At 46.8% G+C, this 288,358-nt stretch overlaps 4 protein-coding genes and 1 long non-coding RNA gene across 7 annotated transcripts; 3 read left to right on the forward strand and 2 right to left on the reverse strand.

Moving 5' to 3' along the window:
* Nucleotides 1–3,785: 3,785 nt before the first annotated feature.
* Nucleotides 3,786–18,590, reverse strand: neto2a (neuropilin (NRP) and tolloid (TLL)-like 2a). Its single transcript, XM_023816029.2, has 9 exons — nucleotides 17,993–18,590; nucleotides 13,072–13,128; nucleotides 12,415–12,555; nucleotides 10,067–10,315; nucleotides 9,510–9,557; nucleotides 9,239–9,366; nucleotides 8,162–8,390; nucleotides 5,474–5,587; nucleotides 3,786–4,866 (listed from the first exon to the last, which is right to left on the reverse strand). The coding sequence occupies exons 1-9, from the start codon at nucleotides 18,000–18,002 to the stop codon at nucleotides 4,265–4,267; spliced, it is 1,578 nt and encodes a 525-aa protein (XP_023671797.1). The 5' UTR covers nucleotides 18,003–18,590; the 3' UTR covers nucleotides 3,786–4,264.
* Nucleotides 18,591–19,402: 812 nt separating this feature from the next.
* On the reverse strand, nucleotides 19,403–103,007 carry itfg1 (integrin alpha FG-GAP repeat containing 1). Its single transcript, XM_072718233.1, has 18 exons — nucleotides 102,770–103,007; nucleotides 102,318–102,399; nucleotides 102,094–102,233; nucleotides 101,802–101,859; nucleotides 101,462–101,539; nucleotides 101,163–101,257; nucleotides 86,232–86,278; nucleotides 79,868–79,949; nucleotides 72,253–72,347; nucleotides 62,862–63,025; nucleotides 52,740–52,890; nucleotides 51,804–51,912; nucleotides 42,820–42,863; nucleotides 41,549–41,627; nucleotides 28,420–28,544; nucleotides 24,630–24,712; nucleotides 23,144–23,261; nucleotides 19,403–20,960 (listed from the first exon to the last, which is right to left on the reverse strand). The coding sequence occupies exons 1-18, from the start codon at nucleotides 102,948–102,950 to the stop codon at nucleotides 20,901–20,903; spliced, it is 1,791 nt and encodes a 596-aa protein (XP_072574334.1). The 5' UTR covers nucleotides 102,951–103,007; the 3' UTR covers nucleotides 19,403–20,900.
* A 198-nt stretch (nucleotides 103,008–103,205) lies between these two features.
* On the forward strand, nucleotides 103,206–151,947 carry phkb (phosphorylase kinase, beta). 3 transcript variants are annotated; one of them, XM_023817998.2, is made up of 32 exons: nucleotides 103,210–103,297; nucleotides 104,427–104,530; nucleotides 109,148–109,234; nucleotides 114,520–114,658; nucleotides 116,184–116,283; nucleotides 118,349–118,456; nucleotides 119,104–119,184; nucleotides 121,246–121,361; nucleotides 123,539–123,602; nucleotides 125,739–125,834; nucleotides 126,306–126,503; nucleotides 129,194–129,251; nucleotides 129,412–129,489; nucleotides 130,926–131,087; nucleotides 131,556–131,650; nucleotides 138,157–138,212; nucleotides 138,432–138,525; nucleotides 140,816–140,899; nucleotides 141,465–141,569; nucleotides 142,049–142,131; nucleotides 142,651–142,741; nucleotides 143,226–143,287; nucleotides 143,490–143,652; nucleotides 144,052–144,133; nucleotides 145,540–145,597; nucleotides 147,536–147,626; nucleotides 148,984–149,186; nucleotides 149,280–149,414; nucleotides 149,497–149,626; nucleotides 150,317–150,424; nucleotides 150,627–150,767; nucleotides 151,152–151,947. In XM_023817998.2, the coding sequence occupies exons 2-32, from the start codon at nucleotides 104,476–104,478 to the stop codon at nucleotides 151,287–151,289; spliced, it is 3,261 nt and encodes a 1,086-aa protein (XP_023673766.2). In that variant the 5' UTR covers nucleotides 103,210–103,297; nucleotides 104,427–104,475; the 3' UTR covers nucleotides 151,290–151,947. The 3 variants fall into 3 exon arrangements, with proteins under 3 accessions (XP_023673760.2, XP_023673751.2, XP_023673766.2); XM_023817992.2 differs by lacking the exons at nucleotides 104,427–104,530; nucleotides 147,536–147,626 and adding an exon at nucleotides 145,883–145,973 and having other exon boundaries at nucleotides 103,206–103,297; nucleotides 130,929–131,087; XM_023817983.2 differs by lacking the exon at nucleotides 104,427–104,530 and having other exon boundaries at nucleotides 103,206–103,297; nucleotides 130,929–131,087.
* A 6,251-nt stretch (nucleotides 151,948–158,198) lies between these two features.
* Nucleotides 158,199–167,739, forward strand: LOC111846384 (uncharacterized). Its single transcript, XR_011993834.1, has 4 exons — nucleotides 158,199–158,288; nucleotides 160,212–160,284; nucleotides 162,046–162,141; nucleotides 163,746–167,739. It is a non-coding gene; the product is annotated as an uncharacterized lncRNA (long non-coding RNA).
* Nucleotides 167,740–193,334: 25,595 nt separating this feature from the next.
* On the forward strand, nucleotides 193,335–237,156 carry adamts18 (ADAM metallopeptidase with thrombospondin type 1 motif, 18). The gene is made up of 23 exons (XM_072718234.1): nucleotides 193,335–193,579; nucleotides 193,700–193,763; nucleotides 194,289–194,608; nucleotides 206,476–206,707; nucleotides 207,408–207,607; nucleotides 210,518–210,601; nucleotides 211,137–211,296; nucleotides 213,124–213,229; nucleotides 213,910–214,047; nucleotides 214,586–214,739; nucleotides 216,544–216,639; nucleotides 216,998–217,146; nucleotides 221,065–221,237; nucleotides 223,391–223,521; nucleotides 223,985–224,108; nucleotides 224,286–224,530; nucleotides 227,849–227,969; nucleotides 228,585–228,711; nucleotides 231,573–231,777; nucleotides 233,024–233,218; nucleotides 234,307–234,537; nucleotides 234,669–234,822; nucleotides 236,175–237,156. The coding sequence occupies exons 1-23, from the start codon at nucleotides 193,421–193,423 to the stop codon at nucleotides 236,291–236,293; spliced, it is 3,687 nt and encodes a 1,228-aa protein (XP_072574335.1). The 5' UTR covers nucleotides 193,335–193,420; the 3' UTR covers nucleotides 236,294–237,156.
* The last annotated feature ends 51,202 nt before the right edge of the window (nucleotides 237,157–288,358 follow it).

Consider the following 288,358-nt stretch of genomic DNA (forward strand, 5'->3'; position numbering starts at 1 on the left):
GAGTAGCAAGAATAGTTTCCCAAGCCAAATCAATGCATTATTTTACAGCGTTACATTCTTTGTTTGAAATAAAAGTTTCTAATAAAAAGTTAATTGCAGTGCAAATGTAGTGAAAACCGAACTACTTGGCCCATTTATCTACCCGACAGTACATAATATTAAGTGGCTGCTTTCCTGAGGGTTTAGAAATCAAGCACACTTATCTTTGACAATTACGTGTAATAAAACGTAATGATAAGGTAGTGGTTAAACGGCGTGGTTATGATTAGACTAGGCTGGATAATGGTCGTCTTTCTTTAGATGAATTATTCAATGGTTTAATTTGAAAGAAGTGGCGTATTGGTTGTAATGTGTAATTTTGTGGAATCCATGTGTGAATGTTCACTGACATGTTTTTCCTATCACCTCGTATTGCGCCACATTGACACATATTAAAATTGTAGTGTTGCGGTAATATAAATAGGCCTACATCGTATTAATATCAAGAACAAATGGCTGTTTAAGTACAAAGCGGATTCCTGCTTTATTAATATAATTATTAAGGAAATTTTTCATCAGATTCCTCAGTGGAAAAGGTGTACTCGGATATTAATGTTTGACATTCCCCAAGAACCGGTTAAATATAGTACGAATGGGTATTGCTGCGTGGCCACTTTTTCCAGATATGGTTTCCCATTGCTACAAAACCCCCTATTAAATAAATTGTGCGACCTTTATCAATTTTTAATTCTTGAAGATTTCATATATAGAGCACACATAAAGGTATAGTAATAAATTAAGAACTCAGATAATTTTAGCTATGTTATTGTAGATACATGCTTCTTTGAATTACACGAGACAAGCCTTTAAGGCTTGTTGTTGCTATTTCAGGAAAGCAGGGAAGGGAACACTGGGGATGTTTTTCTCAGGCAGAGCACTATTCTGGCATCCTTGTGAGGCCAAAGGAAACAGTGGACGCACAGATAAATGATACAAGCACAAAATGAAACGCTGCAAAATGGCTGGATCTTGGTATTCACTTGGCGTTCAGTGTCTGCGGCTGTGTTCATTGACTTTTTTTTTTTTATTTCTTGATTCATTGAGTCAGTATCGTCAGGATGTTTAATCACACCGTTTCTCTAACAGCACGATAAGCTACAATGACTCTTAATTAGACCATTAATGTTGTTGCAAAAGTTTTTGTCAGCAGTATCTTACGATGCTGAAATATATCTATAGATGTGTGCTGGAGTAACCGAAGCAGAGAGAGATAATAACTTTGATAACCACAGAGAAATTACAATACAAGATTTAGTAAGAATATCTGAAAATGACTCTCTCAAATGATGAATTGTAACTCACGGGAAATTGTTCAGTACCATTCATACTGGTCCACTGATTGTCAAGACAGGGTAAAAATAGTAAGGCACAGTGCTTTGGGGAACGTGAAAAGGAAAAGGCTCAATATATAGGCGTATCTATTTCCTCCTCGATTACATTATATACCATATGGCTTGTGTGCAAAATTTACACAACGTTGCAAGAATGATATCCCTGTTGTGGTGAAGATACTTCTCATCCTGAAGCGGGCTTTCTCTCTGATCCTGTTAGCATTTGACAAGCAGGGCGTCCCTTTTATTCCCTGGCAAAGGCACCGATGTTCATAGCGCTCCGGCTGTCACGTCCTTTCCTCTAAACCTGAAGTCTGCGGGACCTGACTGAAAGTCGCAAGAACGCTGTTTGACAGATGATCGTATTTATGTAAGAATAGCTGAAAAGCACAGGCATTATATTCTATTTAAAAAAAGAAAAACATTTTGCCCATAGATGTCACGTTTATTTTCCGTTAATGCTATTGTGCGGGTTGATTATTTTTTAATTAATTTTTTTCTAAACTTCTTGTGACGACCTAAGACTCATTTCCTCACATCAAATGCCATTGGATAGATGCGAAATGGCCGAATTGTCAGTGAAAGTTAAATGATATTTCTAAAAACAAATTCTTGCATCAGAAATTGTCTTTCAGTCATGTAGGCCAAGGGGAAAATATGGGCTTGCATGGAATTCATCAACATTTTCCATGGCTTCTTTATACTTTGTGGTGCTGTGTGTAGGACAGAACAAATACAGGTAAATAATTTTGACTGACTGCAGTAACAGAGACATTAATTAGTAATGTTTTGACACAGGGTGAGATGTCAGATCTATTTGGAGTAGCTTGAACAGGGTTGACAACTTATAAAAAAAAAAAGTCAAGATGAAAATGATGGTGCCTCAATTGTCATTATGACCCCAAATCAAGAGCAGATTTCAATACAAATTGATTTAATTCACTCCAACTGTGACCACCGTAGATCCAGGTGGGCCAGTTTTACCTGCGCTTCTTCATTCTTTGCTGTGTGACTGAGATGATGAGTACCCTACTGATGGCTGATTGTCAGAAGACTGCATTTGCATTGGATAACATTTAAAAGCACAGAGGAAGAGGTATAATCAGGTTAGAAAAGTTGAATTAAATATCTGGAATAGTCTTCTGTTCACTGCTATGCCATATTCTGTAGGGTCTCTTGCACTGCATTGCTTCTCACAGTCACATGCTATCCATCATTTTTAGATCTTCAGATCTGGACGTTTCCCGGCAAAATCTAATGAAACATGACAGCCACCAGAGATGAGGTGAATCGGTGGCGATATCTGCCATAGTCTTTTCTGTTAAAGATTTCCACCACACGGCAACATTAGAGTGGCATTTCATTTAATTACAGCTGATGGAGGTGGGGAGCGTATGGTAGACACTTATTCAGGGTTCCTCACTGGGGGGGAGCCATCTACTGTCCTTTCAATGTCGGCAATTAATGTCAAACTTTTCAGTGAAAATGAACATCGGCCTGGTGGTGATGACCAATGTAACAGAACTGCAAAAATGTCATACTGAATTTTTTTTGTAGTCATGTCACATTTTTATGAGCTAGGCCTAATGTACAACCTATAGAATATTGTTCTTTTACAGTTTTTCCTAGTAAAATACTGGATCCTTCTATAAAGCACTGTAAGGAATATATTGCCATTAAGCTGATTGGTTAACTCTTTTGTCCATTCTTATAGATGTATGCAGTTGGATATTTTCACCGAAGCAATTCAGGTCAAGCCCTTGGCTAAGGGGTGCGATAGAAAAGCCCGTCTAGTGGGATAGTTAAATACCCCCCCAAAAAAACGTCCCCATCTTTTAGGTTTTGTTAATGGCCCGTATATTAGTGTGCTATTCAAAACCAATATAAGGGATGCAGCCGAATTGTTTTTTTTAATTGCTGTTAATTTTACTGTTAATAAAATAGCTCCTTTCAGTCAGTGGCCGATAAGCCAATTTTCACAAAATGCTGAGGATTATCGTGGGCAGATCTGTCAGACCAGGGCCACATTACTCTGATGTTGCTCACCTAGTCCTTGTTATTGTCCGGTTGAGCTGTACAGTCGCAACTGAAATTTTTTTCAAATGGTTAACACCAAGTGGTATACACTCGAATTTACCCCAGTCCTGCAGTGAACTGAGTATGACGACTATAAAATCCATGAGTGTTTGACACCTAACATCCTTACATTTCCCCCCTTACTCAGTGGTTTGACGTATACCTTTTCCATCCAAGCTGTTAGCTCAGTTCCCATGTTATTTCACCTATACTCCGGGGATTTCACCATGCAGTCTTCCTGACCTGGCTTGAGAACTAACATCTTTGTTTTTGCTACAGCTGTCTTTCATTGTGTTGCCATGACGACACGGAAATAAAAGCCGCATTAGCACAGACAGGTTAGCATTCATTAATGCATTTTTTTTTTAATCCAAACCAAACTGAAACATCTTAAGAACAAAATCATAAAAAAGGATGGAGTCTTTCAGTGACTCGTGAGTGGAAATGCGTTCCTTGACTCAGCTTGAGGTCCAGAAGTGAATGCTTGCTGTCAGGGTTTAACTCCAAAAGTGGTCTTATTTACACCATCTGCAATGCGAGCGTGGGTAATCAAGCTTAGCACAAAGCTGACACATTTTTTTAAATGTATGCACAAAAAAATAAGCCCATACACATAAATGATGATAATATTAATTCATTTGACACGACGTTTTAATTAAAATGAGTTAAAAAGACACACAGTTTGGTATAGTAACTGATTTCAGTGATTTGTATTTACTGCTCATTTTCGCTGTGTGTTTGAGGTGGAAGAATGCAGGAAGCGATGGGAGTAGAGGGTGATTTAGTCTAACAGCCCCCCCACCCCCACCCCCCGTGACTCAGAAGTCCATGGAAAGGGAGCGCGACTGGACTGCGTCGCTGTTGTTGCGGGCGGTGTTGGCGCTGCGCACGTAGATCTCGCAGGGGATTTCCTCCATGACCCGGTCCTCGATGACCTGCTCGGCGCAGTCGTGGCCCTGCTTGTAGCCATAGCAGCTCTTCTTGTAGCTGCTGTTGAAAGTCTTCATGGGCGGCGGTTGGGAAAAGTCATTGCGGTACGGCAGCTCCATGGAGCCCAAGTTGGTGCGGCCCTGCTTGACACCCGGCGGCTGCGAGCCGCAGTGGTGCTCGTGGATGCAGCGCGAGATGGTGGAGGACCTCCGCAGCTTGTGGTAGCTCTCCAGCTCCTCCGACAGCTCGGCCAGGTCCGAGGAGATCTCCTTGTCCCGCAGGGAGAAGAGCTCGTAGTGGGGGGGGTCAAAGACCTCCTGGAAGCCCGCCTTGTTGACGACGGACTTGCGCGCCACCACCTTCTTGCGTGGCTGCTTCATCTGTACCAGGATGGAGATGACGAGCAGGACCAGGACCACGCCAATGGAGACGCAGATAACAGTGCCGTGGGCCTTCGTGATCTGGTGGAACAGACCTTTGGCTGTCTTTTCTGTGGAGGCAGGGAAACAGGTCACCGGGAGTGATTTTTATCGCGTCACTGCGCCACAGAATAGAGACGAGACACATTCAATTTCATGGGTTTACACACAAAACAAATACCTCTCTGCTTCTTCACAGTACATTCACCTCACCTCCAGAAAAAGGGCTCTGAATATGATTTAAGTCTATGCTTCAATTCATCCGTTATCGACCATTTTACAGCATCAAAAATGGATATTAAAAAAGAGAGCAGGCAAACAATGGCATTTTAAAAACATGCGTAAATACACCGATTCCTAACAAAGCATTTACCTTAATTGAACTAGAGGAATTCATTCCAGCAACTCGTTTTAGTGCAAACTATATCTGTTAACTTAGTAGAGGGTATAATGTGACCTCTAGCAGTGATCGAATTGAGGGAGAGCTGGGGGGTCCCCGGACCTCCCATAAGGGTTCAGGTACCTTGATAAGAGCTGAAGGAGCCCCCTCTTAAGAAAAAAAATATGAGTCAGGGATTACCCCCCTCCTGCCAGGTGCCACAGAAAGACAAACATACAAACAAGCAAACAAACAAACAAAATGGGGTTGCCTGTGGGTGGAGGTCAAAGGTCACTCACCCTTGCAGTGGTTCTCGTCCCAAGGGTACACACAGTTCTGAATGCCATTGCAAACCAGAGAGCTGTTGATGCACATGTTGCTATGGCAGAAGAAGGTGTTTCCTGTACAGGGGGCTGAAAGACATGTGAGGCAAGCGTGTCTTACAGCAGCAATTCAGTCGATGGGTTCTCCTCAAGCACGGGACACACTGGACTTGAGTCAGGTGCTGGATGGAGAGCTGAGCTGGAGGGGAGCTCAGTGCTTCTGCCAGACGTGCATGTTCTTCGTTACACCCTCCCTCTCCAGCTTAACGGAGACGAGCTGCCGCCCCAAATGACAGACAGCCAGCACGACAGCCCTCATCTTCGGCGGGCTTCCTGGGAAACGGGCACTCGTGCAGGGGAAACACGTGTAGCATGTAGTGTAATCCGTTTCTGCTCCTAATGAAAGGGTGACCAGTACACTGCAGACTGTTCCGGAGTACCTCTAATCTGTTTCTGCTCCTAAAGAAAGGGTGACCAGTACACTGCAGACTGTTCCGGAGTACCTCTGATCTGTTTCTGCTCCTAAAGAAACGGTGACCAGTACACTGCAGACTGTTCCGGAGTACCTCTGATCTGTTTCTGCTCCTAAAGAAACGGTGACCAGTACACTGCAGACTGCTCCGGAGTACCTCTGATCTGTTTCTGCTCCTAAAGAAACGGTGACCAGTACACTGCAGACTGTTCCGGAGTACCTCTGATCTGTTTCTGCTCCTAAAGAAACGGTGACCAGTATACTGCAGACTGTTCCGGAGTACCTCTGATCTGTTTCTGCTCCTAAAGAAACGGTGACCAGTACACTGCAGACTGCTCCGGAGTACCTCTGATCTGTTTCTGCTCCTAAAGAAACGGTGACCAGTACACTGCAGACTGTTCCGGAGTACCTCTGATCTGTTTCTGCTCCTAAAGAAACGGTGACCAGTACACTGCAGACTGTTCCGGAGTACCTCTGATCTGTTTCTGCTCCTAAAGAAACGGTGACCAGTACACTGCAGACTGTTCCGGAGTACCTCTGATCTGTTTCTGCTCCTAATGAAACGGTGACCAGTACACTGCAGACTGTTCCGGAGTACCTCTGATCTGTTTCTGCTCCTAATGAAACGGTGACCAGTACACTGCAGACTGTTCCGGAGTACCTCTGATCTGTTTCTGCTCCTAATGAAACGGTGACCAGTACACTGCAGACTGTTCCGGAGTACCTCTGATCTGTTTCTGCTCCTAATGAAACGGTGACCAGTACACTGCAGACTGTTCCGGAGTACCTCTGATCTGTTTCTGCTCCTAATGAAATGGTGACTAGCACACTGCGGACTGTTCTGGAGTACCTCTAATCTGTTTCTGTTCTGGTCTTAAACACATAAAAAAAATTAATTTTGCTGATCATTCAGGCATTCAGTAAAAAGTCACACTGCAGTGGAGAAACAATTGTTCCCTGTGTGACAACCTGCATCCAATTTAGAATCAACATTTAATTATGGGGACTCGATAAGCCACTCATGAGAATCGGATATGTCTCAAATCTCGACAGAATTAATGCAAAGTGAAACAGGGGGGGCGATGTCCTTACTGTTCAGAAAATATGACCATTTGTGGTATAAAGAGTGGTGCATTTTAGGAAAATTTTTATTGCCAATCACATTTGAGGAGGATACATTTTTCAGGATAATTTGATTGTGAAAAGTGCCTTGTGAATAACTTTCTTATCAAAACCGAATGCTGGATTACAGCAAACAATCAGTGATCCATTTAAATTATGAATTTAAATTATTTTTGTCATGTTAACTTAACCCTAACCCACATTTTTGACTGCTAAAACTAGACCACAGCAAAAACTCAATCCACAACTGTTTGATTCGGGGGTTTGTAATTGAGAAAAGCCCTCAATATATCTGTCTACCCTTCTTAACGACATGAAACCCAATATGAGCGGAGATCAGGTTCACACCTAGTTCAGAGCTACCGTGTCCCAGTTTACGAGCTCTGATTAAACTGGATGGAGCATAACAAACTGTACGTAAGTAATAAATGTGAGTGTGGGGTAGGTACTCATCATTCTGTTAACGCAGTGACATCCTATTTGTGCACCGGGGGCATGATGATTAAGGAGAACAGCTGTGAGCAGGCCTGGTGCCTCAGGGGGACAACTGGAGATGTTATCCCAGTCCTGGGACTAGGCGTGGCCCAGGAGAGGACCCAGGGTGGAAGGGTTGCACCTCATGGGAGCCTGGTTGAAGTAATTTTATCCCAGGCCTGGGAATTATCCACAAAAGATCTGCCTGACGGGACACGCAAATTCCAAAAGCATCGCACGGTTGTGGGTTTCAGAGTGTGGCTAAGGGTTAGGACTGTGCTTGCGACTGAATGGTCGCTGGTTCATATCTTGGGGACTGATGCTGCCGTTGTGCCTTTGAGCAAGGCCCTTAACCCTTGCTTGTTCGAGGGCCCCTGCAGACTGGCCAACTCTGTATGTATGTGTGTGCAAGTCACATGTGACATGTGAAAAGAAGCATTCCAATGTACTTGTACTCGTGCATGTACAAATGGCAAATAAAGTACAATTTAATTTCTGGACCTTTTGTCAGCTTGAATTACTAAACTGTAAAATGATTTGTGTTCTATGAGATAATGAGTGCTGTGTGTAAAGTGAGCAGCAGAGGGCGTCCTTACGGTCCACGAAGGAGGTGAAGAGCATCCGGAAGCGGCTCAGCCGGCTGTTCTCGTCCGCCCACATGCGGACCACGCCCACTCCATTGTCGAGCATGACGTCGCTGGCCACGGTGCTGCAGAACTTGGACTTTAGGTTCTCGATAGAGCTGCTGCCGTCGTACACGGCCACAAAGTTCTTCTTGCACTCGTTGGAGTGTTCCATCTGGTACTCCAGGAAGCGCAGGTAGATCTGCGGGGAACAGGGGTGTCTTTCAGAGTTGCCTTTACAGGTACAAAAAACACCTGGATCCCCTGTCTGCTTGCACAGTTTTCCCAGAAGAGATTTGACCCTTTTAGGTGATTCAGCTCAGAAGCTAAAAACATTACGTTGGCTTAATCTCAGGATTCGTGATTTCGGCTCAGTAATGCAAAGCGGAGTGAGCTGATTTGACACGACAGAAATCGATATCTGTTTAAAGCCTGATAACACCTTAACCTCACTTTCTAAAACTCTTATCTGGAGCCTGGAATAGGAGGGCCGAGATTTCCTATCCATTTTCACCCAATCTGCTGTGGTGAGCACATGCTGCTCACCCATTGGGCGAAAGATGAGTGCATGTCTCCCCTGATTGGGGCGCTATCAGCCACCTGGGCCTTTTCCCTCTAAGGATTGCAGGCTTCACCGAGAGACACAACTCACTTCACAGCTACTCACTCAAGTCCATCAGCGGCGATTGGATGAGAACGGCAGCCTGGTTAGCCAAGGCTTCTGCTTTCAGCGGTAGGCTCCACAAAACAATCTTTGCAGGGGTGGTTTGGGGAAGCGGAGTTACTCTTACTTTGTGTACATTTGCAGCTGAACGCCCACCAGGGGGTGGTGTGGATTTTGCCATTCTCCACTTTCGCTTTCCTGACCTCATGCCGGGTGGCTAAATTCAGAGGTCTTTAAAGATCTGCCAGCGGCAACTGGGCCGGGATGCAGCAGTGTCCCACTAATCGGGCCGCCCCGCTGTCCTCCACACCCCAGCCTGGCTCCATCTAGGGTACCATACTGGCCAGAGCCATCACGATGGCGTGAGCACGCGGCGTCACGCTAACCTTGGACTTGGGAGGTGCACGAATTGTCCAGATGCAGTCCAGCGCATCGCCAGACTTAATCTTCTCCTCCTCCTCCACTTGGCTGGAGCGGATCAATCCATCCGGGCCGTCGATCTCAAACTGACAATCTGAGGAAGGGGGGTAGCATGAGATTAAGGGACATGAAAACCAGACAACAACAAAAAAGATGAAAGGAGTGAGAAAGGGTTGAGGTTAGCGCCATTGTTGTTATTTTAGCTGGCCGGAATGCTGTGATCCAGCCAGGACTCACCTGGAATAGGATTTAAAATTCCCCCCATGTGGAGATGAAAATCTGGGTCTGACACGAGAGAAAAAGACAAAAGGCGCTCGTTTGAAAGCAGCCAGAATATCACATTAGTGACACGGCCTGCACAGTCGTGTCAAGGCTAATGGTCTTTAGCGCCGGCGCTAGCACACCGTGAGGGATGCTGAAGATGGCAGGGGTCAAAGCTCATTAGTGAACAAGACAGTTGGTGAACAGAACACAGAGACAAGCGCAGATCCTCGGGGAGTCTCATCTTGTCGTTTATTTGCTGAAGCTACATTATTTCCTTAGCGGTTTTGGTTTAGCTAATTATACACTGACACCTAAAATCTGGACATATAGAAAAGTTCTATCTACTATAAAAATGGCATACTATAAAGTCAATCATATAATTTAAATCTAAATATATGTTGTAGATAAAGTAAAACAGTAAATATGAAAATAAACAGATGTTATAAATTTGGAAATATTCATCTGCACTAACCAATGTAGGTTAATGAGGTCATCAAAAGTAGATCGTGACCATGGGGGACGCTCTGTACCTGCTGTAAAGGTGTACTTGACCCGAAATCCCAGCCCCTCCAGCTCCTCGTCGCTGGTGAACTTGATCCACATGAAGCGGCCCGTGGAACGCACCACACCTGGACTCCGTGGTCCACAGAAGCGGTCAATGAGTGGCGAGAAGCCAAACGGGCCGTCGCGGACCTCAATGTGGTCAAAGCGGCACTCGAAGGACGGCTCGATGTAATATGTGCTGTCGAAGACGAGCTCGATCCTCTGGCGGGGCATTGCTGCGATGGGGGTGGCAGAAGATACTGGAGCTGAGTCCACTGGTGTTTCAGGTAAAAGCCCCCCATCCTCACAGAGGTTACCTCCTACCCCTTGCTCTGCATGGCAACGGGAGGGCATTTATTACTGGTATACGGAGTCTCCTGAATGCACAGCTACCCCTTGGTTTTATTCGGAACAAGCTAAGCAACAGCATAACGATGCCAGAAAAACACAAGCAGATGTGGACATAAAATAAAATCCGCAAGAAAAAAAAACGAAAATAAAACATGGTCGAGTTCATGTGCTGCGTTTGTCGTTGTGGGTCCTACAGAATATTTGAGCGTCGTGCGGAAAACAATCATAGGAGAGCAGGAGGCGGCCATTACGGTCAGCTGGGTGCAGTGTTGCTAACAGCGCGGTCAGTCGGGAATGAAAGAGGTTATTATTCTGAAAGCAGGATATTACTAAGAGGTATTATTTATTCTGCAAGTAATTTCAGCAAAGAACATGTAGCCTTCACATCATAGCCACTATTTTATAAGATTATATGTAAGAGTTAGATAATATTGTAGAGTGACTGGCAGGGTCGGTAATAGTAGCTGCAAGCTTCACAGGATAGTTGTGGTTGGAAAGGATTAGAGTTGAAGTCAAACAAGTTTAACTAAAAAATTGTTACCTGGCAACTGTTATGTTGTTACTTTTGAACACTACATGTGTGGGTTCATAAACCATAGCATATACAGTATTGGGGAAGTTACTGACAAAAGTAATCCATTACAGACAGTTCAGGTCCAGAAAGTACAAATCCAGACCAAGGTACTGAATCCAGTGAATCCAGCTGAGTACTCTGTGACTGTGACTCCTTGTACTCAATTGGTTGGTTGAAACAACCAATTGGATTTGTACTTTCTGGACCTGCACTGTCTGTAATGGATTGCCTTTGTGAGTAATTTCCCTAACACTGGGCATATGAAACATTGTTTTATTTTGCTCTTTTGTTTAACTTAAAATGAGCCTTCAATTGAGACTCGTTTTAGGCTCCAATTAATTTACTTCCCTATATACCTCAGTGGTTTGAAACCTTTTATGCCACTGAAAGTGTCTTGTTCCTCAGCCCCAAAGCTTATTAGGGTGCTCAGGAATTCCAAAGTGGTGGGCAGTCATTTATGGCCACCCAGAATGCACTGCACCTTATCACTTCCCTCTAAAGTTTACTCAAATAATTGCAAGTTAACGTTTAATTAACATAATTGAAACGGCTATCTTTTGAAATGTAAATTAGTTCATAATGCATTATTTCATTATGGAAGTTTCTAAAATGTATTAATAAGGCATTGTGTGAACTGTGGTGTGGTAAGTCTGAAAAGCACAATTAATTTTAAAAAATATATATTATACATGTTGGAAAGGTTGTTTATGGATATGTACAAGTGCCCATTTCATATGTTATAATGTATTATGGATGCATTATTATCTTTTACACAAATATATTCTGTTTTTGTTTACATGTTTATAGTGATTTACATGTAACATATTAAAGGATGGTTATCAACATTTAACATGTTTATCTCAGTTCCATCTATTTGCACAGTTAATTATAGCTATTTGTACACAACTGTACACATGTATCCTGTGGGGAACTGTTTTGTGTGTGTCTGATTGCAACACGTGAAATCCCCTTGAATGCTTCAAGTGGGACAGATTATTAATCATAAGATTTTTTCCAAGACAAGGACACATATTTCTTCTGACATTTTTGGACCTGTGATGCACGGGTGTGCAACACTGACAAAGGTGTTTTATGCAACCGCAAGAAAAGCAGCACCTTGGTGACAGCACCTTGGTGACAGAATGTAAAATCTGGGTCATTAGCATGTAGCTGGTATTAGCTTACGTGCAGGATTTTTATATCTGAACTTCCATTGCAACAGTCAGAGCTGTTCAATCTAGTTTTCAGCACTACATTTAAGAAGTGGTGCTTTTCCCTGGTTAGCACTAGTTGGGTTTTTAACTTAGTAGTGGTGTTAGATTGCATGCATGCAAACAGACAGCTGGTTGACAGAAAGCTAGCTGTAATATGGTGCCATAGCAACTCCATAGTGACAGAAAGACCAGATACCTTCCAGGATATAAACGCATTCCTTGTTTGGGGGATACATGTTGGGGTAGTTCGGGGAGCTGAAGAGGCCCCCGTTTGGATTTCGGATCCAGGTTCCGCACTGCCCTGAAGTTTTAGACGCCTGGTCACCATTCTGCAACTCTGAGAGGCCGGAAACAAAAGGATTTAAGTGAGTGTGGCCGGGATCAGACACTTTGATGTCAGGATATCTAGGGGTTTGTGCTCCTCAAAGTGGCTTCTGGTTCTGGATTCATTCTAATACATTTCTCTGGCTTCATCGGTCCAGTTAGTGTTTAATCACATATATTATTTTTCCAAATTCATTGAAACGAAATATTACGGATTTAAACGGTAATGGGAGCACCATATGCATCTAACATAACAGCTATTTCACTATAGATTTAACCCTTTGTCGCTATGAAAACTCTCTAGAGATCCAACCATTCAGTCTGCTTCAAGGTCAATGTGCTCTTCCCATTTTAATTGCCTTTAAATGTTCTTCTGAAGGTGACAGTGATGAAGGACACACGCCTGTCCCTGCTCTACAGCAAATCGCATGTGCAAAGGAGGCATCAATCAAATCTATCTTTGCAGACACGGCTGACAGGCAGCACACAGACCTTCATTTGTTTAAGACAATAAAAAAGGGGAACAAACCTTTAGTTTTCTGTGCAAGTGCAAAGCCTTGTTCAACCAGAATGAGGAAAACCCAGGCTGAAAAGACAAAACGTTACTCAATTTATTCGTTTATAAGACAAACGACTTTTTCCACTATTGCACAGGAATATATAACATATGCACCCAAGCAAATAAGAACTTATACCCACATAGGACGTTTAATCTAAAATTTATAAGGGCGAAATCTTTTCATTAATCCACATGTCAACCTGATAGCCCGCTTTTGAACTTACTCTGCATTTTGTGGTACTAAAAAATAAAAAAGAATGTAAAGTGACAAACTAATATAAAACATTTCATACTAAAATATTAGATGTACAGTATAATTTTCGAAACATAACCTCAATTAAGTAGCAAGTTTACCATTATTGCCTGGAATTCCTTGAGTTTCTCTTCGCCCACAACTGGAAGCGAAAGGTTGCTGGTTTTGTTTCTAAAGGCTTCATGAATCTGTCAGAAATGCAGAAAGCAGCTCTACCGCTGGCATCATTAATTCCCCTAAATGCTAATTTCCCCTGGCTTGATTATCTCCGCCTTATAATAGAATGCATTCTTAAAAGGCAAGCGATATTCCTTAAGAAACTGTCAAATATTCATTAAACTGTGCACAGACTCCAAAACGCTCTCTTCTCTCAGCAACTGGGAATTCTCGCCGATCGCTTAACCACCGCCTCCGAGTAATCAATTAAAAAAATTTAATGGGAAGTTTAACTTGACAATTATCTACACATTTTCTGCTTAACAGACTTCCAGATTATTATCTGATTATCGAGAGTAATTTACCCGTTTATACAGATTGACGTTAACTGAAGGGATGTTAAATGTCTCAAGGTTACGACAGCGGCAACTTCACTGGCGAAGTCTGAGGTCCAGCTGGCGATAAAATGTTATTACGTGTTAGCGCCCATTTCCAGGGGGATAATGAAATGGCCCACGATGAAGACATATGCGCAGTACAGACACGGAGACGATTTGCAAGACAAGTGTCCCGGATATCTAATTTGCAAAAGTGTGCAAACACATATTACCAAACAGAACTCTGATGTGATGTGTAGTGGGGGAACTGGGTAGCACTGAGACTTCACACCTGCAGCATTGCTGGTTCAATTCCTGATTCTGTTGTGTGTGTGTGTGTGTGTGTGTGTGGATTAGGTTTATATTACATTGTGGGGACCAAATGGCCCCAACAATGTGATAAATACCTGTTTTTTGATGTTGTGGGGTCCATTGTTCAGGTCCCCCAAAAGATCTGTGAATGCAATCAGAAAAGTAAAAATGCCAAAAGTCTCATATTTTGTTTGTGGAGAGTCCCATTTTTGTATTTATTACATTGTGGGGACTATATTTCCCCTCAATGTGATAAAACCGGTAACTTTTCTTCGGCTCCCACATGGCTAACTTCAATTTTATAAATATCTGTGACTGCAATCAGTAAACTAAAAATGCCAAAAGTCCTGTGTGTGTGTGTGTGTGTGTGTGTGTGTGGAGGGGGAGTTCAGTGTTTCCGTGTATGCTTGGGTTTCTGGTTTCCTCCTACCCGGGACGTCAGGGGGGCATGGATACCCTGGCAAATTCCGGGGGTCCAGCAATATAGGCATGCTTGAATATGCCCATGCACTTATCAGTCAAACCCTTGGGGAACATTATACAATCAACAGGAAATTTCACCGTGGGGGACCCACTCCCATGACTCTTATTGTAGTGGCTCAATAAATACGGGGGACTCCCATATTTCTTCTGGAAGTGGCAACCCTGGGCGGGGGGGTTAACATTTTATTACGGAGCCCAGAATTTCTAGCTACACTCCTGCCTCCCACAGTATGAAAACATGCGACTAGTAGAATCAGTGTCTGTGAATTGCGCTGTGTGAGATTCTGTATGCAGTTATGTACCCTGCACAGGATGTCCCCTGCCTTCTGCCCTGTGCCTCCTGCGATGTGCTCCAGGCTCAGTGTGACCCTGTACTAGATAAGCAGCCACGAACGAAGGATGGATGTTTAACTAAGACGGAGAACAAACTCGGAAGGTATCTAACGGCTGCACTGTTTTATACGTTAGCAAGTCGGCTTAGCAAAACACATCTCAGCTGTGCGCCCCAGATATCCCTTACTTCTCCCACCCAGGACCAGGGAAATCAATGTGCGTCTGGCAGATTGCGGTGGGACCTCCACAGGGAGATCGATTGCTCCAGACTCTGCTGTTCATGTCTGGGACCCCGGGGCTCCCTCACCCATCAGAAGGTTTGTGTGTTTGGCGGGAGTCCCACCTGTCCAGTCAAAACAGATCGATCATAATTGGTACGCACCTCCTGGGACCAGCGAGTGTCTATCACAACCTCACGCCAAGACAGATGAGCCCGAGACTGACCACTCTGCAAAACCAAGCTCCCAAGCCCGGCTAAGAGTTTTAAAATCCAGTGATGTGTTTCATGCGTACAGTGTGGGCCAATCGCATTAAAGCTTTCACTGTGACAGATGTGTTCTCTTTCAGGCTCAGCTCAAAGCTCCAGCGTATTCACCTCAATATGTCAATGCCCATTTGAACAGTAGGTGGCAGCACTAACAACACGAATACAAATCAGTTCCCGCTATTCGGATCTTAGCCTACACCTAGGTGTAGGTTACATTTTGGGCACACTACAAATACACCGTAGTTAAACTTTAACAGGAACATTTGAGACTTAAGTCATATATTATAGCTGTACCTTAGTTCCTGCGGACGCCAGGGTTGCTTAATAATTACGACGAATAAACTTGCTCAACATAATGGGTAGACTTGCATGGAGTTCTGAAACCTACTGGGATATAGCACATGATGTTATTGTTTGTGCCATTTAGGCAAAACCTCAGCACGTCCATTGGTGTGTTGGGTCATAAACACTTTTCACATGTGAAGTCAACGCAGGTTTAAACGAGGGAGGACCGCAGATGGCTCTTGCCTATATGGGCCACATTTACCATATTACATAAAAAGCACAGGACAATGAAAAACAAACTCAGGTGTAGAAAAAGGACAAGATTGTCCTGTTTAAACGAGAGACAAAGGGACCATGCAGATCGACTTAAAAAAAGGAATGTACAAAACACCAAACCATTGTAGAATAAGGCTTACGCCCTAGAGAAGAGTATTCATGTGGATAATTTGCCCAGCCATATAAATTTCAATAATGTACATGTTTAAAGCCACAGGGTTCCTTTTCCTTTTCATAACCATAAAACGATTATTACTGTGTTCTGTCTTACAAGATCTTACGTGGTCGCGGTACAGTTAAAATGCACTACAACGATGTTACAGAGGACACACGAAAACGCTAATGAAAAAAACAAATTAGACTTAAATTGTTTGCAGATAAACTTAATAAACGTGTAATTTATTCATTTGGATATTATTCCGGATTTTATTTTTCAGATGCAATCATTTTGTTTACATAGCTTCTGTAATCCATCAGCATAAATAAACCCAAAAGACCAGAAAAACAACATAATTAGGGTGGGATTTATCAAACATAACAGGTTCAAAAATATGTTACTTCTAACTTTTCTGGATTTTGTGTTTACATACATTACTGCGATGTAAGCACCACGAATGACTTAGAGCGTTGTGTGAGCTACATCTTTTACAATATACATATTAAGTAGGCTAAATATCGTTTCTCGCGGATATATTCTTCAAGTTTATTAAAACGCTGTCTTTAACCTAGGCAGTCGAATAGAACACCGCATAGATGCTTGGACTCGCATGGTTTATAGTTAATTTGCTTGTTTTGTCAACATATTGTTTCAGCGATTGCTGACACGCCAGTTAGTGAATATTTCTACTTAAATATGTGAAAAGTCCTGTGTGAAGCATTAATTATGCAGAGCATGCATGTGCAGTTTGAAGACACATACGGCAAGATACGGCGGCAGCCTGGGCTGTAATAGCTTGGATTTCAGTAAAATCCCATTAATTTTCCCCTCACCCTCGCAGCTATACGCTAGAACAGCTTTAATGGCATTAGTGTCAGTCTTCATTGAGTTTTTACAGTGTCGTTAAATATTATTACCTGGAACACATTAAACTCACCTTAGAGCTAACACGTAGTATGCGTTTTACGCCGTTTTACAACAAGCACCCATGATGTGACCCATGCACAAATAGCCTACTGTCGAGAATATGCGTTTATTTTATCGCTGTATATTAACATTGTAATATTTAGTAGCAGGGGACAGGAATGGTGACGATTCGTTAAAGACAATACATATATTTCAGCATTTGTGTCCAACTGACCTAAAATAGATTTTGCTTTAAATGCTCAGTGCAGAGGAGGGATTTTTCTGTTGGTTTAAGCGGTAATATAAAGGCAGCAGATTTCCTGGGCTCCGTTAGACGGGCGCTGTCCCTTCAGCACCACAAGCCGCCGAGGTCCCGAGACGCGCCCCGAAGTTTCAGCCGGAGACGGAGCTGGACGCGGAATCCGCTCCTTCCCACATCGCCGCTGGGGATCATCGCACTTCAGGGTTACCTTACGTGTCCTTGAGTCGCCGAAACGCTATCAAGCGATTGATACAACTCGGAGATTCAATAGTAGTTAAGTAAGTTTGATTTTCTTGATTTTATAATAAAAAAATATATTTTCTAAATCTTACCGATTTGTCTCTCATTAAAATACCCATTCCTCCTGCAGGCGGCGTTCTATTTTATTAACGATATTTAACCAAAAATGAGCAACTTGTTCCAAAAGACATTTAAAGAGTGAATTTGCTCCGTATTGTGAGCCGTTTTTCTCAGTAATATCAGGAATGTGCCTCCTGTCTGTACCGCAGTGTGTAATCAGGGTATATCCTAGTATGACAGAGGCTGCGACCGGCTAATAAAGCATTTTAAACCTAATGCTGGAAGCACCGGCGCCCAAACTCACCTCCCTGCATCTCCCCTCTCGGCTGTCGGTCCAGCTATGAGCGCCTTTCTCTATTTGCGGGAGCAGCTGTATCCTTCCATCCTAGGAAGCCGGCACACAGTGTCGCTTTCGCAAAATCCAACTTTCTTCAGCTGCTTTAATCCCATCGTTTGCACAAAAAAATCAGGCAATAAAAGCAAACTATAGTTTTAGACCCTCCCGCATAATATTGCACGCGGTTTTTAAATCCATCAAGGAAAGACGTGGGGGTATTTCCAGATGCATACGGAAAGCAAGCCGTATGTCCAATCGGGGTGGGATACGGTGAAGTCCGACGGAGATCTGGGCTGCAGGAGGAGGCAGAGGAGCACTGGAGCGGCAGCTCCAGATGAAGCCCGTTTAAGTTCAGGGATGCAGCTTGTACGCATGCACTCCCCTCGCCGAACCAACTGTTCATACTGCGCACACGGACCCACTGAATCTCCAAAGGCTGATGTCAGGGGGAAAGGCGGTGATAAACGCATGCAACAGACAACAGAAAGCAGATAAATCCCCCGCGCATTTCTGACAATGTCATATATAAGGCTATATATAGGCTATGGGTAATATTTTAGGATACACATTCATAATATATCGGATAATGGTAAAGCTATAGGACTTGATTCTGCGAATTATTTTTTAACAGGCAAGCTCCTGCACACTGAAAGGAATCAAATAGGGCAGATATTTTAGTGGTGATATATCTCAAGCGCTTTATTAAACGCAAATGTTTATCGATCTCGGTGAATAACACCAAATGATATCGGACACGCAGCAATGCCCTTGCTTGGTCGATATCTTCATATCACTTGTGAGAGCAGATAACTATCCCGGTAATGCGATCACAGATGAAGGGAGGGTGGTCAATGTGGTTTGAAACTGAATTAAGGACCTTTCGATTGCGATCGCCGTTTACTGCGACCTGAAGGAGGCACCGGCGCTCTCGACGAGGTCCGCGCTTCATAGTGACTTGTCAGTAGGGGAGACGCGCACAGAAAGGAGCGGCCAAAAATGAATATAAATGCATGGCTATATTCAGCAAGCGGACATGGCAGCCCCAGCGTTCACTGCGATTACGAGGCATCTGGGCTATTCAACGCCAGACACTTGCAATAAGCAAAATGATCCCCTTTCTGTGAATGATCATCGGAGCCCGTAAGACGCTCATTGGGACTTTGGCCAATTTGTAGCATGGACAATAAACGGTTCTCTACTCAAAGTTTTGGCAAAAACTTAAAATGAAACTGAATCGGTGGTTTTCGCAGCCTAGGAAGAAGTCGCGTCGGCTGCTGACTGCTGAATAACTGCCTTTATCTCTGCTACACTAAAGTTCTTGTTACACAAAACAAGCATACATGTACTGAAAACGAGTAATGAAAATAGTCTTTAAAATGTTTTGTAATTCGATTTAATTCTCAAATCACTCATTCCATCAACAGTTTCAATTTACATTTCCTTCCAGCACTTACAAGTAAAAATATACGATAAATGATGTGCACACCAATTTAAGGTCAAAACACAAAATTAAACATTAATGTTACGGTTTTGCCACATGCAGTAGTTCGTCTACCCAGTAACACCTTACACAGTGAGAGGACATGACAAACAGCCTTTGTGGGAAACGAAGCGGCTGGATTTTATAAAGGGCACGGCTTTTAAAGCCAGTTACAGTAGGTCAAGCACATTTTATTGCACAGTTCGATTTATCGGGGAAAGTTTATTTTCAAAGTTAAACGTCGGAAAAAAGAAACAGTTCTTCAGAAAAATTTCAATCTCGAATATGGTCCCAACACTATCCATTGCAAAACGTAGATGTGAAATACTTAGTGTATGACAGAAGTTTCTTACATTTTTACAATGTCAGAAAAAGTACCAATTTGTACCTTGTCACTGGGGCTGTTATTAACTGTACCCTAGCCGTAGGCACTTGTACCTTTTAAGATACAGAAATGGAGCTACCATGAGGGTACACTCATGTTGTGTGTATCCCAGAGTCCATTTATGTACCTTAATTTAGACTAAAAGCCACATTTACCTACAGTTAGGGTACAACTGGCAGACCCTTGACAAGCAAAGGTACAAATTGACACTCTTCTTTTCCTGACTGCGCAGTGAAAACTCAAAGTTTACTTTATTATAGTGTTAATTTTGCAGATGCATGTTACTGATGACCCTTTCATCATAAAACGTTAGCAGTGAGGGGACCCCCCCCCCCCCACACACACACACACACACACACACACACACCATGACACCTTAATAGCGGTTCCAAAAACGTATTAGGATATGGGACACAATAACTTGGCAATACGCTGGCGTGATTCAAGTCACCTAAGCTGGGGAGGGAGCAGGGGGGGGGGGGGGGGGGGGGGCTGGTAAGAGGACCCGGCGCCCGGATGAAAGACAGACAAGGGGGCCACTGCAAAAATATACACCACTTGGGGAAAAGTGCAAAACATGGAAACATAAATACAGACATAAATAACAGTACCCATTCAATGGCACTGCCAGTCCAGGTCAATGTAAACTTCACAGCGTTTATGCATATACACTGATACCAATATATTACAAAAGCATAGACATGAGATGTCCAGCAGGAAGCCTGGGGTTAGGGGGCAGCATTTACGATGCCGGCCTTCGATTGGCAGCAGCAGGACCAAAGCAGGGAAAAAATAAGGAACCGGATAATCTGAAGCCCCTTGCTGGTGCGGGAATGAACTGTGGACATGCAAATTCATCGTGGTATCTTAGTTAAAAAAAAAATAAATTAGGAAAAAAAACATTCCAGTTGAACAGACTACATGAGACAGATGAACCCTTTCCCATAATCCCTTGGGGGTGTCTTCATGGTCAACCCCCCCATGCTCCGGTGTGCCGTCCTGCCTCCCATTCACATGGCGTCAAAATGAAAACGATGGGCTTCCTGCCTCTTTTCCCGATCATCCGCTTTCTGCAACAACAAGGAAGTGAGTCAGGGAAGGTCTCGCCCCCGGGGGTCAAGGTGGCACAATCGGCAGGCACATTCGCGTCTGTCGCTGACCTGGCACCGAACAGTCACGTCTGTACAGAACACTTCCTACTCCATCTTTACTTACTCACACCGACGTTACCTGAGGATTAAAACTTTGATATTGTTACTCCTGATCTGGTCTCGTCATTCTGTCATGACAGCTAATTTTTGCCACGTGACACTTGACCCGTCGCTTGATTGAAATCGGTCATGGCGAATGCATGCCCGTACATCCGCGGCTGTGCTCTCCAACCCCGAACGGAAGCATAAGTGGATTAGCAAACAGCTGATAAGACGCTGCATTTGACACGTAAAGCAAACAGCGATTCTTACGCAATTAGGACTTTTCTCCTCCTCACTATCAGAGCCCCTTTAGGGCATCATGCATTATTAACGAATCCGTAATTAATGCCGGCCTCGCCTGGGGGGTCAGAGAGCTGTCTCCATTTCAGCGGGACGTGGGCCGCTAGCACTCTGTCCTTGTGTATCAGAGCGCCCCCCCCCCCCCCTCCCCCCACCCCCGCCCCCAGCAGCAGGTCCCCCTAATGCTTGGATCCACAGCGCAGGGTGGGCGTTGAGTGTAATTGTGTGCAGAAAAACAGCCTGGATGCGCTGGATGGTTAAGCAGAGCGGTGTGATGAAGATCGGTGATGTGGGAGCAGCCTAAACGAGTGTCTTTGATGGTGTAACATATTCTCACATCGTCGGCGAGGATGAGGGTCATGTCTCTGTCCGTGTGTGTGTGCGTGTGCGTGTGTGTGTGCATGCCCCAGGCGGCTGTTGGCGCGTACATGGTTTGTGTGCGTTTCCGTGTGCCTACGCCTCTTCGGATGCCTTTATGTGGGCGCGCACAGTTGCGGGTCAGTGAATGAGACCACGCACATGTTACTGCCTGTCTGTGAGCGGCTGCAGGTGCGAGTCTGTGAATGAGGGATCGTGGATACAGGCGCATGTGTGCCGATTCAGCTCTGCTGATCAGAAGCCTCTCACCCAAAGCGTGGGCTCAACCAGTCACCGCATCAGATTTAACATAGACCCCATTTAGCTGAATCCATGCAAACAAGCTCTGCTCCAGCATGGGCAGGGATGAGTGCTTATTTTTTGTTGCAATTATTTTATTTGTTGGCTTCTGTGGCAACAATATTAATAAAATTAAAAAGGTATCATCTTCTATGTGAATAATGCAGATGACTGTTCCCACTTCCTAACTAACCGTTTTTAATATGCACCACAGATTAGTACACCATGGATGTATTTGTGTTACCAAAAAGAAAATTAATAAAACCCGACCTACCTTTGCGAGATTCTGGGGGTCAGTCAAATCAGACAGATCCTAGCCCCAATTAAGCAGCAAGAAAGACTAACAATGCTAATTCATTACCTGAGCTTGTCTGTCAGGAGAATAATCATTCAATCAACTCCTAATCAAGACAAGAGTGTGAAACGTTTTTTTTTTCCTTGAAACATAATGAGGAGCCCAGAGTCCTCAGATATGGTGCCAACATGTTATTTTAATACAGTGTCAACTCCAATAAATTCTTCACCCAAAATGATTTCTCTTAGCAGGCAGCAATTATGGCTTCCTGTGAGCATAATCAGGTTCCTCCAGCAGATGGTAGGGGGAGGGGGCCAGGACTGTGGATCCCGCTCAGCGGAGCCAGTGCTAGAGCGGGTTACGGGAGGCGAGGGGAGCCTACGGGGAGACTTGTGAGCCTCAGGAGCCTGTTGGGGGGCAGGCAGGGGTGGAGCGGCGGTTTAGGGAATAATCAGCACTAAATAATTACACTGCAGGGAGGAAACAATGACGGCATGACAGGAAGTGGTTTGGCATCTCGTTGGGAAACGCAAACATGGAAGGGATGGAGAAAATAAAATGACCACCCCCTCCACCTTCTCCCACTAAACTCCCCCCCAATACTAAGATGCACCGGTATGGTTCTGGACAGTTCTTCCATCCGGCAACAGACCAGAACCATGCCTATGTGGAGCGGGCAGCTCTAGTTGAGGAGTAGCAGCTGCCTGGACTAGACTAACCGGAACATCATCTGTCATGCACGTCGCACATGCATCTATCTGTACTGATAGGTGCAGCTTTACATGAAAATCTGCTCTGGCATCCTTACCTTCTCCTGCCAGTGCAGGATACCAATGATGATGAGGATGAAGACGCACACTCCGATGAGGGCAATGGCAGTGAGCAGCACGATGTTACTGGGGGTCAGGTACAGTTTGGCACTCCAGCTGAAGGAGAAAAAGAGGAGAGGGACGAGGGTGTCACGTACGGTAGCTGTGGTCTGTCAGAAACTGTGGATCAGCCTCGAGTGATCAACCAAGATACCAGACCTACAGAGGATCAGCCTCGAGTGATCAACCAAGATACCAGACCTACAGAGGATCAGCCTCGAGTGATCAACCAAGATACCAGACCTACAGAGGATCAGCCTCGAGTGATCAACCAAGATACCAGACCTACAGAGGATCAGCCTCAAGTGATCAACCAAGATACCTGACCTACAGAGGATCAGCCTTGAGTGATCAACCAAGATACCAGACCTACAGAGGATCAGCCTCGAGTGATCAACCAAGATACCTGACCTACAGAGGATCAGCCTCGAGTGATCAACCAAGATACCAGACCTTCAGAGGATCAGCCTCGAGTGATCAACCAAGATACCTGACCTACAGAGGATCAGCCTTGAGTGATCAACCAAGATACCAGACCTATAGTGTATCAACCTAGAGTGGTCAACCAAGACACCAAACCTAGGGAGGATCAACCAAGAGTGGTCAACCAAGGCACCAAACCTAGGGAGGATCAACCTATAGTGATCAACCAAGATACCAGACCTACAGAGGATCAACCTAGAGTGGTCAACCAAGATACCAAATCTATAAAAGATCAACCTATAGTGATCAACCAAGATACCAGACCTATAGTGGATCAACCTATCATGATGAACCAAGATACAAAACAGAAGTTTCTACTCACGTAGAGTATAATTAATGAATGATATTACAATTGTTTTGGATTCCATTTCAGGAAGAAAATGAAAAAGATATATATTCCCACTGCTGATTAAAATGTTCACAAATTCTCACCGCGTTGTTCTGTGGGCCATCATATGAAGATAAGGAAACAAATGGAATGAGTACTTCACCACATGAAATATTTATGAGGAGGGCAGTCAAAACACTTAATTAGGAAGCATGCTATCAGCTATGAATGTTGAAAGCTGATTAAATGGCTATGGGGTGAGATCACACCTTCAGAGTAATGAAGGTAAAGACATTTTAGTGTGTGATCATGCGCGAGTGTGTGTCCTGTAAGTCATCGGAGATGAAAAAAAAAGTCACACAGAACATCGTTACCAAGCTCTGATCCCACAAAGACACAAACACCTAAAGCCCGGCTCTTATTGGAGCCAAACACACCAAAATCAATGATTAGCTGAAATATACCCGAGCTGATCTGTTTACACAGAATCACTGCTAACGAGCTTTGAACTGTGATGCAGGAGTCCGGACGATGGCAGTGCCCCAAGTCTGTACCCCAAGGCAGAATTTGTCCAGGCGAGGCTCCAGGCTGATTGTCTGGGCGTGGGGTTGTACCTGCGAGGGACGTCGTGTGGATACGGGATGACGATGAGCTGTGAGTTGGGGATGATGGCGGTCCACTCCTGCTGGCGTATCTCCTGGAGGGTGACATCAGGACAACATTCAGGAAGAAGCAAGACAAAAGCACAGCTCAATGCACGTTTCACAGAATGGCAGTAAGCGGCCGCTTGGAAGGGTCATTACAGAGCAGTCTGGGGGCATTTCAGCTATTTAAAATCCATGGCATCTTAAATGAGCAGCATTGACTGTCATCACTGATAAACTCTGAAATGATAACGCAGTAATGAAACTGCTTTTTCCTCAAATATGACTTTATATTGCCCATTGTAGAGTTCCCCCCGTCTCAGGAAATTACAACCAGAATGTCAAGATGAGAGTCGCCACCGAATGGTTATGGTTAAAACCTTGGGACCAAGTTCGTTAATCTTGAACTAGGCTAGTAGATACCCAAGACAAACGAAAAGAACATTTTGGCTTAAAAAGAAACAAAGCAACGAAGTTTGGTAAGCAAATAAAAACAAACGTAAATCATTTTTACATTTTCTCATCGTGAAGTGGCAAGATACTGTATTAAACATCATATTTCTACAAATGATTACTACTGATGCATGTGTGATTAGTGACTGTCCAGCACAGATCAGCCCATCATGGAGCTTTTCTAAAATCAAATTTATATAACAAGCAGGTGCTCATCTTCCCTCTATAATGTGCCTTTCGCTGACAATTAGCGCAGGAGAAAAAAAAAAAAGATTCACATCCCTCTGAGCAAGTCTGTAGGGAACATAACAAGCTCTCGACTCCGACAACACATTTATCATTTCATAAGAGAACAGACTCGCCGCCGTTTGCATTCCTGACAGCGGCATCTTTCAGTCTCCCAAGAGCCATTACCGTGGCTCAGGGCGCGCAGACGCTGCAACAACGTTATTTTAAGTACGTCGTAGAACGTGAAGAACACGAGTGGGCAAGCCGGCTGAAGCACCCCCTCCAAATTGATGTTCTACGTCTAAGAGCCGTGGCAGAAATCACACACACGTTCGGTTTTAATAGAATTTCAGGTCTATTTTACAGCATAACATCGGTATGGGATTTACGGGGTTCGCAGCGTGAACTTTGTAGTTAAATTAGACACATTCATACTTCTGTTCACACAAGAATGGCCTCCATTAATACATCGATAGCTAAAGAGCGCAGAAACTAATGACGGAGCCCTTTGTTATGACACCTTGACGCTAACGGCATTCACACATTTACATGCACAACGTTTCCCTAAGCGATTGCAGTCTTTAATGATGCTCATTTTCAGTTTGCCCCATAATGGGGAACTGCGTTATTCCTGCTTTTGCAATTCCTCAACCCTGAGACTCGGTACGTCAGGCACGGAAAGATGGGCGAGGGGTAAATGGCGGTTCCACTGTTGGGGAGGGGGGGTGGTGGTGGCTCGGAACTGTCCGGGCTTCTAAGCGCTATTGATCTATGCTGATGTTCAGAACACGGCGCTGAGGGGCTCAGCGTTTACCCCTGCAGAGGGGCGGACCACAACACTCACGCTATGCTCCATCTGCGGACGGGGGGTGTGGAGGGGGGTGGGACGGGGGGTGTGGAGGTGCTCCCACCTTATGTTACACCATGAACCCCAAGGCGCTGAAGAGTCAATGACTGCTTGCATCACACAATACTCTTTAGAATAGTGGTCATCAGTGGAATGTTAGCCGTGAGCTATTAAGAGTCAGCAGGAAGCCAGTGACTAGTGGGCACCCCCCTCATCAGTGGCTCCCCAGTTGTGTAAGTAGCTTTCACTGAAAATAAGGCTGGAGACTCTTCAAAACATTACTCTCTACAATACTGCCTACAGTACTCTCTACAATACTCTCTACAGTACTCTCTTATGATGCTCTCTGATTGCCTAGATAATCTCACATAGGGCACTAGAGAGGAGCATTTAGGACAACAGGAGACACTAAGATGAACAGGCCGTGAACTTCACAGAGAGGATGTTCAGCCAGCTGCCACTCAGCTACTACTGTGAGCGCTGGATGCTTCAAACGATCAGCCCAATCACACCCAACTTGGCAGAGACGGCCTTCCGGAAGCTTGTTAGTATGCGTGCTCATCGCCTCTTAGCGCCACGGTGGGGGCCAACGGCAATCAAGGAACACGAGCGCTCGCTCCCCAAGACCAGGATGAGCAGATAAGATGGGAAATGAAAAAGATGCTTTTAAGTATCCATTATTAGCAACAGTATAAAATCATATTAACTCCAGCTCTGCTGAAGGGGTAAAGTGCCTCGCATATCCGACCGGGAGCAAAGGAAAAAAAAAAATAATTCCCATCGTACTTAAGAAGTCCCGGGAAATAACAAAGAACGCATGGCGGGGAAATCCAAAAAAATCTGCAAGTCTAATTCGGCGCAATAAAGACATCCATTTCCTGACAGTAAAAATAAATCGACGTCTTCAACTCAAGAGAGTCACTGGAGAATTTTGATGAGGGCAAACAGCAGTTGGGTATGAACACACTCCATCCGCGCTGGGGATTGTGGGAAGCGTGGAGGATTAATCGAGAGTTGGCACTCACACGCACGCGGGGAGGGGTACTGGGGAAGCCACCAAGGAAGAAGAATGACTTTGCAGACAATAGTTGAAGGAGCGGTTTATATTGTTGGGGGCAAATAAAAATGCATTTGATACACAACTCACAAAAAATTATGCTGAATACATCAGAATGGCGGCTTATTTGGTCACACTGCAGGCTCACAGCTGCTGGGCTGGGTTCGAATCCTACCCCTGGCTCTGAGTATCGGGATTCTGAATGTACGACGGTCATTTTTATGAGGAACACCTGTCTGGGCAATTCCTTAGTCAGCTACTAACCATGAAAGATCCTGACGGTGCACTCAGAACGCTGCAGTCACTGAAACTAAATCGGCAGCTGGAAAAAATATTTAGAGAAATAATACCTAAAACTGTGAGGACAGTGCAGTCCGTTCCCACTGTTCCTGTATACCACCAAGAAATGGAAGAAACCCTGATTTATACTATAGACTAGTGACACTTCATTACTATATAAATTGTTTTTTCTCCTACCCCATCTTGCTCCCCATGAGACACACTGAAACATACAGAAAGTTTTGGGAGGTCATAGCCGAGGGGCAGCTAGCATACAGTGCCCCTAAAGGGGTCAACGGTCCAGTGGCGGCCCAGAGATTCGAAACAATGTCCTTCTGACCACAGGGATCTAACCTGAATGAAACAGGCTGTTTTGAAATAGCTTGAGAAAATGTGCATCATCAAACTAAGATAAATACGGGAGAGACCTATAGGAAGCCATCCGGGTTAGTGTGGGAAGGCTTCGAACCTGCAACCCAGGTCTGATCCCGCAGAGCTTAAGCTAAGCTGGAGGAAAGTAGACAAAACATCATATCATGGAAATATGCAAAGCTGGAGGAGACTCAAGCCTCTAATTGCTGTTGGTGATGATGGCATCAGATACTGAGATCACAGTCTAAAAATACCCGAACATTTGGGGAATCTTCCCTTTGGTTTCTGCTGACATTTGCTACTCTTGCCAAAATGGATCTTACATTTCAGTTTGACGATTCAGACGCTGAATAAAGCTGTACCAAAATAAAAGCCAGCACTGTTTGGTAATTTGACTAAATGGACACCATAGAAAATCTCAGAAAATGACAGAGGTCTCTGTATCCTTCAGCTACCAGGCACGATGGTTATTTCTCCAAAGAACAAGAAACCGAGTGCACGAGCTCAGGGTGTGTGGCACGTACCTTGGTTTCAGGGGGACGGGGGATGCCCACGTAGAGGTGGTCCAGGAAGTTGGCGCTGCGACCCAGACCGAGCACAGCGTACGGCAGCTGCAGAGACAGGTGGGCTGATTGGCTGAGCTGGCCGGCTGTAAGAACAAGGTGACACATGCAGATTAGAGCAATCCACCGCATGGACGACTGATAACACGAGCGGGGCACACCATTGGTTACCCAAGAGCCAATCAAACACGAGCAAAATCACCACTGATACTAACTCCCCGCGTGGCATGACGAGGTGACGTCTCTGGCGCCTATATTTTGGAGATTGTGTGCCCCCTTCGAGACCCCAGTGACATTCTTTTCTCTGTTGTGCTCGGATGAAAACGGGACGGAGACAGGAAGACATCGACCGCGCCAAGGTGAAACTAAGGAGAAGATAAGACAGTGAACACAAGAGGCTTCACTTCAGCTGTTCGACAACTACAGACCTCCTCATTTCTATAGCAACAACCAACAATACTGCAAATCATTACTGCCAAAAGACACTCGTTTTGTAGGAATCTGATTAAAACGTGAGGTGATACCTGGCTAAATAATATATGGCTTTAATTTGCCCATCTGTACCTACCGATATCCATCATGTAAAGTGGGCTGTGTGAAATAGCATGGTGATGCTGTCTCACACCTCAAGGGGCCACGTATCCTTACGCCTCTGCTTTAAAGAAAAGACTTCACACTTTTGCGGCCCCAACCACATACGCACTTCGAGAAAACAGACGAACACCTAATTTATTACAGTATTCTTCATTGTAGAATGATTAATAATGTCTAGTTGATATTAAAAGATTATAAAACTATATGCAGGAAGTAAATATGCAAAGCCAGAGTAAGATCCTTTCAAATGAAATCATTTGATATTATGCAAATACGTACTCTGGGATGCAATTGGCATTTAACTAGTTTTCTTAAATTAACACCCCACTGGCATGCCAACAATCAGAATGGAAATGCTGTTTACTATCCGTCATGTATTTACTGGAAAACAGATCAAGGTTTATTTTTATGCGGAATACTTAACAGCCTATTCTGATGTAGGATCAGGTCCTCCAAGCGTTTGACTGACAGACGGCGTTGCCGCATTTTACCGGGCAGAGTTCGACACACTGTGAAACGGGATAATCTGAACAGTGCGTGTGTTTAACACGGTGCTGCGCAGTTTATTCGCAGACCGGGCGGAATAACGGGCTCAGAGTCCCAGTGTCCCGGGATCTACTGCTGGGGCCGAGGGAGGCGGGCCCCCCGTGGAGATCGATTTTCTCCAGAAGCTGCAATGTTTCTTCGTACCTCGTTAGGTATCGAGCCACCCTGTGTGTCTGACGATGAGAGAGACACAGCGGCTATATTGCAGAGGGCCTGATTTTCAGCTGGTCCACAGCAAACTGAACTTACTGTTTTACCAGTTGTTCATTTTCAGAATGTGGATTTCTGCTAACTGGATGAATCATCCATCCATCCTCAAACTGCTCATTTTAGTTATTGGTCACATTTAAAATTTGTGCCATGTCTATAATTCATAACACAGTATAATGCTTTCATAAAGCATTATAAACATGACTATAAATATTTATAAAAAGGCACAACACATTATATCCATGTTTATTATACATTATGAATGCTTTATGTCTTTAACTATACATACCTTCATAATGCAGTACAACGCACCTTTAATTCTTTGATCATTATAATGCATTATGAAGGTATTTATAGTGCATTATAGATGAGAGATTCATTGGACCTTGTGACTATCAAAAAAAGATGCTGTAATGCTTTATTAATTCTTATACAGTACCTACCATTATAATGCATTACGGAGATACCTATAGGGCATTGTAGGTGGCAGCTTTAAGTAAAGTGTTACCGATTTATCTATCAGACACTTTTATTCAAAGTGACAGTCCCTGGGGTAACTGGGGAATAAGAGCCTTGCTCAAGGGCCCCGAGGTGAGAAGGGGCCCATTCTGTCGATCCTGGGAGCTTCTGATCACAGGCACAGCATCCTAACCTGCTGAGCCATGCGGCTTCCTGGCTGGCGGTGCCGTGGGGGGGCCTGGAGCCCAGCCCTGGCAGCACAGCACGGGATGCCAACAGAGGGCAAACGCGGGCACACATTCACAACGGGCAGCTCAGGGATGCCAGGTCCCCTATCTGCAGGAAACCTGCATGCACAGGGGGAGCGTGCAAACTGCCTAGGATGAATCACATTTTGTTAGACTAATTACCTTCCAGAGTATGAACCAGTGACAAAAACATTCAAAAAAACTCATTAAAGTGCTTCAGGAAACTCAATATGCACACACTACACTATTAAGTGTAATGCCTAGTTATCTGTGAGTCATAGTTGGTGAAAGAAAAATCTGGGTGTGTGAATCTACAGGAAACTGATTCTTTAGAGAGGATGCACTGTTTAAATCTGAACAAAATGACACTGTTTTGTGATTTTAGCCTAATGCTCTGCTTTATACTGAGAGAATTACAAGGATATAATGTCTTAATGCAATCTGGAGATAACAAGACGTTGGAGGAATTTCGCATCGCGGCAAATGTAGCTTTGGACACGATAATTTTCTGATGAAACATTATCTCACTCCCAAATGCATGTTGTTGTAAAACCAAGTGTGCATTTTCTGCCGACGAAACGATATAATAGCTGCAATAATGAATAGAGATGATCACCACGATAAAGCTTTTTTCAGATGGGTTTACGGAGGGCTGCCAGGTTATCTCAAAATGTCGAAGGCACCATGATGTCTGGGAGCAGCCACGTCTGGTCAGGTTTGCAAGTCTACAGCAGCCAAGCAGATCCAACACATTCCAGGCATCAATGTTGGTGTCACAGATGCCAAAATTTCATTCAAATTGGCAAAAAGTCTATAAAATCTGAGTAATAAACCGTCCCTTGGCCAATAAACAGAAAAAGCAACCAATATTATGCATTTATTATATACTGAGGGTGGCTCAGTGAGTCAGGATGCTGTGCTTGTGCTTGTTCAAATCCCATGATCAGCACAGAGATTTCACCATTGGGCTATTTGGCGAGTCCCCTAACCACCAATAGCTCCAGGGACCCTCGGACCCTGCCCTCTCACTTGTATGCTGCTTTGGATAAAAGCGTCTGCCAATCCAGCGTTTCTCAGTCCAGGCCTTGGGGACCCCCAGACAATCCATGTTTTTGCTCCCTCCCAACTGCCAATGCACAATTACCTGACACAGGTGTGCTGGAAGCTGGCAGGGAGCAAAAATGTGGACAGTCTGGGGGTCACTGTGGATTGGGATGAGAAACACTGCACTAAGTAAATAAAAAGTAAAATGCATATTCACACGCTATATATGTTTGCGATATTTGGCTCCATAAGGCAGCAGGAAGACATGTTACACCTACAAGGCGTTGCGTGATAAGAGAATCCCAAAAGGAATGGACTATCTGGACGCAGGCAGAGAGCCGTGTTCTGTGGCCTGCTGCTTTCCGACACCCTCATCTCATCCTGATCGCACACGACAGAGATGAAACAGAACCGGCGATGGGGTTGGGGACATCTAGGATTTTGGCCTTTTTCTCCTCCACTCCAAGTGGGGACATGTCTGCAGCACATGAGCTACAGTCACTTAAGAGCTTTGTGCAGAAGGGTGTCATTACACAAATGGGGAGAAGATTGTCACTCTGATTAAAGGGTTTGCAGCGAAGCTGCGATCTCCCCTCTGATGGGCAGACAACCGACAGCATTAGAGAATTCGAGAGTCTGGGGGGGGGGGAATGAAAATCCAACCGAAAGACAAAACAGAATGAAGAATAAATTTTTATTTGGGACAGGGGTCCAGCTGTAACTACCATCTACTGATCAGAGGCAATTCGAGGATTTTGATAGGTGGGGGCCATTAGAGGGCCACACCATATCATTAGCCAATGATGTGTTTTGAATTGGTGAGTCACAGGTGAGGGGGTCCTCTGTGGCCCCGCCCCTGCCTCCAATTCAAATGCCATCGTCAAATACCGGTTCATGGCACCGAGCTCAGAGTCCCGTCGCTCTCCCATCGGGTCGTTTGTTGTGCAAAATACTGCCCCAAAAATGTGATTTTTTCTAAATCTAAATGACTTCTGCTGGCTAGGCTGGCATACAGCTGCCAAACAGCAAGGAGGGGGTGTTCTGTTAGCGACCAAACTGCTCTGGGGCAAACAAAACAACAGATTCGGGCTTTTGCCAGTGTCTGCCTGCACATGAAGGTGAGCTGAGGGTCCGCATGCCGCTGCACCCCGGCAGGGGGGGGGGGGGGGTGGGGGGGGGGGTCACTGTGGAATCCTGATATCGCCTGTAAAAAAAATATTCTCCCAGTCTCACTGTGTCTCACTTACAGGTGAACAGAACCTGCTGAGATCACTGTTGATTCAGCTCCAGTCTAGAACAACAACCCAGATACGGGTCCATGAGTCACATTTAAACTTTATGCGACCGATTCCTTGAGTAGTCCACCCTCCGCCCGGCTCGTAAAAAAAGAACAAAGTGCCAAACGCCGCATGCAACTGGCCTCCCGGAAGGTTTTGGAACGACACAAGCGATGCGTCACTCAGCAGGATCCCCCTTTTGGCTGCGTCCTTGCCTTTTACATTTTTATAGTGTCCCCCCTCAGTAGCACAAAGCTCTCCACTCTCTAGCTCCCCCCGCTGGGCTCTAAAAGGCACAGCAGGCTACAGAAGGTCAGCTCCCCTTCCTCAAGTTAATAATCCATGAAGTGGGTCCCCGGAGCCCCGGCCTCTTACTGGCAGGCAAGCGTGTCACAGGTACACCGGCCTGGTGACCACCAGCAGAGTGGACATATGAAGTAACTTCTCCTTCTTTGGTATTGACATTACATTTTATTTAGCTGATACTTCTGTCCAATAGCAGCATACATTTTTTTGAGAAAGCAGGATCAGCCAGTCCCTGGAGAAACTGGGGGTTAAGGGCCTTGCTCAGGGGCTCAACGGTGACATTACTCTGCCGACCCTGGGATTTGAACTGATGACCTTCTGATCACAGGCATTGCGTCCCAACACACTGACCCACAGTGCACTCAGAGAAAATCAGCAGAGAGCGCTTAGCTGGGTGCTAAAACTCCAGACATATGTATAGAAAAACAAAGACAGGATCAGGCGATTAAGGTGGACAGCCCCTGTGGGCCTGGGTACACCCCCAGAACGTCTACAGACTCTCACCCGGTAGCACATTGGCTAAGGCGTGGGGCTTTTAAGAGAGAGAGACAAGAAGAGCGCATCAAGATGAATCAGCCCAGTAAATACACAGCTGTCTAGCAGAATGAGGCTGCACATTGCAAGCACGGCGCGTTGCTTTGGTTACGAGCATCTGCTGAACGCCTCTGTGTTTTTCCCAGTTCTGATGGTTAGCGTGACCTAAGCGATCCCAGCGGCACACTTCTTCCTGCAGGAAGATTTCTACGTCACCCGTCAAGACAGAGTAACGGCTTTGCTGGATAATCACTGGACCCTGCCAAACTGATTAAATTAAACCATAGAATTAAACCATCCAAAGTAAGTATCTGCAACTCAGGGCATGACATTATAATAAAGAACACAAAGTATTCCATCTCAAACCAGTTCACAGAGGTTCCCATATTGTCTCTTTTTCCGGAAGATGAACGTCATCGTCGGAGCAGGAGCTGCTTACTTAAAAAGTCGCATTTGTGACGCTTTCCACGGTCTTACTGACCTTCTGGTAAATGGGAACGGTTGCCCTTGGAAGGTCAACGATTGGTCACAGGTGTGTCCTTCTGCTTACGAGAGAGTCCCATTTAATGACGTACAGCCTATGACGTCTAAGCCATGCATTTAAATAGAGCTCTCCTCATTCTTCAAGGTTTTCCGCCCGGTCTTACATTCTTCCTTATAATTACTTTGAAAGTGTTTAGCTTGTTCTGTAGATTTTCCTGTTTTCCTCAAAATCAATTTAAGGTTTGAGCTTTTTTCAGCACCCATCACCCCCAACATGGTGATATACCTTCCCCGTTGGCTCAGAGTATCTGGCCAGCTCATTGACACGCGCCTACTATGGCCTTACATTATTATTATTTGTTGAGTAAAGACCTCAGAAGGCTGTATTTCATCTCTGCATTTGCCTGCATTTCATATCCCGTTTGGTGTCTTGATGAACGAAGCATTTTGGTGGCTGAACTGGCCTTAAACATAGCAGATGAAGGCTATGGCTCACCTTCTGACAGACCTCACTCTACAGCCCAGAGCAGGTGTAGGGTCACACCTCTGGAGTAGCCCTCCCAGACCACTAGAGTGTTCACCCACAGATCCTGCAGTTAGTCTGCTGACCACCACTGTTTCTCATCCCAGAGCTGGTCTGACAGATTGTATTAAAGATCCTATAATCAGTTTGCCGCGTAATTTCTTCCCCGCCTCCCGCTGCTAGCCCGCCTGACAAGCCGTACTTAACACTCTTGCGCTGGTCTAGCTGACAGTCCATCCAAAAGGCTGTACTTAACACCCACAGATCGTCTACCAGAGCTGGTGTACTTAACAAGTCACAGCTGGTGCATGTGAGAGGCTATACATTATACCTCACAGTCAGGCTTACTGACAGCCTGGCAGACTAGAAGTGCTTTACACCCAGTTAGTCTGACACACGGTCAAAGATCCTCACAGGCAGCATCACACAGTCAGTGGCTCAGGGTCCGCATCAGAGTAGATCACAGGCTGTGTCACGCAGTTAGAGCAGGTCACAGGCCTGTCTCACAGTCAGAGCGGCTCACAGGCTGCATCACACAGTCAGAGTGGCTCACAGGCCCTGTCTCACAGTCAGAGTGGCTCACAGGCTGCATCACACAATCAGAGCGGCTCACAGGCCCTGTCTCACAGTCAGAGTGGCTCACAGGCTGCATCACACAATCAGAGCGGCTCACAGGCCCTGTCTCACAGTCAGAGTGGCTCACAGGCTGCATCACACAGTCAGAGCGGCTCACAGGCCCTGTCTCACAGTCACAGTGGCTCATAGGCTGCATCACAAAGTCAGAGTGGATCACAGGCCCTGTCACACAGTCACAGTGGCTCACAGGCAGATCCACACAGTCACAGTTTCCCTGGCTGCTGTGTTGTTTGCACGTGCCTCTGCCAGTCTGTTGAGGGCCTATAACAGCAGCGCCGGAATGATCACCACCCACCCCATTCCCTGTGCTCAGGCGGCCACATGCCCTTCCGGCTCGCGGCTGGTGTGGTCATGCATGCCAAACGCTGACACCGCGCATCCGATGCCTGTCTGCGAAGAGAGTCACACAAACGCAGTGTCAGATTCTGCAGCACCGATCATGGGTCACCAGGCCGGGGATAAGACTTCTTGCTGTGGAATTTGAGGAGAGTCGGGCAGAGCTGGGGGGAGTCGGGGGGAGTTGGAAGGAGCCGAGGAGAGTCAGTGCTAGTTTGGGGGAGTCAGGGAGCGTCGATGCCATGTGACTCGCCAGCTGATCTCTGGAGAAGGACCCGGCAAACATCATGATTGACACAACAGTTAACTTAAACCTAAGCTATGAAATAATATGAGGGGGGGGGTGTCTGTCAGGCCGGCCAATCAGCCTCCTCCATCACATGCTCACGAGGCAATCAAACACACATTCCAGAGAAGACCCCAGAACAGGACTCTCTCTGCATTCTCACGATCAGGCTCCTAAACATCTATACCATCTCATAAAGTGCCCTCCATTCCCCCCCGAGAGCCCCCGTCAGCTCCAAGTCGGCAAGAGGTATCCTTGACTCTGCGTTTGTTACCACGGAAACCACCATTCCCCAATGAGGTTCTTTCATGGCAATAACCGACAAATCCGAGCTGTGATCGGCGGGGGGCGGGGGGCTTGGGGGGTCGTTGGTACGAGGGTCTTAGAGAAATACAGTTGTTCATTGATGTGGGATTATGAGATGCACTTCAGGGGGAAGGGGGGGGGGGTGAGGTTAGATGGCACTCGGCCCCCGCCACAGTGGAAGACCGGGATATCGATTTCATTGCTGGAGAGCTAGCTCCTAGGACCTGGATAAGCATCTTCCCGAAAGTGGTCTCCCGGGCGCCGCTTATCGGCGGATCCCTCACAGGACGAGCGTCTGCCAGGGTGAGGACATGCAGCCCAAACAATCAGGGAGCTTAGAAAACAACAAGGCGGGCCAGGGGTGAAAAGGACAAGCGGATATATAAGAGGCAAGAGGGGCGAAGACGAGGGAGAGTGAACGACGGGAAAGTGGTTAGGGGGGTGTGAGGTGACGGTGTGAGATAACGGGGGCTCATCAGCCAATTAAACATGTCCACGAAGACCGAGGCTGGGGCCCTAATCTGCACCCGCAGTGGCCCCTGTTTCTGTGGGATCTCCGCAGCCCGATTGCAGGCCCCGTCTCGAGAACATGGGAATGGACTTGGAAGCTCTGCGGAGACCAGCGGGCAGATCAAAGGGAATCGCGCGTCAGTCAAAGGAGCGTGCTTCCGGAAGCTTCCGCAGAGAGAACGAGAGCCATGCACAGGCCTGTATTACCTGAGGAGTGACGTGCACGGCTGTGAATCAGAAAATGCGTGTGAGGAGGGACAGAAACACCATGTGGTTTAATGTGTGTTTGTTTGTCTGTGTGTGTGTGTAAGTATGTATGTCTGTGTGAGTCTCTGTCTGTGTGGGACTGTCTATATGTGTGTGTATGTGTTTGTGTCATTCAGTGTCGGTGTGTGACACGAGTATGTGTCTGTGTGTGTGTGTACACGTTTGTGTGACTGCGTCTGTCTGCGTTTGCGACTGCTTTTGAGTGCGCTCTCCTGTGTGTGTGTGTGTGTGAGTGTGCACACGTTTGCGTGACTGCGTCTGTCTGCGTTTGCGACTGCTTTTGAGTGCGCTCTCCTGTGTGTATGTGTGTGTGTGAGTGTGCACACGTTTGCGTGACTGCGTCTGTCTGCGTTTGCGACTGCTTTTGAGCGCGCTCTCCTGTGTGTGTGTGTGTGTGTGTGAGTGTGCACACGTTTGCGTGACTGCGTCTGTCTACGTTTGCGACTGCTTTTGAGCGTGCTCTCCTGTGTGTGTGTGTGTGTGTGAGTGTACACACGTTTGCGTGACTGCGTCTGTCTGCGTTTGCGACTGCTTTTGAGCGCGCTCTCCTGTGTGTGTGTGTGTGTGTGAGTGCGCACACGTTTGCGTGACTGCGTCTGTCTACGTTTGCGACTGCTTTTGAGCGCGCTCTCTTGTGTGTGTGTGTGTGAGTGCGCACACGTTTGCGTGACTGCGTCTGTCTACGTTTGCGACTGCTTTTGAGTGTGCTCTCCTGTGTGTGTGTGCCTGTGTGTGTGTGAGTGCGCACACGTTTGCGTGACTGCGTCTGTCTGCGTTTGCGACTGCTTTTGAGCGCGCTCTCCTGTGTGTGTGTGAGTGTGCACACGGGCAGTCAGGAGTGTTTGCTGCCAGGGGCTAATCCCACACCTCAGGCCCGTTTCCCGTGGCCAGGTCCAGAATTCAGACGAGCCCAATTTAATGGGCCGACTGCAGAAATCTCCGAAAAAGAGCAAATCGCTCAGCGCACAAAGAGCTGGTCGATAGTAATCCCCCTGCCTGCTTCAGCCGGTTAGCAGGGCCCTCCGACAAGCTGACGAGTGTGAGGCACACGATTGTGCGTGGGGGCGGGGCGTGGGGGATTGGGACAGGTCCCGCAGCTGCCGTTCCTCCCCCCCCCCGTCCCTGGAATACACGAAGGAGAGTGAAAAGGAGGGAGGCAGAGAGGGAGAGCCAGGTAAAAGAGAATGTGCAGCCAAAGGGCCATTCATCGGCGTGGCAGCTGGGACCTCGAAGAGGGGCAGGATTCACCAAGCAAACCCCCCCCCCCCCCCCCGCCAAAAAGTCATTAATCAGCCAGCCTCTCTGTCCACTCACCACGCAGCTACGTGAACACTGAACATTTACTTTTATCTTTATAGACTAGTAATTTCTACTGTTTAAATAAATGGGGGCACGTGGCCGGCTAGCTGCTGTGACAGACATCATAAGGTTACTGGTTCAAATCGTTTCGGATAGAAGTGTCTGCTAGATAAAGGTAAAATGTAAATATCTTGCTATTAACATTCAAGCTGAGCACCTCTCCCTCGCGTCTCGTTCGAACCCAAGACCTCTCTTCCCTCTGATCGAGAGTCACAGCCCTTGTGCTGAATCGTTCCTCCACTACGGTGAATTCCCGTACGATTAATCTCAGCTTGGCGCCGCTGGATGGAACATAAATTTACATTCGGCGAATAGATGATCGTTTTAAGAACCGCCGTGTTACTTTAATTAATACTTTCATTTGGTGTTTAGAGCGGGGAAAAGCGGGCGTGTTTTGCAGATCGCAGGAAAAGCAGAAGAGCCACAGAATGACAGGATGGCATTTCTGGTTTTATTAGCTCTCCTGTTAGGCTCTTGCGATGTTTTCTAATGTCCAGTTGAGCTCCTCTCTGGCATTAACTTGCACTCGTCGCTGGCCACTCATTGTGAGCTCAGACTGGCTGCACTTATGTCTAGTTGACTCCTTGACAGCCTCATGCCTGTGATACGCTTGTGGAGAAAAGTGTCTGACAAATAAATAGATGTTGAGTTCTGTCCCCTCCAGGGAGGTGGGGGTAAGCTCAGGGGTCAAAGGTCAGAGATCCATCCAAGGCCTCTGGATCGATATCCCCATGCCAGGCTAGGAGATCCCCCCCCAGCACAGCCGCGTCAAACATTCAGACATCATTAGCAAAACGCGGACGGCCCCGAATCTGAGGGAGGGGGTTCTGTCGAGGATTCAATCTTAGCTGGCCTCACTGCCAGAATACTGATGCTGTCACGCACCCGGAAAGGGGCAGATCGGCTGGTGGGGTTACCCCGCCACCTTCAGGGTGGAGCTTGTTACCGCTGCCCGCTGCGTGTCCACGGCGACAGCCACTGATATCCAGCTCTACATGCAGTTGGATAATAATCAGGCTGAGGTCGCTTTGCTGGATGCTGATTGGCTTCGCTGGAATCAGTTATCCTCTCCACACCGAAAAAACACCCCCATCCAAATGTGTCACAGTACCCCCCCCCCGGTGCCCCCGCAAGCTCCCGGCCCGAAAACCAATCCAAAACAGCTGAGTGGCTATCGCTGCTCTTCATCTGCTGTGCTGGCAAGTGGCTGTATCGGAGAGCCAAGCAAATGTATGCGAGCGCTCATGCATGCAAGCACGCACACATGCACGCACACACACACACACACGCACTCACGCACGCACACACACACACACACACACACACACACACACAGATTAGGTATCTAAATCTTTGTCTATTCATTTCTATGGACATAACCCTAATTCCTTTTGGCATTACTTTTGGCATTTTTAGTTTTTTGATTGCACTCACAGATTTATATAAAACTTAGGATTACATTGTGGGGACATGGGCAGAGTGCTATCAACATGTTCACTCACCAACGCCAAATGGAAAAGATCGGCCCACGGATCGCTGGTCGCTATACATCAGGCTCGTATATAAAAATGATATATTTCATCCAGCAGGTGGTGTTGTGGTTAAGATCCTGCCTTTGTTAACAGACAGCTGCAGGAAGGTCTGCCAGGACTGGACGTAGTGTTCCGAATGTGTATCACTGTACTGGATATCTGAGTGTGCACAGGGATGAGGGGTAAGTCTGCAGGCTGTCAGACACGTATTCCTGCGTACAAAAGAGCCCCCCCTCCCCCGCCCTCGGGGTGAAACTCTCCTGCATGAGCCTGAGCTCCTCATCCATAATAAGCAGGGGGGGGTGAAGGTCCTCCACAGGAAACAGGCCCATCGTCGCTGCAGCTGCCCACCCCCACAAGCTGCCCACCGCCTCCTGATTCTGGTCTTCGAGCCCCCTCCCCCTCCAGGTCCCGCCCCTCCCCCTCCAGGTCCCGTCCTGCCAATGCTGGTGGCCAGTACTGCTAGATATGTACAAGAACCTGTTTGTAGGACTCAGGTGGTTTGGTCACATGATCGCTCACAGCATTACTCCATATCTCTAACTCAGCATAGTGATACCCAGGAATATTCCGGAAGGCCGTGCTTATCCGTGCCCTACATGGAGACTGTCCAATGTAATCCGAGCCGCCCTGAGTCCGGAGCCCCGGTGCAGCTTGGGAAATGGGCTAAACGGGCTGAAAGCTGAGCTGAAGGATCCTAAACGGCCCCTTGGCCCCCCACCTTCCGGGATGCACTCCGTCACGTGACGGCTAGTGGACCAGCACACAAAGAGAAAGTAATTTTACTCTATGAATGGCTGCATCCCACCGGGGCCAAGCGGGACCCCGTCCCCGGGGCCGGACGGGGCCCCTCAGAAGGGGCATTCCCAGTCCTCTGCCTTTCTGTGGGACCCCATCCGGCCCTGGGGAGGGGGTCCCGCTCAGCCACGTGTCGGGATGCTGTTCTGATGATGCTGAAGCTGAGGTGATACAGGCCAGTCGGGGGCTTGCTAACCGCACTCATGCCCGGCTTCCAGAGCGGGCCGCTCTCCCGGCTGAGTACGGGCATTACACATGGACTATTTACAATAAATAATGAATTATTTAACGACGACCATTATTCCCATATAGCTAAAAATACTTCCTGCCCTGTGAGGTGTGTGTGTGTGTGAGGGGGCTGGACAGCAGGATCGCACCCAGTCTCCAGCAGCAGCTTACGCTCAGGGCTGGGTTCGTTGTTTCCAGGACTCCACTCAGAAAGCCACTTGGGGCTCCACCTCAGATGTTACAAAAGCTAAATAACTAGCTAGCGTGTATAGTGAGAAAATGGCAGCTAGCTAGCTGGTTAGCAGAACGGGGGGGGGGGGGGCAAACCTTAGGGGCCCCAGACAAACACCGCTGCTGGATTTGCTTCAAACAAAACAAAACCAGACAGAAAAACGGGAATTCCGAGAGACGGAATGTCATGTTCGTTCGCTTATCCCTCGACTGAGAAATGAACCACGGATCGTAGTACCAGATATAAATGCACCCCCCCACCCCCCCCAGGCTGAAGAGCCATGTAGCGTGTTAACCGTGGATGTGGGGCGCCATGCTATTACGCTGTGGACATGCTCCGGGGGGGGGGGGGGGGGGGGGGCACTGCCGTGGCTCACCTGAGGCGTTCTTCGGGCGGCCATTGGAGTCCACGGAGGTGTACATCACATAGGGGCCGGGCTGGTTCACGCCGAACGGCTGGGGGGGGGACAGAAACGAGGGAGGAGGGTCAAGAGCTAGAAACGGATCGAGACAAGGATGCAGAGGATGTAGGTGATGGGGGGGGGGGGCACAGGGCCCGCAAGTTTTTAGTAAGTGCTGTAGAGCGACAGCTGGGGGAAAAACAGAACCACAGAAACGTACAGACCCACAGTCTGGTAGGGGGGAGGACGGAGACGAGTAACAGGGCAAACCAAACGGGGGCTATCACTCATGGGAGACACCCCCCGGTCCCTATTTTTAATGGGGCTTTAACTATTCACCAGCTGTTTCAGCCGCCCTCAGCATGAAGCTTTTCTGGAAAATTCCGCACAGCCCGCTGCCTGCTGTCACTTTCAGTGCGCTGCACAGGACGCCCCCCCCCACGGTGCGAGACAGCTCTGGTGACCTAGCCCACTCCAGGGTGACGGGCTCCCAGCCTGCCAGCCGACTTCATTGGCTACACCCCCCCCCCCCCCCACCCCGCTGCTGTTGAGAGTAATCCTACAAAATAGTAATGAATTAGTGAAATCAAACATTCGTTTTTTGACATGCTTTTTTTTGGGGGGGGGGGGGGGGGGGGAGAGACCGCCCGCAACACTTAAATACGCGTGAGCAGCCGAGGCGTAGGAGCCAGGATCAAACGCGTGGGAGAGGCGAAGCGGCGTGGAGCGTGGGAGGCCCTTACACAATGCTCCGCGTGCACCTCACCTTGTTGGTACTGCTCGGTGCGCGATTAGCGGTGACATGCTAACGGGCTAAAGGCTAAGCATTCCGATGGAGGGAAATTAGCTGGATTAGCTAGTTTCTGTCTGGTCGCCGAGGGGAGCCCCCAGCCCGTTTCCCAGCATGCACCTCTCAGAAGCAGGAAAATTACAGGCCCATCACGGAGAGGCGGTATGTCTCTTCATTAGCCGGCTGACACGTAATAAAGCGATGTATTTGTCTGGTGAGGTCGGTGTTTTTACTGCCTAATGAAACGGTATCGCCGCCTGTCAGGGGTACTAACGGCAACGCTAACGAGACAGATGACGTCTACCCCCCAACCTAAAGTGCACTTAGAGGAGGGGAGGGAAGGGGGAGGGAAGGGAGAACGGGAGCATGTGGGGGAGGAAGCCCTGAACAAAATGCTGAACCCCCCACACACATGAGCACGGGACCTGTCCATTGCCCCCCCCCCCCCCCAACTCACCTTAACATTGTCAGGGCAGTTGTTGGAGCACAGGCCGCTGAGCACTGAAGGGGGGAGGAGGAAGAAGAGGAGAAGGACGAGGAAGACAGGGGAAGAGAACAACATCGTTAGGCCCCTTCACGGGGAAAACAGAGCGCCATGGGGACACACGAGTCATGCACGGGAGGGTGACGGAGAGCGCCGCCCCTGAGGCCGTGCCGGCAGCGCGTGAAACTCGCCGGCAGATGGAAGGAGGCCCGGAGGCGTTCTGGGCAGGCGATTCTCTGCGAGCGAGGAAACAAGGCGCGGGGGGAGGAAAAACAAAATAATAACATCCCAAATTTCAAACAGCTCGCTTTATTACCACGCTCCAAGTCCTTTGCAGGAAAAAAGAAATGCACACAGCTTCTGAAAAGCAAAAAAAAAAAAAACTACTTTCAAGAAAATCTGGATGAGAACCAAAGATGTAAAATTAAATATCAAAAACAGTACCCTCCCTCCCTCCCCCACACTGAGCACAGTACATACACATACACACACAGGAAGGAGAACTGATGGTGAAGGTGAAGAAAGCGGGTTTGACCTGATGGGGCGGGGTGTGTGAGACAGACAGCCTGACCTCTGACCTTGGGAGATGGCCCCTCCCCCAGCACTCCATTCCTCTAGGGTCACTGACAGCGTAACGCCCTGGAAGTGGCACAGCGACTGTGTCTAGCGCAGGTTTACAGAGCAACAGAGTGTTACGCGGCAGTCCCAGAAATGGTACAGATTCGAGAAAAAACCAACAGTGAACCAGCACCATTACAGCAGATATCATCAACAAACAAGGAGGCTTTTTGGGAACAGAGGACTCAGGTAAACAGTCTGCAGTGTTATTAATATCAGACCAGAAAGACAGCATCTCTGATCACACGGCAAAGCCGGCCGCTTCCATCTCCGCCACACGGAACCGCCGGCACGTAGCACGGAGAGATAATTAATCCTTAATCAGCAGCGAGAGGAATTACCATTTGCATACTGATTGGCTCCTTTAAGACTGTCAGTTGACGATGAGCTGATGGTTGTGACAGTAATGAGGTTTCTAGACTTTTTGCAGTCACAGACATGGGCACACAGTCAAGGGGTGCGTGTGCAGTACAGACCGTGGATAGACGGCCTCCTTGCGTTTTGGAACAGCGGGAAAACAGCCCAGAATCACCAGCAGCCCGCCCACGCGGCCCAGTCGGACCCGTCCCCGGGACCGTGCTGATCTTTTGCTGAAGAACCACTTCCTTTACAGGTGCGTCGGCGGCGCTGAGCTCCGGCAAGCTGTGCAGATGTATAAATGAGTGCAACAGCAAGACTCTTTGCATACAGCGGCCCAATAAGCTAATAAATCATACGTTGGGAAATAGAGACGTGGGCATCAGTGAGTCTGCCCCGTCAGCTCCTTCGATTTCCCTTCACGCGTAGATGGATTCCCTCCGAGATGGAGTCCACTGTGAACTCGGCACTGAGTCCGTTGGTCAGACGTGGAGGTGGCCAGGGTGGACCGCTGTCCTTCACGGCTGATAGATGGGAAGATGACAGATGCTGTGTGTGTGTGTGTGTGTGTTTACATGCCTAGGTAGGGCCTAATGGCTTTTACATGATGGTATGTTTTGGATTTGCCTAAACATTTAATCATTACTAAAAGTCTAAGTAACAAAAATTGCACCCAAACTCAGACAGCATATGCTCTTTTTATTATAGATTGTACTACACCCAGGGTAGATCGATAATAAAAAGAAAGTAAGCCATCTGACTTCCCCATTTCCTCAGCCAGACGCCCTAATCAGTACCCCCAACCCCCCAGCGAGCTCTGAACTAGCAACCTTTCAGTCAGATCACGTTCCCATTTACCGTCCAATCACAGTGAGGCACTGCTGAGGGACGAGGTGCCTGGTATCACGTAGTGAGAGCATCGCTTGAGGCCGCTGCTCTTGCTGGTGAGAGTGCCCTCAGGGTGGGACAGGGACCATGCAGAGTACCCCGTGCCCCCTGTCCTGAGAGCCGGCACCACCCCAGTGATAATTCCTGTAATGACTTTAATTAAGCTGTGACGAGCACCCACGATAGTTAACCTCCAAGTGCTGTCAAACATGAACATGAGATTATAAAGCCTCAGAATTCAGCCCAGACTGAGTCTGAACCAAGACCTTAGTCCACATCTCCACATCTAAGGCCAGAGTCCTATCCCAGACCCTAGTCCACATCTAAGGCCGGAGTCCTATCCCAGACCCTAGTCCACATCAAAGGCCAGAGTCCTATCCCAGACCCTAGTCCACATCAAAGGCCAGAGTCCTATCCCAGACCCTAGTCCACATCTAAGGCCGGAGTCCTATCCCAGACCCTAGTCCACATCAAAGGCCAGAGTCCTATCCCAGACCCTAGTCCACATCAAAGGCCAGAGTCCTATCCCAGACCCTAGTCCACATCTAAGGCCGGAGTCCTATCTCAGACCCTAGTTCACATCTAAGGCCAGAGTCCTATCCCAGACCCTAGTCCACATCTAAGACCAGAGTCCTATCCCAGACCCTAGTCCACATCTAAGGCCGGAGTCCTATCCCAGACCCTAGTCCACATCTAAGGCCAGAGTCCTATCTCAGACCCTAGTCCACATCTAAGACCAGAGTCCTATCCCAGACCCTAGTCCACATCTAAGGCCAGAGTCCTATCCCAGACCCTAGTCCACATCAAAGGCCAGAGTCCTATCCCAGACCCTAGTCCACATCAAAGGCCAGAGTCTTATCTCAGACCCTAGTCCACATCTAAGGCCAGAGTCCTATCCCAGACCCTAGTCCACATCAAAGGCCAGAGTCCTATCCCAGACCCTAGTCCACATCTAAGGCCGGAGTCCTATCCCAGACCCTAGCCCATATCTAAGGCCAGAGTTCGACCCCAAAATTAAGACCACAAATGATGCCATATTCCCAGGCTCAGCATGTGCACTGGATACACAGATCTCTGTGCATAGTTTCCTGCAGGGCCCTGGACAGTGCAGGAAGTCCAAATTCTGGTTCGGCTAATCCTCCTGACCATAGACAGCAGTCCTGACCTTGGTCTGCAGTGCAGCCTGGACTCCAGCTTAAAGGAAGATCAGAGCAACTGCATTCAGAAGGCCACGGAAACTTCCTTCGGCTGTCACAGACAGTTGAGTCGGGCTGCCTACACAGCTACTCTGTGGTGAATACTAACAACTGTGTGCACGCAGAGGCTCGCACGAACGCAACCAGACGCTGTCAGGTGTAGTGTACGTGCACGCATACACAGGAGATACACGGTCGCACAGAGAGACAGACAGGCCTGCCCCAAACGCACGGTCCCTGTGAGTCAACGCTCTTGCACTCAGACAGATGGGCTCTCGAGTGACGACGGCAGTCAGCCACAGGCTGTACAGAGAGACAGTCTGTCACACACACGTCACCATCACTGGAGCCCTGGGATGAGGCATGGAGTCACCCACACTCCGCGCTGCGCGTCACAGAGCCGCAAACAGGGGGTGTGGCACGTGTCACCAATCGGGCCTGGAACAGGACAATGCTGTGTTCACAGGCTGGGACGGAGAATAAAGCAGCCTGCTCTCTATCGGAGCACTCCAGCGTCGACAAGAGGAGATCATGTGCTGAAATGGCCTACTCCAAGACGGGAGGACTGCAGGATAACTGGCAACGGGGGGGGGGGGGGGGGGGGTGAGCTCTAGGAGCCAGAGGGTCTTTTCTTACGCAGGTTACATCTAAAATCCCACCAGAATCGGTGCTACACTACCGTCCTGGCAGGCTTGGTCGAGTAGGTGGGTGGAAAGTTCCAGAATGTCAGGAGGGCACCTCAGCACGGTATTGTTTATTCATTTATTTATTGAGGCTCCGACCAAAATCGAGCAGAAATGACTCGGACGTCGGTTACTGTTCTGTTGGCTTGGCGGACGCCCCGTATGAGAGGACCATGGGCGTGACACATCACATGGACCGGCACGCGGAGGAAGGAGATGGAAACGCCACACCGTCATTCTCGCGGGCGTCCGGGGAGTGGACCGACCTCAGGTCAGCTCGTCTAGCCGTTTATATTTATTAAAGCTTCACTTCAGAGAGAACAGCATGCTATTCTCAGCTGCCCTATAAAAATACCTTCTTCTTCCTTTGGATGTTTACCCATTTTCCACACTGAATTTTCTGTTGGTCCTTCTGCTACACAGATAAAAAGTCAGAAAGGAAAAAAAGCCGATTTGCTTCTTTCATTTCTGTGCCGGCGGTAATCAAACGTGCGGCCGTCAAGTGCCAGAAAGTTGGTGGCACAAATCCATGTCTGATAAGCTCTGCGGACAGGTTTGCCTGGACGGCAGCCAGTGGCGGGGGGGCTGCTCGTGTCTGTACTATGTCCAGTCTGGACTGGCTGTTGGCACGGCGCGCCTCTGCCATGTCTGGATGGGTCCGCATCCCCACTGGAGCCTCGATATGCGGCTCTGGGTTGTGCGGCGGCTAATGGCGGCGCATCGCTGGGCAACCCCGAGGAGTGATAATCTGGTCACTCCGAAGTGCCCCCCCCCCACTCTCTTTGGGCTCCCTGGGACGCAGAAAACAGGTCTCTATGCTGCGACCCGTATCAGATAATCTGCAACCCCTGAAAGGAGAGAAATGAAGATAGGGAAGAGAGGGGGGCAACATCATCTAAATCGCCCCAAATCGGGGGGCCCCCGCCCCTGGGGATGATGCACTACCCAAGCCAAGCAGTGTAGCCCGTGGCGGCAGCTCACTGATTAGTGTTGCTGGCTTCCAAACAGGAAGTCTCAAGGTCTATCCCGCAATTCCATTATTATGCTATTATTGAGAATTAAGATTATTACTTGTAAGTCACTTTGGAGAAAAGCATCCGCTAAAAAAATGCGATGGCAACAGTCAGACGCAGCACATTTAGCTTGTTTACAAAACAGGGACTTTAGCCAAAGTATGGCACCTCTTATTCATCATCGGTCCAGTTCCTCAGCCGCTACGCCCCCTGCTGCCTGGAGGTTATCAGTGCTGAGCCACTGTCTGAGGAGGAACAGCAACTGACAGATTTCCGTCCTGTGTTACCATAACCTAAACGACCTGCAGTGACCATGACAGGGTCAGGATGGAGAGCCGGGTGTGATGATGTTCTGCTGGCATCCATGCACACAGGAATGCATCCCAGCACGCATTGCGGGCAAGCTGAGAAACCAAAGTCCACGCCCTCCGCCCCGGCCTGCCGTTCCCAACCGCAGCATCTGGGAGCTGCTTAATAGATGAGGCCCTTTGAAAGGTGATAATTTCGTCAAAGTCAGATGACGGAAGCGGCGTGGCGAGCCGGAGAGAGGGCGCTGTGGATGGCAGCGGGTCTGCAGATGTTCCTCAATCGGGGGTAATTAGAATCCGCATAACGGAGAAGGAGAACAATCGGCGCCATTGGGCGCCCGGTTCTGCCTGGGATGTGTGCTCTCCATTGGCAGCACACTCAGCCAAGCCGCTAAACGTGCCTGATTGCTGACAGGGATTCTCTTGTCTGTTCCCTCCCCCCAAGCCCTCACATGCAGAGGGACACGTGCGGTGTACTGGCAGGAAACCCAGCTCGGTGAATGTAGCTTTGCTTTAACCATTATCCTCTACTTCTGAAACTTCCACCTCCAGTAACCATCAGGCCTATATTAATGCCAAGATAATTGGCTCAAAAATATCTCACCGCCCATTGGATGGACCACATTTCTGCCTGTCCACCTGGTTAGTTAATAAATGCGATAGGAGCAGATCAGACAGCGGATTCTTTTCTGGATTCCAGACGCTGGATACAGGAAGCTGGGGCTGAGGCCCCCAGGAAGGGCCACAGAACTGCCATTAAGTGGCAATCAGTAAAGGGGGCAGCACACGCAGGATTGTGTTTTATTTCTGCATCTTCTCGTCTTGGGGTTTCCTTTGAGCATTAAGCCTGACCCCCATGGCAAACGAAGCTGCTCCTTGCTACCGCGCCCCCCCCCTCCACCATCACTGTGCCGAAGGCTGGTTCACATGACCTGCCAGGGGTCAGCCAGAGATGTGGAATCAGCAGCAGCCCTTCAAGTGTTAGGATGAGCTCAACGTGAGGGTGTCTGTGATGGCGTGATATAGCCACCTTTTTATAATGCAATAGGACACACACACACACACACACACACACACACACACACATACACAATCATAGACACACACACCGAGACACAATGACATACACACCTACACATACATACACAGACGCATGCAGACACACACAGACACGCAGCCACATGCACACGCACGCGCACACACACACACAAGCACTCACACACAAACAAACACTATTCACATACATGCTAGGGCGATATGGTGATATGGACCAAATACAATATCGTGATCATTTTTCTGATGCACGGTATTTTCTACGAAGTGCCCTAAATGTCCAGTTTTTAATTGAAACCACAGGTGAGATGTAACAATGTCTCCTCACCTTTCCCCTCAAATTCCCTGTGAAACACTAACTGCATGCTTTGACTTTAGCTAAGAATACTAGGATCTGTGCATCATCACGGCTACAGCTGTCACGGTACTTACAGCCAAGAAGGAATTCTATTGGTCTATATTCATGATCTTTAGTAGACACCTGATTTTAACGCACAATAAAAGTGTATCGATATAAACATTACTGTGTCACCCTATAACTTGTTTTGGAAATTATATTGATATACCACAAACATTCAATATACCGGCCTGCTCTAAAACATACACACACATGTACTGTACAGCCTAGCCCCCAGGCATGGGAAGGGAGCCCCCCCCCCCCACACACACACACACACACTCCTGTGTGCTGAACTGCTCCCCAGTAAATTTCCTCTTTATTACATCTATTAGTTAAAATGTCAGTTTGAGTTAACAAAATAAAAAAAAACAAGCAGCCCTGGTCAGGTTTACGGCTAACAGAGAATAGCCTGATCACAGGAGAGGGTGTGTCCCAAGATCTCGGGGGGGGGGGGATTAGTCATCCTTCAGATGGGTCTCCCCGCATCCCCAACATCTCATGAAACGTTCATCCTGGGAAGGGCTCGGAGGTGAAGTCAATACCGTGGTATTCTCCTCCATAAATGCTCTGGGGACAGACTGCACAGCGGTGACTGACACCCGGAACGTCATTATGCAGAAATCCCTGGGTGTTTTTTACAGAGTTCAACATGTCACCTTGCTATTAGAAATAAATAAAGTCAATATATGAGACTTTTAAGCTCTTGTGGAATGGGGGGGGCGGGGAGATTTTTCTTTTCTGGGGGGGTGAGGAAAAGGACAAGGTCTTTCTGAGGTGCGGGGGTGGCCTCTGGCCTCCTTACTCCTCAGCAACGCTGAAAACTGCACAGCAGGTCACACAGAGACATAAATACACACCAATGCTCATGTGTGCATGCGCAGAGCACGCATACAGGCACATGTCTGCGCAGAGCATGCATACAGGCACAAAGGCTCCATTTCCAGTGCATCACAAAATCTCCATCACAGAGCCTGCTGTTGAATGGCAAACTCCACAAGATCTTCATCTACATGATAATACCATCTCCCTGCCTCCAGGCAGCAGGATCTTCATGAGGAGCAGCTGAGGAAACCATTGTGAGAAGATGACGGTCACAGCTCTGATCACTGTCCAATATGAGGGAAGCGAAGTTGCGGGGGGGCTGGGTGGTGGACATCTTTTATTAAAGGCTAGGAGCAGCCCAAGAGCCTGTAATGGACCAGAGTCACCCCAGGAGTCCCTGATGGGATAGAATCACCCGGCGAGTCTCCGATGGGCCAGAGTCACCCCAGGAGTCCCTGAGGGGATAGAATCACCCGGCGAGTCTCCGATGGACCAGAGTCACCCCGGGAGTCCCCGATGGGTCTGAGTCACCCTGGGAGTCCCTAATGGACCAGAGTCACCCTGAGAGCCCGTAATGGACCAGAGTCACCCCAGGAGTCCCTGAGGGGCCAGAGTCACCCCGGGAGTCCCCGATGGGCCAGAGTCACCCCGGGAGTCCCCGATGGGCCAGAGTCACCCCGGGAGTCCCCGATGGGCCAGAGTCACCCCGGGAGTCCCCGATGGGCCAGAGTCACCCCGGGAGTCCTCGATGGGCCTGAGTTGCCCTGGGAGTCCCCGATGGGCCAGAGTCATCCTGGGAGTCCCCGATGGGCCAGAATCACCCCGGGAGTCCCCGATGGGCCAGAGTCACCCCGGGAGTCCTCGATGGGCCTGAGTTGCCCTGGGAGTCCCCGATGGGCCAGAGTCATCCTGGGAGTCCATTATGGACCAGAGTCACCCCAAGAGCCTGTAATGGGCCAGAGTTACCCCAGGAGTCCGTAATGGACCAGAGTCACCCCAGGAGTCCCTGAGGGGCCAGACTCATCTTTGGAGTTCCCGATAAGCCAGAGTCACCCCAGAATATAGCAGAACATGGCACTTCATCTGAACTGCTTCTGGAAAATTAACTACTGTACGCAATGACACACTGCAGATGGGCATAGTGAGGTAATTATTATTACCAGCTATACTATTACTGTTCATATAATTATAATTATAAATAAAAATTATAATTGTGCTGTACCGAAAATGAACAGCATTATGAAAATTATGTTTATTTGTGAATCCTGTCCAGGGCGTAACCCTGCCTTGTGTCCTTTGTGGTTTGGGAAAGGCTCCAAGTCCCCCAAGACCCCAATTAGGATGAGAGGTTAGAAGGACGGGTAGATGAATGGATATTTATTTTTTTCCCCATTATCGGCAGAAGTAGGCACAGTGGTTGATTTAAACATTTATACCTGTGTGGAACCTCAAAAAGGACAAGCAAAATAAAAATATAAAAATGAACAGCAGGTGGCATAGTGGTTAGGGTCGCAGGCTCACAACGCTTGGTTATTTTAAACAGCTGCAGCTAACCTGGATTACCCAGAAAAATATGGCATGAGAGAGATAAAGAGAGAAAGAGAAGGTCACCAACTCACCGATGACTTTAACAAAGTAGGCGTCGGCCTCAAAGTTGTTTTTGAGAGCAGAGATGGTGAGCTCGCCTTTGTCTTCCTCTCGGCTGAGCACAATCATGTCTAATATTCCCTGCAAATGGGAAATCAGAATAAATCTGCACCATAAGGAGATGAGCACGACGCTTTTACCCCACCCCCCAGCCTTTCCCCCAGAAAAGGCCATTAAATCTTTCTAATGGACTAAAAAAAGATCTTTTCATTAGAGCGCCAATACATAATTGTGACAGACTTTCATATGGTTATTAGCAGAACTACCAGAACTATAAGGGGGGGGGGGATGAAGAACTCAAACTTCACTCTACTAGGGACAGATCACTCTTTCAGGTAAATAAGCAGTGAGGTTGATATCTGCGGGCCGTCCACAATCCACATAGGGGCATGAACAGAGGCGGGGCAACAGGGGCCCCAGCTGAAAGCTGACTGGCCCCCGGTGTGCACCTTCCCCTGTCAGTCACCAATTAAAATCATATCTTTGGCTCCAGGTGAGTTTGGCTCCTGTGTATGAATTACAGCTCCTATGATGTCCCTCACCTTAACAAAATCCTAGAATCACCCCAGCAGATTGCCCGGGGGGGGAGTGGGGGTTGACGATTACCTCACACTGCCACAGCTGTGCCACTCAGCAGGAAACGCCCTGCCGCTAACAGCCAATCTAGCTGATATTTGTGCTGACCCTCCCTAACCCACTGCTTTCTGACATAGATCCCCTGGTGCAGAAAGTACCAGAAAGCAGCCAAAGCTTTGAGCCCTGAGTGGCCAGTGCGCTCTCATTAATTAAGGCGCCGCTTGTCTGATTACGGCCCCCCTGTTAAGGCGTATGGAGCAGCCCTTCATCAGGCTGCCAGAGCGTGCGGGCCGCAGCTACTCAGGGGTGCGGCAGAAGGGGGCGCCACTCACATCCTCGTAGATGTCGAAGAAGGTTGCCACAGCGGCGGCCCCGCCCACAGCGCCAAGGTCCGAGTGGATCCGGAAGGCCCGACCCGCGGCCCGGCAGCTGGCATTATCGCATGGCACGTTCTCCAGGAGGAAGGCCTGCTGGGTCCTGAGACTGGGGGACAAAGGGACACGTCATGAACACAGAAGGGTGGGGAGTAAAGACCATCGAGCGAAAAAGACCCCCGCCTGCTGGGTCCTGAGACGGGGGGAGAATGGGACACGTCATGAACAGAGAAAGGCGGGGAGCAAAGACCAACACGTGAGAAAGATCCCACTCCTGCTGGGATATGAAACGGGGGACACATAGTGAACACAGACAGGCGAGGAGAGTAGACCAGCACAGGAGAATGACCTCCCTCCTGCTGGGGCATGAAACGGGGGAAGGGAGGGAGGGACACATCATGAACACAGAAAGGCAAGAGCAACACAAAGACCCCTGATATCACGAGGAATCTGACCAGGAATGCAGGCCATCACTTACAATAAAGACCTAGCAGCTGGATATTGCCTCAGTGCTATTAAACGCAGATTAATATAATTTCCCCCTTAGTCTCCAGCTCCCTAACCATCACTCTGCAGTAAAACAGACCCCGTCGGGTTACAGGAAGCGGATCTGCAAAGACGGCCCATTCCAGAACACGAGAGGCATGCTCCTGGCCATTTGTTCTCCCATGTCCCCCTCCTGCCGGCTCCATTCCCGACTAGAGGAAATCATGGCCACCTCTTCAGATCCTGCACTGCTCTGATTAAAGCCCCAGCACCGAATTAGAAACAGCATGAAGCATCCGCATTCTCACCACACCGCACACGCCAGGCATGGGGGAGGGGGGGGGGGTGCTGGAAGGTGAAAGAGAAGATTGCAGAAGAAAAGCCCATCATACCCCCCCTCCCAATTCACCCCGGGCACCTGTGGCCTTCAGAAGCTGTTGACCTGAAATTGAATTGCCCGGGAAGGTCGCGTCGGGATCACTGCGGGGGGGGGGGGCGCCACTCGGGGGCGGCTCACAGCCCTGGGCCCCGGCAGCTGAGGGTACGAGCACGTTGAGGACATCGCGATGGACTGGACCACAGCTGGATGGGCTCACAAGCTACCTTCTCTGTTTGCAAGCACGTGCCGGGGGGTGGGGGGGGACGCTGCTCCTGCCTACCCCCCCTCTGGTTGTTTCTGACAGTGTCTGATGGCTCGGTGCTTCAGCAATGACCCCCGGAGTGGTTAGACGGCCACGGACGGAAGCCGTGAATGTGACTCCCTTCCGTCCGTCTCGAGGTGCGGACGTGTCTCCGGGGTAGGGGGGGGGGGGGCGTGGGCCGAGAGGTTAAATGCATGCGTGAACGTAGTAAAGGCGTGGCATGCCAAAAAAGCTTGGCATGTGCACACAGACACACACACATGGGTACAATTACCTACACGCACACACACACACACACACACACACACACACCCCCGGGCCGAGGGTGCTCTCACAGTAAGCCGTAAACAGCGCCCCCTGCAGTTTACCCCTAGGGGAGCCTGCAGCATCTTGTTATTAATACTGGAAGCACGGAGGAGGTGTACGTGTGTCCGATGGGATCTAACCACGGCGGCATTATTACGGCCCATTCTGTCTCCTCTTTCTCTCTCCCTCTGTTTCTTATTCCTCTTCTCTCTCTCGTTCTCTCTCTGCTGGTTGAAGCCACAACTATGTCCTGCTGTGTCAACGCAGTCAGGGGCTGGACGCTAATTGGCCACTTTAGACCCCAGACCTCAGTGACCTGGGCGGGGGTGGGCATTCACCGGTACGCTGGGGAGGCGGACACGGCGCTGGGGCAGTTCAGCCCGCTCGAGCTGCCTCTGACGATAGGCTCCACAAGCGGACTGTAAATGAAGGGAGGCGCAGAGAACCCCGGCATCCCCTCATGGAGAGTGCCCCCTGGCGAATGCTTGAAATCAGAAACGTCTATCCCTCCGCTGAAGGCCTGGACAATCAGATACAGATGATGGCCGGCACCCAGTGGTTGGTGCCTCTTGGAAATCAGAGCAGGAACACGTCTGAGGATAGGAGGTATTTCTGGGTGGTGAGAGCGGTGGGGAGGCAGGGCCAGGGCAAGCTCCTCGCAGATGTGCGTCTACAGTTGGCCTGGCAACTCCATACGGCTAGGAAAATAGCGGGAAGTGTGCCAATCCCTGAGAAAAGGAGGCTGTTGCCGGCTACGCACGCACACACACGCGAGTAGACGGATGCATGTGCCGCGAGACGCATCGCCTAGCAACGGCGCTCTACCTCACTGAGGTTTCAAGACGGGCAAACAAACACGGCGCAGAGGGTAGCCGCCGGGGTCCTGGAAGAGGAGGCCTGCCAGACAGGAAGGACAAGGTTATTCCAGGCTGTGGGTTTGGTAAACCAGACTGGGCGGGGTGGGGGGAACTTACACCCAGGTTACTCTGATATTAGGCCCTAATTAATGAACCTTTATTCACTAAACGAAATGGCTCTCGGGTAGTAAAGGAGTAAAGATGTCCTCCGCTCCATGAGGGGGCGCTGTCTGCTCCATCCTCTGTTTAATTCCCACTTTCTCTTCATTCCTGCCTTTTGAAACCTCAAGGCTCCTCAACGCACACCATAACTGGCTCCCTTGTGTAATCCCACTCTCCCCCTTTTGCATCCCTCCTTGCCTTTCAGCCACGTGACCGGGGCTCGTGCCTCCTGGGGACGACATTTATGCTCCTGAATCCCAGGGGATCCCAGGGGTCCGGGAGAGCAGGTGTCTCAGGATGGGAGGCAAGCGTCTCCGTAAAAAGGAATGGGATAGATAATGGCTGACCTCCATCAGGAGATAGCAAATTGGGCAGCGGAGAGGAGCCGGAAGGGGGGAGCGCTTTTCACACCATCTGCAGGGAGCCCGCCTCTCTCATGCTAACTGGATCCATCCCCCCTCACTGGGAGGAGCCTAGCTGAGGCTGGCCAGCTCATTTGTTCCCCAGTCATTTCAGAAGCGACCCTGCTTTGCATGATGGGATAACTGAGAGCCCATTGTGTATATCATCAAAGCGACCGACATGCCAGATGAGGATGGGTGAGAGGATAGGATCGCCGCCATTAGCTGCACCCGTCGCTGCTCCTCCGAGAACACATGTGGTGGCTAAAGCATTAGCGAAGATTTTGATGTTCGGGGAGGCGGGATTTTGTTCGCAGCCGATGCCCGTCACCCTTGGTGGGGAAGGGGGTTCTGCGGCATACACCTGCCGCTGAGCCGGGACGGCTCTCCGCCACGCAGCCCGACAGCTTTCCATGACAAGCTCTATTAGCGGTCGCTAATGGAAATCTGGAAGCTCCCACGATGTGCTAGGGGATGGGGGGGGGGGGGGTGTAACGGCACGGTAACTATAACAACCGTAACACGTTTCACATGCAGTGGGCCCAGCGTGAGAGCAAGACTGGGAGAGAAAGGGAGATAAGACGAAAGGAGAGAAAGAAGGGAGGGAATCGACAGGTGCCGACAGAGTGGCCGTTTGCTCATTTTTATTTCAGATTTATAGTGGGGTGGGGGTGAGACAAGCTATGTCTCACAATTAACAAGGTCTCCACCCAAGGGGGGCGGAGGTATGGGGTCTAGCCCAGGAACCACAGGAGGCCCAGCTACCCTCAGCGATTCATGGATGCAGAAAAACGAACCCCCCTAATGCGCGCAAGCTTTTCCTCACGCGGTTTGCGCTTTTAAGCAGATGCATCCCAGCATGCCCTGCAGAGCCAGAAGGACCAAGTCTTAGTAAGCGTCGAATTTAGTACAATATTTGATACGTGTTAAAGTGGAGTTCAGTATCACTGCTATTCATATCAAATCGTTTGGGCAGATGCCCCGGTATCAAAATTTTAACAGAAAAGTAAAGCAGGCAGATCTGACCCATATATGAACGATTTCCCACCCAAAATTAGCTTGTTTATTTCTGCAGTGCAACCAGCAGTCACACAGTACAGGCTCTCAAAGTAAGTGGACAGAGAGAGATTACCACATCCCCACCATCGAGAAAATCTCTATCTGGGGTCAAGAGTGACTTTGATATACGAAACGGAAAGATCTGGATACTAGCTCTCATCAATCCAGCAGCGTGTTGGGAGAAGGGAGAGGATCTTTTTTACATTTAAATGTCCTTATCCAGGTTGCTGCGGTGAGGAATCGACAAAGAGAAAGCACCATTGCAGTGATTCACCAAAACAAAGCCTCTTGCTCCCCCTGGAAAAATGCTCAGAAGCTCAAGGTTGAAATGTGAGGATCCAGGTACTGCTCCTCTATTTAAGCACTGATGTAAGTGCTCGATTTATTATTACAAATAAGCACTTCATTTTAGATAGCTTAATTGAGCTGCCCAAAAACAAGCACCACAAGGACAGGGACCCTGTTTGCAGTTACGTGACAAATTGACCACGACACTTTTATTAAAGTGCACTGATCATTTATTTTTTGATTTGATCTTTTTGCTGGAGCTGCTGGAATCGAATTGCTCGTAACTAAATCCAAAGATGACGAGCGGGGATTAAAACCACGCGGCAAAGATGCGCTATGCTACCAGAGACAGGAGGTGGCAGGGCAGTTAAGGAGATGCGGCTGCGATTAACCCGAACGGCGAATCCCAGGAGAAGAATTACTGCTGTGCTGCAGTGACGAGCATTACAACTTTCGGGGAAAAAAAAATCAATAAATAACTGTGTTCAGTTATGGAAGTTTCAACAAATTTTTCTGAAACAATAATTATAATAATAATAATGCCTCTCGCTAAATGTACAGATGGGGGGGTCGACAGAGAGGCTCCTAGAGGCGAATGATGGTATTGCAGCTGATACTGTACAGCAGTATTCTCTGAAGTGATGTGGAACAGCTGGCTATATGTCTGTTGGGAGGAAGGGTAGCAGAAGGTCCACAAAGGCATCACCCTTTCACCCGCATCTCAGCTCTTACTCGCAGGGGAAATTAGGCCCAGAGTGATTCTGGGAAGCCATCAAGGTGACCCCCAAACCTAAAGATGCGCGAGACTAAGCTCAGATAACCGTGGCTCAGTGACGCTGAGGATGAGATCTACTTAGATCACTCCAGATTAGAAGCAGCGGGACAGATCAGCTGCAGGGGGCATTTTTGATGGTTCATGGCGTCAAACACACTATGGGCCACACCAACAAAACGGGTACGTAACCATACTGGGGGTCTAAGTTAACCGGCATCCGGATAGATAGATGGACCAATGAGAGTCTTTTAGACATCATGTGGTTCAGCTTCACGCAACTCGAGAATGGGTACGTGATCCTTCCGAAGGGACGTAAACCCCCCCTCTACCGGTCTGCCTCTGACACAACCTCAGTGAATAACATGGCGAGAGCAGCTTTATGTGACACGACAAGGCAGTTTGGGGGTTCGGGGGGGCAGGAGGAACACAACAAACAGGCGGCATGGCTGAGGCCTTAAGGCTCACTGCTGTTGGGGGGGCGGGGGGTCTGTACTGTGCAAAATGAGCAGGGGCACGCGGGGGCGGGCATCTCAGTCCAGCCTGTCAGATTAATAACAGCCACCCTCATACCCCCCGCAGTCACAATGTTCTCCCGAGCCGACATGGGGTCAGTCCCAGCAAGACCATCAAGTAACTGCCAGACCCCAGATACAGACACCCACCCTTTGCTTCTCATTGATAGACAGACAGAGAGACACAAATCCAGACCGACAGACAGAGAGTCAGTCAGATAGACAGACGGACAGAAAGTCAGACAGAGAAACAGACAGACAGACAGATTGAGACAGAGTGACAGAGAGCCAGACAGACAGACAGACAGACAGACAGACAAATAGACAGACAGAGACAAAGAGACAGACAGAGAGACAGTCAGACAGAAAGACAGAGAGAGACAGAGACAGACAGAGAGACAGTCAGAAAGACAGAGAGAGACAGAGAGTCAGTCAGACAGACAGACAGACAGACAGAGACAAAGAGACAGACAGAGAGACAATCAGACAGAAAGACAGAGTGACAGAGAGTCAGTCAGACAGACAGACAGGGAGCAGTTTCCTTTATAGTAGCTTTCTATCAAAAGTCAGGTGGATCAGCGGGGAGTTTGGGGGCTGTTTTATGTTTTGGCTCTATTGAGACATGTTCCAGCCACGCGGTGTGTGTATGTGTGTGTGTGGGCATGTGTATACCCTGGAACACACCGTGTGGTGGGGGAGTGGGGGTGCACATGCCTGAGCTGCTGTGGGCCAAAAACTACAACAGACCTTTATCTGGCTGAATATGCCCCCCCCCCCCAACGAAACCCCCACCCCCGCAGCCTCACTATTCATCACGCCTTAGAAAATGTCACCGCAAACAAACCCCAAGCGAGAGCATGACCCCAGCGAGACTGTGGAATATCGACTTCAGAACAGAAAAAAATAAATAAACCAGCACAGGCGGATAAACAAGAAAATAAATTTAGGCGTGAGTGAGATGCTGTGTTTTTTAATGTGGGCTTCCACATGGCTACCCCAAGGGGGGGCTCACAGACTGACACGGGGGGGGGGACCCCCATGACGTTCAGTGTCGTGCAATGAGCAGTGTGTCACCCAGGAAACCAATAAAAATGGTAACAGCAAGAAAACAGGTCATGTGACCCATTCATAGTCACCACGACAAGACAGGAAGAGGAAGCGTAGATGGATCTGCTCACAGCCCATGTGGACATGGCGAGGATGACAAGGCCACAGCAAATGCCACCGAAGTGGGTGTCGTATTCACCCGTATACGAGGTCAACCCACAAAATGATGGGGGTTACAGCAAATGTGACTGAAGTGGGGAGCCATATTCACCCATATATGAGGTCACCTCACAAAAAGACTGGGTTACGGCTAACACAACCTAAGTAGGGTGCAGTATTCATCTGTATATGAGGTCACGGCAGAAAACTTCGAGATTACGGTAAATGTGGTCCGCGAAGAAGGGGGTGTGAATGTCCTGGTCGTGGGGTAAAAGACTCCGGCGACACGCCTCACACCCACAAACATCACTCTCCACAAGACCACTGAAAACAGAACATACTTACAGACATGCAAAATTAACTGAAGCATTTTAACATATTTAACAAACAGTGACAGACTAACGCCCAAGGAAAGCAGAAGGAATAGCATTAGTCTGTATTGTGGATGCTGGGATTGGCTTTTAGGTTTATCATCATTGGCCCTTGTTCTTTTATTCCCTCTCCTTTATATCCTAACTACAAATATTGTTTATAATATGCCGTATCATCTAATTCTGTGGTATTTAATCAAAGAAATTTCGAAGGACTTTGTACCAAGACTGTATTTTGTATCAAGACTGCGCTCTCCAACAAGACAACACTCTGCAGCAAGAAGGTACTCTATAGCAAGATAGTATTCTGCACCAAGACAGTACTCTGCAACAAGACAGTAAAGGCTAGTTCATACTTCTCCGCACAAACGCAACACTCGTGTATCCACTCTGCATATGTGTACACAGAAACGTTCATAGTTCTCCGGTCAAGCCGCGTACTTTGCACATGAATTGTATTTGTGTTGTATTTATCTTAATGATAATAATATCAATTATTATTCTGGCATTCCCCGCACACACACCACAGCAGTGAGGTTTGTGTCACTTTCTCTATGTTTTACAAATTCAGAGACCCAGCACTTTGGTCAGCTGGCTGTTGTGAGATTCTCGATTCGAGACAAGTCTGCACTCACACGCACACACAATTACATGTATGTAATAGTTTTATTACTTTGTAAATAGTCTGTAGGCGTTGCAAACTACCCCAATGCTCATCAAAAGTGAATTGATCATGCACAGTGTGTCCATAGCTGTGTGCATCCTGGTGCACAGACACAAATTTGGAGTGAATCGGGCATTTGTTTGCGGAGGTTCACAATAACGTCAAATGGGTCTGTTTTACGTGCCATAAGAGTTCTGGAGGTGTGTACAGGACACATCAGTCTTCAGTCCCAAGCTCCACTCGCCAGCTGCTGCTTCAGTCCGCCTCCCGGTTTCCAGCCACACCCTTCCGCCCTCTGACCTCTGACCTCTGACCCTGTGTTCCAGTCGACGAGGATACAGCCTGCTGATCGCATCTAGCTGGAGCTCTTGCTCATGCTCTGTCTTTTGCTCTTGCTGCGTTGGTTTGCTTTTTCTGATTGACTGCTTTGCTTTTTCAGTTTCTGACTTCACCGCTTTTGTACCTTTGCCTTTGGTTTATTTATCTTCTGGTTTTGAACCCTCACTCAGCTCCTGACTGCTCTCTTTGCCCCTTCAGATACCGTGTGTTTGCTGTATATGTCTGTTAGGTGAAGAAGGAATGGCTGCCTTTTTGTTTCTACTTGGTGTTTTGTTAGGGAGCTAGGAGCTAGTATTGTTTCGTTTGTGTTTTGTTATCTCACTTAGGATTAGTTTAGATTGGGGTTCGTACGGTAGCGGTGTTTTGTTTGTTATTTTGGCCTTTGTCACTCCCGAAGTCTGTTCTACCTACTGTCTGTGAAGTGTCTGTGAATAAAATACAAAAATACCAAAAGAAAGATCCCTTTGTGTCTTGTGTTCCCTTTTCCCATTCCCTGGTTGTCTCATCCTCCCCTAACCCTTTCCCTTTCCTTTCTGACGATCCCCAACCCTAGACTGGGGACCGTAATGTTTGAGCGTACATGTCTGCTAGTACGTGTGCGGAGAAGTATGAACCAGCCTTAATTTACACCAAGACAGGAATCTGCACGTAGCCAGTACTCTACAACAACACAGTAATCAAAAAGATAGTACTCCACAACAGTACTCTGCAGCATGACAGTACTCTACAACAAGACTGTACTCTGAAGCAAGACAGTACTCTGCTCTGAGACAGTACTCTGTACCAAGCACCTGCTGTGAGTCCTCTGAGTCTCCTTAACGTAAATTACAGTTCATTAGTATTGTTATTAGATATAGTGGATGACATAATATCTTTTAATTATCATTTAATCGTCATTTAACTGGCATTTCATTGGCCACACACTCGCAGTTTCCACACAGCGCGTGAATAGCGCTGCAATTTCACGCTAAAACAGAACTCATGAGCCGCAGCACACCTGGCGGCCCCTGCGAGGTGAACCTGTAATCAGCCGCTCCGAAGACGGAGACAGGGAGAACGGCTTTAATACCACGAGGTGTTACTCGTAAATAAATAGGGCCAGTGTACATTAAGAGGGAGGTTGGGGAGGGGGTGAGTGGTGGATGAGTTGGAGGAAGGAAGAGCTCACATCTTATGGCAAATATTTTCTAAGCACTTCAGGTGTGTGTGAAGACTGTCACTTGTGGGTAAGATAGCGAGAGCAGCAGGCAGTAGTGTACAAAGGGGTGGGGCCACAAGGGCACTGGCCCCAGTTGAAAGCTGATTGGCTCTCAGAGTGCCCCCTCCCCTGTCACTTGCTGATTCAATCCATATTACTGGCAAATGATAAGGTTGGCCCCTCTGTATCAATTATGGCACATGTAATGCACTTTAAAAATTCCAAGAATCCCCCCTAGCAACAGGCTGAGGGAGACACGTAGGGGCCTGTTCTGAAATCAGATTTAGCAACCTAGCAGGGTTCAAAGAAAGGTTAACGAGAGTCTTCCCGGTCTGAAGGGCACGATTCACGTTTACACTTAGATTGCAGCATGTACGCAGCTGAAGGAGGTAAAGCCCCTTCACGCTACTGACCTGGGGCCAGTTCAAGGAGACTGACCACCTAGTTCCCCTCCCCCGCTGTTTGTCAATCAGCTGGTCGGGTCTTAAACTCTGGCTCTGGAGGTAGCGCCGGTGTCGTGCTACAAACTGCTGAGTGTGGTTAAGGTGGGGGTAGGGGGGTGACCTCCACACAGCACAGGGGAGAGTTGGGGGCCTGCACATGGAACTGGACCGACACCTGAACCTTAACACTCTGGGTGCGGACAGTAACAAAAAGTAATGTGACGATATATTAATACGCAATAGTAGACTGCCGGGGGATTATCAGGGAGGAGGTGGGACTAGCTTGGCGAGAACTTGATGATCCTATATTGTTCTACACGTTTAGACAGGAAGTGAGAAGATGGTGGCCCGGGCCGCGGGTCGTGCACTCACCTTCCGCTGGTGTTCCTCAGGACAGCCAGGGCATCCGGGAAGCCATCCAGGTTGTAGTCCCCAAGGTGGAGGGTGATGGGGAACCGCAGCTCGCGCTTGGACTGGGGAGGGACGAAGCCCCACAGCGTATCCCTCCGCTGGAAATCCGTCAGGATGGGCAGCCACTGTGCGTATAAACAGGGAGGCCATGTTGATGTGTGAACGGACGCAGGTGTGGCAGCTCAGTCTACTACAATATGGGGAGCCGTGTGGCTCAGCGGGTTAGAATTCTATCCCTAAAATCAGAAGGGCATTGTTTCAAATCCTAAGGTCAGCAGAGTAATTTGACCACTGGGCCCTTGAGTAAGGCCCTTAAGCCCCAATTGGTCCAGACTGACCCTGCTTTCTCAAAAGTGCACATCACTTTAGATAAAAGTGTCTGCTAAATCAGTTAAATGTCAATCCATCCTTCACGATGCCTGAGTAATGATAATACTGCACATAATGGTTCTTTCAAATCCGGGCAGGATGGCTTAGCAGAAATCCCCAAAATCTTGACCTTAATGCAATCATTTCCTGCCTCCAGTCAGGCCTCGTAATGAGCCATACAGAGAGCAGATGTCTCACTCACAACAACAACTTTAACACTTTGGGCTGTAATGGCTTTTTTCCACCAGCAGAGGCAGCACTGAGCACTGGGGGGGGGGGGGGGGGGGCTGTATAATACCGCCCAGTGGCTTTTCTACAAATTCATGAGATAAAAAATAGCTTTAAACAAACCACAAAGACGTCATTTTACAGTCACACAAAGCCGACGGCGGCCCGATCATCATGGACGGGGAAAAGAAACAGAGAAGGCCTTTGATGTGATTTTCTGAGCGGGGAGAAGACTGGCGTATTCTTACAGACTGCTCAGTCGCTCGCTCGCTCGCACGGACGACAGCTTTCCTTAATAAACACACACCGCCTCTCCCAAAGGTTCAACAGCTGCGTCGTCACGGGGACGCCAGCGACTGGCGATCAGTCTGCGAGCCGTTAAATGGGACGTCTGGCCAAAAAGGGAAGGGGGAGATGTACTGGGGGGGGGGGGGGGGGGCGGTGGTGTTCTGCTGGTCCTTCAGCTGCTACGGAGCACCAACATCAAACCATGATCGAACACTGACCCCCCCACCATGCAGAAATGGTCCAGGAGAGCCATAGCTCAAGCTGCTGACGATCCTGTAAGTCAGTGGTGGGGGTCCTGAGGGGGGAGAACAATCATCACAGGTACAAGCCACGGGGCCGGAGGGTTCCTACGCCCTTCTGTTTGATGGCCCACAGTGGCGGTGAGTAGCGAATTTGGGATCGGTGTTCGGAAGGTCATCGGTTTGAATCCCTTGGTTGGTGTATCACCATTGGAACCCTTGAACTTTTAACTCCAACTTGTATTGACTGACTTTGTGTTCTGACCCAATGCCAGTCAACCCATCAGATGACAGGCAGCCACTGAAGCTCTGACCAGCGCCACTCTGACCCCAAAGCTTCCTCTCACCTATATTTATGGGTGTCTGTGTCTCTCACAGAGAGCAAGATGGGAAATAACAAAGCTGTCCGATCTCCCCACCATGAATAAGGTATCCTTGTTCTAATCAGACAAGGAAAAGTTGGCGGTATTCTGCAGTATTATACATCATTTGTCTAAAAAACAGCTCCTCCCATTTTTTGAAACCTGCATAATTTTATATTGCCATCGTATGGAAATAATTCCCCTATAACATCTTCACAAATGTTGTTTTTCAAACACTCCTTTGCTTTCAATATTTTTCTTCTGCTCCTCCATGAATAATTAAAAAGTCTACTAGTTTTGGCTACAATTGGCGCCATTTTTCAGTGATTAGAGAATTATTCCTACATAATTAAAAGCTCTTGACTGGAAAGCTCCAAAGTGATATCAGATGATGATACAGCAGCTCTGAGCCCTAGTGCGTTTGAGCATCGTCTGCTGAGAGTGCGTTAGGGTTTTAAAAATATGACCAGAAATGCCGCTCTTTTGGCCACAGTCAGGCACACATTAATGATATTACGCAGCAGACTTGCAGATTTACAGTACTGCTGGCTCAAGGTGCGGGGGGGTGGGGTTTAGAAAACCTATTGAAATCGGGCAACTACATCCAAAACTCCACAAATCCGGTCGCATTTACACTGACGGAGGGGATTAGGGAGAGAACCGAGGGAGAAGAATTTGGGAACCCAGTGGAGGGCGTCTGTCTGACGGTTACACAGAATCAGCACCGCCTGCTCCCCCCCCCCCTCCCCCAACACCGCAGATTTGACATTACTTAACACCATGGTTCTGATGCAGCAAGCCTACAGAGTGCAAACTCAGCCGTGGGGTGGGGTTGTGTGCAGGATATAGACACCTAGCTGTCAGAGAGCCGCCCCCCCCCTCCGAACCCCCCCGCCCCCACTCTGGTGAACAGGGATTTGACCCCATTCCCTCCATCGTGTTCTATGAGGAAGGTGCTGATGGCGTTTAATCAATATGACAAGCCTCTGCACCCCTCACTCAGAGACAGAAACATTCGCGTGGCCTGACCTCAGCATCGCGGAAAGGAGCAAAGGATCTTTCTTTCTTTTCTGGATTAGCAGAACAAGGAAACGTCCGAGAGCTGATTCCCCCCCCCCCCCCCCCCCCCCCGCCCCGCCCCATAGCATTCGCAAGGTGCTTGGGGTAACGCGGCATCTGCTCAGGAATGAGGAGGGTAAGGCATGTAGGGGAGGTGGGACCGGGCATTAGACCCACGCGTGGGATCAGGGAACGCACTTCCCCTTGATTAGCAGCTTCTGGTCGCCTCTGTGCTTACACATGAATCGCAACAACAGACACAAAACTGGGACGATCGTTATGTTTCACACTTAAGACACTTGGCTGAATTTGCTTGTTCAGTTTTCAGTACAAAACTTGACCAATTTTACAGTACAAATTTTACATTGTTTCATTCTTGTTGAAAATTCTGCTAAAATGGCGTCGTTTCAAAAGGCACTGGAATTACTCTGGCTTTTATGACCACTGTTATAGTCATAAACAAATAAATAAATAGATTAATAAAGTTTAAATACTCAGAACAATGGAGTGGTATATTACCACGGTTAAAGATAGCTGGATCTGTCACATTACACCACACAGAAACTGTGCTGTACTGCTGAACATCAAACTGTGTACATGAGCAGGTGTAACACTGTTAGCTGTGAAACAGCCCATGGCAAAAGAAAAAAATATAGAAGAACATCTAATCGCGGTACTGAAATGCTCAGCTGGATAAACAGAACAGCAAATGGATGAACGGACAGTGAAACAATTCGATATAACTTATGTAATGCAGCGGCATTAATTTCACGTAACCGCCACGTAATTTTGTTGTCAGTTTGCAGCGTTGACCTGCGGTAAATAGGATAAAGAAGATCCAAGGGGAGGACGATACCCACAGCATCTCCCAAGCAATAGAGCCGAAGCGTGCCGTGTTGTTATGGGGAAAATGAGACGTAGGACGCGATAATTAAATCTTTCAACGCGCTGGGAATCGCTTGACAGAGATTAAAGGCACATCGTGAATCATGCCAGTGTAGGTGAGGGACCCGCAGGCCCTCTAATAAGATGAGGAGAGAGAGACGGCCGGCGATCCCGAGATCGGGAGCTGGACAGCACGTCCCCCCCCCAGCGCGATTAACGCGTAAGCGGGGAGCGCCGAGCCCGATCCGCCGCACACCCTGATCGCTGCCTGTCACCTTTGCCAGGCTGGGAATGAAGATAAACGAGATGGCGAGATAAGGAGAGAGCAGAGCGAGACAGAGACAGATGCGTGCGCAGAGGAGCCCGATCGACGCCCCCTCTTAAAACCCTTTATTACTGTAATTAACCTGACAGAAACGTTAGCGGTAAGATGTACGGAAGTATAACATCAACACAGCATCCTTAATTTAAGTGTCGAACAAGGCGTCCTGACAGCACATGACCTGAAAATACTGGCAGGTGAATTAAATAAAACTCCCACTCACAATAAAGAAGCACTGGAACAAGTGTCCTAATTAAAAAAACGAATGAAGTCTGCGCAAAAGTTGAGATTTGGGAAATGTAACAGGACTGGGTAACAAATTCCTTTCCTGATTTAAATACATTATTCCGTGGAGAAACCGCACTTAGAATCATGACGGGAATCCGGAGACGGATCCGCGGAGAGGAGGATGTAGAATCGCCAAAGCCAGCGCTGACCGGATCGTCACCCCGCGGCTGCCACGCTAACGCGCCGAAGACAGGCAGCTTCTCAAGCCGGCCTCTGGCAGACCTCCACGCTCCGACGCCAACTCCCAATCCCGTTTCCACACCGTGTAAAAACGGCTTCTCACTCATGGCTGATCCCGGGTGGAAATTCCCTGTCTACATTCACAGAAGCGTGACACTGATTCCTTTATTATTAACTATTTATAATCCTTTTTTTGGGGGGGTGGGGGATCAAAGTGACAGGGTGACACACGTGAGTCAGATCCTCACTCCAGACAGCATGGCCGCCATTAACATCCCAACAGGCTTTGGAGAGAGGCAATGAGCGAATGAGGGGAGAGAGAGAGAGAGATAGATAGAGAGAGAGATAGAGAAAGAGAGAGAGAGAGAGAGAGAGAGAGAGAGAGGGGGGGGGGGGGCAGAAAGCCAGGCTGATCGTCGCGGATTAAACTCAGCAGCAGAATAGGAAGACTAATCATGAAAACTTATTCTCCATGCATCCACAAACGCAAAGTCTCCCGACTGCCCAGCAAATCGATGTGAGCCAACCAGTCCCTGAGACAAATGTCCGGCAGTTTGTTGCTGATAAATTACGGGGGAGACCACAAAAGGATACAGGATCGAATTTCATTAAGAGTAATGAGCGACTGAGTAATTAACCACGACTAAACGCTATTGATTATTTACCTGGAAAACAATAGTATTTCGATATTAAAAGATTTTATTTGATTAGGAGGCTGAGCCTAACCATTCACAATCTGTCACAAATAAGATAGTACTCCATCCATCCATCCATCATGCATTGAGGTGGGTTTGGAGTCTATTGAGGGCAGGAACCCACAAGGCACTGCCCATCCAGGGCTTTGTTGACACACATCACATGACTTTGTCATCATTTTTTGTGATCATTCAGGACGTGATCTGCATCGTCAGGTGCCCCTTTCCACAGCAAAGTCACCTGGTTCAGCGCACAGCATTACTGTCACCCATGCGATCGGATTGATAGTCTGAGAAAGAGGCGCAGAGGAGTCCGGGTAGTTGGGACAGCGATCTCACAAGCCCCAAACGGAGGTGGTGTGTGGTTCAGCTGGCTGGGATGCTGTTTCTGTGATGGGAAGGGCCGCTCGGAGGTCAGAGGGGGCTAGGACAGGAGGGGGGGCAGATATCCAGGAACACATGCGGGTGTGCATAGAGTATGTGTGAATGAGAAATGTGTGGGGCAGAGCAGACAGGAGAGTGGGTGAATGTGTCACGGTGGGTCAGTGTACGTCGTCATGGTGAAACTGCTGCAGATGGACTGGAGGAGAGATGCTGACACATCCACGGAAGAACGTAGGCTGAGCCAGGTGTCTGGGACGTGCTGCCGTGGGTGATAAAGGGAGGGGTCAGCGGAAGGGGGACGGACAGGGGGCAGCGTTTGTGGCGCCCCCTTCAGTCTGAACATGCGAGACCCATGAGAGTCAGGCTATGCCCCATCACATACAGACTCTGCTAATCGTACTTCCCAAGCTTCCCATTTTCCCATTGCCAAGGCAGAGTGGGATCTCCAGAGGGGGGGGGGAGCAGCAGCAATGCAAATGAGATTTATCAATCCCCGAAGACCCCCCCCCCCATCCCATAAGGATACCCTCTTTAACCAATCGTTTATTAAATCATCAGGAAAACGGCGTAAGCAGATCCTGCCGCTGTTGACGTGACGTGAAGTGTGGATCATTAGGCAGGGAGATTTAAATCATGGGTGCTGACAGGCTGCACAGGGGGGGCCTTACATCAGCCCCTCTCTGAGGGCGCCATGCCCAGCGTGGGGAGTGGCCATTTAGCGACTATGCTAATCTCCCCAGTGAAATTTACCCACGCAACGTTGCCATTGTAGGGTTCCCCAACCTTGAACAGGATAAGCAGTTATAAGAACGATGGATGGATGGACGGACAGATGGAGAACTGAAGGAATAGACGGATGTTTTCAATTACAAATGCCATTTTCTTCTTGGCTCTACAGCAGATTAGCCTTGGGTTTGTTACTGTCTATAGTTCCTTTGTCTAATTTGGGCCATAGGTCCAACAAAAACGAAGCAACACTGTCAGCCTTCCAATCAACAACCCCACTGCCCTGGCCTGTTCGACACCCAGAAGTTTCTTATTGTGTAAAAAAGCCGTTTGGCCTGCTAGGGGCACTAATAAGGGGGGCACATGCTGATCTCGAGCCTTTGCGAGGGGAGTCTGGGGTGTCAGAGACAGCTGAGCCTGCCACGAGGCTAACGAATGACTAAATCATTTAAAAAGCACTACTTTAAAACAGATCTTTTATTAATGCTGACACGGTGCACCGGAGCTGAACTATGGCTGAGTTCTCTTCGTTAATATTACAGGAATGACAGTGGAAACAAGGGAGATCTGAGAATAACCAACCTGGCGTCACAGTGAAGGATCACACAAGGACAGGCCTGGGTGTGGGAAATGTACTTACAGAGAAAAACACAAACAGAGGCATGTACATACACAGGGCCGTAAAACCACGAGTAAACAGGCACAGAGAAATGCAGGACAGCATCACGTAGAGGAACACAAACACACAGAGGGGGAAAAGGCTCACAGAGACATAAAACCAAGAGTAAACAGACAGACAGAAATGCAGGACAATATCGCATACAGGAACATACATATAGGGGGAAAAGGCTCAGAGACATAAAACCATGAGTAAACAGGCAGACAGAAATGCAGGACAATATCGCATACAGGAACAGAAACACAAACAAGGGAAAAAGGCTCACAGAGGCATAAAACTATGAGTAAACAGGCACACAGAAATGCAGGACAACATCATGTACAGGAACAGAACAATAGAGGAAAACACATTACCAGGTAACTGCACACACATAGAACCACACACACACACACACACACACAGATACACATGCACACACACACAGATTAGGTATGTATATCATTGTTCATTTTTACGGGCATAACCCTAACCGCAGCTATGACAACTGTAAGCCCTACCCAGCCGTAACCCTAACCCTAACCCTAACCATAAGTAACCAAACAAAATACAATATCCTAACCAAACGAAATACAAGTCTTTTGTTTTTTGATTGCAGTCACCGATTTTTATGAAATTGAGGTCCCCTTGTGGGGACTGAAAAAATGTCCCCACAAGGTCAAAATAACAGGTTTTTATCACATACATTCAGATACATATATATATATACACACACACACCCCCACACACACACACAGACACACACACCAGAGTGAACACATCTGTGATCCCAGGCACGTGCTGGTAACTCCGTGCGACGTGCTAACCCTTCGGCCCTGCCGTGCTGCGTTCTGACAGCTCCTCCCGTCCTGCCAAATGAACATCGGCGCCATCACTGTGCCGACGTGCTCCGGCGCTAATGTGACCCCCACCGGCGCTGACAGGATGGACCAGGGCTCGACAAACGGGCGAATCGGCAATGGCGGGACCCTGCCAAAGCCTCCTACCCCTTTGGCCTGGGTTCAGGAGGGAGGTAACTGGTAACGTGCTGCCCCCACTGCTGCCCGTTCCATCAGCCCCCACTGCTAACCCTGCCCCGCCCCCATGGCCTGTCATACCCTCACGGGCAAACAGGGTAACTGGAGGATGTGACGATGACTCACGCATCACTGCGTCTAGACGTCACCTTGGAGATAACCTCCAATTCCATCCCGTGTCTGTGGTTCGAGCTGTCCTGACCTTCCCCGGGATGACGCCATCTGCTGTCCGCAGGCCACGGTATCTGACACGCGAACATACGTGCACACATGCGGGGGCACACACACACACACACTCACATCACCCATGGCGACCCGGGACTCCCCATGAGGTACTGAGGTATCTCCTCAAAATATTTAGATTTGGAGAAGGACGGATTTTAAAGCTGGAAGTGAAAAATGACTAACTTGCCCCTGACATGGGGTGATTGGGGTCGGGGGGGGGTGGGCGGGGGCATGAAGACGGGGAGGGGAGAAAGCATCCATTGCGTGCCTTTTGGAGAGAAGACCAAAAAGAGCAGCGGATATTATCAAGTCAAGGCCAAGGCAGGGATGCGACTCTGCAGCTGACAGAAAGGAAATGAATGTGAAATAAGATGCAGCACCACCTCTGCCTGCCCGGGATTTTGGGACGCCCCGAGACATCAACTCGGCCAGCTCAGACCTCAACACCCCCCCCCCCCCACAGTCAACACTTTTACTACACAGTTTACACCCCTACGCAGTTGACAAGATTTACCATCACCACACCTGGTTACCGTTGTTCCCCGCCCCCCCACGCCCGCCACTTGCTGGTCGACAATGTTTACTTTTGTCACTGGATGAAATTGGGCAGTGTAAGGGGGGGGGGTGCCTCCCCCACATGTCAGGGACTGCTTAGGTCTGTGTAGGGGTCGGTCCGAGTAACGTAAAGACATCTCGCAAAGACGCCCCCGTGTACTGGACCAGCTCGCAGGGGATTGAGGTCCTCAATCATCGCAGAAGCCCTGACTTCAAGCTAAATGTAATCACCATCAGGGACAGCTGCTGGAGATGACCGGCCAGATCTCTCCATCTCGCTGACGTTACGGGATCTGAGTGGGAGCCATTAGCCGCGGTCAACAAGCTCAAAGACAAATGCTTTCGGCTTCTGCTAATTGGCTCCGGGGGCCTGATTAAAAAGCGGGCAAGTGGATCTGAACAGAGGCGCCTGGAGGCGTGGAATGGTGAGGAGAAGCGAGGAGAAGTGAGGAGAAGCGAGGAGAAGTGAGGAGAAGCGAGGAGAAGCGAGGAGAAGTCCCTCTCCTCACCACATACCATGTGACTGATCAGTCTGATTTTATCTCACTCTTGGAAACCCAGACACTCTGGCACATGGCCTGCAGAAGGAATGATCCAGAACTAGCTGGAGCCAGCCACTACCACGGCCCTACACCTGGCCTGCCCCTTTGCCATCGTCCCCCCCCCCAAAGGCAGGGGTGCTTTCTCCAGCATTTCAAAGTGGCCAAAAAGTCTACATGCAGGCTGATGTGGCTCAGGGGAAATCACACATTCACGTATGTCTGCCACACCCATGACCCCAGATGACCTCTGAACTCCCCCATGACCTTTAACCCCAATAAGCCAGCACTCCCCTGTGAGGTCATGCCGACTCACCTGATGGTCCCCAGGCTTAGAGAGGTAGATGGCGCTTTTCTTGCATTCTGCGTCATGACACACTGGCAGCAGGTGGTCCTGCGAGCCGTCCCCATCTGCAGAGGCACAAATGCATCAAAGCGTCAATGAATGTGAGCAGACTGCAAAGTCTGTCTTGTAGATGGACATGGACATAAACATACACGCCTAATACACACTGCCAATCTGTGCTAACAACAACCAACTCAACCATGACTCCAGTCCTTTATGGTCATATTCTCTCATTTTGTTTTGGAATCTTTAAGCCCAGTGCAGGTGAGCCTCTGGGGGTTGGGGGGGGGGGGGGGCTGACCGAGGAGGCCTGAATGGAAAAGGGGGAGAAAAAGGGTCATTGACCATGACATGCCCATCAATAATCAAGGGATTGTGCACACGATGTGATGGGGCTGGGGGGGGTGGGGGCCCGTTCCACTGCTGCTGAGTGCCGTCCACACGCAGGTCTGACATCGGACTCCCACAATGCCTGAGTGACGGGGGTGTCCACATAGGGCCAGTGTGAATCTGCTGACTGATACACGCTGTTTGGGTGAGGTCTTCGATGGATGTCTTTTACATTTACATTACATTTCAGTTATTTAGCAGATGCTTTTGACCAAAGCCATGCATGTTCTTGAGAAAGCAGGATCAGCCAGTCCCTGGAGCAACTGGATTTTAAGGGCCTTGCCCAAGGACCCAGCAGTGAAGTCACTTTGCTGACCCTGGGATCTGAACCGGTGACCTTCTGATCACAAGCAAGGCATCCTAACCCGCTGACTCACACAGACGGTTCTTCCCAAACTTGTCTAGGATTTCTGCACACGAGGGTGACGAGGGAAGCAGAGCTTCAATCAGGACCCTTGTCCAAACTCATGTCTGACATTGAACACCGAGCTGTGTGTCCCAGGGCCTGAGCAGCCTGGTGTTTCCATACCGACACGCTGATACTTCTGGGTAAACGGTTTGTAACGAAGAGCTGCGAAGACCTCAGCGAGACGCGGGAGAATGAAGTACCCGCCCAGGTGGAGAAAAAAACATAACAACAACACTCTTGAAGTTAGCATACTAATGAGTGAAAAACAAAACAAAACAAAACAAACAAAACAAAACAAAACACAGCAAAAAAAACCTGTGGTGTGCCCAGCAGTGCAGTGACACTCCACCACTGCCACCGCTAATGAATAATGCATTAGGCTGTGGTTGCTGGCGACGGAAAAAGCCGGAACGATGCGTAAATGCAGATGGGGTGATTCGCCTGGCATATGCTCAACGACCATATGGCGTGTCGTAAGAGAGGCAGAGAGGCCGCCACCCCTGGGCTCGAACCAGAGACGTTGGTGGCGTCAGCAGCAGCCCGATGAAGGTGATGTTTACGGGGGAGGGAGAGAGTCGGTCCATTAATGCATCAGATCTTCAAACCACCAGGTGTAGTGGATAGATGAGATGGCGGAGGGCAGTTTGCTCGCTTCTTGGGTGAGGACAGGCGCGAAGTAGCGGCGTGGTAATGTCTGAAATTCAGGCTGAGGTGGGGGCCAGTAGAGGCGGGCTTCTTCTTTCTAGGGCCCCCACACAAAAAGCCTTTGTTTTTTCTAGTGACCCTCCGCCTCACCCTAAACTGGCCTCCGGTACCCGCATGGTGCCCTGAAAGCTGCTGGGCAGGTCCTAGCCCGAGAAGCCCCGCCGGTGCCCTGCCCGAGGGGGGCGCCGACTGAAGGCCACGCCCAATGTTGCTCAACCAGAAGAAAACAGGCTCGATGGCTGCACTGAAATCTCAAGGGTGTGAGGATATTTTTCATATTCTGGGGCACAAGTATATGTTTCTGGGGGTTAAGGGCGGCAGATCCCCACAAATGAGACAATTTGTGAATAACAACTGTGTACCTCTAACCTCTAGCCATAACAGTCGGCTAGCCTGAATTGTAAGAATATGTGAATTTATTACCAATTTCTAAACAAACAGTACTGTACTGTACACTTTGTCATTTCCTATAAAGACCTTTCTATATAATATACAAACCATCTACATTATCCTCCTGTATGTACAAAGTTACTACTTTAAGCACTGGGAACACTTCGGACTAATTATTAAAAATTCAAAATTAACAGCAGTTAGAAGTTTAAAAGTTACTGTGAGAAACATGAGACTCCAAGGTCACAAAGACAGATAACTCGTGAGTTTGGCTGGCTGCTGGGACAAAGTTGCGCAGCGTACCCAAGCCAAGACTTAAATCTGAAAGATATGGTACACACTTACACTAACAAGTATTATGTATTACTAATATTTATATATGACTTTATGTGATCCAAATCATTTTCAGTATTATTTTTGGCATACATGTCATCAGTGGGTTTCTGCTATCCTTCAGCAAGCTCCAAAAATATTCCCATTTAATTGTTCACAGCTCGTGCTTGCGAATAACCAAAACTGTGAATGTCAAACGGGTGAATGTGACGGCGATTCATACAATTCATACTCAGGGATACGAGTATATATTTCATATTCGTGGGACGTGAGTATATTATTCTTACTCAGGGAAGGGAGTATGTTATTCATACTCGGGGGCAGAAGTATATTATACATACTCATGGCCATGAGTATATTATTCATACTCAGGAGTGCTAGTCCATGATTTATACACAGAAGTGTGGGTATATTACTCAGCCCCATCCTCTGCATACCGAGTTACCTTATTGTGCACCTGCTGTTTTCCAGCTGGCCCCAAAAAGCAGTGGGTGATGGCGGGGGGGCAGGGTATCGCGGAGGAGGAAGCTGACCTGTGAGCTGCACGTTCTGGATGCCGTGGCCGCTGAACCTTTAAATCAGGGCTCCCCTGACCTGCTTCGTTAAATCTGTCTTTATATTCCCGAATAGCTGCTGTCATTAGCAAAAAAACAAAAAACAAAAATGCAATAAATAAACTAAGTAAACAAGTGGGTAAGCGCACATAGGGGGTTCAGTTATCCCTCCCCCCCAGCAGGCTGATGTTCCCAGGGGCCTGCATTAATGTAGGCCGCCTTATGCAACATCAGCGCAGGGGCCATTTAGCAGCGCTATTTCCAGCCGATAAATGCCACGTTACAGGGGAAAAAACAGCAAAAGCATGGTAGGTGGAGCGGAGAATAGCGCAGATGTAGGAGGAGAGGTCTCACGGAGAGGTCGCTCCGCTTCCGAGATCCACGCGGCCGAGCGGGAGGGGAAGGAGTGCCGCTGGCGACAGCGAGCCGGGATGCTGCTCGTCTGGCCCCGACCTTCCGCTATTACTCATTTATCCTGGTTACCTAACCTACCCCCCACACACTCACTCGTTCTTCATTCACGACACAAGCTTCAGGGTTTAAGCAAGCTGCTGCCACTCTGACCGGTGTCGGGGTCTATGGGCGCTCTGACCGTTGTCGGGGTCTAGGGGTGCTCTGACCGGTGTCGTGGTCTGTAGGCGCTCTGACTGGTGTCGGGGTCTGTAGGCGCTCTGACCGGGGTCGGGGTCTATGGGAGCTCTGACCGGTGTCGGGGTCTGTAGGCGCTCTGACCGGTGTCGGGGTCTGTAGGCGCTCTGACCGGTGTCGGGGTCTATGGGCGCTCTGACCGGTTTCGGGGTCTATGGGCGCTCTGACCGGTTTCGGGGTCTATGGGCGCTCTGACCGGTGTCGGGGTCTGTAGGTGCTCTGACCGGTGTCGTGGTCTGTAGGCGCTCTGACCGGTGTCGGGGTCTGTAGGCGCTCTGACCGGTGTCGTGGTCTGTGGGCGCTCTGACCGTGGTCGGGGTCTATGGGAGCTCTGACCGGTGTCGGGGTCTGTAGGCGCTCTGACCGGTGTCGGGGTCTGTAGGCGCTCTGACCGGTGTCGTGGTCTGTAGGCGCTCTGACCGGTGTCGGGGCCTGTAGGCGCTCTGACCGGTGTCGTGGTCTGTAGGCGCTCTGACCGGTGTCGTGGTCTGTAGGCGCTCTGACCGGTGTTGTGGTCTGTAGGTGCTCTGACCGGTGTCGGGGTCTGTAGGCGCTCTGACCGGTGTCGGGGTCTGTAGGCGCTCTGACCGGTGTCGGGGTCTGTAGGCGCTCTGACCGGTGTCGGGGTCTGTAGGCGCTCTGACCGGTGTCGTGGTCTGTAGGCGCTCTGACCGGTGTCGTGGTCTATGGGCGCTCTGACCGGTGTCGTGGTCTATGGGTGCTCTGACCGGTGTCGGGGTCTGTAGGCGCTCTGACCGGTGTCGTGGTCTGTAGGCGCTCTGACCGGTGTCGGGGTCTATGGGCGCTCTGACCGGTGTCGGGGTCTATGGGCACTCTGACCGGTGTCGGGGTCTATGGGCGCTCTGACCGCTGTCGGGGTCTAGGGGCACTCTGACCGCTGTCGGGGTCTAGGGGCACTCTGACCGGTGTCGTGGTCTATGGGCGCTGTGACCGGTGTCGTGGTCTATGGGCGCTCTGACCGGTGTCATGGTCTATATCCTTTGAAGCAGGAATCCCTGGACAGCAGGCCACTGGCCACCCGCCCCCACTGCCGGCCTTTCCGTCTGGCTCCTGAGCACCAGGGAGGCTCTGAAAATTTATCTTCTTCAGTTCCACAGTTCCCTAGTCACTGAAGCCCAAGGTGGAAAATTTGAACTCCTGCTGAGATTCTAAGCCAGGCCTTAAAGGTCAAAGTTCTAAACATAATTGGCACCAAACCAGACTGTGCCCATCCCCTTTCCGCAGAAGCATTGCTATCCCCCCTCCTCTTCCCCCCCCCCCGGTCCTTGTGCTCTCCCGGTCCCCTGCAGGGCGGACCCCCTGATATTGACCCCAAGCCCTCCCTGATAGGTTGCCTGTGTCGCTAGGTAACCACCAGGCCACATTCTGGTCCTACATGCCTGAAGATCCAAGCTTTGCCTTTTTTCAAAAGAAGGGAGTCGGTTTTCCAAGTGCTTCCAGTCCCTGTGCATGGCCCATAAAGGGAGGGGTCAGCTCAACATCAATGTGACCACAGCCACGTCAGTCCACCATAGCCTCGGCCAATCAGAAGGCTCCACAGTGTTTATATTTATCTATTAACTCAATCTTAACATTAAAAGCATATTGATCAGGTGTCATGGTGTATAGCCTTTGTACAGGCATTTTTATAAACCAGCCACTCCATCGACATTTCATAAACTCAAAGTCTATGAAGTATAGACAAAAAAGCAGCAACACAACATGAAAACTTTGAAGTACAGAGGAGATTCGTATAAAACGGAATGCAGCATGTTTCAGCAATAATGGAGGTTTGACCATCACTACTTTGATATGGGAGTTTGTAAAGCGACATAAGTCAAGTAATTAAGTTCAAAAGAGGTCACAGAGTCGGTGCTTGAATTGCAGGGGCAAAAAGCGAAGCATCATTTAATATGCCAATAGGACCAGTATAAACAATCATGACAGTATAATGATTACAGAACTGAATCAGCAGCTCTGGCTCCTGGTCTCGACAAAACCCATAAGTCACGAGCTGCACTAAGCTGGAATATACGGCCATTCTGAAAGAGCTCGTATTCAAGGCTGAAGCATAAAGATGCAAAACCTGCATCCCTGAGCAACAGGGGGAAAAGCATTATGGTCTGGTGAGTCATCTCTCAGCCATGCTCCTACATCTGATTGGGTTTACATTTGGAGAAGGCAGGGAAGGGGGCGTCAGACCACAATGTCTGTTAGCATAGGCAGCCATATTACGGGAGTCTCCAGGTCTGATGATTGGTCTACATGGTGCTTTAATGGCCAATGAATACGAGGCTGTTCCCTCATACTGATCCCATGTCCTAAGATAATAATGCCCCCCCCCCCCCAGCCCCCCGAACACCACAGTAAGACCTGAACATTGGTTTCCTGAACACCAGGACACCTTCCGTGGTCTCCCTAGTCACTGGATACTTTGAACCTTTATGGGATGTTCAAACCAGAGTGTAAAATAGATTTCTACCTCCTCCACCCGTCAAGCACCTGGAGGCTTTTCTTCTTCAAGAATGCTCCAATATCCCACCACACACAGTCCAGGACATGCGTGACAGCATCTCTGAAGGCCTGAAGCTCCTCTGAAAGCAGAAGCTGCCTCTAACCCTTATTAGATCCTCGCTATTAACATCTCATTAGCTGCTCCTGCTATTATATTCTGTTATCAGATTCTATTCTATCCTGTCCACTGGCTGCATACAGGTATGTGTGAGTAAATGTGGTTTTTAGTGTGTGTGGTGCCCCCCAAAAAACTCAGGGGTCCTATGCAAATGTGTGGACTGAGGTGGTAAAACACCAGCACTAGATATGAGGTCAGGTAAAGACAGGACTCATCCTGACCCAGTGGTAACAGATAAAGAAACTGGGATACATGGCCCCCTCAGACAGCCAGCGAGCTCAGCGTGACAGAGTAAAGCCATTTTGTCTTTATTAAGTCCTAAAGAGGTACAGGTGGGTGTAATTACACAAAACCAACAGCGCTTTTGTGGGAACAACCTCTCATTTGCATAATGACCTGTTATGCCAGGGAATAATAATCGAGGATTTTTGTAATTTGAACAATTGTATCAGGGTGGTTTTCTCCTAACCTGGTCCATCTCAGTCAGCTGTGGCAGATCTGGCTGGAGGCTGGACCTGATCGGATCCTGAGGGCCTCCTTCCCATGGTGCCCGTGCCCATCTCTCCCATCACCCCCCCCCCCCCCCAACCCCCGCCTCAGCCAGCCCTCTAGTTACTGTAACGCATCGACCCGAGCCACAGACACTGAGTAGATCGATACATCCAACCAACCTGAGAGTGGCTCCCCCCAAGAAAGCTGATGCCAACATGAGCGCAGCCGAAACGGACATGAAAACAAGCTGGGGCCCGATAAGGGGGGGGGGGGGGCAGCGGAATGTGGACCGGTCCGGGAACGACAGCAATTAAGCTCATCTGCTTATCTCCCGCGGCTCCTCCAGGAGATCCCGACGTCAACACCGAACAGCCTGCCCTGACTTATCGCTCTTTGACTGTGCACCCAACATACAAACTCATTCATGGTCTGAGCTTCCCAACCCAGACCCGGAAAGGACTTTTCTTACGACAGGAAAGTGAACTGAGTGAGGAATTGGTCCATGTAACAAAACTTAAAGAAGTAAACAAAAGCTTAAGTTGCAAAAAAGAGGCCAATAGACATTTTATCTATTATTTAAAAAGCATAAAATGCTTTTGGAAGTTCTGTTTACCGAATCCCACATTGCCCTGCACGCTGAACAACAAAACACCTGCGTACTGCATTCCTAATGGACGCCCCTGCTTATAAAAATATTCCAGCGGGCTTCTGAAACAGAGTCGAGCACGACTCAAGGGGGGGGGGGGGGACGGGACAGGTGGGGGACGAAATGCGGGAGTAATAACCGTTCCTGCAGGAAGCCGGAGACTAAGCCGAATCTCCGGTGCGTGTCGAGTTGCCTACATTTAAGGCTCTTTAATGACTAGTGCCAGTGCGACACCTGTCAGCCAATCAGGATCCTTGACCTGCTTCATCGTGAACATGGACACGCTCTTGGACAGATTCATTCACACGTGCACACTGGAAAGTGACAGATGGAAAAGGGAGTCAAAACACTAAAATAATAAAGAAAACAGAGCAAGAGTGTCTCACCAAAGTCCACGAAAGCAGACTGGCCGATGACCTTCACGCCATCTGGGAGGCTGGTCTTCCAGCTTTTGGTGAAGTTTCCGTTCTGGAGGAACACAAAGGGAACATCAGCGAAGACGTCTCTAAGCTGGAGTGAGGCGATTAAGCCAGGAAGTTGAAGTTAATGTCCAGGACACACGCCGTCATGCTATGGCTATAAAAACACCTTTATGGCATAAGAAGACAGAAATAAACCTTTTAAAATCCAATAGGAGCACACGCGCAGTTACAAAAAGCGGATAAGAGGCACCATAGTCAAACCTCACAGACAAAGCGCGGATCACGCGCAGAGCGCTCACGCAGAAAGGCGCCTGTTTGCATTTCGATCCGTCCGCCGGCTCTGTACAATCCCTGGAACGCCTCTTCTTCTGTCACTGGGCTTTACCAAAAACAGCCCCGCGCCTCATACTGGTGTCCCCGTCCCTTTCATCTCGCGGGTAACAGATACCGCGCGGGAGCCGGGTTTAATCTAGCTGCCGCTGCAGGCCGCGTCACTGCACCTGCCCTTCCGGGGGTGAGGATGCATGAAAGCTTTGATCACATGGAATCGGGTTGAAAAATATATATTCAACACATGCAGGATTCTCCTTACACAAGCGTCATTAATGGCACACAGAAATGGTGTCTAACATGCGCAATAACACGGAGCTGTTAGTATATTCCATCCATCCATCCATCCATCCATCCATCCATAATTGCTCATCCTGGGCAGCGTCATGGCAAGCCTGGAGCCTGTAGAGGGCAGCACTGAGCACAAGAATGGAAAACACCCTCAAAGGCATGTCAGTCCACTACAAGGATCACAGTCAGGCACACAACCACACAGAGAAGCCAATTTACCCATTTGCTTGTCTTTGGACTGTTGGAGAAAACGCAAACCCCATGCACAGACACACACACAGACACGATCCCCCCCCCCCTCACTGGCCGACCCGCTGAATTATTAGTCTGCTCTTCTATATACAACCATTTCTGGCTAAATGATTTGGAAAATATCTGTGAGCTGTCCTGATACAAGCTGCACACTCGCCCCCGATGTCAGCCCACGGACCTGTTAGCGCCTCACGGTGGCCGAAGCTCCGGCCTGACAGGGACCGAACGGCGTCTGTTGGGAGGGTGAAATCCAGTGGGGGTCTAGGCCGGATAACCGGGGGCCCAGCGACCAGCGAGCCGTGGGGAAACTTCACTGATGTTACATCACATCTTTGTGACGAGAGGCGTCAAAGCCGGCAGTGCGTACAGCACACAAAGGCTGCCTGCCCTATTCAGTGAAACAGAACACCAGTAATGGTGAGTTATAAATAGCGGTGAATGAGCCCTCGACCCGCTTGGCCCAGTACTCGCTGAACGCCGAGGTCTTCAGGGTTCCTCCTGATTACAGCGGGCCGGCGGTGTCACAGACAGAGCGAGAAAGACCACAGCACGGTCCGCAGGAATACCAGCAGGCAGGGGCTGCGCAAAGAGGCGCGGAGTCACCCCCAGGCATGACCAGGCTTCACTAGAAGCTGTTCTGAGGAACGGGCTGGTCTTGAGGTCAGGCCCTTTGCTAGCTGAGGGAGAAGCGATGCTGGCTGATCTACATCTATGGATTTTACAGTTGCAGATTTTAAGCTTGGAGGATGTTGGGTCAGCAATTAGGGTGGTAGGGAGGGGGTTGTGTCTGCTGAATGGTCCTTGTTGTTTGATGGGGAGGCAGGGCTCAGTGGCCGGGGGGGGGGGGGGGGGGGAGGGTGCCATGCTGGGTGGTGTGGGTCCAGCAGCCAGGGGCCGGTGTCATGCAGCACGAAGAGAGAGGTGGCGTCTAGGGGATGGGGGTGTGACAGGGCCCAGCAGGGGGGGGCGTCATGTTGGGTAACGGGGGTGTTCTGGCATGGCAGGTGGAGGCATCACGTCGCGTAAAGGAGGGGGGGTGCACCATGGGGGGGGGGCGGGGGGTGCTCCCGCTGACTGCAACATGACGCTGCTGAGTTGCAAGCAGAAAACAGCAGGGGGGGAGGGCAAAGCTCAAATCAATTATCTCAGCCCGCGGGAGCGAGCGGCGAATCCAGCCCCGAAAATCCCCAGCTCAGTCATCTGCTGAGAGACGGTACTTAAAATATTTCTAACAAATGGAACGGTGGCTCACTGCTGACTGATGATCAGCGATTACTGACGTGCGCTGATCGCCAAAGTATCAGGATGCTTATCTCGGGCGCGGTAAATCTCCCCGTCCTCTTGGAAGGATCGCCTGTCGTGATAGTCAGCATGGAGGGCCGCGTAGCGAAGGGGGAGAACGTGGAGATGTCACGGAAGCCTTGCCGGGTTCGACGGCTGGAAATCCCGACGGCGGTTCGAGAGGCACAGAAAGAGTCACTGGCTGTACGTGCAAGTTTTTTTCCCTCCCCGTTTTTCTCCTTTAATGCTCTGGGACACTGAAGTTTCCGGATTGATAGGCACCCTGGGTGGAACTCGGCCTGAATCATCAATGGCACGTGTCTGTTGTGTGAAGGCAAGGAGGAAAAGCAAAGCCAGAGTGACGAAGGCTGCATGTATCTGCGTGTTTATGGCACATTATAGGAGCCAATGCACACGCATACGCAAGCAGACATGTACCCGTGACGGGCTCTGTGGCTTTAGGTTTTTACCTCACAGTACCAGGGTTTCGGCTTAAACCTGGGCAAGGCAACGTCCCCATCGGAATGGGATTCCTGCTGGACAGAGCTGTCATCGGTCCCGCTTCTAACCTCACCCACCCACCTGCTGAGAGCTCATTCATACATTCAGCGAACTAGAGATTAAATAACATCCCTTCATTCAGATATGCTCTCTCAACCAAAAGGTCACGTGATTTTCCTTTTTCAAAAAAAGAAAAACACCCACTCAATATGAATATTTATTTCACACTGTACAGGAATTAATACAGACTGACATTCAAAAGCAAACCACTGTAATTAAGAAAGTAAGCTGCGATACCATTTTTCCTTGTCTGGGAAATGTAGGTTAAATCATTTAGCACTAATTCAAAGCAAACAGTCCAGCTGAACTTTTGTTAAACTGGAATAGTTATGTCCCATTAAACATAAATATTATGAATTACCAAAAAAATGATAAAATTTTATAATTATAAAATGATTAAATTATAAACTAATTATAAATTATAAAAATTACACTCCCCAAACGGCAGTCTCTCACGTTTCACTATTACCGTATTAACCACAGGGCACATTTCCATATTTAACATGTGACATAGCCCATAGCCCATAGCCCATAGCCCATAGCCTGTTACCGACTGATCGACGGTCTTACTCCCTCTACTGAGGAACCGGAGGGAACACTGTGACGCTTTGGGATAACATGTCAGCGCTCGTCGGCTGTCAGGGTGACACGTCCTGCCTGTCACACGCAGCGGCCTGCTGTGATGTGTGCTGATGGGAGGCTATCTTGCGCTATCGCTATGTTAAAGCCAGGCTCACAAGCCAACACTCGCACGCTTGCGAGTCCGGCAGGATACAGAAATAAGGAAGCTGAGCCTTAAGGCACAACGACGGGGTTATGGAAGCTCTGTTCCTGGTCCCCTGGATTCCTGGACGGGTGTCACCCTGTATCTGAGGGCCCTGAGGGACAGTCGCGTCTTTCAGTAAACAGATATGGAAGAAGAATAAACCCACAAACTATTTCACATATGGAGCTCAACGTCAATGTGAAATGGAATTATAATGAGTTTGACTGGCATCCTGTCCAGGGTGCATCTCGGATAGGTTCCAGGTCTCTCACGACCATGACCGATATAAGTGATTAGATGATGACTGGATGGATGTATGGATGGGCAATGCTTATGACTGACTTCTTTGTCCTCTACACTGCCTGTGATAGGCTGCCTGACAGAGATAAGCAGTTGGAAGATGGATGGTTGGATGAAATTATTTAAGGACCGCCCACTCCCATGCTGGGAGAGGTAACCTCTGCCTCTCCTCTTCCGCTTAGTACAAGGAGGAGCCCCGGGGGGAGGACAGCGCACCTGGGGACTGTCCTTCAGATGCTGAGAGTCAGGGCGCGAGGGGGGAGGGGGGTCACAGAGTGAAGAACGGAGTGATTGACCCTCAGCGGTGGACGGGAAGACGGCCAAACGTCTCCGTGTCAAACTCAGGCAGACGGCAAAGCCATGGACAAGTCCACTGCCATTTCTCTACTGTACCTGGTGCGGGAGGAAATCTGAACCATGTGCCTTTTACCATGAGGTCTTAAAGGGACAGTAGCACGAGACCCCATCAAACACCGACACCAACCAACCAACCAACCAACCAACTTACCCCATGCAAAAACAACACACAGTCAGAGGTGAAATTTCAGCCTATTCCAAGTCTAACCCCTTTTATCTATACTGCAACGTTCACTAGAAGCTCCAACCACATCCGCCCCCCCCCCCCCCCCCCCCCCCCCCCGGCTCTCTCCAGGAACACATTTCCAAATAAAAGTTGCAACAAACTGAAAAATTAGGCTGGGAAAAACGAAATCAGGAGGGAGGCACAAACTTTCCTGCTTCTCCTGCTTATCTTGCCACCCTTCTGGTGCGGCGGGGGGGGTGGGGTGGGGGCGATCGAGGAAGCCTGCTGACAACCAGCAGAGATTTACTGTGTCGCTCAACCCCCTCACTAAAAACGCTATTCTCCCACAGAAGCCGGGGCTCGCTGACAAAAGCTGAGTGTCTTTTGTGGGGTTAGGTTTGGGGATTCAGGTCCGTTTTAACGCCCGTTCCTGTAAGATCGCAGACCTCGCATCGATCCATCATCGCCGGCCTGGTGAACAGACGGGGAAGCGGTGTTTCCATGGCGACCCGGTGACGCCCGCGTCTGATAAGAGCTCAGAATCACAGACGGCGGCCGTGGGAGACAAACGGCCGCTTCCCTGCTCATGCGGTGCAGCACCGCCGTGCGGCGGCAGGAACCGGCGTGGCCACAGACGCCCGGATGAGCGATAAAGGCCCGCGTGCTTCTGCTCGATGGCGGCCCACACCGCTGGCCCTTTCGGATTTAATCAAAGAAACCCGACCTCCATTAATCAGACCCTGGACAATTCTTCAGAGGGTTTCGGCAGAAGAAAAAGAAACACGATTAAAAAAAGGGAGGAAGTGAGAGTCCCAGACTGCGTTTACGGGAAAGAGCACCTGCTATGGCCAAGAGTGAGGAGGCACTGGGATGAACTGAGGACGCTACTGGAATTTCATTATATTGTACCCAACTGGAAAATGGGCATCAAAGTTTGGCTGCCAAAGTTTGCCTGTCCTAAACTGTCCCTGCCACACCCTACACCTTAAAAATATATCCGGAATGAGACTACTGACATCGTAGAAATAATCTTTATGTCTTAGACTTCCAGACTGGAGTTAACCTTGAGCCCAGAAGAGCTGAGATTCAGGAGTCTCTGTTTTCCCACAATTCAGTGTCGTATTTTTAAAAAGGAGGCTGATGCAGAGCCAGGATCAATCAAGGGGGGTGGGGGGGGGGGTGGGGGGCGAAGAGTAGGAGCAACATAGGGGCTCAGGATTGCATGCATGCACAAACACCGATGTGGATGCACGCGCCGCGCACAGGAACCTGGAGGGGGGTGTGCCACGCCGCATGTTAATTGAGCCACGGGGGCGCCGCATTTTTAAGTTTATGCACAGCCCCCCCCCCCCCCCACCCCCAGCGTGCGGATTAACGGCTGCCTGGGGATCCTCCCGGAACAATTATCAGTGTTTCCATTTAATGCGTTTTCAGTTCTGCAAATACATAATTGATTTCCATTTTCCCTGTGCTTAAGATTCGCATACCAAACGCTATTTACATACGCCGAATAACAAGTTTTCAGGAACTCTGAGCCCTGTTGGCACACATTTAAATATTAATTACCGGCAAAATCTCAAAACTGCTTCCCAAACCGTCCCGAAAGGCTGCATGAAAGTGAATGTGAACCATTTATAGGCATTTTGCTATAATCCAGTTTCCGAACATTTATCCCAGTTCGGGTCGCGTAGGGGGGCATGGAGCCTGTACCAGGGATATTATTCCAGGAGGGCTTCCCTCAGGTACTCGTCCCACAGTTTGCCAAACTGGCACCACCAAATTACCCATAATGCATGGCTGCATGCATATGTGCCCTGCAATGGACTAGAATCCCAAACAGGGAGTACGCTGGGAGTTCCCACCCCCGCCCCGGAACCCAGACCAGAATAAGCAATTGGAGGAAGGATGGAAGGATTTAAACAGAACTTTTTATATAAGGTACATATAGAACACAGCATGTCTCCAATGAGAGAGAAGCCTTGTGGGGCTGCTGATGAGGGGGTGGGGAGCGGCGTGCACTATACCTGATTGATCCATGTCTGGAACCCATCCTCCACCGTGAGGAACAGGTCTGCAAAACAAGAGGGGGAAAAAACACATTTAAAGGACTGAGCACACTGCCCACCGTACAGGAAGGACATCATTTCAGCAAATGAACAGAACTGAATGGCATTTAATAGCAGGTAGCGTAATGCATGGGTTCATTTTTACTGCGGAAATCGTGATGAGAGGTCTGCACTGGGCAGGGGGGGGCAGCTCTCACAAGGTCCTGTCTCAGTGCCACCCTCGTTCGGAAAGGGTGGCACTCGCCGGTTAACACAGCTAGTTACCTCCTTCTTACAGCCGGTTTATACAAGTTTAGTTTCAACTGATGCCCCATCTTGAAGTTTTTCCTGGGATTATAGTCTCGACGAGAGAACAAAAACCCACGTTATGTAATGTGTATTTGTAAATTCGCTAATAAAGAGTGAGCTGGATTTGATGGAAAGGGCAGAACAGTACAGCGTGTCTGTCAGAACACACACAGAACCAACGACTCACTGGGTAACGCCGGCAGAACCATCGCCATCCTGTTCACTGATCACTTCATTACTAGGACTTCATTTTAATATTCATTATTTCCTGGTGCATTCTGGGTAATTCTGCTTGCTGGCACGATTCTTTCCTTAAACTAAGCCCTCTCCGCGATGCAAAAGCCCATCTGGAATGCACCGCGTACAAACACGGCGCCGGTGGTCAGCGACCACACATTGGGTTGTGACAGAGGGGTGCTGACTGCCTCAAACAGAGATTAAGTCGATGGTAAGAGAACAAATTATGCTTTCACTCCCCACATTAATAGTCATCAGTCGCCCCGGAGACCGGCACCCCCGTACTGGCAACAGAGTCTCCACCCCCACACTGCCCCCCACTCTGGGAAGAGATGTTTCTCTCTGGCTTGCCGACCCGCTCCCTGTTCCCCACCACACTCATGGATTTCTGCCTGTTCACTGAATAAATCCGGCTCCATTCTGACTCTCATCACCTGTGACTCCTTGCCCACCTGTCGGAAATTTGCACGAGCATGCACACGCGCACACACACACACACACACACACACAAATACACACGCACACACACACCAGCAGGTGGCTTTAATGCAGGGGTGGAAAGTCCAGGTCCAGAAAGTAAAAATCCAGACCAAAAATTTGTTACAAACATTCAGTAGTGTATAAAGAATCACAATCACAGCGTGCTCAACTGGTTGTTTGGAAGTAAACCTTGGTCTGGATTTTTACTTTCTGGACCTGAACTTTCCATCTCTGGTAAAATGTGTTTCAGAAGAGGGACAGTCACGTCTAAGCATTTAGAAAGCATCCTTCACACAGCTGCCCTGGTTCTGGGGTGGATGGAGTTCCGTTCCTCTCGCTGCCCGAGAAGCCGCAGGCTCTGATTCCCCAACACATTACTGCAGAACGACCCGGCGAATGTCACAACCTATTCCATAGATAACAAAGTCAATAGGATCATTTTATTGTCCCTAACATTAGCAATAGGCCAATTAAAAGCACACTTGATAAAAAGTTTGCCTCTTTCCTTTAATGAAATGAATGACTTTAAATAATCCTCAGCTCGTCAGAAGATGTGGGGCACTTTAATTAACTTAATTGCCATGTCTTTATTTTTATGGTTCTGAATTCTCTTAAATCACATCTATTCCAATACGTTCATTAGTCCTATAACAAAACACACATAACAAGACAGTTATAATCACTAATGAGAGTGAAGAACTGAGTTGAAAACGAGTAGATGGGGATCCACACAAATAACAAACCCAGGGAAGTCAGCATGCGAGCAGGACACTTATAAAACGGACACTGTGAAAACGTCACTGTCAGGTGGCCTAGAGCACAGGTCTCTTGGCTCTCATACATCCCTTTGGACAAAAACAGCTGGGGTGGTTTGCGGCTCAGCAGGTTAGGACAATGTCCTCATGATCGGAAGTCTGCCGGCTCAAATCTCAATGTCAGCAGAGTGATGTCACCAACAGAGTTGGGTAATTCAGGTCCAGAGAGTCCAGACCAGGATTTTGTTTCAACCAACCCGTTGAATACTCTGCGATTGACACTCTTTATGCTCAACTGGTTGGTTGAAACAAAATCTTGGTCTGGACTTTTACTCTCAGGACCTGAATTACCAAACTCTGCTCACCAATTCCCAAGCTCTCCAGGGACTGTCACTGACCCTGCTTTTCCAAACGCATGTTGCTTTGGATAATAGTATCTGCTAAACAAGTAAAACGGAAATAAATGTTTTTTGGAGGTTTTTGCCCAATATCTGCCTTGCTATTAATTAATTAGTACAATCCCTCTGAAACAAAACATGGACAAAGCAAAAATACTGGATGCCTACAGATAAATCAGTAAGCATAACGAAATTAAGGAAGTGCATATAATTAACGAAGAGAGAGGTACAACTTGCTGTTGAAGTGCTGGGATCTTAATTACACGAGCATGAGTTACAGCTACACTTGAGTATATGACCTTTCGAATTACTTCAGCAAATATTCCGTGGTAGGAACAGGAAGAACGTGCTGGGAGGCACGTCTGGCGGAGTGCTCCGCATAAAAGCACCTCCCAGGTAAATGAACCACCCCATGTGCAAACATTACTCAGGAGTCACTGCGCAAAGGCAGCACCGTCGCTCCCTAGTCTGTAAACTTCTGCATGAAGTGGCCGTTTCCTGTGCTTGGCATCTGGATGTGTCCCTCTGCTTTTCCCATAATGCCCAGGAAATGACCTTCTGCTTCTGTCGTAAGATACTTGGCACCTGATGTGTCTTTACATTATTACCTACGCTGCCTTCATATTAAAAGCACCTCATTACAGACCAGACTAATACATCACTCCTCAATCAAACTAGTCGTTTTAAAATCACCTGTGATTTAAAATTTTTGTGAACGGCAAGCTATTTACTCAAAATCACATCCAACGTGGAACCCAAAAACTGAACCTAGAGCTCAGTGATTTTCTTTTCCGAGGTGCCGGCACTTGCTCGATCTTCCTGGCACTCAACCTCGTCCAGCTGAGGTATATGAGATCTAACTTCACTGGAAGAAAGATCAGATTAAGTTCTGATGGGACAGGCCGGGTTCATCGCTTGTGATTCACGGAGCACTGCGAACGCTGAAGCGACACTTAGGATAAAGCATTTTCAGGCAGCGGACTTACACAGCCCATAAGGCGAAGAATAACCAGAGGTGTTGTTTGGAAACGGGTTCAGTGATGTTTCGGAGAGTAGGGAAAGGTCATACGCTGATGAGCTGACTAAGGGCGGCGCTGTCACGCTGGTAGGATTCACAAAGATGGAGAGATCCTACAGAAAGAAACAACACAGTGCCTCTCCGCTCCATCTATCCGATGGAGCCCATGCTAACCAAGTGTGCTGGGCACATTAAGACGCTCTCCACTGCGAGCCCCCTGCTCTGCAAGCCGCCAGAGTCACGATCCTCCAAATGCTTCTTTCGAGAAATTCAATTAAGTCTAATGAGAACATTGGAATGAGACACGGACGGTGCCCCACCCCCCTCAAACCCACTCAAGAGGAGAACATCAGGGTCCAAGATGTGCCGACATGCTCCCCCGCTCCTCTGGGGAGGGTGGGGGTAATCAGCCTCGTGAATTCGGTTACCTTGACTGCATCTCGAGCACTTCCAGCCACAGAGACTCGCAGACCTTCCCCGTTTCTGCATTCCTCCAGTCGGAGGTTAAGTACTCTGCTGAAATGTACAACGTCAGGAACTTTCCGGAAACATCTTCTGCTCACAATTCCAGTTCTTTGAATGCTACCCCAATGTCTACATCCTGCTATTTAAGATGGAAATCCAGTACTAAGGGAAATCCAAGCCAGCCTCATCCTCCATAACTATGCTGCCAATCAGAGGTGCTGACAGATGGCTTTCGAGGTCCAACGGATCCACGTCGTCCCATGACCGGTTCTGATTTATTCATCAGCTCATTCCCAACCCACGTTATTTTTAGCAGCTGTCGCTAAATGCTACAGGCCGGCATGAGGCCTCGGCATCTATCACATATCTTTCAGGTGATATTTTTCAAGGGAAGTGAAGGCAATTTTGGAAGAGGATCAATATTTGATTGAAAGAAGGTGCAGTGAGATATATTGCTTTTACTGAAGCGTATATATTAAAAGCAATACCATTAAAATTCAGATATATTGAAAATTTGAGGTATTATATGAGGCTGGTGAAGTCTAAATAAAATTCTCAGTGATGCACTATGTATTGAATAAGCAGACAATCTTTACCTGCCCCCCCCCCGTCTGCATAGGGGGCAGGGCCTTAACTAATAAGTGTGAGGAAATGCATTTCCACCCTGCGATTTTGCTTAGGGTTCATTCATTACTGGGGATCTGCTCAGTACTGAGAGCCGGTGCCAAAGGCTAGGAAATAACAAGCCATTCTGGCCGACGGGCGAGCGCCATAGGCAGCCAGCCGACATCGTAATAGAGGGGCTGACCTGACCCCGCAGAATTGTGTTTTATCCCACTGTGAGTAGCCCGCAATGCCCAGCCAGCCTCCACGTGCCGCCCAGGCACCAGGCTCCGCGTTCGGCCAATTCACCTTCGTTTAATAAAAGCGACGGTGATGATGATGAGGATAGCAGCGATGAAGACCGCCTCGCTCTGTGTGTGGAGTTAGCATGTGTTTGCAGGGGTCTCTGCCGCAACCAAATAGCAAATGATTTTGTGAATTGCCCTCTCTATATCGACAGGCAAGGTTGTGTGTGTTTGTGCACCAGGCCATGGACTGGAATCCAGCCCAGAGCACACCCCCCGCCTGGTGGTCTGTGGAACAGGCCTCTGCGGCCCAGTACTGGATAAGTGGCAGAAAGATAAATAGATGGATGGTTGGTATGATCACAATGATAATAATAATCATAATAACAATAATAATAATAACTACCTGCCTACCAGTGTTTATCTCTCTACCTCTATTTAATGGTCATGTCTCTATTACTGAGCAAAGCTGAACTAAACATGGATAAACCAGCCTGTCAGTCACATCAAAAGTTAACTACCATTCTGGGCTTGAGGGAAACTTCAGTCATCTTAAAACAGTGATTACCTGCCATTTGCCAGTTTATTTTTCCCATGAGCCTCTTTGTCCTGAGTAAAGACTCACTTTCGAGGCATTAGAGCGTTTTATAAACCTCTTTACAGGAGACACGCGGTTCTGGAGTCCCGATGCATATTTTATGAAGTGATTCAGGTTAAGCACCTTCCTGAAGGACACGGTGCGGGATCTGCCGGCAGGATCCTGCCGCGGGATTTTCTCTTTCCATGTAATTTCAGGGCGTCTCGCGTACCGACACATGCAGGTCATGCCGCAGCTGGGGCTGACCAGAGGAAAAAGGCAGAAGCCCGCGTGGCCTGTAGGAGGCGCTGTGGCAAATACAGACCCCGCCCCCGCGAATCCAAGTCACTGCTAATGGAGTGGAAGTATACAAACCATGTTCAGGCTAGGCTTTGGTTGTACTGTGGTAATATAGTATACTGCAGTATTTTGGGGAGACTGTGATTTATTGAGCGAACTGTGGTATTTTGAAGTGTTAGTGAAGTGTTAGAAAATTAGCCGAGGGTGGTGGTCCCCCACGATAACATTTGCCGTGAATTGTTTCCCCTGGATTTCAAAACACAAGAATAACATAGCTTTTGAAAAAATGTCAAAATACTGCGCGCTGCGATATAATGTCTGGACGGTATGAATGAGATAATGCTTGTCTACTGGGTGGCAACCATTTCTTCACATTCCTCCTTCTTTCGAGCATAAGTACATTGGAATTCTTTTTTGATTCCACTTATCCCATATACTTTCTTTTGAGACATATATACAGTTGAGTGTCTTGCTCAGGGGGCCAACAGAGACGTGGCTGGTCTGCCAAGGATTCAATCTGATGACCTTTTGATCACAGATACTGAGGTCTAACCAGCTGAGCCACAAACCGCCTTTATTAGCTTAAAGACCACACTTACCCCACCCCCCACCCCGACCATAACCAATCAGATTTCAGAGCTCATCTCCGCACACTGAAATATGAACGAGTCCTGACATCCACCTCTAATGGTTGGCATTAGTGTCCATTGAACCGTGGTGCGCCGGGATTCGACCTGTCTCGCCCGTCTCCGATCCCATCTCCCAGACGCCTCTTCCTATTTGTTGGGGGCGCTGCTGAAGGTTCACAATCCGCTCCCCGAGAGTTTAATGGCTCTGAGAGGGGCTGATTTGTTAGCCTATTATTCGGCCAACGGACTGTGACTCCACCACCTGATGTGAACAGGCCAGTGACCTCAAACAGGGACAGATTAAACCTATGGACTCCTGCACTGGGTTTTTAATAGGGATGCACTGGTACCAACACTAATACTGGTACCGGGTCCGATACCACGCTCATGTACTGTCACACATTGCCGGTGCCTATACCTGCTACCAGATCTTTAGCGAAATCATTATCGAGCAAAAAAAAAAAAAAAAAGGACAGAATGTCTGTGGTGTGGTACTTCAAAGTTAACAACGAAATCGAGAGCACTGTGGACTGCAAACAGTGCCTGGCTAAACTATCAAGGGGAGGTATGAAAACAAATACATAGAACACTAGAAATATAATTAAACATCTAAAAACAAAACATTAAAATCAGCACTGGTAATCGGGGGCTTGGGGGGAATTTCTTTTTTATTGTTTATGCATTTTGTTTGGTTATTTTTGGTTAAGTTTAGGGCTGGGTGGGGGTTAAGGTTGTCATTGTTTGGATGGGGTTTTGCCCATAGAAATGAATGTAGAGTACATGAGTACAAGCCTGTGTGTGTGTGTGTGTGTGTGTGAGTGAGAGAGAGAGAGAGAGAGAGAGAGAGAGTGGCAGGTTTGGCACTTAGTTGAAGTTTCCTCTCTGTCCCCTTCCCTGTACCCGCTAAAAATGTGCGGGGTGGTTTGGTTGCCATGGGAGACAAAGAAAAAGCCCTTGACATTTACAGGAGAGCAGTGTGTTGTCACTGAGGCCACTCCCCACCCCCCAAGGAGAGCATCCTCCAAACACTGTCATGTGATCAATACGTGCAGAAAGTTGCTCTCTCACCTTCCTCTCCATCCAGTCAGTCCCGGCCAGAAACCTCAATGTTTCACCTTTCTGCTATAAAGTGCCCCGTGTTATTTATGCATTATCGAGGTGCTTGACGGGTTAGCCGATTACCGTTCTGGATACGGTTTTAAAAAGGGCGGTTCGAGTAACGTATCAGCCTGGTGAGCACCAAAGCCAGGCATCATCAGGGACCCAGCAGTGTTGTTCATTAAAAGAAGCATCACCGAGAGAGCGGGAGACACCCTGCTGGAAAGCCCAATAATGTCTGTTCATTATTACTGCCAGTAGGTGGCATCTTCAGGGTCACTGAAGCACTCCGGTCACGGGGAGCATAAGGAGAGACATCACTAAGCCCCCCCCCCCCTTGTTCCATCTTCTTATCCACTTTCTGCCTCACTGAGGGACCCCCACATGGCAGCGCTCCTGCCCCCTGTGCTCAGACAGCATCTGTATATCATACCGCCTCCTGCCAGTGGTCCAAGGAATAGCAGCGGGGGTCCGCAGAGGCACAAGCATGCAGTCGATACTGTAATCTGCTTTACATGATGCAAAAAATACCACCCCCCCCCTCTGGGGAGGAAAAATATTGAAGGGTGACTACCCCGGCCAGGAAAGAAATATTAAACCCCCCAGATCTCATTTACTTATGTCAGTGTTTCTCAACACGTTTTTGCTCCCAGCTCCCAGCGAGCAAAAATGTGGAGCTGGAAGGGAGCAAATGGGAGTTGGGAGGACAAGGTCGAGAAATACCGATTCACACGATGAGACGTAGGGGGAAGGCTAGCTAATTTGGGCCTCCCTGGTTTCAGAAAGATTGAAAACTTGGACTAGACTTAAAAAAATAAATAATGATCAAAGTGGCGCCGTTTTGGCGATGTGAAACTCTCACACTCACATTTATCAATACACTCTAGCCACCAAAGGCAGCGTTTTTACATACATTTATTCACACAGGCCGACAAAATGCGAGAGGTATCTCCACGCACACATCTGTCAGGAGGGCCGCGCGCGAAGAGGCGGATTAAAGCACCGATGTAGGGCAGGCACCACGGCGTCCCGCCATTTTGTTTTTAGCAACAGGACCTTCTCGATGCATGCACAGGGGCGATGTTTACCGCCACTCGTACTACGCATTTGCATGGGGCCCCCTAAGACTGGGAAGCCCCCTACTGGTCACAAGCGGTTGCTAAACTAGAGCGGGTGGCAGAGCACAGAAATAATAAAGCCGCCCCTGCATGCGCAATTCCGGCCTCTAATAGGCACTACTCCCATTCCCACAGACGGCAAACGCAGAACCAAGAGAAGGTATCATAAGCGGTAAGATTTCATGGATGCTATGGACACCCCCCCCCCTGCCAGCATCCAAATCGTAGTGACATCGATTATTATAATTGAACCCTCCCCGTTAGCCCGCGGAGCTCATTAACACGGGGGCGACACGGTGAGCATTTCTGCCTTTTCTCAGAGCGCTGTTAATGCACACGAGTTTTAATTAGTTCTCTACTGGCGGAATTAAGTTCCCCACCATGCAAATGTGTCGAGCGGGGCCTGGGGGGGTGTAGCGACACGGGGCCTGGGCCCCAGCCTTCTCTAGTGAGGATTATCCGTCACCCGGTAATCCGTCACAAATACGTTTATATCATTTAATACAATATGTTATTTTTACCATACATCTATAATCTCATGCCAAGCGTTTGTCATGGCAGGCCATATCCACGTGTCGCATGCATGTGCATGCATGTGCACAGCATGTGAAACAGCTACCTGGATGATGCTCTTGTGCTTTTGTGGGTGGATAAGTATGTGCTCATGTACATTAACCTACAAAAAGCCCTAAAACATTGGGAGTTATGAATAACGAATGAGAGTTGACCTGGATGACTGGTTCGGTGCATAATACCGTAATGTGTTGCCGTTGCGACTGGCGGATTCACTCGAGTCTCTCGAGCGGCTTGTCTCGCAGGCGCTTTGCGAGGCTCTGTGCACTCTCTCGACAGGATGCCAGTCGGGACTTTGATTGGGCCACTCGACGGGGTTCGAAAGCCAAAACGGCATTTTTAGAAAAGCGGGAGGGGAAAGAAACTAATGCAATTAAACACTCAAAGGCACATTCCGGTGTGTTCCACTTCACACCAAATTACGAGAAGGCTTAAGGAATTTTTAGAAATGTCTGATTAGTATCTGATGCTGGTGCATAGGCAGACCTCCTGAAAACGGAGAAAAGCAACACAGTGCTGAAAGTTCAATTAAATCAGCAAGGGATTCGTGCAGGTCTGACTTGTACTGGCCAAATCTATGGCAATATGATGCGAGGTTTGGGCAAAATGCATTGGAAAATGACAATAATCAGATAAAAGCCAAAACTCTGACAGGAGGACGTCAGTAGGACAAACCCAGACCCGACGTGCAGAACCCGCTCTTTAATCTGGAGGTAATCCTTCAATAAACTCCCATGCCGATAACCTCTTAATACAGCAGATCTGTTTGCTTAATGTTACTCTAACAATTTACTCATCTTTTCCAGGGAAAAAAAGAGGTTGCCTAATTGGTTTCTGCGGGGAGTCTCGTGATGCCAGGTTGCTAAGCAACCCGCCGCGCCGCAGTTTCGGTATTGCCGTGCCTATTTGCGCATAATGACTTTGATAATTATTTGGTTATTACCACCTTTTTAAAACGGATCGCTTTGGCCTTAGGCCTGAAAGGAGGGCCTTGGCGTGAGCGTTATCGTGATGCAGCATGAGATACGCGTTCCCGGAGAGGCTCGATGCTGGTGGAAAAAATAAATAAATCGAGACTTCCCACTGGGTAATTTTCTGAGCTGGAAGGGTATCAAAGCTCATTTCCATTTTAAGCACCGATTGGCCCTCCGTTGTAAGTCCTGCTGGCGTCGGCTTCAGCGTGGATCCCTCAAGCAGCATAACGCCTCCCGTCTACGCCGAGACGGGTCTATTAGAAGAACCCATCTCCGCTCGTCCGGCTGTTTACACCTTACCTAATTTGTCCTGGCTCGCCCCCATCACCAGCCGAGACACAAAGCCGACACGACACGAGGTTCACACTGGGAAGTGTACGACGTTACCATAGAGACATGACCTTCCTACGGGATAAGAGCAAGAGGAGGACAAAGGGGATGGTCCAACGAGGAGCGTAAATGAGACCCCGAGGACCAGAACTGTGATCTGGGAACCAAGGTCCACGGAGGTCAATGGGTGGACGCCATCCACCCCGCATGGAACGGCTCACAATTCCCAACCGTGGCCAGATCTCCGTAAAGACCACAGACGGCTGAGAGGCGGATGCTATGTGCTACTCCAGATCCCGCACAGGCTAAGACTCAGAAGAGAAATTACACCCGCACCCCTCCAACGTTATCCAAATTGGTTCATTAAATTCTCAGCGGAGAAGCTCCTATGATACTAGTCTTGTTCTTCTTCCATTTGTCTTTTAACATGCAATCGGTAACGAGGAGTGGGAGCCCTTGAAGGAGAGAGGAAAAAAAAAGAAGAGAAAAACCTCACAGCTACTTGGCAGAAGAAGACCACAATGAGAGCGGACATCTCGTCAGAGTTTATATCGCGCTACGGGAACTTAACAGCGTCAGCGCCTAAAACGCAATGGATGGAAACCAAAGGAACAAGAATAATTTAAAGAGGCCCAATTCGCCGGTGATCTTTCTCATGCCGCCACCCCCACTCTGCTTTAAGGATCACTACCAAGTGTCCCAGACAACAGGAGGTGGGTCCTGTAGAGGAAACAAACTCTGATTTGCTTTCTGGCTGCCCGCCCCCCACCCAACGACTCTGCACACTAGACAGCGGTAATTATGGGGTGGCATTTGGCTCTGCTAATCCACTGCAATTGCTCTCTGGCTGCAGAGATCCAGAAAGCTCTTTCTGTCATTACAGCCAATCGGCAGACGGCGGGCTGAGGACCGCGGTGACAGGAAGCCATAGGGGTCATTTCCGAAGCCCCGGTTTGGTCAGAAAACGGTGCTATGGACGGCGTTCATCCACCGATAAAAAGACAAAGAATGAGCCAGAAAAAAGCTCCAAACAGAGCAAGCTTTCACATGCTTTCACGCCGCGTCTGTGTGCTAGTTAGCATATATTTTTAAAAATAAATACAGCACGATAAACTGCTCAGGAATCCTGATGATTCGCTAAACGTCACAGCCCCTGTCGAGGGCCTGCTTTATTTTTTGCGCAGATTCTCTCGTCAGGCATGTAACTGGGACACCCATCAGCCATATTGACTCACGTCAAACAGCACGACTTCCTGGGGGAGGAGGGAGTGTTTCGGGAGGACATCAGTATGCGGGAGGCTTCGGATCAATCCTGCTCGTCCCGGCGCGCCCCGCGCCTGGCCTTGCTGGAAAGGTCCACATGCCATCATCGCTTTTATGAATTTTAATGTCCAGATCCATAAACAAGAGAGGTTGCCAGGTGGGAGTAAAGTCCACATCCACCGCAGGCTTAATAATTAATTAATACTGCACTTAAACATCACGCCCCTGTAGGAAGGCACAAGGACCCCAGGCAGGTCCCACACAGATGCATTTTCATATCCAAGGACTTTGTTCTGCTGTTTTCTTTTTTTCATTTTTAAAGAGATGTTTTCATTTTTTAAGGCAAGATGTATTCATAGCAAGAGGGTACGGGAAAAGTGACATGAAAATTACCCAGGGGATGAAATAGATTTATTTACTCAGTGGTTGAGAAAATAGGTAACGCTCTCTCAGCTGATGCAAAAAAATCGTTGCGTTACAAACCAATTGAGCGTTAAAAAACATTATAGGGAGATAAAGCGCTGTTCTGAACCAGCATGCATTTTATGGTTTGCTAAGTACACCAATGGCTGACACCACTAAGCCCCTCCCCCCAGCAAATAAATTATCTGTGATTTTTGACTCACTAAGCACACCATAAAGGGCAAAAAACGGGGAGCCAAGTCTCTATAACAATCAGGCTAGATTTGGATATTGAGAAACCCTGGTCATACTCAACAGTTACAAGCCACAGGCTAAAATAACCAGCATTTGGTATGTTAATGAAAGTAAAAAGTACAATATATTCGCAATCAAGCAGTTTCTGAATTGTTTACTGGATAAGGGCTATCAAGCAATAGTTAACGTGGAAATTTTTGCTGATATCGATAATGGACATTTCCTTCAGAGGGCTAATCAAAGCCGAGGTGTTGAAAGACCTAACCCCACGCATTTCTCACATCGTCTCATACTTACAGGTAGTTTGGAGCAGTATGTCTCAAACCAGTCCTCAGGGACCCTCCGGCCGTCCACATTTTTGCTCTCTCCCAGTTCCCTGGGAGCCAAAACGTGGACCGTCCGAGGCTCCCCGAGGACTGGTTTCAGAAACACTAGCGTAGACAGATACTCTTTTGTCCCCTTTTACAAAGAGAAAAACAGCCACACAACTGGTAGGCTTCCAGTTAGCAGCTCACAGAATCAACATTAACTACAACATTAACTACAGCATTAACTAGAGCACCTTTGCTAATGTGGAAAACCAATGCCGATTTTAAACTAAATTAACGCTATTTAAAATATCAGCATAATAGTGTACAGATTGAATATTGACTAAATATCAGCTAAAATAGCATAACAGCACATTCACTAAATAATGAATAAAATCTAAATATCGGCCAGCTATATCGACCAAGACTGAAACATGGGACCGATGCTGATGTAAGCATTGGTCCCATGAGAGATCCCATCCATCACAGGGTACAATCTCTCACACACATGCAGAGCAAACTAGAGGAACCACTACTACTCTGGATTGTGCAGGGAAATTGGAGGACTCAGAAAGAAACACAAGCAAAAAGTGGGTGAACTCCATACAAACTCCACACACAGGAACTGAATCCAAGCCCCTACAGATATGAGGGCATAGTGCCAGATCAAATCAACATGCCAAAGCACAGGCGCAACTCAGTCGAGGCTTAATGAACTTAACTGTGATATCGCACTCCTAGGAAGACACAGAAAGACTTCAGCCCTAACGACTCTGCACTTCTCTATAAACGTACATTAGCGAATAACTCATTCAGAGTCTGAAGCTTTTCTCGTCTGGCAGGTCTGGATGTAACGCCTCATGTTTTTTCATATCTGTGAGCTGGAAGGGGGACTGAAGCATGCTGTGATCGACATCAGCTGTCTGCCAAAAAGAATGACATCACGGTATCAACAAATATCCCCTGTGACAATGACACTAGGTACCCGATCTGAGAGCTGCCGTAAGCTATGAGGATTTTATTCTGATGTCCCACTGGGGATGGTGACCCTACGATGCTGTGGTGAAGGAGCACATCTCACTGTGTCTGTCAGGGCACCTTCGTCACTGCTGCCGGTGTTCAGCTGTAATGATTTCCACCCGAAGCCAACAACCACTAGACAGTGTTTAAGCATTAGATTGAACTAATGATTTCGCCAATTTAACTAATTAATCCTCTATAAATCTGGCTTATTAGCAGTTTGAAGAGATGGAAAACCAGAATGTGTCTCAGCCTTATGGGGCACTGATCTTGAGTCCCTTGCCCATGGTAAGAACTACAAAAAAGGCCTTCAGGAGAGTGTACCAATGCCCTTTGGAGGAGGCTTGGCAGACAGGGAGTGGACCAATGCCCTTCAGAGGAGGGCTGGCATACAGGAAGGGTGAGCCAATGCCCTTCCGAGGAGGAATGGTGGACAGGGAGTGGACCAGTGCCCTGAGGAGGAGGGACAGTCGAGAGGGAGGGTGGCCTTTTGGAGGAAGGCTGGAGAACGGGAAAGGCGGACAAATGCCCTTTGGAGGAGAGTTGGAGGATGGAGAGGGCGGCCCAATGTCTTTTGGAGGAGGGCTGAAGGACGGGGAGGGCGGACCAATGTCTTTTGGAGGAGGGCTGAAGGACGGGGAGGGTGGACCAATGTCTTTTGCAGGAGGGCTGAAGGACGGGGAGGGCGGACCAATGTGTTTTGGAGGAGGGCTGAAGGACGGGGAGGGTGGACCAATGGCTTTTGGAGGAGGGCTGAAGGACGGGGAGGGTGGACCAATGGCTTTTGGAGGAGGGCTGAAGGACGGGGAGGGTGGACCAATGGCTTTTGGAGGAGGGCTGACGGACGGGGATGGTGGACCAATTCCTTCTTGAAGGGGGACCAGCATATAGGGAGCAGACTAAGGCCCTTCGGAGGAAGGCTGGTGAATAGGGTGCGAACGAATGCAGTTACACCAGCAGACGGCTCACATAAATCATCCCCAGGGCTTTTACCCAAAGCATGCGCTACACACACTAACGAGGGAGGGCGCGCAGCCAGACCGACTCACTAACGCAGTCCATTACACAGCAAGACTCCTGCCTTCCGCTTGCCTTTTCAGAACCATAATGGATCAATGCCCTGTAGTGCTCCGCAGTTTATAATAAAGCTGTACAGCCTGTATACATTCAACACCAAATAAAGCCACTGTTCAGCCTTACGCATTATTACAAACCACCAAGGGCCTAAAACTCAAACCAACACTTGTTCCCTCTATGATTTACGAGACATTTTCTGTGTTTTCCTTCTACGGTCTGACAGATAGCGCCACTCCTTTTCCCACGTCGACATAAATTACCCAGCTGTGCCACAAAATCCAGTCTCTCAAATTTACCCAATGAAAGCAATGTTTACAGCTTCTGGTAGAGCGAACGAAGTACACAGAGCATTAAACCGCTTCTACAAGGGAGTCACTCGAAACAGAGCATCCCCATACCGGATCTCTGCCTAAACAAACAGTTTCCATTAAAATTAGCATGTTTAGAAAGAACAGAATAATTTAAAAGTCTCTTACCCGCTGTGAAGTCTTTGTTGAGGTCAATGAATGCATTGGAATGTGGGGTGTACATTGAGATAGTTGGTTCAAGGGCTGCTTCACATACTACTTTCCTGAATAGAGATCATATCATCATTATCAATTCCATACACTTGACACCACAAGCTATATATATATAAAAAAAACATATATATAAAAAACAGCAAAATTAGTTAGTCACGCCAAGGCATTTTCATAAATTTTCTCAAAATCGGTCCAAGGAAAGAAAGCTATAGCTGCAGTGAGAAGCCAGCTGTAGCCTTGGTGTCATTTCGTACTTTTGTTTGAAGTAGCACGCCCGTGGTGAATGGTCTGTATTGGTACCAAATACGTCTGGAATCATATCACCATTAAAACTGCAAAAGGTACAGAAAAATTAATCAGGGATTATTACTGCCAGTTTTAATTTATCATTCAACACCGATTCAAAGAGAAACACTGAATACATTCTTAGTAGACTATGTATTAAATGTTAAAAAAAACAACCCTTTTGCACTATTCCCTCAACAATGTTGCTACAACATTCGGTCTTAAATATGTACATCTGAAAACCATGCAGGTTTCTCTTGCAAAACATCTGCCTACTGCAGTCCAGAACATCTTACGCCAAATACTTACTCCATGACCAGGGGCTCATCCAAAAACGTTATGTTCAGATCAATTTTTCCATTTTTATCTGCACAAAATTAAAAAAAAGAGATGACTCGGTATAAAGCCATACATTGAAATACAAAAAGGAAAACAAAATACAAAAATTAGACAAAAAGGCAAGTGAAATGAATATACTGTGAGTGTCACATAATTAGACATTATGTATTTAATTGCACTTTTATATTATCAGGGTGTAATTACAGAGGTGTGTTGGCATTTTAATTTATAAAATACAACCGATACCAATAAATTAAAGTACCTAAAGTTTGATTATTTCCCCAGTAAATGGTAACTTTGGTCTCCTCTGTATTCTTTCCCTTCGGGTAGGTCGTGAGCAAGACGTCCATCTGCGAATCGCCATCATAGTCTCCAGGCACCACACTGCTAATGATAACGTCCCTAGCAAAGTAACATGGCCGTGTTATTGACACATGAATGACAAGCTGTATGCAAAAAAAATGGATCTGAAAAGCCCATACTCACGGGAAGAGCTCTTTGGACAGATTAACTTTTGGTTTGAAGTATGGGATCTTCAGATCAGCCAGGAAGATTATCACTTCAGAATCTGAAAAGTAAAAATTAAACAGAAAATGTATATATAAGTGGCATGTGCTCCTCCTTTCTGTTTAATGATAAAGGCATTAAGAAAATAAACTACGCCTCGCCCACACATTACAAAAAGTAACTTCTGCTAGCTAAAAAATAATATGTTGGAATAGTAAATTAGCATTACTAGTATCAGCAGAAAACATTCAACCACACCCCCTTAAACTACGCAGAGGAAATTGACACACAGCCTATGAAACGTTAAGCCATTCATCGTATAATATCAGTGTAATCCTATTTTACACGTTGAACACACTGATTTTGGCTTTTTCCTCTCTCTATAGTACTATTTCTGAACACAGGAACTCCTGACCATAGCAAATACTAACGTTCTCGGATGATGAAGATGTCTGTTTGTTTATCCGAATTAAAATCCCCGAAGGCAGCGACAGTGCCATGAAATTCAGATCCAAATAAATCCGATGTCACGTCCTGAAGAGCGGCGACAGCTCGTCGTCCGAAGAAAAATATTACACACGAAAATGCGAAAATACACTTTAACCACATCATTGTTGCTGCTTAGACCAGAAACTGGACTACGGCATAGCACTTGACGGCAGTGTAGCAAATGACAGCTTCGAAAAAAATAAACTGTTAATAAATTTACACCAAACAAAACAGTGGAAATTATGACACGGGAAATTAAAATGGTATTTTATATAATTTTATGATTACAATGTTTCTGTTTTATTTTTTGAAACATCAAAATAGTATATTTTAAGTTCGAGTGACAGCATAAAATCAGCACTTCCTGTTTTACGACAGTGTCGCGTCGTCTTGTTCTTCTATAAACATGGCCAGCTTGGCTGATGTCGGTTGGAAGCTACTGGAGTTCAAAGCTAGAACAAAACGTTCAGGTTTGGTTTATTCACTTCGCATGGCATTGTGTGTATATATTTTTTAAACATACGTGCTGCTTATGACTCGCAGGCTTTCCTTCGCCTTTCGGGCTCGGCCAGTTTCTGATACCCATTGAAAATAAGTGTGAACTTCCCATGTCCACCCAGCTGCTGGAGATGGACACGGAAAGGTCAATCTTATTTTAAGCCCTCTCGTACAAGTGTATACCTTCGTCAACTCAGTTCCTGTGATTTTGTTGCAAAATAACGTGCCTGTAAGCATGTCGGCTTCAGATAAAGAAGAAATCCCGTTATCTTTCTCTTCTTCCTTGGGCATGATTAAGATTGAGTGTAAACTTTCCCCTCTCAGGGTAACGGTACTGTATTTACCCACATTAAACTTCACGTGCTGATTTGAAGTTGGAATCTGACGTTTATTTTGAAATTCCCTGCTCGTATAATTAGACAAATTTCTGCACCATGGCCAAATGTAAGTCTTAATGTTCTGACACGTTAAAAACGTAGAATTATGAACATAAATGTAACACATTTCGGTTGAAAGCCAAGTTAAAGTTATAAAACACGAATTTCAAGCTACCATTGGATAGCCTTTAAAATTTAATATTGATTTAATTTGTTGGATATGCAGTCAGTTACTGGTACTGTTAACTCATGATGGCATTTTATTTAAATGCACGTGATATGAGAACCAATATATGTCGACTTTAGAGAGCTTGATTGTCACAGTCATCGTAGCAGTCCTCACACATAAGCCTTCATCTATGATAGTCTAAGTACGCTGTCGTCTCACCCGCTCCTTGTGCGTTACTTTGGATTCTATCGCCCATTTATCACTTCATGTAGATGTGATCGCAGCTGGTATAAAAAAAATCTGGGTTTAACTCATGCCATTCTTGTATGTGTTGCTTATTTATCTTTTGTAAAATACCCATGCCATCGCCATTTTAACAAATCACTGCATGGTTAATCCAACTTAATAATAAATACTATTAAAAGAAATGTATATAATTTATAAGCTCCTTTCTATGCATTAACCTATTAAACAAGCTTGCTGTGTAATTCCATGTTGATTGTCTGACTGTTGTCATAATGGCTTAATTACTAACCCTTTTGTGAATTGCATTAGCTTTGTAGTTTATCTGAAAGACGATTGCCCTAAACAGCGCCTTTTGAAAATGGCCAACTCCGCATATGAGTGTCCCAGCGTCCGTCACAAACTTCAGAGGCCTGGTAAGTCGTTTAGTACATCAATGCGTTACAGGTGGTATGCCCAGTAACTGTATACAAGACCCCGCCCTCTAAATTTTACTGCCTTAAAACATGGTACAGATACGGTGTTTTAATGTCATGTTGCAGTTCGTACTATCTGATGTTTTTTGAAAGGCTTTAATATTCCTTTAAACATATCAGTTGACAAATTGAATACAATTCCAAATAATTGGCCACAAGTAGCTGTCACAGTTACATAATCACCTGATTGCGTTTATTTGAACTGACCGCGATTATCGTTAGAATCGTCTCCATTCATCTGTATAAAATAGCTGGATGAGACTGAACCGGTGTACTTCTCACTATTTCTAATGACAATATCTTGTTTCACTTCTGAACCAACGCATACTACCTGCTGTATTTATACCTCGCGCGTCTGCGCATGCGCAGCATTACATTTAACGGCATATTTTACGACGTGCCCGATTTGTACCACTTCGCTTCACGACACTTTCATGACCTAGCATGATCCCTTTAGTATTTCTTTTCACTACTTCAGGTTCATTTTACGGGCTGTTTGTGAGAGATCTCCCTCAGCCCAGAATATCAGTCAGATATTCCGATTTTGGATTCTTTGTATTCTCCGTTTGATAAAAGTTCTGCATAGCACATGCATTGTGTCTGAGCGTGTGTTTATGCGTCTTGCTACAGTGGGATGACTATGTCCCTGACGGCTACGGCTATTTTGTTGCAGCAAAGTCAATAAATTGTACTAATAGGACAAAGAACTAGAGAAATATATGCTATTTTGTCCATTTATTTCTGATCCCAATATTTTGGAGTGATATAAACATGTACACATAACTGGTACGCAAGTAAACTTCCGCCGTAAAGCGATACACGCGGCAATTTCTTGCTGCAGCAGCACGCATGCGTACATATTTTATGTAATTCGCGCTGTTTTAACAAGAAATTACCGTGCATTTTACCCTTTATGTGGGTAATATGTACTGTACTACTTGCGGTAGAAAGGCTAAAATACACAGTGATTTCTTGTCATAAAGACAGGAATGCACATAAAATAAATTTGCATATACGACGAAAGCGTACATATATACCAGTTCGCATCCCTGTGTATAAATATGGCCGATACAAGCACAAAATATGCCATGCTTAATATTTCCGTTTAGAGTGAACCAAACCTCTAAGTATCCCAAAATACCATGACCTTGGATATCATCATTTCCAACTGATGGGAATGTAAACTAACATTTCAGGTATGGGATATTTAGGTAATAGTGCTGATCCAAAAACTGGAAATATTCGACGGAAGTTAACACGTGCTTAGTAAAATATGGCAGGTGGTAGCGACCGGGAAAAGACAAAACCAACTATTTATTTAACTTATTTTTTGTTAATGTCATATCAGGCATCTACAATTTTTGTTCCCTATGCTTAAAAGGCAAATGCAATTTTTATTTATGTTCCAATATTTGATATTCAGTTCTTCATGAGGTGTATATGTAATATTAAACTATGATTAGGCTAACTCTAGGCTGGTAGTGTTATAAAATGAACAGAAAAAGACAAATCGTAAATCGCAATTATTTGTACAATAATCAATCGGCAACTTAAATTTCATGATTGTGACAGCCTTAGCCAAGAGGAGTATCAGATATCATGAAAAGATGTCATAATGGAGATGTAGGTTTTGGAAAGTAAGGTATCTTAAACAAAGGCACAGTTAGTAGTAGTGGCAGTTCGTAGAAGCATGGAGCCCAGCAATAAACAGATAAGCTACAACAGGCAAACTGTGAGTCCAGTGAAAGCATGTGCACAATTACCCATAATACCTTGTGTGTTTAGTGATGCAAGGAAGGCAAGCACTAGCGGCTATCATGACAGTCCCAGCAAATGGAGCGTGTTGCAGTGATAAAACAATACTTTCCAGGAGGTCCCAAAACACCGCTGAAGGCTGTCTGGCAGCCAGTCTTGGGGCACATAGGAACTCTCATTGATACATGCAACATTGGGGTAGGTACATGGTCAGTGGGGTTTTCATACAAGATTCTGTGGCTAGTAGGTCTGTGGGTAGGTTTATTTGTGAATATTGGCTTTCTATCATTTACCATTTGCCCATTAACCAGAGAAAAATGCCATACTGACCAACAAATACATCTGATAAATATTCATAATTGCAATAGCACAAGACATAGCTTAAAGGGTGATACAACTAGTTAGAATCGCTGAACTTTGCCGAAAGAAGCACCATGTACTTGCTGAATAGAATTGCCTGACTTAATGCTGGGATGTGTCCTTGCTACCTTGTCAGACATGTATCCGATCAGCTGATGACCTCATCGTGGGCCAGAGGTCAGTTTGGTTATATGCAGAGTGTGATGCAGATTACTTGGCTGTCTTTACTTCATTAGCCAATTAGAGGAAACTTCAGTTAGCTGACATTATCTTTAAAATCTCTGCCTATAATCTATCGAAGTGTCCGTGGTTGTAGGAAGCCTGCTGAGTAATGATTAAAGACCGCTTTGCTGATATGCTCATTTTTAGCCCTGTGCCTTTACGATGTCAACAGGCACGTCGTCTTATACCCCGACCCTTAGATCATCTTTATGATTACAGCTATTTCACCGCTTGATTATTGACTCAGGTAAAAAGTATTGCAGTGCTGTTGTAGCTGCTTTTCCAATTAAATGCGGGCAGCTCATTGCGAAAAGTATCAAGTGCATTCTGTTGGTAAATTATAGCTCTCAAAGCTATTGTCGCTCCCGAACTGGCTGTTCCAGGCGGCTTGTCACAATGCCCCCCCGCCCCCCGCCACAGTCTGGGCGGTGGGATGGTATCGCTGAAAACATAATGCACGTTGGAAGAATGAAAGCAAAGGCTTTATCCTCACTTGTTGTTTAGCATGTCACTAGAATGATGACATTTTCTGTCAGTCATCTTCCCCATGGGATTGGGGGGGGGGCAGGCCGGCATTCAGAACCTGGGAAATTCAACACAAGAATTTTTTTTTTTTGATGGATATTTCGGGATTTGAATTCTAGCTTTGAGAATGTATTGCATCTTTTTTTAGCTGTAGTCAGGTGGATAAAGTATATAAAAGAAATTCATATGGGCACATAGTTGGGGATTTATGACCGTTTTTAAATTTGTTGCAGAATCTGGCATGTGTACCTTCCCCTTAACAGTTTGAATAACAGATCTCAGTAGTCTGACAGATGCCAGCCATCTGTAATGGGGGATTTATTCAAATACGCTCTTTACTGGCTCCTTACACTGATGCAGTAATTATTTAGCTAAGGTTCAAACCCCGAAGATGGCATAACTTATTTCTCTGTCCATTCTGAAAAATATTTTTTCATTGATATATATTTTTAATGGACGTCGGACCTGCTTTGGCCAGGCGTTGATGGCTCCTCGAGACTCTGCATGTATGATTTCCTTTTTCCATGCCGCAGTGGAAGCATACGTGGTCACAGATTATGATTATTAAATTCCCCCCACTGTGTATTTTCCCCTAACTGTCGTTCGGCTGTCATTTATGACTTATCCCAAATGTATAACCTAGCAACCAAAGATTGGCCATCATCGCGCACGGAAGATCTCGCGCGCACAGGGACCGCGGCTCTCTTACGGATCCGGCTAAAAGGGACGCGTTTGTTTCTGCTGCTTAAAAGCCGATGGAAATTATGTTAATTTTTCTGTACTTACGTGAATTTTCAGCACCTGAAGTAGTGACCCGTGGCTGATCCCATTAAAATGCAAATTGTCCCAAACTTTAAATGTGTCTGAAATAAATTTGGTTTTCACAAATGCAGTTCTTCTTACCATTCGCTATGCCGCGAGTAAGGGGGGTGGAGGAATTAACTGGTGACAAGTTCAATTATTTAGTGAATTTCCTTTCCCATCGTTCCTCTATCTGACTTTTGTTTCAGGGCTTTTATTGACGCTTTTATTGATGTTTCAGTGTGACCATTTAATTTAAACACGACGCCGGCACGCTTTCTGCATTTCGCAGTCACCGCCGCCTGCATTTCTCTTTGCATTTCTCTGGTGAGCGGAATAACAATGTCAGTCATTTCTTTGTTTTAGGATCATTCTTCTCTGTCATCTTCTGTCTTTAGCTTACTGTCCATCAGTCTCCTTTAATTTATTGCTCTCTTGTTAAAAACAACCTATGAATCCGCAGCCTGTTTTACCCACTCAGACGACAATGGCAGCAGATGTAAAATGGATTTGTGTACTAAAGTATAAGCAGTGATTGTCACAAACGCATTAATAGCGATTTGTTAATGTCTAGTACATCTATATGCATAAATGTTGTCCACATTTATGTATTGGTGTTCTTTTAAGTGTGTGTTATTGGTTAACAACATGACAACCAAGAAATTTCTAGTAATACCCCTGCCATTGTATTCTTGAGTAGGATACTTAACTGAATGCTTTGCTTAAGGATGTATAAATGTAGAAAACATAAATACAGAAATGTCCCCTGAGTGGCAGGTTAATGTAATGGCCCGGTTTCCAGCAGTCAACAGACTGATGACCCAGTAAAGGCCGCATGGTGTTGACCTTGCTATGATTGCTGTTGTTCAATAAAAAAATTCTCTGTATTGGCAGGTTCCATCTATGAGCCTCTCAAGCTCTCGAACCTTCCTCGAGAGGATGAGCCTCTGTGGGAGAAGCTGGACCGGTACTATAGCACAGGTGAGCACTGTGGGTGGGTCAACATGGCATTCCAGGTGGTCGCTGTGTGAGTTCTTGCGACTTCAGGTGGGACTGTACTGGGATAAAAATCTTCCCTGGATTTTGGGGTCCCCCCCCCACGATAAATTTTGCCGACCCACTGGGAAAATGCCTGGAGTGCCAGATGACCAGTCCAGCCCTGCCTTCAGGGGAAAATAAATGGTCATTTAAAATAGAATAAAATAGACCCAGGTAGGGAATTCTGTGATAAAGAGCCCATATGTTTCCTGGGTCCTCAAACTGAAGCAGGGATGTTGAGCTCAGGTTCCTGCCCTTGAGATTCAAGTCGAAATCTGTAATATTTCAATTTAATGTCCTTTCCCTCTGATTGTGATCAGACTGACATCTGGTTTGGACCTTTGGGCTCCCCTGACCCCAGACAGCTGAAGGTGGGGTCGAAACACAGTTCACGCTGTAGGGAGCTCCTTGTTTTGATCATGCCGCCGTTTGTACAGCCGTGAATCCCATGGGCTTGCCTCAGTACCTGCATGATGCCGGCCAACAGCGTAGATGTGGAGGTAAAAAGATGGATGGTGGAGAGCCATATCAGTAGCTTTTAGCTTGCAGGAATGGGCTAGATGTTTAAAGGAGCGACAGAGGGGAAATCATTTCTCTCTCACACACACACACACACACACACACACACACACACACACACACACACACACCCTTTCTCTTTCCGCCACTGGCACGTAACATACGCATCCGTTTGCCGCTGAGACTCGGTGCATTTCTCAGAAAGTCATTTAAAATTGCCCTGGGATTTGTCTAGTTACAGCAGGGGAAAACATTTGACCACCCAGCCCCCAATAACTGGCAGATGACGTACATATCTGTTTGCCTGCCAGACTCCGTCAGTCCTTCCAGAAAGCCATTTATATATTCTCTGGGATTTGTTTAGTTCTACCTCTTCAGGGCCCAGGTGATTTGTGGCCTTAATCAATACCCATCTGTTCCGTCTGAGCGATCGGCTTCCCCAAACGACTCCCGCTCTTACCTCTCCCTCTGACTTGTCCCTCTCGCGATGTGGCGCTGGTCATCCAAAACGCCCTTTTTACAGACCTGCCACGCATCGTGTGACGATCGAACGACATTGAGGTTGCAGAGCTTGATCCCCTCAGAGCAAAATATTGTTAGTCTGAACAAAATGCTGCGTTAACGTAGATTTTCCTCAACACGGCTCTGTAACTGAACACTTCCCCCCCCCCCCCCCAAAGGTTCTACAGTTTACTGGAGGGGAAAATCCTTTTTGGTTTGATAGGATGGGAAACTAATAGTGTGGAGAGCCTGGCATCACGACGCCCTGAATCACTGGGCTGAGGAAGAAGGAAGAAATAGCTACTTCTCTTTAAAAATCCTGCAAGCTGCTGTTTTTTTCTTGTTTAATTAGGGTTTGTGATTTATCTTGCATAAATATTTAGCAAAAAACTATAGCTCCCTGATCGTCATTGCTTTCTCTGTTGAGATGCAGTTAACGGTTTCTTTCACGTTGCAGATTCCTTGACGATTCACGTTTCCGAGCCTCCGTACGCAGATGGCTGTCGTACATATTTATGTAGAACGAGTTTGTGGTGTCGGCAGGTCAACACGAGACTAATCCGACAAAATGAACAGCTCCTGGAAGTGCACTCATCTCCGCAGCGGATGAGACGATGAGTAGCCTGCGGCTTCAGCTCTCTCCCGAGGGACAGGTGGTGTCGGGGAGACCCCACAGTCAACTTTTATCTCACTTGGGAGGACCGAGTGCAGCTGGGAAACGTGGAATGACTTGGGGGAAGATGCCATGAGATTTGCGAGGCTATTGGGACTTGAAATGAGAACTTTTGTGTCGGGTGGGAGATTCAGCTGAATTGAATGAGCGAGTGACCTTGCTGTCATGTAAAACGGAACGATGACTTGCCGTGAAAATGTCACGTCTGCTTCTGTATCATTCTGTTCATGTTGATTACTGTTAACACTCTCAGTCAGTCTAAGTACGACTGAGGGAATTAAGCCTCTTTTATGATTTATTATGTTTGAAGGATGACACGGCTGTACAGTGGGGAAACACCGTGACCTCACAGCTCGTAGGTTAAGGCTGCCGGTTTAAGATTTTTATTTCTGAAATGACATACAGATTAGCTAAATGCTTACGTCAGGCTCCATAGTAGCCATATTCCTAATATCCTAGGGTCTTTCGTGGAAGGGCACAGACTCGTAATAAGACTGGCGATTCCAGGTCAAGGTTGCTTTTTAATGGAATTTACAGTTTCTAACCTAGACATGGCTCTTGCCCTGCATTGATCCAATAAACGTCAGACTAAACGAGGCGGGGAAGGTGAAAATGGGTACAATATAAGTGTGGTGTAACTAACAGATGCACTTGAACACAGTTTTCAATGTGAATAGGTAAGGTGTAGATCTCTAAGTGGGTCACCGTGTTTTGGATGAGCTCATTGGCTTGGCAACGTCTGAATCCCCTCTATGCATGCAGCTTCGCCCTTATCGAGTCAGAGACATATCACCTGACTTGCTTTTTGCAGGCCCTGGTGCCACCTGAGCACTTAAGCACTCGATTCTGTTAATCACCGCTTTAATTGGGATTAGAGGAGCGTCCCACTGTGGGCCAAGTCTGCCCAGGCTCGGGATGGCATGACGGGGAGCCGGATCCGGTTTGGGTTGAGGGTTTATTTTTAGACACTCTTTGTACGGCCTGTGGAGAGCAAGAGGGTTTGGATAACAAGGTAACGCATTCGGTCGTGTAACCGAAGCTTTGAGCTAGTGACAAGATGTGAGCAGCATGCTCTGTCTGCTGGGGCCGTGTATCCTCTGTCCTGGAAATGTGGTAGAGACCCTAGTGTTGAGAGAGGAGAAAGTAGATCTTTTAAATGTGGTTCTTGTCTAAAAGAAACGGCCGGCTGCAGGCTCTGACCACTAGCCTTCCAGAGGCATCTCAGTCAGGACTCGCGTTGTATGTTTTGGCTGCAAGGAAGATGAGAGCTCTGTCTTCAGGCTGTGGGATTTTCTATCATCTATGTGGTAATATTGCAATGCTCCAGCGACTTTAATTTTATTCCCCAGCCGACGGTAGCGAATGGCGCTCTCCCGCTGTGTGCCCCCGGGTGGCGCGGGGGTGGGGGGGGGGCGTGCAGGATCCCTCACCGGTCAGGGATGCTTCCCTATACATGACAGCATTCAGACCCCCATAAAGGATGAAAAGGATGTTAGCGGCATTGTGTGAGGTTCACCTCTGAATTGGATTTTAAAGTGCCATCCAGAATGGAGCCCACGGTTTTTGTGGGTGACAGACGCTGACTCCTGCTTCCCAAAAAAACAGACGCGTGAGATCAGTCAGTAAAATTCAGTCCTTTCGATCTTCCCAGAAGAAATTATTATAAGGAAGATACATGAGCAAACCAAGGATCTGCATGGAAGAATGAGCCAAGATCCGACCAAATGTGCTATTAAACATGTAAATATGCTTAATTTTAGCATCCTCTCCAGGGGAGGCTGTACCAAGTACTAAAAGGGGTGTCAGTAATTGTGAAACCTTTTGTTTTTCGGTTGATTTTCTTGCATCATTCCCACCCAATTTTAGATATTTTAGATTTTGGAAAATAAATATATTGCACTAAAGAGATTTTTCTGCGGTCATGCTTTTGCTTTTTTGGGGAAAATGATGCCTTTACTTTCGGACCTGCCCCCCCCCCGGATACTTTTTCCTGGCCTCCCCAGCATAGCCACAAGGTGAAAATGATTCTCCATGGCAGCACCACCGATGAGTTTGCTGATGCTTGTTGCTCTGTCCCACTTGTGTAGCAGACCACACCCCCTTCCAGCAGACCACACCCCCTTCCAACTGACTCCGCCCCACCTCCAGCCGACTCGCACCATCCTTCCCGAACGTTTGCACAAAATAAACGTCCATTTTGCTCTGCGGTGACATAATGCGACGGTGACAAATGAACTGTACCCCTCCGACCGGACACGCATCGCTGATGACGGAGAGCACGGATCCAGAAGTTGTCAGGGATGAGAGGAAGATTCGGAGGAGTGGAAAGATGGGCCCCTTGTGATGGCTGCCTTTCCATTATCGGCCTCGTGCCTATTTAGTCTCAGCGATTGACAGAGGATGCTGGGGACACCATTTGGTTAATCTAATCTCGCTAATGACGGATTTATGCTAATACAGAAGAGCGATTGCAGTAGTATGGACAGCAGGCTTTGTTAATACGTTTTCCCCTTTGTACCCTAATTAGCTGTTAAATGAGAATCACAGAATAAGATTCTCCGTGGCCTCAGTTGCTGCCATTCTCGCCCTCGTGAGCAGGTGATGTGACAAACGCTGGACGCTGAAGCCGTAGAGCAGTGAGCTGTAGGTGAGGTCTGTGACAAGGTTTGCTGCTTTGTCAGTGTGGGCCCGAGAGTGTAAGATATGCTGATTTGCTGTTAAAAAATTATTTCCTTGTATTCATAATCAATTTGTCCTGAACAGGTGCTCGTTTAGCTGTATTAGTGGTGTGCGCTTAGTGCCCTGTTGATCAGGTACACCTGCTTGTTAATCCGAGCAGCTTGCTTCTCCAAACAGTGAATTATGTTGCTGTAACTGAATACCTTCGGCATGCAGTCATGGTTAACATTCAGCTGAGCTAAGCTACAATTATGAAGTTGGTGTGATTGCTGTCACTAGCCGTCACCTGTCTGGGACTTTTACACACCTCAGTGTTTACTGCAGGTGTGGCTAATCTTATTCAGAAAGGGCTGTTGGGTATGTGGGTTTTTGGTGCAGCACGCTAATTAGATTACCAATTAGAGGACCGATTGGCTGAAGAGTCCTCATGCCTGGGTTTGAACAGCTGACCTACAGTAACTGTTATCCCAAAAATCTGCATACACTGGCCCTTTAAGGATAAGATTGGCTACCCCTGGTTAAGGTTTGCAGAGGATGGTGTAATGAACTCTTGGGGGCAGTTCTGTAGATAAAAACAATGAGAGAGGTCTGAGGAGAATGGCCAGGCTCATTAAATCTCACCGGAAGTTCAAAAATAACAGGTCAGTGGTGTGCAGAATGGCTTCTCCGAGTGCACTGTCGACCCTTCAAGCTGTTCTAAAGGCAAAAAGTGGGCCCTACCTTGTATTACCTTAGTGTTCCTAATAAAATGGCCATTGAGTGTGTGGGTGGTGAGCTTTTCTGCCGTTACATCATTCGAGTAGTTGTATGTATCGTTTTATGATGCATCTTCCTCTGTCCATGTTCCTCCCTGCAGTAAAATGCACCATCCTGAACTTCCAGAGCCCCACCACCGGCCTGTTCCCCATGAAGACATGCCCCGACTGCAAGGAGGCCAAAGTCAGGGACTCGCTGTACTGTGCCGCCAGTGCCTGGTGCCTCGCCATGGCCTACAGGTGAGCATTCTGGGGGGGGGGATGGGGGGGGCTGTCTGTGCTCTCCCCAGCATGTCCATGTGTCTCACCGGTCTTATTAAGCTAAATGGCTACCTGTCTGTTAGCCTGGGCCTGCATGCTACATGATTGACTGCTCATTTGGTCCAGCAGGTGATTCAGTGCATTATATCTCAGGTGCACGTAACATTGCTCGTTCATGTACGCATCGCAGGGCATCCCGTAAAGGTTTATCTCAGTTTTGTAGTCCCATTGTCGCTTAAGCTTTCCCACTTGTCGATCAGGCTAGAAAGAGCAGGGCGGCCTGCTGATCGCCCTCCCCCAGAAGCTGTCCTCAGCCCGGTGTCAGGTCCACTCTCTGCCCCCCACCCCAAAAATAGAAGCGGGAGTGGACCAGAGGCCATCAGTCATGGTTTGTTCCTATTAGCAAAGACAGTGGGATTTAATTAGGATGAATCTGACCTGACAGTACAGACCTAGTCCATTACTTATCTTTGGGCTGCTTTTGTCGACGAGCGTGGGGCCCGCAGAAGGGCCGGGATGCCTGTCTGCCTGGACTTTCACGTTTTCAAACTCTTTGCAATTATACTGTTACAGGAATCATGGATTTGCGGCCCCCCAGAGGACACCCCCTCCTCTTTCTTCTTAACACTGACGTTTATTGCACCCTGGCATTTAGGATTATGGCACTAAACATGTCCCCGTGCCGTTAAATGTGACACTTTAATCTGATAATTTTCTTCTTTTTCTTTTTTTTTCTCGCGCTTGTTTATCTGCAGCAGGCATGCCCCTGGATGTTTTGAAGGACAGTTTAATTTTGATAAATCTTCACGGTAGTTATAGGCACACAATACCGAAATACATCTCATTTGTATTTCTCCGGAGGGATAATATGCAAATTCTGATGCTTGAAGAGTCATGTGCTGGCTGCCATGGTAACGTGGAAGTGTTGTCTCACACTGGCAGGGTCGGAGGTTCGAATCCCACCTCTGCTCTCTGTGTGGAGTTTCACCTCATAGTCCAAAGACATGAAATTGTTCACTGACACTTATACATCATAGTTTATTATGCGTGTGTATGTCTGTGTGTGCCCTGTGACGGATTGGCTTCCTATCCTGGTGTACTCCTGCTTCTCTATCCCTACCCAAGATAAGACGTTGAAAGCTGGATGAATATATGTTAAAAGACTACATAAAAATGATCCTACCTTTACCTTAAAGAACATTAGGAGAGGTTGTAATATATAATTGTTCTGATATGTATGGTGTCCTCTGTGAAAGAGACATTCACTCTCATCATGCTTGATTCTAAGCTTTTTTTGAATTTCGAAGCTTAACGTTGAACATACTGTGGGCATTGAATTATTGCCACAGTTTTCAGTCCTTGTTATAATTTTCTATGAATAATAATATGGGGTGTAAAAAGGCGCCATCGGTGTGTCTTGCTCAGTGAAGCGCCATTCATAAACAGTCTGTGAAAAGCGGGTCACCTCACTCTATTTGCCCCCCCCCCCCCCCACTGTATCCAGGCGCCTCGACGACGACATGGGCCGCACTCACGAGCTGGAGCACTCGGCCATCAAGTGTATGCGGGGCATCCTGTACTGCTACATGCGCCAGTCAGCCAAGGTCCTGCACCACTGCCGTCTATCTCACTGCTGGCACACACCGGGAAGAGAGACGCTGCTTTAGCTGTAGGCTGGGCGATGTGTCCGCCCAGAAAGATCTGGAACAGATAAGCATTCAAATTTCACAGTCAGCGTGAAAGTCAGGCCTTAATTGTGCTCTCAGGATTATTCTTGCAGCGAAACTTCTGCCAAATCACACTCAGGCCGCTGCCCCATTTTGCATGTGATAGTGTAGATGACTAGAGTATGGGAATCCCACAGTCTTCTGGTACTGAGCTGTAGTGATCAATCCCATACTAATCTATTGCTGATCTATAGTGATCAGTCCCACACTCGTCTAGTGATGAGCTGCAGTGATCACCCCCACACAGCCCTAGCCCTGATTTATGGTGATCAACCCATACCCCTCCAGACTGAGCTGTAGTGATCAAACCCACACGCATTTACTGCTGAGTTGTCGTGATCAATCCCATACTCATCTAATACTTAACTGCAGTCATCAATCCCACAGCCCCCTAGTGCTGAGCTCTACTGATACATCCCACACTCCTCTAGTGCTAAACTTCAGTGGTCAATCCCACAGTCTGCTGGTGCTGAGCTCCAATGATAAATCACACACACCTCTAGTTCTTAGCTCCAGTGATCAATCCCACAGTCCGCTAGTGCAGAGCTCTAGTGATCAATCCCACACAGCTCTAGTTTTAAGCTCCAGTGATCAATCCCACAGTCCGCTAGTGCAGAGCTCTAGTGATCAAACCCACACAGCTCTAGTGCTAAGCTCCAGTGATCAATCCGCTTGACTGAACAGCCAGCTTTGCCATCACCAACCTCCACAGCACACCTGTTGGTGTTTTCACACCTGGTTTCACGCACTTGAAAATATTTACCGATGCCGCGCTCTGCGGAAAATGCCGGGATCAGATCCCGTTCTGCTCCTTCTCCGTGACGAGATCACCACTTCCAACGATACCAAGTAAAATCCACGCCTCGCCCCCCCCATCCTACCATCACCATCGCTCTCTAATCGAACATCTCCCCCGCTTTTGAAATTGTTCCGTTTCATTTAATCATGACCCCGGCGACCCAATTTGGGGGAAAGCTTTTCCGTGTCTTAATTACGATGCCCCATTTATACAGTTAATTACTCCGCACTGCATTCATTAACACCTGTCTCTGCCATTAAGAGGGAACAAGTCATTTTAATCCTCCTCCCACACAGAGGGAGTATCGAGCGGGGCTGCCACAAACATGGGGGTGGGGGTACAGCGCCACTGCCGTGTTCCTTCGGGGGGGCTGTTATTTACCCAGTGTCCAATGCTGCGTACTCCAGGGATCGGTACGTGAAGCGTCATCTGCTCACATTGTGTTTTTCATTCAACATGGGTGCAGTTGCCACTCTTGCCCTAGACCACAAGCAGGGTGGTCACCAGCGTTGTAGCAGACGCTCGACACCGATATCGCACCAAAAGCCACAACCACCGCGACCGCATACTCCACGCCCTCATTTGTCACATGTCACAGGTATGGGGGGGGGGTGGCAGGCGGTTTGCGGTGTTCCTTACAGGCTCTGAAGACCATTCACACCCCGCAAAATCCCCCTGCCAGCCCTGTGCCCGCTGCCTGTTCCTGGCTGCACTGTCCAGCACGGAGCAAATCTGGGACGGGAGAGTGGCCGATTCAACCCCACTAGCTACCGTCAGAGGGCCGGAACACTAAATATAGGCTGCCTATTTATAATGACACCAGCGGGGTTTGGGGTTGAGCGGGGGCGGCCGGGGACGACGTTTGGCATAGATCTGTCCGACGGCGGTCCACTTCACGCCGAGCTGCGCACCACGGCTTGCCTGGCCTGGCGCCGGAGACACGGATGAGCCCGGTTTCCACAGGATTCCCGCAGGAAAATCTGTCCATACGAAGGGCCCGGCCGTTTTGTCGCAGCTACTGTAGCAGGGAGTAGCACACATGACCTGGAAATGTTTTTCACGCCTTGCGTTTGTTTATTAATGCATGCTCTAATCCAACGTAACCTACATAACTAAGCCACGGTTTCTCCCCACCCCCTACAGGTGGAACAGTTCAAACAGGACCCAAGTCCATCCAAATGCCTGCATTCGATCTTCAATGTGCACACGGGCGATGAAGTTTTGTCCTACAACAGCTACAGCCATCTTCAGGTTGCCGCACTTTCCGATGTTGTCTTATGTCTTTGCTTTGTGCTTCTTCCTTATTCTCTAATGGTCCATTAAAGCTATAAAAAGTATCGCTAAATTTATTTAATGTTTAGGGGACACCCTTTTAGTGAGATCAAATGAAGTCCTTGATTATTTTAACGGAGGGCATGCTTCATCGTTTACAGTCGCTTTGAAGATCTTTTAAGAGATCACAGGCTTAATGATTCTGGGAATATGAAAATTATTTTGGAAACATTTCGGGTGGGAAAACTTCTCTCCTGCGATTATGATCATTGCGGGTCTCATTTCGGATTCATGCGGTTGCATTTCCCAACTGCAAAAATATATAAAAAAAAAGGGAAATGGAGTACCTGTGGGATTTTGTGTTTTGATCTTTGCAGTTATGGCTGGCCGAAGGTGTCCCACTGCGCTTAATTGCAGGGTTGTTGCGTCGTTTTTCTGTGTGTGAATCACTTAGCGGCGAGTGTGAGCGGTTTGTCCAGAAATCTGCTATCTCCCCAGCTTCTCAACCTGACGTGGAATATTAATGACTTCAGAAACCCCGTCTGTATGTGAAAAATGAGTTTGAGTTCCTCCCGCGGCTCCCGCCGATCTGGCTGTTCCTGAGCTCCCTGTCTCTCCCTCCCTAGATTGATGCAGTCTCCCTCTTCCTGCTCTATCTGGTGGAGATGATCTGCTCCGGCCTCCAGATCATCTACAACACAGATGAGGTACTTTGCCGTCGTCTCCGAGCCGACGACCCAGTCGCTATTCTGAGCATCTGTAATCCTGAGCCTGCTGAGTGCTGTTACTCGCGTTCCAGCTGTGCCCCCCCACCCCGAGTTGTCTCTCATGTACGTAGCACTTCATCGGAATGAAATTTTCGTCCTCGATCCCACTTCATCCATCTGTCATGTTGAGCTCGCTTCGGTCCTGTGGGAAAATACCTGTATGGTTACTGCTCTCCCCCGATCTTGTGATCTCCGGCGTTGAGATTGCATTACCTGGAACGCCATTGTGAAAAATGATTCGTACCTCGCCGTGGGAAATGCACACTGTCCCCTTTGAGATTTTGAGGTCATTTACTCTGTTTATTAAAACAACAGCCATCCGACTGACTATTTTCCCAAGACAAATTGACTTCCTGAGGGATTTCTGTAGGAGGAGGGGCTCAGGGGGGAGTCCACAAAGCAACATTAATTTGCATTTTTAAGACCTGGTTTATTGGACTGCATAACCCAATTAAAAAGCATGAACGCAAAGCCAGCGATCATTTTATTATTATCATTATTCTTAGTAAAAACATAATTTAAGGGACACATTTATGGGGGACCAGAGGTTTTCTTTCGATGTCACTGTAGCGGGAATGGGGGAGGGGTGTCGTCATGGCGATGAGTGAGGACCTGAGAGATGTGCTCCTTAACTGTCTAGTCTTCAATCAAGAAGTGTGATTTACCTGCGTGGATATTTCCCATAAGCCCCTGCAGGGGCCGCTGCATGGGGGGGGGGGGGGCGGATGTTTTCCTGTCGTCAGCAGCACAAATAAGACAAAATGAAACGCGGCTCATGTCGCCGTGCTGAAGACAGACGAGCTGGCGGGCCCTCGGGCTATCAGCGTTCATTATGATTCTCCGGGACTCCAGCCAATCAGAATGTTGGTCCGTGCCCCCCCCCTCTCTTCTGTCTGTCACTCGCCCAGGCGCTCCACTTTCACCAAGCAGCACGCTGTTCTTCCCGCAGTACGACTTGGCCGCGCAGGTCTGCAGTGACCCACGGGGTGCTTTAGCCTCCAGAGGCGGGAAATTGTGGGGGTGGGGACTGGGGGGGGGGGGGGGATGTTCAGGAGGGAGTGCAGTGTTTGGGATCTGGGTCGTGTGTGTGTGTGTGTGTGTGTGTACAGTATGTGTGAGTGAAAATGAAGGTATGAGACGGCTTCCATAGGTGTGCCTATGTCTGTTTCTCTGTCGCTCCGTGTGTGTGTCTGTATGTACAGTACATGTGTGTATTTCTGTATATGTGTGTCTGTCTGCTTGCGTCTGTTTGTCTCTGTGTCCCTCTCTGCAGTACATGTGTGCATCTGTGACCTTCTGTCTGTGTCTTTGTGTGTGTGTGTGTGTCTGTGTCTCTGTCTGTCTGTCTGTAAGTGCATGTGCGCTGTGTGTGTGTCTGTCTGTCTGTAAGTGCATGTGCGCTGTGTGTGTGTCTGTCTGTCTGTCTGTAAGTGCGTGTGTGCTGTGTGTGTACTGGTGTCTCAGTACCTCCCTCCATCTGTAAGCCAAACCATTGCTCCTGCACAGAGCCGCCTGTCACCAGACCTGCTCGAGCCTGGCTCTCACTTTTGCTCCCACCGGTGACGGTGACATCTCAGGCCCCGTCGACCATCAGTCTGACCGTCTCCTTCCGAATCCCCCGCCTGCCGCCCACGGAACCCCCCGCTGCAGCGCCTCATGGGGCCCTGATTGAAGCGCCATGAAGTCGCACTTTAAGTGTCCGTTTTGCGATACAGAGACCTGATGTGAAAGCATTGTCAGTCCGGAACGCAGACTTTCATTCCTGGCTTTAAAAACGAAACTGCTGCCATTAATATCAGTGAGACAGGCCGGATTCTTCCGGTTTTCCCTGCCGTGCCTGATGGTGGAAGGATGGACCGTGTCGCCTGTCAGCACGCTGCCGGCGAGCTTTGATGACTTTGTGAGGCTGTGTCTGAGATGAATGCTAACGGCTCATAGCCATGGATCTGACAAGAATCCCCCCCTCCCCACCACCAACCCCCCCCCACCCCACATTTGTAGGTGTCTTTCATCCAGAACCTGGTCTTCTGCGTCGAGAGGGCCTACAGGGTCCCCGATTTCGGCATGTGGGAGCGCGGCAGCAAGTACAACAATGGGAGCACAGAGCTTCACTCCAGGTTATAACGCAAACCGCGCTACATGGGGCCCCTGAGGGTTGTGGGGGGCCTCCTGTTGGCATCAAACACACACTACGCTAAGCACTAAATTAACGTGTTTCTTACTACCCCAGCTAGCTAGCTACAATCTGACTCTATTTTGGAACATCATTTATTGGTATCAGTGTTTAGGTTTTGAATCGTGGGCGCGAGTCTGCCGGATTAGCACTGGGGAGTTGTCTGTTCTGTGATTGACTGTGACTCCTGACTCCATAAGCCCCACCCCTCTCACAGGATAGGCCTGTCTCTCAGATCAGCTATTGGTAAAGGTCAAGGGTCATTAAAGCATGGCTCCTCCGCCACGGATCGGGACCAGAGGTCAGGGCTCGTAGTCTTTGGCTCCATCACGTACTGGTGGCATGAGGTTCACGGCCCATGGATTCTGACTCACACTCATCCGTCTCTGCGCTCGCCTGTTAAAGAACACGTCCGCCATAACTCTCATCCTCCATGTCGCTCTTTTATCAAAGGACCGTTTTCCCTGCAGAGTCCCTCCAGTTAGACTTAAAAAATGTCTAATAACATCAAAACGGTCACATTTCCCAGTGATTTTACTATAGGGAGTCAATGTAAAGCAAGTTTACATTGATCATACTTAAAAAAATAATTTTGGAGCAAGGCATCCTTTATAAACCAGTGTACTCATATTTACTATATCTATTTCTTTATCTTCCTCCATTTCTTAACCATCTGGAATGGCCATTTAATCCTACCATAGGTGTCTCTCTCAGTCCATGACACCCGTGTGGAGCAGACCAGCACACGCCTGCCTAGGTGTGTTCGTACCATCAGCTTTCTGGGCTTCAGGAAGTGCCCTGTCCCCTTAAATCTGCCCATAGCCCTGCAGGCTCCTGGTCTAAAGCTCGCTTCGCCGTAGAACCATGACAGTCTGAGAGACCCGGCCTTCCCGCCCCTCCCCACCCACCGGGGGTAGATTGAGCCAGGCGTCACAGTGGGGATCAAACCCGGGGCGTGTCTGCGACCGGAGCTCCACAGAGAGGATGTTCTCGCATTTATCACTGGGCCGACCATCGTACTTTTGCTTTTGAAGAAGAGTATGCAAATGAATCTCATTGTGTATTCTAAAACCTAGCAGCCGACCAGGCTACGTGTCAAACTGATGATGTATAAAGCATAATATTTCATTATCTTTATAATATCCGGGAAAAAAGTTTCAGGTATTCAGCTGAATCTGTGTGCAATGTCCTGCCTTTGTTTACATCCTGCTCTGGTGCCCAGCCTTGTTGGCAAACCCGCCTGCGTTTTGGCAAGGCCCTAAACCATCTGCTAAGAAATTTAGGACAACAGGAAGCCCAATGGGCTGGCAAACTGGCTCAAAAGGTAGCGGGAAGGGCAGGATGTTGTACCCTAAACAGGCTTAATGTCCTGTAATTACCTGTGCTTTAAACCAAAGGCTGTCTGCGAGTATGACAGCAGCACCTAAATTCACATTAATCGGAGCATAAGTAACGTGTAATCGGAGCCTGTATTTTTTTTCCGACTCCGCGTTCGTCCCTTCCTGCGTTCGTCTGTCTGCTCCCGTTCGTCTGAGGCATGCCGGGACGTCTAGATGCGAGAGAAATATCAAGCAGCTGCGGGATCGGTCTCGCAGTTTGTAGCGGGGAACAGGGGGATGTTATTCAGGATCATCAAAGAGCTTTGTGCCTGACAAGCCAGCAACACTAATATAAGAGGAGCGAGCAGGAAGTCGGTATGGGGCATGAACTGATTTTTCTCTGCGTAAAAAACAGGCGGACCTGATCGTCCTGAGATACGACATCTCTGTCTACTTTTGTTTTCTTTTCAATAATTCATATCGCCATAGCCTGACCCGATAAAAAGAAGCATATATGTGGTGTAGATATGTAATGAACATATCTGATTCCCTGTGATGTCATGCGCACCTGCGTGTTGTTTACGCCCTGGAGGAGTACTTGATGCCTTTGGGTATAGCACTTTAGCTAGATTTCCTGTGAAGAGATTCAGGTAGGTCCCTTTGTGGGATGGTCAGGGGGATCAGCTGACCAAATAGATGTTGTTTTACAGTGTGCTACAGTTTTACATTGATGCATTTGGCTTTCGGTGTTGGACGCCTTGAGCTGTTTGTCCTCACGGCCGTCTCTCCTTTCTGCTTTCAGCTCTGTGGGGCTCGCCAAAGCAGCCTTGGAGGCCATCAACGGGTTCAACCTGTTTGGGAATCAGGTGCCCCCTGTCCGCCTTTCTCCGGCATGCATCCCCTTCTCTCCCTCGCCCAGGAACATCTCCCGGGAGTTAATTTGTATTATGTAGCTCAGGCTCCGTATTCCAACGAATTCCATCTTTTCATTGCACTCGTTTTGCCTCATAACTGCAATATTTTTAAGAAACCGTTTGTGACATTTTGGTTTACTAACACGAAGGAAAAATTGCCAGCGATTTCTGTTCATTTAATTTTTAATTTGCCTTTCTGTCTTTCAATAATCAGGTCTAAAGTGCTAATTTATTTGCCAATTAGGAGTAAATGCAATACCAATGATCCTTAACAATGTCAATTAAGTCAATCAGTCATAGTGTATGTTTGTGTCTTATTTTAATGGAAGCAAGGGACAGTTTAATTAATGTGTGTTTTTGCAGCTCTCCCCCCAAAGATGCTGTTTTGGGGGGTTTTTGGTTTGTATTTGGGTATTTTTGTACTCAGGATGCCTGGGGCTTATATCACCCAGCAGGGTTTCTTGCTTAACTGGATAACTTGTTAGATTTAAGGTGCCCCAGTTTAAATTGGCTTCGTAGTTCATTTACATTTAGCCCAGGCTACCTTAAATCTGAGAAGTTATCCGGCTAAGCAAGAAATCCTGCCCCTGGTAGAGCTGTATTGTGTCCATGTGTTCCGTTCAGTCATTGGCCTGTTTTGCTTTTGCGTGTGGGGGTGCTCACCAAGCCAGGTGGGAGTGTTTAGCAGCAGAAAGGCGGACACTGTGAGGGGCCACAGGAATCCCGCTGAGCCATCGGCCAGCCCCCCCGGGGCGTGCCAGTCTGCTGTCCATTAGGCGGATGGCTGAACGGGATGCAGGCAGCGGGGTGTTTAGAGAGCGTTGAGAAAGCGGCAGTGACAGCTGCCATGCGCCGGCCTGGTGCCAGGCGAGGGGCAGCCAGGCGCAGCAGCATGCGGGCACATGCACGCGCCCCCGCCCCCCCACCCCCCCCCCGCTCATGTCCGCTCGCCGGTGCTTAAACATCCCCACGAAAGCAGCCACTGCTGTTGTTTTTCTTCTACATGTCCACACTTGTAGGCTCCTCTGAGGGACTTTTAATGCATTTCCGCATGCTCTGTCAAGAACCTTTTGAGCTGCTGTTTCCAGGAATCCTCAGCGATATGGCTCGAGTGCTCATTGGCTGTGACAGGAGTCACTCACAGCTGAGCCCCTTTCTATAGGCCACTGCCTGCCAAGTGGTCCGGATAGAGGCTCTCCTTCTGCAGTCTTAGTGATTTTTAAGCATCGCTTCCCCGTTAGACTCATTGTTGCTGCTCGAATTGCAATTAAGGCGCAGTCATCAATGGAAACACCTGGCCTTTGAACATTCTGTGGCGCAATTGGAATGGCGCAAACCTTAGATAACAAATCGCATGTGTGCTATGGTCTGCTTGCTCGTCACAGCAACGACCATGCCTTTGGGAAGCTTCTGCAGGCATCCAGTCTATATGATACCCAGGAGTTGGGTTCGATTAGACGCCCCCTAATAATATCGCTCATAAGCGGAGTCCCGATATTCAATCGTTACTGCAAATACGAGCTGGCTCCATGCAGCGCCATATACAAAGCGTATGCGCTATAGGGTCACGGGGGGTCTCCTGTTTCTATAAAATCCTTTCTGTAAAGCCGTAACCATGGCAACATAAATACGAAATGGTTTTTCGATTTCATAGATAGCCGTGGAACCAAGTGGCTCTGTCACGGGGTAATTATCCATTCGATGTGTACTGATTGTATAAAGTCAGCCCGGCGCTGGTCTCTGTCATGGCTTTGCTGGTTTTTGACAGTGTTGGATTATTGACACGATGATCGCGATGAAAGTGTTTAGATCGGAGGGCTTGGGGTGCCCAAACTAGAAAAGTGCATCGACCGGTACCACATGATTTAAACATTCAGTCTTAGCTGAAGACCATTTCAAGTCCACTGCCTAATAATAATCAATTTTTTTCCTGAATGGCTAGATTTTATGCTCTGCGATGCCCTAATTTCTAGTCTGTGTGATTATTTGCCTTCAGGTGTCTGTAATGGTGTATTATTTAGAATGATGGGGATTACTCTTAATGAGATGTTTGATTCTGTGCTTTCTGTGTTGTGATTGGTCCTTCAGGGATGCTCCTGGTCGGTGATCTTTGTGGACCTGGATGCCCACAACCGGAACCGGCAGACACTCAGCTCCCTGCTGCCGAGAGAGTCCAGATCACATGTAGGGCAGATGTTCCTCGTGCGTGCGGCTGTGTGTGTCTACGCGACAGACATTAGCGCCGTGTGCGTGTGTGTGTGTGTGTGTGTGTGTGTGTGTGTGTGCGCGCACACACAAGTGTCTCGCATGTTCCGGCTTCTGCAGTCGTGGAATGACTGTAGGACAGCAGCCTGCATTTCTTCTCATGTTTCTCCAGGAAATGCCTTCAGCTGTCAGGATGAAGTAGATCTGTTTAATTAGAAAGGGTTAAATGACTACATTATGGCAAAGTAATCCTTCTGATGTACTTAGAGCTAGGCTTGTGGATTAAGGCTTTCATGTAATTGAAGCCTTTGAATTTTTAAAGTTTATGCATCTTTGATGGTGGCCGTAAACATGCAGGTCCGACATTTTCACCTGTCCACTGACGGCTTGCTCCATGGAGGCGTAGCGCCAGGTGCTAACAGCTCCCGTTAACCCTCTCGCCCCCACGAGAACACGGACGCGGCCCTGCTGCCCTGCATCAGCTACCCGGCCTTCGCCGTGGACGACGACGCCCTCTACAGTCAGACTCTGGACAAGATAGTGCGCAAGCTCAAGGGGAGGTATGGGTTCAAGCGATTCCTGCGTGACGGCTACCGCACCGCCAACGAAGACAAGAACCGGCGGTACTACAAACCCGCGGAGATGAAGGTACTGTCCGGAGCTCCCTTTCAGGGGAGCATGCCCTCTGCCCTGCTGCTTTCATCTATTCCAGGCTCTCGGAAACTGATGCTGTCCTTGGTATAGCGGGGATGGAACCTCCGTTACTGAATGACATCACACACGCAGCGTTCCCTGTGAAGCGATGAAGTCATCCGCACCATTTCTCAGACATACTGTGCTTCCTTTATTGGACATTACACGCACATGCAGGTGAAATAGTTCCATCTGTCTGCTGCGTATGCAAATTTTCTAAAGCACATACTAATATTTGTTCAGAAAGGGGTTGTTTGTTAGCAGTTAGCAAAAGATGATAATCCCTGGATCAGTCTGAGAATGGAAACTAAACTCCGGCTGATTATATAAACTGGTTAGGTGGCTGGGAACATCTTTTCCATATTTATAATAACAGCAGGGCGGACAGACTGTCTTTAACCTTCTGTTCCCTAACTTGCATAATGCCTGTTCAACTTCTGTGATGTCTCAGTAAAACCTTAATAAATGGATAGGTTGCAAAATACTTGTAGTAATAATCTTTTCACACCCTTTCTGTGGATATTGTGTCAGGCATCTGTTCTGTTATGCTTATTACCAGTGACGTGAGCTGTTATTGTTATTGTATTGCGATGGGGGTGTTATTACTTGTCTGAGAATTTGAAAATAATTTCTTCAAACTCTGGCCGATTAGACTGAATACTGTCACCTGTGATTAGGTGGGTTTAGTTCTCGGAATCTGTAACCTTGAGCAGGGCTGAATTTCAGTAGTGGTGTTTAATATGAATGTCTGAAGTCCATCTCCAGCTATGGAGGGCTCCGACAGCATAGAAATCAAAAAAGAAAAGAAGAGGATGTAACAATACCCGCCTGCGTGGCTGAATAGCCGTCTTACTCCCATAAAAGTGACAAGGCAATATGTGGGAAGTGTTGTTTTTTTTTTTTTCCTTCATATATATGAAATATTTATGTATTAGTTTAATGTTTAACGGGACTAAACCAAGGACGACCGCTAGCTTGGGAAGGATGTTGTCGCCATTGTTTTGCTGGCAGATGATTATACTGTAAGTAGAACAGCTTGCGGGGTGTGTATCATCCCCAGCGCTACCCGGGGGGCCCCCGGCCCCCGGCCCCCATTCAGTCCCCAGCACTCGACCCTTCCTTCACCAGAAAACGGGTCGGCGGAGCCGTAGTCCCTGTTATTGTGTAGGAGCATTGGGAGAGTGGCCCTTACGGATGCCACGTGGCACTTTATTGCCTCCTAATATCTCGCTTATTGTTTATTACCGTGGCGATGGCTGCCCCTGATTTGGGGAAATGACCGGAAGCGCCTAATTAAATGTTTCTAGGACGCCGGGGCGAATGGTGTCCACCGGGGAGCTTTTCCTTCTGCGTTTCACCAATAAAATATCCAACTAAATTAATGCCGCGGGGATTTTGGTCAAACCCATTAAAGTGAGTGCGGCCACGGATCGATTTCCTGCTTAATTCTGCATTTTACCGAAATTTGTAATTGAACAGATCACCACGGCGATTTAGCGTGCAGAGGCGATGCTTTCACTTGAGGACAAGCGTGAAGCAGGTTATTCACACCCTTAACAACAAGCAGCGGTCCGCTTTCTCCTGCCCTTTTTGTACGTGAACCGCCACATGGTGAAAGCCGCCATTTGTTTTTTTTTCGGGGCTTTGTTTTCTTTAAATGGTCTATCCGGCAGTATTATATCTCCGCAGTTCATTTCATGCACCCCTGAGGCAAGGCAGAGCTTAGCCTTTTAATTTTCTCCATAGTGGCGTATCAGGTTTTCATAGGTACATGATGCACATTAGCGTGTCCCCTCACATCGTTTCCACACGCGGGAAACGGTCTGCTTTTCATACTTCCATTGATTTCTACGTTCGTATTATCTAATTATACAGCTGTGTATGGAATGTGCAATTAATGCCGTTCAGTTAAAAAGAATATCTATGAAATTATTTAGCATAATAACTGGACAATGGGTATCACCCCTGGCTCTCTCCTCCAGGAGTGGGGGTTCGAATCGCACCTTGTTGGAGGACGTGGTGTTTGTGTGTTCTGCTCGTGTCGCCTGTGCATCCTTCATGTGCTCCTGCTTCCTCCCACAGTTCAGTCAGAATCAGGATTCACTTCATTGGCCAGATACAGCTGCATGCACTGGGAATTTGTTTTGGCAGTATTGGTGCTTACATTCACAAATAACACAGGACAGCAAGTACATAAATGAAGAAAAATAGAAAAGTGGAAATTATAGAATAAAGGAATATAATGGTGCAAGCTGTGCAATATAATTACAAGGAGATTGAGGAGAATATGAAGGTATGAAAATATATGATGTGCAGGAGATATACAAAGATGCATGCAGAATGAGTGGGGGAGTGACAGAGGCAGGGACTTTGTGGGTGGGGGTTGGGGGGCTTGTTGATAAGTTGAAGCTAATTTTTCCAAGAAGAAAAATTCATGAAAAAGCCACAGTTCGGTGTTTGTGTGTGTGTGTGTGCGTGCGTGTGCGTGCGTGTGTGTGCGTCTGCGTGCGTGTGCGTGCCTCATACCCTGTGCTGCCCAGGATAGGTTCCAGGCCACCCTGACCAAGATAAGCAGTAACAAGATGGATGGATGGATTATTGAGTGATTAAGACGTGTGACTTTTTGTCTGTTTCCCTCTTTGCAGCTCTTTGATGGCATCGAATGTGAATTTCCAATATTTTACATCTACATGATGATCGATGGTGAGTCGAGATCTGCGTGTGCTGTGCCTTTTGCTTAAGGTGCACTAATCGTCGGCTTGCTCATTAAAATCAAGCTTATTTAAGCAAACCATTACAGAGCATGGAAACTGGATATGGGTCGATCTGTCCTGCTTAGAGATCCATTATGGTCGTCTTCCAGGTGTATTCCGGGGGAATTCTGGCCAAGTGAAGGAGTATCGGGAATTGCTGGAGGCGGTTGTTTTCCAGACTTATGAAGGTACGGCCCTCTCTCTGGATAGCCTCATCTCATCGGCATCGAGTGGCTTGAAACAGATGGTGTGAGATGTTCCTCAAGCTAAACTTGCCACAATATATCACTTAAGACATTCGTTAAAATTTAAGTTAAAATATCTGTATCGGTTTGAAGAGTCAATCTTGGCCGACATTTAAAATGTATCAGTATTAAAAGTTTGCAGTGCCAAAGCTAATGGCACAGCTACAAAAACAGTGGAGATGATTGCATTGGATAATAAGCTGTTTTCCATTGTAGGAAAATGAGGGATTTCATTGGCTGATTTACACCTTAGAAGCAGGGTTGCCAGTTTCAGTCTGAAACATTAAGGCACGCACCCTTGTGATAAAGTTTGGGTCCCGATGGTAAAATTTGCCAGGTTGGGATGGATTGATTGCATGGTCCAAAAATACGGGACAAAATGCGTACCATATTGGTTCAAAGTGGGACACTATTTTACAACAGTAGATGATAACCTAAAATATGTAGAGACTCTACTTAGACGTCTCAAAGTACAGGCCAGTGAGACGGTTTTATACGACCGTGACATGTTCACAATTTATTATTAAGTCCAGCCCGCAGATCGAGATCTTGTCATTCCACAAATCACTGCTCAGAGGTTGGCTGCTTACTGATGTTGGTGATATTAGACAAAAACGTATCTGTTGTTGGTATTGGTCAAAATTTCCAGTGCACCACTAGCTCTAGCCTGCTTTTGTCACACGGGCCTCTGTGGGGCGGGGCCCTTTCCGCCTTGTCCACCGGGAGTTCTTTTGGTTACCAGTCCAACAGGAGTTGTCGATATTTTCAGGTTAACTGCTTTTCCAAAGTGTGCAGTGACTGTGTTTCCTTTGGAGCTGGAACTAGTGACCCCCACCCTGACCCCTGAAGTTGTTTTTTAAAAAAAAAAAAAAAAAAAAAGCTGCGTAGCGGCGCTGTCGAAATCCTTAGGTGAATTCCGCTGGGATGCGCCCCCGATTGTAAATACGGCTTCCCAAGGACTTTTTCCAGGGCAGCGATCCGTGAGAGCTGTGTGCTCTTCCACAGAGGCGTGTCGCTGTTATTTAAGGGTGCCAGTGAGGGAGTGACTGCATGCAGGTCTGCGGCGGAATCGCATTATCTGCTGCGTTGTTCTCTGCAAGCCGTGACATCCGCATTTAATTTACTGTTTCTTTAAAACAGCAGTAATTGTGGCCTGCTGTGTAGCTCAGGGCCCCCTCTTATTCCCATGCGGGTTTAATAACATTTGCGTGAGACCCCCCCCCCCCCCCCCCCTTTATTTTTATATCACATTACTCATTTGCATTGCAGTTTTCCACAAGCTTGCAAAGCTAAAAGTTCTTCACATTTAAAAAATGCGAATTAAGTAGATTTATTGGAGGGTACGAGGGATGATTCTCCTCTTTGATTTGACGCCTCAGCAGGGCACACCGTCATTCCCAAGTACTACTATGTCCCGGCGGATTTTGTGGAGGCGGAACAAAAGAAGCACGGGAGCCAGAAGCGATTCCCCAGCAATTCGGGCCGCGACGGGCAGCTCTTCCTCTGGGGACAGGCCCTCTACAACATCGCCATGCTGCTGGGTGAGTTTTGAAATCTCTACAGTCATGGGACAATTCACATCACAGGGCACTTCTGTCAGGTCTGTGGGGGAATCTGTAACCAGGCCTCTCTTCCTGTGATCAGAAGGTCGCCGGTTCGAATCCTGTGCTTGGCACAATATATATATTGCCACTGGGACCTCGAATGAGGCCCTTAATTCCCTGAAAAATGCCAGATAAATGGGGCACTCCGACCCCCAAACATCAGTCTCCGCTGCACTTTGTTTATGTGTGAAAGAATAGCGTGATGGGACAGACTGCTTCCCATGTGGCTGTACTCGCACTGGTACAAATGACAAATAAAGCATAATTTTTTCATTCATCAGTTATCTTTACCCATTGCCACTATCAACGCATGAGAGAGTTAAGAAATATTGCATTCCCATTTTCAGAAAGATCGAAACAATTTAAAGCAATAAATCTCATTTTCCTCTTTGTCCCTTCCACCAGTCGATGGCTTAATTAGTCCCAAGGACATCGATCCCATCCACCGTTACGTGCCGCCCCAAGAGCAGAGGAATGTCAGCATGAGATATTCCAATCAGGTCAGCTTTCCGCCGTCATGTGACCAGGCCATCAAAGAGGCTCGCTCACCTACAGTTCTAGAGTTTTGACAGAAACTTGATGAAGTCCCTGTGTGGGCGGTAAGCACTTGAGAATTTCTTATAAACAGTGAGGTGCCATCATCATGGATATTGCGTATTTAAACATAGTTGATAAACTCAAAGTATTTTGTGAATTCAATATAGGGGGCACCTTTGAGTCACCTTTGAAAGTTTCCCACTGGTGCCGATCTTAATGGAATGCAGCCAGCGGGATTTGTCCACAAATGCTTTGGCACTTTGGCTGTGCTGTATAGAAGTCTGACTTCTTATTCCTCCTTATTCCGCCTGAATGGCCTGAGTTTTTCGCTCGACACTGAATGATTTCTCCCCCTCTCTCCCGAGTGCCTTCTTCACTAAGAAGATTGTCTTTGTCTCTTCCCGTCCTCCAAGGGACACTTCAAGCTGGGGAAAAAAGTTCATTGTTTACTTCTTTCCTCTTTAAATAGTCACCGTGATTTCGATAAAATCCCATCAGATAAGTCGTTTTTTCCCCCTATTTAATTCATTTATTTGCTCTTGGATTTTTTTCCAGTACAGCCTTGCATTTATTACTGTATCACTGTATATTTTACTGGAGAATTCAGCAAGGATAGTGCAGTGATTCCCCCTTCTGGGTCTTAAACCAGCAACCCCCCCAGCAGCAGCACTAAAAGAAACATATGCATATATTTACATGTATATGCTCCCCCATAGCAGCTCTGCCGGAGAAGCTGTCTCCTTACATTCTTATCTCCTGGAGCGGAAAAAACTACTAATATTGTAACAATGTGTGCACCTGAGGAAGGACACGGGAAGGTTTTCATGCAGTGCGGATGAGGGAAGCAGGTCCTTTACACTTGACCTTGAATATCTAATATCGCCCCCTAGTGCGTAAGTGGAGTAACACCCCCCCCCCTTTACCCTGCACAGTGTCTCATGTCTGGATCTCTGCATTTCTGCCCTGATGCAGCCTGATGCCCTTTGAATTACTGCCCTTTTATTTGTCTTTGAGCAATGTTAAGCATTTGATGTTTTGAGGTTTTTGTGGAGTTTTAGGCATCATTTTTTACGTGCCTTAGTGTGGTTGCCGCACAGTGTACTCCATCTTTACTTCTGATGGCTCTGTTGCTGCTCAGCATTCAAGATCAACCTCCCTCCAGTGGATCCCTAAGAGCGAGTCGTTGGATCCCTTAGGGTGAGGCAGTGGATCCCTTGGGCGGGTTGGCGGATCCCTTAGCCGATGGCTTGCCAGAAGTCGCGCAGCTGGCTCAGGAGAGACGCCGCACACTTTGTATTACACTTCAAATTCCTCGCCTATGGGACTTTTTATACATTTTATCAGGAAGGCGATTCTCTCGTCAAATGTGTATCTGTCCTGTCAGTGAGCGTCCTCCTCCGTGGCGGATGAAGGCCGTCTGGAGCGAGTAGCAGCTCAGCGCCTAATGCCCAAACAAAAAGATTACTAAAAGAAGTCATTATCACAAGTGTGGCAGTCAAGATTGATATAACAGAGTAATGTGAACGCCCCAGTTGGTCTGGCAGACGTGCCCAGAATCGCAGCGTAATCCATCCATCAGCTGCAGTGTGCTACTGTACATCTCCGCTCCGTGGAGTCCCGCTCTGTCTTTATCCTCATAGCAAAACAAAATGGTCTTTATGTCAGATGCTGAATATAGCTTCGCGTCCTTTTCCCTGCTTTCTGAATGGCCAGCAGTGTACTGAATGTGGATCGGCATATTCATTGCGCTCCCCCTCCCCCCCCTTGTGGCAGCAGCTGTGTGGTTTTATAAAATATTACTTTTGTTGGTTGGCCAAAAATGTCCACCACTCTAATTAGTGGTACAGGACTGTACCCATAATTCAAATAATGTTACTTGTATGTATAATGCCTTTCCCAGACTATTTACTCTAAAGTCCTTTACTAAGCTGTATCAAGAACAGCTTTGCTGGAAGTTAGGTAACATCAAATGCCACTTGCTGGTACAGAAATCTGAGGAAACAAAAATCATTTGGTACATATAGGAGAGGTGGGACCTCTGAAGTTCAAAGGTCAACTGGCTTACTAAGGAGTGCTTAAGTTCTTGTACTAATTCACAGGATGCTTTTTCATTGGTTTAGCTCCCAATTGACATCTGCAGTGCCCAATCCAGGCAGATTTAACAAATGTTAGACTGCAGCTGACTAACAGAGCTGACCCCAGGAGGAAGACAGGCTTCATTCGTGCTGATTCTGAATTTAAATTTTTAACCAAGGGAGATCCAGATGGTCGTGGCCCTCCACCCCCCTCCCAAAGCATCCTCCTCCCCCGACCCCCGCTGGGCCTGGTTTTAAAGAGCCACGGTATGAGCACAGCAAACACGTAATGATGGCTGTAAGCATTCTTGCTGGGATGCCTGGTATTTTTTAATCGGGGAGAAAATTACTTGGTGGTATTTTAGAGAATCAGTTGTTTTTCTCTATAATAATAATAATAAAAATAATAATAATAATAATAAACCTTAAACAATTCATGATATGTCACATACTCATGATGCCTCTGTCCCAACATGATGGTGATGGTGATGATGATGATGGTGATGGTGATGATCGCTTTATTTAAAGAATGTGCCTAAATGTTGTATAAACTGGGTGCCCCCAGAAATGTGCCCTGTGCTTCCTAGAATATGCCGCCCAGAGTATAGATCCCCTGTGAGTGTGACAGAAGGATGGATGGATTTGGCAGAAGTTTTTGTCTGTGAACGACGCTGCTGCAATATGTAGTTGTCACATTCAAATCGCCTGAATGTTTTTGTTCATTTCTTTATCTTCTTTTGTTCAGACACAGTTTTGGAGCATTTGGTTTCTCTTCTTCTAGCTTGTTGGGAGTCCGGCGCCGTGCTGCCTGTTACCTAGGTGTTTTCAGCGTTGCCGTGCGATAGTGATAGCGATAGTGTAACTGGCGTCCCCCTGACGGTCCGCTCATTAAGGGCAGGGGGCATCCTTAAGCTGCCTCACATGCGAGTGATAGTCGTGGCCTTCAAAGCGCCATACAGACGGGGGTGAGGTGATCAGACGGGGGTGAGGCGATCAGACGGGGGTGAGGCGATCAGCCTGCTGGCAGCAGATTGAAGGGGATTAAGTGCTCTTTCAGCTGAGACCCAGCCTAATGTTCTGTTTTCTGCCATCGATTTCATCCACCTATTATTATAATCATTATTATTATTTTTTTTCCATATGTATGAGATGTATCATTCAGTTAATAGTTAAGAGGCTACTGTCTCAGAATGGCTGCTTTGCTAGCCACCAGGGGGCCCTGTGTCATTCTGTTAGTGGGGTGCCCCCCAGTGGAAGGGGATACGCTCATTGCTTTCGTTTACCTCCCCCGTCTACCCTGCCAAATCTCAGAGAGGGTATAAAGTAGAGCAGGCCTGACAAGCCCTGCATTTTATATGACTCGTCTGACTATAATTGGATTTCTCTCTTATGAAATATGTGACCAGACCCGACATTGGATTTCAGTGTGATACTGTAGCACAGAGCAAGTATAATATATAACACAACGGAATCTCTGTCAGAAGGCCCATCTATCTTTCCATCCTTTATGGGAATGACTTCTCCAGCAGGACTTTCAGAGGTCCAGAGCATAACTTGGGCAAATTACTGTATCATGATTTATTCTTCCCCCCGTGTGTTGCCCGGGCATGAAGTCGAGAAGATGCCCACCTCTGAAGTGGCAGGAGATGCAGGAGATATCATCAGAGGCCACACTCAGAGATAAATAGGCCGCCCTTTTACAGCTTGGGGAATGGAGAGACTGAATTAGTCTGTCTGTTGTCTGTTTTTATCGTGGGTTATTGGATTTATTTATGCAGAATTAGCATAATCACAGTAGTGATTAGTTTGTTTGCTGTATGTTTGCTATGTTGATGAGTGGCTGATGCGTAGTGTAGCTAACATTCATTGTGACACACGCACATACACAGCTTAGTGATTTTTCTCTTTTACGTTGTAGTCGTGTGTACTTGAAGTAGGCAGTGAGGTTCAAAAGCTCTCCATATTTCAGCTGAAAAGTACATCAATAACAATAATTATTAATATATCAATGATAATTGATGTTCATGATCATCATATTTGATAGCCCAAAAGGGCCACACACGTCCAGTGAGTGATCCTGTATTTACGTTGAGACTCGCCGGCCGGGACGCGACCCCCCCCCGTGAGACGGCATGCTGCGCATAGAGTAACTTAGCATTCTTTTCCTCACATCATTCACCGTGTCGGCGGGAATGTTTCATTGTGTTTGATTTATAGGAATGAAACGGCAGTGGCGCGGATTGGCTGAGCGCGCCTCCTGTGCCCGTCTGCGAGTGGGCGCTGTTTTGTTATCCTTCACAGCCATTTAATTTGGACGAATGTGAGCCGTCCTTGATGCAAATTGCTTGTGTGAGTAGGAGTACCGCTTGCACCGGGAGTATTTTCGGGTGCGATTTATTATTCCCCTCTACAGCGGATCTTGCCCCGGGGCGGGGGGGGGGGGGGCAGTGTTTTGTGTTTGGTTTTATAACTGCTCGGGATATGTGCCATTTACCGCCACCATTGTTTTGAAAGTGACGGAGCCGCAGAGTGCACTGCGCTGTCAAACCCAGCTTCTCTCTTCTTTTCTGGCATGGGGATAAAGAGCTGCCTCAGATGCCCTGACCCAGTACCTGTATTTGTAGTTTCCCCCCCTCACCTGTTTACACACCTGCTCTGTGCTTATAGACCCTGGTACCTGTATTTGTAGTTCCCCCCCTCACCTGTTTACACACCTGCTCTGCGCTTATAGACCCTGGTACCTGTATTTGTAGTCCCCCCCCTCACCTGTTTACACACCTGCTCTGCGCTTATAGACCCTGGTACCTGTATTTGTAGTTCCCCCCCCTCACCTGTTTACACACCTACTCTGCGCTTATAGACCCTGGTACCTGTATTTGTAGTTCCCCCCCTCACCTGTTTACACACCTGCTCTGTACTTATTGACCCTGGTACCTGTACTTGTAGTTCCCCCCTCACCTGTTTACACACCTACTCTGCGCTTATAGACCCTGGTACCTGTATTTGTAGTTCCCCCCCCTCACCTGTTTACACACCTGCTCTGCGCTTATAGACCCTGGTACCTGTATTTGTAGTTCCCCCCCTCACCTGTTTACACACCTGCTCTGCGCTTATAGACCCCGGTACCTGTATTTGGAGTTCCCCATCACTTGTACATTAGCTCCCCCCCCGCCCCCTCCGAGGCTGTTGGCCGGTGCGGACGCCCCCTCCTGGGAGAGTCGTTGCCATGGATCCTGCCTGGAGAGCTGGGCCAATCGGCAGCCTCTGCCAGACTCATCTCCATCTGCTCTGGCCTACGAGGCAGCTGCCAGGTGCCTGGCTCTCTGTTGGCCCGGGGACAGATGAACACGTACTCTTCAGGGTGTTTTTTTGGTGTCTTTCCTCCGTGTCTGAGACAGTCCGAGGTCCCCCTGGTCTTCAGGAGAGCCCACACATCCTGTAAAACAGGCGGTGTGGTGGGGAGGCAAGACCTGAACTTATGACCAGAACATCGCATGTTTGAGGCATTCAGAGCTGAACATCCTGAACAGCACACATCTTGCTGTCTATTTATGAAAATCTAGCTATGAAATATCTGCTCTCTGCTGCTTTAATAATGCAGTGAATGTGTCTCGCCTTCCTGCATGTCATTTAACCAAATGCAGTTTGTATGCTTTAATCTTTCTTAAGGGTGTTTTTATAGTGGCTTGGCTTTCCCTGCCATGGTGTGAAAGCGTCAGACATCTGCTTGCATTTATTGTCACTGAAAAATGCTCGCCACTGAAAATGAGTACCAGTCACTGATTCTGTCATAAGAATATCACTCTCTCCCTCGTGTTGTATGCTATCCCACAGTTCTGTATTAACAGGCCCAGATTCAGGGCCGTCATTTTGTCATGGAAAGGTCTGCAATGGAGAATCGAGAGGCTTCTCTCATCGTTGCAGCCAATCCCCTTGGATGCGACACGCAATAGTTTTCATGGGGAACGGAAGTGCTGCGCGGCTGGTCCATCTCGCCGCATGGCGAAGCCGCCGCATTCTGACCCACTTTTTCCCACCATAGGTGGGGAACCTGGTATGCAGGGTCGTTCCTGTAAATCCAGAAGCTTCCGGGGAACCTGGTATCGTCTGACCCGTGGTGATTAATGCGACCGGGTGGTGTGTGGTGCAGCTCTCGCGCATTAACGCATGGATCGCCACGCACTGCCTTCCCTGTAGTCCGTCCTGATATTGCACTTCTAATCCCACGCAGTGCACTTATCAGAAAGACCCACCTGAATAATGTCAGTTGCCGGCGGGGTGGGGGTGGGGGGGAGGCTGGGGCCGTGAATTCCCAAGGTAGCTTGAAGCTTGGAAAAGCGTGAGGAACCCCGAGAGAGGCTCTCATCGCGTTCTCTGGTCTGCTATCTTCCCAGGGTCCCATAGAAAACGACGTGGTCATCCACGTAGCCGTGATCGCCGAAAGCCAGAGGTAAGTGTAGCCGGCGAGGGTGTGGATGGGGGGGGTCAGATGACCTCTAATGACGTAGCGCGTGTGCGTCATTTTGGGCACCCGGTGCTGTTTGATCGCCAGCTCACAGGGTGTATTGAGTCTAATCAGAAAAGGTATCAGCCAGTGCCAGTGTGCCAGTGTGCTAACTCCACGAATGGCCAGCAGAGGGCTCTGACCGGGGGCCTCCGTGTGTCTCAGACTGCAGGTGTTCCTCAACACGTACGGCATCCAGACCCAAACCCCCCAGCAGGTGGAGCCCATCCAGATCTGGCCGCAGAAGGAGCTGGTGAAGGTGAGGGACCTGGGAGAGCATCCGCTGGCTGGCCCGACGTCTGGCGAGCGCGGGCTTCATTTCCTGAGTCGCGTTGGCTCTGTCAGCCATTTTTCTTCCAGAGGTTCCTACACAGGTCAGGCACATTGCTTCGTCTGCCGTCTCCTCCATGCTCCCGTGCTGATCTAGATCAGTGAGGAACACGCTGTAGGGCTCAAGTGTGGCTTGTACCTGTGCTGGCTATGGGCAAGCATGTTTTCTGGGTGTAAATAAGTGGTATGTTTTAATAGGAGTCTCGTCCACTAATTCATCTGAGGGAACAGGTTGATTGAGGTTAAGGTCATTCATTTAGGATTTGAATTTAAACCGGAAGTGGGGATTAGGTAGATTTTGAACCAGTAGGTCACATCTCTGAGACTCCTGTCTGGAGATGACAGTATGGGTTTTTATTTTCCATCTGAAGCCTTAACTGAGCATTCTAAATCGCTTTAATCTGGATTAACCATTGCGAGTTTATAGGCACTTATTTTTCCTCAGTTATTTATATTTATTGGTGTCTTGCTTGGATAGAGTAGACATCTTCTAGGAGTTTGCTGTCCTCCTCAGCTTTAGGTGACGGGGTGACCAAAATGGCAGCCTCTTTTGTGTCTGACTGTGCCACGAGCATTTGCGCGGAGCTTTAAATATATCTTGTCAGAGCAGTTGTTATTTTCACAATCCATTTCAGCGGTAAATGATTTTAAAATGGCAGACGATGCCAGCGTTTGACACGCCGGGTGAGCGGGTCCACGTCAGTAGAGAGCCCGCACGCATGCCCACACGCACAGGGCACTGGGACTGTGGCTCTGTCTCTGCCGCACATCCTGCATCCACTGTGCGGCTATATTTATGTTTATTCATCTCACCAACTCTCTTATCCAGGGTGACGTACAGCAAGGAAATGTAGTGCATTCACATAGTGAGCGGCAAGCCTTAAGCCTCAGAAAAAAAACAGAGATAGTAAAGCTTGCCCATTCCTTCCTATTTATCTTTGTGTTGAGTTTTTGAAGAAATACATAGAAATTAAATTTAGATTTCATCCCTGCTTATTCCTGTTTAGTCACTGATTTAAAAGTAGGCTACCCAAGCAACTCCTTTTGGAGTATTTAACCCTGGCGAGGAATGTAAGCCGCTGTGAAATTAATTCTGTATTAATGTTGTTTTCTTTCTTTTCAAAGTTAGCAGATTCTTCGTCGCTTGACCTCAGATTAAGCTTTTATCTTCCGAGCCTCTGAATCGTTTGCTTAAAATAGGAAGGGGTGTAAGAGTGCCATCTAGTGACGTAATAGGTGTACTGAATGCATTTCTTCGGCGAGAAATCTTTAAAGGTGCAGTGCACATAGAAAATCAGTTCTCCCTCGGAGATGCTTGGTTTGTCAGATTTCAAGCGCTGGAAGTTTGGCCAGAGTGCTAGTATTTTAGGAGAAGAGCGATGGACCGAATCGCCTATCTTACTGCATGCAGGTTGTCAGTCGACAGATTTTAATGTGGCCCTCAGTACCATCAGTGGCTTAGAGCAGATTGCACATAGTCATTTCTTGGGTAGGCGCCAGGCCAGCCTGTGACCACGTTCCCTCTGATTCTGGGCTTGGCTACAGTGCCGTAAGGTCAGCGGGGAGAGTCTGCCTCCTGAATAAACCGTATTGACGTTTCTCTTCTTCATTGTTCAAGCCCAACTGGCCAGCAAAGGCGGGTCGCAGTCCGTTCGCTGGCAAGAGACTGTACTTGGCAGGGGGCAGAGCGATGCCGTAACTGATGGTGGCTCTGCCTGGCATGCCGCGGCGCGGGGAGTGCCACGTCACTGATAACCGTCCCGCTGGTGCCAGTGGTACAGAGACCCACCAAGGGTCAGGGACGGGTCTGGGCCATCGATGGACGTGCGACGTGTCCAACCACAGCTCTCAGAACACAAGCAGCTGGTGTGTGGGGGCGGTGTGGCGCAGTGGGTTAGGATGCTGTGCTGGCGATCAGAAGGTTGCTGGTTTGAATCCCGGGGTCGCTGGGCCCTTGAGAAAGACGACTAACCCCCTAGTTGCTCCAGGAACTGGCTGATCCTGCTTTCTAAAATAATAATAAAATAATCCATCCAAAGGGAGCGGCATAGAGCTGCGCCACAGACTAGACACGGGCTTTCTTCAGTAGGGAATTTTTTTTTTGAGTTGCCATAGAGACCAGAGCTCTTAGTTCCCCGTCCCATCCAGAGCAGGCAGTCTATCCATGGCACCGTGGGTGGTGAGCCAGCTGAGTTCTCTCTGTCTCCCCCCCCCACCAGGCCTACCGATTCCTGGCCGTCAATGAGAAGCTGGGCCTGAGCGGCCGGCCCGAACGGCCCGTGGGGTGCATCGGGACCTGCAAGGCAAGGCCTCACCTGTGGGGGGCGCTCACCATACCACTTGTCACCTGAGCCGGTCATCTTTCACACTGAGAATGAGTCCGAATGAGAGGACCATGAATCCACAGGCTGGTGTTTTATTATGGAGTTCTCTTTATTTAGAAATTCACACAACCACCGAAACTGACGTAGGGCACAGCATTCGTTTGAGGCTCATTGCATGTGAATAGAATAGAATAGAATAGAATAGAATAGAATAGAATAGAATAGAAAAGAATAGAATAGAATCTTTGTCATTGTACATGTACGACAAACTGTGCTTTCTCCACCGATGCTATGTATTAAATTAAATAAAAACAACATATATTATATTATATTTATTATATACTTGAATAATAAACTCATTTATTCAGTTTAGTGGCATTTATCATATGTATCATTAAAAACTTAGACAGCAGCAGTCAGACAGGGCAGTTCAGCAAGGCCAGCAGCTTTGAGGGTGTACATCTGGACGATTGCCCCTTTACCTGTTCTTTTAGTTGATTTGGTCGTATGGGGTGCTGTGATGCTCACTCTGTCCTTCCTAAAGATCTACCGGATCCTGGGGAAGACCGTGGTGTGCTACCCCATCGTCTTCGACCTCAGCGACTTCTACCTGTCCCAGGATGTCATGCTGCTCATTGATGACATCAAGGTGAGGAGGAGGACATCCAGAAACACACTCCAGACCTGATTCTGGGCAATAACAAACAAACGGATGGGAGATTGTGCTGATTCTGTCTGGTGCTCAATGACCTGAATGAGGCTGTATCTTAAACGACAGACGGAGACGCATGAATAAATCGCGCTCAATTTAACGTTCCTGCAGTTTTGATTGGGGACTGTGGACGTAAGACCCCACTTGTCCTAACGTCCAGGGTTCATTTTTGTACGTCGTCATTACTAAAGCGCTAATCTTGTGTCTGTCTGATGTTCCAGTTTACTTCACAAAACTTAAGGTTCAGTCACCATATCCTGCTTTGTTCTTACCGCGGCAAGCCTGGTAAAATCCTTTTCGGTCAGATTGACACACTTCCCTTCCCGGGATTAGCACAGGCTCCATAACGCCTGGCTCCACCCCCGCTTGACACGTTGAAGGTCACCGCGTGTCGCGTGCCCTCACTGTGTCCGCAGAACGCCCTGCAGTTTATCAAGCACTGCTGGAAGATGCCAGGCAGACCCCTGTTCCTGGTGCTTATCAGAGAAGACAACATCAAGTAAGACTGCACTCGCCTGCCGCACAAATACCACATTTAAGCAAAATAATGAAATATATGGTAAGCGAGTAAATAATTTAAAGACCAATCTGTACAAAACCATTTAGTTTAAGCTCCTGTCAAGACCTTGAAAGGGAGATGGCCCTGCATTGAACGGACCACAGGAGAATACTAAAATGTGATGGATCTGCCGCATCCAAAAAAGTTCCTTTTGAATAAATAATTCATTTTTCCTGAATTCGTTATGCCGTTCTCATGATAACTGCGGAATGCAGGATTTATTTTCCATTGTATTCAATAGTAGTTTTTTATGTTGTTTTTAGCGTTAAAGCTTTTACTAAAGCCTGCCGGGCAGTGTGTTTCCAGTTTTTAGTTTTTAAATGTATTTTTTATTAGGGTAACTGGGCTTACAAGTCTTGGACATTAAAGTCAAACCACTTAAAGTATTCTTAGAAGTGTGTTTTAACATCAGAAGTTCTTATGTAATTAGGTTAATGTGATAACATGATTGTCCTCTAGGGGGAGCCGTTTTAACCCTGTCCTGGACATGCTTGCATCCTTCAAGAAGGGAAACATTGGTGGAGTGAAAGTGCACGTTGACAGATTGCAGGTTTGCTCTACTAATATTCCCCCACAACATTGAATCCCTCTCTGGTTTGCTCTACTGTTTCCCATTTAATTTTCTTGAACTGTCCTCACAGTTAGCTAGTCCTCTAGGAGTCCTTCGTGGTTAGATTGTCTGTGCATCATATTTTTCAGTTTTATTCTTTAAAGAAGAGCCGCATCACTAGAAATAAGTGTTTGTTTAGCAGGAGGCTGAACAAACAGTGTTTGTTCAGTTTTATGAAATGTCTGCTTGTAATGTTTCACTCCTAAGATTATCATCCGCTGGTTAAATGAAGCGTTACAGCACACCAGCAAAGAAAATGACATCGCTGTATCTTCCCCACACACATCTGTCAGATAAACTGATTGTCTAATGCTGAAAACCTTCCCATCTTTTGCATATTATAAGCTGTGTGATTCTTCGAAACATTATTATGCACTAACCTTTCATTCCGAAGGGGTAAAAGCCTGAGTTTGATGTCTTTCAGACGCTGATATCAGGAGCAGTTGTGGAACAGCTTGACTTCCTGCGCATAAACGAGGCTGATAAGTGAGAAAATCAGTTTTCTTTTCCTCAGTAACTCATTAAAAGTTTGGCCAATTAGTGCAATTAATCATGGGTGTGTGATTGATTGACTTGTATGTTATAACAAACTTTAATTTGTGTCGGATACATTTGACTATAATGGCATTTTTCCATAGTATGCATTTTGCACCCCCATTCAGCCCATTTGTTGGTGTTAATTTCCCAGAATTCCCGAGTTCAAGAGCTTTGAGGAGCTGGAGCTGCCCAAGGACTCCAAAGTGAAGAGGCAGATGAGCACGCCCAACGTGTCTGAGTTGGAGCAGCAGCCCGAGATCTGTGTCCACGAGTGGGCCAAAAAGCCCACCTTCGAGGTTCTGCAGAAGTTCCATGTGAGAGCTCAGACTGAGGCCGGACGGCGGCGTACCCGCAAGCCAGACCCCCCCCGGTGACGAACAGCCCCAGTCCCTAAGCACCAGAACTCTATACTCTTAGAAAACGTTTAGATTTTTTTAGCCTGATTTCCATTTGAAACGCCAAGCCAGGTTATTTACAGTCTTAATTGACTCATAAAGCAGCGAGGTTGTGTGAAAACCCAGCATGCCTTGCAGTCCCTAGCAACAGAGCCATGGTCTGCTTCATGATGTCAGTTCTGCTAGGAAGTGACTTCACCGCGTCTCACGGCCTCCCGCCTGCGGAAGCCAATGAGCGTAACAGGAAGGTCTGACACCCTACGGGGGACTTGTGATGATTGAACCCCTCGCTGTCCTGATGATCTCTCTTTTCCCCAGGACTGTGACTGCCTGGCTAGTCAAGCACAGCTTGCCAGCATCCTGCTGAAGAAAGAGGGCCCTGACTTCTTCGCCAAAGACAGTGGGTGCAGTGGTGTGGGGGGAGGGTGCACGGGACTAGCCATTAGCCGCTTTTGGGTGTAACATATCGTAGCTTAACGTTGCTATGGCTTTATATCATTTTGGTTGGTTGGTTATAATATAAACAATTCTTTCTGTTGATTTTAAATTATTTTGGGTGCCTCCTGCTAGCTAATTTTCAGCTTCACAAAGCAGATATATTAAAGGTAGGAACAGAAGAACCTAAATTCAGATTCTGGGGCTGTTTGTCTGCCTCCTAAGTAGTGCTGGAACTGAATACATCATGGTGTGGTAGATCCTCTCCAGGGGGAGGAAAAGTTTGTGAAAAACCTCCAGGAATTTACACGCCACTGATCTTGAAAGCGCTGGATGAGTTCAAGTCACTTCATAGGTTTGCTCTTCCACTTGTCATTGCATTGAGGTTTTTTTTTTCTTCATTCTGTTTATGCTAAATCTATTCTGCTTTTATCATGAATTTGTAAACAGTTTTTTCTTAATAGTTGATGTGCATTCTGAAGGCAGAGAAACTCATCTGCACGCCCATATTGACTGTAAATCAAAATATCTGGTTTTATTGTTGTTTAATCTGTTCCTTTCCTTGGGTGTGTGGGGAGGTATTGATCCTCCAAACCAGAGTGCTGACTCGCAGCCTTGGTTTAGTGAATTAGTACTGATAAGGCCTGGCTTTTTCACGACTCTGGGAATTAGCAGTGCTTCAGTGGTGAGCCTGAAGTCTCTGGGCACTTTATGATTCTAATGGTGGCACATCAGAGAAGCTTCAGAGGTCTAGCTTTGTGCACTAGGTCTTGAGCTGAGCGGATGGTGTGCATCTGAGACCAATAGGGGCTACCAGCCCAAATCAAATGTCACCCAAAGCTATGCTGATAAATGGTTTTCTGAAGGACACAAGAGTGTGGGTCCACCTTGGGCTGCAGCTGGTAAACGTTTGACCACAATCAGAATGAGAGTGTTTATTGCCTTTTGACCAAGGTCGGTGGAAATCTTAGTTGGCACGGCTTGCTGCTGTTGGAGACACCATGATGATAGACAATTAATGATTCGAGCATAACATTGACAGAATAAATACACATGAGATACAAAATCAAGAAGTAAAAGCAAGGTTTGTGGTAAATACAGTAGGTTGTGTATAATCAGGGAGTGTCACACAGTAAGTCATCTGGCACAATTCAGATAAAAGCAGCTTGTTAAAGCCTGGATGACCCACTGTCTCTAATCAAATGGTTTATGAAGTGACCTCGCTGTCCTTAGTATTTGGCATGGAATGACTACATGACCTCACCAACAGTTGCCAGGTGGGATCCCAGAGCCTTGGGTCTTCAGCTAGATTTAGTTCCTCTATTGCTACCTGACGCTCACCTGAAACCACCACGTTCCCTCTGCTTGCAGAGAACCTGACGGACGAGCTCGAGAGGATCTACAGGAGAGCCGGCAGCCGCAAACTTTGGTCAGAGCTTTTCTCGTTTGGTATCCGTGGTTCTTGTTTCCATAGTGATGAGCTGCATATGGTCAATATGTCGTTTACCCACAATTGCTCTGCTTAGGTATGATTAGGCTTTTATTTGATTCTCCTGTGTTTCCGTTATAACCTTTGTCTGTGTTTCAGTAACTCTACGCTTGTATAGAGATCTGCCCTCTTGTTTTTTTTCTCGTTTGTAAATCCTAATGATTGAAAAGAAAGCATACCTCCTGAAAAGGGAAGCGTATTAAAATAAACCCGAACCCTGTGTAGGCCGGTGGTGCGTTACGCTGCTGCCCTAACCAGGAGGTTTGCGGGGTCTATAGCACCGCATATTACTACATTGGTGGTCCACGGCAAGCAGGTAACAGGAGCGTTTGATTGGCTGTATTGGATGTAATCTGTGCATGCTGACTTGGGACTGAGGCTGCCCAATCCGCTGAATGCCCCCCATCCGTTTTAACCGTGACTGTGTTTGTGCCCTTTGTTTTTCCACATTTGTTTTCTGACCACACATTCAGCTGTACCTTTGTCTTTTTTGAGCCATGCAGTTCTGGCGGCCATTTTTAAATTTTTTTTTGATCGCTCAAAAGGAAAAACAGACTTAGGCTGAATTTGGCCTGTAATGCCGGGATCTGTGGGATCCTCATCCTCTTTGGCTCCATAATGCTGCATATTCATGCCTGCAACTGTGGTACAAAAATGAAAAAAAAGAAAAGAAAAAAATCAGATAGCTTTTAATGTTGCCTAGTTTGCGATGGAACCTCAATATCAGCACTTAAGCTGTAAATATTCAAATATAAGGTACCTGAGGTGTGATCAGTGTTAAATTTCTTTGAGGAAAAAGTGCATAAAGGAAAAAAAACATGCAAAATAAATAGCTGGGCAAAATTATGGATCAGCGAGCAGCCTGTATAAGCAGCCCCCCCGCCCCGGGAATGCTAGGTGTCCACTGGGAGTCTCAAAAACACAGTGGCCAACTTATTTCATAGAACTTGGCATGAAAGAATCTGTTGTAGACACACACCAGCTCTACATACCGTCTGTCGGTCTGTCACTTTTCATTCCACTGTCGCAGGACTTCATCAGTTAAACTGATTAACCATTAGTCAGTCATCCAAAAAATGGAACTGTACATTAGCGAGCATTTTTTAAAATATTTCTGCAGCGCCCGCTTCAACGTTAGGGTTAATTTCCTCAGCAGAACTCGGCGAAGAGGCCACGTCTTACATTCGCGGCGGCAGGGCCGTCAGAACGCCGGCGTCTTTGTGGGAGGCAGGGTGAAGATTCCGGAATACTAATGACACAATCCGGTGGCCCTCCTTGTCTTCCTTTCGCTTACCCTCCGAGTTTAAATATTCATTAAAATTCTGCTTCAGAACAAAAGGAAGAGACGGTGTCCGCGAATAAAACTGCGGTTATGGGAGATCTATAAAGCGACGTCCCAGTCTGGGCAGACAATGGGATGATGGGGGTGTCCGCTTGGCTATTACGTGTTGATTAAGATTAATTCCGGCATGGCTTTTTGTTTTTGTTTTTTTTCCCTCTCTTCTTTCTTTCCCCTATTACCAAATTCTCTGACGCAGACACTAAATGAAAGCAGTAACTTTTAAAAACGCTTGTTGAACTTGGAGGGGAAAAAATGATGAATATTTTACAACTTTAGATTACAACGTGGATCCACTTAAACGAACACATTTTTAAAATTATTTTAATGGCTTTTTATGACTTTTAATAATTTCTGTCGCTAGTTATTGTACATTTGGCTGTCATGTTTTCATGTAACTGCATTATTAATATTGATATCCCAAATGAAAGGCGCTAAAATGAAAAATGAAACATAAAATGAAGCACTGGAATCTGTACTCTGAGCAAAATTTAATCTGTAGAAGTACGTTTTTTTTTTCTTGTGTTTCTGTTTACCAGGTCTGTTGTGCGACTAGCTGCCAGTCTGTTATCTAAACTAGTGGACAGCCTCGCTCCATCTATAACTAGTGTTTTAGTGCATGGCAAACAGGTAAGTCAAAAGTGACTGATCTCTTAAAATAAAATAATCCCAGACTGCCACAGTGATTATATAATACATTTTTCCTCAGAGAACTTTAAGGTTCACTGATCAGCTGTATAATAATGGAGTTTTTTTTCTTTTTAACCGATTTGGTACTGCATGCGCACAGTTTGAATCCCCTTAGAACGAGAGCTCACTGCATAATGTATCCACTGTGCCCAAGTTATCGATATTTAAAATGATAATCGGTGTAGAAATTAGATGGAGAGTAGAGGGGATTCTCATCTGTTTCAGTGGGCAGCCATGTTGGGCTAACTGCATGACTACCATCACCTGGCTGGCTGGATGTGACTCCCCACTTTAACGCCACATAGACCGTCATTATCGCTCTTTGGGTTGGAAACTGCAGTCTGGCTTATGAGCTGAACCCAGAATCCAGATCTAGCAGTAGTTCTAACATACAGAATGAGCAGAACCTGTAACACAGTTACTGTATAGGTGCTACAATATGTCCTATACATTAAATATGATTTTTACATAGCTTGCACAAGCAATAAATCTCAGTATTTGCAAAAATATGGCTAAATCCATTTGGAAATAAGTATGGCAAGTATGTATTCAACTGTTCCTGATTCCATGGAATATGAGACTCAATGGCAGACAGCCTTTTAAGTTGAAATGTTTATTGTCTTAGCTTTCATTCCAATTCAAAGTGGCAGTCCTGGCCAGCGTGGTCTTCCTGACCTTCACTTCGCTGAACTCCAGGTGTTTCTTGTATGACTATCATACAAATGATGATGAAATAATTAACAAGGGCTGCATCATACAATTATGCAAACTAATTTAATGGGGCTTGCTAATTTAGCTGCTAGATTAGCTGCTGCTACACTGATTCGTTGAAAATGAATAAACGATGTACAGACGCTCCTCTACTTACGGACTTTCAGACATATGAACAAAGAGGACTGTAAGTCCATATTGTGTTCCTTGGGCTCCAGAATTTTTTCTCTCTGCACGGCAGTTCCGCCTAGTACGACTTCTGGCTGCTACTCCCGCCGCGCAGCAGCGTAGCGTGCGTACTCCCAGCATCCTAGTTCTTTGTACTTGCGTATACCCTTAAAATGATGTTGAAGTTACGCACGGCTGTTCGGAACGTATCTCATTCGTAAGTAGAGGAGCGTCTGTATATTGTAATGCTTACAGGGATGCATCTTCCATTTACTTATTGGTTTCTTTAGATATCTAGTATTTCTGTTTTATAGGCTAGTTATCCAGTGTTACAATTAAAGTATTGGCCAATATAAGCAGCTTTGTTGGTCTGTTGAAGTGAAGTTGGGTGATGCAGGCTGGGCTGACTTTTTGCCAGGTGACCCTGGGCATCTTCGGGCACGAGGAGGAGGTGATCTCCAATCCGCTGTCTCCTGAGGTCATCAAGGACATCATCTACAGCAAGTGCAGTCCACACGGAGAGCGCGAGGCTGTGCTGCAGCAGGAACTCGTCATCCATATCGGCTGGATCATCTCCAACACCCCCGAACTCTTCAGCGGGATGCTCAAAATCAGAATCGGGTATGGAGACGGAGCATCTCACCACCCACAAAAACCTAAATCTTTGGGAGATTCTTGCAGATCTGATCTGTCCCGTTCCCTGCTGTGATGCAGTTGGATCATCCAAGCCATGAAGCACGAGCTGGAGATCAGAGGGGGAGATCTGCCTCCTAAGGACGTCTATCAGCTCTCTCCTAGTGATGTCAAACAGCTGCTCTTGGACGTTCTGCAGCAGCACCAGACTGGACGGTATAGTGCCTTCGCCATCGGTTATAAGGCAAACTGTAGAATTTAACTGCTGGCTTTATTTATGTAATGCTTCCGATTTTAGCTCCTGGTTGAACAGGCGTCAGATTGACGGTTCGCTGAATCGGACGCCTCTCGGGTTCTATGACCGAGTGTGGCAGATTCTGGAGAGAACGCCCAACGGCATTGTGGTCGGTGGGCAACATCTCCCACAGGTGGGTGCAAGAGCTACTTACAAGGGCCCAACATCTCTGTATATGATCAGACATGAAATGGAATAATTTCACTTGAAAGAAACTCCAGGAACAAGGGACAGAGAGTTTTCTACTAGCAATTCTGGCTGTAATAAAATGTAATTGGTTTTCATGCTAATATGTGGTGTAAGTTATTACTATCAAGTAGATCTTGGTGGTGGGTGGCAACCCAGAAAGGAACAGAAAGATGACTGGTGGGACACGTGAGACAAGGCAGATGTCACATGACTCATTAGCTGGTTAGCTTCTGCTTAAGGCATCAAATGAGGTCTCCTAGGGTTACTCTCTACTCCACTTGCCTGATGAAGTGTAGCTCAGAGGAGAACTTTAAGTTCAGTCAGTCACTTGTATTTAAAGCTTAAGAAGTACAGTCAATCCCACCTGCATTTCAGGATTTGAAAGTACTGCACAGAATGCACAAATACACTACCCACAATGCACAGCAGCTAGAGTGGCCCCATGCTACAGGGATGCGACGTTTCTCAAAACGGCCCTTCCAAAGGTTCTAATTTCTTCATTAAGCTGAAATAAATTACTCCTGCAGGACAGGAAGTACATCGCTTGCAGTGATTTAAAGCCTAGGCCTGACCTGTGCACTGGCGGGATGCTTGGACCGGCCTAAAGACCATCTTTTCTATGCCGTCCTCCTAGCAACCGACCCTTTCTGACATGACGATGTATGAGATGAACTTCTCTCTCCTGGTGGAGGACATTCTGAAGAACATTGTGCTGCCGGAATACAGACAGATCATCGTAGAGGTAAGATACAATTGGCCAAGATGTACCGAATCAACCGGAAACCTACCAAAAACAGGTTTGACTACTGCTTCTCTAATCCGAGCTATTTTGTGTAAATCTTTTCCAGCTAACTTCAGTAATAAAATCACGTCATTCTGTGTGAATCATTCAGTTATCTTACTCAATGTTTCTGTTATACGTTTTTCCCACGGTGTGCGTCAAGTTGCTTATGGTCGTCTCCATTGTCCTGGAACGGAATCCTGAGCTGGAATTCCATGAGAAAGTAGACCTGGACAGGCTGGTGAAGGACGCCTTCAGTGACTTCCAGAGAGACAGGAGCCGACTGGAGGGTGCAGAGAAGCAGGTCCGTCTTTCTGCATACTGTCATACACATACAGTAATTGTTAATCTTTGCCACTGGCATCCATAGCCTTGTTATGAGATGAGATAGGAAAAGGTTAATGATTGTCCATAGAGGCTAATTTTCTTTTTGTTAACAATTTTATTGAAATTCAGTTATTTCACTAAGTGGCTTATGAATAATTTAACCTAAAATAACTCTTCCTCTAATGTTTGTTCTTTTGTTCTCTTGTAATATGAATATCTTATTTAGTTTATTTTTTTACACAGTATATTAACCTGTTAAAATATTGGATACACTGCGCGTAGACAATTAAAATACTAAGTACACAATAGTTTTTCATCTACTCAGCAGTGGTCGTCAGTAGAATTGTCCTGTTGTGTCCAGGATAGCATGGAGGCCTTCTACAACACCCCCCCACTGGGAAAAGGGGGGACGTCCAGCTACCTGACCAAGGCCGTCATGATCCAACTCCTGCAGGGTGAGGTGAAGCCCAGCAAAGATGACCCCTGCTCCGTCAGCTAAGAAGATACCGCAGTCTGCAGGCATCGTCATCTCTAAGGTTTTCTCTGTCACCACCAGCATAACTGTGTTAACTTAGAAAACAGCTAATATTTTAACTGAAGCCCTGTGCAAATCACAGAACATCGCTTCTGATGTCATGAACTGAACTCTAAATGGAAAAATTCTTGGTTTAACGACTAGGATGAACAGCAGTCTTTCACCTCAACTCAGCTGTAGGTCATAGACAAGGTACATATGTGTAAGCTAGACCTCTTAGCGGGATTGGTGGCAATCCTGTGGAGACCTTTTGCATAGCACAATCCAAGCATGTATGGGTGTGTGTGCAGTGGGTCCAGCCACTGGAAGCTCCAGATACAGGCGATCAACCTATAGTGTTTTTAAATTGCAGTGCAAGTCAAAATATGGAATGGTCCATCAACCTGATGATTTAGCTAGCTCAAAGGTGACAAGGAGCTTTTCTTCTGAAATCAGGTTGACTGTCATTTTAGTGTTTGTTGTTTAGTGTGATGTAAATGTTGGTTTAATCTGTTAATTGTCTGGTTTTTTTTATATAGCATGTTATCCCTGGATCATAGTTATATTTAAGTCTTTTCCTGTGTTAGTTCTCCGCCCTACTTGTGTGGGCTCACTCTTCCTCAATAAACGTTTGCTGATCTTCCTTTTTGCGTTCACTGTCCTGACAGTTATGCTCAAAGGTGGCCTGGGTAGTGTTTGGTCTGTAATGACCGTGAAGGGCAGTCTGGATGCTCGCCGTGTACAACGGAGCACAGCAGGACATCACGGCATACTGGAAGGGGAACTGAGGGCGTCAAACCGTGTGATTATCAGCATGGCAACAGGAACAACGTGTCGCGACGGCATCGGTGGGGGGGGGGGGCATCTGTGATGCATCACAGCTGAGCCACGGTCACTAAGTTCTTAAGGTGTTCTAAACGAGAAGCGTCCTTATCTCGCACGACTTCGAAAAGAAAGACCAGCCAATGGAATTTGCCCTTTGAAAACAACCTGTATGGATCGCACAGGAAATGAACTGGTTCACACAAATACAGAAAATGACTTCGGGGCCCTGGCTGCACTGGTTCCACCACTAAAGATAAAATCCACATTCCTGTGTGCTTTTGGGGGAATCGAGGTTACAAAATGAAGTGAAGGTCATTTAGGTCCTAGTACATGGTTTATTTAATACTGCCTCCCCTCATGGCCAAGGATCAGCTGCGAAGTCGCTGCTTAGAAAAGCTCCGCCACATTAACTCAGTCCCGTCTGTCTGGCTCCAAGTATCCATTCATTGTTCTGAATGCACGCTCGAATTTCCAGGCATCTCGGTAACCTTAGCAGACATCTGACCATAACCAAGTAACCGCCTCTGCAAAGACCTGGAAGAGAGTGGCTCGAAAGGCAAGCCTAACTTTTTTGTAGAATGATATGGAATTAATTGAGGGCTCCATAAGAGTTTCAATTTACATGTTTTTGAATGACAGCATTTGTATTAAAATGGAAACATGCCTTTATTTGCTTTGAGTTTATTTCGTGGCAGTAATATTACTTTTATTGCTGCAAGTGGCCTCAGGGTGGAGAACTGGAATTTTAGTAGACAGGCGGCTATTTAATTAAATACTATTTTCTCTAAAGGCAGAAATGAACAGAAATAGGATTAAAGTAAAGCTTTGTTCTATCAAGTTACAATTAATGCTTCTGCCACAAGGGAATACATTGGGCCACTATGATACAATGTCAGAAATCAAATTACAATTAAGGTGGAATAAAATAATAATCTTCTGCATCTCCGGCAGCCCAGCTGTTCTTTGAATCCACTGGTCGGTACTGATTTCGGTTGCCTGGTGAAGGTGAACATTAAATCTCCTATTCCAATAGCCAAGCAGGTGATGCACCACACAGAGATCAAAATGAAAGTGTCCAACCTACGGTTCCCGCCAGCCACATTCCCGGCCCCTCACTCTCTGAACACATTAAGTGCAGGTAGAGGAGAAGTCGGGTCACCTATGGCGATGGGTTTGTGTTTATAGAAAAGAAGCTTTCAAAGCTGTTAGATCTTAGGCAGCGATCCTGTGCTGGACCCATGGCTCCTTTGACTCTATATTAGTGCCCATCTGACCCATCTGAGGAACTCCATGGTCAGGGATGGCCTACATATGCTCCTGGTGTCTCAAACATTGGTTCACTGGTCACTTCCTCCATGTCCAGATGTTCATCCATCAGTGGTAACTCTCCACATACCGAGACATCAGCAGGACCTACTCAGTTTTAATACACCCACTTCACATCAAGCTAAAGCTTTTGTTGGGTCAATGAAATACTATTGATCATGCTGGTCACCTGATACGGTGAGTCTGAAACCCAAGGAAATATGATATTAGTGCACAACACAACACAATAATATGTTATTTCTTAAATGGTCTTATTGTGTTATTTGTAAACTAACCAGTTGTACTGCCATGTAGATGCCATTTTCAGAGTAAAGAGCTTGTATCTTAAGCACTTATAAGATTGATTGTGTCCACTGTGATGAGTCTCGCCTGGACTTTACGAAGTAGAAGCTCCAGACCCATAATCATTAGGTAAGGGGTTCTGAGGTAAGGTTTGCCTCCCTCCACCTGCTTTAGCATTTTCTAAATAATGTGCTTATTTAATATTTATTTTGGTGACTGTTTATGGCCAACCGGCCCCTGCAAGCTTCAGGGACCCCTGACATATGTGTGGTTTGCGCAGTAGTAAATGCCACTACTGTACACAGGTCAGGGGACCAACCTGAACAGGATTCCAATCTATTGCAATAGAAACACACACAATTTCCCTAGCTTTGGAAATGCATGCCGCATGGGATTATGGGAATGAATTATATATGGAACGGTGCATGCAAACAATCAGCCCTAGATGTGTGAGGAAACAGTGTTACCCATCGCACCACCAAATTATGTAAAACCACTTTGTAGGCTTGAACACACCTATAATTTAACGTCTGTAGCTGTCGAAAGCGGATCAAAACAACCTGCAGCTGTTCAGAAATATAACTCCTTGTGGTTTTGCATCTGATGTTGGGTAGGCAAGGTTAGCTCCACGTTGTATCGTTGACGTGCAGGTCTGCGTTTAGGCCAGCCTCTTTCATTTCCTCAGTGCCGCTGAGCTCCATGTGACATTGCCTCCTGAATCACGCATTTTATCACACAGCCGAAGTTCTTTGAGAGGCCGGTTAGTGGCAGAGCGGTACACAGGCGGGCGAGGATGAATGATACGCTCGCCTGTTTTGTCGAGCATTGGAAGCGATCTATGCAAATTCCACGCCATTATCTCTTACCACGCGCTTAGTGTGTCTCTGACAACTAGGCGCCTTTATGAGACAAGCAGTTATGTTCTCTGTGGTAGCAGAAAGGCAGAATGCTTCTCCAGTCCCCTTAGTGTAATAATCAGTCAACAGAACTGCATATCAGAGGGTCTATTGTGCAGATGGATAATGCCTTGTTTTCACTATGGTCTCTTCAACAAAGACATTGGTTGAAGAGGAAGAGCCTTTTGCTCAGTAGACGTCCCCTAGGGTGGGAAAGCTGATGAGGGATCGACTTGTTTATGGGTAACTAATGATGCATAGATTAATAAGTGGACAATCCTTGGATGTTTCTCAATACGCATACTTTACTGTATTGGGTTCTCGTGCACCCGTTTTACGTCATATTCCATTGCCGAAGACCATTTCCAATGCTGAAGAACAGAAGTACGGAGAATGGTAAAAATCCCCGGATGTTATTCTTGTCCCATCCCAAATATCAAGGACATGTTGGATGCGTCCTCGCAGAAGGAGACCAATCCCATGATTCATTGCGTCCCAAGTTCATTCTTGGAAGGCAAATTAGCAAGACCGGTCTTGCCAAGACCACAAGTATGGTCCTTGCATTGTTGGTATTGAGAAACACCCCTTGACTATACAAGTAACCATTAAGCCCCTTAAAGTGTGAGTCTATTATAATGATAGTCATGTGACTATGGGGGGAATCAAAAAGCACAGAGCTTTCAGCTGGAACATCTCATCACACCTGCGGAGCTCAGCAGCACCTGCACAGAGCCCAGCTCTGCCCTCATGGCGTAATGCAGTAACAGTTCCCAGTGAGTGCCTTTCATTACAGGGAACCTTTCTCTCCTAATGAAAGCCTCTGTTTATCGTGAGGCCTGCCGCTCAGCCCCCACCCATGCGGATGAGTCACATGTCTGCGGACGGCACGCAGGTGCTTTTAATGATAAAAGAGCATGTGAAAGCAGTAGGAGAATCCACAGTGTTAGGTTACAGAAGGGTTATGTAGCTAAGAATGTGATTGCAAATGTTGGTGGAGGAATGAACTAAAAAAAAAAATAGGAAATGACTGATTTTATTCAACCAGAGTCACAAAGTCATGACTATATGCTATCCTGAGTGCAGCTGTTTAGTTCTGTACTAATAAGCAGAATAATCATTTGTGCAGCTGAATGATGAGGTCAGAGGAGCATTAAAGGTGAGCTGCAATTCTAAATAGAGGAGGAGAGGATGATGAGTGAATCCATTCATTCATTCATCCATCTTCAGAGAGGCAGTGTGCCAAACAGGTCATCCCAGACCTCTTTCTGCAAGGGCACTCGTTCCGGGCGATCCGCAAGCATTCCCAAGCCATCTGGGAGATACAATCCCACCAGCATGTCCTGGATCTGCCCCAGGACCTCCAACAAGTGGGATAAGCCTGGAACAGCTTCACTGGGATCCCTCCAGGGGGTGTCCTTAGAAGATTCCCAGACTGCCTCAGCTGGCTCTTCTGTCTGAAGGAGTAGTTCAAGGGTTTGCCAAACTGTCTTGGGAATCACCCAATAGCCTCTCCCCATGGCCTCTGCTCCGCATAAAAACATTTGCCACCGTGACTGCCTTTGTTGCAGCCCGTCTGGTCTGTCGTTGCCTTTCAGCTGACAGTACTGCCTTGAAGGCTTTCTTCATTAGCTCGACAGCTTCTCTCACCGCTGGTGTCCACCAGCTGGTCCTAGGGTCATTGCCATGGCAGGCAACGACCTCGTTCTGGTCACCACTTTTTGTAACGATTGAGGCCTTGAACATAGTCTACTCAGCCTCAATGTCCTCAGGTTCACTCAGCACACTGGAGAAGCTATTCCGGAGGTGTGAGCTGAATTAATCTAACACAGAAGCATCAGACAGACCTTCCTGGCAACCCTTGAATATATATCTGCGGGGCACGATGAGTGAGGCGAAGTTTAATTCTCAGTTACCAACCAACCGTTGCTAAACATCATAGATATTTCAGGGGAAAGGGCCACAATGTCATCACTGAAATATCTGAGATGAAGCCTTTGGTTTTATGTGTCTGAGTTTCATGCTGAGACGGTGATGTGACAGAATCAAGCGTGCGACACAGCGTCGCTTCATTTAATGAAATTTAAAAATAAACACTTTCATTTTGTAGCCCTAAGCCTTCTGCGTGTGGTAATGCCCAATACAAATAAAACAAATAAATTCACTGATAGAAGAATCCAGTATCTTGTGTATCTTTTAGTGGAACAAAGGAGAATATTCCATGGTTTGATAGTCGTCTTTTAACCATCTGCCATGGTTGACAGCAAGCTTAATGGTGACTCATAATGCTGAATCGTCATGCCATAAATCACAGTACCTTCTCAAAAAGTTCTTTTCACCCTTGTATCCTTCAGGCTGCTGTGAACCTGTACTCACTAGATATTCCACACACAATTCTTTTTCAAGCCTTTGAGAAATAAATGCAACTACTTTACTGGGCCCTTGGAAAGGATCTTTTCAACAGCACCAGGTTTCCGTCACCAGGCCATTGAAGATTCCCCATGTCAGACAGACTGGGGAAATTAACTCAAATTTTCCTTTCCTTCCACTGGATATAGAGCAATAAAACAGAGGAATAGTGTAAATGACATATGATGTTGAATTAATCAGACCTAGAACCTAAAAATAATCTTTATTTCTGTCATGTAATTTCACAGGTAATGCTGTATTAGTAACATGAGTTTAACATTATCTACCAAAGTGGGCAATATTTCTACCTGTTAGCTCTACCTGTAACATGATTTAACCAAGAACGAATAATCCAGGATTTTAAAAAAATATGCAAATAATAGCATCTATAATTAAGAATGAAAAATAGGGTAAACCCCTAAAGCAGGACTGGGGGACCTTCTCGATGTTTTGAAATTGATTTTTGGAAGGAAAACAAAAGCTTGCAACCTGCCTGTTACAGAGACGTTGCAAAGCAATGTTAGAACGGTAACGAACTGCTACGAGATGCAGCGGAAGAGCCATAGTTAAACGTAAGCGCCCAAGGATCAAATCTGTGACAGCTTCGCAGACAGTTGAACCTCTCAAATGTGTAGCTTTGTTATCACTGGAAAATAGTTAAATGGCATTTGTTAATTCCATATTCATTCCCCAGTTGAAATGATCAATCATTCCATGATTAGAATCCGTATGTGCGTTTGTTTATATGGGTGCCGCCTGACTACTGAACCAGAGAGAGAGAGCATGCAGGATGAAGGCAAGTTGTGCATAATAAAAGCGGGGGGTATGGTGGTTTAAGCACATTGTACCGGATGAGGACTATACGTGGGCATAGTCCGTAATTGTAACGTCGTATCCACAGGCATACCACATCCACAGATATCCACGGGGAAGCAGAGCATCACATGCTGGAAAAAGTAATAATCTATACGTTTTTCAGGCTTTGCATCAAGTAAATGTTGCTTGATATTTAAACATTCATATTCATAAATCTTAGGAACATGATATATAACGTAATATATTCTACCGAAAATTAATACTAAAATAATGCTGTTTAATATTGTTTTTCAACTTATAACGGTGTATGCTGCCATCTACTGGCACTGGATAAATATGCATGGTCGGACAATGGTTCTGGCGCATTGTTGGTTATTTTCTAATAAATGACGTAGGACATAAACTGTGAATGCGCCACGAGGGAAAGACGAAGGTAAGATAGCATAAATATCTTGTTCTGTACATTATCCATACCTGAATTTGAAAAATGAAACCCGACTGAACTGTAATCCAGATAAATAGCTGTCATTGAATTGATTTCTAACAAAATCAATCAAAGTCAGACCATGTTAATAAATCATGCTGCCAATACGTTCATAGGGGGTTTTAGAGAAAACAGTCCATGTATTTGTATTTTGAGATCCTGCTTGCCCGAATGGATACTGAGACTCTTAACAAATGGTTGTCGTGTAGTTGCTAGGCGGAATGATCACAATGTCCTGCCGTGTTCCCTCCTGTTGAAAAGCAGCTTTCCGTTTCTCCTGAATATGTGGGCAATATGTGATCTTAAGGGTAGATGAAAGAACCCAAAGTTTATCCTGACTCGGCAACAGGGGGCAATCGTGTCAGCTGGTTTGGTTGAATTTCAGCGGAACACAGTGTTAACGGTATTAGTAAAAGATTAGAACCATCCGTCTTCCACCCACTTACCCAGATCAGGGTCATGGGGAACCTGGAACCCATCCCAAGCAACACTGGGCACAGGGCAGGGGTACAGGGGTACACCCTCGGTGAGCTGCTAGCCCGTAACAGGGCACACACACACACACTGTGGAAAATTTAGAGCAGTATTTCCCAACCCGGGTCTCGGGGACCCCTGGACAGTCCACGATAATGCTCCCTCTGAGCTCCCTGCTAGACAGTCCACGTTTTTTGCTCCCTCCCAGCTCCCTGTTAGACAGTCCACGTTTTTGCTCCCTCCCAGCTCCCTGCTAGACAGTCCACGTTTTTGCTCCCTCCCAGCTCCCTGCTAGACAGTCCACGTTTTTGCTTCTTCTCAGAAAAATCTACATATATACTCTAAACACCCAAAGCAAGGGTGAAATTTGAACCTAGATAAATGTAATTCAGTTAAGATACATTTAACCTACGTGAATACCAAAGTAATAAACATTTAACCTACGTGAATACCAAAGTAATAAACATTTAACCTACGTGAATACCAAAGTAATAAACATTCTAAATATAATAATTGATGTGTAACTGCAGTTTTAAAGACTCTGATAAATACAAATCTCATTTGAGACTCAGTCTTTTACTGCCCCTTATAAATATCTGAATTTGGAAAAACAAACGGTTGAAATGGGATGCGAATAAGTCGCTGGCAAATGCACTGACTCAAAGCTCTTGGTGGGGAGGCTAATAAATTACTCTGCCAATAAGGCCAAAGAGGGCTTTTAGAGAAAACAGTCGTACACACACACACACACACACACACACACATATATATATATTTTTTTTTTTCATTCCCCTCTGGACTAGCATGAAGCAATATAAATTAGGCAGCCATATTGAATGTCAGGCAGAGTTTATCTTTCATGGACAAAAATGGAACGATCAGTCATTATTCAAGCCGTGCAGATATTTTGCCGAATTTCCCTGGACACTGGAGGTGCCGCCCCACAGCTGACACTTTCTACCACAAATATTTCATTATTCACCGTTGTCAGGGCCTGTGTTTCCCAAACCTTCCAGACGAATTCCAGCTGAATGGGATTGTTTCCCACAGAAGAGCATGACAGCACTGTTCATAATTACAGAGCACTGATTCCTTACCCAGTCCCTGGCCACAACGGGTGGAGCTTTTTAGCTTAACCAACTGATTGTTACTCTAACTGAGCAAGGGCACTTGTTAGTGCTTCAAGCTACTAGGATCAAAAGTCATTCTTGAAAACAAAAATGAGGTTGAGTGAAAACGCCACGCTCCCCTGCTCTTGTGGGCTGGAGTCACTGTGTGTTTTTAGTCAAAAGGAGAAAACATCAAAATGTTTTTCTCTCCTTGTCGCTCTTTAAATATTTATTTTAAAGTGAGTTCTTCATCCATGATTTTTCTGCTTATATCTTTGGAATCAAAAAGTACTGAAGATGAAGTCGGGCCCCCAGGCACAAATATCGGCTGATGACTGGAAACGCCGCCGCTTTTCACCCTGGTGAGCTGACAGATGTCTTTGGGTGCAGACTGAGAGCTTACCTTCAGGGCTTATGCCCAAAATAGATTATAAGTGAAGAGAAAATAAAGACAGAGGTCAAGGAAATCATAGCTGAACTGTTTCCCAAAGTTATCTCCCTGGTTTAATGAGGAACATAATCTCCCACAATGAGCATGTATTCCCATGGGTCAGATAGCCACGGCCGTTATTACATTATCATGAAAAAACTAAAAGACCATCCGTCTTGCAACTGCTTATCCTGGTCTGGGTCACAGAGGGGGGCCTGGAGCCTATCCCAGGACACAAGGCTAAGATACACCCTTCACTGAGTGTCATTCCATCCCTGGGCACAAATATACACACCATCAATCACACAATACAGGCAATTTAGAAACACTGATTAGCCTAATTTCATGTCTTTGGATGGTGGGAGGAAATTCTCACAGAAGATGCGGAATCTAAAAATGCCCAAAGTTCAGGCAGGATTCAGTCCCCAGATCCTGGCGGTATGTGGCTCTAGATGCTACTGACTAAGCAATGTGTGTTTTTAATAACACGTAATCATGTGATCGTCAGCCAAACTGCATCACGACTTGGCAAAAGACACACTGAGATGCTGGCATCCGTATGTTTTGAGGGGATGTTTATTGCTCTGTCTTTTTTAGAGTGACATTGAAATATCAGATTCAGGTCAAATTTGAAAGCTTTATTGTCATTTGTACAAGTATGAGTACAATGAGATGCGTACTTGTGTCTCTGCAGATTTATTCAAGATGGTGATGAGCAACAATAAACAGCAACAACAGAATAGTGAACAGTAGCACAGAATATATACAATATACAGTGACATATTAGTAGGACAAGGCACTGATGTTTAAAGTGCCAGTGATTTATAAATAACAGTGGTAATTGGGAATATACTGTTATCAGTGTGTATTTAACTTTTTTATTACTGTAGTAGAAGCTGTTCCTGAGTCTTGAAGCACATGATACTAAAATAGGCTGGGAATAATGTATAGTGACAACACTGGACAGTTGGATGGAGCCATAGTTTGGCCTGGCTTTGCTCGCAGTGCATCACGAAACCTAGAAACACTTTATTTTGTGCATTGGAGTGCCGCTAATTGAAGAGGTTCTGCATTTGAGAGTCAGGATTCCAGAGTTTATCGTCATATTCACAATAACTGTCAGTTACATTACAAAGTAAACACAAAGCAAGGATTACAAATACAAATTAAGGTGCTTACAGTAAGACAGAGGAAAGGTATAATAAAAACCTCATAAAAATCCAGTAATCAATCAAGTTTTTTGTAATTTTGATAGAAGTATTACTAATCACCGGAATCAAATCAACAAAGTGTGATTTGTTTAGCTAATGCAAAAGCAGTTAGACGTCAGATTTTTGCTCAGGCATGGAGGAAAACATGACTTGGGAAAATACAGACATTTCATAGTAAGATGATCGTGAAAACAGGACATATGATCTGTAGAACCTGGCGCTGATGGACTCGACACCACAGGCCAAACCCCCTGTATCTTCATAAGCCCTCTGCTGCATCCCCACCAGCTGTCCAGACAGAAGATAAAAGCCAGAGAGAGATAATTTCATACTCCAGTGGTGAAAGACTGAAGGATGGTGTAGCAATGAAATAATATTGCACTTCAGTGACTCACACTACTGACCTTGGCAAGGATCCTGGAGGACGACTGTCTATCCACACGTGCTTCACATCTGGCTTGCTCTCGTTTGCTTACTTCCAGCAAACGGCAAACAACAAGTGTGCCGGGGATGAGGAAAATCACAACGCAGAAAGCGTCCCCTAACAGAACATCTTGTGGAATAGGCTAACGTTATTGGTGAGTCATTGAGGCGATCATTTGTGTGTCTGTAGAAGAACGATATATTTTCAGGATGAGTTTTTGCTAAATGCAAACTGCACTGTATAATCATTGACTTATTCTTTTTATTCATGGAAATCATAGCTTTTTTATTGGAATGAGGTTGGGTAAGTTGCATTAGCATTCAGGAGACAATCATAAACGTTTAGGCAAATGGATTGTTACAGGATGCTAAAGGTAAATCTCGTGGTCATGTGACACTGTCCCCAAAAATGAACATTGAGACGAAGCCACGGCACGTTGCGTTGATTCACGGAGCATGGTCGCCTGGCGGAATGCTGCGCTTGGCAGCTGTCTGCGGTATCACAGCTAACACGTGCCACTGTAGTTGTGGCAACATGCCTCGCAAATGTGCTGGGTTGCTAAAGCATCTGGATCTACAGCTGGAATAGCCAGGCAGAGGCAGGTTGAAAGACATTGAACCACCCCTGCCAGGAAATGACATCACGATGCAGGTGATGGATAATATTCCTGGACCCTGAGGGTATTTCACAAAGCAGGTCAGGTGAGGTGTTCCTAACTTATCCGTGTTCGTCTACGTAGATAGTCGGCTTCAGGCTTGTTCAGCTTTACAAGAACGGAGCTCGACTTCTGTTGTCCTGCTCCTGCGCGTCAGACTCAAACAGAACATGTGAGGTGGTTCATCCATTAGCACGTGTTAAATGAACACGCATCCAGTGTGTGTGAAGATGAATTATGTAGCTTTAGCGATAATGCTGTCAAGAGGAGTCCATAATGATGCCGTGACCCAGTGCTGCCCTTAGAGCATGGGGGGAAGAGACACCTGGAAACCAATCACCGATAAACCAAAAGCAAAGAATCATTACATAGTGCAAGGAACTAATGAGAGATGAGAAGCTTAACCTTGACACGACAGGGATCAGCTCGTAATGGATAGGATCCCAGAGGAGCATCTCTTCCGAGGAGGCTTTAGGCCCTTAGATAGAGGTGGAATACATTTCCATCTGTGCATGAGCTGGGAAATGGACCTGAGCTTTAACGTGGGATGGTCCCTTCCAGGGGAGCATGAGAAGTGTTTGGCTAACAGGACACGGAAAAGGCTTCCAAAGTATCCAAAAAAAGCACAGAGCACCTCACTGTGAAGCCATTCGCCCCATTGTTATTATTATCTTTGTTGTTGTGACATTTTTAATAAAGCAGATGCTTCTATCCAAAGTGACATATTTTTGAGAAAAATGGGTCAGACAGTCCCTGGAGCAATTGGCGGTTAAGGCCCTTGGTCAAGGGCCCAAAAGTGATACCACTCAAGTGTAGGATTGTAACCTGCAACCTTCCGCTCAGAGGCACAGCATCCTATAATAATAATAATAATAATAATAATAATAAAAATAATAATAATAATAATAATAATAATCTGACTTTCTTTTGCAGCCAAAAGGCACATAGTTGGACTTATTTGTATGGCAGTGCATGCATATTTGTGCCATGTGACTACCTAGGATCCTGTCCAGGGTGAACCTGACCAGGATAAGCGGGTGGAAGATGGACCGATTATTATTATTCTTTTTTAAAATAACTTGTGCCATTTATTTATCCAGCAGATCTCTGCCTACACTGCTCTCCTGCACAGAAAGAAAATCTTATTATAAGAGGCCAGGCAACTGCAAACAATGTTTCCCCCTAAAAAATGCTTCAGCAACCCTTTTTTCCCATTAAGTGAATTGTCTGTAAATATTTCAAAGATTCTCCACCTCAGTTAAGTGATGCATGTGTCCTTCAGTAAAGCTTCCCCCAAATGATTCACACACTCCCAGTGATGATATTTCAAATGGTGGGAATTGACAGGTGCCTCAGGGCATGGTGAGGGAGTTTCTCCGGTGTGTCGAGGCTACCTTTGAATCCTCCTATTAAAGCGAAGAGGATGGCTCTTTGATTCTGTGTGTAATAACCAAAAGCAGGGGGGCATTTAAAATATAAAAATGTGTTTAATCATGTGGGAGAAGGCGTTCTGTACGGCTGTCTACAAGGTCATGGAGACAAGGAAAGAAGGGAAAATATCTGCACTGAAGAGTGAAAAAAATCAAGATTTGCCTTGTGTGTTTCTGCTGTGTTTTCACGGTGATTCCATCGCCCAAAAACACACACGAAGACTATGGAAGGATATCTGTTTCCATTATCATTGTTCTGTTTCCTGGAATCTGCCAAGGCGAAGTTCTGACTCTTTTCAGCAGCCCCACACAGATGAATGGTTTGAGTGGTGGTCAACACAGCTGCTGACTGGACGCATAGTCACAGAGGTGACATCAGCCTCCAAAAGGGGATGAACCAGTAACGATTCTCGTATTTTTGTGGTGAGACCCAGTGAAGATGTTCACCTGGGAGGGAATGAGGAAGGGAACAAGGTGATGCCCCCAGCTCCCTGGCTCACTGGGGAGGTCCGTTTTCAGAATAGGGGGGCAGGCCAGACAGCATTTATGGAAACCTATGGGAATCCTCTTCTTTAATCACTGTACAGGCAGAATTACACTGTTTCCACCAAGGCCTGCTGTTAACCTGGGGGTAATGATTCGAGCCCCCTCCACCACATAAGAAGTGTCTCTCCACATGGTTCGAATGTGTGGATCCCCGATGGTGGAGCAAGCAGCAGAACCACATCCAGTCATCAGCCTCCACCTTCCAGAAATGCCTTAAAACCCATCTGCTCCATGAATCCCTCTATTGACCTCTTGGGAATTCTTGGGATTTTAACCTGCAAGACTGTTATTGAAAAATATTGCCTTTTACCATCATATTTTCTGTGCCTGAGGTTGAGAAGGGAAACATGGGAGAAATGCAGAAAGACCAGATCTGGTATACCCAGCATGCACTGGGGGTAACCTGCATCCCCGCAGTTCACTTCAGGCTTGCAGGAGTGTCTGTGCGTGTTCCGAGTGAGGATTTACCTGAGGACTCCATCTCTGGAGGGGGGTGGGAGTCGGACTGGGGCTGTCTGTGAATGAAACAAGTACATCTGCAAGAATTCAATCGGTATTGCGTGTGCTGACAGACAAACTTATTTATCTTTTGCAAAAACTATGGACCTCGAACTGCGCCAACTTCCTGGCATTAGTAATACAAAATGAAACCCTCAGTAGGTCACACCTGAAAATGCGAGCATGTTATACTTAAACAAAACTCAATGCACTGAATGTTGTTTGGTATTTAGCACATATCCTCTTGGATTGTCATTTTACAAACATTCGACAACGTGAAACGTTACGTAACATAGAGGCCAACGGGCCTATAAATCATTTTGCCGCCGCAATCCCTTCTTCTGCCAGGAGGTGGCAAGCAAGGATTTAGCATTAGATCCTGAAGAAGATTCAGTCGTTAACGAAGAGGAAGGGTAATTATTTGTGAGTGTGTGTGTGTATGTGTATGTGTATGTGTGGGTGTGTGTGTGTGTGTGTGGGGGGGGGGTGGTTTCAATAACCGAGGTTATTCTGACTTATTCTGGCTTAATTAAATAACCAAGATAAATAATTAAAGGTACAAATTTTCTAATGCCAAAAAGAAGGTTTTTAAGTGTATTAACTCCCATTGTTTTGAGCCCTGTTGCCTCGCACCTCCGTGGATGCTTTCGTATTCTCCCTGGGCTTTTATATTTATAGCTCTAAGTACCGATCGTGCCGGCTCTGCAGGGTAACGGCTTAGCCGTTTGTGACTGCGTGCCCTGCGATGGCCTGCAATCCCATCCGGCGTGCACTGTGGCCCTGCACCCAGGATCGGGGAAGTTATTCACCAAAGTAATCCATTATAGACGGAGGTGGAAAGTTCGGGTCCAGAAAGTACAAATCCAGAGCGTTTGAGTAACTTCCCCATCACTACCTATACCGGATTTGATGAAAAACTTGTTGAACGGGCATCACATTGTACGATCTTTACTTTAATGTTATAATATTGACTTGGATTTATTTGTTTGTTCATTTGTATGGTCGCACATTTACTATATGGTGGCATAAATGGCCACAGGAAAAACAGCGTCAAACGCTGGATACGTGCTAGATACCGGGACATGAACTGCAGGATGACGTTATAGTGTCTCCATCGCAGAACACGAATTAAGGCGTCTGAAACATCGTTCGCGTAGTCTATGGCACCGCTCCAGCTTCAGAGGAGCATCTGCGCGTCATTCCGCGACACCTCCCCGCGGATCTGATAGCGGACTGGATGGCGGTATCTGCGAAGCGCACACGGGCTGCAGCGGTGCTCTCTCACAGCGCAGGAATGGCCGAGGGCGCTGATAGCGAGCGCTGCGGCTGGAATCGGTGATGGAGAGGGTGTCTTTCTCTCTGACACTCTGACAAGTGTTTGTCATTATATATAAGCTCTTCGAACACCTACACTCCATTTTTTCTTCCTGAATGGTAATCATTTTTTCTCTTGGGAAAATCTGATACAGATTCTATTGTCTGAAATATAGTGAGAATGATAAAATTACGACGTGTCACTGCCTTATGCGTATTCTGTGATTTTTTTAAACTTCAAATATTGTACAATTAATAACTTCCCTGGACGATAAGTGTCATATTTTTATCTTTGCAATTCGCTGTTGAATTTAAAGATGTTTATTCTGGAAATGCTGTGATAAATTGAACACTATAGCCAATAAAACATCTTGTTTGCAGTTTGTGACAGGAATTTGCCTTTGCCTACATCGTTTTTAGTGTAGGTAAGTTTTCAGAAGAACCAAGAAGAGCTGGTCTTTCTAAACTATGAAAACTTTTTTTTTTTCTTTCTTTTATGATTTAAATCACAGGGGGGTGCAACATTTGTGGAAATGAAAACCTGTCCACGTCCCTTAATAGTTAACAGAAAACTCCCACGAGCAGTTTGGTATTTCTTTCTTGTGTATTGTGTACCCATGGTCTTTTTACAGAAGATAGATCATTGTGTCATTTTGTTTGTGCCACTGACTGCTGTTTGGCAGACAGATTTAATTGAGGTGAGTTGTTTTCTTTTTTTACCTCTAATCTAGTCAGTTGACATCATTCATGTATGTGCATCGTTACAGTTCATTTTACTTATTTAACTGATGCTTTTATCAAATGTGGCCTGCATTTTTGAGAAATCAGGGTCAGTCTGTCCTTGGAGAAATTAAGGGTTAAGAGCCGTACTCAAGGGCCCAATGGTGAAATCACTTTGCCAACCGTGGGACTTAAACCGGTGACCTTCCGATCACAGGCACTGCGTCCTAACCCCACACACCGCCCCCTGGGGGTCTCAGCTTTATAGGGTCCCAGTCTTCCTGATGAAGAGTCATTGTGAAGGGCCTCTCCTCTCAGGGATGTGCAGCCCATTAGATCATCAGCAAGGAGTCCTGGAGGAGAACAGGGGCTGTTATTTACTCCACAACAATGTCCTCCTCATGTCTCACCCACACCCCCCTGGAGAATTGGCCTTTTGTGCAGCACACCATCAGGTGTGAGAGCTCGCAACGAGACACCCCCACCCCCTTCCGGTTTATGACTTTGGACATGATGACAAAACATAATGCCCCATTGTTACCCCCCTCTAAGTGGGAGTAACGGGACATGCCAAAGGTCTGGTATTCGTTTCCGAGCCATCTCAGGGAGTTGGGGGTGGGGGGGGGGGGGTTTGTTCCGTCTGATCCGACGGGGTGCTTTGAAAAGCCCCCAGGGCAGCAGAGAGCTCTCGCCCACTGTCTGTTCCAAGGAAGTGAGGGAGGGGGCAAGCCCCGAACACGTCTGTGATTTCCTGCCCTGATTGGTGACAGCGGGTGGCAGATTTGCTGAAAGGTGTCTGCTGAAATGATGGCTGTCTCCACTGGTTGCATGGGCACTGTGCTTGGGATGTGATGTCATTTTCCACCTGCCAGGGTACAGCATTGTGTCAGCCTAGGGAATTTGTTACATCCATGCATGCATTTATGCATCCATCCATCCATCCATCCAGCCATCCATCCATTCTTCATTCCATCTTCCAACCACGTATCCTGAGGAGGATTGCAGAGGGAATTGTCCTTAATTAAATTAGGTAAAGCTAGGAATAATGTTTCATTACTGTTCTGAACAAAGAAAAACACATTTATTAATTCTAAACATAATTATTCATATATGCATGTGTTTAGCATTGTATTACTTTAATTATTACATGCATATTTTCTGTAATTAATCATTATCAGGTTTTTATCTATCTTGCAACACAAAATAGATGAAATAGAAGCATGATTTCGCAGAAGTCCTGGCAGAATTAACTCAGCAATGAAAACTGTCCTGCACGCAGTGTGAAGGAGCCTTATATTGTTTGAGGGAAGCTCGGTATGAATTCTGGACAGAAATTGCCTCCATATGGTGACTTCTAGTCAAGCATGCCCAGATCAGCATGTGACGATAATCCCATTGCTTATAGGAAACACGGGCCGTAAAATTTGGGAGCTTTGCTTTTCTCAGGTGGAGCAGTCGATACGCTGCGCGAGCAGCCAGCAAACGCCTGTGAGTGTTTTTCAAGTATCTTGTTCTGCAATTGAGCACCACACTTTACACCCACAGTGCGCTTTGTTAAGAAGAAAGAGGGAAAACCTACTTGCATATTAACTGAACGGCCAGTTATGAAGTATTTTTTCACAGGGTGGAATAAAAATAGTATTTTGCAGTGTTTCATATTTATCAGATATGATTATACATCTGTTTATGTTTCCAAAGCTTAACCAGTGCTGGGTATTCCAGTGTATTCCAGTGAGCACAGGGCACAAGGCTGGACTGCACCCTGGATGGGATGTATATCTGTATATCTTGTTTATCTTAAACGGGTGGTAAAGGCCTTTTGTAATAGTGTAAGATATTTTCTAGAGGTAAGTAGTTCATATATCATCCATATGTTCAGCCATAATGTTCCTACTGGAGTAGCTGCCATTATATTCTCTGTCCTTCCTGGGATCGAATTTGAGCTCAGTGTACTGCACCAGCGCTTATAGAAAACAGATGGATGGCTCCTCAAAACTTGATTAATAAGCATAATGAAGCCATGCAGTTGGAAACATTGACCTATTTTTGCTTCTGTTATGCTCTTGTCTATTTAAAACCTTGTGCGTGGTGACAAGACCGAGCATGAAGATAGCAGCCATGCCAGACCGGGTAAAGTTCATGCGAGAAAGGGAGCGAGCGCTTCAAGGCAGAGTGATGGATTTCATGAAGGGGAACCTGCTGAGATCCTGCAGCTTCGACATGGAGCAGCATCCGCCCATCACCGAGGACCTCCAAGCCCATCGCCGAGGACCTCCAAGCCCATCGCCGAGGACCTCCATGCCCACCGCCGAGGACCTCCAAGCCCATCGCCGAGGACCTCCATGCCCATCGCCGAGGACCTCCATGCCCATCGCCGAGGACCTCCATGCCCATCGCCGAGTCTCCGCATGCGCTACAACTCTATCGCGATATGTAGCCCAGTCGCAACAATCACACCCTCCCCTCATCCCTGTCGCCTTCTGCTTCCTCACGCTCATTCTTGTGAATAAAAAATAAACTGGCACAAGTCACTGAAACGTCAGGAGCACCACAGCTGGTCTAAGACCCCTCCCCCTCCATCACCACCCAGGAATACATGGACAGGGCCAGACTTCCCAAAACAAACAGAGCCTGAGTAACAGAACTCAACTGGGAGGGGGGCTTGGATCAGCTGTAACTTGTATCCATAGCGAAAAACAGATGAATACTCACTAAACTTCTCAAGAGAGAATTTCCTTTCCTACTGATGAAAATACGATCACTCTCGAGCCCACCATTGCTCTGGAATTGTGGTCACTCATCCTGCAGAAAGGCCTGTTGTATGGCAATAACTTTATGTGATGTTTCTCTTTTCTAAAGATTTCCGTTGGCTGAATCCTGCATCTACGCATATGAGGGTTAACATATAACATGCACACAGGATATTGCCTGTAAAATATCCTAAAGGGGAAACACACACACATTAGTAAGATGACATACAAAATAAGAAGCTTCTCGTTTTGTGCCATAAGACTGTCAAATGCTCTGGATACCGAACACCCAACAACTTAAAATTTTTATGCTTGTCAATATGCTTTTGCATGTATGGGATGAGAGGGGTAATTGCATTGTGGATATTTAATGGAAGGAATTCTGTAGCATTGTATGATTTGGAAATGCAGAACATTTTGGTCCATTGCTTATTCAGTCTTTGAAGGTCCTACTTTCATCATCATTGACTTCAATTGACTTTGCGCGGCTCATAGTGGTTGACTTCGATGGACTGTGAAGATCAATTTTATGTACTGTAAGGTAAGTGTTAAAATACTTGTAGGTCAGGGATTAGCAATGCGGCTATGACTTAGCTGTAATCTCAGTGGTCTGGAAACGAATGATTACCACACACGTAAACATCTGTGCCTGAATGTTTTCTGAACAATTTAGCGTCATATTTGCCACAATTTAGCTGCACCTCTAGCAATTACAAGCCTACTATACAGTTGCAAAGTCTAAAACAAATCGTCTTCTTTTCCATTGGGCTTCCCAATAATTCTGGGTTATCCGTTCATTTGATTTGTCATCTGGAAGAGTTCCTGTTAACATGGCCAGTGCTCAGAAGTGTCCAGACGAATGTTTTTAGTGACAAATGCAAAAAAGAGTACCATTCACTGTCATCGAAGACTCTAATTCTGCGGTCTGGAAACTTCAAGTCCACATCCTGCCCTCTCCACAGTAAAAATGTGCTTCTTTATGATAATATGTCAAAGTAATTTTAATGGTGGAAACCCACGGAATCTGATTGTCTTGTAAAAACTGAAGAATGATCCTTGATGTATTACCAGCCTTCCCATAATTAAGTTAGATCTGTTCGCATTGTTTATTTCCTTAGCAGTTTTTCTTGCTTGATTTGCACTGCTTGCAGTATTATGTGGTTGACACCCTAAGTAGAATATAACAGTAAACGCACTTAGCCTTTAGGAATTTGACGTAGTTCCTTGGAGGGCTGGGACTCTAAGCTTAAAGTCACACACTTATCAGTTACTAAATTGAAGTTCTATATGGACTTGTCCACTAAACCATTTTAATTTGGTGTCGCAGATCGAAACATTATATCACCCGACAATTAAGAGACATTGATTCATTTGTTTGTGTTTTAAAGAATTTCTGTTTTTCTCACTCTATTAGCACTATTAATTAGACTTAGAGAAAACTAATTAATTACAGGTTTTTAGCAGATACTTTTATCCACAGTAAGTAGGGTGCCACAGTCCCTGGAACAACTGGGGTTAAAGGCTTAACGGCCCACTGGTGAAAACGGCTCCCTAACTCGGCGAGCCATGCACCAATAATTAAACTTCATACTGAATTTACTGAGTTTTCAGCCAACATCAGAAGCTGCCAGGTATTTTCATCCCTTAGTGAGGCGAGGAAGTGAGTTTCTCCCCATGCATTTCATCAACTGTGCATCTCAAATGCATTATTCAGCATCCAACAAGCTTTTTGAGCAGCTCGCATGAAAGGTATCAGACATCTGAGACCTCTTGTCTTGGACAAACTACATCAAACAGCAGCTCGCCACAGCTTACAGTCTCCTCTTGATCATTCCCATAATCCTCCACCACGGTGGGGTCCGTAGAGCATCGTGTCGCCCTACATAGGGGGTTTCTCAGAATGACTGAGCAAATTCAGAGTGGGTTCCACAGCTTACCTCCCCCGGAATGAAAGTGACACAAGAGATGGATTGGACATGGGATGCAGATGAACTGAAGGTCCTCCACCGCTGAGCCGCTGGGAGATGCAGAGCGAGTGACGGTGGAGTGATAGCCCTTTAAGCATGCCTGCCGTGTGAATCCTGCCTGACTGAAATCTGATTGATTCTCTACATGGTGCGGAAGAAGATGGGAGGAAGTAGTAATAGACAGACAACAGCGAAGCAATGATCAGCAGTGTGTGTGTGTGGATTATGTTTATATTGCATTGTGGGGACCAAATGTTCCCCATAATGTAATATAAACCTGTTATTTTGACGTTGTGGGGACCATTTTTCAGGTCCATACAAAGAACTGTGAATGCAATAAAAAAAAGTTAAAATGCCAGAAGTCTTGTATTTTGCTTGGTTACTGGGTGGGGGTTAAGGTCATCGTGTTAGGGTTAGAGTTTTCCCCATAGAAATGAGTGGAGAGTCCCCACAAAGATATCATTACAAATCTGTGTGTGTGTGTGTGTGTGTGTGTGCAGCCACCTATGTTGCCTAATGGGTTGACTGGCGCTTTGTGTATATTTGTGTGTGTGTCTCCTGATCCTACTGCCATACTAAGTTACATGTCTCACTTCCATCCTCTCATGGACTTCTACCCCAGGGCAGCAGGTGAAGGTCATCGGTCCTGGGTTCGAATGTGACGTCTGCAGGCTCGGATCCATACATAAACCCTTCATGAAGGGTTCATTAAGCGGACTGATTTGTAATTAATTTGCCATTTCCATTTTCACAAGCATATCTGCCTCAAATTAATTTGGCCCTCCTGCTTTCACATGCCAGGGTCAAGTACCTCAGGAAAGTCAAACCCATGGCCTCCATCAATTGAGTATTTATGCTATTTAAAACTGAACAGCAATGCATGGTGCTCAGCTGTAATGTGGCTTCAGAGTGCAGCATTACCGGCATAATTAAAATTTAATTTCTCTCAACAAATGTCAACATTATGAGCAAGAGCTATAGTATTAGTATTATGACTTACAGTTTTTGCTGGAGTAGGCATGTTTCAACAGAGAGCAAATTGTCTGTGGGATAGTAATTAGTAACTCTCATGTTTACTTAAAGGCAGACTCACTGCTATTTTAGCCCAGTAATTAGATTTGCCTGTGAAATGTCTGTGGTACAATGTGATTTGACTTTGCAGGGGTTTTTGAGGGGAGCAGACTTCCCTGGTATTCGGGGGCACAGGAATCTTACAGAGAGCCGTGTGCTTAATAACCATGTGACTGCAGAGAGACCAAAGACGGCAATCGCAGAGATTCACTGGCGTGCAGGAAAAAGAGCTCCATCTCGGTTGGGTGGGAAGGGCGATCTTTCTCATTGTGGTCATCACAGCAAGGGGCGTCCTTGGTGAAGAATTGGGATTGTCTGCGCTGAATTAAAGTCTTAAAAAACTTCTGTACCCTTGACAAAAGCATGCAACTGATATTAAAAAAAATTATAAAGTATAGCAATTTATGTGACAGTTTTATTTCCAGCAACAAACATTTTTTGAGAAAGCAAGGTTAGACAAACCTTGGAGCAACAGGGGTCAAAGGTCTTACTCAAGAGATCACTTGGCCAAATCTAGGATTTGAACCAGCAACCTTTAAAATCACAGACATAGCAGCCCAACCCACTGAGCCACACACCTCCCTCCTTTTTTAGGTGAAGCCTTGCATTACAGTAGGTGATGGGATTTGGGAAAGCATGCCATCTGAATTCTTGGCTTTTTTGTTGTGATATGAATTGGTGTGAGTGATACTCGACAGACCAAATTTCAGACAAGAGTGGCTGATAGGTAAACACAGAGCATGATGGGAAAATTAGGAAAAGAAAAGCAGCAGAAAGCCACCAGGTGCTTGTGGCTCTCCAGCTGTCACCTGATTCTGCTACGACCTCATTAGCAGCCCAAGCCTGACACGCCCTGCAGGCCTGAACACACTGTTGGGCAAGAGGTTGTGATTCTGTGCAGGGAAACGGAGACCGAGGACAATCCCACATGGAGATCACCACGCCAGAGGAGCACACAAATAATATAAGTGGCAAAGTGGGGTTCTGCTGTTGTACCTTTATAAAAGATAACTGTTATGAATAAAAAACATGCAGAGCTTCAAGCTATATATAGGCTTTTATGCCAGAGGGTGTCAAAAGGCCTTGCTGTGTAGATCTGCACCACTGTGTGGCGCTATAGAGGAGTTACTTGGAGACTGACTAGCGGCTCCAGTTTAAGTATTCGTCAGGTAGTTTTGGCAAAGCGTATGTGTGCAGGTTCCCCGTCCAAGCTGCTCAATATGAAACATTATCCTACCCAGAAAAACAAAATCACTTGAATGAGGCCACGCCCTCACATACTGTAGCAACACACAGCAGTGCTTTTCTCTCCGTGCTTATGGAGGCTGAGATCCTTGTCACAACAGCCTGATTCTGAAATGGTAAAAAGGTGGAAAGTTTATATTAACATGTGGTTTAATGTACAATAAGGACATTTTAATGCGTTAGATTTGTTGTGCTGTTAACTGCCTAGCATGAGAATGTGTGCAGGGTACAGAAACACCCTCGCATTTGCGGGAAATTAAGCAAGTAATATGTTCAAGCATGAGGTGGTGTGTAACACTGTCCTCGGGCAGAAGGTTGTGGGTTCAAATCCCTGCCTTGGCAGATTGGTTTCCCATCTGGGCCCTTGAAAAAGGCCCTTATTAACAATTACTCCAGGGACTGGTTGACTCTGCTATCTCAGAATGTGCATCATTGGAGAAGGCAGCTTCTGTTAACCAAGTCAATGCAATCAAAGGCATAGGAGAGTTTGATACCAGGGGGAATGAATGAAGCCTAATTACATACAGTATATGGGGTACGCACCCCTCATCCTTTCTGGTTCGTACACCCTGAATACAACTAATGAAAAAACCTTTAAATATCAATAGGTCTTTGGTCTTAACACCACAAAAGAAGATCTTTTATTTGCAACCACATCACTCACAGATGGAAACGTTCCGTATCGTTTGGGTTTGCATCCGAGTTCCTTCCCTGCATTTTGGTGTTTCCCACATTTACGTTTGCTTTTTTTAGCACAGAATGATAGGTTAATGTCATCGGAGAACACGCACGCGATCACACACACGCGCCTCAGAAATTATACGGGCCAATATCAGCCCCGAACGCCTGCCCGTTTCCCGCCCGCGGCACGCCTTCGTAAACAAGCGATATGCTTTTAGAAACAGATCTGAGGCCCACACTGGAAAGCAATCATTTGAGTGTCCGAAAGGAAAGCCACAGATTCGGAATGAAACGTCTGCAAGATCAGGATGAGCTTATCCCTGGAAAGAGAGCTACAAATACCCAAGCCTCTGTCCTCAGTCTCGCTGTCTGTCCAGAGCAATTTTTTTCCTCTCCCTGAATTTATTTTTGCAAGTGATGTTTACTCTGCAGCTCACAGACCGTTATAAATTTGGCCAGCCCGCATAGGGTAAGGTGGGGGTGCTCTGGTGTTGCAACGTGCTGTCCAGCGGTGGGGTGGGGGGGGGGGGGCGGGGGTAGGAGGTGGGGGGGCTCGAGGATCAGAAAGGGGGGGGGTTGCCAATTCCAGCCCCCTCACCCTTTTCATCTGCCCCAGTGTTTCTGAAATTGCTTCTTGGCCTGGCCGGGTTCCTGTCCTGTATCATGCGAGTCTGCTGTCAGCGCCCAGGTCCTGATGAATAAGAAAGCTGAAAATTGGAGCAGGAAGGGAGCGTTCGAGTCTGGGAACGGCATTGGCGTGTGTGTGCTCCTCGACACGCAAACAGATCGAAAAAACACATGTTTAAAACTCAATTAGGCGCAGGGAAAAATGACCTGTAATATTTTCCTGGATGAGACATTAGTTTAGTGACTCCTCATTAAAACTCTGAGCCCCTCGTCGATGTGCGATGATAGGCCCCGTGCTAATTGGGGCTGCTGGTATTTGGCCAGCTTTCTTACGCTTGCCCTTTGTTTTACTGGGTTTGGACCTGTTAGTGGTGCCATCTGTGCTGCTCAGGACCCCCCCCCCCCCAAACAGAATTCACTTATGGTTTCTTCAGAGCTGCCAATAAATTGTTCACATGCATACTGTGGCTTCTGTAACTATTGTGATTATTTTTGATAATAATCAATTATACATACAGCAATGAACAAATAATAATAATAATAATAATAATAATAATAATAATTGCTGCTATTGTTAGCATTATTGTTATAAACGCCGTCCTGCATCTATCCATCCATCCATCTATCATCTATACCGGCCCATCTCAGAACCTATGGCTGCAAGGCTAGGAATAACCCAGATGGGGCACCAACCCATCATGGTAATCATCATCGTTATCATTTACCCTCTACGTTTCTTGGTGGGGGTCACAGTTAATAGTAGAAGAAGAAGAAGAAGGAGAAGGAGAAGAAGAATAGAACAATATTAAACAATAATGATGATTTGGAATGAAAATATTTTTGCCAGTTTCAGGAGGAAGAAACGCTTCTTATGTGAAGTTTGCGCAGTTTCAGCAGAAGTGCCTCCAGAGCTAATCGCCAGGTCACTGCACCTCATTCCTGTCCCCTGGTCCCCAGATACCACAAGAAATCCACTTTGCTCTCCAGAATTATATTATACAGCTCAAACTACCAGCCCGGCCACCTCAGATGTCCTTCCTAGTAATGAACCCGTCGATTCTCATCCAGCTGGATGCTCAAACCAGGGATCACTGCAGAGACGTGGAGGTCAGTAGATGGACATGGAGAAAAATAGACCACGGGCTCATGTCTCTCCTTCAATCCTTAATTCGTCATACATATACATGGGAGTAAGCCGATTACTGGTCAGCTACACTGTAATCACTGAGCAGGGAACAGACAAAGCTGACTTCCTGTGCGTCCCGATAGAGGGGCTTGTATCTTCCTGTTTGCTGTGATGACTGACGGCCTCCTTCTGCCGTACAGATATTCTCTTATCCTCTTACTCACTTTAAATCCAAATTGATTTTCCTAATCCGGCTCAGAGATTTCTCAGAACGTAATGATATTTTTCAGTTCCCCGTCCCCCTTGTGGTTTCTGGGTACAAAGGCGAACTCCCAATTAAACCCTGTGCCTTTATGTTGATGTCAAATAATATATCATTAAACTCTATTAATCTAATAAAAACTCTATTGGGGTATAATAAAATTAATTGTTCCCTGCAGACAACGATTTAATGCAACAATAGTTGGCTGTACTTTTAAGTTCTTAATGTTTTTCAGACAATTAATCTGTCTCTGAAGCTGCTCAGTCTTTTTTAGACCTCAGGATGCCCCAAATAGAGGAAAGACAGGAGGTGGCATGTGACTATGGATCAGGATGTGTCTGTGGCTAGAAGGTTGTTGGTGTAAAGCCCAGGGTGGTCAGAGTCATTTCACCATTGGGCCCTTAGTTACGGCCCTTAACTCCATTTGCTCTCAAGACTCATTCTCCCGGCTTTTCCTTTTTTTTTGTTGTCATTTTGGATAAAACTTCTGCTAAGTAAGACGGGGTGAGGTCCACCAATAGAGTGACAGGGGCTTGTCTTGCCACTCTGGACCTTCTCCTGGAGGGACAGAGGCTTTGAGAGGAGGCCCCGTGAATCACATTTACATTCCAGCCAGGGGCCCACAAAATGCTAGCCCTCCATTTTAAACCAAAGTCAACCAGTTGGGATGTCGAAATCATAATTTATGGCTTTACAAATATAGAAAGGAACCTTGATCTGGCCCACAAGGGTATTTTTTGGAGTGTTGTCGACAGTGAGGACGAGATTATTCCGTACGCCATTTCTCCCGACGTGGAATTTCAGCGCCGAGTCTGTTGGTATAAAACCGAAAACATATTTCTGCTTTCAAGTGACAGGGGCCCTTAGAGAAAGTAGGAACTCATCCCCTGGGGTTATAAAAGAGGAGGTCTTGGTGAGAACACCTTCAGCGTTTAACCATACTGTTATTCTCGGCAACATCGCATATGATTTTGGTTAACAAATATAACGCACAAGAAGAATGCATCTAAAGCACTGTCTGTCTCCATAAGAACGTAGCGTTGGCAGCTAATGCTGACAGACATTCAAATGCTTTGTAGCATGTTTATAATAGAGAGTTACTGTGCAGTTATTCTCTGCGACAAAAGATTAAGAAGGTCATGTGTATTATGCAAAATATTTAAAATGACTAACTTTTTACAATTACTACCATATCAAGGGTGTCCTGGGAACCTTGAAGCTGATTGGTTGGGTTTCACACACGCTTCCTGTTATGCGATTGGTTGGGTTTTGCATAGACTTCCCATTACACAATTGGTTAGGTTTCACACACACTTCCTGTTAACCGATACATCGGGTTTTGCACACGCGTCCTATTATCCGATTGATAGGTTTCACGGAAACTTCCTGTTATCCGACTGGTCGGGTTTCTCACACACTCCCTGTTATCCGAACGGTCAGGTTTCTCACACACTCCCTGTTATCTGAATGGTCAGGTTTCGCAGACACTTCTTATTATCTGATTCATCGGGTTTCTCACACACTTTCTGTTGAAAAAAGGGTCGGGTGACACTCACACTTAATATTATCAAATTCGTCGGGTTTCACACACACTTCCTGTTATCTAATTGGTTGGGTTTCACACACACGTCCTGTTATCAGCTTGGTCAGGTTTTGCACACACTTCCTGCTATCTGATTGGTCAGGTTTCGCACACACTTCCTGCTATCTGATTGGTCAGGTTTCTCACACACTTCCTGTTATCTTTCTTGCTGAGTGCACTACCATTTCGGTTTAGGTACGTCTCAAATAATATGCAAAATATGGCAAGCAAAAATACAAAAGAGAAAAAAGAGAATTTGCACAAAATTGCTCTGATTACATGGCATAGATGTTGTACCTGAGCAGCCAGGCAGAACAATGAAGGCTTGGTGAACAAGCAGCTAAGGCAAGATGCTCACAAATGCTATTTAAAAAGAGACCAGCTATTTTTTAAAATTATTCTGCTTTAAAGGTAGTAAATGCTGACATTTGTCCGCAGAGATGCGTGTCCCTACTCATTAAGTACATATTTTTTTAATTACAAAAATGATGATAATCTCACAGCGGCCTCTGAGTGGCGCCAACAGTAAATGAGAGTAAGAACCTTTGAGGAGCTGTTGGTGTTCATCAAGCGCACTGCTCCGACGGGATGGGTGGGGGTGCTGTCCCAGGGTGAGGGTCCGGCTGTCTTTGGCCAGTGTTGGGTGGGCATAGCGTCCAGCAAACCTTTCACCTGCTCAGTCTCTGGCATTTCCTACCAGTTCTTCATGACTATCTAGCTGTAAAGGGATGTGTTGCCTATTGTTGGGCCATGTGGAACCTCTGCAGGTAGTGCTATCTTCACACTTCCAGGATTATGGATTCAAGTCATGCCCCAGCTCCTTTTGTGGGGGGTTTACATGTTCTGGCACAGTCCAAAACCATGTGCTTTGGGTGGATTGGTAGCTGTAAAGTGCCTGTGTGTGTGTGTGTGTGTGTGTGTCCTGTGATGGACTGGCATCCCTCCCAGGACTTCCTGGGATGGGCTCCAGACTCACCGTCACAATGCACCGGAAAAGCCACTTTGCAAGATGGATGGACGATTTGTTTTCGATGTTTATGAAGATTGTAGTTTAGGAGTGTAAACTGCAGAGCGTTTCCGTTCATTTGAAGTCTGCCCCTTTGCAAACTACCCTTCCAAGAACATCTGAAAAGTGATTCTTACCATATCCGTAACTTCATGTGTTTCAGCAGCTCTGGTTCATCCCCACAGGCCGAGCCACATGAGCGAGTCTCCAGGGACAGATGAAAATGAGTGTAGATGCTCCCATCTCAGTGCAAATCCTTCCCTTCGTGACAGATGCTAACATATGTTAGCCTGTCATCACAAGTCATAATCTATCGCTAAAGAAGCTTAAGTGAGCAGGGTTAGGCGATGCCTTAATTACTTCCTGGACCCTTATGGACACATATAAAAGCCGTTACTTGTCCTGCAGTTTCCCTCTCTGACAGTAACATGCCCTTGTAGAGCACCACATGTCTTCCTACAAATCGAATTAAAGTTTTATCTGTCACACACACTCAGTACAATGTGTAGTGAAATGCTTGGTTGCCCAGCACCAAGACTGTGATACAGAGGACAAAACCTTAAAAGAACAGTAACTATAAGTATCCATAAATAGTATACAATTAACAGCAACTGTTCTTCCTGTCGGGACAAATTAGTAAGGCTGACAGGCCCAGTCGTAAATGGGGCATTGGACTGAAAAACTGAAAAAGTCCTGCACTTATTAAATGATTCCAGTTCCTACATATATGTTTATTTCACTCTCACGAGGATTAACAAGCCTTCCCTTTTCAGTGTCCAGCAGCTTATCCTGGATTGGGTTGCAGGGAGAGCTCGATCCACATACCGGTACCCGTCAAAGTCCATGAGACACCCCAGGCAAGCTTGACCGCCAGTGCCCCCTGTTTGAGACAAAGTGAAATCAGCTAGCTGTGTTGCCACCCCCTCAGAAGATGGCACCCTAGATGGCCGCCAGTGTGGCCTAATAGGTTCTGGCATATACGCATTACGAGACACCAAACAGCGTAACCGCATGTGTTTTCTGACTGCGGGAGAAAATCCACACGACACAGGGAGACAGACACACAGAGTGGAGGCAGCCTTTGGACCCTCAACCCCCGAGGAGCCGCCCCGCAAGCCTTCTAGCCAGAGAAAAACAAAATAACTGCTAATGAGGCTTCACTTGCCCACGTAGAGGCCAACTTTGTGGTTCTGTTGTAGCTATTCATTGTTGTTAGCTACTTGGTCAGTCGTGAAGAAGAGCTGCATCGCATTTAAGTCAAAGGGGAAAATGCGCTTGTCTGGATGCGGGGACGAGTCCGACGCTTTCAAGTGGTGAGTTGGGATGGAGTGCCGCCCAGGTCTCGCTCGCTTCTGTGTTCACAGGTATCGCTGGAAGCCCTCAAACAGAGCATCACTGTGATAGCCCCATGCCTCACTTTTAACATTTTTCTGATGTTTAGCTCCGAGCAAAGCCCGGGGTAACATCTTCCATTTAGGGAAAGGCCGCTTGCTAAATCTAGGCCATAAGCTTCCATTGTCTAGCAGGTAATGGGAGCCGCTTTCGGCCTGAAACCTTCCTCTCAGTAGATCTACATGAGTGTGGTTGACAGTGTCACGTTTATATTAACTGCGGTTGGCTGGCTTCCCCTCTATATTCGTCATTCCTCCACTGGGACTTGTACACTCATGTTTTCTGTACATATCAATGAAAAGCTTCTCCTTAAACCATAAGGCCACACCCAGGCTAATTAACTGCAGCTAAATTGCCTGGAAATTCTGGAGTTTTTCCAGCAGGGAAAGTTCTTCATGAATTCCATCACTCCATCGTGCTCTCGCTGTTGGTATACAGGCAGCTTCCCTTGCTGCTGGTCACAGTCTGGGCCAATTATCTCTCATCCACCCTCCAGTCTTCGCTTTCTGATTCACTCCTTACCGGAAGGCTGTAGTTAAAGATGGGGACCTCAAAAATTGAACAGGGTCTATTGGCATATAGACAGTAAACAGCCAGTTGCACAATACAATGGAAATTCTACTATGTCCTTCCGGTCCTTGGTAAACACAAAACAAAAATCACAGCTACAATTAGTTGCAGTAAAAAATGCACTTCTGCTGTCGTTTTAGTATCCTCAGCCAGCAAGACCTCAACCAGTACCTCTTTGAGACAAACATACTTCACTTATTTTTTTCCTGTATTATGTGCCCATGAAGTCCTTCCTCGGGTGTTGACAAATTATGTAATGTGGTACAAGCCTGCGCTCTGGATTCCCAAGCAGGTAGGCCTCTGAGCTTGGTGGATCACTTCAATCACGGCCCCAAGCTGAACTTTACCTGCAGAGCTGAACTAGACGTGAGTGGACAGGTGGAGAAGTTAGGTCACCTTAAAAACACACAATGAAGTTAGCATGCAGTGCAGCAGTTGGTCGGGGTTATTTTTAGCAGTGTGTTTGGATTTTACATTTCCCAGGTCTGTCAACTGCAGTGCCACCATTTTCAATTGATTTAGATGTGCTGAGCCCATTGCAAATAATCTTTTCTAAGGATAAGAAAAAGGATAAGTATAGATCTCATGACACTGAAGTTACGTCAGCAGCTTTGAGGATCCGAGGCAGAAAAATATCACCATAATCAGTTAAATGGCAGGACTGACTTCAAACGCAGCCTTTTGGAAGTCCCTGAATGAACAGGGGAAAACTAAAGCTCATTTGAGGAATGGCTATGCGTGGCTCACTTCTGAGAAGGAAGCCAAAAGAGGGGGCATTCTTTTTGGAGGGTGCAGGCGGGGATGACTCTTCCACTGGGGAAGCTCCTTTCGGGGGGCATTTCATTCGGCAAGGTTTTGCCCAAGAGGCTTTCACATGCCACTCTTGCAGGACAGCTATTGAAAATTTCGGATGGGACGAGTTGACCAGGGATAACACACCAGCGAGGGCACCAACAGGGGGCTGTAGTGGGGATTCTGAATGTCTGTGGTGACTCACTCCCTCTTGCCGCAGTGGAGATCCTCTGTGTCTTCTCCGGTGCCTGATCCTTTTACAGTCCATTCAAGATGACCCCCCCCCCCCCACCCCGTCCCTCGGGTATAAACAATGCTCCTTTCAGGGTTTTTGAAGCTGCACAAAGGTGAATTTTAGGTGGGATATAACACCCTTTTTAGAGCTGATGATGTGAGTGTGGTACAAGAGTGTGTTTTCGGCTCTGTGCCTGTGATCAGAAGGTTACCGGTTCAAATCCCAGTGATTTTCTGTTGGGCCCTTGAGCGAGGCTCCATACCCCAAGGAATGGCTGACTGTCCCAAAATATGTCCATCCCTAGGTTGAATGAATTGCATAGTGTTGTGTTTGCGTGTGTATTTTGAAGGGTTATCCAGTAACTTGCTTGATGAGTCTGGATCCATCGACAAAACCAGTCCCTTCAATGTAGGACTCAGAGCTGACATACCACATCTGTTTTGGCAGGGCTCTCCTGCTCATAAATTATGTTTATATGTAGAAATTATTCTGCAATATCTTTTAAAATGCAACCGTAAAAAATCTGATGGGTTCATGATGATTTGAGTACACTCGGAGAGAGAGAAGAAGAGAATGCGTGGTGAAGTCTATTTAATCCATACTAGTCTGACATTCTACCAAAAACACCAAATATAGCCCTGTTCCTATGCAGCTTCAGTGCCAGATAGCATTATCCCTGCTTTGCTTTGCTTTCTTGCCACAGAAAAAATAAAGAACGACATAAATATCAACTTGCAAATACAAAACCTATACTTTGGTTTATTTTTTGATCGGCAGAAAGGGCTTTGATGGCTGTCTGTCAGCTCGGAAGGATGGAGCCCAGCCGCGCTGCTCTCAGACACATTCGAGATAAGTGGAAAAAGTTAGAGTGGGAGAGAGGACAGGACGTGGAACTTCAAACGGCAAAGCGGACTGATTTAGCAGGAGGTGCGGCCCGGCGGCCGGGGAACAGAAATAGAACATGGGGATCTGCTGGGGCAGCCCACTGCCCTCTAATTAAACCTGAGGGTATTGATCAGACTCCATCCTGGTCACCGCACTGAGCATGAAAGGCACATACTATCATGCTCACCGAATGCGGACTCTGCAGAACAGCTGAGGGATACGAAATCAGAATCCGGATCTTTTTATTTGACATGTACAGAAAGTACCAAGAATTTGTTCTGGTGAGGTACAACTAAACTTACAATCAAGACAGAAGAACAAATAAATAAAACCAATAAGTCAATTAAAACCAATAAATCAAATGAAATAATTAAAAACAGAATATAATAAAACTTTTGCCATGTTTACAAGAACAGGCACTTTGAAATGTCGTTTTTTAACCTCCACATCTTGCTCTTCCTTGAGACACATATATCAAGGTGAGAGTAAAACTTGGGGGGTCACAGTATAGAACAGGATAAGCCATTTATCTGGCATCCTGGAACATTTTATGGGTGGTGCTCAAAGGCCCAAGGTGCTGTGGCTACTCTATCATACGTGAGATTCAAACCAACAACCTTCTAATCACAGGCATAGATGCAAAACCTGCCGAGCCACATGTATATCGGTTTCAGTCCCCGTAGTTTTTCATTCACCCCTATCTCTGTCACCTTGGGTCATTTTGCTTGGGCCTCCCTGCCAGAATATGGGTGTCTGCGAGATATGCCTGTCCATTTTGGCAGCGACTAGTCCAGACCAATTCACGGCACATTTGAGCGAAACGAACTGTGCAGAACGAGCTTGGGGAGGGGGTGGTGGGGGGGGGGGGGGCGCTGAAGAGATGGCTCCACCACCAGACCGTGCCTAATGTGCATTAAATCCCGCATTAAAAGATCGGCGGGGAATCTGCGGTCACTACTGTCACACGGTGCTCGAAAGACTCCGACATGTCGAGAGCGTTTGATTAAGGCTTAGTCATACTAGCCACGTTTCTATTGGACGGGTCTCTAATTAAAAAGGAGCTGTGCCGATCTTACATTATACAAAGGGAATAAGGTTCCTTCCAGTTGCTTAGAAATATTTTTACTGTTGAGTACATTTTATCTATTATGGCAGAGACTTTTATCTAACACAACATACAGACAGTCCCTGGAGTACTTTGGGGATTAGGAGCCTTATGCAGAGACCCAATGATGAAATCATTCTGCTGACCCTGAGATTTGAACCAACAACCTTCAGATTACAGGCACAGTGTCCTAACCAGCTGACCCACACAATTTTGCATCAAGAAAAAAGAGAGATCAAGAAAGAATGAAATTGAGAGGAAATGAGAGAATACAGCTAAGGATTTTTTTATATCTTTTTTACATACGTCACACAAATTAGTGCAGCCACAAAACAACAGCAAAGAAAGTCACAATATTGTCATTTGCTACGTCAACCGAAAAGGTGGAATTACATGACTAAGAGTACAAATACACAGGGATGCTAAAATTACAGAAGCTATTTATACATAACATGTTCTTTGTATTTATTCATTCTGTTATTAAATCTTGGAATTGGTAATGGAATTTCAATGGTAATAGGAGTCTGTGTGTATCATAAATTTAGACTGGCTTACTTTTAGTGGTGAACCATAAACACTACTTATGGTACTAATAATACTATTCATTAATTTGAATACAACTGGAATACATCTGTAGTAAATAGCAGAAGTTAATGTAGGTTTTTTTTAAAGAAATCCACTGTATGGAACCATGGTCCGGATGTCTGCCTGGGCTGGCTAACATGCCTCCCATCCTCACTGTCTACATGCCTCCCATCCTCACTGTCTACATGCCTCCCATCCTCACTGTCTACATGCCTCCCATCCTCACTGTCTACATGCCTCCCATCCTCACTGTCTACATGTCTCTCTCCCTGCTCCTTCCTGAACGGGCTGCCTGCAAGAAACAAAGTTTTAAAGTTTGTTCAAAGTGACACTAGTTTACTTAAGTAACTTGGAATTATAAACCGTGACTCTTTGCTGGATAAAGAGTTGGAAGATGGATGGATGGATATTTGTATCACTCTGGAAAAAAAAGAGACCATAGCACAATTTCTCAATTTATGGGTTTGCATCTCAGAATAATATATGTGTGTGTGTGTGTGCATGTACTGTATATGTGTGTGTGTGTGCATGTATATGTGTGTGTATATTTTTTTCTGCAAACTCCAGCCTGGCTCTTCCCGGCTTCTCATTGATGAAGGGCTTCTTCCTGGCTTTATGGGTCTTCAGTACTGCTTCTAGGAGCCTGTTATGAATTGTCCTGGCAGTGCACTTCACACCACTTAATGTTGCCCATTCCTTTTGAAGGTCACTTGGTGTCATTCTCCGATTCATGAGAAGGTGTTGGATGAGTTGACAGTCATCTCTGGCATTAAACAGTTTCTAAAGCCCTCTGACTGGTTTCTGGTTATTGCCATTGTCTCCTGCTTCACCTTGTTCTTATGTTCTGCTGTCTTGGAAACTTTGAGCCTGGAAGCAGCCTGCCTCACAGTGTCACCTTTTTTATATATGAAGTGTCTCTCTTAATTTTTTCCAGAGCTTATATTGAAGCTGAAGGGTTTGCATGTGAAGTGCATCAGAAACCTAGAACATAAGAACATAAGAACACAGAAGAAACACCTACATTGTCATAAATAGAATAGAGAGGCTGTGGAAACAGAGCTTATATCACCTGGTGGGTTTGGGATCTGTACCAGAACAGTCATGGGTTTGAATCCCCTGACTGCCAGAATAGGTATATAATTACTGGCCCCTTGAGAATGGCCCCAGCTGCTCCCAATATTGTTGGCTTTATGGTCTGATGAAAGCTCTGTTTCTCCTAGAGAGCATGAGGGGGTATATGAAAACAAAAGAATTCCTATGTACCATGTTCAAAAGGCCAACAAAGCCTATCTTATCTTAGCATTCCAGTGGGAGTCAGAGTTTTTTGAAACAGTGCAGCATTTCTGTGTTATTTCCTGTTCCTCTGCCTGGCCATGGTCTACCTTGAAGGAGAGCTTCCATGCGTCCATAGAAGAACCGGGCGGTAAGCGGATCACGGCCTCCTCCTCAGGCCTCTCAGATGCTTCCCTGTGCAGGGTTTCTCATACGAGGGTCGCGGTTCCCCGAAGACGGATGCCTGAAGCCCTTCACTGGCCCCTCCAGGGATGCCAGAATCCACAAGCCCTAAATAGGACTCCTTGGTCCAAAGTCTTCAGCTGAACATGTGGCTGTTGGTTCATGGAGAACTCCTCTTATGTGAAAATGGTTAGATGGTACACATACTTCAGTTTGAGGGCTTGGTCTGTAAATTGTCACCGATTGGCTCGGGATTTTGAGAAACTACCCTGTGAAATTGTGGAGGGTGGATGGATGGATGGAGATACCTCAATCATCACCTCAGAAACGTTACGATCTTCAAAACTATAAAACTGCTGTTGATACAAGCCCAAAAGCGCAGGATCTAAAAGATGAATAAAAAGAGACAGACTCTGGAGTGCAGTCTGGGCTTGGTGAAGAGATGAACTCCTGCACTGGGTCTGACTCCTACTCCGCAGGCTCTCAGGCCCACCTGGGGTGCTGCCTTCCCAGGTACGGGCTTGTGGTGGGACCCCCCCCCCTCCAGTCCCACATTAGCTTCCAAGCCAGCATTTCCAGATGGTTTGGACTCCAGCCAGATACGACGCTTTCTGATCGCATCGGCCAAACTGTCATTAGGGAGCTCAGGCCAAGAATGTTCCTGAAAGAAGCCGCATCGCGCTGATCTCAGGAAGTCATTCATGCAGAGTCCCGCGAAAGGTGACTGAAAAGCTCCTGGATTCCTAAAGGTACCATCTCTGGTTTTCTGCCAGGCTTACTCCCTCCTAACCGATTTGTTTCCATCAGTAGAAAAATGCATCAGAAAACCAAACAATGACCGAACGAAAACCAGACAAAAGTCAGACAAAAACCAAAGGATTTCCAAACAATGGCATATAATAGGGTCAGATATAACTGTTTGCACTTACCTACTACTGGCAAACAAAGAAGGCAAAAAGGGGATAAACAAACAAAAAACACAAATTGTTTACATTAACAAAGGTCCATTTCGCTCTCATGGTTCTGTTGTCTGGCAGTGGTGACATTTTAAGCATTCTCAAGCCAGTAATCACATCAGGATCCAAATAAACGAGGGGAAAATCCCACCACGCATTCGGGAGATCATAAAAAAAGCCGGCGGCCGCTACAGGTTTGCCGGAACACTTGGCGCAGCCTCCCACACCTGTTGGGACGTGACCGCGGGTGCAGATAGGCCCGCTCATGTCACCTCGGAGACGAAACGCCCTTAGACACGTCGCTCTGTGAACTTCAAAGAAACACTTACTGCAGGAAAGCTGCACAAGGAAACGTTCTGAATGTGATTTACTAGGGTTTTCCGCGCTGTGTCATTGATTACCTTTTACTCAGGCTAACTAATGAATGTGAAGGACAATACATAGGTTTAAATTTTACCATTTTACTTCACTTTTATTTATTCAGCAGTTTATTTTGTCCAAAGAGATGTAAAAGTAAGAATTTAAGAGTACGCCTGGGGGGTTTGAGGGCCATGCTTAACAGTGATGTGATTGCCCCACCAGCCGAGAGATTCACACAGTTCCCTAACCTCTACATGTGGGATTTGAACCTACATCCATACATAATTCCACTTATTTGTCCCCTGTGCTTTCACTGCCTCCCAAAGGCTAATCTGTTATAGTAGGCGAACATACACGGGGAGAGGGGATATTTGGGAACAGCAAAGGCTAAATTTACTCATACGATAAATGAAGTTTGTCTCAGTACCTTGCATTTCAGCATCTGAAGCAGTGTTGAGTTATGGGCGATTCTAGATTCCAGAGCCACTCAGCTCATGTTAGAGAACTGGGAAGGATTCGAGCCGGGTGCGGCCCCCCCGAGGGGGGGTTAAAAGGCACATTGCGAATGCCTGGAGTCTTGAGAGATCCCATGGTGCATACACTTACACACCACATCTGTACGCTCACGTCTCCCCTCTGATCTCCTCTCACTTTCCTTCCCTGAGACTCTGTCGTCACAGTTACAGACTCAAGTCACGCTGACGGATGACTTTATTTATTTATTTAAAGCAACCTTTAGCCCATGCGAAAAAGAGAAAGAGCTGATCGTGTTGCATACGCGTATTTTCATTTTCACTTTTTCAAAATAATGATTGGAGTTATGTCATGCGTGATTATGGTCATTCAAAGCAGGTGTGTCCAGGTATGACAATTTGCAAGGAGATACACACGAAATATTGCATGTAATTTATAGCAACAGTCAAAGCAGCATGGAATGGAAAAAATGATGAAATAATAAGTAATAAGTATATTGTGAATAGCAGTTATATCTATTTCATCATTTTGCAATAAGTAATGCATATATGAACTGCATTTATGTGCAATTCTGCAGTTAAAACACAGAAATGACATGATTTGCTATACAGGGTCTATGAGCTTACTGGATTTAATGGTGTGGCAGGGGATTGAACACTGATTGCGCAAATTATACTGGTTACCAACCTGGATTTGACGCTCTCCTGGGTGGCGAGAAGAATCAGACAGTCTGACATGGTGATTAATTGGAGGAAACGTATATTTCGTTTTCTCAACCCCAAGAATGCCAGGATCTCGCCCTTTTGTCCTGGACATTGTCGAGGCTGTGTTCATGCCGTCCGCCCAAAGGTCATCAATTGCTGCCCCCCCCCTGAGGGGTTCATATAATTACACCGTTGACCAGCTTTAAGACACACATCCCACCAGCCAAATATTTGCTTTAGGCAATAGAGTTCTGCTAAAAGCCCTGTCCAGTGGACTAAAGGCAGTGTGCAGTGTAACGTTTCACTCTCACGAACAACATCTGTTCTAGACAGTGCTGCTATTCTCCATAAAAAGCAGGAAAATCCCCATGAGGCAGTGGGGCTGTTTTCTTCCCCCCCCAACAATCCTACAGACAGAATTCTGAGATTTGTCATCTGCTTGTCGAGAGTAACAGTTCACTGCAGCGTGACACGACGGGCCGCCTTTTTCTGCCTGGGGGAGAGGGGGGGCTCCAGGTTTGACAGGGCTTCGCGGCTGCTGGAGAAGCGTCTGACACCTGCGTCTTGCCGGGCAGCGCGAGGGGGGGGGGGGGGGTGGGATGAGGATGTGCCGTGCTTTCGATCCGGTGACAGCCCGCTGGGCCGGAGAGACTCCTGACGGCACGCCGCTCGTCGAGAGAGATGTCAGCCGAGCGGGATGTGAGCAGGAGAGGTGAGCGCCGTGCTTCCCAGACGTCGGAGCTAACAGGGATACGACGGTTATTTTTACAGGCTGCGACGGACCTTAAGCCAAAAGAATGCATCCCTTCCCAGACTCTTCTGCTGTGGCCGACATGCCTACTGAGGCTTTGTTGCAGAGAGAGGTACACATGTTATTACATAGACTGGGTTTATTTTGGATCTGGGCACATTAAAGAAGTTGGCATGAAGTTTTAAACCCAACATGTGCATCTTTCTCCACATCCATCCATCTTCTGCAACTGCTTATCCTTTTCAGGGTTGCAAGGGGAGCTTGGAGCCTGTGGGCAGTTGGCAGGGAACAACCCAGCATGGGGCGCCAACCCAGGATGGGGCACCGACCCATCACAGGGCACACTTACACACCATTCCCTCGCAGATGCACACTTATGGGGAATATGGCAATTCCAATTCACCTCAGCATGTTTTTGGACTATGAGGGGGAAACCAGAGTACCCAGAGAAAACCCCATGATGACAACGGGGGGGGGGGACATGCAAACTCCACACACACGGAGCCATGGTGGAGACACAAACACAAGTCCCAGAGCTGTGAGGCAACAGTGCAAACCACTGCATCACCATGCCACCCCCCTTCTCTGCAATATTTCATAAATATGAAAAACATTTGCTATTCACATGCTTTCACCCAAATGTTTTGTCCCCCAGCAAAGCTATTTGTAATGGGGGTGAGAAACAAGTTTCCCTGTCAGAGAGAAAATTTACGAGGGGAGGAACCGATAATATTGACAACATCAAACATTTCTGACCTGAAAGTGACACTGAAGGCTTCTACTCCGTAATTTGTAAGGGCTGAATAGACACGTTCTGACGGACACCGGGATGAGGGGGACCCCACGCTAATGTTTGCCTTTTGCTCGAACCTTACAGAAACAAAAGGGTATTAAATCACATGCAAGTTTGACCTGATTTGTTAACACATACAGAGAACACATCTCCAAGCTGACTCAGAAGTCAGACAATCAGACCTGATGTTGGAAATCTACCCAACACAAACCTCAAGAGAAAAGGCATAGATCCATCCTATTGTCTGGTACAGGGGCATGGAGCCTATACTAGACAGCAAATGGCAGGGAGAAAGGTGGGGCAGGATGCCAGTCCTTTTCAGAGCATGTACATGCACAGAACAAGCAGTTCAGTTTAGTTTCTGTGGTCGGAAGGTTGTGGGTTCGAATCCCAGGATAGGCAGACTCATGCTGCCCTTGGGCCCTTCAGCAAGGCCCCTAACCTCCAACTGCTCCAGGGGCCACTGCACTCTTACTGACCCTGTGCTTGGACCCCAAGCTTCATTTGGGGTCACTTCGCTGCTTCCAGGTTCAAAATTTCTAAGACACAAGAATAAGGTGAAGCAGGAGACACTGGGGATGACCAGAAACCAGCCAAGTAAAGTGCAGAAGCGACTTCCTAATGCCAGGGATGACCGCTAACTTATTTGACAGTTTCTCATTAATCAGAGGATGACATCATATGACCTTCAAAAAGAATGGGAAACATTAAGTGTAGGTGTGAAGTGCACTGCTAGGACAGTTCGCATCAGGCTCCTAGAAACAGGACTGAAGTCCCATAAAGCCAGGAAGAAGCCCTTCATTAATGAGAAGCAGGGAAGAGCCAGGCTGCAGTTGGCACAAAAAAATATATTATTCACAGACGCACACCCATAACTTGAGAAGTGAGTGAAACAGAAAATTGTGCAGTGGTCTCAATTCTTTTCCACGGCTGTATGTATCTGTGAGTCTCCTCGAGGGCATGACAGGATAGGTGAAAAGAGAGATTCCCCACAGGGGTGAATATAGTATCACTATTCTGTTATAATCTAGAGATTTTGGAGGAAACCAACAAGACACAAAAAGCTTATCACAAACACACCATAGAGATGTGGTGGCAAGCGCAAGGCCTCTGAGGATCTCATCATCAGTTGTGTAATAATACAGAATCATACACACACACACACACAACACATGTAAATTACTATTCTGGAAGGTACAAAGGGACATCGAGGACTGTGCCAGAATGCACGGTAAGCTGACCATAACATATACCATGTTTACTCACTTTTATCCTGTGAGCAGCTTGCGGTGCATGTAACACGGGGAACCGTGCATTTACCCCAGGCAAGGAAACAAACAAACCATTTAGCCGATTGTCTCTGAAGGAGGGCAGGAGATGACTCACAGACTTCTAAGCCCGAGGATTCTGGGCTGGTGAACCTTTGTTTGAAGTTCTCTGTCAGCAGCGCATCGCGAGGGCCGGGCATTTTCGGGGACTCCCGTGGTCATCGTCCCTGCCTTGGTCAGGCCACGCTCTCGGAGGGAGATTACAGTATCGATAAACAAAGGCCCCGAGTCTGCATATGCAGGCATGTTGGCTTTCTGTGAGTGGTTTGACCCCCCCAAACCCATGGTATCTGTCCTGACGTTTACCAAAACAAGCATGGAGGGCTGTCTAATGACAGAGGTGTCTGTGATGGATGAGCTGTTCTCATCTAAATCTGGTCTGGATGAAGCAATTAAGGTCACATGTTTATTAGAATGTACAGCAGCGCTTGGTTTTTGAGACGTGATTTACTGCTCAATAATACAGACATTAGTGTTTGTGTTTTGCTGCCTGATTGAGTGTAATGATTTAGCGCGATGTTTCGGCCTGCCTGGAGACTGCGTGTGCGTGCATCAGGCTTTAATGGTTCCAGAGTGAGATGTCATTTCAGGGGTGTTATTATTTGCAAACATAAACACGGAATCTAATCTGGAAAAAAGGAACAAAGAAGTCTGAAAGTTTGTTATGTAAATCAACCTCTGTGATTTCCACATGCTGCATGACTGGCAGACAGATGAGCTAGGACGATGGAGAGTGACTCAGATATTGGGGGTGGGGGGGTGATCTTGATTAAGTTAGGTTTGCTCCTGGGTAATGCTCACAGGATTGCAGTTTAACTTTATATCAGGACTGGGGATATTAATCTCACTCCTGCTCTAAGTGTGCAGGCTCCGCTTTCCTCCCAGCCTTACGTGGCTTCCTTCAGGTAGTTACTGTAGGTAGCAGCTTCAATCTCATCAAGCTAATATCTCTGTGCACTTTGATGGACCACCATCCTGTCCAGGGCGTCTCTTGCCCTGTTCCCAGTCCCCCTCCCCCCACCCCACCCCACCCAAAGACCCTGTACTGGATAAGCAGATCGAACAAAGTTGAATGGATGGATGGATGCATGCATAGATGAATGGATGTTACAAGACAAATTGGAAAATCATGTCTTTCCACTGTTGAAAATTCACTTGACCAAAACATTGAACTTTGCTTGGAACAGGCAAATCTTAATAGTCCCTGCTCTGCTATAACTAAAAGCGCATGCATACGTTTGCATTTCAAGCAAAGCAAGGCACGCGCACGCAATATATGAATATATGAATGTAACCCGAATAAAGCGGAGCTTCCCACGGCGTCGGGCGCGCTCCGCTTTGATCCCCCTGACAGCGCTGCGCGGGGCTGGGCGCTGATTGGCCGATGCCCCCCCCCACTCCCGTCGGGACCCGCTGCTGCCGCCGCACGGTGTCTCACACGGTGTCTCAGCAGTTCAGTCTACCTGTCCCGACATGCGCATAACCGAGATGGGATCGATGGACTTCACGTAAGAGGACGGGCATGGGATACAGCTCATAGCCGCGCTTGACAATGTTATTGCGCTCCGATGCGGCTTATTTCTGCGCTTTTCATCGCGGCAGGACGGAGGAGCTTCACGCATGTCAGCATGGATGGTCTTTCTTTCTTGATATGGACTTTTTCTGTCCCCTTGTTCAGCCACAGTTCAGTGAAGTTATCCACGCTGTGGTTTGGGAATATTATGAAGGCAGGTGACAAATGTGTTTTTTTCCCCTCCTTTCTTACCTCTGTTTATGCTTGTGCATGTGCTTTTTTATTTACGTCAAAGTCTTATTTAACTTTACCTGCGTTGTGTTAAACTTGGCAGGTCTGTTTCTCCCTGTCTTCTGTCACCGGGACGCTTATGAGTGACACCAGCGGTCTCAGCCATGGTCAGTGCTTCCACGTTATTTTACAGGAAAAAGTTTGCGTTGGGTGATGCGCGGGTGGCAGGCGTCCAGAATGTTTTTTTTTTTTCTTTGCAAAAAGCGTGATGCAAGCTACTGTGGACTATGCAGTTGCTTCTGTAGCGTGAGATATAATCAATGATTGTTGTTCGTGTGTCATACTTATAATGTGAGCCCATCACCGAGTGAAAAGTGGCGCACTACATATCTGTGAACTGTAAACAACTCATCTTATTAATTTGACGGATAGATTGCACACATGTGTGCACCAGAGTGAGGCTGAGTGTACAAGATAATCCTACTCCAATCCTTTGCTGTACTCCATTCAAGTGTTGTTATACCAACTTAATGAAAATGTACAAGTATTTTGCGTAGGATTTCTAAAGAAGAACAAAAATTATAGGAGTTTTGAGTGTTATTTTGGTGCAGAGGATTTAGGATCTCTGTGTTGTAGTAGGAGCTTCTTTGTCATCCCCTCTGACCGGTATGCACTGTCTGATTCTTCACCAGATTACGTGTTTGTGACACCGGTGGAGGTAGACTCACTGGGCGGCTACATCTCTCACGATGTGGTGGCTCGCAGCCGGCAGCGCCGGTCGCTGGTGCCAGACCCGGGTCCGCTTCACTATAGGCTGTCGGCCCTCGGGCGGGACCTGCACTTGGACCTCAGGCCATCTGCGGTGCTGGCGGACGGTTTTGCTGTTCACACGGTCGGCAGGGGGGGCGTCACGACGGGCCGGGCGGCTCTGGACATTCGTGGCTGCTTCTATCAGGGATTTATACGTAACCACTCCGCATCCTCCATAGCCGTGTCCACCTGCACGGGCCTGGTAAGTCCCCTCCCCCCATCCTATCTGTCTTGTCTCACCCCCCCCCATTTTTATTTGTGTTTCTGCCTCCCAGTTCATTGCAACATCTGAACAGGGGGGATTGTAGGATTGTGGGGTGGGGGGTCGGGGGGGGGGGTAGTACATTAAGGGCCATAATTGATACAATTGGGCCAACCCTATTGTTAGCCAATTATATGTTTTGAAGTGGTGACTGATATGAGAAGGGGCCAATCAGCTTCCTGCTGGGACCCTGCCTCTGCTTCTAGACTGAGAAACTCAGACATTCTGGGAAACCCCGTGAACATGCTCCATGTGTGGAGCTGGGAAATCTCCACGGGGTCTGAATAGCGTTCCTGATAAACTGGGCTCCCAAATTCTTACACATTACCAGATAACGGATCACAGTCCCCAGGGATCCTCCGGTATCTCTTGGCGCTCCTGGTCTTGCACTATCAAACCATTTGTTGTCATGCAGACGCACGTGCGGCATTTATGTGACAGCGTGCACTGTGGTGGGGGCTAATTTACCTGTGATTGGTCCCGCCGTATGAGCGAGCGTCGGCTTTAGCCCGTAAGAAGTCCCGTGCGGGTTGCGTTAGCACTATGTCACGAAAAACCGCACCCCTATGTGAATGGAGCTCTTCCTGACTGAGCATCACGATGGATGTGAAATCACAAAAGAGCGCCGTCATGTGGTGGCGCCCCTGTGGGAACGTTACTGTTCAACAGGAAGCGGCCTACTTGAAAGGCTTTTGGGTTTTAGCCCCGTGGTCACGTGATCCCTCTGGACGTCATGGTCTGATAAAAAACGTAGCTCCCGTCTCTCTCTTTGCGCACCATTTGTTCCTCATTTGCCCCACTTTGCTGCCCCACTCGTCGCCTGTAATTAAACCCAGGACAAGGTTCTCCGCTGCTTGGCCGGTGCCGCTGATCTCTGCATTGTCTCTTTCATGACTGGTAGCTCCTCCACAACAGAACAGCAGTGGTCCGCTCCCCCAAACCGCGCTGGCACACAATGCTGTTTGGGCAGCACTCGCATCTGAATAGGCTGGAAGGGCACTTTGATCTACCCACCCCCTCCCCATTATTTGCTTTTTTTTTTTTTGAAGGATGACCCCCCCCCCCAGGCATCAGCGATAATTGCCTGCTGTCCGTTACATCTGCACATGCCTAGATTTCCAAACGAAAGCAGAGCTTCCACTCAAAGGTCTCCTTCCTACAGTTGCGTTTGTGTATCCGTGTAGCAGGGAGGGAGGGGGGAGGAGTCTAACCCCGTATCGCTCTTCCCGAGCAGCTTTGGATTAAGTACAAATGAGGGCTCATACACCCCCCCCCGACCCATTTGCCTGGAAACACAGGGGATAACTGGCGGTCTCTTTTGGCTGGAGGAATGTGAATTCGCAGTTCGAAGTGTCGAGAGTTTGTGTTCAGAGGCTGTCGAGTGCGTTCACAGTGCCCCCCCCCCCGCCACCCCCCCCGTGGGACTAAGAGACATCCCAGGGGCTGCCTGCTCCACACTTCCTTTTGATGCTGGAAGATGAGTCCCGAGAGGAATCCCATCCGTTAGGTGGAAGAAGTGTTCCTTTGGTTCATGAGAAACACGAATGCTGACCAAGGCGGGAAAAAACATCTGTCTTACTGCCATAAAAGAAGGTGTGTTTTTGCTGAGTGAGGGGGGGGGGCGTCAGGCTAAGCAGGTTAAGATGCTGTGCATGTGATCGGAAGGTTGCAGGTTCAAATCCTTGACTCAGCAAAGTGACATCACCTTTGGGTCCTTCAACACGGCCCTTAACCCAGAATAGCTCTAGGGGCTGTCTGACGCTGCTTTCTCCCTAAAATGTTTGTCACTTTGGATAGAAGAGAGAGTATTTCGGTGTGGTTACACTGTCAGCCATCACTGCTGGCACTCCAAGAGAGGAGGTTTTGGAGGTATTGTGTGTCGGTTTATTTCTTGGGAGCTGTGGGTGGGGTGACGACCATCTAGTGGTCTTCCCTCAGGTGTTTATGGAGGTGTCCACATGGGACAGAGCGTGGCACAGAGGGTTAGGTTACTGTGCCCATGACTGGATGGTCGCTGGCAAATGGGCCGGCTGAGCCAGCTTTCTCAAAAAGCTTTCTCATGGCTTTTATCTCTCTGGATAAAAAAACACATGATAAAATAAATGCAATTCTGTTGTGATCCTCAGTTGGCCCCTTTCATAGAGACCCGCACATGGGCATGAGCACTTTCCATCACCTTGCCACCTTCAGCTTGCTCCTGCAGCGCTGCGGTTGAGCCGCTGGGGTCTGTTTGTCGTTGGCGCTTGGTGGGCATCTCTGTACGCGCCTGCCTCCCCCGCCTGCCTCCCCCGCCTGCCTCCCCCGCCTGCCTCCCCCGCCTGCCTTTTGTCTGGATGCAGTCTGCAACCCTGGTTCCAATTAAGGGTCTCTTTAATGTTTATATGAATGTCCTCTGTGGCATCAGGACGTGAGACGTGCTCTTTAAGGACTCTGTGCACTTAGCCGGGTTATAAAACCCCCCTAAACCAGATTGGGCATTTCCTTCACTGAATGATGTGGACTAATTGTGAGCGTTATAAAAGTGTTAAGGGTTCATGGATCCAGTTAGTCATCTTGAGCAGAAATCGTAAACATTGTACATGGTGTTCTGTTATTTACCATATAAAAAAAAAGTATCCTTTTGGAATGTAGAAACTTCCATAGCTTGACATTTAATGGGCGGTGTGTGACTCAGCAAATTAGGATGCTGTACCTATGGACAGAAGGTTGTTGGTTCAAATCCCATGGTCGACAGAGTGGTGGCGGTGTTGAGTACCCATGAGCCGGGTCCTTAACCCCCAATTGCTCTATGGACTGTCTGATGCTACATTCTCAAATTCATGTTTATTTGGGTAAAACTGTCTGCTATATAAATAAATGTCATTCAATTGAGATTTGTGGTTAAGACTTGAATTGCATATACGGCAGGCTGGACCTTCAGCAGGCAGGTAGAGCATTTGTCCTGGAATCCTCCCCGCTCTCCTGGAGGGGAGCTAACGGTCTGCTAATGGCTTTTGTCTCAGTGCTGCCCGCGTGAGATGTGTTTATTCAGCCCGAGGGGGCTGTTTGTCATTGCTGCCCCCCCCAACACGTGGTGCCCTACCGGGGGACAGTTGCGATTCCCATTTACACAGGATTGATGAGCTCAAACCTTTTTGCCAGGAGTCCTGCCTTTTTGATCACCAGCAATTATCCCAGCATTTGAAAGGAAAAACAAGCCATTCTTTCCTCTGGGGTATTTATAACCCGTCGCCAGTAAACTCATCTCTCTGGCTCAGATGACACAGGGAAGGTTGTTATTTTGTCCTGCGGGATAATGAGGCATTTCTCAGCACTCAAAATTCTACCATAACGTTGCAGTACATTTGCCCTATTTATACTGTGTGATTCTTTCTTCTGAGAAGACCTAAAAATATGGAGGTAAGAGCTTATGGATTTCCTGTTCTCTGAGTGTTTGGCTCTGAGAAAATGAGGATGTCCCTCCATCCAGGTTGCCTACAGCCATGATGCGATTTCACATCCCGCAGAGCGTTTCATTTTTCAGGACCTGATGCTCTTCAGCTGGCCTGATCCTCAGTCTGGGCCAGGGGGGGGGGGGACCATTATGGAAGATCTGATAGTGGGACACTTGCTGTGGGATTTCTCTGGTTCTCTGGGGCTTCCCTGAGATTCATGTGAGATTCTGCCACGGTTCCCACTGTCCATCTGAAGGGCACATGAGGGTTGTGGGCATTTTGCTGTATATCAAAAGAACTGCTCTATTTCACTGAAGTGTCTGGGAAAACGAAAGGGACTTGCTTAGCTTTTCATCAATCTGGCGTAGCGCTAGGCTATCGAGGAAAATCAGCTTCCAGATCCCTCTCCGGGAGTTCAGTCCCAGCAGTTGTGTGTCACAAGCATCTGGCCTCCCACTTAAAACCCTCGAACCCTGATCCGGTATCCCTGGGACTCCACTGGCTGCAGGATTCTGCGTGAGAGCTACCTGCTGGCAACCGGCACAGCTCTGTGTCAGCGTGTCGGGAGGCTGACAAACAGAAACCAGAATTGGTCTCCTTGGCCTTGTCGCGGTAACAAAATCCCACTCCCCTGTCCCATAATTCACAGCTCGCCGCATCCGCGACAGCCTTACCGTTCACGTTGCGTGCATAGCTGGTGGTGACTCTCAGGGGCACGAGGCATGACAGTGATAGAGTGCTTGGTGTGAGAATCTACCGAAAGCTTCGGGTGGTTTTGCATTGGCTTCCCGTCGGCGGTGTTGCGGTCGCGCTCTCACCCCAGCTGTGGAGATGGAGCTGAGCTCCGATTCCACCCCGTAGAGATGCGGGTGGATGCCAAGGCTCGGCAACGTGGCCTAGTTCCACTACCCATATTCTGCTGCAGAAATACAGGAATTCACAGGTTTTATACGTCATTACTCAGATATGCAACTCCAAGCCAATTAATAATGACCTTTGGACCATGTATATTTCAATAAAATTTAACCATATATGATTGAATAGCTATCCATGGGCTAAATATATTCTTTAAAATATCTTGATATTTTCCATCAATTTTTTAATTTACTTAATACTTCTCTTTAGCACGCACTAAACCAGGGTTTCTCAACCCGGTCCTCGGGGACCAGCAGACGGTCCATGTTTTTGCTCTCTCCCAATTCCCTGCCAATTGGGAGAGAGCAAAAACGTGGACCGTCTGGTGGTCCCCGAGGACTGGGTTGAGAAACCTTGCACTAAACTATCCTGCAGTCCCTTATTGGAAAAATATCAAATAAAATATTCAATATTCAGTATCTATACTTATATCACTGTGTCAAATGAAGAAGTTAGATTTGTGATACTGGATACAGTTGGATAACTCTACCATCAAGGAATCATGCATGAAAAATGTCTAGTCGACTTGTTTTCATGCATGGAGGAATCACCAGTCGTTGTTTGCTTGCTGACCACAGGGGGCGATATAGAACATAGGTCCTCATGAGTGACCCCATGATGGCAGGTGCTGTTCCATTAACAGCTCGGAAAGCCAGTGCCAATGACCTGAGCAACACTGGGGAGCCAAAGGCCTGAGATGAGGAGGGGTGTAAGATGAGAACGTTCCGGCTGAATGAATAGCAAACGTGCTGCTGCACTTCGAATCAGCCACACATTTCACAGCACAAGCTGGCAACCCTTTCAGAACAGCGCTACAGTAATCTAGGGCCTGGGTAAGGACTTCCATATTCTGATAAAGAAGGTCTGATCTTCCTGGTCTTATGCAAAGTAAACCTACAAGGCAAAGTTACATCCAACATGGTCATCTATCCTCACACTGAAATCTGGTAGATTTTAATATGAGTGCCGGACTGAGAATGCTCTCTTCAGCTTCACACCCTACGATGCAAGAAGCTTGGACCAGCTCACAATTTTCTGTTTGTGAACTTGGAAAGCAGTTACTGCTGTTATTTCTGAAAAATGGAAACTTGCAAGACTAATGAACTGCAGTTATTTTCCAATCTAAGCAACTTGATCTTATAATACTGGTTCCACAACGGATGAGGGATAGTATTCGATGTTTTACATTTGCCACTCGTTGCAGCTTTGTATATGATGACAATGAAATGATTCAGTAGTATGGATATTTTCCACAACTCCCTGTATCCCTGCCCTAAAATATCCCCAACTCATGCATTGGAGAATGTCTCCCAAGTGCTGGAAATAGTTTACTTCCTGTGCTCTTTGGCTATGGGGCATTTATCTACCAGGGTGTTCCACCGTCCCACCTCCTGCAGGAAAGTCAGCTACTGGCTCTTTTTATGGTCATGTCTATACCATTAACAGACAAGGGCCCTAAAACTCTGTTAAAATTTACAGGCTTACCTCCCTGACATGGTTATATCCTGGTCCAATATGCCATTTTCTCAGTGATTGTGTTTGATTCTGCTCTATTTTAGAGTTTCCTGTGCTAAGATATCTCAAGAGAATAAGCGACAGGATAAAAAATAAGCATATGAAAGGCTCTAGCAGTAGTATTAAAAGGATGAAACGGACTTCTCAAGCGATGAATAAGTCTTTATGTAGAAGTGAGATCCAGAAGCAGTGGCAGGATTAGACAGCGTAGGTGTTCATCGCGCACACCTGATCCGCCTCAGGCGCGTTGTGGCGAGTCCCCCAAATTACTTCCTCTCCAAGCTTATCCACGCTTCTTTGCAGGTCAGGCCGTAGCATTAAACGCGCAGCCGCACGGGCCCCCCCTCGACGCATGGCGGACACGCAGATGTGATTTGGCACTAACCGGCCTTGAGGTTTTTCACAGCTCGTAACTGGTCAGTAAATCGGAATGTAACACAGTCGACTGTTTTCAAAAGCAATCAGCTTACACAGCTAAGAATTGAAGGTGCTCTTTATGGGCTTGAGCCGCTGAAGATTCCTCATGCTTACTGTAGCTGTGCACTTTGACGGAACTTGAACATGTTCAGCAGGTCGCAGAGTAACACAAAAACTGATCTTTTTTCAACATATGGAAGATGGAGTAAAAGAATTGGCTAATATTGAACATTCAAGATTCAGGGGTTAATTGCCATATGCACAGTAAACAGTCCACCACACTGCAATTAAAGTCTTACTCTGTATGTCTTTCTGGCTAGCAGTGAACACAAATGAAACACAAAACACAAATACAAATTAAGGTGCTTACAGTAAGACGATAAATATGCAATAACTAATATGCAAAGTTAAGTTATTTTAAAGACCTTAGCAAAATGCTGCATGGAACATAATGCTGTCCTCTTTCTTTAATCACAGGTAGGAAGAACACACACTGTAACCGTCATGCGACTGAATTAACAGCCTTGCACTGGAACACCAGTGATACTTTGTTGGCTCTAAATTTAAAATGCATCGTCGTTCTGCCTCATACCTATATAACATGATATTTTAGAGCAGATGGATGAAGTGGGGGGATGCCTCTGAAGTTGAAACGTTTGAAGGAAGCAGTCAGCATAAGAACTGTAATTCGCACGACCCTTACAAGTGTAAATTTAAAAAGGATAACTAGGGGTTTGGCACGTAGGTGTAAAGTTGTAGGATTTTCCTCAAAAGGTAGTGATGGGACCAGGGTTCTAATTCCTGTGGTCTGTCCTTGTGAAATTCCTTAACATGCAAGTCTTTTTTTCGTAACCAGTCCGTAAAGAAGTAAATGCTGAATGCTTCTGTTTATTGCAAGCATTTAGTACCTGTGGAAAGTGTTTGGCACAAAACTATAAAGACAACGAACAAATACATAAAAACAATGTTACTTAAGCCGCTGTGCATTTTTGTTAGGCTAATGGTGGAACCGTCGCTAGTGGAATCGTCGGAAATCCCAAAATATGTCGCCACACTTGATAAACCGATCTGTTGCAGAGTGCTTAATGAGGAAACTCGTTAACGTCACAGGGACGAGGCGCTCCTTTGTGTGGTCCGCAGTGCCTGATTGCTTAATTACACTGTACACATGGTGTTTTTAGGATATTTGTCTGATTGGATTTTTCTTCTTCTTTTCGGTCCTCCCGTCTTTTTTGGCTGAAGTTTGTGCCTCTGAGACGCATAGATGGATCCTTGTCATGACAGATGGATTCCATTTCCTGCCGGTACCATAGGTGCAGAGGCGTATAGATCAGCTAGCAGCCAGGAGAATGTCAGATATTTACAGTAAAACGTTGGGTGTCTGTCAGGCAAATGAAAAGCATGTGGTCACAGGGGGTAGACAATAGGATGTGCTAATGGTGGAGTTCCTCTAGGGTGTCTGACCGACATTCGGAAGCGGAGGGGTGCTGGGGGGGCATGAAAGTGTGGTTTTGGGCTGATGCTAATGAGATCCTTAGTTAGCAGTGTCGGTGAGTTACCCCGCAGAGATGTACAGTAGTGGTACCTTCCAGGCTTTTTCGTGTTTCTTGGCTGCGTTCTCTACCGCTCATGTCACGTTAAAAAGCGTGAATGGTTTCTCCCCTGCCTGATTTATTTGTACCGGAGAATTCGATCCAGGGTGTGACGCTTGTGTCGGATAGGTGATGTAATGTTGACGATCCCTTGCCGGGGACGAGGGAAGAGCCTGTATTTGGTGATTTTGTTTTAAGGTAAACTCAGGACAGAGAAGACTGAGACAAATGAGGTGGAAAGAGTCGGTTGAAGCTGTAAACATTACAAAACAATTGATTTACGAGCAATTAAAAACAACTCAGTCAGCTCGCCCTTGTGAGTTTCGAGCGTGTTCTGGGATGAATTTCATCGTAAAAATGCTTCGCCGCGGAATTAGTCAAGCTAAGCTTCCGTCTGTAATTTTATTATGATAATGATAGGTTGTATTAATTTTTTAAACAAAAAACAATTTCCTTGTGATCTGCCTCAAAAGAAATGTTTTGAGTAAGCCAAGTTGAGCATATATCCAGCAAAATATTACTGCTTTCTTTGTCATCAGGCAGTTCAAAGACCCTTAGATAAACCTGCTCTTTACACTGAAATGATTGATAAGGTCTTGCAGACAAGAAGACACAGTACGTAGGTTAGCTCATAAAGTCAGTAATTGTCATGTTCAGCATGTGGTACATCACTTTGCAGATGGTTCTTTGGAACCTCTTTCTGGAAGCATTGAGGGGCTTGATGGCCTGGTAATTGTGACTCCACAGTGGCTCAGTAGGGGTGGATATCAGTGTATATTGAGGGAATGAGTTGCTGGGGAGGTGTTGTGGACACAGTCTGTACAATTCATCAGGAGCATCTTTACAGAGTTAGCCTAGTTAAGGGCACTGAGAGCAGGGCTGTGATATGGTAGTTATGTGGAATGGGAGGTAGCATCAATATTACATTTACATATTTAGCAGAGATGTTTATCCAACATAACATGCATTTTTGAGAGAAAGCACAGCCAGACAGCCCCTACAGTTATGGGGGTTAAAGGTTTGTTCGAGGATTCAACATTTAAACTGCTCTGCCAAGTCTGGGATTTGAACTAGAGACCTTCCAATTACAAACACAGCATCCTAACCCCCTGAGCCACACACCAGTCCCAAAAGGAATAAAAGGGTGAAATAGGAAACTGGAAGAGTTTGTCGAATTGCATAGAAGGTATCAAAGAGTAATTATCAGGAATACGTAGCTGCGGTGAATCAAGATGTGAGATGGAAGGAGCCAGTAGTGTTGGTCTCTGGTCAGCTGGGGAGTTGGAGTAACTGTGAAAGGGGTCAAAGGGTATGATCTGTAGCTTTCCATGGCTTTGATGGACTGGGGGGTGGTTGCCAGTCTGGTTGCTGTTTTCACAGCAGGCTATCCAGCTTAGCTCTTTGTCCTCACACTTGTTTGCTTTGTCACCCGGGAGAGTGGGAAGGGGTAGACGTGGTGTGGTGAAAGCTGCCCACATAGACAGGGGGTAATGAATGATATTCGGTTTGGGTTCGGAGTGGGATGGGGGTGTGGATTGGGGTGAATTCAGCCCTTGGGAATGCTGAAACATCAGCACACTTTGAGTTGGACTAGACATGACTGCAAGTGGGCTTTGGATACTGGCAGACCAGGGAAGGGAAGGAAATAGCAGAAGGAGATTTGAAACTGATTGGTTGATGGGAATGATTTCATACTGTCAGCAAGATAACGTTTGGACGCTGCAACTTGGTTTCTAAAACGAGGCTGTCAATTTGACATAGCAAAGGAAGCCAAACATCGGTAGAAATTTCATTCCTTGTTCAATCATTGTCTTTCTTTCGTGCTGCAACAGCTGAGCTGCTTGTCGATCGGTGGACGGCTGAAAATACACAAAAATTAGCACCCGTGTATTTGGCCGCCATTGTTCTCATTGACACCGACTATGATGGATGTGAGCAGGTCTCTGGCTTCCAGTTTCTGCCGGTCACTTGACGGGAGCCATTTGCCGAATAGCATGAGCAGCTAATACTGCGGAAGCCTTATACGAGGAGCTGTCCAAAAGCAACAGCTCCGATTCTGGCGGCCTGGGGGCGAGCGCGGACCGTCACTGTCTCGTTAAACTCGGATCACTCACGCTAGACATTACCAGATATAAAAATATTGAAATACAACGAACACGGTCTGTCCCGGCCTGGACATTTATCAAGCAATGAGACAGATACAGTAGTGAGGCCAAGCTAAATACGCCCTTGTCACTTGCTAACTGAGCTAACTTGACGTGTTTCACAGACAAACCGAAACGCCCCTGCATTGCTTCCAGATCTCCGGCTGCTCTGCCAGACTTCTTTCTAAGCATTTTGTAAAATTCAGTCAGCTTGTACTTAATTAGCGTTTCCTAATGACTGGAAGCCTTTGTTGCAGAATGGCAGCGGTATGCAGTATTTACAGCTGTGTTTGTGCCGGAGAGCTCTGAACAGACTCTAACAGGACCCTGGTGTTGCCGTTTACTCTACCTTAGCTCGTCGTAAGTTCTAATAAAAATATTGCTTGGTTGTGTTATTTTAAAGTTCAATTTTTATCGGTTATATGAAAAAGAATATCGCATGACACTTGCTGAATTTCCAGGACTTGAGGAAATACCGCATAGTATAGAATGGCCTCGCACGTCGGAGACGAGTTGCATGCGATTGATGGGGCTGACGCATGTGCCAAACGTGTGTGGAAGCTGGCAGACCTTTGGGTGGGTATCTGAAGGTTCAGGCTGTGAGAAGACTAGGTATTTGTGGGTGGGGGACTGTGTGAATGTGTGTTTCCTGGACAGCTGTCGGGGAGTAATGAGAAAGGACGGAGCTCTCCAGTCAGGGCTCGATGCGAATGGTATCGATGGGCTGCAGGTGAGTGGCGGGTGAGACGAACGGCGTGTCTCATTGCCAAATGGATGTGGAAAGGCTCCGGGACCCTTAACGGCTGCAAGCATTCCGCCCAACTTAACCCATCATATCATCATATTAGTGATAAATATAGATTTGGCCAGGAAAGGCCCGGTTTGTTGCTAAGACAGCTTACCAAGCCAATTGGTTTCTCTTAGTCAGCTTGCTGAGACCTCCTGCTGACGGTCTTCCCCTCACAGGTCCTCCCAGATGCCAAAACCCTTCGCTAGGATGCAGTCCTACGTGGATTCATATGTGGCTATCAGATCAATACCGGCCTTTCTTACCAGATGACAGCAGCAGTGAACAATTAATTACCCTCCAGAAATGTGTTTTTACAGACACCTTGGTTTCTGAATGAATGTATCAACTTCTCTGTTTTTTGTAACTTTTCTCACTCTGTCTGGGACTCCAGAAGGTGCCCTGTTTAATGAAAGCCTACTGCCTCGGGTTGGGTTGTGTTACATGACTTTTGTCTCTGTAGGCTTTTATTTGCCCTTTAAGAGAAACTTCTCCTGTCATCTTAAGCCTTGCCCGTAGTATATAATCGAGAACACAGAAATATCATAATTACGAGTTAAAAACACGCCGTTTTCATGATACCGTCCCATCCTGTTGCTGGATATCTAAATTGCTTTGTGATTGTGCTGTGATGCTGATGGACCTGGTCTCGGGTTTAGCTAATCGTTTCTTTAGGAGAGTTCTGGGGTTAAGAGGCTGTTCCTGTGACTGGACATTCACCGATTCAAGTCCTGTAGTTGACAGAGTGATTTCATCATTGGCCCCTTGAGCAAGGTCCTTAACCCCAATTTCGCCTGGGACTGGCTTGCTCTGCTCCCTGAATTATAAATTGCTTTGTATAAAAGCAACTGCTAAATGATTTGCTACTATGCTTGCTGTTGTGTGATAATTTTTCGTCATATTTCTGGAGTTTACCATAACAACTGCTAATTAGTTAATGCTAATGTTTCTTAGCTTACCCTTCCCGTAGGACTAACTCTGTTTGTCTCTGTATCTTCGCCAGTCAGGGTTGATCCGGACATCGGATGAGGAATTCTTCATCGCCCCTCTGCCCCAGCATCTGGCAGCAGAACACAACTACAGCGCCCCCAGAGGGCACCACCCACACGTGCTTTACAAGCGCTCCGCAGAACACCGCATCCATTCGAGGTCCCCCCTGCACCCTGACCACGGCCTCCAGCGGGGGTGGGAAGGACAGTCCGGGAGGCAGCATTTCTGTGGACGACGCAAGAAATGTATGTAAGGGAACTTACTTCCTTTCCTGGTCTGACCTTTGACCTTGTGTAATTTGTATAATATTTAGCAAAACTTATACTGGATAGCTCGCCTAGACATCAATCCAAACAGGAAATAGATGTCAGCAGAGTGGAAGGGGATAGGAATTGTGGTGAAACTGGAATTACTGGGATGTCAGAAAATCTGAGATTAAAAATACGTTTTCTTTTTAATCAGGGAAATAATTGGAGGATCTCTTCTTCATGTTGTTTTGCCCTGTAATGAAAAGGACCAGAAATGGCCACATTTCTTGCTGTGGATACTTACAGTCTGTTTTGCAGAGATGATACAGTGACTCTTAGGAGGTTTTGTAGAGTCTGTTCTCACACTTGTTTTTTTCAGTTTCGTAGAGTCTGTTCTATCATGCTTTATCATGTCGGGTCACAGTGAGCATGGGTCCTGCAGGATTCAGGAATGTGTGTATGTCTTTGTTAGGCTTTATGAAGCCCCAATGGCCTTGATGCATCAGTCAGATTATCCGGCATTTGGCAATGAATGTGTGGAAAGTGTTCTTTAACTGAATATACGAGAGCATATCCTGATCTCTCAACACATCCCAGCCTGTTCCTGTCCCGGAAAAGAATATCCCTGATCTGTTTCTCTTTTCCAAAGCTTCTCTCTCGTTTTTTTTCCCCGTGCCCTGTCCCCCACGGACCACAGATGCCCCTAAGCCCCCCGCTGAGGGTTGGCTTGCCATGGATGACGAGTTCGGAGGGCAGGGCCGGCCCAAACGGTCGCCCATCCCCCCCAGCAAGGCAGGGGCGTTGAATGTGGAAACGCTGGTGGTGGCCGACCGGAAGATGGTGGAGAAGCATGGCAGGGAGAATGTCACCACCTACGTCCTGACTGTCATGAACATGGTGAGCCGCGGTGGGGGGGGGTTCACTGGGAACCATGGGGGAGGGGCGGTGGAGGCATCACAGAGATGAAAGATACTTTCCGTTGCCTCAAAAATTAGGGTGTTTCACACAGCATAAGATGCCACTCTGGGGAAAGAGTGCTGATCCTCTAGCGCAGGCTCCTTTATACACAAGCTAATAGTAATAAAGATGACATTTTTCTGAGTAATTATGTCTGATGTGCTGTACAGTCAGACCTCGGACATTCGCCAGGTTAGGTTCCAGAACCCGTTGGCAATATGTGCTTATTTATTTAGTTTAAACCCTAAATATGACCCCAGTAATGCTCCCAAAAGACTTTAATTTTATTTAAAATTTTATATATTACCTTTAAAAAAAACAAATGTTTGATGTAAAAATAGAGTATCACCTAACGGATATTTGTCACACTAGCACGTTTACAGTACAGTATACTAATGTTACCCCTACTAATTCACAGAACACGGCATTGGCTGCCGTTTTCGTTTGCATTCACAGTAAGGTAAAATGAGTAAACGAACGGGACTGTAAACTTCTCGACAGAAGTCATATACGTAACCAAGGTATAATTCAATAAAATACGTAAAGGAAACACGTACGTACAGGGTACAGATATTCAATCAATTAAAAATTACGTAAAGATGTACAGAAATAATAAGTTGTAAAAATACTATGTGTGTACTAACTACGAAAAAGAGAGAGAGATCAAAAATACATACACACATTAAAAATATTTGGGTGATTCCTGTTTTGGACCACATATTTGGCTGTCTGTTTTCTGAAAATTGGAATGATTGTATTTTATGGTTTAAACATTTTGTCAGGACTATAGGTTGAAAATGTTTTTTGTATACATTTCTCCAGACGTTTTCCACCCTGTTAGGGACATGTACATGGTAATCACAGAGTTTAAATAATGTACAAGTCAAACAATACTGAACTTTTCTGGGATACAATGTGTCCCTTTTGCTATGATAAAAGTTTCATTCTTGTAGCAGTTTTAATTTTATGAAGAGTACAATGTCAGAATAATGGAATCTGTGCATTTTCTGTCCCCATTTTGTTGTCTTGTATGTGGAATTTTATTAATTAGAAATAAAAGTATACGTAGATGCATTATATGCACCTCATTTAACAAAACAATATACAAATATACCAAACACTTACTGTTGTGATTAGAATATTTTTTTAAATCATTGCTTAACAGGGTTTAATAGAATATAACAGGGTGGAACCGAGTCGGCCTCTTAACAAGTAGATTCAGATTCACAACAACAATACTACTACTACAACTAGTAATAATAGTAATAATAATAATACCACTGTAGTAACATAAATAATTAAGAAATACACTCATAAAATAATAATAATAATACTTTTTGATTATACCATTATTATTCATTATCATGCACAAGAAATACACTCAAATAATAAATCTACAAGTCATTTTAATGAAAATAATAAATATTGTACAATTTCTACTCAGTAGGCTGCATATCCCATACATAGCCTAACAGGGTGGAACCTAACAGGGTGGAATATTTCTAGCTAATTTAGCTCTAGCTCTTTGAGTGAGCAATATTTAGCTAGCACACACTGTACAGCTGATCAGCATTTAAATAGCTATTTTTAACATGTTTCAAAAAATATTTTTTTCCAATAAATATTTCCCATAATATATACTAACAGGGTGGAACTCAAACCGGTGTACAATATAAAATTGAGAAAAATACAGGAGAGAGTGACAGTTAAAGCGTACCTTAGTCTTCCAGTTGAAGTTCTCCCCCAAAACAAATGATGTCACTTTGTGGAAATGGCTGTATGGATTTGTAATCTTTTTAGGGAGCCAAGAAACTAGAGGCTCACAGGGTGGAAAACCAATGCGGGGACATATAATATATTATATAATTACAGAAAAGAAAATAAGTTTCACCAGATTTGTTTCTTTCTCTAAAGGTAGTATACCCTAGTCTATCAAAATAATAAAGAATAAGTTTTGGTTTTTATAATTTTATAGTTTATATTTACCGAGGAAGTTGAATACATTGCATTTGGGACATGCTAAAATGAGCGCATATTCCAGAGAAATGGTGCTTTAAAGAGATGTAAAAAGATAAAAATAGTAATTCATCTTTGTTAGAGCAATAGAAAACACCTAAATACATAATAAAATAGGTTTGTTATAAAGATTTGTCTAATTTTATAAAAGAATAAGAGCCAGTTAAACACGAGGACATGAATATATGGCCCAAAACAGGAATCACCCATTTAAGAAAAAACAGTAGTATGGGTCACCAATGATGAATATGGATTTAAGATAATGGTGATTATGAATTAGCTGTGCAGTATGGTGAAAATATGAAAATGACTGCATAGCGTACATGAGGAGTTACAGTTCCACAGAATCTCCCTCTTCAGGTGGGGGTTCCTGGGAGCGTTTGGGTGTGAATTTACGTTAACGGGTACTTACTATTACAAAATAGCTAATTATTTTCTAATATTTGTGCAACCATTAGCGTTCCAAAGGATGGGATTCACATCTTGTAAAGGTACAGTACAGTATGTACATAAAAAGGAATGATTCCATAAGAAAGCCACGTTTTTTTAAGGGATTTTTTAACTGATTTATATTGTATGCCTTGAACTTTCCCCAAACACACAGTAGAGTCTTCATTAACAAAATTTTTCTTACTAATTTTTCACTTAAAAGCATGACAACTTATAAATTGCTATGAAAATTAACGATAAACCCTTCTGTAGGGTTTTTCAAGGATTTCGCAGATCTGCGAAAAAATCGCGGATGCAAATAAGTTTGTTTCCAATGAAATTTTCGTGGATCTGTGAATTCGCAAATCACGAGTGCAGACTGTAATTGTTGGTTTTTTTTTATAGGTCTCAAGCCTTTTCAAAGACGGCACAATTGGCACTGATATCAATATTGTTGTCGTCAGCCTAATCCTTCTTGAAGAAGATCCAGTAAGTGCAATAAGTCATGTGCTAATGAATGAAATGTGATAGATGGATGGATGGATAAAAAAAAATATGATGGATAACAGTGTATAGTGAATTTTTGGATTAATTTGTTTCAGTTCAGTTGCCTTCATATCAGGCTTCTTCAGTTGTTGACTGTACCCAAGCTAATGCTAATGCTGCACTTGGCACAACTGCACCCCTGCTAATGCTACATCTGGCGTGACCACACTAATGCTAATGCTAATGCTGTGTTTCACATGGCTGCACTTGGTGTGACTGCACCCAAGCTAATGCTAATGCTGCACTAGGCGTGACTGTACCCACGCTAATGCTAATTCTGCCTTGGCATGACTACGCCCAAGCTAATGCTAATGCTACACTTGGTGTGATTGCACCCATGGTAGTGATAATGCGAATGCTAATACTGCACTGGGCTCGACTGCACCCATACCGGTGCTAATGCTGCTCTTGTGAGAGCACCCACACTCGGCGTAAGTGCAGCCCTGCTAATGCACTCTCCCTGTACATTGTGCTGCAGCTGGGCCTGTCCATAAACCACCATGCGGACCAATCCCTCAACAGCTTCTGCCAGTGGCAGTCGGGCCTGATAGGGAACAATGGGAAGAGGCATGACCACGCTGTACTCCTCACGGGACTGGACATTTGCTCCTGGAAAAATGAGCCTTGTGACACCCTGGGTGAGGTGCCTGTCGCGACTGGACTGGGTTGGGGTCCAAAACAGAGACCTTGTTCAGGTCCCTGTCCAACCACGATATAGAAAGTTAACAGTGATTTTCAGCATTAGACGCAGTTTGTTTTTACTCCATGCATGCTGCTAGATGTTCTACTTTAGCATTAAATTTAGCATTACAGGCTACTGATAGTCCTATTGCAGCTTTATGTACTTCTTCTCATCTGTGCTCGGAATTGCATGCAGTGATAATATTGGACAACAGGTGGCATCATGGTTAAAGACTTCCATCATGCTATTGTATTTTAGTGGAATTACACTGGTACAGTCAAACCTCCCTTATCCGGGCAGAATGGGACCGAGGGACCTGTAAGTAAGAAATGTCCATAACTTAGAAACACATGTACAGTACAGTACAACATACATGTACATGTGTACACATACAAATTACATGATATTTATGAGGTGAAAGGCTTATAATAGGATGTTATTTCAGTCTGAGCTAGCGAATCATCCCGTTTTATTTTTGCAGTGGTCATCCAGTTTATAACCAGCATCAAGTGAGCTGGATGATTTTTTCTTTACTCTTTCAAATATTGCCTCTCCAAAAGGGTCTGCAACAACTCTGTGTCATTTTCCTTTTCGTATCTCTGTAACGATATCAAGCTTCTTTTGGAGGGACATGACACTACGCTTCCTTTTTGAAGCCATGGATTTTGCACAGTTTTACGCGCCGCTGTAAGTTCAGCTCCGCCCACAGCCTCGTCCTTTAGCTCGTGCTCCATTTGACGTTCGCTCCGCCCCCCACGTGCAGACTCCGCCCACAACTCTGTATGCGGCACTCGTCACTTCCGTTTTCCGACGCCGACCACAAGACGTCTCGTGAGCTCTGCTCACTTATTGATTATTGTTGTTGGTTTGCTTTTCTTTGATGGATATTACTGTGTATGATTTGTTTGGTTTATTGGATTTCTGATTTTCGTTTAGCCCTTGTCTGTACTTTTGCTTGGGTTTACTCGCTATTTGGTTTCGAGCTCTGGCCCGGTTTTCGGTTAACGTCTTCGCACAGCCCTCGGACTTTGCCGCTTCGATCTCTGTGTATGCTCTGTGTGTGTCAGGTGCATAGGGAGTGACTGCCATTTTTGTTTTGCGAGCTTATGTTGTGTGCTGTTGTTTGGATAGGGAGTAAGGTGTAGAATTTGTCGTTGTGTTTTGGTTTTCTCTACACTTAGGTAAATTAGCTTTGGGTTGCGTTCGGAAGCTGGGTTCTGTTTCTTGTTTTCCCTATAGCCACTCCAGAGTCCTTTTGCACCGGGTTTATTTGTTCTGTGTCCGTGGTGTGTCAATAAAAATATTACAAAATACCCCTTTGTCCACGTGTATTCCCTTGTCCATCGCACCCTGTGTATTCCCCTTACTCCACATCCCCTTTCCCTTTCACTCTATTACGCCCCAACCCTAGACTGGGGCTCGTAATAGCAGCTGCTGGTTCTGTAAAATTAATTTGCACATGCGCGTGCCTTGAGCTGCCCGTAGAGGGAGGTGCCCGTATGTTGGATGTCCGGATAAGAGAGGTTTGACCTTACAGTGTTTCTCAACCCAGTCGTCAGGAACCCCCCGACAGTCCATATTTTCTCTCTGTACCAGTTCCCGGCACACCTGTACCAGGTATTTGGTGTTTTTGGTAGTTTGGTTCAGGTGTACGTAAGTGTGGCCTGAGGGTTCCTAAGGACTGGACTGGTGTTTGTGTGTGTGTGTGTGTGTGCGCGCGCTTATATATTTGTTGCATTTCAGTGATACATTTTCCTGTGTTCCCTCCTTTCTTTCTTTTCAGGATTTGCCCCCATAAGTGGGATGTGCTCTAGGCATCGGAGCTGCACCATAAACGAAGACACTGGGTTAGGCCTGGCCTTCACGATAGCTCATGAGTCCGGCCATAAGTATGTGAAAAGGCATCGCCGTGTCGTGTTTATCTGCGTGCGGAGACTCTTGTGGATGGACGCCGGTGTTCGTGCGGCGTTTCTCCTGGCGAGGACACAGTGAACTTCATCTGTAGCATTTTGATTATTTCAGGGAGGCGAAATAGGCCGTTTCAGCCACGGCCACCTGTGACATGACACTTTTTATGTCACAGGCAAAATTAATGGAAAAAGGAATTAACTGAAACCATAGATGAGGAGACTGAACAATAAGTTCTAGATGGTACATGTTGTGTCACGTAATCCTGGACAGTGTTAAAAAAAGAATGCGAGGAAAGTTGTATTTTGTTTATGCGTTACCAATGAGATGAAGGGGCATTGCTATTTTACACTTGATATTCTGCTCCAAAGATTATGATCTACAAGTATATATAAATACATGCTTAGAGATTTATTAAGCAAACTGGAAGAAGCTAGGTCTGAAATTAGTCTCACGCTGAACTGTCAAAACATGTTTAATGTTCAGTAACTTTGCTCAGCTTGAGGTGGACACTTCATGGCATCAGGCTGCAGTTTTGAAGGTTGTGTCCGAGTCAGAGATTCGATGTCGGGGCCAGTCGCATTGTGTTCGGCATGCGGGAGCGATGACCTCAGCGAGACTCCACCCTCTCTGATTTCCCGCTCTGGTGTCTGTCCTCAAGTTTCGGGATGATTCACGACGGTGAGGGGAACCCCTGCAGGAAGGCGGAGGGGAATATCATGTCTCCGACACTGGCTGGGAATAACGGCGTCTTCTCCTGGTCTGCGTGCAGCCGTCAGTACCTCCGCCGCTTCCTGAGGTACTCGCAGCCCCTGACACCCGCACAATGCACCATCGCAGCATTTGCCGCTACAAACGTACCCACCCGTATCATCCGTCTAAATTTTCCTGGTGTCATTATTCTCCGGCTCCTTCTGTCGACAACGACGCCGCGGGGTATCCGACATGGGCGCCATCCGTCCGCCCCCTCGCCCGTCCCGTCCCCCAGTTCCCACCCAGAATGACCTGGCGCTGTGTGGCACAGCCTAGCGCTGCTAAGGCACAAAAAAGACTCAACCGACTGACAGCCTCACCAAAACTGTAGACACTCATAGACACTCATGTTATAGATGAAGGACTCGGTCCTGCTATGGCGGCGGTCAGGGGGGGATTAAATATACTCAGTAATCATACACAATGCATTATAATTGAGTGATTATGTCTGTGGGGTAATGCTTCCTGTCGTGAGCCCGTCTGAGAGACTTCCTCCCAGGTAGCGGGGAAGACGCAGGGATCCCTGGATTCTGCGGGGTATTCGGGGCTCATAGCTCGGCGGTGACGGGCCTGTTTTCCCACAGTACGGCCCAAGCCTCCTGCCTGGCGGACGAGCCGAAGCAGATCGGCCTGTACAAGTACCCAGAGCGGCTCCCCGGACAGCTTTACGATGCCGACACTCAGTGCAAATGGCAGTTTGGCTCCCGGGCAAAGCTGTGTAATCTGGACTTCGTGAAGGTAACCGACTGCATAATTGATTTTGATTCCAGGCAGCAGATGTGACAGGGCTGTGTGGAGACGGTAGTGGTTGGGGGGGGCGTGGGGGTTCATTTTTAATTTCACGTCTTTGAAGCTCATTTGTTGGTTGTTTTGCAAGTTAACCTAGACTTTAAATAATGTAATAAACATCTCTTATTTAGATCTCATCACCTATTTATGATTCTGTGGACTATGAATGCATAAGCTGCTGAGTTTTATTTGAGTATTTATTTGCTCGTATAGCGTTCTTTTCCCTATTGAGGCTACAGTTCAGTCAGGTCACCCATCTGAGAGGTGGGCCCATAAAACTTTAAGACACCAGTCTGGTTTCTGCCCAGGGCTGTATATATGGGCGGGGCCACTGGCCCCAATTGAATGCTGATTGGCTCCCCAGACTGCCACCTCCCCTGTCATTCAAAACGTATCATTGGCTAATGAAAAGGGTCGGGCCCCCTGTATGAATTATCGCCCTGCTTATGCCCCCTACCTTATAAGGTTCCCAGAATGGCCCCTGTTTTTGCTCCACCTGTCTGGCGACGGGTTAATCCCACATGAATAGCAGCGGGCTCAAGTCATCGCGGTCGGCCCCCGGGAGCCCACATTCCTTATGGGGGTCAGGCCCTCGGCATGGTGCGTGGAGTGGCTCCCCTTTGTCTACTAGACCCTCTGTTGGGCTTTTTCGAGCCTGGCTTTGGCCCGAGTGCGGCCTCTTCTTAATTAGAGGGATTTGGGCCGTCGGTGTGCCAGAGTGTCCCGCCGGGGCCCCTAATTAGCAAGCTTTCTGTATACGGGCCCCGGAGCCGGGCAGCCTGGAGCTCCTGGATGTGGATTAGCATGCTGATAGCGCCCCAGACAGCCTGCCAGAGACGACTGGGCAGGGGGCCAGCATGGCTGTCCTCCGCCTCGTACCTACAAGCTCCGCCTCCCCAGTCATTCCAGTCACTTTTGTTCCAGCAATTAAACGTACCGCGTTAACATTTTATTACATTCCCTTGGGTATTAAGGAAACACCCATGTGACGAATTGCTGTGTTTTCCCATCTCTTCCATATTCATAAAGCTTACTGGGCTACCATGAGAGCGACACGCAGCAGAGGCTGTGGCGAATGTTGAGATTTTGTTTTAAAGGTGAACTTGTAGCTTCCTGTTTTACATGACACCACCTGTCTCACGGGCCGTAAACATGTAAACCTTCCATGATGGGTGAGGTCGATGGGATGCAGGCTTGGGCAGACAGTGAGGGGGGCAGCCAGTAATATACGGGTTCAGGAATAAAACATGCTGGTTGGTTCGTGTGAAGAGCCCATGCTTGGAGATTCCTTTGCTATAATACTAACTTAGCACACGATTTTATCCAAATCGATGTACTTTTAAAGGCCAGTCCCTGGAATAATTGGCTTGGCAGTGACATCATTCTGCCAACCTTGGGATTCAAACTAACAACCTTCCAATCACAGGCACTGCATCCTAGCACGCTGAGCCACACATCACCCTTTAAAAAAGGATTTTGCAGACATTTGAATTTCTTTACTGAAACTGCCCAACTGGATAGATAGGAATCGGAAACTACTGTATGGAAGCGGCATTAAATAATCAAAAACGATGGACATTTATTTGGAAACGTAAATGATAGACTTGAAATATTTTCTGCGATCAGTTTTGTGTGTCATCTCAAAAGGGTGCCCAGCGCAGGCTGGTCCCTCAGTCTGGGGAGTGTCCCTAGGAGCGGAGATCGAGTTCTGGGCCTGATGCTCATTCTAAGAGGCCGTCCCTTTCCCACGCAGGACATCTGCAAATCACTGTGGTGCCACAGGGCGGGCCACAGATGTGAGACGAAATTCATGCCAGCTGCGGAGGGTACGAGCTGCGGGCTGGACATGGTGAGAGTGACCTTTTTCCCCACGGCCCCGGGTTTCCCTTTATCTCCTCCCCCCATTTGGTGGATGAGCAGCTGTTAGACCCCCCCCCCCCCCATCCCCACTCCCACAGTACAGGGCTTTGGGTTCATTGTGTAAGACAGCAGAGTTTTATTGTGCTGTACATTCTGAAAGGAGAGAATACGGGGTGGTGGGGGGGTGCTGTGTTTGGGTGTGTGCTGCTTGCGGCAGTAGGGTGTGGGTATCCCAGGTGCAGGGCTGGGCGCGGGCCCAAATCACCACCTGGGGAGGGAGATGGGGGCGCCCCACTCTTGCTGTGGCTGACTCTGTCTTCTTCCCACTCTCTCCATGTGCGAGCCAGTGGTGCCGGAGGGGCCACTGTGTCAAATTCGGTGACGGGGGGCCCAGAGCCGTCCACGGCCAGTGGTCCACGTGGTCCATGTGGTCCGACTGCTCCCGGAGCTGCGGAGGAGGCGTGATGCACAGGGAACGCCACTGCAACAGCCCCAGGTACGTGTCCGCGTCCTTTCCGTAGCCTGGGTTCAGTCACAGAGCTGTCGTGACTTTTTAAAACTGACGCAATTCTGTAGAAATGTAAACCATTAATTAAGCATAATATCAACAAATGTACGTTCTTGAATGTCGGTGTCTGTCTGGTCTTCCGAAGCTCTTGCGTAGGCTGAATATCGGGCCGCGTATTGCGGAGTTCATGTGAGCAAATTGGGTCACGAGGGTACGTCCCTCACCATGGTGCCAAACGGCATCTTTCATCACCTCCGCACGTCGACATAGTCACGAGGTGGTCAGGTGTGGGCATGCACAGCTCAGGGTAAAAGCAGATCGCAGTTTATATTCAGATAATTTGTGTTACTGCTCAGCACTGCATATGCCAGTGTCTGAACATCTCACATACAGTATATCAGACGTGGTGGGATTTGGCTGTGGGAGCAGCGATCGCTAAGAGAGGGTTGTTTAATTAAGGGGACAAAGAATTAGGTCTAACACCAACAGGCCAGCTAGCTGCCTGCAGGATGGACTGCAGATGAAGGCCATTGAGTTACTTTAATATTCCATTGCTCAGATTCTCTGTGCTTCACAGAGTATCACACCTATTGACAGCCTCCTCTTAATCTGAGCTCTGCCTTAGTAAAGCTGCTTCTCTGGGGACTGTTTTGTCTTTCATCAAGTGAGTTCCTCATAAAAACAGTGGATAGGTGAAGTTTGGGACCCTGGTTCTTGGCTGTTTATCGTTGGAATGACGATTGGAAACCAGTCACAATTACAGACCTGTGATCTGTATTCATGAGGATTTAATCAGAATCACTGTGTCAAATGAGCTTTTCTTAGTTCCTCGGAAAAACTGAAGTCCACCTGTTTCGGGATATTGCTTCAATATGTGGCTTCATTTCTTGCATGCAAAGCCCAGGGTGGAGATAGGGGAGAGAACGTCTGGTGTCAAATAGGAAATTAAATGGTAAGGAATCTGATTAGAGAATGGCTATGAGAGACACAGGTGCTTCTGTGTAAAGGCTGCAGGTCATGTTTTTGCAGATCGTCTAGGCCTCCATCTAGGTCTAGGAGGGAAGAAGGAATGCTTCTATGGCAGGAGGCCACATCTACAGGGCTTCATCTAGGCTTCCGTCTGAGTGTCAGAGGGAAAAAAGAATGCCTCTTTGGCGGCGAGCTTGCAACGGATCTTAGAAGAATCTGGAAGAGTTTCAGGGACTATCCCTTCTAATGGTCCATGGAATAGACCTTCCAATGGCCCCGGGACTAGACCTCTAATGGCCTGAGGAGTAGACCTCCTAATGGCTGGGGACTAGACCTTCCAATGGCCTGCAGAGTAGACCTTCTAATGCCTGGGGTCTAGACCTTCTAATGGCCTGAAGAGTAGACCTCCTAATGGCTGGGGACTAGACCTTCCAATGGCCTGCAGAGTAGACCATCTAATTGCTGGGGGCAGAATCTTCTCATGGCCTGTTTCAGGAACGGTAGCTATCTGGACAGCATTGTCTGGGAAACCAATTTACACATGGCTGCCCTGTTCATGCCTGACATTTCTGCTTTGCATTATTTAAATTTTCCAAAGTAGGGAATTAAAACCAAACAAAAGCACACTGCATATAAATATGTATAATACATTATAACGTGTCTATAAACACGTAATAAAATCTATCATTTGTAGCAGTCTACCCTGCCAAAATATGAAGTTAGTGACTCAGTTGTATTACTCACATCTCCCAAATGTTAAAGGAAGGTTTATATTGGGCATATGGGATGGAGATAGATATCGCTACTCCATCCCACAGAGGTTGGAACTCAGGGACAGATGTTTGGCCTTCTGTGTTGAGGGATTTCGGGGAGTCTAAGTTCTCCTCATGGAACCAAAGACTACATTCTTGTTAATTTATGTAAAATTGTATGTGTAAACAGATGCTTACACAAAAGTCATAACTTGTAATATACCCACACATACTGTACAGCTGTACATTTTTAGCATAGAAATTCTGGTCAGGTACTGGCTCTAGGGTACAGCAGTAGAGTCTGTTTTGGGCAACGTTCTGTCACAGTTCAGTTCCTTACCTCGGATTCTTCTGTACATATATTCTGTAATGAAATACTTTCGTCCTGGCTTTGGGATTTGAGGTAAAAGGTGGTTTAGGTAGAGAAGAGGCGGGATGACCCTCGATTTTTCCTTCTGCGGGGACCGAGGATCCTTTGCAGATGGTACTTGTTTGTTTCCTGCCCTTCTGACTTCACAGCACGCAGGGATTAATTGAACACCGTGGCTTTAACGGCCTGCCTCTTATTGCACTCCCGTTCATGCAGGAGCGACCGAGCCGGCTGCCCGGCGATGCTGCATCGCGTTTCGCTTGCCTCCCGGCCCTAAACGCTCCACCATATGCACTGATCTGTCTCCGAGCGCGAGCTGTAATTGGATCAGGCTGTGATTCCGTGTCCGGATCTCACCGCGATGTGGCTAGCGGGACGTCGCAGACGAATTCTTTGGAGACGATCCGAAAGTGATGTATAGTGATTCACGTTCCTTTCAGCTGTAGATTGATGTGATTACTAATTGGTACTTAAAAATTTTACAGCAGCGTTGATCAGTTGCAGATATGTGGCGGCCAGATTCTCCCTAATGCCAATAGCATGTGCTCTTATTTGATCAAGTGTACTATCCATCATATCCAGGGTGTACCCCAGTCTCCCCTCCCCCTCCCCCACCATGACTCTGACCAGGGTAACCAGTTAGAAGATTCATAGACGGATGTGTAGCGTCATACTGACTGCTAAGAAGTAGCGCACAACAAAAGCTGATTGTGGTCCATGAGGCTGAACTTGTTGTTACATTGTTTTGAGTCAACATACTTGAAACCCACCCAGAAAGTTCTCATTTAACTGGACTGCATGCCTTATGAAATCCTGTGGGACTTCCTTTGTAGGTTACAATAGTGTTTCCCAACCCGGTTATTTGTGCAGGACCCCCAAACAGTCCATGTTTTTGCTCCCTCCCAGGTCCTTGCCAGTGAACTGTCTGGCAGGGAGCTGGGGTGGGGGGGAGCAAAACCTTGGACTGTCTGGGGGTCCTGCAGCAAATAACAATACAGGGATCTTGTATTGTTATACGAGCTTGATGGGTCGAATGGCCTACTCTCGTTTGTAAATTTCTTATGTTCTTATGTTCTGAGTTGTAAGTCTTAATTTGTAATTGGAATAGCCTTGTTGTACCCTTGCTGTATCTCAGTTCTTTGCATGAAAATTACCCCAGTAATGTTAAGTAAATATGCGGTGCAGATGAAGGATATAAGACAGAAAGGTTACTGGTTTCGGTCCTAAGAGAGGAATTATTGTTGCGCCTTTGAGAAAGGCGTGTCTAAGTTTGAACCTGCATGCTGCAGTAATGGGCTAAAATGTAACACTCCCTGTGTGTTTGTTTGTGTGTGTGGATTATGTTTGTATTACTTTGTGGGGACCAAATGTCCCCCACAATGTAATGAAAACCTGTTTTTTGACATTGTGGGGACCATTTTTTGGGTCCCCACAAAGATCTGTGAATGCAATCAAAAACGTAAAAATGCCAAAAGTCTCATATTTTGTTTGGTTACTTATGGTTAAGGTTAGGGCTCGGTAGGGGTTAAGGTCGTCATGTTGGGATTAGAGATTTCTCCATAGGAATGAAGGGAGAGTCCCCGCAATGATATAATTACTAACCTGTGTGTGTGTGTGTGTGTGCTGCTCTTTATGATCAACTGAGCCAACAGACAGAGCTCCTTGAAGATGAAGCAGCTCATATTTCTCATCTTCACTCTTCAGAGCTCCTGTTATCTTCAGGAAGAGCCTTTGTTGGGTGTGACGTGATTTGCCCATGTGACCCCCGTCTCCCCCTGCCACCCACCCCCAACTGGATACCTCCTCCCTCTGCAGGCCGCAGTACAACGGAAAGTTCTGTGTGGGCGCCGGGCGTCTCCACCAGCTGTGCAACACCAGGCCGTGCCCACCCAACGGGGTCAGCTTCCGTGCCCAGCAGTGCGCCGAGTACAACAGCAAGCCCTTCCGCGGCTGGTTCTACAAGTGGAAGCCCTACACAAAGGTGGAAGGTGGGCAAGCAGCCTGGGCCCCCGCCCCGTACTCATACAGAGCCCTAAATAACGCCTGCTCCTCCCCAAGAGCCAAAGAAGTGCACTGACCCACAGATATACCCATGGACGGGGCAGTTCATTAAATCAGCAGATACCAACCTTCCCATGGGTACTTTGGAACTTTTGGCCTCATTCAGAGTAGTGTACGATGCGTCAACCATTCATGCTCACGTGGTGTTTTTCATAAGTTACGAAAAGTACCCTCCTCTATCAGCCGAGAAGCGGGTTGGTTGTTACTGGTTGGTTGTTGGTTGTTACTCAGAAAGTAAAATTGGGAACCCCCCCCCCCCCACCAGATATTTAAAAAATTAAACAAGTGTCTAGCGAACAAAGTCAGAAGATCGTACCTAGCTAGCTGGTTTACAGAGCACACTGCTTCAGCATCTCCTTAATATGGAGTAAGTTTATTATTATTTATATTTAGTGTAGTAACTGTTGGTGGCCAACAGGGGGCCCCACACATATGCATGGTTTGACTGGTGGTGAATACTGCCACTGTCAGTTGTCATGTGAAGTTGCATCCAGGATTTATCTAGATGGTTGGTTATTGGTGAAACACGTTCTTGTCAGTCCTCAGGAGGGAGGGAGTGTAATGCTGCGGTTCCGAAACGGGGGGGGGGGGGACGTGTACCTGGCTGCTCCTATCGGAGGCCAGGGAGCTGGGCACCCCCAGGACACTTTTCTCCTGCTGTCGGCCTATCCGGACAGGGGCTAGATTTACTTGTGATCTTGAGAAGTCTAGAACGCAGCAAACAACGTAGGCGGGATAGCAGGACGATGACGACATGGTCCGCTATCGGGGGGGCAGGATGTACTCGCAAGTGAGAGAAGGGTCTGGGAGTAAAAAATAAAATACACACACACACCAAACACTCGTGCCACCGTAAGATGTGAACGCAAGATCAGATCGGTGACTGTAATTCAATCTCCTGCCTCTAGAGATCATTCCAGATGGTTCATCTGCTGTTGGGCTAATGGTCCATGTTCTGTGATTCCGTGGAGCCACTTTTAACGTAGCACTTCATCACTTTTTCGTAACATTTATTCCGTTGTCATTCGGGGAATCAAAATAGTGGTTTCACTCGATGGTTTCACCCGATGGTTTCACTCGATGATGCTCTATGTCATCAAATGCAAAGGTTCATAAAAAGCAAATGAAAAAGGATGTTAGGGGTATCGTGTTACTCTTAAGAGTGTTATCCAATGAAATGTCCAGTTTAGTTTATTTCTTTAATTATGGGGGCACCGGTAACTGCTTTCGCTGGCTAGGCATTGAATTATAAGTTGTCATTTTTTTTGATGAATTGTTGATATTAGCATTTCCAAGCAGCCCCACTCGAATTACAATACGGTATAAAAGAAAATTCCAGAAAATTTAAAAAAAATGGGAGAATAGGGAAATCCGGATTAGCATATATCCCTCCCGCCACCACCCTCCCCCCCCCCCCCAGCCATGTGTCTGTGAGCAGCTGCAGGTGCCAGATCCAGGCAGCCGATTTCTCTCAGCGCTTAAGAGCAGAGCCTGCATCTCCGCCTTCCCCCGGCTGCTGTCAGAACCAGGCCGTAATCAAACACGCTCGTTTTAACATGTCAGAGCTGCACATGGCGTCACACTTTTGTTTTTTTTTCTGTAAATTCATCCAAGGCTTTTAATTCATTGCTAAAATCCAGGGCTTTCATTCCTGTGCTTTTCTTCTGCACTGTTGTGATTTGTACTCGCTCCACTGACGGTGTTTTACTCCGAGTGCCTTTCAAGTCTATTTAGCCAAGACAGAAAGAGAAAGCAGAGCAGCTTTTTATTATATGTATAGGGTTTCAGGAGTCACCAAGGCTGATGTTATGCTCTTGTTAAAGTCATTAGTTCCAGTTCAGTTGTAAAAGTGGATCTGTGGAGCTTTCTGCTCGGCATTATGGGGCAGAGAATACCTCAGTTGCCACCCTGATAGGTAAAGCTGTACCTTCCCTGTATGTTACAGAAACAGAGACTGTGTTAGATGTTACAGGTTGAGGGCAGGTCCTTCATGGCTATGGTGGTTGAGCTGCAGATATATTCCTGCCTTTCTCTCTTTCTGACTCTTGACTGTGGTCATTTTCTTGTCATTCCCACCCAGTGGAAGATATCTGCAAGCTCTACTGCATTGCTGAGGACTTTGACTTCTTCTTTGCCATGTCCAGTAAGGTGAAGGACGGGACCTCCTGCTCCGAGCACGGCAGGGGTGTTTGCATCGACGGCTTGTGCGAGGTACAATGATGTTTCTTAATGTTACAAAGCATTACATAAATTCAGCGATCTACAGAAAGTGTGTTTTGATACACTGTAGTGTCAAGTATTTATATAAAAATATAACCATTATGGTACAAGATTAATTACAGTCAGCACAGTGGGTAGTACCATCACCTCCAGTGTTGTGGGGGTGATTCCTGGCCTTACTGTCTGTGTACTGAGTTTGCATGTCCCCTGTGGATGTACTTGGTTTCCTCTGAATGCTTCAGGTTCCTCTTCTGATCCAAGAACATGCAGTTTAGTTGGATAGAGATCTATAAATCGTCATGAGTGTGTGAGCTATGAAATACTAGAACCCGACCCTGTGCCTGTGCTTCCAGGTGGGGCCTCTAAGGGTGCCTGCTCCCACATTGTGATGGGCGTTCCTGAAAAAGGGTGTTGGTTCTGTGACCAGTGACTATTGTGTGTTCTTTGATTGCAGCCCGTTGGATGTGACCAGGTATTGGGTTCAAGGGCGACTTTGGATGCCTGTGGCATTTGTAAGGGGGACAATTCCACCTGCAAGTTCATCCAGGGCCAGTATCTTCAGCAGCACCGAGCAAACGGTATGGGAAGGTGCTTCACTAGCTGCCCCAGAGCAAACTGCCACTGAGGCATTAGAGTATTTTCCAGAGAAAAGTAATCTATAGTGACATTAAAAGAAGGCGTGACTCAGGAGAAGGACTCATCATTCACCGTGAAAAACCACGTGGAAAGAACTCTCTCTCCTGGTCTTTTTACAGAGTATTATCCCATAGTCACCATCCCAGCTGCAGCCCGCAGCATCCATGTGCGTGAGATGGAAACGTCCACCAGCTACCTGGCTGTCCGCAGCCCAAAGGGGAAATACCACCTGACTGGGGACTGGACCGTTGATTGGCCGGGAAAGTTCTGGTTTGCTGGGACGGTGTTTGACTACCAGCGGTCCATTGGCCAGCCGGAGAGCCTGTATGCGCTGGGGCCGACGAACGAGACACTTGTCTTTGAAGTAAGGCTCCTCTCTTTCCTTTGCCGTTGTTTCTGACGCCGTTTCTGGAATCGGCGGTGACAGCGCCCGGATGACACAGACCACGGGTGCCGGGGGGGGGAGCTAAGGGGAGGGTGACTGTCTGTTTTGTTAGGTTACTGAGGCCAATGCCACCGAGGATCCCACCGCAGGGATCTGCGTGTAATTCAAGACGTCCTGTATACCAGCCATGGCCTTTAAGGTTCAACTGTGCTTCTCAAAAAGCAAAGAAATGCTATACATGAGATACTGTAACACCTCACCTAGCAACAGTTATCGTCATGCTAAAAAATGTATATAAATATAGAAGAAATATAGAAAAGGCAGGGGTTCTAATAGTATAACAACCATGAACACAGGCAAACAAAACCAAAAGTTTCCTCACAAAATCAAAATATACATTAGAAACTCATAGCACATCTTACCGCTGCAATACTGACACCTTAACCGTGTCTCCATCACCCCACAGCAGAAAGTTAGAGCCAGGGCTGCTTCTTCCTAACATGGCTAAAGAGCTCCCCCTGCTGATGTGGAGGACTAAAAACCGACATAAAAACATGACATGCTTACAGCCATATATACACAAAGTGAAATCTGCAGGCTCGAGGACCAAGAGAAAACCAGCTGCTGCATGCTAGGAGTGGCACCCTGTCTGTGTGGATGGAGCAGATCTGCTAATGAGCACAGCTTCAACCAGGCCCCACGCATTAGCATTCGCATTAGCATCAGCATTCAGCACATGCTAAATTGGATCCCTGCAAGCGGGTCGCCGGTCCCGGTTCCGCATTGCTTTGACCGTTCCTGACATTGTACAATGAGGAAAAAAATAGGGGGTGTTACTTGAATCTCTAGTTTAATGCTTTTTTTTTGATTGGGAGAATGTATCTGGAGTGATGGGTTTGACCCAAAAATTGGTTTTGAACATCGTAACCTGTACATACAGCTGTGGAAAAAATTAAGAGACCACTGCACAATTTTTAGTTTCACTCATTCCTCGGTTTATGGGTGTGCGTCTGTGAATAATATATTCTCTGTCTCTCATTAATGAAGGGCTTCTTCCTTGCTTTATGGGACTTCAGTCCTGCTTCTTGGAGCCTGATACTAACTGTCCTAGCAGTGCACTTCACACCTACACTAAATGTTTCCCATTCCTTATGTCGCTTCCGCCCTTTACCTGGCTGGTTTCTGGTCGTTCCCAGTGTCTCCTGCTTCACTTTATTCTTGCGTACTGCTGTCTTAGAAATTTTGACCCTGGAAGCAACCTGCCGCTCATTGTAGCCTTCTGCCAGCAGAACCAAGATTAAACCAAGGTTTAAAAATGCAGGTTTGTTTAAAAATATTTCTTTTAGATTTTTTCTACAGCTGTACATCAGACGCAATTAGGTATTGGTGGAGGCTTTCATTAACTCTGGTGATTCCTTTTTTGTAAAAAAAAAAAAAAATACATTTTACCCTTCAGCTTGAATCCTTGATTCTGCTGGAACAGTTTTGTGCGTAATTAGGAATAACAGAACAGGTTTTAACGAGCTGTACTGGTTTTATTGGGAATAGGAGCAGAAGAAATGTACGAAAACAGCCCTTTGTTTGCGTTCCCGTGTCTGATATGACATAGCGCAGGAATTTATCCCAATTTGCAGGCGTCCTAAAGCAGGGTCCTGGCTGCTCTGTGAAGATTTATCCTCCTTGTTTCCGTAAGCATAATTAAGGGGAGAAAAAAACAGAGCCATATGCAGAAGGTTGGGGTTGGTGCATCTGGCCCACGGTGTGGGGGCTCTGAATGCGGGGTCCGTTCCTGGCCTGTAACGGAGGAGGGTGTTTCTGGGGGCTGTAAATCTCTCAAAGCCTCCGCAGTCAGGTGGCCAGACGGCCCCAGGTAGTCACCGGACACCGGCGGGTCAAGCGTCTGGGAGGACGGGGCTTCTGGGTACCAGCTGTGAATTTGGACGAGATTAAAGGCTCGTGGCTGGATCGCATTTAATACAGTCGGGCCGATGGATCTGAGGCGGTATCAGGAGGTCCGTGTAAATGTTTGCGAAATCCATACGTCAACAGTTCTGACATGATTTGAAATTGGGTTTGATGCTCAAAAATGCCTGCAGGTTCGCGTTTGGATTTCATTTCCTGCGCTCGGATGTGTTTTGGTCCGCAGCGGGTTCCTGTTCGAACCCACGCTCATTTTTCTTCTCGCTGATCCCGCGCACATGCTTATGAAGGGGTATTTCAGGGAATCAGTTACACAGAGTGCGAAACAAGTGCAGAGGCAGGTTATTGACACAAAGGTTGGCAGTTATTGCCAGATCTTTCAACTAACCGTCAACTAGCTGTTATTTTAGCCCCTAGCTAGCCAGTGATCATGCAGGACTATTTTGCTGTATCTGCAGTGACTTCAGAAGGGAGAGTCTGCTCAGGAACTGACCCTCGGACCTATAATGACAGCAGGCTGTAGATTCACTGTAACCACCTAGGAGATGAATGCTTCCTCCGCTCTATCTGGGTTTTTACTCTGCTTTTGCGTTTTGCTTCATTCTCCCCGACGGAAATCCACATAGTTATTAACGTGTTTTGTGCGGCTTGGCCAATCCAAGCGTGTTGGCAGGTACCACAAAAAGACCGAGGACCTACGAGGGATTTTTCCTAATCCAAGAATATTCCAGGTCCAAGTGATATTGATGTGTGTGGCGGGGGGGTGGGGGGTGGGGGGAGTTCCATGTCTGACTGTCAGTATAATTGAATGGAGCTGTGGCTGGTCTGAAACACACACACACACACACACACACACACACGCGCGCGCACACACACACACGTTTGTTTTCATATTTTTATTGAGTCTCCCCATTCATTTCTAACCCTATCCCCTAATCTCAACAATGACAGTTGTAACCCCTACCCAGCCCTAAGCTTAACCATTTTTAGTTTTTTGATCGCAGTCACTGATTTTTATTTAAAAATTCCCCTTCTAGGGACCAAACACCTGTCTTTCTTAAGCTGTCACGCCACACCCTCGGAAAGTCCTTAACGCCAGGGCTGCTTGGTGAATGGCTGACCCTGTGCTCATATCCAGAGGTTCACTCTCTTGTGTGTGTGTGTGTGTGTGTGTGTCTTGAAAAAGAGAGCATCATGGGAAATATGAAAATGAACTTCAACCACTGGAAGCTCTCTGGCTTCCTGCTGTGACGTCACACGTGCAGGCCAGTGGCGTCCCGTGATCTTGGTACGTCGGATGTCGGGACCAACCGGCTTCTCTAGGGGGCGACCCCCACCAGCCTCACCCTTTTGATCTGCCCCCCCCCCCCCAATCAGATCCTTCTTCAGGGGACAAATCCAGGGGTGACGTGGGAGTACGCCCTCCCCATGGACGAGAAGAAGCCAAGCTACACCTGGGGAGTGATACGGTCTGAGTGCTCGGCCTCATGTGCGGGAGGTGTGTAAGGGGGGGGGGTGGGAAGGGGGGGGTGCCTCGGACTGAGGCCAGGGACTTTTGTGAGGGACTGAAAAGTTCTCATTATGACTTATACCCTCCGTCCTGTTGCCATGATGCCCGGATTTCAATTCAATTGTCATCTTGTTGCTTAATATTGTTAATTTTTTTCTGCCACTCTTACCGTCCCTTGTGGGGTTGCTGTAACTTATGAGTTTCTACATTCATGTTTTTACCTTCAGAAACTGGGAAAGCACTCCGTTTTTACAGCCTGCCGTTAAAGATTAGGGCGTATAGTACACTTTGCTGGCCAGGAATCGGCTCTAACGCCACATCCCGTCCTGCTCTGAGTCAGACAGATGCATGTCACTCTTATCTTGTCATACAATGAGAAATTCTCATTTAATCCCCTGGTACATAATTTATGATTTTACTGCTCAGGTCCTGCTGTAGTGTCAGACCTGAGTGTAAATCACCCTTATGAGCTCACTAAACTGCTCTCATATCTGAGTGTGTCTTCTCTGTCTAAGTGTGAGTTTAACTTCCAGCGTATGACTCACAGATGAAAGTGTAGCTCAAGGCGGTTACTCTGTGCACCCCCCCCACCCTCACCCTCAGGTCGGATATCAACAAAGGCCGTCTGTCTGCAGGATCAGCACACGCAGGTCAGCGCCTCCCTCTGCGACCCGCGGACAAAGCCGGCGATAACGTCTCCCCTCTGCAACACGCAGCCCTGCCCTGCACAGTGAGTCGCGCTCAAAAAGCGGAAACATGCAGCAAGACGGCCGGGGGTCTGTCCACGCCGGGGTCTGCGTGTGAGCGCGAGTGCCTCCAGCCTCAGGGAGGTGCTCGCGGGCGGCTGTTGGATCTATGCCCCGTTCCGCGCCTCATCTGCAGGTCTCTGCGGCTACTTTGCTGTGGCCAGGAAGCCCCCGGGCCTCCGCCGAAGGGCCCCCTCCCCATACACAGTGACAGACTTCAATGCAAAGCTCTCTACCCAAACCCAACAGGATTAGCATACCCCTCCAACTGGGTGGTACCTTATGTGTGTGTGTGTGTGTGTGTGTGTGGTGGGGCGGGGGGTGGCTGGGAGTGTGCCAGTGGACTTTCAATCCCAGAATCCCACTAACAAGCTCCCAGGACGGACACTGTATTGCTTTGAGGATGCTTGGCAGGGGGGTCTGAAAGTAAAATGCTTGTTTGGAACCTGTAACATACTGGCTTATTGGCACTACATGCGCTGGAAAAGTAGACCTGGCATTGATGGTCTCTACTGGACAGAAAGGGTAATAGGTTGAGGAGTAGGTCATGTGATCGATGACCTCGTGTCAAGTTTGTTCGGTTGGTGGCTGAGCCTCAGAAATGTCCCCCTGGATCCTGCTGTGACTGATTACGGCTCAGAGTCAAATGGATAGCTGTGGGCTTCAGCCCCACCCTCCCGACAGTGGCTGGACAAATAGCTTTCTGTGCCTTTGGCTTCCCTTCATTCTGTCTGCCAGCGTCACTACGGTCACTAAACACATGCCATGTGAGATCACTACGTATTAAAACACATCACTATATACAGAGATGCTATGCTCGCATCCAACGCTTGACAGTGAGTGAAATTCGGACTCGGAATGATCCCGGTTTTAGCCGTTTGCTGGTGAAGTTTCTAACGTGTCCTCACACGGGTTGCTCGGAATGGCTCTTTGTCGAGCATCCGTGTTTCCAGGTAGATTACAGGCTGGGCATTTAAAGACTTTTCCCCATCGATTGCCCACGCCGAGTCTTTCAACCTCTCCGCTGTCACGACGAGCAGTCAGTCAGGGGTCGCGACCCTGCCTCTCGCTCCATGGCAGTAAAAACCAAGTCGAGTGATATCAGTTACATTTCAAACATCCTGCTGCTTTCCCAGTAGGAATTTCCCACCACATAATTAACATGAGGTTTTATCTGTGTGTATACATCGACCTGCGCTGTTGCTTAAAATACACACTTAGGACTAATTAAATTTATTGGTAGTTTGCTTGAAGAATAGCTGTTTTTTTGTGTGAATTTGAAAGTTATTTAGAAACAGAAGGAACAGAAAAATGTAATTTAAAGTCCTTTTAAAGAAAAGGTTGGAAAATCCCTTTTAAACTGGATGCAGCTGCCGGGATGCTAACTGTGGCAGAGGCTAAACAAAGCCAGAACTCTGGGTGTGTAGCGTACAGTCGGGGGCTGGGGGGAGGGGGGAGGGGGGGGGGAGTGTGGCTGTTGTTCCATTTGATTTCAGCAACATATGCAGGAGGTTATGGAAGGATATTAGCAACACGGACAATTAACGAAGTCTTTAGAAAGACAATTTATACATCTTAAGAGCTGCTGTCAGGGGATAAACCATTAGACAATGAAGATGTGAGCGGTTCCAATAATTAGAAGTTATTCAAGTGTACAATTTAAGTTCAGTTTCGTCCTAAGAAAGTGACAGGAAATATTGCCCCATCTATAATTTGATAGAGTAGACATTTTACTCACTGCTTCAAATTTAGTCCTTAAATAATCCAGGGTTGCGGATTTTAGCAAGCCCGCTGTAACGGATCTTGTAAGCGACATTCCTCCCTTGGGTTTCCGCTGGTCCTGCTCTTTGATTCTGGCCACTGTAAGCCACTGTGTAGTTCTGGTTTCGTCTGTGAAATTGCAGTTTAGCCTTTCTTCAGCATTTCATGGAGAGGTCTAACGGGAGGCATCGTGATTTAGCGCACTTCCCGGAGTGAGCGTGATAACAGGTTGTGGCGGCTGACGGTTGCGAGTTCTCCCTTCCTTGCCATCATCAGCTCCCCCCATTTTTCACAATAATGCCTCACGACCGAGAAAATTATTGTCTTTTTTTTTTTTCGAAATGACTTTAACTGGCCTGCCGAAAAGGACTTGGTGACTGGGATCAACTGGAAGCCGAACGGCAGGCTACAGAACTGAAAGTGGTATTTTGGCAGGTTTGTTCATTGTGGCTGACTGACTAGGCGGGAGCTGAATGGAGGTTTCTGGGGTCACGTCTGTGGAAGGCGAGTGCAGGAACTGCCATTATCACCTTTTTTTGCATTATTTAATGCCTGCCTCTCAAGTCCACGGTCGGCTGCCCGAACATGGTTTCGAAAACACTGGTAAACCACAGCTCAGTCCACGACTGTAATTACTGCATGTGCATTATATATATATATATATATATATATGTTCCTGCTGGTGGACGCTGGTGTTCCGGCTGCTGTGGGCACCTCGGTGTCCTGTGGGAGAGCAGCAACGGGGGCGGACGTCGTGTGGGAACCCAAAAATAACCAGCAGCCTGTGGTTCTCCAACGAGCCCTGCTCTCTCCGGCGGCTGACAGACTGCTGACAGGCCTTAAGAGCTGAGAATGAGAGGGTGTGATCCACAAGGGTACCCAGGAGGGATAGTGGGGGTGAGGGTCCTGTTCGGCCCTGGATGCATGTTGTAAGGTGGGGGTTTGTGTGCATGTGGCCCAAAACCTCGGTTATCGTGGTCTCCGTCCCGAGTGCCTGTTTGGATGCAAAGGCCCGTTTTACATTCTGTTAGTGCCGTGGTGCTGCAGCGACCTCTAGGGGCCTGACTCTGTCTCCTCTTTGCAGCTGGACCACCGGAAAGTGGGGGCCATGCAGCCAGTCCTGTGGGGGCGGCCAGCAGACGAGGCCTGTCCGCTGCCTCCGCAAAGTGACCTACCAGCGCGAGGAGGTGGCCCCACACTCCATCTGCCCCGTCTCGGCCCCCGCCGAGGTGCAGACCTGCAATGCGGTGCCCTGCCCCCCCCAGTGGGACTCAGGGCCGTGGTCACGGGTGAGCCCACCTCTCTCTAGCTGTTGTCACAGCTTGCGATGGAGGATTCCCACCTAACGGTATCCAGTCTCACTCTTACTGAGACGCTAAAATGCTCTAAATCATAACCCAGTACCACTGCTCCTGACTTCAATTCTATGAGCCTGAGGTCTTTGTCAGGTTATATTAAAAGAAAATCCCCTAAAGTTCATTAACATGGAGCTCGAAATACAGTATTAAAAACACGATTCATGTTCCAACATATCAGCAAATCATTTCTTTTATGTCTGAGATGGAAGCTACACTACCCTCTAGTGGCATTTTGGTGAATTACAATCTAATTATGCATTTATGCTTATTGGCATAAAACACAAGCAGTCTAAATGTCTGTGGGTGAAGAACCTTGCAGCAATAGCGAGACAGTCCACAGGGGAACGTGGCACGCATGTGCACGTACAGAAGAGGGCAAAGCGTCCAAGCACTGTCAGCACGTCAGTGACGAGCCACGCGGTTCCGCCACGGTGCCCCTCACGCCTCCGCACCCTGGCGGCACCGGATTAGTCTGCGATTCACCGGCTCTGCGGGTCTGCGCTCCCCAGCTGCCCTCAGCCGCGATGGCGCGATCTGTCTTCATCAGCGGGTGACAGGGATCTCCACGCGGGCGCCACAGAAAAGGGCATCCGTCAGCGGGGCCTGGGAGGGCGGCGCGGGGCTGGGGAGGGTGTGACATTTGGAGGAGCGCGGCCACAAGGGCCCTGGGGGGGGGGGGGCACATCTGTTATTCACGTCATAAAAGCCCCCCCCCCCCATTTGAAGTATACAGCACATGACAGAGTGGTGAGGAAGCTGTGTGTGCCCCATTCTGACCCCATGATGGACTGATGGAAAGCCCCTGGGCTTTAGTGTCAGCTGGGGGGGGGGGGTTTGCATGTACTTAGCAGATGCTTTTATTCAAACAGACATATAGATTTTTGAGAAAGCAGCATCAGACAGTTGGGGGTTAAGGGCCCAACGCTCAAGGGCCCAATAGTGAAATGACTCTCCTGACCCTGGGATTTGAACAGGTGACCTTCTGATCACAGACCCACTGAACCACACACTCCTATTGCTTGAATAGCAGGCCCCTGTTTCGATGCCTGGATTGTGGGATTACATGGTAATATCTGCAGTTCAGTCGGGGCTGAGTCCTGTATATTTGTGTTGTTGACCTGGGGGGGTCGTTGCCGTGGAAACGTTACAATCCCAAGCCACGTGATGTCACTTCCAGTGCTCCAAGACTTGTGGCCGTGGACTGAGGAGACGCGCCGTGTCCTGCCGGGCTGGGGATGGAGAAGGTGACGCTGCCATGGTGCCAGATAACCGGTGTGACGTCCGACACCGACCCGAGGAGCAGGAGACCTGCGTGGTGCGACGCTGCCCGAAGAACGAGCGGCTGCAGTGGGTGGTCACACCCTGGGGTGAGGTGAGGATACGCAGGTTTGGGGGGGGCGGGTAGGGGGGCACACACACTTACACACAAATATACACAGACCTATACATTACAGTGCCCGGGCAAAAAAAAGTTGCTATTTGAACTTATATCGGCAAATACTTAAGAGCCAATGACTGGATCATTATGCAGTATAATAAAGTGAAGTCAGCTGAGTACCAATATCTACTGGCCAGGGTACACCTCCATCCATCATCAATGGATTTTTTTACTTCCCTGTTGGCATGGGCATATTCCAGGGCAAGAATGCCAAGATTCACTGGGTTTGAATTGTGGATCAGGGAGCATGAGGAATCATTTTCACACATGACTTGGTCACCACAGAGTTGTGACCTTAACCCCATTGAAGGTCTTTGGGATGTGCTGAAGGAGGCTTTACGGAGGTTCAACTCGCTTGTCAATACAGGATCTCTGTGAGAAATTAACGTAAATCTGGATGAAAATAAAGGGTGAGATGTTGCATAAGCTTGTGGAAACAATGTCATGACAAATGTGCGCCATAATCAAAGCTAAAGGCGGTCCAATGAAAAATTCAAATGGCAACTTTTTTTTGGCCAGGTAGTGTATCTACCAAACAGCGAATGCCATCCCTGTAAAGTAGCTAAACCCGTCCACACGTCGCACCAGTGGCCACTGAAGGCCGGGTCAGAACCAGGAATACCGACGATCGCACCCTGAGAGCAGCTCCTTCAGCCAGTACGGAAAGCGCCAGAAACAGTTGAATGGGAATAAAAACCACCGACTGAAAACAACCAGTTGTGTTAATGCTGATGTGAAAACCATGGCGAGCCGCCCACTGCGTGCAGTCCCAGGGACGGAGATTAATGGAAATGTGCAGCAAAGGTCCCTCACTCACCACTTATGAAGAACGAACCAAGAGTTTTATAAATGTATAACCATGTGTGTGGTTCATGTTCCTGGGAAAAAGCGCAGGAATGTTTCAGCACCAAAGCCGTCGTCGAGTTCCCCAAGTGCGTGGTATTCAAACAGGGAGTCAGTTTCCGCTGCAATAATGTCGTTTCTTTGTGCTTTTTCCTGGGCCTGGCGGGGGGGGGGCACAGTGTTCCACGTCCTGTGGGACGGGGTCTCAGAAACGGGAGCTTCGGTGCGCTGAGAAGGGCCCCCAGGGGGAATATACGGAGTTTCCCGTGAGAAGGTGCCGGAACCTGCCCAAACCCGTCCTGGAACTCCAGCAGTCCTGCAGCAGGGAGGCATGCCCAAAATTTGGAGGAGGTCCCGACCAGAGCTCCAATGCTGTGCCGTTGGGATGGTACACCTCCCCCTGGCAAAAGGTTAGGTCTGACACAACAAAACTGGGGTAGCAACTTTTGCTCAATTGGCCTGCAAGGCATTCTGGGTAACATGTCACTTGATTTAACCTGCAAATGGCCTGACCTTCGGTCCTCCCTGGTTGTGCTGCCAGTGTACGGTGTCCTGCGGAGGGGGGGTACAGATCCGCAGTGTCCAGTGCCTGCAGCATAACCGGCTGGCCTCGGGGTGCCCATCCCACCAGAGACCCTCCCCATCCCGAGCCTGCAACATTCACTTCTGTCCTGCCCCTGGCCCTGCCCACAGAGGTAAGGCCCCACCCTTCACCTGCCACCACACTACACACAACAATAGTAGAACACATGTCTCCTATTTTATGTGAGTGTAGGCATTGAAATTGATGGACTTGTATCTGTGGATTTAGCAAATGATTAAGACGACCTCGAGTTATTAAAAGGAGAGATACTGTCTGAATTTGTTTTCAAAAAGAGATCAACAGATTATTATTTGGTTCTGTCCTAAATGAAGCACTGTACTATGTTGACGTTCTTTGATATTGATGAAGCACTGTACTATGTTGACGTTCTTTGATATCGATGAAGCACTGTACTATGTTGACATTTTTTTATATAGATGAAGCACTGTACTATGTTGACGTTTTTTGATATAGATGAAGCACTGTACTATGTTGGCGTTCTTTGATATAGATGAAGCACTGTACTATGTTGGTGTTCTTTGATATAGATGAAGCACTGTACTATGTTGGCGTTCTTTGATATAGATGAAGCACTGTACTGTGTTGACGTTCTTTGATATAGATGAAGCACCGTACTGTGTTGACGTTCTTTGATATAGATGAAGCACCGTACTGTGTTGACGTTTTTTGATATAGATGAAGCACCGTACTATGTTGGCGTTCTTTGATATAGATGAAGCACCGTACTATGTTGGCGTTCTTTGATATAGATGAAGCACTGTACTATGTTGGCGTTCTTTGATATAGATGAAGCACCGTACTATGTTGACGTTCTTTGATATAGATGAAGCACTGTACTATGTTGACGTTCTTTGATATAGATGAAGCACTGTACTGTGTTGACGTTCTTTGATATAGATGAAGCACTGTACTATGTTGACGTTCTTTGATATAGATGAAGCACTGTACTGTGTTGGCGTTCTTTGATATAGATGAAGCACTGTACTGTGTTGGCGTTCTTTGATATAGATGAAGCACTGTACTATTTTGACGTTCTTTGATATAGATGAAGCACTGTACTATGTTGCCGTTCTTTGATAGAGATGAAGCACTGTACTATGTTGACGTTCTTTGATATAGATGAAGCACTGTACTGTGTTGACGTTCTTTGATATAGATGAAGCACTGTACTGTGTTGGCGTTCTTTGATATAGATGAAGCACTGTACTATGTTGGCGTTCTTTGATATAGATGAAGCACTGTACTGTGTTGACGTTCTTTGATATAGATGAAGCACTGTACTATTTTGACGTTCTTTGATATAGATGAAGCACTGTACTATGTTGACGTTCTTTGATATAGAATTGAATATAGGAACTGAGGAAATACGTGATAATTGGGATAATCTGCACAATGAACTGGTGCGTATGACCAAGGATGACTAGATGTTTCGTTGTTCTCCAGGTGAGCAGCCCTGTGTGGATTATTTCAGCTGGTGTCACCTGGTTCCCCAGCACGGCGTGTGCAACCACAAGTTCTACGGGCAACAGTGTTGCAAGTCCTGCTCCAACAAGGCTCGGTAGCCAAGCCCATAACCGTGCTAGGGCTGATATCATGGATCAGGATGAACAAAACAAGAGCCGGAGACTGGAAGCTGGAAACTGGGAGCTCGAAACCCAAACTGGTTTTGGGTGGACAACACAAGGGGGAGGCTAACACACCAGCTTCTTTTCCTGAAGCACGTCCTCGGTTTGTAGGAAGGCAGGAAAGCGAGATGTACCGCACGAGTGACTCTTGATGACATATATTCGTGACGGCTATGTTGGACAAATCCCCCAAACGTGTTTCCTTGTCAAGTCATATAAACTTATCAGTCGTTTTTCATAACTGGAAATGCTGTACAGGGAAGCTTCCGCTCAGATTACCTTCCTTGTATATTTGTGTTTTTTGGTTTTGATGTCATGTTTCGTGATGGTAACCATCCATTTTTAAGCTATTATGGAAATTCTAAAGAACCCCACCTGTTGTTACATTTATATATTTGTATATTTAAAAATACCGGATTTCAAGCTGATGTTAGTGGACTTTAACTTATTATGGGTTGCCTGTCAATGGAGTGCAGGCGTGTGGCTTCATCAGTGTGGTCTAGGTCTCGTGTGAAGCAGTGTCTCACCTTGACAGATTGTACGTGCACTTATCCTGTCTGGCTGCCTCACTCCTTGTTATCGGTGGTGCTCATTTTGTCCTGATACAAGGGAGATAATTTCAGCTACAGTGGAGGAAATAATTATTTGACCCCTTGCTGATTTTGTACGTTTGTCCAATGACAAAGAAATGAAAAGTGTCAGAACAGTATAATTTCAATGGTAGGTTTATTTTAACAGTGACAGATAGCACATCAAAAGGAAAATTGAAAAAATAACTCTAAATAAAAGATAGAAACTGATTTGCATTTCATTGAGTGAAATAAGTATTTGAACCCCTACCAACCATTAAGAGTTCTGGCTCCCACAGAGTGGTTAGACACTCCTACTCAATTAGTCACCCTCATTAAAGACACCTGTCTTAACTAGTCACCTGTATAAAAGACACCTGTCCACAGAATCAATCAATCAAGCAGACTGCAAACTCTCCAACATGGGAAAGACCAAATAGCTGTCCAAGGATGTCAGAGACAAAATTATAGACCTGCACAAGGCTGGAATGGGCTACAAAACCATTAGCAAGAAGCTGGGAGAGAAGGTGACTACTGTGGGTGCAATTGTTTGAAAATGGGAGCACAAAATGACCATCAGTCGACCTCGGTCTGGGGCTCCACGCAAGATCTCACCTCGTGGGGTGTCAATGATTCTGAGAAAGGTGAGAAATCATCCTAGAACTACATGGGAGGAGTTAGTTAATGACCTCAAAGTAGCTGGGACCACAGTCACCAAGAAAACCATTGGAAACACATTAAAATCCCCTGCTCAAGAAGGCACATGTGCAGGCCCGTCTGAAGTTTGCCAATGAACACCTGAATAATTCAGAGTGTGACTGGGAGAAGGTGCTGTGGTCAGATGAGACCAAAATTGAGCTCTTTGGCATTAACTCAACTCGCCGTGTTTGGAGGAAGAAAAATGCTGCCTATGACCCCCAAAACACCGACCCCACCGTCAAGCATGGAGGTGGAAACATTTTGCTTTGGGGGTGTTTTTCTGCTAAGGGCACAGGACAACTTCACCGCATCAACGGGAAAATGGACCGAGCCGTGTATCGTAAAATCCTGAGCGACAACCTCCTTCCCTCTGCCAGGAAACTGAAAATGGGTCGTGGATGGGTGTTCCAACACGACAATGACCCAAAACATACAGCAAAGGCAACAAAGGAGTGACTCAAGAAGAAGCACATTAAGGTCATGGAGTGGTCTAGTCAGTCTCAGAACCTTAATCCAATAGAAAACCTATGGAGGGAGCTGAAGCTCAAAGTTGCACAGAGACAGCCTCGAAACCTTAGTGATTTAGAGATGATCTGCAAAGAGGAGTGGACCAAAATTCCTCCTAAAATGTGCGCAAACTTGGTCATCAATTACAAGAAACGTTTGACCTCTGTGCTTGCAAACAAGGGTTTTGCCACTAAGTATTAAGTCTTTTTTGTTAGAGGGTTCAAATACTTATTTCACTCAATGAAATGCAAATCAGTTTCTATCTTTTATTTTTAGTTATTTTTTTAAATTTTCCTTTTGATGTGCTATCTGTCACTGTTAAAATAAACCTACCATTGAAATGATACTGTTCTGAGACTTTTCATTTCTTTGTCATTGGACAAACTTACAAAATCAGCGAGGGGTCAAATAATTATTTCCTCCACTGTATATGTTTGAGTACAGGTATAGTTTTTTTTTTTTTTTTAAATCATTGTGTTTATATACAGTTGTATGTTTCATACAAGAATCGGTTGTGTGCTGAGTCTTTGTTAGTCTAAAGTGGCCTGAGAGGATTTTTTTTTTGCATTTTGGTGCCCTAGCTAGCACACAGGCTCACTCTGATAATATCTATATGAAGGGTCACCAACCCTTGAGGGTTTTTAGCAAATACATTTTAATTAGTAGCTGTCCGACAGCCAAAATACCAGGTGAGGCGGATTGCTATCAAAATAATTACTTCAATAAAGCAATTATCGACTTGGCCTCGAAGGACCCCGTAGCCCGCGAAGGACAGAGGTTGGTGACTGCCACCTAGAAAAACAAATGACCTGCCCTGTCTCCAGCCAATCACGTCTATGGCCTGCAGGTATTGGCTCTTAGCACTGAGCAGGGCCCTCCCCCGGCGGAGACGACTCGGCTTAGATTACTTAAAGGACACAAAGGTCTATCATTGGCACACTGAGAACAGTATTTAAATTAGTCAGGTTAAATAAATAGCTTCAATTACTGCTAGAATTCCTATAGGAAATTTTCTACTTATTAAAACTTTGTTGTGTTTACTGGAGAGAAACATGGGATAATTCATTTTAAATTCCTAAAAGTTTCTGAAGTATTTCTCATAAGTTTGTACTGTAGAAATTAAATACTGACATTTTAAAATGAAATAATTTTGGCTCAATAGTTCGGTAGAACGGTGGTCTCATGCTTCCAGCATTGTGTGTTTGATTCTGTGCCCTTCCAGGACCTGACATCCTGCCCAAGCCCAAGGGGTCCTCTACCTCGTACCTTGTACCTCCTGGGATAAATTTCAGACTTCCTGTGACCTGGTCCTGGATATTTTTCATGCTGTACAAGCAAATCCAATGTCTAAATATGAGTGGTGGGGCTGGTGTGCATTGTGGCGTACGGTAAACATCCTCAGTGGTGCTGTCCAAGGATTCTTTTATGGATTAAACCTTTACCTCCATTCTTAAGAATCAACCTTGTGGGGTAGCTGGGAAATGTCACCCCTCCACCCGTCAGGTGTGGTCTCTCCCCCACGTCGCTGCTGGAGATCTTCCGGCGAGTTCCGTTTCGCATTCCGCCTATCGCCCGCACGTCACCCTGGACCCAGGAAGCGTGGCGGAGTGGACATCGAGTGGCCATGCCGTTTATTTCTCTGTTCCCTGTCTTCACCACTGGAACAAACCAAATCTGATTGAGAAAATGTCATCCGCCCCCACCGTGCTCCGTGTCACTTCTGGGTAATCGCTTCAATTACATTCCTTTGTGCCCCCCCCCCCCCCATAAAGCAATTTACAGGTGTGGTAAAAACCAGCCTGCGTCTCTGGCTGGCTTTTATTATTAAAATGGCTCTGAAATTTTATCCAAAAAAGTGAAAGACTAAAATACCCGTTTTCTGATGAAAGAGGGCAGCCTAGCCGGGTGAAAAGATAAATACTCTTAACAGCTTCTAGTTTCAGCTCTTTTGACCATTCAGTTATAGTAAAATAAGTGATATTAAATGTCCACCATTATTGTGTTGTTTAGCCAACAATAGCACCAGAAATAATTTCATAGTTCTTCGATTAAACATAGACTTTGTGAGCATGTGACAGTAAATAGAGGGAAGTCAAAGACACTGCTAATTAAATGTGGGGGCAGGGGGGGGGTAATGAAAATAGGTATTTCTCTTTAACAGCACATGTGCGCAGTACACAAGTTGGTAATTTTATTTCATGGAAAAGGGTACAATGAGATACTGTTGTTTAATTGTTCACTAATTACTAAACTAACGAGGTTAGCTTCACTTCTGCTTTATCTGTAGAAGGATTTTTCCATCCTTGTCCTTGATGGCTATATACGACTTCAGAAAATTAAATATCATAATAGTGTTACAAATTAGTTAAATGTGTCTTTATGATATGAGATAATTAGCCTAATCAGTAGCCTTTATTCACTCTGATGGTGATGTTGTTAAACGTATGGAAAAAGCTGTATGAATGAGTGCGCTAACACATTGCTTCAGACATTGCATTAACATTTACGGGCCGGTTACAGCCTGCCGGTTATTCCCACACTGTCACTGCGAGACCAGGAGGCCGGGCAGAACTGGGTACAGGGCAGCTGTGGGGCTGCCAGTGACACTGATGTGGAAATGATTGGACACGCGATCTCCGCACGGACTGCCGCTCCGAGCCGCAAGGGCCGCCTGTCTACCGTGACGCAGGAGCTCTCGGCGCTTCTGCCAAGCATTAGCCTGTCGCTAATTACTTACATTGCTAATCACTGCAGTACATTACAACTATCCTTTTCCAGTGACTGGTAAGTGGCTTGACTGGTTAGGGTGTTGTGTCTGTGGGAAACCACTGGTTCAAATCCCAGCATTAGCAGAGTGATTTCACCACTGGGCCCCAGTGCAAAGGCCCTTAATCCGCCTCCCAGTAGCTCTAGGGAATGTCTGACCTGGCTTTCTCTTTAAAAAAAAATAAAAAAAACGTATGTAGCTTCAGATAACAGCTTTTGCTATAACATAAAGGATTTTTTTTCCTTTTAAGGGGGTCAGGAATTTATTGATAATAATAATAAAAAAAAAACAGCACAGCCATTATCATTTAAATAAAACCCTGGTTTTCTGGCATTTTTATATACATTTTAAATGCTTTTTCCAAGGGAATTATTTTTTGCTGTTTATTGCTATATTTATTGCCATGTTTACAGTATGGGTTAGGCTGCTCCTTCAGTTACTCCTTCCAGCTTAATACACTGTTTACTGTCATTTCATTACAGTTCATATGAATTTCATTCGAGATTTATTTCGTAATTAGTTTAGCCCATTGTCCTCCACAGGAAGCAGTACGCCCGGACGTCTCTTTAAATCCAGCAAGACTGATCACGTAGTCAGGACCCCCGATCATATATAATCCCAGCTTACATTAGCGCCAGACAATTATTACTGATAGGCTGAGCAGCGAATAGAAATTAGGCAGGAACATTTTCTGCAGATTTACATCCCGGGGCCACATAATGACGGCTTCCTCGCAGGGTCTGTGATGTTAAATATCCCTCTGAATTTATGGGTCATTACATGCGTGTGAAGCTGTCCTTAAGCGCTTTGTATTCGCATTTCAGAAGGACTCTGACAGCACATCCTCCATCAGGGTGGGGCTGAGGGCCCTTTAAGGGCCTCCCAGGGGCCCCGCCCAGTTTCGCTTTTCTAAACTTGCCAACCTGTCAAAGAGGAATCCCCTAAAATAACTGATCGTATAACTGATCAACAGAAATTATGAAAACTCTATCTATCTATATCTATCTATCTATCTATCTATTTATGTTTTTCTTTATTTTTAATGGAAATGTTTCACTTCATTTCACACTATTATCATCATTACCATCATCATTCATTCATTTATTCACTGATTGATTGATTGACCTAAATTCTTCACGTTTGATAAATGGAAGCATGGGGGAAACTATGACCAACTGAACAATATTTAGTACTCTTACCTACATGTGCATCCAGGCATTATTTATGCTGCCTATCCAGTTTGGGGTCACAGTGGCCCGTCTCAATAAGGCCACATCAAATGCAGTCTGCAGTCTGAGGAACATGAAAGCCACAAGCCTGAGGGCTCGAACCCTCAGCTAGCTACTGTGCCACTGTGCCACTCCCCTTAATACAGATTATCAGGATCAGGCCCAACGTGTTCCAATGACCCTCGATACCCAGAACACTGCGTCCCGATTGGTCGGCAGATTTCAGCAGCATGTTCCCCACAATCACCAAGCTTGGCACGCCGTCCCCCGCCTTAAAAAAAGAAGGAAAGAACCCCAGTGTGTAAAATATTTACCGCAATGCCATTTGAAGGGATTACTTTGGTGGGGGCCTGGTCCTCTGCAGAGCTGCCTAGCTTGAGCGCGAACCCTATTTGTAGCTGTCAGCTGGAGCTGCCCTTTTCTTCCTGTGCTAAGGTGGCAGGTTCCTTGGCACTGTTTGTCTCAGTGTGGATCCCTGCGATTATCATTTCAAAGAGGCAGTCAGCTTGCTGGGTCCACCTCTTTCTGTTTTTTTCCCCGTCAGGCTGAGACGTGCCGGTTTCACAGTCAGGAAGAAGACGCTTGGAAGGCAGTGCGATGGCCCTGCGGCATGGCGCCGATCCCCCTGGCTTCTGATTCCTAGAGCCTTGCAGGCTTTGTAAAGTCCACCGGCGGAATTAACCTGTCTGAACGCCGGCGCTCTACAGATTTGGTGCCACATTGTGTGCGCTCCTTGGGGATTCTTGATTTTGTCACTTTCCCTCACGGCCTGTATGCCGCGCCGACAAAGTTCAGCTTTTTGCTCTCCATCGTTTGATAAATGGGACGAGAAACCGTACCGTCGTGCATCAAAAGAATGATGAGATGCAGGTAACGGGACTGCAGACTGCGACCCTACAGGTGACCTTGTTGTTCGTGTCGTCTTACATCCTAAGTGCTCCCTTGAGATCTGAATGTGAATTGAGAGCACAGTCACCGGTTATCAATGGCATGATTTAGCTGTTTGCTGACAGGCTTCCTGACAGCCTTCTGAAACAGCCAATCGGAGAGAGTTTAACCACGGCTGCTTTTAACTGAGCGAGACAAACAATCCGAATCCTGAAAAACAGCAGCAGACACAGGTGAGCGGGGACGCAGCTGCATCGTGTATAAAGGATTATTGTTAAAAATCAATTGGCCCTCTGATCTCATCACAGCCATTGCAAGGACCACATGACACATTTAGCTAGAAACAAAGTAAAAGTGATCAGCCTGCCTCTGCAACTTGTATTTTAGACAGAATGCCTTTTATAGTAGGCTGCCCTTTATGAATTAATTCTTTTGTGTCCTGGAACAAAGAGATTGGAGTGCAGGGGGGGGGGGGAAGGGGGGGCGGTAGATACAGACCTCCTATTTCCAGTTTGGGCCATCGATCAGTCGAAAGTATGATTTATTTCAGGTTCACCGACACAAGGCTGCAGACGTTTTAACTTTGCCAGTAAGGTGACATTGGGTGGGGCTCCGATCACAAAGCTTAATCTGTAATATTCTGAGAATAAATGTAATTAGTTTTTGCAGACAAAAATCCCTTTAAAAAAGTTTCAGGATGAAGTTTTACTTTAGGATTAATTCAAGAATTCTTAAAATTGTCTTATTTCTCCACCCTGAATGCTTTTTATTCAGTGTTTTTTTTCCCTCTGAAATGTTCACTGAGCATTCATTGTGCAATTTGTATTTAAAGTCTATGCATAAAACTTTAAAATGGCTTTCTCCCTCTGGCTATTCTCATGGGCCATGGATATTATCGACCTGTCTGTTTGTAACTGTGCGCACTCATCTGTCTTCCTTTGAGAAGCTCATTCAGATCATTTTCCCTTGAAATGTGGGCATTGATTACGAGCCTCGTCCCTGTGGACACATGAGTCTCCGCATGCACTGACCTTGAGGGGGAGGGGGGGGGGCGGTCGGTGGCAAGCAGCCCGACAAGGATCCCTTTCTTCACAGACCACAATGCCAGGATCTTACGACTACTCAATTGTCATAATGTATTACCGCAAAAACCCTCAGGTATATATACACACACACACACACACACACACACACACACACACATTTATATATATGGTAGGTGTTTCAGACGCCTTCAAAAGCATCGATTCACTGCCAGGGTCAAAGTCATTTTCTGTCTCGATTTTTCAGCGGTTATGGACATTTGTTCTATGAAATTCCCACTACAGATTATGTGTATTTCTTCATAATAATAAGAAGAATGATAATAAAATTCAAATTATGCGTATTACCCAGTAGCAGCAATGACCTGGGTGTTAGTTACCTGTATGATCACTAGAGGGCGCTATTGACTATAACTGGCACAAAGGTTTGACCAAATGTTCCCCGGCTTTGGACAGAAAGCAACGTGTAAACAGCAGAATACGTATGAATATTTAATACCTGAAATGATTTTTAAAGTGGGATATTATATGTGTATTTCTTAAAAATACCAGTAAAAGAAATGTTATTGTGATATTTGCTACTCTAGACAAGATCTAGGTCTAATAACAATGAAAACCTTTTTATCTAGGGTTATAAAACCATTTCCCGCATTTTGTATGATATCTAACCTCATGTTAGGTTCCAAAATGTTGTTATAAGAGATTATGAGCAGTAACTCCGTAAGATCAGAGTCTGTTTTTACAATATATAAGGGCAATAAATGTTACCGAGTGTTTTTACAGAGACCTGTACTGCACAGAAGGCAGTTAATCCTCTAAATAAAACACCAAAAGTGTGTGGGGGGGAGGAAAGGAATTTATCCCCTTTTACGTTTGTTAGATTGACAGTAACGTTATCTCTGCTGTAAAAGGCTGCTCAACAGTATAAATCAAAATTATTCTTTTCCCAAAGGGCAAAACTGAGCTCCACACAACCAAACGGGAAGGTAAACACACAAGAAAAGTACCTCCCAAGGTCAGAATTATCATCATTTTGGCCAGCAAAGCAAAAACGGCACAAAAAGGAGCAAGGTGATATCCGCTTCAGCAAAGCAGTGCATTCTGGGTATTGGTCCGGAAGGTTCCAAATTCAGATTAATCAAAAGAAGACCGAGGTCTGTGGTGCGTGGGTTTTCACACGTGATACGCTTGATGGTGTTGGTACAGGGACTGCGGATGGTGCCACACAGGTGCAGAGACCGCATTATTGTGCACGGCCATCGATGAAGTGTTGTACAACACGTGTTTGCTCGTTAGATTGACTCGGTTTGGGATTAATCTGAACAAACACCAGCAGCATGACAAACACCTCACGACTCTCCCAATTGGCGCTGTTTTTTTCCTTCTTATTTTTCCCGCCGTCATCTTCAATCATGGCAGATCCGTCCGCGTGACACATGACAGGCGTGCCGAGCTTAGGTACGCGTCTCAAGACTATCCCGCATCTTAAGTGTTGACGGCGTCACTCCCATCGTCTGGGTATGCTTGTTTTTTTTTTTCTCGTCTCTTCTCCTTTCAGGACCCCAAAGCTGTCAGAGTCGTCATGGAAATGGGAGGGTGGCAGCGGTGGTCCTGACAGCGTGCCGTGGAACCGGTTTTTCAAGGCGCGCGCCTCCGGTAAAGCGGATATCAAAGTGCAGGGGCGTCTCGACGCCGCTACCTGCTATTATTGTGAGACAGGAAAACAACTGTCATGCCACTGAGGCGGCAGGCCTATCGGGCCTATCGGGCCTATCAGGCCTATCGGGGCCAGCTGCCTGGCAAGAAGAACATAAAAACACAAAGAGAATGGAGCCAATGCTACTAATATCCTGAGAATTAGCTAATCGGAAGTACAAAGTGGGTTTCATCGTTGATAACAGGTGACGGATACATCCGCATTTAGTTTAGGAAGCACTGGTCGACGTTTGTGCCACTTATGGCGTGGCGTGCAAAGGAGGTAGAACCTGACAGTCACCATGGTGGGCCGGGGGAGTCACTTTCCATGTTACTGTCTCCAGCAGCCCATTGACCTATAAAATAGCCCTCCACCACCATTACTAGATATCACGTCTTTCTTTTAACTGGGCGGGTATTCGTCGTATAGTAGGGTTGTCAGGAGCTGGGTTTAAGAGATCACTGGCCCAACATGGATTAGCGGGCCCTTGTGACTGAGAGGTGGATGCTCGCCACTGGCTCCCCCTACAGAAGCCATCGGATATTACAGCTGTTCTCCTGAAACTTGGACCCGCCTGACACGTGACTATGAGCCATGTCAAAATAAAATACATGTTTGTGAGACACGCTCTCTCATTAAACACGGGTGTCACTTCCCCTGTATAACACCAATAAATGAACTTAACACGAATGGTGAGTGGTGTTAACGGCTCAGCGAGAGACAGCATCCCCATGCATTTCTCATCTAAGCAAAGGAAACAGTGTCCTATTTCAAAAGTTTAAAAAAACAAAGCAACCGTAACCTTACGTTTCTTCATCTTTCATTTTCATTTCATGTTTTACGACATTAGAGATGGAGAGTTTATTATTATTATTACGTTCGCCGCATATTGATTCGCCTGCATCTGCGAGTTATCATGTCGGTCCGCCGCCGTCATTTATAGCTACCGTCAGTGTGACGGCACGAGGCCTTAGAGGGTATTCAGTGAGGAATGTCGATTTGCCGTTAGTGAGCAAAGTGCACGAAATAAGTTCGGTATCTATCGCTGTTGCGGCGGGATTACGTTCCATCACCTGGCTTTAATTCATGTCAGCGGCTCCCCATCAGACCAAGGAAGTTCCTCCCCCAGCCTAACGGGAGTACGGGTGCCACTTGAGAGTAAGGGTATACGTCTCCTTAATCTGTTGGCTTTACCTCCTTTCTTGTGGGGCGCTTTGCATTTTGTTATGTCAGGAGTTTAACTCAGTCCATCAATATCAGACTAATGTTCTTTACTGAGCTTCACCGTGTTTTTCTTGCAATGTATCATCCCGTTGCACTCTCTTCCTATCGCAAAGGCCGCTAAAAACGCCATGCCCTTAAAAATGTCTCCCTTAACATCATGACCCAAAGGAGCACGGGGCCCGTGTCCGATGCTTAGATCAGCCATTAAAGCCAGAATGCCGGATTCACCACCTCACGGGACTGAATATCATCACAGGCTTTTTGGGGCTTGACAGTGGGCTTAAGTTCTGCAAGGGGAGGCAGCATCTACACTCTTGTAACTAATGGTTAGCCATGACAGCTGCAGTAGACTCCAGAACTAAGTTGCCATGTTTCTCTACTTCCGCATAACAGTTTTAGTGATTTTTTTCCTGTATTATGAAAGGTTTTGGACTGAAAACTCGTCAAGGCCCCACAGAATCCACTGGATACAAACGCAGCAGGTGTAGACCAGTCTGTGACGGAAGGGAATTTCGTGTGTATCGTATTTCTGCAATCAGGAAGGGAGGATGCTTAACTATGTGGGATTTCCTTGCTCTTCCCATTGCATTACACCATCTGACAGCAAAGTGAATGGGAATTATGTTGGTGACCAGCTCACGCTGGCCAAAGGGAAGGGCAAGGTAGCATATTTAACGTCAAAGCTGATGACTGATTCCCTCTGCTGGCAGGAGGCTGCCACTGAAGCTTGTTTACCCAAGCTATTATGTAAGTCTACCGCTGGAACTAGGAAACAATATCCTACTCCCCAGAACACACTTCTTACTGAGAGCCAAGGGACACTTGTGGTTGGTAGAAATTCCCTCACTGATAACTATTTCCCCTACCAGCACTTTGTTTTAGATTAGCTCTCAGGACTTTCCCTTTGTTCTGATGAACAGAAGCATTTGTGTTGTAGTTAATGTTTAATGAAGTAAATTAAATTGACAAAGCTTTTCTTGTGTTTAGCTCTACTAAGGACAAGCATTATTCCGTTCTACAACTTCCTCATTATTCTGAAAACATGCAGTCTTTCTTATAAAATCTTTCCTAATGTACCCATATTCAGTGAATTACATCAACTGGTCTTTTTTTTTTCAGTACCAACAGTTGCTGAAACAAAATGAAACATGAATACAAGAAAAGAGGTTTCAGAGTAATTTCACTTATTTTACATCATTCTTTTCAAACTTGCATTGTGGACAGTTGATACAACAGACATCAATCTGCATGGCTTGTGGAAAAAACAACAAACCCAGGACATTTGCTACGTCAGCACCTGTATTCCTTCGTTCTGAACGATGTCAGCTTAACGTGAATCGGAGCAGTCTGGCCGGCAGCTAACGGGAGGTAGACAAGTGTGTCCTGCTCTGCCTTTATCCACCGCCAGTGGTCACGTGCCATCTAACTGGGGGGGGGGGGGGGGCTTCCTCTGCCACATGTGGTTTTCCCGGGATAGAAGCTCCCATGCATGAGTTTCTCCTGAAAGCAAGGTACTCCAAGAATACTCTCCAGCTTAAATATCAGTGAGGTGGGCTGCAAAGAAAACTGACCCCCCCCTCCTGCTTCTGCCTCCACTCCCTCACAACCTTTGGGAAATATCAAAAGGCAGTTTGAGTTAGGAGACAGCAAGGCAGGACCCACTGGGAGGCAGTGCTGGGACCAGCAAGATCAGTATCACCCCAAGGGTGGGGGGGCTTTGCCCCTGCTTACCTTTATGGATTCATGTGATGCTCAGCAGTACACTTCATATAGCATCCTTCCTCTCTACTGCAGCCCCCCCCCCCCCACTGGCCAAGAAAAAGGAATGACAATAAAACTGGAGAAAAGGGATTGCTTTGCTAGGAGGCCTGTAGGATTATCTCCATATGCAGCTGCCTGGATTATAATCAGTGTGCTGTTCAAACAATTAGCGTAGCGCCGACGCGGCAGCACCTCTCAGGCCGAACGGCAGCGGGGTCTAGCCGTCATTGCCGGAGACAGGCTGCCAGGAGAGTGGCAGAGTGCGGCCCCCACTCGTCAGGCACCCGTCACCCGTTCCATCATTCAACCAAATAGGCTGTCACAGCTCCATCCTCCGGGGGGAGTCCTGCCCTTCAGTGGAGAAGTCTACCACTCTGTTCCCCATAGAGATGATCCTGTGTAGGTAAAACACACTGAGGAATGTGCACCCGCTCTGGAGAATCCTGTAGGGAATGGAGGGGAGGGCAGACAGCGCTTGTGTCAAAATAAGCCTCCGGGGCATATTGGATCAAGTGGAGACTGCAGGTCTCCAAGAAATGGCGAGCATCTGAGGGGGGGAGCAAGTTTGTTATACCATTGTGGCGGGTCCATCTCATTCTCCTTAAAGAGACCACATGCATTCCGCAGGAATCAGTGATAGTTATGCTTCACTAATGTCATACCGCCTTATTTACCCATATCTATGTCTGTTCTTAAAAGGCGAATCACAAATCGATGGGGGAAATGTGTGTCTGAGGCTCTCAAGAGACAATAGTCCTGATCATTAGCTCAGCCGAGTTAAAAATACATCACACTTCTGTTTTATTGAATGTAACTGGTACCATACGCCTAGCTCAGAATTCCTAAATTTACAGTATACTGATTTCAGAATCCTTAAAGGTATTTACTTCTGTTGATGAATGTAGAAATTGATGATCCATAATCCCTAACTGAAACGAATGATATTTTACCTCAAAGGCACTGAAACGCGGGGGGCATTTGGGGTAGATAATGTCAGAGTTTTATACCCCAGAGACAGCAAGATCTCCAGCACCATCGATACGCTTTATAAATATAGATCCACTGTCCAACTGGGAGAAGTCCTCAGATCCCAGAGGGTCAGTTTATAAAAACGGACCCTTGGGGTCACTTTCAGCCCCCGCCTGGTCCGGATTCAGACAGACTTGAGAACCGCCCCGCCGTTTCCCCCAGACTGGCTGACCTTTCCTCTGAGCTTCTCCCGCAGTTATAGAGCCGCAGCTGGGACTGTGAGGAGGCGCACGGCATTGTGGGACCCCATCGATCCAGACCCCATGAGCTACCCGGCCATACATCAAACCCTTTATTAAAACGAAAGAGCGGGTGCAGCACATCAACAGTTCTGTTGCACCATGTAACAGAAGGAGGATGAAACATGAATGATCATCTTCATAATTATGTCTCCTCTTCGACTGCTATTGATTTCTCTCTGTCATCCTCTGGTTTGTTTTGGACCCTTAATGGTGGTTTCAAGAGCTGTGATGGAAAAGTACTAGCTGCCCTTTACAATCCAAAACCAGCACCTGAATCCCTGCTGGTGAGCTTTTAAAAACAATTGAATCGACTGAAGTTAAATTTGTAGCTATAATCATCTGTGGATCACTGATAGCAAAGATTAATACAAACTGGAAATGTAAAACTGCATCAAAGTTACTGAGTAACTGATTTGTTTATAAATTATTCAAATTTATTTTTAGTCTGCTTCCTACTTTTATTTTATTATGTTCACCTACTTGTGTTCTAGTATGGAGGACAGTAAATGCATTGTTACTAGGTTGGTTTATAAATCACATGATAATACACGAACGCTTACGATACAAGTGTGTAAGTTTGGTATCAACATTGGTATCAAGTTTGGTATGGACTAGATCAGACCCGAATTCCACCCCCCCCCCCCCATAAACAAGCACGGTATTTCAATAAAATTGGTAGGGACATGTCCCTGGTGTCCATATGCAAATCGACGCATTGACGTACTATAACAGCGAATTGACAAACTAAACAATGCTGTGATTTAGGCTGCGAGTTTGCTTCTCAAATGAACGCCAGCAGTAGACAGACAGGCAGCTTTAAAGAGCATCATTCTAGAGTTTTCTGTACCACCTTGAACTTGAGTAGGTGAGGAAGGAAGCCTAGTTTTGTTTTTGGATTCATCATGTACAGGTTTAATGAAATGCAATTAAACAGCAGGCCTATAAACCATTAAATCAATTAACTGAACAAACTATTGCGATATGTAGTAATGGCGTAATAAGCTTTTTAGTGACTGCGCCGAAATATCTTGTTAAATGGGTCATTTATTTGCAATGTAATAATTTTGCATATTGATGAATTATTGTGCTACGTTTATCATGTGTAACCTGATTTCAGCGTTTGATGGTTCAGGAAGGAGCACCAACAGTGACCGCAGGAATCCCCAGCAACTAACAAGCCCTGGTGGCAATAGAAGCAGTCAGACAGGAGTGCTTGCTGCTTAAGGCTGATTTACAGTTCTCCATCGAGCTTATGCAGTGCTACACTGTGCCCTATGCCCCAGCTAGCATTGATACTTGTGTGCAGTCTGCATGGCTGCGGTGTGTAGTTACTCTTCTAGCGAGGTCTGCGTCAGGGTAAGCTCTACCTACACTGAACCGACCGTAGATTATACATAAACATATTAATCAGCCTTTAGTATTTTTTCTTGGTTAATTTGGTTAGTCTGCCTGTTTTGGCAGTTTTGTCTGGTTAGTAGGTCTAATCCCACCACAGTGGGTCTGTACATCAGGTTACTAACCCCAGTGTCATGTTCTTCAATAAACCCAAGTTCCATTGGCCCTCTGTACCCTTATCGTACATCTGGGGAAGCAGTTTCTTGTGGGCAGAAAGCCTGGCTTTTTCTGCTGCTCAGAGACTTGACTGTGATGCCTATTACTGTAGCTTGCTTCTGTTCCCATTCATCACCACTTCGTACTGATTATGTCGACGCTGTAATCCAAAGCGACATACAAGTGTTGATCGGACAGCAGGGTCAGTCAGTCCCTGGAGCAAATGGGATTAAGGCCCATGCTCAAGGGCCCAAAAGTGACATCACTGTGTTACCCATGGGATTTAAACCAACAGCCTTCTGATCACAGGTGCAGACTCCTAACCCTCATCCATCTCCCCACCTACCTCCCCTTTCCTGCCCATCCTGTCCTATGGGTTGTAATGATTAGCTAATAGCATTCCTTTAGCTTCTAGGCTTCTGTTATATAAGTAAAATATAGCTTATTTCTTCCTATCTTGACATGGTATAGCTGAGTGTGGGTATATGTAATGAACTGGAAACTTCTAGAAGAGCATAACAGACTCAGTTCTCGCTTTAGCTCCTGTCTGTCATAACTGATATTAAAATCACCAAACGCAATAATGTTCTGGGGGATAATTCGGCCTCGGTTGCCTGCGAAAGACCGGCTTTTCATTTCAACCGAAAAAAATGGAAACATTAAATCTGAACAAGCTTTTTTGGCAAGGTTATCTAAGGAGTTGTTTTTTTTTTTTTTTTTTTTAAAGAAACAACATGGCACATTACGTGTAATGCATATCGTACACTGGAATAATTCGTCGGTGGGGAGCAGGCGGATGCAGGGGGATTGCGCTTGTTCTCGCGGCACCCTGTCCTGTCGCCGGGGATAAGGCGCGGACCGGCGTCTTAATGCACATGACACCGCGTGCTGGGCCCAGGTAAACCATGTGCAGGCGGCCGATAAGATTTTGATTGAGGGCGCTGCTGCTGCTGCGGCTCTTAAAGGCAGATTTACAGGGACTCCGAGCTGCGAGATAGAGTTGCAAAATGCTCTGGCAGCCCCACCTCCAGCCCCCCGTGCGAGGAACACCTTGATCACTGAGCCTGTAATTCTTTAACATTTTTAGGTTTCCTTTTGTATGTTGACTATATATAATCTCTCTCTCTCTCTGTTTGTCTCTCTCTCTTTCTCTGTCTCTCTGTCAGTCTCTCTCTGTCTTTCCTTCCCATGCTTGTTGCCAGTGCTCCTCAGAATGATCCTTTAGAGCTTTGATGTACGACGCCTGAACCACCACAGACATTAATACTCATCAAAGGGTTACAAGTCAAGCACCTTGTTTATGACTCCGCCCCCCATCACGCATGCACAATGGTAGCAGAACCGTCGTGTTAGAGGTTATTCTGGCCTTGACAAGACTCGGCCGCGGCAGATCTGGGGGGTGCGGGGGGAGGCAGACATTATGGTGGAATTGCAGTCAGCGCCGGGAGGTCCTCATGTTCCTCCCTGTGCCTTCATTCTGCCAAAGAGACGTTGGCTTCCTTTCCCACACAAGATGGCAGTGTGTTGCCTCTGTAACTCTGCCGGAAAAGGCCGGGGGAGGGGAGTATGGGGGCAAGTAGCTGAAAAAAAAACTCAAGTCTTTTGTTCCAGTCATTAGATCAACTTACCAGGGGGTCCAGTCTCACCCATAATAAAGCCTTTTGAGGATGAATATAGTATATGTGTATCAATAACCAAAATAAAATAATAAATCAGCCTCTGATGTAAAGTGATGTGATTATGCTGAACTACTTGGTTATGTAGTACGGGGCCCCTAGGTGCCTCTCCGGGGCCACAGGGTGAGCAGTGTGTTTTTTCACCCTCCGCTCTTAATTGCTTTGCTGAATAATAATTTGGATGATAAGTATCCTCTCCTGTTGTTTCCGGTGTCAGTCAGGAGCTGATTAAAATGCATGCTCAAAAACTTGCCCAATCTGGGCCTTTAAGCACCGAGTTTACGTACGTGTATATTAACAGGGTTCCGGGAGGGTGTATCGCTCGTTATAAAGGACTAATAGAAGTGATAGGCTGAGATTATGCCTCCCAAAGCGTGTTAAGTGTGTTTGAAGAAGCGCCCGGACCAGCTGTGACGGAATTATATACTTATGCGAGTAAATTGTGGCTTTTGCGCAGCTGTTTTGCAGTAGCAAACATTTACGTTTGATGTAGCGCCATTAAAGTAGAAAGCAGAGCATTATCGCTAGCCAAAGCGTTAGCGAGAGTCCTTGCTCATCACAACTCAGGCCTTTGCTGGTAGACTTTCTCTCTGCTGGTATAAATACCCAAGCGTTACATTACTCCCTGATCACTTCATGCTGCCCACTTCAGCCATTGGCCAATAACAGAAATTAGGTGACTAATAGCAGGGCTTAAAACCAAAATACAAATCAGGATAGAAGAACCATAATTTAATCAGAATAATATCTTTCATTTCTTAGCTCATCCGTGCCAGCTTACCTGGTCTTTTGGCACCATGCCCCCTAGAGGTGGCTGTCGGGGGATATTGTCTAGGATTCATTTATTGCTGTGTGATGCTGTTATAATGAGCATCTACACAGCTGTGTGTCTAATAGGCACAGAAACATTGGTTTTTCTTTTCCCCCCAAAGAAGATCAAATGAAAGAAGTTGTGTAATGTCACACGCTGCACTGACAGAATAACTGGGCTTGGCAGAGTGTGTGTGTACGTGTATAAATATCTATAATATATGATATATAAATAATATAGCGATTAATCACCCAGCATCCTGCTTCCAGACCTTTCGCAGATGGCTAATAAATTGCAATTAGGTGTCATGCAGTTTCCTCGCGGTTTGCTCGCGTGAAATTATGGATGTTTTGAAACTTGTCCAAGGCGAAAGACAGAAACGTACGGAAAAGCAGTTTACAAAGGAGGGGGGTTTTTCATTCCGTGCAGTGATCTGTTTCCCGGCTTCACGGGCCCAGATGCGTGGGGCCCCCGGCTTGTTTTAATGAGGGGCCATGCTGGGACCCCCCCCAGTGGGCCTAAACAGCACACAGCGGTGGCGGCGGTCAGGTGACGGCGACGAGCGTGCAGGCAGCAGCGGGAGGTGGGACAGTGGGACGGGGCGAGCCGTCGAGGAGGAGGCCGCCGCTGCCCCCGCCGGGCCCCTGCACAGATAAACACTTTAAACATTAAAGGAGCCCAGCGCCTCCTCACCTCCTCTCCCGTATGGCGGAGCGCGCTGACCTAAAATCCAGCACGTCTTGCGCGCCTCCCTGCACAGTCCTGGAGCATCTGTCTGCCCTAGTTTCCCCACTGGCCCAGACCGTCCTCCCTCCCTGCCGACGTCCTCGTTCTGATCCTGATCCTGCTCCCTTTCGCCGTCTCCTTGCGGTTCTGGCCCATTTTCTACTGCCAGGTCTTCCAACCTCCCCAGCATTCCTCCAGACCCCCATGCTCTGGGAATACCCAGGCTGCCCTTTGCTTTGCCAGACCCCCACCTCACCCGCTCGTCTCTCCTCGTGGAAACTCTCTCTCTCTCTCTCTCTCTCTCTCTCTCTCTCTGCAGTCTAAGCAGATAACACCTGAAGTAATTTAGACATGCGTTAAAGTTAGTGGTTTTCTCCCTGGAACACACTGTAAACTCTGTCAGTGGCCACAGTCGGCCTGCTGTAGTAAAGTTTGGCACAGGAAAAAATAATCCAAAAGGACTGAAGGAGAGAAGGAACACGGGCTGGGTTTTCTCCTGAAGCCACCATCTGGTGATAAACAAAGAGCAGCCTCTTCCCATCAGCGCTGAAAGCACTGCTACTCCGGTACATAAATGACAGCGGAGAAATAAAAGAAACAGAAGTATTTATTGGAAAAACCGCTGGCAAGGTTTACGGCTGAATTACAGCGCAGAATGTCCCCAGTCCTGTTACCCTCCTCCAAGATGAGGCATTTTCTTTGGTTTGTCTTTCTTTGGTCACTGCAGTCCAGACATGAAATTTTCGATTTGTGATTGTCTTTGATGTCAGGCGGGGGACAGGTCAGACAGAACTGGGAGGGAGATAGCTGACGGAGGCTGGGACAGACTGTAGGAGGCTGTATGCCCTACGCGAGGAAAGGTCAAAGGGGAACAAGCCTAGCGCACGTCAGGCGGATCTCAGGAGAAAACTGGATCTGGACTTTTGCAGTCTGTTGAAAACCTGCCATGTTCTTCCTCTGTGAAACCAGAAAAACTACACTAATATTTAAGTCTACAAAATGCATTGCAGGATGTATAAAAATCTGAAGTTTAGTCATACATTGCACATTTGTGCCCAAAAACATATAAATAAAAAGCAAAATAAGACAACAAAAATAAGTGGCAATGATACCAGCAGCTGTATGTGCTTAAGACAGTGTATGTCAGACCACTGTGTCACGAGTCTTAAGCTTGGTACACACCAAACTGACGGCAAGGACTAGTGCCAGCCAAAGGTCGGCTCCCGTCGATTGTCAAAATTTGCCCCAGAAAACACCAGCATGACTAGAGGGGACAGTTGACATGCAGCCCAATCAGAGGGCTCAGTTTGTCCGACTAGGTTTGACGCCGATTCGGCAAGCGAAACCGGCCAAAACAATGCCGACACACATCGGCATGACGGGAAATCACTGTCCGACAGCCGAAAATCAGTTTGCAGTGGCACCCTGTACGCAAATACTGGAGGGCAGTGCGTGGCTCAGTTGGCTAAGCCTCTGTGCTTGTCATCGGAAGGTTGCTGGTTCAAGCCTCGCTTTGGCACATCTGCGGGTCTTTGAACAAGGCCCTTAGCCCACAGTTCCATAGGTGCTGCTATAGGTGGCTGCCCTTTGCAGCCAGCTTACTCTGACCTACAGAGAGCAAGTTGGGAAAGGCATGAAGAGAATTTCCACCCAGGGATCAATAACATATTCATTATGATTACTGTATATTACTTGTACAGATTATATATTGTGCAGTTGTATGTTGACGTGTGCACTCTGTGCCTGTGTGCAGATTTTTGCCAAGCATGTTTTCAGAAATACCTCCTAGAAGATATTAATTCCCAGGGGATAAATAATCTGTTTTTTCCCTGAACACCTTGTATATGTGGCCAATCTGACTTTCTGAAAGGAAACTCAGTGCTAGAGTTTTGTAGTAGTTTCATATTACTGGTGTTACATTAAAATGATGGGTTGACCTTGTAGCTAAAGCTTTGTGCATGAGTGCACATACATGCGCGTCCGCCATGAGCTCGGCTGCTGTTTCCAGCATCCGTGAAACGTCTGTTTACATTTTTTACTTAGCAGACATACATTTTTGAGAAAGCATGGACAGTCAGCCCCAGAAATTGGGAGCTAAGGGTCTTGCTAAGGGGCAGAGTATTGAAATTATTCTCCCAACTTTGGAATTTGAACTGGCAACCTTCTGATCCTAACCAGCTGATCAACACACAACCCTCCATGTTTACCATGAATAATGGTAATGGGCGTTGATTCTACTCAGCCTGCATCTCCTACAATAGGTTGAATGGGTCATAAGTGTTTTACCTGGCTAGCTAACAGAATTACGTATTATGCACAATATAGCGGTTGATTCTTTTAGTTAGTGTGTTCTATGCCGGGGCTTTGGACCTTTGCCAAATGGGTATACATTCAAACCTCCGATTGCGGGTAACTTGATTTGCGAGTGTTTTGCAAGGTAAGCAAAAATTTTAAATAAATTTTAACTTGATAAACGAGCGAGGTCTTGCAATAAGAGTATTTCGTATATGCTTTGTCTGCCTAGTGTCACATGATCACAACTGAGCCAATGGTTCTTCTCTCTCTCTCTCTCTCGCTGTGGGATTGTGGGTATTCGTGTCCCATGCTCGGTCACAGTTGGCGTGCCTCACTCGTATAGTCAAAATTTAGTTGAAAAGCACCATCCGAATAAGGGCGTAGCAGTGCGAGCGATGAATCTCTTTAACGACAATGCAATGTCCACATTTCCGCGAAATCGAAAAGGAGGCAAAAGCGGCTGTCATTGGATAGGTTCCTTGTTAAAGTCACACAAAGATTCCAGTGAGCCAACAGATAGCAGTGATTCTGTTAGTTATACTGAAAGACGTCCTACAAAATAACCCTCCTCTTCTCTTCCCTCTCGTCTCCCTCACACCATCCACGATTCTTTTCAAAGGTAAAATGCAGGTTAATTTGTTTTATGTATTTTTACTTTATATTTTGTATGAATCATTTTTTCTGAATATTTTTGGGTTGTGGAACGAATCATCTGAGTTTCCGTTACTTCTAATGGGAAAATTCGCTTTGATATACGAGCACTTTGGATTACGAGCATGTTTCCGGAACGAATTATGCTCGCAATCTGAGGTTTTACTGTATGTGCATCAGATACGTAACATATAGGGCAATCAGGATGCATTATTTAATGGTTAACACCTCTTTGAACACCCTCTGCAAGTACAAACCTCACCCATAGATGAACCCCTCCCCCCATCTTTCCCGGGGCTGGATCCAGACCTGCAGGGCCGCAGACGGACCCCATCTGGTGGGCATCGGAACCATAGCCATCAACATGAATGTACCTCTTGTTGTCCGCTGCGCTGGGCAATCTGCCCCAGTACGACCAATGAAGCTGTCAGGCCAAATTGCAGTGTGTGTGCTCCTCCTCCCTCTTAACATGCTAAGCAGCCCCCCCCCCCCCAAATGGCGTATCATGATTATAGGCCATTCTGCCTTCTATGGGCGACGTGGCCAAAACGAAGAGGCCGGTGTGGCAGATGCCTGATCACCGTGGCGACAGGCCTGCCGCTATGAGAATTCTTAAGCCCCACCACCCCATCCTGCATCACAGTCCCCCCCCCAAAAAAAAACCAAACAAATAAACATCAGGCACTTCATAAGGCTTGAAGCAGCCCCGTGGAAAATCTCTGGACAAGCATCAGAGTCCATTGCACACGTCGTACGATGACGGCCATCGAAGGGGGATACGAGGCGCGCCACACGTAATTCACACGTCCTGCTTCCCTCGGAACGTAATCCGACAGCCGGGAGACGCTCCCCCCCCCCACTAATGGGATCGGCGCGCGTGATAATGACCAGCGCTCCGCTGGAATGCGTATGGAGACACATAAATAAATACAAACCGACTTATTCTGCATCGATCCCCACACACGACCTACTTTGCCGTAGCCGGTACCAAACCGCAAAAGGGGGGAAAGCGAGTCGAAGAGTGGCCTGTTATGGGGGGTGTCTGAGTGTGTCAGGGGAGGGGCCTAAGAGGGTTGGTGACAGTCAGTGACAAAACGGGGCAGCGGTGTCACGGGTGAGGAGGGGCAGTCATACGCGTAAAAGTGCCGCAGCAGCGCTGATGATGAAAAGCCCGGGATGCCGACCGCGCCCAGGGAGTGGGAGCTGATGAAGAGCTTCCCAACGCATCTGACAACAAATAAATATTGAAAAATAAACATGGTGATATGCTGAATTATTGAAGAAAGGGGCAGACAATGAGACAATCAAGGCACTTTGTGCCGTCTTTCCGTTTTAAATTCAAAACACACATCAGGCGAAGAAACCTATGGCGTTTTTATATTTTATAGTTTTATTATTTTTGATTTATTATGCAATTTGCAATTTTTCATATGTTGACGGCAATGCACACAAAAACGACACTTATTTTGGGTTATATTTCAAGTATGACTACTAGAGGTGGTTTGTGCAGTACCTGAACAGTACACTGCACCTAAGTGCTGTTCAGAGAGCTGGTAACCAGGTTGTCTCCAAGCTGACGCTGTGTAATCTTCAGAAATCTCCCCAATGGCTCCCCTTTGAATGCATGCACTCTCTCTCTCTCAGAGACGCAAGGTCATAACGTTTTCATCTTGATCAAATTCTGCAGACTGCAAATCTTGCCTTCCCCTTTAACACAGCCTCCACTTGGGATGGTGTGTGGGCTCCTTGCCCATGAAGGTTGGAGGTTCAAATCCCACGTCTGGCAGACTGATGTCACCATCGGGCCCTTGAGCAAGACCCCTTAATCCCCAATTGCTCCAGGGACTCTGGCCGACCCTGCACTCTGATCCTCACTTGTACATCATTCTAGACAAAAGTACCTGCTAAATAAATAAATGTAAATGCAAACAGCACTGGAAGATAAAAACACATGCATTATAATTGGCTGCCCACACTGTTTGTAAGCACAGAAGCCCGTTGACGGGAATCCGTTTCCCTGCGTGTGTTCCCTCCTTTTTCTCCAAGATGGGCTTTTCACGTCCGCTTCTACCATGTGAGGTCTTGACCATCAACGTTTCGATTATGCTTACAATTGTGAGGTCACGTGATACGCTTTAAGCAAACAACACCTTAGTTATATGTTAAATGTGGGAGATTACAGGGTTAAGGATTACCTTAGATTAGGACCATGAACGAAGAGGGTTTAGGACATTTAATCTAATGAGGGTCAACTATGTCTCATTGACTGTGTTATTTGCAGGCTCGAGTTGTCATGGCAACACATGAAATGGCCCCAACTTCACCCTGGGCAGTTGCCGTGCCTCTCGCTGGCTCACATTAATGATTATAATTGCAAACGCCACATTTCGGTCTTAGTTTTTAGTTCACTTTGGTTTATTTTAACATGACCGGATGCTGCTATGTGCTAATAGCTGAATAACTGAGTTGTTGAAACTACACAGGTGGAGTGTTTCTCTGTCGTCAGTGCGTCCTCTGCTGGCCCACTTCCAGCATCGCCTAAATTTTAGTATCTTGATTTCAAGGGGGAGTTTAGGCTCATGGGTTTGGAGGTCGGCCAATCCGACGTTGCGATCAGGAGCCAGACCGTCTCCCTCTCATAGCACCTTGGCTGATCGTCCATGGCCGTCGTTAACACAACTCACCCTCTGCGATTACGCTGGGATGCGCCCAACAAGCAGCCTGGCGCCCTGTCTGCTGCTGCTGCCTCCGTACATCCTGCTTTATCATCATGAAAATCACCCTAGGAGCTCTGCTGTGAGGACACGCTGATGGAGAACAGGTCCACACTTATCCACTCTTAACCTTAATGAGATGAAGTACCGCAGCCTCACTTGCTGAGGGCCTAATGTGTTTTCACCTCCTAGTCTGGAGCTTCGGTTCTGCTCCAAGGTCTCTCCATCACATCTGCGAGGCCTTCCATTGGATGCCAGGTCTGCTAGCATTGCAGCCCAGATCCCGGGCACTTTGACTGAGGTCCAGATACACCCCCCCCCCCCCCAAATCCCACTGAATCCAGAGGATGCCAGTCAAGCCCCAGAAAAAACAAAATATCTGTATCTTCCTTCACTTGATTCATTCCTCCTTTACCCCTGCCGCTCCCCTACCGCAAAAACACGCGCATGCACGCCCACCCACCCCTCCCCATCCCGATTAAGTATGCTGCATCCACTGCTATCTGTTGCACCGAGGCTAATTCCCCACACGCCGAGGGCTGATGCCAAATGTAGGTAATGACAGAGCTTCTCCTAGAGGGGATGTGAATTATCTGAACGTGTTAGCGCCTTGGCGAGCCAAGCGCCACGCGCCATCGGCCGCCTCTTTAGGCCAGCTAATTATTGACTTTGATTATTCCCGTTCTGTTTGCCATCCCAGCATGCCCCGGGGCGACTCCGTACAAAGGGCGGCCCCCATTGATGGCTCCACTCTCAGACCTAATTGAGCCAAATGGGAATCGGTTTGCTAGAGTTTAAGGCCTCCTGCTCTTTTTTTTTTCCAGACGCGCAGACGACATGCTCGTTTTCAGCTTGTTTTGCTTTTTTGGGGGGCTGTGTGTTAGATTTGCCCCCGACACACCCCAGGTCAAAGGCTTGTGGGTCTACAGCACTGTATTACATGGAAGCCAATGAAGCAAGATGTTCTGCTGATTTCTTAATGGCATCTTATACAAAGCAAACACATACATATATGCAGATACATGTAGTATTACAACTTCAACAGCTTTAGTATGACAAATATTATATGATAATAGCAAACAGTACAATCATATAATCATATGTTTGTTATTGATGTATTGCAAAGCTGTTTATGTATTGCAGCACTGGTGGGGTCTGCATGTCCCAGCCTGCAAGTAATGTAAATAGCCCCTTGTATGTATTTGTTTTTGTAATTACTCGTGTAGTATTTCCCTATTGTCGTGCGTGTGTTTGTCGTGTTATGTGTCTTGCGTGAACCCTGTACGATCCTCGCATGTCTTGAGTGTTGTATAAATTACCCACCATGTGTGAGTTTACCGTCCAGCGTCTGACCTCCCTGTGTTTCCCGTTACATTTGGTGTGGCGCTCTTTGGGTGCCTGTATTAGTCCTTTTCAGGACTTAGTAAAACGAAATTGTTCTCCTCTAAATAAGCCGCTATTTATGTTGCCTTGATCTACCCAGCACAATGTTAGGGTGGTGAGGTATACTTACATGCTGCTTATGAAAGTACTAATGTATTAATGCATTATGAAGGTGCAGTTAATATAATGAATGACCAATTTCTGCCTGCAGAAAGGGAGGGAGAGAGAGAGAGAGAGAGAGAGAGAGGGTGTGAGGGTCCTGAACAGGTGACCAACAGGTGGTAGCAATCAGCAGGTGACTGCAAGTGAGATGTCTGAACACACAGACCACAGCTTAGTCAAACCAAAGGTGCACGGGCATAACAGCAATGAAACATTTTCATCTGCCTCATTTCTGCTCAACTTCAGCAAATTCTGTCTCAGTTATTCTGACTACGGTTTTTAGAAAAAGTCCCCTTAACTGCAGTCTTCAAAATTAAAGACATGCCTCAACACGGATTCTAATACTGTTGCAGGATTCATTTACGCTGTTTCCTTAAATATTGGCTTGATATTGTAAGATTTTCCAGGATTAACTTAAAGTTCTGGTTCATAACAATGGCTGTGTCTTGATTGTCAGTTATTCTTAATTAAATTCTTATCACTGTATAAGAGTCGGTGAGTAATGTAATGATTTGAAGCAGCCTTTGCAGTGTGCTGTCGGCAGTGTTTTTTTTTTAAGTGTGTGTACCCCTTTGAGCACCAGGAGTGGAACTGAGAAAGTGACCCCCCCAGAATGGTCTTCATCCGCACTGAAAGCTCAGGCCAATTAGGATGTTGAGAGGGACAGGTGCTAACTGGGGAGTACCTTGCCCCCCACGGCTGGCCTTTCAGCGGGAGCACTTACAGGGAAGTTTGCGGTTTTTTTTTTGCTTTCGATCAGGGTCATCACAGGTAGGGGGCAATGGAGAGCAAGAGCCGGGGGGGGGAAGGTCGTTAAGGCCAGAGACGCTCTTCAGTCTGGGCTGGCGGACCCCTGTGGGCAAGCGGCCTGGTCCTGCCCAAATCAGGGGGAGACGGCCCTGGTACTTTTAGGTGCGACACTAGCCGATAGCCCAAGGACACAGTTAGACATTAAATCTCATAAATTGAGAAGGACCCATTGGGGCAAAAAAAGTAAGATTCCAGAACCCTGAAAGCCACTGATTTATTATATTCTGTTAACGTGCTCATAGGAGAGATGGCGGTCAACGCAACAGCGGCCTCTGGTACAGTGTGGGCCTGTAGAGGGCGCTAGTCATGAATGTCAAAACCACAGTAACCGTGACTTGAGTAGAATACTGAAAAGGTATAGATCAATCACCATTGGTCCTTTCTGGTTTTTTTTGTTGTTGTTGTTCTATATGTTTTCTCTACATTTTGCTATTTAAAAACAACCCCATACCAATGTGAATGAGATAAAAAGGAGCGTTCGCCTTCTCCAGTGAGCCGCCTGAGAACCGACTCCGTCTCTCTGCCTACAGCCTTTACTGAGCAAATATAATAAGCTAGGAGGAGCGTTTTATTCACTGTCACTGCCTGGCTGACAACCGGATAGGCGGATGTGAGAGTCCGCCCATTTGTACCAGCTAAGGGAGCGTGAGCCAATTTGCATTCCCTGCACCTTATTGCTGTCGGCGGCTAACGTGCTACAACGGGGAGCAAACCAGTAACTAAACTAAGCTGGGCAGATTTGAGTACAGTAATGCATTAAACATTGTGTTCAACGTACAGAGATGAAAGCTGACATTTTTGACTGGTCGCTATTAATAAATTATGTCACATATGGCTGGCTTTTTTACTGAATGGGTGCAGTGTTCACAATATAAATGTTTATTTTGTGGCAGAATTCCCAGGTAAAAGAGTGATAAAACGGATTGTGACGTACTGCAGTGCACTCTCATGGGAAAGGTCACCCAACTGGACAGCTCTTCGTTGCTCTTTATTTACTTGTGAAAACATAATACCAAAAATCTGTGAACGCCCCATATGAAGCCTAATCTAATTCAGATGGACACACATCGCTTTATCAAGCTGCATAGTTATTCTGTATACGCTGGGAATTTGCATGAATTTTCCACCAGCGGCTGCGAGACACTGAAGTGTGGCACGAGAAGGACCCACATTGAAAATCAAAATGTTTTGTTAATATTTATGTGTTAGTCCAGCAGAGGGAGTTAAATATTAACACGGCTCATTTTTATTACAGTGTGCTACGACACGCTGATAGGTGTTCTTCAGCTTTGCTCTCCAAGCTTCTACCATTTGTAAGCTAATGTGTTAATAGGCTTTTACTGATTCTTGGTGTGAATGACGAGGAGCCGGTAATGCGGTGACCTGTGGTCATGTGACGAGTGAATTTTTTTTAATAACTGTGCAATCCTGAAAGCTAGTGAACACATTGAATAAATAGATACTGAATAGGTGCTGCTTACCATGACCTTGAAAATACCAAGGCAGCTGAACCATCGCTTAATTCTGTATATGTTTTTACAGGATGTACTGGATTATTTTTACTGACTCACACTGATATGTTTTAACTTCATTACATCCGCAAAATATTTCTTGCAGCATTATTTCTGGTCTCATAGTGCTGATATAGGCCCATGTATTAAACCTGAAATGTAAAAATAAAATCCTATATCTACATAAGCTATTAACACTGCTTATAAAATTGTGCCATTTTTCATGGTCTAAGCATAGAACAAGCCTCTGACTCCACATCTCAGTTTGAAATTGCAAGAAATTGTTTACGATTTTGACATTATAAGAAAAAGAAAAATGAATGCAGAACACTGATAATTGGGGAGCAGTTGGTTGCCACACTTGGGAGTTCACAAAATACGCAGGCTGCAAACAATACCTCCACAAGGAAAAAATAAAACTTCTCATTTAACAGTGCAGCAAAATATATGCCCTGTGTGAACATTAGCATTTGTAATGCCTCCGTTTCCTGTACTACTCTGAATACTGATTGAACGCCTCCGAGTGGTTCATCTACAGTGAAATGCGAATCTGCTGTTTGTTTTAACTGTATATTGAATAACCTCCACAAAGGACAACAGCAAAAGGAAAAAACTTGTTATGTGTATGTACACCTGAAACTTGTAGGCCTATATATCTGTATATGCAGCTATCCCAATTATCCGTTTTAACTCCATAAGAGCATTTTGGTGGTGCGCAAAGCATATATCCATATTGGATTCAGAAGAATTAGAAATTTAAATAAACACTTCGCTTGGTTAAATGATTGCGTACTGAATAAATCATGAGGCAATGAATGACAGCCTAAGAAATTACCCAGTGCCATCATAACCAGCAAAGAAGAATCACTTTCAGACCTATGAAGCTGGTTTAGATCCACCTGGAGCAGGCAACGGGGATGACTTGTTTACGACGCACTTGTATAGCTGGGTGTGTGATCTTGCAAATTCAGCCAAAGATGAAGCATACTGTACTGTACCGCTTGGCGGACCCAGGCATCGCGACGGCAGTAACGGAACTAGACGGATTCAGCTGGTCTGCAGCGCTGGTTTATTTTCAGCACCGCAACAAACACAACCTGCAACTCATTCACACTCCGGCATATAGGCTATATATAACAATATAACATATATATATATATATATATATATATATATATATATATACAGTATATATATAATATATGACATTTAACACTCTATAAGATGCTACAATACAACACCAGGGCTGCCAACTTTGGTCATCTGGCTTGAGTGAGATTTTCAATTCCAGACAAGTCTGCACATGCATTTACATGCATGTAACATTTTTATTACCTTGTAAATAGTCTGTAGGTTTTGCAAATAATGACCCCAATGCTTTTCATGTAGCTAATTTTGGGTTTATTATGGAATACTAAAGATTTGCCGTAAAATTTCTTGCGTGTATTTGAGTCTGAAAGTGCGGGTGTCACATGGCTGGCACCGTGTACCCCCCCCCCCCCCCCGCGCTAGAATATGCTGGTATGATAGATGTTTGGTATCTTCTTTCAACCTCTGTTGATAATATGGATAGCAAAGAGCGTACACGGTTGCATTACCTGTGAGTTAAGTGACAAATGCAGCGCAAGTGTGACTAACGGGCAGTGCTAGTTCTCCGACGGCGGGCACGCGGCAGTGAAGGGAGCGGAACTGATCGCCAGAAGTAGCCTAAATCTCACCTGCAGCATGATAGGGTGGTAAAACCTGGCGAAAGCAAGCCGATGACACACCGGATCAGGAGTAAAGGCGCAAGGGGCCCCCAAAGGCTCAGGTGCGGCAGCCTGGAAAAGCCGCCGCTGTGTGGCCTTGAAGCGCGCGAATTACAGCTGTTTTCGCGAAAGAAAATTCGCTTTGCAAAGTGGGTAGCAGATATCCTGACATTTCACTCTCGTGTCCAATCGCTGCTTCGGGGGAAAAATAAATTGCTATACAAATACAATTAATGATGACCCTGCAATTTATTTAAATGATTGTTTCTTAGTGGTTACACCATGAGTACTTTGCTGGGTCAGTATTTTAAAGCCTCCATGTGTACACACACTGCATGGCCAAGGGCATACAAAAAACAGATATATAAAATCACTAAAAATTTCCCTGAACATTTGGCAGTGGAAAATGTTGTATTTCTTACAGCTCCAAGCTGGTATATTTCAACATATCAATGTATTTTTTTATCCTGACCTGGGTTTTTAAAAGCAAAAAGTCCAAAATTTAAATATAACAGCAGAACAGTTTGTTGTGACTGCTAAAGCCTGGCATGCTGCATCACCAGGCAATCTGTCATCGTTCTGTCATGCCTGCTCCAGTCCCTTACTGTTAATGCTCTTCCTAATGCCAAAACTGGCTCTCTCACCTCTGGTGACACTTAAATTCATGTGTATTAAAGACTTAATAATGATGTGCTTTGTGAACAAAACATTCCCTGTTTATAGCACACTTTAGTCTTGCATGAAACTTCTGTAGTTTAGAGGTCCCAACTGATTTTGAAATTAAGCTGAATGTAGCTGAAATTATACCGTCTTTCTCTCCAGCAGAAAATAAATGCCATACATTATTGGGGGGGGAAATGAGTGTTCCTTCAATTAACGAAACAGTGGAAGATATTTCTTTTCACAATATAATATCATTAAATAATGCAAATAATGAATATTGCTGCAAAAAAAGTGATTCTGACATTTCAGTGATTTCTTCCATTCATAAGCACTCGTGACCCAGACTTCTCTCCTTATGTGGCTACATCAGTTGGCCTTGGGTACCATACCCTGTGTTTGCTACCTTGGGAAATTGTGAGCTTGTTTTTATAAGCCTGAAAGGGACAAAGCCAGAATCAAGTAAGCTCATAAGTCATGAAGATGCCAGAAATGTAATTCGATCCACAGCTTAAAATGCATCAAGAAGACAAGAAATCTGCTCTCATCTATTTGATTCCAGATGCTGAGAGTGTGTAACTGTAATTTTATGAAAATAAATAACTACCACTCATTCCCAATGATGTAACTTCATCAACAGGCAAGTATACAGTAAAGGGAAAATATATTGTAACCTCTTCAACTGACAGTACACTGTTAAATAAAACAGCCCTTCCATCCATTTTTAATAAGTACTTTTCCAGTTAGAGTCGACCTGATCCAGAGTGTATTTTGGGAAGCGAAGAGGCTAAGCTGCATCGCAGATGTCATTCTGGCTCGTCGCATGGCTACATGCGAAGACGCATGCTGGAAAGTGCATGCTGAGTTTTTTATGTCACCCTCAGCCTATACACACTGTCGAGCCCCCCCCCCCCCGTCACATAGAGGACAGAGTGTCTCTTTGCATGCACACAAGGGGAGAGTAATAGCTTTGGGTTCAGAACACAGACACCGCGGTTTGGTCTATTAGGGAGAAGTGGCTGAGGGATGAGAGGATGGCAGGCGGGCAGGAACCTATCGAGTGACCCCGGCACCCGAACCCGGGCCCTTGGCGGGCTGCAGCTGCTCCCTCGCATGCTACACATTACTCCCTGCTTGCACGGTGCGAGATTGAGCCGTCTGCAATGGGCGCTATCTCATTTACAGATGAGATTGAGCCACACGCGCTCTCTGACACACACACACAAAGACAGGACGAAAGGCGTCGCATTTCGGAGAGCACTGCATTCGTCTGATTGCAGGCCGTGTTTGTTTGTGACCTGGCTGTGGGTGGAAGGTGTTACAAAAATGGCAGCTGCTTGGGAATGAGAAAATAGCCACAGAGAAGGGAAGGAAAAGCTGTTCATACAATTGTGGCCGCAAACATGCACACTGGCGTGGAATTTATCAGGGCCGTTTGGCAAATTGCCTATTTGCATCGGGTAATCGCTCGCGGAACGTTCCGGAAAAAGAGAACCACTTGTAAGCGTATATGCAATTCACAAATGTGCAGTTCATATTACGAGCTACAAAAGTTCTGAATAGGCCGCAATGAGTCAAAAGTCTGTGCTTGTGGCGGGTGCCGTCTCGAACCGGCGGGAAGGTGGTGGCGGTGGCCATTTTTCATGCTGCTTTGAGGACTGTCTTCAGAGCCCCCCCCCTGTCTTTGAAGCCCACTCTTCCTCATGGCTCACCTCAGAGGATGAGGACGATTGCTACCTCAAAGGCGAGGATTTATGGTTTACAGAGGAGGGGGCCGTTCAAAGAATCGGGGCGGCAGGGGGGTTGTTATGCATTCCAAAGCAAAATTGGGAGGCTGGAAACACAACTGCAGATTAGCTTTTTAGCGCCTTGCTACTGGAAACTATTAACACCTATGGGTGTTTGCATGTGTGTGTGTGTGTGTGTGTGTGTGTGTATGAGTACAATAAAAGGTCACATTATAAAACATAACATTTTTTAGCTAACTTTCTCCCAGTACACTTTAACTATATATTTTTAAAAATACATCACATTGTATAATTTATCATATGACCTTTTATTGCCCAGTATGATTGAAGTGTGTGTTTTCCCTCTTTTCGTTTATAGTTTGCAGACGAATGCATATTTCGCCTGTTAGGCAGAGGTCATGTGACCCATGGGCAGATGCTAACAATACACAGTGAATAATACAACTATTATTTAGTTTTGCCACAAGGTACTTTTTTTTATTTTTTTAAGTTTTTCTACATTTCCACGTGTGTCCACTCGCCCGTCCCAGCACGGTGCTGCCGGCGTTTCAAATTATAGATCTGACCCAACGCACTCGATTCAATATCTGGCCTTTTGTTTACCAAAATCTGTTGTTTTTTCACCCTTCAAAGCACGTAATATTCTGCACAGTAAGTAAAAACGACATTAGTATGGGCCGCCGCATTAGCAATGCCAGCTGGAAACATCAATAACATTCGCAGTAGGGGATCAAGTGTTGAAAGTCAGACTGAAAAACGCATAGCTGCCTCCAACGATTTTTTTATTGAAATATTTATACAGGTAAATCCACTGTATCTTGGGCACTTTTTATGGCGGTATCTAGCAGTCCGGCGAAAGCGAAAGAGAATCAATAAAATACAATTATACCGAGACGTAAAACAGGGTTACAGCTGTGCTGCTGGAAGGTAGGAGATGAATATAGATATTAGGTGTTTCACAGCGAGGCACTTTGATAATCTACAGACTGCTCTCTCAAATCAGTCATATTGCCTATTATTTTTAGACTGTTTTTCCAAATTTTGTATTTTTTAATGATATTTTTTGGCTCTGTTCTCAGCCTGCTGTATGTATTCATGTTATACATTAGTTATATTATATATGAACCACAGGCCCAGCTAAAATTCCACTGCGAATCCAGTTTTGGCTACTGGGCATGATCAAGAAAAAAAAAAAATTGCTGTTTTTCTGTGCTGATCGTTGTCTCAGTAAAATATAGGATCCAAACGTACATGTGCTGGAACTGGCTTGACGCGGGGGATCAGATAAACAGATCCATCCATCCATCCATCCATCATCAATCTTCGGCCATTTCCCAAATGGTGATACTGGTCAGGGTTCCTGGGGCCCTGCAGCCGATCCCAGCCCGCATAGAGCACCGGCAGGGGTACAAGGGGCATTCTGTGAAGGACCACATATGTCCCATGCATGAAGCACGAAATAACATGGCAAACACCGAGAAACAGGATTATGGACCCTCCGTGCTGCAAATATTCATCTTCAGAAACTCAGCTGCACATTCCCTCTTTCCTTCCGCTTCTTAAATGTACATTTCTTGCTCTTGTTAAATAGCACTGTTATAGAATACACCACTAAGTGTATAGGATGCTGCAGAGTACATGAGGAGCGGTATTGAAAAGCCCCAAAACCTTCAAAGCTGCCAAACTGGACAAAAAGTGCTGATCTCAGTTCTGGGCTCTTATTTAAAGAGGTGCTGGGCTCCAAAAATGCCGTCACTGCCGTTTTTGCCTGCGAAGCAGATCATTATGTAAAGTGAACCTCGCTGCGTTATTGTCCCGCCCGCCTGCGATGTGGATCCCCGTGGAAGTATTTTTTATGGTAGATTCTGTTAACCTGGGATGATATTTCCACTTAGGCTGTTGTTAACTCGAAGTGGTTTGAGTGCTTCAGAAGCCAAGTAATTTGCGAGAAACTAAATGAACACACAAACACCAAGACATTACACATGGAGAGTAGTATTTATATGTTGTTGTGTTTTTTTTTTTTTAAATGAGTGACTATGCCTCTTTTTGCTGCCTTGGAGATGATCAGATGTGTGAAAATGCATCCCGTACCTTTCCGAGAGTGTAACCACAGCTGGTAGATATTTCTTTGGTACTTAGAGAGCCTCAAGCTCCAATAAGACTCCCAGTATGACAGACTACTGACTGTTAAAGAATCAAGGGACAACTACAAGGGAAGACGAACAACCCAAAAGTTCCTTCCATTTTTATTAACTTCTCACGTACTTTGAATTATGATGCAATGATCGTGAACCACATCCAATCATCAGACTCCCTCTCCACCTTCAAGAAACGCCCCAGGAACCATCTGTTCTAGGAATCCCTCTACTAACCTGATGCCTTTCTATGTTCCCTGTTCTTAATGTTGCACATTCTGCTTAATGTTAGCAGTCTTAGGTTCTTGTTTTCATTGCTATGTGTTTGTGTAGCTCCTGCTCCAGTTTCGCTTACACTTGTACCTGGGTGTTAATTGTAAGCTCAGCCTCGCTGCACTTATGCCTGGTTGATTCTTTGACAGCTGTATGTCTGAATTACTTGCCTCCCTTGTATGTTGCTTTGGACAAGCACATCTGCTAAATAAATAAAGGTAAATTTTATGCGAATTGCTGCGAAATGAATATATAAGGTGATGAAACTAAAACACCAATACAGATTGAGAAGAAAGGTATATGATGCTTCTGAATAATCATCTATGAAGTTCTCCCAGACTATAGAATCACTGGGCTAAAACATCATACCTTCACTCCCATTAGCTTAGCGATGCAAGCAGAAAGAGTAATTCATTCACTAATTACCGTTATAATAATTTTTTCTCCCTCTACATGAAATTTATTCTTTCTGGCACTTTCCATGTCCCTGGCAGATGTTAACATGCTTCTTTTCCAGATGTTTCTCCTGTAGCCTTTTACTGTTTAAAAAATGCATCTTATTTATTTACCAGTCCTGTGCCGTGCTGTGAGTTCCCCTGGGCTGCCCCGGGGACGAGAAAATCCCTCACAAAAGTCCGAGGACGGCATTAGCCCGCTCCCACAGATGCTCTTTTTCTCTCTCGCGTGCCGCCAAAAAACATCTGCATTTCTTTTTTTGTTTCCGGTGCGGTAGATCCCAGTCGCAGCTGCCAGAGCTCATTCTTTGGTGCGTCGATACCTGCGCGCCAGCCGTAACTACCCAATTTATTTATAGTGCTGTAAAGGCTGCGGACTGACAGCATAAATCCGTGTGATGACAAATAACGTGTTTGTAAGGAAACGCAGAATAAACGCCAAGAAAACATTCCGCTCTACTGAAATGAAAAGGACCGGCGATGACAGACTAACAAGTTTGCGGCTCAGGGTTCATGTGTTGGGTATGGAGAGATGGATGAGAAGTGGGGGGGAAAATCATACCACCTTAAAATTTACATTGGGCCCGGATCTATGACAAGAGGAATAAGGGAGCGGGGGTGTTGAGAAAAAGTCCCACAAATGAACATTTTTCCTGTTCGATACGTGGCCCGGTTCATCACCATTCGCTGCGCACTCACGCAGAGTAATATATAAACTTAACACGTTGTCCCGTCGCAAAAAAATGGAAATGGACTTGTAAGAAATGAGAAATTTCCTTGTGGTAGAATTGGAAATTCGGAAGGCCGTCCCGGCCTGACCTGTCATCAATCACTGTTACGCCGCTCGGCGCCGGGGAGACGCCGGGAGCTACAGGCGCCGTTGACAGGTGCTACCTGGCGACTAATGGCACATGGCACGTGCCGCCTCGAGCTGGAGCAGCCAATAGCATGCGCTAATTGCTGGAGCCGTGGCTGTGGAATACCAAAAGCGGCTGGCGGGGCGGCTGGTCGAGTGAGGCCCCGGTGGGGCTTTGGCTGAAGCCAGCCGCTCGCCGATTATATACCAAAATCAATTTGGTGAGACTTCAAATGTTAATTGAGGCAAGATCTATGGTATCTGCTCTAGAGTGCCCCACGCCAAGAGTGAGGATAATCAGCCTCTGACTGGCTTCTGCTTTTTCTCGCGGCCCAGGTTTCTGCGGCAGGGACGGGGCGCCCGCATCTCAACCAGTGAATAAAAAGCGTCCGTGTGTATCTAATGCGGAAAGACACACACAGGGGCACCATTGCCGGCTTGCTAACGTCCTACTGGTGGCCAATTCACCCATATAAAAGGCATTCATAGCCAGGGCTGGACTGGGATTGAAAATCCGCCCTGGACTTTGAGATCATATGGGGGGGGGGGTCCTAGGATAAATTTTGCTTACAAATGCAAAAAAAAAGTCAAAGGCAAATGCCTGGAATGTCAGATGGCCAATCCAGGCCTCTCTAGAGCTAATTCTCTAGTACAAGTATCTATCCATGTATATCACTGAAACATCACATTCAACCACTCAGTGGGCTAGGTTTCTGTGCCCATGATCAGAAGGTCATTGCTTCGAGAACCCTGGTCTCGCCAGATCAGTCACATGTTTGTGGGCCCTTGAGCATGTTTCTGTCCAGGGGCAGTGCTGTGATCCCCAAGCTATGAAGAGCAAAATGGGGGAGGTGAAGAAGAGTTATGATGTAACTCTACTCATACTTGTGCAAATGGTAAAATAATGGATTTATCATATTTTTTTTTTATTCTTTGGTACCATTCTATAAATCTGGTATCAATTTACATCAATAAAGAAACTGTAATAACAGTACAGGCCGCCAACAATGGGGATTTCCCCATATTTACAGTACGGATCATAGTTCACTGCACTTCACTTTTAGTAAGAAATCATCTCTCTATTAACTAGTGAACAAAGTATCCATCGCTTAACATACTTTATGTTTAAATGTTTAACGTTAACAGATTATGATATGAATGATTATAATACCTAAACCGCTAAATAAGAAGTATTTGGGTGTAGGATCACGCAGGCCCCACAGCCAGTATTTTATGGCCGCTGAGGGAGTGAGTCGGCCATGCCAAGATCTCCCTCCGTACCTCTTTGACCCAGGGCCCCTCTCCAGGAAGCCGGAGCCCGCATTCCAATGTTTATGGCCCTCAAACGGAGGACCCAGATAGTGGAGAGGGGGGGAGATCCTGCATCTCTCTGGAGTGGGACAAAGCTAAAATCATATGCCATCTATTGTGTATTTGATTGTGTGTTATCCTCACTATTATTTGGCATCATTACTGTAAACTTGGTGGATGTGTATGTGTCAGTCACAATTGTCTTTTATTTTTCTTATGAATGTCCCATTGTATCTTTGCCACTTGGACAATTATATACATATATATATATATATATTAATAGGCACAGATAGGTAAACACTGGGGTTATCCAACCACGTGCTCACACCTCTCTCAGAGAATAGGGGAAATGAGTTTAAGTGGTGTAACCAAGTAGGTAGAAATGTTTGAGCACATAGTTATTTAGTTAATAGAACTAAGGAAGGCCCCCACCCCTCACCAAAAGGGGGGGGGGGGAAGGGGTAGAAATGCGGTTGCTTATCTATGCCTTACAGTCGTAAATCAGAGATTCGCGCTCTTTTCCTGCCTCCCTTTGTCTGAAAGAGACTATGCAATGTATGTGAAAACTTGTGTACTGAACCCCTTTTTAATAGCCCGATTTGCTACATTTTATAATTTGGCAATGTATAATCAACCCTGTTCTTTTACTGAAGTAAAGAAAGTTACCCAAGCCATCCTTAATTAGGACACACTGTATGCAATGGGGTACAGCTTCAGTAAAATATACCTGAACTTGTCACAGCTGTGAGATATGCCACCTAGCCATGTATTCTGTACATTGATGGCAATAATAAGCATGCACCTCATAAGAGGAATTATAAATTAATCAATGAAAATTAGCAAAGGTTTGGATCAAAGGTGGAATATCATGTTTGGTATCAATGTCATCCTAAATTATGTCCGAATGTGAATCCGGGGACGGATTATTACACAATTGAACCTATCCAAAGCTAAATTACTTAATTAAAATCAGCACAAAAGTTGGCCAAAGACCACCATAAATCTATGGTGCCATTCGGGGAGCCTGCAACCGGCCCCTCGGATCCAGGTACCAATTCTCATTGGGTATGAGTTGGACCCTGGGTCATGAATATTCATGGAGCCCACGGGGCATAAAAACCTCACATCAGGAGGAAGTGGAGGAAAAAAGAAGTCATCGAAAAACGTCATCGAAAAAGGAGAAGAAAACGTAAAGCCTCCAATCCAAGACTGCGGGAGAAACTACGCGCGGAGAAGATTAAATCTACCATCGAAACTACGAAGCCTCTCCGCCGCGAGTTTCAACAAAAGACAAAGCTGATCCCCGCTGCAATCACGTAAACTCACTGTCAACTCTTTCATATTCTTTCATATTGAACTGGTACTGATCTATACTGAAATCTGGGTTGCCTGTTTAGATCCTAGGCTTGCCGTTGCAGAACAGTATTTAATCAAAGCTTATCACTGTTTCCTACTGTAAATCCATTTTCCGTAATTCCGTTATTGTGTTTGTATGTATTAGGTTATGTGTAATGTTTGTCCTGTTTTAGTGTAGTATTAGAATAAACGCATGCTGTTCACATTTTAAATCTCCCTCTCTGTGCTTACAATAAGTCCCTTTATTGGTCTGAATCCCGTTACTGAGCTTTGAAGTCCCACTCGCGTCCTCAAGTATCGCGAGACTCTCTCTTTGGCCAAGAGCTGAGTCGCTAGGTTACAGAAAGAAGCTAACCCGGTGGACGGGCAGCTATCTTTAGACTGAGTAGTGATACCAACGAATGAATTCCATTCACATTCTGGACTTAAATCATCCAGGTCTTTACCAAGTGGGACTAATATAAAGACTGTGATATCGGAACAACAACTCAAACCTAATATTCCCTATTTAATTGTGTATGAATTAATAATTAATTAATTCATAATCAATTCCCCTGAACATTGGTGGGAAACCATCCCCATTTGAGCTGTTCAATTCCTACATAATTGGTGGAGAATGCGGGCACCGATTTAAACTTATTGTGAGCACAAAATTTAAACTTTTACAAGCAGACAGTCGAATAGGCATTACTGTTAACGGATTGCATTGGTTGACGATTGAGCGAACCGCAGTCAAAGGCATCAGAACGGAACTACGCGGGTTCCCTACTGTGCCTTACTAGTAGTAGTTTGTTTAAATTTTGCGTTTTATTTAAGCATTTTATTTTAGGTTTCGTTTTCTTAACTGCAGTAAACGCTTATCCTATATCTGACGAGATTCTCAGGTATAGTGCGTTGTTTCCAGGATAGATTCGGACGAGGTTCTCCGTCTCTAACATCCTGCCAGAGATCTCTAAATTAGCCAATAGGAATTTTTGTTACGAGGATCTAACCTGAATTCCATTGTGCTTAGACTCCCTGAGTTAAGACCGATAGCGTAGCTAACTATCCTCTTACTCATACGTTTGTGCCTGCTTTAGGAAAGAGCAAGCTTAACGCCACCACGGGCAAATAGCCGGAGGGTGTGTGTGTTATTTAACGGGAGTCTGGTGCAGAAAACCCGCCGTGGTATAAGCACCATTCGCGACGTGACGCGACAGCACATTCGCTGCTTGGATCCGTCGCCAAAAGGCAAGCGCCGCCTTGCTGTCGTAGTAAGGTTCAGAGGTCTTAAGCCGCGCACCGCGCAGACCATAGTGTGCTTGCATTAAAGGTCGATTTTCTAGCATTGGCAAACCAGCATTGTCTAGCGATCGCCTCGATTACGAGTGCCGTCCACGAACGCCACCGTAATCACATCTGGGTCGGATAAGGCCGCAGGCCTGCCCCGACGCCACTGCAGGGGTCACAAACGCCTCCCACCGAGGGAGTAAAACCCCATAGAGCCTCTAGTGGGCCGGCCTGGAAGTACCACGCCATTTTGGATTGCGCCTCTAGGCGTCAACCATAGAAGTACAACGCCATTTTGCATCGCGCCTCTAGGGGTCAACCATAGGAGTGCTACGCCATTTAAATTGCGCCTCTAGTGGTCAGCTCCGAAAACACTGAATTGGATCCAAAGGCATTGTACTCTGAGCAGAGGTCAACCATAGGACTACTTTTATGTAACTTGGTGGCATCTAATTAGTTAATTGTTACACAATCAACTTGTGTTTATGATAAATTAATTAGAATCTCATCTGATTTAATTTGACTTTTCCTTTCCCTGTTTCATTTTAATTTGGGCTTTTCACATTTTATGATTTTAATTGCTCCCTTCCCCCACACAAGGACTTATGCAAGGGTTTGAATTAACTACATAAAATCAATAATAATAAATCAGTTACTTGCCCAACCAAATCAGGCAGCGGTTGGGGTTCTGAGTGTGATCAGTCAAGCTTTTCCGGTACTGGGTGTTTACCATCCGCTCTAATTGGTGGAGCTTGTCCGAGTTGCTGCTGTCACTGCTTGCGATCTTACAGTTTGTCAGAACTGAAAGGGAAGTTCTCAGCAATTGGATGCCCAAAAGCGCGCCAGCTGGGCTGCACCCACTGACTCATTAAGGGCAAGGTTGGCAGGTATCTCGGAAGGTCATTACAAGTTTGAGCAGGACCTCGTCTAGGGCAAAGTTCAGGAGAACAGCCCTAGCTTGGACTCTCAATCGGTTGGGTGACACCCGAGTGCCGTTGCGCCGTCTCTTGTTCGAGTCAGGGCCAGGCAGTGCGCCCAATAAGCTGAGCCCCACCTGGGTTGGCTCAGTTGTGCGTACAGAACACGCCCTTTCCAAGTTGACATTGCTGGGGATCGGGGGAGTGGGAGCCGGGCTCGGGCCTGCTTGGCTAAGATTGAGCTGTGGGACGTGCCTTGTCCGGGAGAGACACCTGACAGCATTCAAACCCCTCCACTCCAGTAAATAGCTTAACACCGCGACACACCGCATAAAGGCAAGCAGAACAGAACCTGCCAATTTTTCCTCTTCTGGTTAGATCTGATCTGCAACAGCAAGCCAGGTTTTGAACGCGGTCCCACTGCTATTGCCGCTGGAAATTCTCCTTGTTCCCCCAACTTCCCTTCTCTCTCCTGACAGCCCATCAGTAGTCACACACACAGCCGGTGGTGTGACTCCTTCCAGACTTAGCTGTCGTTTCTTCTTCCTACCACAGACGCTCACAGGGAACAACTTTTCTTCATTTATTTTGTCTGGGTAACCAGTTCGTGGTTCAATACACCCGCCCTGTTACCCATTGACGGGCCCTAGTCCTATTTGTTTTCTTTTCCTTTCTTTGATTTGTCACCTCAGTTTCAGGTAGCAGGCCACCCGCCTAGCCCATACCCGTCTGAGAGCAACAGACCTCTAGTGTCACCCTTCAGTTAATCAAGTCACTATGGCCCACAGAGAAAGCCCCCTGGACCAATGGAAAGCCTTAGGCACCTGGCTGGACGTCATGACTGGCGATTTCCTGCCCGGTCACACGGAGCTCATACAGGGAAAAGGCATGGACCAAATTGATGAGGACATTGCTGAACTCATGGCCACGCCCCCTACTCAGAAGCCCGGGAGCAAAGAGCTAACCAAAGTACTCGGCTCCCTAGCACACAAGCTTCTAGCCAGGCTGATGATGGGTGAAGAAGAAACATCCCGCCTCCAGGAACAGGTGCAAATCCTCGAGCAACGGGATGGAGACACCCGAAGACTACTGGCCGAGAGTCATCAAGATGCTATCCAAGCACAAGATCGCATCGAGAAGTTGGAGCAAGAACTCCAGCAAAAGAGGACCCCATCCCCAGAGGGGGAGGAGACCATAGAAGATGACACACATAAACTCAATGAAGAGCTTCAACAGGCCCTGGAAGAGCTCCGAGTTCAGGCTGATCAACGAGAACAGAAAGCCAAAGCCACCCGAGAGGACCTCACGGCCAAACTCAACCAGGTTGAAACCCTGTTGGATAGAGCCCACAAAGAGCTCCAGGAAAGGAACAACCGAATCCAATCCCTGGAGGACCATCGGGGAGAAGCCCAAAGGCAAGTCCGCGAGCTCAGGCACCAGGTGACGGACCTCCGAGAACAGCTCAGTGACGCTAAGAGGAAGCACCAGGCTGATGCTACGGAACTTGACCAGTTGAGCCAAGAACTCGAATGGGCGCGCGCAACGAAGGCAGAATATGAAACGCCGTACAACCCAGCAAGAGCACCAGGGTCCCCTCCTGCCACACTACCGCCCCCAAGGCAGTTGTATCCGGCTCCCGTAACTACTCACAGGGGGGAATCTCCACCCCACCTATCCAGCAACTTCAAGGAACCAAGCGCCTGGAGGGCCCATTTCAAGGGAGACTCCCCAGACGGCACGAGCCTACCAAGACCAGTCCCTCACTACCACAGACTCACCACCAAAGAGCTGGATAAGGTAGCCCGGAACGTGAACAAGTTCACCCCTGACCCTACGGGCGGCCACGACATACATGCCTACTTACAAGATGTTGACTTCCACCTCCAAAGGCTGGACAATGTGACCCATGAAGATAGACTCTACCTCATCAGGATCACCTCCAGCCTAGAGGTCCGCAGCTTCTTGGATCGACAGCCAGATCAAGTCAAGATGGACCCCAAGCTGCTACATGAAGCACTGACTCGAGAATTCTCTGATCCAGAGTCAGAACAAGGTCTTACTACGGCACTCGACGTCAGACAGAGTAGACAGGAAACGTCCCAAGTCTACTACAACCGCTTACGGCGAGCCTACTTCGGGTCCAAAAATGAGCCAGGCATGGAAGAAGATGTAAACTTCAAGATTCTCTTCCTCCGGAATCTCCATCCCACCGTGAATCATCACATCGGGCTCATGGCGTGCCCCCACACCATGACCAGCCAGCGGCTGCGAGACTTGGCAATCAAGGCCTATAACAAGCAACGAGCAGCAACAACAGAGAAACCACCCAAGGCTACCACAGTGCTGAACCTGGTGACGCAAGACCCCAGCCTACCCTTAGAAGGTGGCCACTCTCAACCCCCTGGTCCAACCCGTAACCACGGTTGGAAGGCCACGGGCCCCAGAGAGCGATACCCCAGCTCACGCCCTCAGCAGGCAAAGTCCCAGCCAGGTCAGTGGGAGAAACGACGCCACCTTAACAAGGGCAAGCCACAAGCACGGGATTCGTGGAACAAGACGGAAGACCGGCGTCCTAACTCCGGCTCTCCCCCGAGACCGCGAAGAACCCTACCACGGAACCAGTCCGATGGAACAAGGGATTTGGAACGGGATGCAAAGCCGGAACCGTCCAAGAAAGAGGAGTCCGCCCTGCTTCAAATGCTGCGCGACTTCTTCGAACAGAATCCTCCCAAGAGTCCCAGGAATTTTCGAGAGAAAGATTCCAAGTGACTAGGACGAGAGGGCCAGCCGTCACCTGAACCCGCACCTGACCATACCCGTGAATTGCCCTGGCCTTCAACCCCAGGCAACATTCGAACCCCACCGGTCATTCCTATCATAACCAGGGAAGAAGCCCTGGCTCCAATAGAAAAACCTGCGGACTCACACCTCGTTGTCACAATTGATGTTGCTGCCCCCACCACAGAACCCGACCAGGGAGATGAGCCCTCGCCTGTGCCTGACAGCGTTGTTCTTGTGGTGTGTCGTGATTCGGAACACCAACCCGACGATGGCAACACCTCGCCAATCTCCGTCCAGGCCCCTGCACCGCGATTCCTGGGGGACTTGGTGGAAAGGGGGGTTGCCAAGAAGCTGTATCTATCCCTCACCCTAGAGGATGTGATCACCTTGGAGGCCCTCATCGACACGGCAGCAGACATCACGCTCATGTCTACCAGCCTCTTCCTACAGGTGCAACGCCTAGCGGCTTGGGAGAACAAAACCCTCCAGCCCAAGAAGTGCTCCCTGGACGTGCAGGCTTATTCACCAATAGGCACCAGGATCGAACACATGATGCCACTCAACTTGTCCATCGGCCCAATGAACGTGATGCACCCCATATACATTTCCCAACTCGAATCCATCCCTCTCCTCATTGGAAAAGACCTCCTGAACCGGTTTGAGCCACTGCTGGACCTGCAGCGCTTAAAAATCTGGGCTCAGGTCCGAGAACCACTGCCCTTACCGGCATCCAACACCGTCATGGGAGAATGCCAAACCCTGGCTGTCTCCCCAGACTTCACTCCGCACCAAGGAAAAGACTCCCCTCCAGATCAGCGTCTCAACGCAGGAGACCCATACCAGCGACATGACTCCTTCCTGTGCAGCCTGGATCCTACGCCGGGACCCTATCGTCCCAAGGTCAGGGACGGCATTCGGCTCCAAGGCATGGAAGTCATGGACGTGGTGATGACTTTGGGGGTGGAAAAATCCGCTATTAGCCAGAAACTGTACGAGGAACTAAGGCAAAGAGACGTTCCCGTGCCACATGCCAGTAAAGCCTCGAGGTTCCCGCTGAGCACGGACCCGGAGTCCACTGTCTCAGCCACAGGCATCTGTGCCCTGGACCTCATCTGGAACCAGCGATCTCTGAGGCATTACTTCACGGTCATCCCAAGTCTTCCACACTCGGTCCACATTGGTGCGGATCTACTGGTCAGAATGGCCATCCAAGTGGACACAATCAACAACGTCCTTTGGACCTCCCTACGGGGACAAATGCACCAATCCGAGGTGAACCTTGACAACCTCTGTTCAGGACAGACCATTCCGGAAGCATGCGCAATGGTCACCGAACGGACTGTGACACTCCCCGCATACAGGAAAGGCATCTCGATGCGCCTGAACATGCAGAAAGGCCAAACGCTAGGCCACTCCATGGCCTTTTTCCAGCCGTCCGCCCAAGCAACGGAATTGGGACTCACCCTGGAGGCCATGCCGCTCCTGGAGGTAACAGGTCGGACAGTGTATGTGCTCGTCAATAACTGCACGGCAGCCGACATCACTGTACCCAGGGCAACCAGGGTAGGATGGCTCATCAGCCAACAGTTCCATGATTTTGACCTAGCACTTCCGGTGATTGGTCAGATCCCCACTAACTTGCTGACAGCCCAGCTGGACAGAGATCGGCTGTTCACAGCACCGACCGGCGCCATCGCCATTACTTCCACCGTACCGGTGACGAAGGAGGCGGTATGTAGAGTTGAACTCACAGATGAGCAACATCTCACAATTTGTGCCATAACCACAGACTCAGAAGCGGTCAAACCCCCAAATCGGTCGATGCCGAAGTCCACAGAGGAAATCAGTGAACCCTACACTGGATTTGAGGCGGAAGTACGGCAAATCCTCAAAGACGCCGACGCTATCGACTGTGATGAAGATCGCCAAAAGCTTCGTCAAGTCATCTATAAGTATAAGGACTTCTTCGCCAAAGATTCTCTGGACTGTGGACTCACGGACATTCACATGGTCCGCATCCCCACTCGACCAGGGGCCCCGCCAACATTCGTGAAGCAGTACAAGATACCCATCGCTTCATACGAGCCTGTGCAGGACATCGTCGATGCCATGTTGGAAAAGGGGGTCATCCGACCATGCAACAGCACATACTCAGCCCCCATCTGGCCAGTTCTCAAACCGAATGGGAAATGGCGCCCCACCATCGACTACAGGAAACTGAACCAGCAAGTGCCTCTGTCCCGTTGGCCCATGACACAGCTGGAACAAGACCTCCCCAGAGTCGGGGGTGCCAGAATCTTCTCCACTATGGATGTGGCCTCAGGATTCTGGACCATCCCAGTGCACCCTGAAGACCAACATAAGCTGGCATTCACCTTTGCCAACAGACAATACACCTTCACCAGGTGCCCCTTTGGTTATGCCAACTCGCCGGCTGAGTTCAACATTTTCCTGAACAAGGCACTGCCTGACGCAAGAGCTCGAGGAAACCTTGTCTATGTGGATGACATTCTGGTCCGAAGCACCACAATGGACGCTCATCTGCTTGAACTTGACCATGTTTTAGGACAACTGGCTACAGCAGGTGCTAAAATTGCCCTCCACAAAGGCCAGTGGTGCAAAACCAAGGTCAATTATGTTGGCCTGTTGGTGGGCCCAAACGGTGTTGAGCCCCAGTCCAGCCGCACCCAGGCCATCCAGAACATCAAGGCGCCCTCTAACCTGTCAGAATTGCGCAGTTTCCTAGGGGTGTGCAACTACTCCAGACAGTTTATCGAAAACTACGCAGACGTTGCCAGACCACTGACCACCCTTCTGAAGAAGGATATCCCATTTCAGTGGACCACAGAACAAGAAGAGGCCATGACAGAACTGAAACGGCTTTTGTGCTCAGCACCCTGCCTGGCTTACCCAAACCCGGACAAGGAGTTCCACTTGGAAGCAGGCTTCTCGAAGGACTGTCTGAGCGCAGGGTTGTATCAAGTCTATGACCAAGACAGGCGTGTAGTTGCCTATGCCAGCAAAACCCTTCTGGCACCAGAACGCAAGTATTCCGATTGTGAAAAGGCACTACTCTGCACCGTTTGGGCAATGACGCATTTCTCCAACTACATTGGGGGACAGAAGACCATCATTGAAACTAACCATCAACCTGTCACGTTCCTCAACAGCCAGCGCATCAGAGATGGGGTGGTCACTAATTCACGCATAGCCACCTGGCTGATGACACTCCAGGGCCGTGACATCGACATCCGGTATGCCCAAACCCAAAAGCTACCCCTTGGGACAGGACTAGCTAGCTGCCAAAACTGCTCTCAGGATGAACCATCAGCAATCAGTGTCCCTGACCCACAGATGGTGATGGAGCCAGCTCACCATCACTACTTTGATGAGAACGTCTGTAAGGACATGGTCACCGTTTATGTGGACGGGTGTGCTTTCAACCATCAAGGAAACCTGAAAGCCGGGGCAGGTCTCACATGGCTCCGAGACGATCCACTCCCACCACAGCAGTTCAAGCTGGGCCCCCGCACGTCACAGTATGCGGAACTAGCAGCGATTTTGATTGCCTTGGAATTGGCTGCCAAACAGGGCATAAAGGATTTGCTGATCTGCACGGACTCCAACTATGCACGACTCAGCTTCCTATGCCATCTCCCTCACTGGCAGAAGAATGGCTTCAAGACATCAGGTAACAAGCCAGTCAAACACCAGGAACTGCTGCAGACGTGTGACGCACTGATAACGTCGCACGACATGCACATTTATTGGAAAAAGGTCCGTGGTCACTCCAGACTCCCAGGCCTGGACAATACCTACAATGACCAAACAGATGCGCTCGCCAAAGCTGGAGCGTTGAACGGAGACCCGTGGGAGTTTCAAGCCCCCCCACCCAACCCTGCTGTGCATGCCATCACTCGCCGCCAAGCTCGTGAGCTGGCCTTGGCTCCAGCATCTTCCTTCCTGGACCTCGGCCCTCAGCTTACTGACTCAGACGTTGTCTCCCTCCAATCTGCTGATGCTGTGCTCAGCAAGATCTCCGATCACCTCCGCGACCCCGCCACCAACCCGATTTCGGCCACGGATCTCGACGCCTCCGCAGATCTCCGCGTCCTCATCCAACTCCTCGCCTTTCTGCGTCTGGTCAAGGGCGTACTTCTCTACGTCCCCGAGGATCACACTTCGCCAAGGCTCGTGGTCCCTCGGGACCAAAGGGGGGTGATGCTACTCTACGCCCATGACGCACCCTGCGCGGGACACCGCAATGCCAAAGCAACCTATCAAGCCCTCAATCAGGTAGCTTACTGGCCTAACATGCGGCAGGACGTGACAGAATACGTGAAAGGGTGTCTGGTTTGCTGCCAATTTCAGCCAGCAAACCCAAACCACAAGGCCCCTCTACAGCGCCGAGGAATCAACTTCCCGTGGTCAGATCTGCAGATCGACTGGGTAGGACCCCTGACGAGATCGACCCGGGGAAACAAGTATTTCCTGACTGTCACCTGCCAGTTCACCAAGTGGGTAGAATGCCTACCAGCACCCAATGACACAGCCCAGACAACGGCATACCTGCTCATGAACCATGTGTTCTCCAGATTTGGCCTCCCGCTGAAGGTCAACTCAGACCGAGGCACCCATTTCACTGCCGAAGTGATGAAGGACATCTGGAAACTTCTGGGCATCAAAGCACAGTTCCATATCAGCCACCACCCTATGGCATCCGGCCAAGTAGAACGGACCAACAGAACCGTAGTCGGTATGCTCAAGAAATACGTGGCATCAAATCAGAAGGACTGGGATGTAAAGCTACCGCTGGTACTCATGGCCATCAGGGCCACACCCCACAAGTCCACGGGAGTGTCACCCTTCGAACTAATGACAGGACGACAAATGACACTCCCTCTCCACCTCCTCTATCAAACAGGTGACCACAGCCTTGTCACAGCCTACACCACGCAGCAGTATCTGGACAGTCTGCACAAGCACCTAAGAGCTTCCTTCGCATTCGCCCAGCAGGAGTTGCAGAAGGCAGCAGAAGGCAGGAAAGCCTACTATGACCAGAAAACCTCACAGGAAGAACTCCAAGTGGGGGACAAAGTCTGGTACTACAACTTCGGGCAGCCGAGCAGTCGGAATTCCACACAACGACTCTCCAGGAAACTCCTGCCACGCTGGTCAGGACCGCATGAAATCGTGGACAAACTGTCCCCTGTAGCTTACCGTATTAAAATGAGCCGGGGCACTCCAGAAACATGCCTCAAGTGGGTTCACCGAAACCAAATCAGGCAACACCGAACCCAAGGAAGGCTGGGAACACCCACTGATCATTCCCAAGTGGACCGTGGTCAGGATCAAGCCAGCCTTTCCAAATAAACCACAGCCAACCTTCAACCTTAAATATGTCCCCAAGCTCAAAGGGACAAGGAAACTCAGACGAGTAGACTAAGGTGGTGAGCCTGACTACTGGTATCTGAGTGACATTAAGTTTTCTTTTTAACTGTTTATTTCATTTGGTTGTTGTTTTTGGTAAGGACCTGGGGTGGCTCACGCGTGCCCGGGAAACTACTGAAGAGGATACGGTTATGCATTTTTATTTGTCCCGTTTATTTGATTTCGGTCGTTCCCTGGCTGAGTGTTAGGGTTTTCAAACTCTCTCTGTCCCCTCTGCACCGGTGTGCACAATCCACTCACTATCCTACCCTCTTTCACTACTCCTTAACCCTACTCCACAAGCTCAACCACCCGAGGCTCTGACCTAGCTCAGTGCCCCTCATAACACGACCTTTCATTGTCTACCCCCTGCCACTAGGAGGATGCTGACCCTGCTCCTGACGTTACTCTGGATGGGAAGAGCAAGGACCCAGTCTGAGACGGTTGTTCCTGGGCCTGCATCAGGCATCGTTTTGAGGGAACAACCGGGCCTATTGATTACCAACTGCCGTACCCACACGCAGAGGGTATTCGTCCGTCTCGACCCCTACGAGGTCTACCGAACCCATTACCCCAATGAAAAGCCCCAGGCTAGTTGGGCGGGTATCCGGTGGACTCAGGACGCCCTTCACCATGCCGCTGCGGACACTACCTATATGTTGCAGCAGTTACAAAAGATGACTGTAACCCAAGCCGAATTAAGCGGTTCCAATCCCCGCCCAAAGAGGTTCCTGGGGGCGCTGCTAGGGGCTGCCGCAGCTGTAGGCACCTTTTTTTTTTTAATATTGGGTTTACCACAGTCAATGCCATAAATTTAGCCACCGTACGGCGTCACGTCAGCGAATTGCAGGACGAAATTCCCAAACTCCAAGAACAGATTCGCGCCCAGAAGGAGGCGTCCCAAGCTATCGGTAAAACCGTGCAGGGCACCATCGTTGTGGTAAACACTCATAGTGTCATCCTCAACCAGACAGTGAAGGCCGTAAACCAACTTTTTCACGTTCTTCAGAACGACTATGCGCACACGCAAGTCGTTTCGTTGTTGATGGGGGACATGCTTCGCGAGAAGTTCCTCTTTGGATAGCTTGGCCATGGGTAGAATACCACCGTACCTGGTGCCCTTGAGCCTAGTGCAAGATATCCTGGCCGGGGCCACACTGGGAGCTGTACAGCCCATACAAGCCCATTTAGCTTATTCCCTGGGAAGCGCTATACCATTATACGTTGATCCCATTCTCCGGGAAGTAGCATCCCTCGTGAACCTGCCCATTATAGACCCAAACAGCATCTACCGCCATAAACCGGTGTTGTCCCCACTCACTCCTGCCTCCAAAGCCTGATGCCAACGGTCGACTCCCTTCTACCATACTACCCAGGCTGTCAAAAGGATGGGAAGTTTCTGTGTCGTGTCTTGTGATGGTGATCCCTTTTAGCTCTTTGTCGCCTGAATGATGGCAGTGCCATAATCAGCCGAAAGGGGGGATATGTAGGATCACGCAGGCCCCACAGCCAGTATTTTATGGCCGCTGAGGGAGTGAGTCGGCCATGCCAAGATCTCCCTCCGTACCTCTTTGACCCAGGGCCCCTCTCCAGGAAGCCGGAGCCCGCATTCCAATGTTTATGGCCCTCAAACGGAGGACCCAGATAGTGGAGAGGGGGGGAGATCCTGCATCTCTCTGGAGTGGGACAAAGCTAAAATCATATGCCATCTATTGTGTATTTGATTGTGTGTTATCCTCACTATTATTTGGCATCATTACTGTAAACTTGGTGGATGTGTATGTGTCAGTCACAATTGTCTTTTATTTTTCTTATGAATGTCCCATTGTATCTTTGCCACTTGGACAATTATATACATATATATATATATATATTAATAGGCACAGATAGGTAAACACTGGGGTTATCCAACCACGTGCTCACACCTCTCTCAGAGAATAGGGGAAATGAGTTTAAGTGGTGTAACCAAGTAGGTAGAAATGTTTGAGCACATAGTTATTTAGTTAATAGAACTAAGGAAGGCCCCCACCCCTCACCAAAAGGGGGGGGGGGGGAAGGGGTAGAAATGCGGTTGCTTATCTATGCCTTACAGTCGTAAATCAGAGATTCGCGCTCTTTTCCTGCCTCCCTTTGTCTGAAAGAGACTATGCAATGTATGTGAAAACTTGTGTACTGAACCCCTTTTTAATAGCCCGATTTGCTACATTTTATAATTTGGCAATGTATAATCAACCCTGTTCTTTTACTGAAGTAAAGAAAGTTACCCAAGCCATCCTTAATTAGGACACACTGTATGCAATGGGGTACAGCTTCAGTAAAATATACCTGAACTTGTCACAGCTGTGAGATATGCCACCTAGCCATGTATTCTGTACATTGATGGCAATAATAAGCATGCACCTCATAAGAGGAATTATAAATTAATCAATGAAAATTAGCAAAGGTTTGGATCAAAGGTGGAATATCATGTTTGGTATCAATGTCATCCTAAATTATGTCCGAATGTGAATCCGGGGACGGATTATTACACAATTGAACCTATCCAAAGCTAAATTACTTAATTAAAATCAGCACAAAAGTTGGCCAAAGACCACCATAAATCTATGGTGCCATTCGGGGAGCCTGCAACCGGCCCCTCGGATCCAGGTACCAATTCTCATTGGGTATGAGTTGGACCCTGGGTCATGAATATTCATGGAGCCCACGGGGCATAAAAACCTCACATCAGGAGGAAGTGGAGGAAAAAAGAAGTCATCGAAAAACGTCATCGAAAAAGGAGAAGAAAACGTAAAGCCTCCAATCCAAGACTGCGGGAGAAACTACGCGCGGAGAAGATTAAATCTACCATCGAAACTACGAAGCCTCTCCGCCGCGAGTTTCAACAAAAGACAAAGCTGATCCCCGCTGCAATCACGTAAACTCACTGTCAACTCTTTCATATTCTTTCATATTGAACTGGTACTGATCTATACTGAAATCTGGGTTGCCTGTTTAGATCCTAGGCTTGCCGTTGCAGAACAGTATTTAATCAAAGCTTATCACTGTTTCCTACTGTAAATCCATTTTCCGTAATTCCGTTATTGTGTTTGTATGTATTAGGTTATGTGTAATGTTTG

This window comes from Paramormyrops kingsleyae, chromosome 11 (assembly GCF_048594095.1).
Source record: "Paramormyrops kingsleyae isolate MSU_618 chromosome 11, PKINGS_0.4, whole genome shotgun sequence".
In the NCBI taxonomy this organism is placed as follows: domain Eukaryota; kingdom Metazoa; phylum Chordata; class Actinopteri; order Osteoglossiformes; family Mormyridae; genus Paramormyrops; species Paramormyrops kingsleyae.

What these genes read in the sequence shown, in the direction of transcription:
- neto2a (XM_023816029.2), bottom strand. An exon ending in AATTTTAAATCCTATTCCAG is followed by an intron (nt 9,367 to 9,509) that starts GTGAGTCCTGGC and finishes CCCCTTCCTCAG; the next exon opens with ATTGTCAGTTTGAGATCGAC. An exon ending in GGACGAGAACCACTGCAAGG is followed by an intron (nt 4,867 to 5,473) that starts GTGAGTGACCTT and finishes CTGCCTCCACAG; the next exon opens with AAAAGACAGCCAAAGGTCTG.
- itfg1 (XM_072718233.1), bottom strand. Translation starts at nt 102,950, where the DNA reads ATGATGTGGTTAAAGTGTATTTTCGCATTTTCGTGTGTAATATTTTTC. An exon ending in CCGCCCGAAGAACGCCTCAG is followed by an intron (nt 28,545 to 41,548) that starts GTGAGCCACGGC and finishes TTGTTCTTACAG; the next exon opens with CCGGCCAGCTCAGCCAATCA. An exon ending in CCACACGACGTCCCTCGCAG is followed by an intron (nt 23,262 to 24,629) that starts GTACAACCCCAC and finishes TTTCTCCTTCAG; the next exon opens with CTGGAGTGCCAAACTGTACC.
- phkb (XM_023817992.2), top strand. Translation starts at nt 103,234, where the DNA reads ATGGCCAGCTTGGCTGATGTCGGTTGGAAGCTACTGGAGTTCAAAGCT. An exon ending in CGAGAGAGTCCAGATCACAT is followed by an intron (nt 125,835 to 126,305) that starts GTAGGGCAGATG and finishes CGCCCCCACGAG; the next exon opens with AACACGGACGCGGCCCTGCT. An exon ending in TGCACGTTGACAGATTGCAG is followed by an intron (nt 142,742 to 143,225) that starts GTTTGCTCTACT and finishes GATGTCTTTCAG; the next exon opens with ACGCTGATATCAGGAGCAGT.
- adamts18 (XM_072718234.1), top strand. Translation starts at nt 193,421, where the DNA reads ATGCGGCTTATTTCTGCGCTTTTCATCGCGGCAGGACGGAGGAGCTTC. An exon ending in TCAGCAGCACCGAGCAAACG is followed by an intron (nt 224,109 to 224,285) that starts GTATGGGAAGGT and finishes GTCTTTTTACAG; the next exon opens with AGTATTATCCCATAGTCACC. An exon ending in ACACCTCCCCCTGGCAAAAG is followed by an intron (nt 234,538 to 234,668) that starts GTTAGGTCTGAC and finishes TTGTGCTGCCAG; the next exon opens with TGTACGGTGTCCTGCGGAGG.